The following is a 258,915-nucleotide window of genomic DNA, read 5'->3' as shown; positions in this document are numbered from 1 at the left end:
CACACACACACACACACACACACACACACACACACACACACACACACTAAAATAAGACTAAAGGTACAAAATAGTGTTTGATTCCCCCTTGACAAATCCCTTGCAAATCCCAGAGAATACCTGTGTGCTTCAAAGCCTGACTCCTTTATTCAAGGATACTAGGTCTATGCAAATACGTTGTGCCTAGTCAAAGATAGCATGCATATTCAAAAACTTCATAATTGTCAGTTGCAGCCTGTTATCAGCCTGAGAAAGATGAGATCTGCAGAGAAGAGGATTTGGTGTCTGGGGTCCAGCCCACATTCCCCTCCCCACCCTCCCCCACTTCCCAGCATCCGTGGGAATGGCATTATGCTTGGGGGGAACTGTAGAAGGCCCTCAGCTTAGAATGCTGCTACACTTCTTGGAGGCCCCTTGGGCAAATTTGACAGCCGGGGTCCATCTTGGCTCTTGCAGATTGTGTCATAATGAAGAAGCATCTGGGTGCCTGGTGGCTGGCCATTGTCTGCGTCCTGCTCTTCAGCCACCTCTCCCTGGCCAAGGCGCGGGGCGTGAAGCACAGGTTCAAGTGGAACCGCAAACCTCTGCCCAGCCCGGTGCACATCACAGAAGCCCGCATCGCTGAGACCCGCCCGGGGACCTTCATCAAACAAGGCCGCAAGCTCGACATCGACTTCGGAGCCGAGGCCAACAGGTACTACGAGGCCAACTACTGGCAGTTCCCCGACGGCATCCACTACGAAGGCTGCTCCGACGCCAACGTCACCAAGGAGGTGTTCGTGGCCCAGTGCATCAACGTCACGCAGGCGGCCAACCAGGCCGAGTTCGCCCGGGAGAAGCAGGACAAGCTCTACCAGCGGGTGCTGTGGCGGCTGACCAAGGAGCTCTGTGCCGTCAAGCAGTGTGATTTCTGGCTGGAGAGAGGCGAGGGCTGCCCGGTGGCCATCGTGAACCGGCCCGCCATGCTCGGCCTGCTGCTTTGCATGTGGTTCATCCTGACCTAAAACTTGCACATGTGGAGAGAGGCACCCCAATGTCTCTCCCCCCCTCCTCTCCCCCCGACCCTGATGGCCCCACACACCTGCAGTCCTGATTGTCCCAAACAGCAGCGAGAGCCAGCTCTTCAGGGCCCACAGCCCACGTGTTCACCCTCCTAGGCGTTTGTATTTGGTCAGCAAGCGTCTGTGGGTCACCGGCTCCGTGGAGGTTGGGTGGGTGTGGCTAGCTCCTCACTGTGTTCACACACACACACACACACACACACACACACACACACCTCCCCCATAGTGGGGTGCCTGGCACACCACATTAGGCAATAGATGTCCCATGAATTGGCAAAAAAAAAAAAAAAAAAATCCACTAGGAACTGTGCCAAGCACTTCACTCTTCTTCCTAATTCCTTCAGATGGGGGTTATTCCCATTTTACAGATGGGGACACTGAGGCTCGGGGAGCTGCAGTTGCTCCCCAGAGTCCCACAGCCAGTAAGTGGCAGAGCTGGGAGTCGACCACGGGATTTCAAGGCCACTGGAGCTCCCCGTAGGGCTCCCCATGGAACCTAGCTAGCCACATGGATCACTCCTGAAATCATGGGCGTCCACTCCCAGAAATAGATACAAAGACCAGAGCCAACAGCTGGGTCCTTTGATACCTTGTCAGGTGGAAGTTTACTTTAATCCTTATCATTCAAGTAAAGCATAAGGAAGGAAGGAAATTAAAGTCGAAATAAAGTTAGAGGCCCAGAGACAGCTTGTGAGGAAGTGGGAAGCTAATGTCCAGAGACCAGATTTACAGCGAGAAACGTGGAGGGTGCCAAGATTCTTTTTTACAAGAGAGTTAAGTGTTCACCCTTCCTGTCCCTGCAATTGTCTTTAATAACGCATTTACGAGGGGGAAAAAATCACAGTGTGTCTTCAAATAGCCTGATTTCTATTAATAGTCTACAAGTCTGTATCTTTAAGAAAAACATGTCTGCTTCTAGCATATTCTCCTACCCCCATGTGCCTGCGTCTGACTACAAGTCTCTACAGTGCCTTCATGACCTCGTGGGTCCTTGATTCCACTTTGGCAAGAAATTTCATCTCTGTAAACCCCTCTGTGACCAAATGTAATGACTCCTCAACACGGCTAAAAAGAAAGAGCAGCTGTAGAAAACCCAGCCGAGAACACTCATGTCTTAAGCAAAAGCTCATACACCACCTTACAAGTGAAATCTGTATTAAAAATATGAATATTGTTTAAATAAACAAATAGAATGAACCCAATGTTGTAAGATGTTCTCACAGGATTGCTGGACCTTTCGAGACCCCCAGGAGTTGGTGAAATCCTTTCCCCACCCTCCCTCTCTCTCTCTCTCTCCCCTCTCTTTCTCTTTCTCTCTCTCTCTTCTCTCCTCTTCTAATAGTTTTTACTTTACTTTCACAGACCCTGTTCTCCATTTTCCTTCCTTCCTCCCTCTGGCTCCCTTTTTAACTCAAGATACTCCAGCCTCAACCTTTTCGGTGGTGAGATTACAGGTGTGAACCACAACACAGGCTATCTATTCTCTTCTGAAGAGCATCTATCTATATGGGGACAATGTATCTGCATTGCCCTACAGTCTATTTCAAATAGCTTAGCACATGAATGTTGATAAGAAACACCTCTTGTGCTGAGGTCCCACACTTTCAGTCCTCAAGGTTACCAAGGAAAGCCAGCAGGGAAGGACTTGGGGCTGGGAGGTTGGGCCTGAGCAGGGTGGGCAGAGGATCAGGCCTAGTGGCTCCTGCTGGCCTGCTGACAGAGCTACGCAGTGCTGCTGCACAGCCTAGAAATTCTAAGTTGGAGAGCAAGATAAAAGCACAGAGCTCGCATAGATGAGTTCTTGCATGACATTGGGGAAAAAATAGTAACAATGATAATAAAGAACAAAAAGACTCAGAGGGTGATGTTAACCTTCAGTCCTGACTCTAGTTTTAATCAGGAGGGCACACATGGCCGCATAAGCAGAGTGGCTTCATATCTGCAGTGAGAGCAACCTCTCTGGTCCCAGGGCTCGGCTCTCCAGAATTGCTTTAGCCTCTCACTCCCCCAGTCGCCCCTCAAACTTGGTGTAGATGGACGAGGAGCCATCTACCCAGTAATTGGGATGCATAGTTTGTTTTTGGAGCTTTTTGTTTCTGTTTTTGTGCCCAGCCTGGGGCTTAAATTCAGGGCCAGTAGCTGTCCCTTAGTTTTTTCTGCTCAAAGTGGGATCCCTACCACTTGATCTATACCTCTACTTCTGGCTGTTTTAGTGGTTGATTGTCAGTAAGAGTCTCAAGGACTTTCCTGACTTCACTGGCTTAGAACTATGATTCTCAGACTCAACCTCCTGTCACTAGGATTATAGGCATGAGAACTGGCACTGGCTGTTGATGGAGTTTTTCACTGAACCTCTGTACACTTGAACAGCCTGATTTTTGTGTTTAGAAATCATGAGGTAAACTTTCTTGAAACTGGATTTTTCACTTTAGCCAACAGCTATCAGAAGCCTTACATGTTGAGACATTATGTGATGCCACTGAAATATTTTTGATAATCAAAACTTTACAGCATGAGGGGCTGGGAAGGTGGCTCAGTGGTAGAGCGCTTGCCTTGCATGCCTGAGGCCCTGGGTTCAATTCCTCAGCACCACATAAGCAAAAAGAAAAAAGCCGGAAGTGGCGCTCTGGCTCAAGTGCTAGCTGGCTCAAGAGCGCTAGCCTTAAACTGAAGAGCTGAGGGACAGCGCCCAGGCCCAGAGTTCAGGCCCCATAACCGGACCCAAAAAAAACAAAAAACAAAAAACAAAAAACTTTACAGCATGAATAATTTCACCAAGCCTTGCTTTCTTCCCCCGCCCCCACCACCCTGCTTCGAAGGCTGGCTTGTTAAATATGGCTGTTAGAAAAGTGACATCAAGATTGATACATAAATCAAGCCCCCCAAATAATCACAACACCAATATCCAATTATGTCAATGATTTTATCTCCCATGCCTTAAGTTGCATATGCAACTGTGCACATTTGCTATTGTAATATAAGTGAGCTTTTATATTTAAACTTTTACTTAACTTTATTGAATGATTTTTGTCCATTTCTTCTCATTTTTCTTATTTCTTCATCCAACCCCTTTTTTGCTACCTGAAGCTATAGCTTCTACCCCTTTATTGTGTTCAGATATAAAAGCAACGATTTTTTTCACTTCAGTATACCATATTGAAATATATAAATAATACATAACCCCCTTCCATTTAATTTTTTAATTTACCATTACACCTTAAACTCTCTGGGTCAATAAGAAACTAACATATCCTTTTACATCGCTGTGTAATATTCTGTAGTACAAATGCATTGGGGTTGATTCCATCAATTCTTTGTGGGTGGATCTTCAAATTGTTCAGTTTTCTGCCACTGCAAACAATACACATCCTCATATCTCCAACCTCGCAGTCTGCCACTTTAATTTCTACAGAGTAGATTTGCATGTGCAGGATTTCTGGGACCAAGTAGGTGGGTAATTCAGACTTCAGTAGTTATGACCCAGTTCTGTTCCCTTCTAGCTGGAGCAACTCCCGTTCTTACCAGCACTTGGGAATAAAATTCTAACCATCCAACCCTAAAGTAGCATTTCACTGAAGTATCAAATGTCATTTAAACGTGAGAAGCAACCTTTATCACAAACACTGCATGTGAATGTCCCCTCCTTTGCAGAAGACACACCTAAAACCTCCTGAGTGTAAGCTGAGCCTGGGAACCAGCTGAGTATCTTAAAATGGTAAGTGATTCCCATTTTAAACCTGGTCCCTGGGCTGGGAATGCGGCTTAGTGGTAGAGTGCTTGTCTAGCATGCATGAAGCCCTGGATTCGATTCCTCAGTACCACATCAACAGAAAAAGCTGGAAGTGGTGCTGTGGTTCAAGTGATAGAGGGCTATTCTTGAGCAAAAAGAAGCTCAGGGACAGTGCCCAGGCCCTGAATTCAAGCCCAGGGCTGGCAAAAATAAATAAATAAATGAACCTGGTCCTTGGCCCAAAACATCTGGAAGAGGAATGTGGAACGTGGCTGTGTCTGCCCTTCCTGCCTAGAGACCACAAGAGGGGGGCACCAGGGCTCCTCTCTTCTCCCCTTGCCCTCCTGGCTGGCCGAAGACCATTCCAGTTGGGCACCAAGCTCTCCTGCTGGAAAGCAAAGGCATTGGCCTTCTGAACTCCAGGAATGCAGGCCTGTATAGGTGGAAGAGGGGGGCATGTGGTGTGCCTCTGAGACATCTCTAAGGCCATTCTAGACTATCCAAAGCCTGTCCCCCCAGAAAACACACACAGCCTTTCCCTTGGTGAATGGCAGCCTCCACCTGGCTTGGACCTCACTTCTGAGTAGGAACCAACACTGACAAGCATTGAAATGCACCTTGTCTCAGCCTTCCTCCATCTCCCTCACTTTTTTTTTTTTTTTTTTTTTTGGTCAGTTGTGGGTTTTGAACTCTGGGCCTGGGCGCTGCCCTTGAGCTCGTCAGCATAAGGCAAGTGCTCTGCCACTTGAGCCATAGCACCACTTCCGGTTTTCTAGTGGTTAGAGGTAAGAGTCTCACGGATGTTCCTGCCCAGGCTGGCTTTGAACCACAATCCTCAGATCTCAGTCTCCTGAGTAGCTAAGATTACAGGTATGAGCCACCGGTACCCAGCTTCACTCATTTTTTTTTAATAAACGGTTTTTATGAGTACCCCATCTAATGAGACACTCCTAGTCAAGACACCTCTGATTCCCCCAAATAGCTCACCCTCCGATACAGTTCCTTTCCTCCTCCCCTCCTTCCCTTCCCCCCATCCTCCCTTGTCCCTCTCACCCTGCCTGCCTGGGGATTCCCAGATCTTCTTAAGGCTAACCCTTTTATGGAAAGTCTTGCCTTCCTTAAACAATATAGATTGTTTCGACTCCAACAGACTAGGTCATGTGGAAGGAAATTGATGGGAAGCCACAGAGGAGCTAGAGGAAGCGGGAAACAGGCAAGTCAGGGTTGGAAGGACTAACACAGCTGGCCTCTCAGGAGGGAGGGAGATGGCAGGGCTGGGGTGAGGGTGAGGGGCAGAGGAAAGAAGGCCAGGCTGTCTGGGGTAAAATTGCCTGCTGGACTCTTGGGAGATGAGGTGAGCATCAGGCTGCCTCTCTCCCTGTTCCCCACCACTCCCCCAGCCCCCAGGACACTAGTTCAGCACCAAGGAGAGGGGTTTTCAAGGCTTGAGGCGGAGAATAGGGTCTTTCTGTAGTGCTTCCAAATCTGTAATTAAAATTTCTAATGTGTTTCAGCTGGTTGAGTTTTGTTTTGTTTTGTTGTTTGGGTGTGGGGGGTTTTTTGTTTTAGTTTTTGTGTTTGAGGTAGAATTTCACTATGTAGCTCAGGCTGGTCTTGAACTTAGATTCTCCCAAGTGTTGGGACTTTAGGCTTGTACCATCATGCTCAGTTTAACTGGCTGTTTTGGCACAGGGCTACTTGGCAGTCAAAAACAACATAGGGGCCAGGCACCAGTGGCTCATGCCTGTAATCCTAGCTTCTCAGGAAGCTGGGATCTGAAGATAAAGGATTGAAGCCAGCCTGGGAAGAAAAACCTATGAGACTCTTATCCCCGATTCATCACCAAAAAGCTGGAAGTGGAGTTGTGGTCAAGTAGTAGAGCAATAGCCTTGAGTACAAAAGCTCAGGTAAAGCACTCAGGCCCTGAGTTCAAGAACAATGACTGGTACCAAAAAGAAAACAAAAGAAAAGAAGACAAAGGTGCTGGGAATGTGGTAGAGTGCTTGCCTAGCATGCATGAAGCCCTGGGTTCAATTCCTCAGCACCACATAAACAGAAAAAGACAGAAGTGCCACTGTTGCTCAAGTGGTAGAGTGCTAGCCTTGAGCAAAAGAAGCTCAAGGACAAGTGCCCAGGCCCTGAGTTCTAGCCCTAGGACAGAAAGAAGGAAAGAAAGGAAGAAAGAAAGAAAGAAGGAAGGAAGGAAGGAAGGAAGGAAGGAAGGAAGGAAGGAAGGAAGAAAGAAAGAAAGAAAAGAAAAGAAAGAAAGAAAGAAAGAAAGAAAGAAAGAAAGAAAGAAAGAAAGAAAGAAAGAGGCTGAGAAGGAGGCTCAGTGGCAGAGTGCTTGCCTTGCATGCATGAGGCCCTGGGTTCGATTCCTCAGCACCACATAAGCAAAAAGAAAAAAGCCGGGAGTGGCGCTGTGGCTCAAGTGGTAGAGCGCTAGCCTTGAGCTGAAGAGCTGAGGGACAGCGCCCAGGCCCAGAGTTCAGGCCCCATGACTGGACCAAAAAAAAAAAAAAAAGAAGGAAGGAAGGAAGGAAGAAAGAAAGAAAGAAAGGAAGAAGGAAAGAAGAAAGGAGAAAAAGAAAATAAAAAAGAAACAACAGGGAGCTGGGCTGTTTCAATACAAGTCCAAAACAAATTAGGCAAGCAACCATAGACTAAAATCTTTGATACTGTGAACCCTTCTCTCTTACAAATTGATTTTCCCTGTTATTTGGGGGTTTTGTTCTTCTTGTTGCAGTAACCAAAATCTGACTAACACACCCATATTAACAAGGCTCTGTGAAAGAGACCACACTGAAAGAGCTCCCAATGGCCAGAAGTAGAACAATTTGAGCAACAAAATTCAGTAGTGGTGGGTTGAAATACAAAGTCCATGAATCCATGGGAATAGAAATAGATGTCTGAACAATTTAACAGTGACAGAGGAATTCTCAGATCACTGAGGTAGACACAGAACCCTCTAGAGGGCATGTGGATGGAACATGGGGACTTTGTTCCTAGAACACAGAAGAACACCTCTGTGGTGGAGAATCCTCAGCCAGGTGCCCATGGTCAGCACCAGCGGTGAACAGTCAGTCCTGTGGATCATATATAAACCTTACTGTGTAGCTTGCCACCCATAAAACCCATAAGCCCAGCCTAATCATGCAGAAGGCATTGGCTAAATCAAAGGGACATTATATGAAACCCAAGACTCGGGTTCCCCACAACTGCCAAGGTCACCCAGCAGTGGGAGATTCCATCAGAGGCCCCGAGAAGTCCAAGGAAGCATGACTACCAGATAAGGTGACCCTTACTGGCTCACGAGTTGAAACAAATGTGTCACAGTCATGTGAAGGATTGACAAGTACGGCCCCAGGGATGGGTAATGGGAACTCTTCGTACTTCTCAATGTGCCTGTAGATTGAACATTGTTCTAAGGGGGGAGGGGGAGATTAAAAAATACAAGCAGCGAAAACAGGGCAGAGGTGCATGCCTGTCCTCCTGGCTCCACGGAAGGCTGCCATTGGGAATGCAGTCCCAGTGCACACAGAAAAGCTCGCAGACCCCATATAAAGAGAAGGGAGAGGGATGTGGCAGTGTCCATCTGTCAGTACATAACTACAGGAAGACAAGAAGCCCAAAATGGAGGCAATAGGGGCATGGTCCCAGGCAGGAAGCCAGACCTATCTCAAATATTAATCACAGGGCTGGGGATGTGGCTTAGGGTTAGAGTAATTGCCTACCTAGCATATATGAAGCCCTGGGTTCAATTCCTCAGTACCACATACACAGAAGCCAGAAGTGGCTCTGTAGCTCAAGTGGTAGAGTGCTAGCCTTGAGCAAAAGAAATTCAGAGACAGTATTCAAGCCCTGAGTGCAAGCTCCAACAAACACAACACAATACACACACACACACACACACACACACACACACACACACACACACACACACACATCAATCAGAGATCTCTAGCAGAAGCAGAGGCTGAAGCAAGAGTATGTGTGTGCACTGGAGAGGGGAGAGATGAGATGGGGTAGACATTAAAAAAGACTTTGCTGGGCTGGGAAAGTGGCTCAGTGGTAGAGCACTTGCCTTGCATGCCTGAGGCCCTGGGTTCGATTCTTCAGCACCTCATAAGCAAAAAGAAAAAAGCCAGAAGTGGCGCTGTGGCTCAAGTGGTAGAGTGCTAGCCTTGAGCTGAAGAGCTGAGGGACAGTGCCCAGGCCCAGAGTTCAGGCCCCATGACCAGACCCGCTCCTCCCCCCGAAAAAAAAGACTTTGCTAAGCTGGGCACTGATGGCTCACAACTGTAATCCTAGCTACTCAGGGAGCTGAGATTTGAGGATCGAGGTTCAAAGCCAGCCAGGGCAGCAAAGTCCCTGTGAGACTCTTATTCCCAATTAACCACTCAAAATCCGGAAGTGGCGCTGTGGCTCAAGTGGTAGAGTGCTAGTTTTGAGCACAGAGTTGCAGGGACAGCGCCCAGGCCATGAGTTCAAGCCCCACAACCGACCAAAAGAGAAAATGTTTGCTGCCGGGAGCTTGCCTGGCAGGCCAACATATCTGCAGACCTGAACACAGAGAGGAACTGGAACCTAGAGACCTGGGCAAGGGTGGTTTCGGGGCAGGGCTGAGAACCCGGGGACCCTAAAATCTCCCCCATGTTTCTGTGGAACGAAAACTAAGACTTGAGCAGCCTGGAGCCTCTGCCTGTGTTTCCAGGAAAGAAAAACCAGAAATACAACCACCCTGAGAAGTTCCAAGGCCCACAGTGCCCTGAACCACCACCACCACCACCACCACCACCACCACCACCACCCCGCCGCCACCTCACACCTTTTTTAAGCACCCTGGCTCTCTCTCCTTCTGTCACTCTAGCCTGCAGGCCCCTGGGCACCGATCCCACCCCCCACCTTTCCACGAAGCAGAGAAGGAAGCAGCCTCGGGGAAAACCGGAGATGAGGGCGAAGACTGGGGAGAGGAAACAGGCTGGCGGCCACGCCGCCCCATTGTTCTCTGGGGCTCCGAGCTCAAAGGCACGCGTGGGGTGAGAGCAGAGCGCCTGGCTCCGGGTTTTGTCATTGTTTCCTGCTGGCTGGAAAGGAAGGGAAACCCACTGAACAAAGGGACAGGGGAAAGTCCGACGTCCCCTGGGAGAAGTGACCGCTGAGGGCTCACTGTAAGGGAGGGTGGAGGGCAAAGACACCCTGTGTGGGAACAAGTCAGTGCCTGAGAATATACCCGAGTAACTAGAGACACCCCCCCATGCCTATTACCAAGCCAAGCACCAGTACCCGCCCCCCCCCTCTATTACCAAGCCAAGCACCAGTACACACACACACCCCACAGTGTTTGGCTTTCTGGAATGTAGGAAGGGCTTAACACTGCCTTCAAATGACTGAACTTTTCCCCAAAACATTTCAAACTTTTGCTTAAGGCTGGGTGTGGTGATGCATACCTGTAGTGCCAGCTCTGGAAGGGAGACCAGCCTGGGTTGTAAAATGCTAAGGCCATGCCGATAACCAACACACCCAGAAAGGTCTCCATCATCCCCCATCCTCCCTGTCTGGTCCTCTTAAGGCCCAGTGCTTCAGAATGAGACTCTATTTGGTGACAGGGTCTCCAAAGAGGTGCGTTCATTTGAGGCTGTTGGAGTGGGTCTGGCCTAATCTAGTGGGTGTCCTTTCAGGAAGAAGAAATTCTGTGCTTCAACTTGCCTGTGTGGAACCTGGTACTGAGGTCTCAGTAACCCAAAGAAAAGAACACGATGAAAGCCACACCCCAGTGCCCGTCCAGGCTCAAAAACCACTGCTGTCTGCACTGTGAGAAAGGAAATGCACTCATTACGGGACTTACGCAACTAACCCTCTGTCCACCTTTAGAATAACAAGTTTTCTTTAAAAAAAGAATGGTTACAACAGAAATAATAATAATGATGATGATGATGATGATGATGATGATGATGATGATAGTAATAATGGACCCCAAACCTTTTATGTTGGATGCCCAAGCTCTCAGGAAGCATTGTTCATATGTGCTAAAACTTATTTATAAATTATATACATATTTTGGCAGTACTGCGATTTGAACTCAAGACCTTGATGTTGACTACAAGCACTCTACTAGTTGGAATACACCCCCAGCCATGTTTGCTTTTTGGTTTTTTGTTTTGTTTTGTTTTTTAGATAGAGTCTCCCACTGTTTGCTAGAGCTGGTCTCAGGTTGGCCTCAGACTACAACCTTCTCATCTATTAATCCCAGTCAGCTGGGATTATGGAGGCACACCACCATACCTGCCTTGGTTGAAATGGGATCTCGCTATCTTTTTGGCTGAACAGAGATTCTCCTGATTGCTGCCTCCCTTAGTAGCTAGAATTAGACGCATAGTATACACATATTCCTTAAAATACCATTGCTATTATTCATATTATCTTGATCTGTATTTTTGCAATAGTCCTTAAGCCTCTTAGGATTTTTGTGCAGGTTTTAGTTTAAGTAAACAAAACAAAATGTTATAATAATAATAATAGCTAGTGATTACTTTTTTTTTTTGTCGGTCATGGGTCCTGAACTCTGGGCCTGGGCGCTGTCCCTCAGCTCTTCAGCTCAAGGCGAGCGCTCTACCACTTGAGCCATAGTGCCACTTCCAGCTTTTTCTGCTTATGTGGTGCTGAGGAATCGAACCCAGGGCCTCATGCATGTGAGGCAAGCACTCTACCACTGAGCCACCTTTCCAGCCCTTCTAAGTGTTTTTTAAATTTTTATTGTAAAGGTGATGTACCCCAAAGTACAGAAGGGTTACAGTTACAAAAGTCAGGTATTGAGTACATTTCTGTCTGAATAGTGTCACCCCCTCCCTCATGTTCCCCCAGTTTTTCCCCTCCCCAACCCTCACCCCCAGTGTTTTAAAAGTATTTACTCCAAACACTGCTTGAGATGCTACAGTGTTACACCCATTCTGAAGACGGAGAAAGCCAGGTGGAGAGAGTGGGAGCCCTCGTCTCTCGAACCTGAGAAGCCTGACTCAGAAAACACCCAAGCACGCGGGACGTGTGTCAAAAACAGCATCCCTTTCTGAATCCAGAAAGGCATCTCTCTCCATATGTGACGCTGCCACATACGCCCTTCTCCCTATGCAACGTGCTATGGGGTAAATGCACGTTTCAAGTAAGGACAGGAAGGTCAACATGACACTACAGTTGATTTTTCAAATAGACGTGGGTCCCTTGTGGGGCGTGGGAGTTATGCGCCATCGGTGCCAGCAGGGGGCGCGCGAACACCGCCCACCCTGCAGGGCCCAGGACCAGCCTTCCAGCCGCTCTCACAGCAGCCTTGAACGACAGAAGGGAAACGGGTTTTCTGCATTCTCCTTCGCCCCCGCGCGCACCTAGGTTAAAGCCCGTGGTCGCCCCAGCTCCTCCCCTAGGCTGTGTCTGGGATGGGCAAGGACCCTGAAACTGTCAGAGACCCTCAGAGACAGAAAGTGCCGCCAGGTGGCACTGTCTCGCCCTCTGCCTCTTCATGGGTACGGGGCAGGAACTCAGGTAGGGCTGACACATTTTTCCTACGGAGGTCACAGGACTCAGGGCACTCACTCAGCCCCACAGGGTAGCAGCTGCTTGAACTCTGTCCCACCCGAGGGCGGGAAGAGCCCCTGAGTGAGTTTTGCCTAGTTAGAAAGCAGAAGCCATATTCTCATTCAAGTATAAAAGACCTTCATTCCTTCCAGGCAGCCAAAAGAGGGAGAAAGAGGCTGGGGGGTGGGGGGTGGGGTGGGGGGAGAGAATGTGGGCTGGGGAGGAGGGGGGAATGGGGTCTCTGCCTTGAGGAATACAACCCTGAACAAGGCAGAGAGGTCTCTGGTTTCTGAAAGCTTCTGTTTCCGAGAAGGAAACAACTAACAAAGACAAAGAAGTCAAGTCCTACAGAGCTAAGCCAAGTCAAGGAAGCAAGGCCATGTGGTAAGAAAAGGCCAACTGAAGGAGTCACTAGACGAGGTATTGCTGCAGAGATGGTAGATCTGCCGGTATTCTGCACACTTGTCAGTTAAAACAATGCATTTACTATATAGACATTTCATCTCAATTAGCACTGTGTGTGTGTGTGTATGTGTGTGTGAGCATGTGCATGCACACATGAGCCAGTCCTGGGGCTTGAACTCAGGGTCTGGACTCTGTCTCTTAGTTTCTTTTACTTAAGGCTAATACTTTCCCACTTGTGTCACAATCCTACTTCTGAATTGTTTGTAGCTAGCTCATTGGAGAGAGAGAAAGAGAGAGGGAGGGAGGGAGGGAGGCAGGGAGGGAAGAAGGAAGGAGGGAAGGAGGGAAGGAAGGAAGGAAGGAAGGAAGGAAGGAAGGAAGGAAGGAAGGAAGGAAGGAAGGAAAGAAAGAAGGAGGGAGGGAGGGAGGGAGGGAGGAAGGGAGGGAGGGAGAAAGGGAGGGAGGGAGGGAAGAAGGAAGGAAGGAAGGAAGGAAGGAAGAAAGGAAGGAACTTTAGTTAGTAGATAGATCCTGCCAGTATTTTTCCAAGCATTTCTATGTCATTGTACTCTGCATGTCACTGAGCATTAGATCGTGGCTTCCATGTGGAATTGATTTTGTGATAGGTCTGTAGACTTTAATATAGTTTCTCTACAGATTCTGCATAAAGAAATTATTACTCACTGTGAGACCAATCTTTATTACCAAGACTTGAATCTCATTTATGAAACGTGCAGAAATGAAAATATTATCTTTCAGTATGTTCCCCCAAGAAGCACAGTTATGATTCTTAAACTGTCTGAGAGATGCATTTTTGTGGCATCTTCCCTATGGGGATAAAGCCCTTGAAGTCATTATTGCTCTGCAGGATTCATTTACAATATTCTGCATGAATTCTCCGGGTTGTTTTGGCCTTTGAGTGCCTTCTCCAGGGATCTTTCTTCTCCTGTACTCTGCAAAGCGTCTATTACATAGTCCTGAAGAGCAACTTCCTGACTGCGAGTAGCTTAAATTTAGTCTCGAAAAGCCTGTACTCAGCATTATTTTCATCTCAATTTAGCACGATTTTCAATGACTAAAGAGAGAAAAATGCAGTTTATAATCCTTGGATGGGTTGGTTTTTTGGGATCCCAGTTCAAAAGAGGAATGAATTTATAATAAGCATTTACTTCATCGTCTTGGGTAACCGGCCCTCAGGCAATGGCACACATGGGAAGCAGCAGGGTGAGGATGCTGGATAAAGTGTTAGTCTCCAAAGAAGGGTATCAGCGTTGGCATCATGCGTGGACTGTCTTAATACTGCTTGAGCAAAACTGGGAGAGGTGCTAGGAATGTGGCTTAGTGGTAAAGTGCTTGCCTAGCATACATGAAGCCCTCAGTTGGATTCCTCAGCACCACATACACAGAAAAAGCCAGAAGTGGTGCTGTGGCTCAAGTGGTAGAGTGCTAGCCTTGAGCAAAAGTGCCCAGGCCCTGAGTTCAAGCTCCAGGACTGACCAAAACAAACAAAACAAACTGGGAGAAATGAGGGAGTAACACTATTCGTAAAGAAATGTACTCATTTTCTGACTTATGTAACTGTAACCCCTCTATACATCACCTTTATAAAAAAAATACTGCTTGAGCAATGTTCAAGGCTGGGGGTTAAGATTAAGCTTATTAGGACTTAAGGATCTCAGAATCCAGGTCATAATTAAGTCTGGGGAAATGTCAAGGTATTCCTAAGGCTGTCAATAGAATCATTGGGATGAAGACAGCTAGACGCTGCTGGCTGCAGGTGGTGTGAGCAGGTGTGTGCAGGTGGCACCAGGGCATCTCCAAGGGACTAAGTGATCAGAAGAGGACATTCAAAGTCATGAGTTATTGAGTAGCAATTCTATTATTAACCCCTTAGCTGATAGGGAATTTGCAAATATCTCCTCCCAATATGTAAGTCTTGGTTTTTTTTGTTTTTGTTTTTGTTTTGCTGGTTGTTGTTAGCTGTATAGTTCTTTAAAATATTTCTTTCTTCCTTCCTTTCTGCCTTCCTTCCTTTCTTCCTTGCTTCTGTGTGATGGTCCTGGGGCTTAAACTTTAAGTTGGGCCTAAGCACACTGTCCGTTAGCTTTTCCACTCAAGGCTAGTGTTCTATTACTTGAACCACATATCCAACTTCTGGCTTTTTGCTGCCTAATTGGAGATTAGTCCGAGATTGTCCTACCCAGGCTGGCTCTGAGCTGTGATCCTCAGATCTCAGCCTCCTGAGTAGCTAGGATGAGGAGTCAGACACCAGCGCCTGGCTGGCTGTGCTGCATTGAGGTTGCTGTGGAGCTGCTTGTTTACCTTTGTGATTCTGATGTCATTCAAAACATCAGGGAACAGACTTTAAGTTATAAGGTGAGTCCAAGTTGGCACTGGTATCCCACACCTATAATCTTAGTTACTGAGGAGGAGGATTGGTATGTATGATGCCTTAGGCTCAATTCCCCCATATCACACAACAAAATCATGAAGTGGCTCTCTCTAGGATGCTTTGCTCTGTTGTCAACAATGTGATGCCTTCTTTGATATTATAACACCAGCCAGCCAGCTCCCAGATGCTGAGCAGATGTTGGCTCTGCACTCTTGAACCTCCTGGCCACTGAAACTATGAGCTAAATAAACCCTCTGTTCATTCTAAACTCTCCAGTCTCTGACATTTTGTTATAAGAACAGAAAATGAACAACAGCAATGTGACAGTTAGCTATGGGCCTCTTCAAACAAACTTTGAGGGAAGAAAATCAACTTCAAGTTCCCATCCTCTAGCTTTATAAACACCCCCTCCCCACACAGAACTCCCCTCCCAGGAGAGACACAGCCCAAATCCACGAGGAGACTTCTCTTTGAAAAGTGCTTTATTTCAATGAGACCTAAGTCAGGTGCTTTAACACATATCAAAAGGTTACAAAACTGTATGGCTCCCTATGAGGCCTTGTCAAATTACGTTAAGATGTCTAAAGGGATTGGTTTTCACTTCAGATCCAAACATTGAACCCAGTCAGTCATGTTCCATCCCTGAAAGGCAACTGATGAGAAGTATATACCATAAAAGTAAGAAAGTATATTTCACAAAACCTTTAAGAAATGCTAGCAACTACACACACCAGAAACCACCAGTCTGGAAACAGGTCTGCGATTTGCCAGGAAAACTCCAGGGGGAAACTGGGGCTTCCCTTCACAGTGTGTGCATCTCTGTGCTCAGTTTAGAAATAGCCGGGGGCTGGCTGGGAATGTGGCTTAGTGGTAGAGTGCTTGCCTTGCATGCATGAGGCCTTGGGTTTGATTCCTCAGCACCATATAAAGCAGAAAAAGCTGGAAGTGGTGCTGAGGCTCAAATGGTAGAGTGCTAGCCTTGAACTGAAGAGCTGAGGGACAGCACCCAGCCCAGAGTTCAGGCTCTACAACCGGAAAAGAAGGAAAGAAAGAAAGAAAGAAAGAAAGAAAGAAAGAAAGAAAGAAAGAAAGAAAGAAAGAAAGAAAGAAAGAAAGAAAGAAGGAAAGAAAGAAAGAAGGAAAGAAAGAAAGAAGGAAGGAAAGAAAGAAAGAAGGAAGGAAAGAAAGAAGGAAAGAAAGAAAGAAGGAAAGAAAGAGAGAGAGAAAGAAAGGAAGAAAGAAAGAGAGAGAGAAAGAAAGGAAGGAAGGAAAGAAAGAGCGAGCCTGGGAAGGGAAGGGGGAATTTTATTTTTATTTTTGCCAGTCCTAGGGCTTGAACTCAAGGCCCAGACACTGTCCCTGAGCTTCTTTTTGCTCAAGGCTAGCACTCTACCACTTGAACCACAACTCCACTTCTGGCTTTCTCTGTTTATGTGGTACTGAGGAATTGAACCCAGGGCTTCATGCATGCTAGACAAGCACTTTACCATTGAGCCACATTCCCAGCCTGGAAGGGAGAATTTTAATATCCCAGGACAGAGTAAACATTTCCACTTATATCTGAAACAAACCTTCATGCTTGTTTTTGCCTCTCTAGGAAAAGCCATCTCCTCTGACTCAAGCAAGAAACAATTTAAGTAGAAACGTGAAAGTTTTGTATGGCTGAGAGGTTCCGGTGATCTCTATTGTCTTTTTTATTTTTTTTTTTATTATTTATTTATTTAGCCAGTCCTGGGGCTTGAACTCAAGGCCTGGGCACTGTCCCTGAGCTTCTTTTGCTCAAGGCTGGTGCTCTACCACTTGAACCACAGCACCACTTCTGGCTTTTTCTGTGAGGAATTGAACCCAAGGCTTCATGCCTGCTAGGCAAGCACTCTACTACTAAGCCACCTTCCCAGCCCCTCTATTGTCTTTGCCTCAACTTACTGTTTGGTCACGGGAGACATTGAAATTCCCTTGGTCATATAGAGATTTCTTTCTTTCTTGGAGATATATCCTTAACACCAAATTAGGTTACAAAACTTTGAAATAAAGTATGAGTTATTTGTTTCATTTTTCTTTCTTTGTTTGCTTGGTTGGTTGGTCAGCTGAATGATTAATTGGTCAGCTGCTTTTATTGATTTAAAAGGACCTTCTGGGCTCCGGTGGCTCAGGCCTCTAATTCTAGCTACTCAGGAGGCTAAGATCTGAGGATTGTGGTTCAAAGCCAGCTGAGTAGGAAAGTCCATGAGACACTTATTTCTCTTATCTCCAAAAAGCTGGAAATGGAGCTGTGGCTCAAGTCCCTGAGCAAATAAAGCTTAGGGACAGGGCCCAGGCCCTGAGTTCAAGCCCCAAGACTGGCAACACACACACACACACACACACACACACACACACACACACACACACACACACACACACACACACACACACACACACACACACACACACACACACACACACACACACACACACACACACACACACGCACGCATTCCTTTCCCTTTTTGCCTCCTTTCTCTTTCCATTCTCCTGACACCAAATAACCACTCAGCTCCACAGAAAACAATTCTTATCAATCAGGATATCTTACACAGAGAATGGGTTTGGAAGGGAGATGTTATCATACATCACAAGCACAATGACAAAATATCTTCATCTGGAAGTTTCCAGGACTGGGTATTTTCTTTTTGGTAGGAAGGAGGGAATTGTACCACCATTTCCTTTTGAAACTTCAGTGTATCTTAAAACTTAACCTTGACCTGGAGCCTTAGCCAATTTATCATGGAGAGCTGGTTATCCTTCCTATTCATCCTCAACTCCAAGTTGAAGTCCAACCAGCCTGGAAACCAGGGTATTTTATTTCCTTTGTGCAGGTACTTGGGCTTGAACTCATGGCCTAGGCACTATTGCTAAGTTTTTTCACTCAGGCTGGTGCTTTACCACTTGAGCCACAGCCCTACTTACCGCTTTATCTGAGGGAAGACTCTCATGGACTTTTTTTGGGGGGGCGGGCTGGGCTGGCTTTGAACTGGGATCCTCTGATCTCAGACTCTGAGTAGCTAGGATTACAGCCATGAGCCACCAGTGCCCAGCAAGGGTACACACTCTTTACCAACACCTTGGCAATCTATCTTTTGTGCTTCTCTTCTGCTCCCCAAGTAGCAGCCCTTCAGCCCTGTAAGTCATCACGGCTCTACGAACTTGATCACAGAGAATGTGACCTTGTGCTTAATTCCACCCCACCCCCATCCCAGCCAAAGGACTGGGGCCTTTTCCTCCACTTGATCTCCTAGTAACTTGAACCTTTGGTGGAAGAAAACAAAAGCCAGATGCAATTAAACTGCTTTTCATAAGTAGGGGGAAAACAAAACAAAACAAAATCCCTCTACATTGGTCTTCAGTTGGTTTTTGGGTCTGTATTTTTTATACAATTTCAGGATCATTGCACACAATTACATAACCCACACAAATCAGCTGAGGACCTCAAAGCTGCCAGCTATGTAATACACTGAGAAAAGCTGGTCCTTGCTATGTAGCATTTCAACTGCTGCTGCTTCAAAGGTGCCAGGGGTTTAAACCAAGGCCATATGCACATGGGACCTGCCACTGAGCTGTACCCCTAGCTGCGTTTCAAATTTGTGTGTGTATGTGCTGGTGCTGGGGCTTGAACTCAGGGCTTGGGCCCTGTCCCTTAGCTTTTTTTTCTCAAGGCTGGCACTACCGCTTGAGCCACACTTCCACTTCTGGCTTTTTGCTGGCTAACTGCAGAGAGTCTCATAGACTTTCCTGCCCTGGCTGGTTTTGAATTGTGGTCCTCAGATCTCAGCCCTCTGAGTAGCGAGAACCAGCCACCAGTGCCCAGCTGTTTCCAAAATCCATGATCAGATCATCAGGATATGAGAAACTGATGTCTGTTGTGGTCTGCACTAGTGAAAATGTGTGGTAAGTTAACATGCTACCTCCCACTTCTGCCCTGAACCCTACCTTTAAAATCCAAGTCTTCCTTGGTCTCATGTTCTTGGAAAGTGACTTGGCAAACTGGCATTCTGTGACATTTCCATATCTAACAGGATCAGATCAGAGAGCTAGTGCAAATTACGAGAACTTTTATAAACCAGAAATAGCTGTCCAAGAAGAGTTAGTAGTTAGTCATTTGCTTTGCAGAAATTCTTCCTCTCAGCCACACCCTCCCCCCCCCCAAAAAAAAAGGAGAATTACTGGAGTGATGAAGGCTTTGAACATTCAAGATAAAAATAACTGGAAGAGAGATTAAAAAAAAAATCTCAGCCAAGTCCCGTCCTCCCCCCCCCACACACACATGCAAATCTGGGAGTATGTCTGAACATAAAACTGCTCTTTTCATCAGTGACAAAGGGAGCTTTGCCCTGCCCCTTAGCCCCGCCCCCACCCTCAAGTCTGTGCTTTGGGGGGGGGGGATCCATTGAGGGTGTGTGTGTGTGTGTGTGTGTGTGTGTGTGTGTGTGTGTGTGTGTGTGTGTGTGTGTGTGTGTGTGTGTGTGTGTGTGTGTGTGTGTGTGTGTGTGTGTGTGTGTGTGTGTGTGTGTGTGTGTGTGTGTGTGTGTGTGTTTGACACTCAGACCCTCTGGCTTTCAACTCTCCAGGGTTGGGGGGATTAGGGGGTGCTGCCCCTGGGGAGGAAGTAGGCTTGTTAAGAGATCCTTGGCAATGTGCCCCGTGGCAGCATGCTATCTTTTTATAAATTCACAGAGAAACTACAACTGAGAAGCATTTAAAGAGGCCTTGGAGGCCAAAAACACAGGCATGTCTGGGGAGAGGAGAGTGCCTAGGGCAGGAAAAGCTCTCTCCCACAGGCCCACCTTTCCCTCAGGGTGCTGGCCAGAGGTTCTCCTGCCCTCAGCCCCCCAGCTCTGCATACCTTCCTGGAGAAAGCCCTCACTCTCAGGAATCCAGAGGCTAGGAAGAATAAACCCTTGACTGCAAACACCTAGCCCCAGCTCTCAGTGCAGGAAGGCTCTCCCTGATGGGAAGTTGGGCTGTTCCCAGGCACCTGCCCTTCCCACAGGTGGCCTCTACCCTGCCCTTTCACTAAGCATGGATCTTGGAAATTTCCTGTCTACCAACCCAGATCAAGTCAGGCCTTAAGCACGAGCCAGTCCGGCCCACATGGCCAACGGGACACCCGGGAAATGGACAGGCAGCGGGGTGAAAAAGGCAGGCTCTGCTGAGTCTCACAGTGGCCAGGGAGTGTAGACAGAGGCTGCATGCATTCTTTCAGGCATCCACAACTGCACATTCCTCTTACTGAAAGTGATCAATGAACATTTCCAGTGTAGAAACTTGTCAGCTCATTGCATCTATCCCATGATCTTTTCCTTGCCATCAAATTGGCTATTGTGTTCATTTCCAAGGATTTTATGTTCACCTCATCCTTCAAGACATACAGGGAGAATTTCTTTGTATATGGATGGGTGCCAGTACTGGAGCTTGAACTGAGTGCGTGGGAGCTGTCCACGGAGCCCCTTCTGGCTTGAACCACAGCTCCACTTCTGGCTTTTTGCTAGTTAATTAGAAATAAGAGTCTCATGTATGTTTCTGCCCAGGCTGGCTTTGAACAGGGATACTCAGATCTTAGTCTCCTGAATAGATAGGGTTACAGGCTTGAGCCACAGTGCCCAACAGGAGAATTTCTTTGAACTTACAAGTCCTCAAAGGGTGAGCTGGTGGGAACTTCTTTTCTTCCACACATAGACCAATTTGTGCGACTGCCTAGGCACTGAAGGGAAAAAGATTTCTTTCATCCAAAGCCCCTCATCTGTCTCTTCTGCCCAGGACAGCACCTCTGCCAGCCTTATGGCACCAGTGCTGGTTGCTTGGAATTAATTGCATGTATAAAACACAGTGAGGCACATAGACTTGCATTGCGTGCGTGCACACACATGCACACACGCACATACATACTTTCGGTCCTCCAGACAGAAATAAAAGTCCTTACAAGTGAAAAAGAGGAAACCAGGGATCTAGGGGTATGGAGTTGTCTGCTGGCTTCCCCATCCTGTTCCATGTAGCAAATGATGGAGCTAGAGAGTGTTGTGCTTCAATGTTTCCAGGGAAAGAAAGTGGCTGGCTTCCTGTGTGTCTTCTCTGGTCGGTGACAGCCCCTGGGGTGTCTAGATCCCCTCATTCCTGTGGCTCAGATTGCTGCTGGGGTCTCGGCTATCTCCTCCAGCCTTTGTCGAATCATCAACCGGAGCACAGTGTACCTGGGAGCAAGAAACAGCCTGTAGTAGAGGCCAGTGGGGAACACAGCCCCTCCTTGGGGGCCTTCCCAGAACCCAAGTAGCAGCAGGTACACCAGGGAAAGTGTGTGCCTGTCCCTCTGCTTCTGCCACATAGCCTGCTTCCTTGCTTGTGTTCATTTCCTCAGCAGGAATAAAGATGCCAACTCCTAATTAGATCATTTTACAATGGTTAGGAAGGCTTGGCAAAAGAAGGGTAGACCTGTGAAACTATCAACAGCAGCAATAAGGGCCCTGCTGAGTGCTTGCTATGACCAAGGAACTGTGCACAGAGCTTTATAAGCACAGTGGCTCACTAACCTTCATCCAGGGTGCATTATATGAAATTGCCAATATTTTACCTTCAGGAGGGGGAACTCTCAAAATGGAAACTTCATATGGCTCAACCCTATACAACCAGTGCCTGTGTTTTATAGAAGAGATTCTAGCCATCACTGGGTATGGGGACCATGGTCTGTGGGTGAGTGCACCAACCCTATTTAAAAATCTAGATTCGATGGGGCTAGGAAGGTGGCTCAGTGGTAGAGCACCTGCCTTGCATGCCTAAGGCCCTGGGTTCGATTCCTCAGCACCACATAAGCAAAAAGGAAAAAGCCAGAAGTGGTGCTGTGGCTCAAGTGGTAGAGCGCTAGCCTTGAGCTGAAGAGCTGAGGGATAGCACCCAGGCCCAGAGTTCAGGACCCACGACTAGATCGCCCCCCCCCCAAAAAAAAGAATCAAGATTCCAAAGAGATTTTAAACCAACATGTTTTGGAGTTCTTCTGTAAAAAGAAGGGGGAGGGGAAATATTTTGATGATCATATCAAAATAAGTAGTTGACAAGCTGGAGGTGTGACTCAAGTGGTCGAATACCAACTTTGACAGGCTGGGAAGGTGGCTTAGTGGTAGAGTGCTTGCCTAACATGCATGAAGCCTTGGGTTCGATTCCTCAGTACCACATAAATAAAAAACTCCAGAATTGGCACTGTGGCTCAAGTGGTAGAGTGCTAGCCTTAAGCAAAAGAAGCTCAGGGACAGTATCCCTGAGTTCAAGCCCCAGGACTGGCAAAAAAAGAAAAAAAAAAGAAAAGAAAAGAAAAGAAAAAAAAGAGCAAGAAAAAAGAATACCAACTTTGATTCTTAAAAAGCCAAGCCCTGGGGCTGGGAAGATGGCTCAGTGGTAGAGTGCTTGCCTTGCATGCATGAGGCCCTGGGTTCAATTCCTCAGCACCACATAAGCAGAAAAAGCTGGAAGTGGTGCTGTGGCTCTAGTGGTAGAGCACTAGCCTTGAGCTGAAGAGCTGAGGGACAACGCCCAGCCCCAAAGTTCAGGCACCATAACTGGCAAAAAAAAAAAAAAAAAAAAAAAAGCCAAGCCCTGATTTAAGCTCTAGTATGGCACACAAGCACACAAAAGCACACGCACTCCCCTCCACCCCCAAACTGACAAAAAGTAGGGGAAACAACAGTAATTAAATTTCATGTCCTTATCTGAGATCAGATTTATGAATAGGTATCCCCTGATTAAAACCCACAAGACCCAGTCACACACAGCAGCCCAGTAGTAGCCCTGCAGGGCACCCAGAGACCCCTCTTGATGAAGCCCAAGGAGAAACCCAACCAGCCCCCTAGGGCCATACTTACTTGCGCATCAGCTTCTTCACCTCCCGATCTTCCTCCTCTTGAAGTTTCTGAATGAAGCTTTTAAGGACAGGCATCTCAAACTTTATGTACTGGGCCACCTGAGGAAGGTGACAAAGTCAATCTGGGGTACACACCCCTCCTGGCATGATTGCAATGGCTTGTGTATTCCTCTCCTCGAAGGTACACAGCCTTGAAAAAATCTGTTTTCCCACTAACCCTTAAAGGTAAGAGCCAGACCTTGCAAATGAACCTGCATGACTTCTAGGACACCAGGTCACAACTTCTCACTTCCCACCTTGTGCCTCCACGCCACAATTTGAGTGATGGCCAATAGTGAAAAACATTTTCTCTGGATACAGTGGTACAGAGAATAAATTGAACTCATGTAATAAATCCCTTAGGGCTGGGGTTAGTTCAGAGGTAGAATGCTTGCCTAGCATGTACGAAGCCCTTGGTTCTTTTCCTGGCAAGAAAACAACAACAAAGAACAAAATAACAAAAATGTGTGTATACCTCATTATTCTCCCCTGCGAGAATTTGAGGAATTATTGTGGTTCTGAGTAACAATTTGTCTTAGGTCTCAAACAAGAATTCAGGTGGAAGTTAGCTTCTGAACAACTGTGAGAGACTCCCAGATGAGTTAAAGTTAGGGGACAGCTTCTTCTCTCCCATCAGAATCCTTACCTGAGTGCTGTATCAGCTCTCCTTGATGGGAGAAGGACATTTCTCCACCCTTATTGTTGAGCGTGGCTGTGTGACTTACTTTGGTCATTGCAATGTGTGTAGCTATGATGTATGCTCAAGCTGAGTAGAGGTTTCAAATGAGCATGTGTGATTAACCTGGGTATCTGAAGCTCCAGCCATCATCCCTAAAGAACATGCCCCAAGTAGCCACTGTCCCCTCATCCTGAGTCTCTGAACGAGACACACAATGTAGAACCCAACCCACAGCCCAGAGCAGAGTTGATGCTTCACAGCTGGCAGAATCACATACAGAACACATGAGTGTTTGTTGTTCCATCTATTGAGACTTGAGGGATGTTTGTTACTACAGCAAAGGCTGACTAATACATAAGGTGAGGTTTTAAAGAAAAAAAAAACAGCACTGCTAACTTTTTGGTGCTCTTAAGAGAGTATAAAAATGTTTCAAACCTCTTATAGTTCCTCTAAAAGGATAAAAAATCATTTCTTCAGTGAAAATCACTCCCAACACCACCACCACTACCACCACCACCACCACCACCACCCTAACCCTAACCCACCTTTAACAATTCACATGGGGCATACCCTCAAATGTCTCTAAGACAGTATTAAAGAATGGCAGTTAGAGGGGACCTGTTGTTGGCTAAAAAGTCATGCTACACTCCAACCAAATCCCCACCCACCTGAGGACCGACCATCCAATCAGAGGGGACTCACGTCGTAAGTGACTTCCTCCACCTGGTCCTTCTCCATCAGGAACACTTTAGACACCTGCTCACAGGGGCCCTGGAGGATGCGGGCGATTAGGGGGTAGTCCGTGGTCTTCAGCTTCTGTTTCTCTGGAATTACACACAAGCATGGGCAGTGCTGAGTTTGGCCTGAGGTTTTTCTTGCCCAAAGTAGTCGTCAGGGGGTCCAAATAGCCCAGGCATCTTAGGTGTGGCTACGCACATCAGACATTTTTTGTCTTTCACTTTTTGGGGCGGGGAGGGATGGCTGAAACTCAGGGATTTGCTTGACTTTGTTCTCTCAAGGCTAGCATTCTACCACTTGATCCAAGCCTCCACTTCCTCCTTTTTTCTGATGAATTGGAGATAAGAATCACAGACTTTCCTGCTTGGGCTGACCCGAAACTGCCATCCTCAGATGTCAGCCTCCTGAGTAACTAGGATTACAGGTGTGAGCTACTGTGCTTGACAGGAAACATTTGCTTTTTAATGTTTGCTTTTTTATTTTATTATCTTTAATAAAAGATAATAATTGAATTGATAATAACTGAATAATTGAATTATTCAACACGTCTATTTATGAATACAATGTATCTTAAAAGCAATGTCACCCTTTTCATCGTTCTCCTCTATCTTTCCCAACCATACTCACCCCTTCAAGTTCCCTGGCTCCATTTCACATGCATACATTGAATGTTATGACTGTATTCGCCCACCCTGCCTCTCAAGGAGACTGGTTTGTATATTTCTATGTAAGTATTGGGCAAAACAACCTCTCCCCTATCTCTCTCTCCCCAATACCACCATGCCTCAGACTTCTTGGAAGATGCTAAGTAGGAAGTATAGGGTTTATCTTCCTCTTTGTGGTGTGTGTGTGTGTGTGTGTGTGTGTGTGCACGCGCGTGTGTACGTGCGCGCGCTCGCACGCGCGTCCCAGTACTGGGGCTTGAACTCAGGGCCTGGACACTGAATACAATGTATCTTAAAAGCAATGTCACCCTTTTCATCGTTCTCCTCTATCTTTCCCAACCATACTCACCCCTTCAAGTTCCCTGGCTCCATTTCACATGCATACATTGAATGTTATGACTGTATTCGCCCACCCTGCCTCTCAAGGAGACTGGTTTGTATATTTCTATGTAAGTATTGGGCAAAACAACCTCTCCCCTATCTCTCTCTCCCCAATACCACCATGCCTCAGACTTCTTGGAAGATGCTAAGTAGGAAGTATAGGGTTTATCTTCCTCTTTGTGGTGTGTGTGTGTGTGTGTGTGTGTGTGTGCACGCGCGTGTGTACGTGCGCGCGCTCGCACGCGCGTCCCAGTACTGGGGCTTGAACTCAGGGCCTGGACACTGTCCTTGAGCTTTTGTGCTCAAGGCTAGCACTCTACTGCTTGAGCCACAACTCTGCTCCAGTTTTTTTTGTTGTTATTTTCTGAGGGGGTGCTTTTGTGCTTGATTGGAGATAAAGATTCCCTACCCAGGCTGGCTTCCAAACTTGATCTTCAGATCTCAGCCTCCTGAGTAGCTAGGATTACAGGTATAAGGCACCAGCACTAGGCCTCTAGACCTTAAAAAAGTTTTTATGGAGGACATTGTCCAAAAAGAAATGTATTCTTTCCCTGACTGATGGAACTATAACCCCTCGGTATATCACCTTTATAATAACAATTTTTTAAACGTGGTGGGGGCTGGAGGAACTGGGTGCTGGTGGCTCATGCCTGTAATCCTAGCTACTCAGAAGAGATTTGAGGGTCATGGTTCAAAGCCAGCATGAGCAGGAAATTTTTCTTGAGACTCACCTCCATTTAACAACGAGAAAAAAAAAAAACTGCGGCTCAAACACTAGCTTTGAGCAAAAGAGTTCAGGAATAGTGTGCAGACCCTGAGTTCAAGTCCCATGACTGACAAAAAAAGAAAAAAAGAATAAGAAGAAAAAGCCACTTTAAGTTGAGTTTACTTCCCATCTATGGCACTTCCCAGCGGCTTGTCCAGCAAGCTCACCACGCTTGGAAGCAAAGAACATTTGGAAGGTTCTAAAACCCAGGCAACAGCTGGATGAGACTGAGGTATTTCTTTTTTCAACTTGCTATTTTAAGTTTTAAAGCACATTGTGTCCCTCGTCTCTACTCACCACCGCTGGTGTGGACCACATACAAAGCAAACTCCTCTGCAGAATTCTCAATCTGAATCAGGAACAGAAGAGACGGGTTAACCATCCTAGCGGCCAGCCTCTCTCCCCTCCTCAATATAGAAAGCCATAGTTTACACTTCTCTGAGGGAGGGCTTTTTGTTTACAGCTCTCACAGTGGCAGGGAGGCGGGGCCAGCAGATAACTTCACCAATAATAACAGGCAACACAGGCTGAGCATCCTTTATCGGACATTATTAGGACAAGAAGAGTCCCAGGTTTCAGAGTTATTTAGATTTTGCAATATGTGCCTCAATTACACCAGTTGAGCATCCCTGATCCAAAAAATCTGAAATCTGAAATGTTCTTAAGTTTGTAACTTGTACTCAGAAGGTTTGGGATTTTAATTTTTTTATTTGTATGTTTGTTTGTTTTGTTTTTTGTTTTGTCAGTGGTAGGGCTTGAACTCTGGGCCTAGGTGCTGTCCCTCCACTCTTCAGCTCAAGGCAAGCACTCTACCACTTGAGCCACCGTGCCACTTCTGGTTTTCTGGTGGTTAACTGAAGAGTCTCATGGACTTTCCTGCCTGGGCTGGCTTTGAAATGTGGTCCTCAGATCTCAGCCTCCTGAGTAGCTAGGATTGACAGGTGTGAGCCACCAGTACCAGGCAAGGGATTTTGAATTTGAACTCAGGCCCTTGAACTCAGGTGCTCTGCCACCTGAGCTGGGTCCCTAGCCCTTTAAACCCAGAGCCTAGTGTTCTCAGCTACACTGGCTCCCATTAAAAATAAGAATATTGCCAGATGCTGGTGGCCATGTCTGTAATCCTAGTTACTTAGGGGGCTGAGATCTGAGGATTGCGGTTCAAAGCCAGCCCAGGCAGGAAAAGTCTATGAGACTCTTATCTCCAATTAATCACCAGAAAACTGGAAGTGGAACTGTGGTTCAAAGTGGTAGAGCACTAGACTTGAGTGAAAAAACTCAAGAACAGTGCCCAGGCCTGTCCCACAACTCACAACAAAGAAAAGCAGATTCTTAGTTCTTGCCCTAGACCTGCTGAGTTGGCAACTGGGAGGGAAAGGACAGAAAAACTGGGCCACCAGCCTTCAGGGGACTGGGCAGTCATATATCCATTAGGGACTGAGAAGCATCAACCCTCAGGTACTTTACAAGCTACCATAGACTCCAGGTTAGACCTGGAGTCTCACCCCTGTGGAGCCTCAGCACACATATCCCCAGAACATGATTGGGGATCCTACTTTGAAGAGTGAGATATAATTAGATGTGTAAGTAGACGTGCATGAGGCTTTCAAGGTCTGGTGACTCTGTTTCTATAATCCCTGAATAATTCTTTTGAAGACCAAGATTATTTTTTAAAATTCTGATTCTTTTCTCTTGAGATAGGGTTTTACAATATTTCCCAGACTAGTTTGGACTCATGGACTAAAGCAATCAAGCCTTAGCCTCCTGAGTAGCTGGAACTACAGGCATATGCAACTGTGGCCAGCAAGCAACTTTTTCTTATACTAAGGTTTGAACTCAACTCAGGGACTCATGCTTGCTAAGCAAGTGCTGGACCACTGAACCATATCTCCAACTGTTTTTGTACTGGTTAATTTGTTTGGAGCCCGTATCTGGACAACAATCCTACTGTTTTAGGCTTCCAGCTGTCTCTGGGATGACAGGCACTGCCAACACCACTACCTCCCTCTGTTGAGATCTAGTCCTGTGTATGCTTAGGCTAGCTTAGACCCTTCATCTTCCTGATTCCAGATTCCTGAGAGGCTGACGTGACAGGTGTATGCCATGTTGCTCAGTAACTGTAATATTTTTTTTTGTCAGTTGTGGGGCTTGAACTCAGGGCCTGGGCACTGGCCTTGAGCTTTTTCACTCAAGGCTAGTGCTCTATTACTTTGAGCCACAGCTCCACTTCCAGTTTTCTGGTGGTTAATTGGAGATAAGAGTCTCATAGACTTTCCTGCCTGGGCTGGCTTTGAACATGATCTTCATATCTCAGCCCCCTAGTTACTTACTAGGATTACAGGCGTGAGCCACTGGCACCTGGCAAGAATCTGCTTTTCTAAGAAGCTTGGGATGGTCTACTGCTGGGAGACCTGGCCATGCATAGTAAGTCTAGAGAACCCAATCCCCTGTCCAGTACGTTCAAACCACACACTTCCATAGACCCCCACTTCCCACCGGGATGCCTCAGACAGGCAGGCAGCAGGGGAACTTGCCTTAAACTTATTGAGCAGCAGCTTCAGGACCTGCGGGGTGGTCATGGTGCTGTTGATGCGGACGTTGGTGACGGAGCCATAGGCTGGCGTGAACACTGAAGTCTGTCAATAGAGGGGGTGCTCAGGATAGGAGTGGGGGAACAAGGCGAGAGCACTAAAACCCAGGTGGTACATGGCACACTGACAGCGGAGTGCAAAACGTGCTCCCTAGGAGCCCCCTGGCAATGTAGAGAACTTCCGCCTGTCTTCAAAGCATCTCTGGAGGCCGCCTAAGTCAGTCCCCCAAACCTTTCTGGGTGTGTGTGTGTGTGTGTGTGTGTGTGTGTGTGTGTGGTGGGGGTCAGGTCAGGTCTGTTGAGGCAGGGTTGGGAGAGAGAATCCCACTTCTTCTCCAAGCAAAGTGCTCATAAAGCCACATCCCTGGGACTTGGGCCGCAGGAGGCCTCTGACCATGCTCCACTGGCTTCTAACATGTAGGACTTGAACCAAGAAGCCAGAGGAAAGGAGGAGCCAGCCAACTTGGGGTGGAGTGTGCAGCGCACAGCTCTGATGCCAGACAGCTCTTAACTAGGGACAGTCAGAATAGACACTGATTCTGACTGCAGAAGACACGGGGTCAGAGAGAGATGGTACCATGCAGATTGACCTAGATGGGACTGGATTGGGGCATTTATTGACCACATATTTATGGGGTTTTCAAGGCTACTGCTGGGTGCTGATTTATACCCCCCTCTCCCCCCTCCCCACAAGTCATCCACTGCCTTGGGAGGGAAGGATCTTCCTGACTTGAGATCTCTGATCCCTCAGAAAGCAAGAAGAACCTGTGGCCTGCCCACAGCCCAATCATTGAACAGCACATGGCTTATCAGGCTTATCAAGTGTCCCACTAGGGACCAGGAGACCCTGGTCGGAGATGACAAGATGCCCACCAAGGCATGTCACCTTCCTCCCTCTCCCCCCCCCCGGCTGACCCCTTCCCTTTCCTCTCCATCCCACTCTACCTTGTGGTTATAGAAGTGGCCATTGATGGAGAAGCGGTGGCGTCTAATTCGTCTCTGGTCACTGGGCGTCCTCACGTTGCCACGGCGACGCACTCCAACATCACTGCGCGTGCGCATCAGCTGCGGTGTGTCTTCCTGCACAGGCTTCAGGCCCCTAGAGTCTGGGGAAGTAGTGAAGGTTTGGAAAAGTTAATACAGTACGTAGAACAGTGCCTGGCATAGGACCAGCATGACCTAAAGACCTTGGTAGACCATGGAGGAGTTCGAGGAGATGATGCTGAGTGAAATGAACTGGTCCTCCAAAAGACAAGGACTATGTGAATCCACTCTTACGAGGGACTCAGAATCATCGTTGTTACTACTCAAGGCTGGTCCTCTATTACTTGAGTTACGCCTATACACACACACACACACACACTCACCCACACATATATAATGTTGCAGTGGCTGAGGATTGAATCCAAGGCCTTGTGCAGGGGAGGCAGGTGTTCTATCACTAAACTACAACCCTTCATTTCAGTTTTATAAGATGAAATAAGTTTTGGAAATGGGTGTGATTGCACAATATTATGGATGTATTTAATGCCACTGAATTGAACACTTTGAAACAGGAAGGCTGAGATCTAAGGGCCACAGTTCAAAGATAGCCTGGGCAGAAAAGTCTGTGAAACTATCTCCAGTTAACCACCAAAAATCTGGAACTGGAGGTGTGGCTCAAGTAGTAGAGCACCAACCTTCAGTGAAAAAGAAAAAGGTAACGAGTACTTCCCAGACTCTGATTTCAAGCCCCAGTACTGGCACACACACATACACACAATGAAGAAGTTCTTTATGTATTTATGTGCTGTAATCCCAGAACATGTTGCTAAAACATCACAGTGGTAGCTTGTATAAAGAGGGGAAAAGAAGAAATTGCATCCAGCTCCAAAGGAAATGTGAGTGAGCATTGTTCATATTTGTACAGACTGACTGGGGAGGGACGTGCTCTGCTGGCTTCTAGAGAGGAAAGTTCAACTGGTAGGTAGATAAGGTAAGAGTTTTTTAAAATTTTTATTTCTAGCTGTTTGTGGGACTTGAACTTGGGGCTATTTCTGAGCTCTTTTTGCTCAACACTAGTGCACCACTTCTGGTTTTCTAGGTGGTTAACTGGAGATAAGACTCTCCAGGCTGCGGGGGCTGGGAAGGTAGCTCAGTGGTAGAGCGCTTGCCTTGCATGCATGAGGCCCTGGGTTTGATTCCTCAGCACCACATAAGCAAACAGAAAAAAGCTGGAAGTGGCACTGTGGCTCAAGTGGTAGAGCGCTAGCCTTGAGCTGAAGAGCTGAGAGACAGTGCCCAGGCCCAGAGTTCAGGCCCCACAACCGGACCCCAAAAAAAAAAAAAAAAGAAAAAGAAAAAAGAATCTCCAGGGGCTGACTTTGAGCCATGATCTCAGCCTCCTGAGTAGCTAGGATGATAGGTGTGAGTCACCAACTGGAGGAAAGAGATTTTAATGGTCTCCTGTTAATACTTTCCCAATCCTGAAGCAAGAGAGTTTGAGATATTTCCGAGCAAACCAAGTTTATAGCAGGTGTCCCCCAGTGACACCTACCCCGAGTCTCCTCTCCCTGTGCCCTCCTGTACCTGTGGGGCTTGGTGTCTGGTCGCTCTCAGGTGCATCCACTTCGGAGATCTGAATGTTGGGCATGGTGAGGGGCTTCAGAATGGTGCTGTGGGTAGAAAACAAGCAAAAGGAAACCTGGTTTAGTTCTGCAAAGACATCCTTTCACTCCCCACTGCATCCTGCAAGAAGAAGCTTAGTTAGTGCCAGACCAGGTACCAGCGCACATCAGGCAATGAAAGATGCAGGTAGACTATGCTGGGCACCTCAGGAGGTGGTCCCCACTCCCAGGCTGGGCACTGGCTGGAGAGCAGGGAATTGAGAAGAAAGATGTTCTTTCTTAGCATCTGGAGCTGTGCAAACATCCAGTTCATAAGCCTCGCAAGGAGAACTCCTCAGGACTAAGCGTGTGTATTACCCACATGGAATTTGTAAGCATGTGTAGGGATTGGTTTGTGGCTTATTTGAAACTCCTGGTTAACAGCCATTTGTTTCTTGGAAGAGGATTCCAGTCTGGATTCATTTCTGTGAGAGGAATAAATCAGAAATTGCTTCTGGCATCTACAAGAAATGAAGGAAAATCGATTGGCCACTCTGAGAGAAACCTTGGAGCTGCTAACAGTATCCACAGTATTGCAAGGATAGAGTCCCTAGCCACATTGGAGAAAGGGCCACAGGAAGCAATGTGACTTAAGACCTGGCCAGGAAGGAGAATCACATTTGATTACAAAGTACTGAACTTTGTGAGAAAGGTTTGGGCTTCATGAGCCCAGGACAGGCCTTGTAATCCAGGGGTGATGATTTTAAGGGAAGATAAAATTGAAAAATCTCAATTTCTGTGTGTGTGTGTGTGTGTGTGTGTGTGTGTGTGTGTGTGTGTGTGTGCGCGTGCGCGCGCGCGCGCACATGTGCATGTGTGCCAGTACTGGGGTTTGAACTCAGGGCCTGGGCACTGCCCCTTAGCTTCCTTGTTTAAGTCTGGTGCTCTACAAGTTGAGTTACACTCCCACTTTGGGCATTTGGGTGGTTAATTGGACATAAGTCTCATAGATTTTTCTGCCTGCACTTTCAACTTTGAACTGCAATGTTCAGATTTCAGCCTCCTGTGTAGCTGGGGCGTGAGCCATTGGTGCCTACAAGAATATCTGTTGTACTATAACTCGCTGCCTTAAGAACCCCAGAATGCATCCTCTCAGGATCTGTGATGACTTCTTAGTACCCAAGGCAGCCATATTCCACTCTCTGGTCCAGTGCCCTCTGGCGTCGGCATCCTTCTGAACACAGTGATACAAGCACTCAGGACACATTCCTGAAAACTCCAGACTTATTTGTAGACTTCAAGAGCCAATCAAGACCAGCTTGACGGCACAGGCAAATGGGAATAAACAAGTGCTCAGATTGAAGGGCCCCTCAGCAGCCCAGCCCAAGGCCCCATGATCAAATTTTTAAAGTCCTCTCACTTAGGAAATAGAATGTAATGATGGAGTTTTCAGGTTCAAGCAGGGTTGGCCCATTGGAAATCAAGCATGGTGAAAATGCTTAAAGCTATAAAGTTAGGAGTTGGCCAAAAAAGGTTGCCCAATCAGATGGGCCAAGACTTTTCTCCATAAATTCTTTTTTATTATTGTTGTTGGTTATGGGACTTGAACTCAGGGCCTGAGCTCTCCCCGAGCTCTTTTGCTCAAGGCTAGCCCTATACCACTTTGAGCCACTGTGCCACTTCCAGTTTTTTGGTGATTCATTGGAGATCAGATCTAGGCTGGCTTTGAAGCATAATCCTCACAAATCTCAGCCTCCTGAGTAGCTACAATTACAAGCATGAGGCACCAGTGTCCAGTCCTTCATAAATCCTTTGCAAAGGAACCCAGATAAGCCCCAGGGTCACTCTCTCAAATGTAGGGAAAGATAGATTTGGCAACAGAATTTAACAAAATGTTCCGTGTGGCCAACAGAAATGGCCTAACCCTTTTTTAAACTAAAGAACACATCACTGTGGTTTTGGCCAAGCAGGGGCCAGCACACTCCACCCAAGCTTGGGCCTGAATGCAGCCAACATCAGCAAGTTTTGAGAGGGAACAAAGCCAGTCACTTGATCCTAAAAATCCAAGTCCAGGATGGGTGTGGTAGCTCAAGCCTGTAATATTAGCTACTTAGGAGGTGAAGATCAGGGTACTGCTGTTCCAGGCTAGTCGACATAGAAAAGTTGTGAGACTCCATCTCAACCAATGGCTGAGTGCAGTAGTGTGCACCTATTTTCTCAGCTACGGGGAAGCACAGTGGCTGGGTACAGTGGTGCACTTGAATCATCCCCAGTGACACAGGGAAGCACGAGTAGGAGGAACACAGTCCAGGTTGGCCCAGGCAGAAAACAAGATCCTACCTCCAAAATAAGCAACCCAAAGAGAGGCGGGAAAGCCAAGCACCAGTGACTCACACCTATGGAATCCTAGCTACTCAGAAGGCTGAAATCTGAGAATCATGGTTTGAAGCCAACCCAAGCAGAAAATGTCTAATTAAATACCCAAAAGCTGCAAACGGAGCTGCAAGTGGCTTAAGTGGTAGAGCACTAGCTTTGAGCAAAAAAGCTAAGGGAAAGAACCCAGGCCTTGAGTTCACGCCCTAGTACTGGCACCAAAATGAAGCAAAAATGGCTCACGTGGTAGAATACCTGCCTAGAAAGCAAACAGCCCCGAGTTTAATGCCTAGTGCAAGAAAAAGAAAAACAAGAAGAAACAAACAAAAACCCAAAGTCCCTAACACACACACACACACACACACACACACACACACACACACACACACACACACACACACACAGAGAGAGCACACCTTATTAGATGCATGCATTTGGTTATTTGTTTTGTTATAGGAAAACAGACTGATGAGAAACCAACTGTCACTCAGAGAAGTAGGAGAATTTGGTTTTATTTATGCCAGCAAGCCTTCCTGTCAGGAATACAATCCTCTTATCAGGTAGAGCATCGATGTTTTGAGTTTTGGTTTACCCCAGGGGTGACAGTTTCTCAAAAACAACTTGTAAGCTGGTTCTGGCAAGATTACATTGAGCTAGTTCTGATCATGGCAGGGTTGGGCTAGTTCTGATGTAGCCGTGAGATTGATTGAGGAGGAGCAGACACAATTCTCTTCATGCCTCCCAGTGGGGACCAGAGGAGGGGATTTCCCAGAGGTCAGCCCATGGCTGACCTCTAAGGGGTGTCTCAGATGAAGAAATGTTCCTTTGACCTTAGAGATTCTCCCCAAGAGTGCCAGTGTCAGGTCAGAAGATTCAAGCTCTCTCAGTGTCCTATGACATGTGGTCCTGGGGAGGGGTGAGAGGGAGGAGTCTGCAGGCTTGGCCTAGCAAGCCACTAGCAACACAACCAGAGACTGGAATTTTCCACAAGGGAGAACACACTATTGTCCTTGACAACCCTCCCTCTCAGCCCCTCCCCTCCTCCCTCTCCTCTCCCTCCTCCCTCCATCCATAATTGTGCAGAAAGGTTGAGATCCAATTACTCCATTGCTGGCCCCTTGCTCCTCATCACAAGGCAAAGCAAGTGGGCAAAGGAGCCAGGATCAAGCTGGCTGGAAGCCCATGGCATTTACCACTTGAGAACATACAGAAGCCCCCAGGTACTTTGGTCCCCCCTCATCCCACCTCTCCTGACTCACCCCTGAGCCCCCAGGTTGCAGCCAGAGTGCCAGGAGGAAGAGGATGGAGGGGGGCGAATGCGTTCGTTGTCATCCTGCATCTGTAGACGGATGGGACGGCGCAGCCCCCAGGAGATGTTCAGCAGCCCCTCCACAATGAACTCATCTTCTTCCTGCCATGAAGCAATCCATCTGATGAACCCAGAAAAGCCCTGCCAAAGCCAGCACCACACTGGGTACAAAAGATGACATCCTCAGCCAGACACTGGTGGCTCACATTTGTAATCCTAGTACTCAGGAGGCTGAGATCTGAGGATCATGGTTTGAAACCAGCCAGAGCAAGACTCTTATCTCCAATAAATTATCAAAAAAAGGCAAAAGTGGAGCTGTGGCTCAAGTAGTAGAGCCTTAGCCTTGAGCAAAATTGCTCAGGGACAGTGCCCAAGCTCAAAGTTCAAGCCCCAGGACAACACGTGCACACACACACACACACACACACACACACACACACACACACACACACACAAAGATGACATCCTTCATGTGTTCAAGCTGAAAGTACAGGGATTGTAGTCACAGGATGTGAATGACATTCACATATGTCCTAGCCCCAAGGCATACTCTGCTAAAAAGTTCCCTGATACCCAGCATTGATGGCTCATGCCTATAATCCTAGCTACTCAGGAGGTTAAGATCTGATGATCAGGGTTTGAAGCAAGCCCAGACAGTTAAGTCCATGACACTCCAGTTGCCAATTAACCACCAGAAAACTGGAAGTGATGCTGTGGCTCAAAGTGGTAGAGTTCTAGCTTTGAGCTAAAAAGCTCAGGGACAACATCCAGGCCCTGAGTTCAAGTCCCATGACTGACAAAAAAAAAGTTCCCTGACATGCAGAAGTTGACCTTAAAAGTCAACACAAAAGCAGCTATGAAGAATTTGGGAGTGTAGCTCAGTTAGTGGTAGTATACTTACCCCCTATGAACAGAGCTGTGGGTTTGATCCCCAGCACCACAAAACAAGATGGCTGCTGTAAAAGTCAAGCATGCATGTACAATTTGTCAAGGTCTTTCTTGTTGTTTTTATACTGAGTACTTAAAAAAAAAAAGTCAGAAGATAGCTGGGCAAGGTGGCTCATACCTATAACCCTAGGTACTCTAGGGAGGTGGAGATTTGGAGGATTGTGATTTGAGGCCAGACCAGGCCAAAAAACCTGACTCCCATCCCAACCAATAAAAAAATTGAGTATGGGGACACCCACTGTCATCCCAGCTATATGGAAAGCATAAATAAGAGAAGCTTAAATGAGATGATCATAATCCGTGCCAGCACTGGGCAAAAGGACTTTTAGACTGTATCAGAAAAATAAAACAATAAAACTGAAACAAAAGAAAAGACTGGATCCGGGCGCTGGTGGCTCACGCCTGTAATCCTAGCTACTCAGGAGGCTGAGATCTGAGGATCGCGGTTCAAAGCCAGCCTGGGCAGGAGAGACCGTGAGACTCCTATCTCCAATAAACCACCAGAAAACCAGAAGTGGCGCTGTAGCTCAAGTGGTAGAGCGCTCGCCTTGAGCTGAGCTGAGGGACAGTGCCCAGGCCCAGGCCCAGAGTTCAAGCTCCACGGCCGACCAAAAAAAAAAAAAAAGACTGGAGTATGGCTCAAATGGTAGAGCCCTTGCCTAAATGTACAAGGCCCTGAGTTCAGAGCCCCAGTTCTGTCAAAATAATAATAACAATCCAGAATACCTTACTAGCCATACTAATCGAATCAGGAATTGGATCTTTGCATTGGCTACTTACCCCTCCCTTGCTCTGGAAAATAATATGTCATTAGCTATACTGGGTGAAGGGAATTTAAAGCAATATTTCAAGTTTATTTGCAGAACAAACACCACCTCCTCCAACAGACGAACTGTTGCCTTAAAAGGATGTCAAGTGGTTATGATCTGGGAGAGGCAGTGTTAATCAAATTTCTTAGCAGAACTTCCCAGCGCCTGTAAGAAGGTGATATGCTATGTTATGACTCCAAGAGGAGCCTAAATCCTGCGGGATTCCCAGATTTGTACTCAAAGGTTGTTGACTAAACAAGAAGAGACATGTGAAGCTCGCCTCGGGACATGGCTACGTCCTAGCACAGAAATGTGGATGTCGCTTCTGGTCCTTCCACAGTAGAGCACTCTCACGAGTGACTCCACAGGACCCACTCAGGAGAGCTACTTTATGGATCACAGTCTTGTTCCTTCCCAGTCACTAATGATTACAAGTTTTGAAGACAATGTCTAAAAGGGCCAGCTTTCTTTCTTCCAGATCTCTGGACCCATGTTTATGGACAGGCCTCAGAGGCATGAGACTTGGCCATAGTCACCACTTTAGGACAAGCCTCCCTCCCCCCCTACCCCTGGGGTAAAATGATATCTTCCCCATGAGCAACCAACCTGGACCAAAGGCATATATCCCTGGGAGCAGGGAACAAAAGGAGGTGGAAGAATGGAAGGACATTTGGGGATTCTGGGGAAAAGGCTTTGTGAAAGCACTGACTTTTTATACAGCCCTTCCAGAGGCCCAGCCTGGCATCAGTATACATTGTGTGATTGCAGGGTAGACTTAACCCACAATAAGGCTTGGCCTAAGTGGAGAGCTTACATTTTGAGGTACACAGCCTAGCCCACAGCATCCCCTCTACCATCTTCAAACAGTCTGCCTTTGCAGCTGAAATTCCACCACCATCTGCTATCTCTTCCTGTGGATTCAATTGCCACGGAAAATTGATAACCTGAAAATGTGTTTGAGAGGGGTTATTCCACAGGCCTTCTTATCAGTCAAGAACACTTGAGTATAAATTACTCCACCACTATCTATCTGATCCACTGGCTCTCCAGAAACAGATACAGGAAGGATAAGCTCAGTGTCAGGATAGGGACGGGGAAAAGCCAGAAGGACAGCAGGGAGCATTTTGAAAAAAAGCAGTCAGGGCCAGAGTTAGGGAGAAAAGCTTCACGTTATCACAGAGTTTGTGTAAGGCCGTCACGACAGTGACAAAACTTGGATCCAGTCACTGCTCAACTAGAGGACAGCTGCTTGGGCATGCAGAGTCCCTTCATGGACAACATCTTCTCCCCCTGGACATGCCCCTGTGAGGCTCTGCTGCCCAGTTACACTCCCACAGCAGAGAACAGAAATTCATCTTTTCCAGAACAAAACCGGGCCCACACCCAGGGACTCCCACTGGAGTCTTACGTGAGGCTGTTTGCTATAGCAAAAAGAGTCAGAGACTGTGGGAACCTAAGACACAAGGACTGGAAGGCTCCTGCCCGCTAGGAACAGCCCAGTCTACCCTGGGGGGGGGGGGCGGGTCACAGCACCTCTCTGTGTCGGAGCTGCAGGTTCTGGCCTTCGTAGTACAAGTTGTAGGTCTTCAGATGCAGGAGAAGTTCATTCCTGTCAGAAAGAAGACAACATTCTCAGTGGAGGTCATACAGCTCCCCATTTCTCACTGCCAGCCTGCCCTGGGGCAGCTGTATCCATCCAGGTGTGTGCACATACAAAGTTCCATCAAAACCATCTATCACCGTCTTCCCCCACCAGCTGGGTACCAGTGGCTCACGCCTGTAATCCTTGCTACTCAGGAAAAGTTGCTCTAAGGATCACAGTGCAAAGCCAGCTCCAGCGGAAACGTTTGTGAGAGTCTTTATCTCTTAACTGTCAAAATACCAGAGTGGAGCTGTGTGGCTCAATTGGTAGAGGGCCAGCCTTGAATGGAAAAAGCTAAGGGACAGTGCCCAGGCCCTTAAGTTCAAGTCCCAGGACTGGCAGATGGGGGAGGGAGAGGGGAGAGAGGAAGAGAGAGAGAGAAGAGGGGAGGGAGAGGAAGAGGGAGAGGGAGAAAGAGGAGAGGCGGAAGACACAGCTCAAACCGGAGAGTACCTGCCTAGCAAGCACAAGACCCTGAGTTCAATCCCTAGTACTGTTAAAAAAAAAAAAAAAAAAAAAAAAAAAGCTAGACAGCAAAGAGAACATTTTGTACCATACTTTTTTTTTTTTTTTTTTTGCCAGTCCTGGGGCTTGAACTCAGGTTCTGGGCACTGTCCCTGAGCTTCTTTTGCTCAAGGCTAGCACTCTACCTCTTTGAGCCACAGTACCACTTCTGGCCTTTTCTGTGTATGTGGAACTGAGGAATCAAACCCAGAGCTTCATGCATGCTAGACAAGCACTCTGCCACTAAGCCACATTCCCAGCCTGAAGAGAATATATTGTACTATGCCTTTTGTATAAACTTTGTAACAGGCACAAGGATTCAGAAAATGGGTCATCTAAGGAGAAGTGAGCAGGAGAGGGCTTGGGCCCTGGCACTGTTCTATTCTTGATAGAAGGGCTTTCCAAGTATCTAAAAGTGCATGCTGCTGTACTTCTTGGGGGGTGCAGGAACTTGAAGATGCTGCCAGCCGCGTGCTTTCACTTGGTCCCAGGTAGGGGGTGACAGGGTTCAGTCCTTCAAACCACATGAGAAGTCAAAAAAAAAAAAAAAATCCACTGGAATTTCCCAGAAACACAGGACAAGCTAAACCTACATGAAGGAGTCAACTGTACACAGCTGGAATGAATTAGCAAAGAATGTGACTGCAAATGACTTAAAACTGAAGATGAACATGCTGCAGAAATCAGGATGTGAAAGTACTGGCTGGTGGAGTCCCTGGGGAAGAACAAAAGGATGAGAATGTTCTGAATCTCATACAGCCCCCATCTGTATCTGCAGGTGTGTCTACAAACAATTTATAGTCTCAGATAAACTAAACATAGGGGGTTTTGGTTTTGGTTTGTGGGGGTTTTGTTGTTGTTTACTTGTGTTTTGTGGTTGTTTAAGATGGGGAACAGCCAATATGTAAAATTCCTGTGCTGGACATAAAAATATATTCTCAAACTTACAATGGAAAAAACGTTGACGGGGGAATGGAAGGGGATGTAGCTCACGGGTAGGGTGCTTGCCTGTGAAACCCTGGCTCTCTAATATGGCAGGCAGGAGGAATCAATTTTGGCTCAATTCTGTCACATTAGCAAAAAAAAAAAGCAAAACTCTGAGTGGAGGCATGAATGCACAGAAAGCAATGAATCTCTTCCTTCCATTCAGAAGGCATCTATGCCCAATTTTTTTATTTTAATTTTTACTTTTTTGTTGTTGTTGTTGGGCCTAGGGCTTGAACTCTGGGCTTGGACACTGTCCCTGAGCTCTTCAGCTCAAGGCAAGCGCTCTACCACTTGAGCCACAGCACCACTACCGGTTTTCTGGTAGTTAACTGGAAATAAGAGTCTCACGGACTTTACTGCCTGGGTTGGCTTTGAACCATGGTGATTCTCAGATCTCAGCCTCCTGAGTATCTAGGATTTACAGGCGTGAGCTATCAGCACCCAGCTCTATGCCCAATTTTAGCAAGAACCAGCCCCAGGAAACAGTACTGCAGCCAAGACACACACCCTTCCCCATGACATAGTAATCAGTATTTTAATCCATTCAGGCTGTTGGTGTGGGGGGAGGGACAAAAGCAAACACTACCATAGACTGAAGAGTTTATAAACAACCAGAATTCACTTTTCACAATTCTTGAGTCTGGGAAGTACAAGGTCAAGGTGCTTCAGACTTGATATCTGATGAGGGCCAATTCCTCACAGATAGCACCTTCTCCCTGCATCCCTTAAGCAGCTCCCTCAGGCCTCTTTGCAAAGGGCACTAACCCCACTGGCAAGGACTCCTTCCCCATGATCTAATCACCCCTCTAAGGCCTACTCTCTTAAGACCAACACCTTGAGAGTTTGATTTCGACATATGAACATTGAGGGGACGTGAACGTTCAGGTCATAGCAAGTAGCCATCGGCTAATTCCTCTTTCTGGAAACTTTCCAAGATTCACCTCTAGTTAAGCCCCTAAAAGATACTGTTGTCCTGCTTCTCTTTGCTTCCCTTTGCTAGGCTTAGGGGCTTGCTTTTATCTACAGCTGCAGCCTGGCTGCAAGTTCAGCTATTTTGATCCTTCTCACATCCTCTCTGATGCATGAGGGCCACTCCTCTTCCAATGGTTCCCATTTATAAAGTTCTACCATGAGTCTAGCGCTGAGGACACAACACTACAGCAGGAAAAAACAACAGCAACGAACCCCTACACCCCTTCCCCCAAAAAAGCCCTATGCCAAGCCAGGCACTGGTGGCTTATGCCTATAGTCCTAGGTACTCAGGAAGTGAAGATGTGAGGATCATGGTGCAAAGCCAGCCTGGACAGAAAAGTCCATGAGACTCTTATCTCCAATTAACCACCAAAGAGCTGGAAGTGGAGGTGTAGTTCAAATGGTACAGCAGTACTAATCTTGAGCAAAAATGCTAAGGGATAGCACCCAGGCCCTGAAATCAAGCCCCAATGCCAGCCCACACCCAAAAAAAATCTTACTTGGAAATATATTTGTCTTGTCCACATGGGACTAGCGAAGTTTGGGGGCTGTAGTCCATCCTCTTTTTCTCTTTTCCTCAGCAGGAAAGGCCTATAATTGAAAGAAGAAGACTGATCAGGCAGGTTGTGTCTCTGGAAACTTGGAAGGATTTGGACAGCAGGTGGCAAGGGGCGAAAGAAGACAAAAAAAACCTCAGTTACATGGCTCCTATTCCTCAAGACCCACTGCTTGGGCTGCCAAATGTTAGGCCAGGGCTAGTAAGATGCCACACTCCTGGCTGCTGCCTCTGCTAACTGCAGGCTTTTAGAAGAAAAAAAATGCTGCCAAGAAAAATGCCAATCCTTGGCTATTCCAAGAACAAATGTCTCAGTCCCAGAGAAGACCGACACCCAAGTTGGTCCCAAGAGCAATCTGTGAGCCTCCTTCCTAAGGAACCTTCACAGGACAAACCAGAAACTCTGCTGACAAGAACAGCAAGACTTCTCTAGGGATGGGAAACCACCTAGAACACCCACATTGAGCTGTGTGTAAGCCCCAGCTAACGATCTACAATCAGCATCAAAATGGTAGCTCAGCACCAGTGGCTCATGCCTGTAATCTTAGCTATTCAGGAGGTTGAGATTTGAGGATCATGGTTCAAAGCCAGCCTCGGCAGGAAAGCTTGTGATACTCTTATCTACAATTAATCACCAGAAAGCCAGAAAGGGAACTGTGGCGCTAGTGGTAGAGTGCTACCTTGAGCACAAAAGCTCAGGGACATTGCCCAAGTCCTGAGTTCAAGCCCCAGGACCAGTACAGGAAAAAAAAAGAGGCAGGGGACACTGTGAAAGGCAATTTCATTATTAAGGGAAATAACTGCATTCTGAAAAAATGCAGATAAGCTGTGAATCTTATTTAAATATATGTAAAAGATGCACATACACATATTCATGTATATGAACATACATATTCAGATACATAAATGTGTCTAGGGTTCTTTATCCTGGTTGGCACTGTTGACATCTAGGGTGTATTTCTCTTGGTAGTAAGACCTGTCCTGGGCATTGGAAGATGTTTAACAGCTTCTCTGGTCTCTACCCATTAGATGCCAGTACTATCACCCTGGTCAGAACAACCAAAAACAACTTCAGATAGTACTAAATATCCCTTCCAGTTGGGAACCACTGGCACTTATTTAGATAAAGACCAATGAATAAAAACTGGTTTTATCTGAGTAATAATATCAGTGGATTTTTTTTCATTTTGTTAAGAGAATTTTCAAACATAAAAATAAAGAATCATGCTAGACCCCAGTGGCTCACACCTGTAATCCTAGCTATTCAGTAGGTTGAGATCTGAGGATCCAGGTTCAAAGCCAGCCAGGGAAAAGAGTACATGAGATTTCTTATCTCCAATTAATCAGGAAAAAGCCATAATTGGAGGTGTGGATCAAGTAGTAAAAAGCTAAGTAACAGTGTCTCCAGGCCTTGGAACCAAAAAGGGATAGATGATAGATAGAGAGATAGACAAAAAAGAGGAGATGGAAAATGAAACATAATAAGACAATGAATAGCCTTGAAATCATTACTATTTTATCCTTAATATTTTAATATCGTATTCTACCACATGTCTATCTATCCATCCATTCTTCTTTGCAGCGACAGTCCATGTTGTTTGAAATGCATTTCAAACTAAATAGCACACGTAAGGTACGTTCCTTAAACACTTTCACGGATACCATTGCAATGAGCGCAACATGTGTCTCTGGAAACAGAAGGAACCTGCCCTCTCTGACACCTTGATTTTAGCCCCATGAGAACCACATTAGACCTCTAACCTGCAGAACTGTAAGACAATAAACCCATGTTGTTTTAAGCCCCTGAGTTTTGGTGATTTGTTATGACAACCACAGGAAACAATACAGAGGCCTCCGAAGGAAGGAGTGGTCAGGGGAGGGGGCAGAGAGCTGAGTTCCACTCAGAAAATTCATAGCCCATTTGTATGCCCAAAAGTGGGACTCTAAGAACACAGAGGGCTTCTCTGAAGTTTCAATAAATAATGTATTATTATGCAGCACACAGGAAGAACCTGTGTTCTTGAATGGGGGCGGGGGGAATCCTAGAGTCTTCCAACTAAGAGTCAAGAGATGAGGAGACACTAGCTAAAGTGAGGGGTAATGTGTCCAAGCACAAGAAACACACACTCCAACTTGTGCAGGATGGGGAGCTGTGTGCAAGCCTATGAAGTCAAGATCTGATGAGGTCACCAGGGAGAGAATAGAGAGGACTAAGTCAGGGCTCTAAAGAGCCCAGTTGGTCAAGGAAGAGGAGACTCTGTAGCAGGAGGGAAAAGAAGAGCTACAGCATTGTTCTATTATCTCTGGAAGCTCAGAATACTTGGAGGAAACTACAGTCAATGGAGCCAGGAGCTGGTGGTGGGAGCTGGAGGAAGGGAAGCCTGGAGCCTGATTTAAACCACATGAAGTTCATGGGAGCTCCGCCAGACAATTCCACAGCCTGGTTTCAGTTGGGATGAGATGAATACTGATGAATATGTCTGGCCAATAATACTCTCCTCATTCTGAACATAAGAATCTGTCTTCAGCTAGTAAGAGGATTATTCTAATCCTTTTGTTGTTGTTGTTATGTCTCCTCTTTCTTGTTCTTGTTTCATCTTTTGTAAACTCTTTTTTTTTTTTTGTCGGTCATGGAGCTTGAACTCTGGGCCTGGGCGTTGTCCCGCAGCTCTTCAGCTCAAGGCTAGCACTCTACTACATTAGTCACTGCGCTACTGCCAGTTTTCTGAGTTTCATGACTTTCCTGCCCAGGCTGACTTTGAACTGCAATCCTCAGATCTCAGCCTCCTGAGTAGCTAGGATTACAGGTATGAGCCACCAGTGCCTGGATTCTTTTGTAAACTCTTACTTCCTTTGTCTAGGCCTGTCCATCCATCCACCCACCCACACATGCATTCACCCACACATCCATCCATTCACCCATACATTCCTCCATTTATCCACCCACCCTTCCAAACATCCAAACATCCATCCATCCACCCACACATCTATCCATCTATCCTAAGCTATCTTTCCAAGTCTCATACCATTTTCACTTATATTTTCCATCCCTTCTTTTCCCAGAATGCTCCATCTGATCTTCTAATTCACTGGCTGAATTTCTTACAGGACTCTCTCTTTGTTCATTGCCTCCATCATAACCTATAATTTGGTAATTTTGCTTTACATCTGAAAGCAATCTGCTCTGCTCTGAAGATAATACCCTTTTGATATCATATCCTCTTAAATGTACTGAGACTACCAATTAGAGAAGGTAAGCCATCTCTATAGTTATTAAATCTAGTTGGTACTAGAGGAAAGAATAGACAAATCAATGAAACAATATAGCCTACAGAAATAGACCCAAATATATCTGGGAACATAGAATGTGAGCCATATTTCTAAATAGCAGGGGAAAGATTAACCAAATAAATGTCACTAGAAAATGGACAGGCCTTTGGAAAGGGGAAGATAGGGAAGCAAAATCTCTCTACTCCTTCCAGCAAAATAAATAATGCACGTCTCAATATTATAAATGTTGAGCTGGGTGCTGGTGGCTCATGTCTGTAATCCTAGCTACTCAGGAGGCTGAAATCTGAGAATTGCAGTTCAAAGTCAGCCTGGGCAGGAAAATCTGTGAGACATTTATCTCCAATTAACCACCAGACACCAGAAGTGAAGCTAGCCTTAAGCAAAAAAGCTTAGGGACAGTGCCCAGGCCCTGAGTTCAAGCCCCAGAATCTGCACAATAAATTAAATGAATAAATGAATGAGGAAGAACACCCTTTTGATGAACAAAGGATATGTTCACAGAAAAATATTACTTCTAATTATTAATAAATCTGTGAAAATATGCTCTACTTCCATGATTTTATTGAATGTGTATATGTATATGTTTGTGTGTATGTGTGTGTGCCCATCCTGGGACTTGAACTCAGGGCCTGGTCACTGTCCCTGAGATTTTGTGCTCAAGGTTATAGCTTTACCACTTGAGCCATGGTTCCATTTCCAATTTTTTGATGGTTAATTGGAGATATGAGTCTCATGGACTTTCCTGCCTGGGCTGGCTTCAAAGCATGACCCTCAGATCTCAACCTCCTGAGTGGCTAGGAGTACAGCTGTGAGCTATTGATGCCCAGCCCATGATCATTTTTTATTTACTATATTGGTACAAAGCAAGTAGTCCTACTGGGAGTTCAAGTGGTAAGGCACCAGCCTAGCAAACTTAAAGCTCTGAGTTCAAATCCGAGTACTGACAAAGTGGTCTGATGGTCCCAAATGTGGCAATTCTTCACAGCCCTACAACCTTCTAGCTATTGTGTGATCTTACTAAGGTCATAGCAATAAATCCAGCCTACAAATTCACGTTGCCCTATCATGTTGTCTTGGCTTGACTTTTCCCCATATACGTCTTTTCTTACTTTTATATTTTCTTAGGAGAGGAATATTAGGAAATTATTTAAATGTATCTGCCATGTTGTTGGATTGAAATGAGAAGTAAATGAATCTAGGACTCAACCCCTCTGTCTCAAGGACACCTGTATCTCTTCATGAACTTTCCAACCACCACCACCACCACCAACCACAAATCTCTGTCTACTCTCAGCCAGCTGAAGAGAAAAAAAAAAAAAAAAAACAGCTAAATTTACATACAGTATAAGGCAAACAGCAGCAGTGGTAACAAAGGGCCGGAAATTTAGAGTTATATCCTAAACAGAGTATTGTTCCTCACACAAGGAAGGGTCAGAGGAAGATGGCTTATGGGGTTGGAATGTGGATTCAATTGGAGATTTCCTCTAAGGGTGGCTGCCAACATCTGTGGCCTTGGAGAGAGGGCTTCACTCAGCCAGCTGCTAATAGCCCTTCTGCGCTCCCTGTGATTATCTAGAACCGATGAAGCCCTTCTGTGCTCCAAACTGCTTGTAAGAATTATTTATAAGCATCGTGTCCCACAGTGTGATGGGAAAGAATGGGAGGAGAGGGAACACATCAGCCAGCACTCAGGCATAGGATTGAAACATCTCGTCTATCTTAGGTTCAGAAAGGAGAGAGCAAAGCTGGGCACTGGTGGCTCACACCTATAATCCTGGCTATTCAGGAGGCTGAGATCTGAGGATTGTGGTACAAAGCCAGCCTGGGCAGGAAAGTCCGTGAGACTCTCATCTCCACCAGAGATAAGAGTCATAACACCACTTCAAAAAACTGGAAGTGGTGCTATGACTCAAGTGGTAGAGCACTAGCCTTGAGCTGAAGAGCCCAGGGACAGTGCCCAGGCCTAGAGTTCAAGCCCCACAACAGAAAGCAAGCAAGAAGGAAGAAAGGAAGAAAAGAAAGGAAGGAAGGAAGGAAGGAAGGAAGGAAGGAAGGAAGGAAGGAAGGAAGGAAGGAAGGAAGGAAAGAAGGAAAGGAGGAAGAGAGGGAGGAAAGAAGAAAGGGAGGAAAGGAGGGAGGGAGGGAGGGAGGGAGGGAGGGAGGGAGGGAGGGAGGGAGGAAGGAAGGAAGGAAGGAAGGAAGGAAGGAAGGAAGGAAGGAAGGAAGGAAGGAAGGAAGGAAGGAGAGCAAGGAAAGGAACAAGAAAGGCGTCAGATTTTATGCATATATATCTTTTTGGTAATATTGGAGATGGAACTCAAGGCCTTGTATTTTTCTCAGCAGATGCTTTACCACTTCAACCGCATCCCCATCCCTGTTTACATTTTTCTAATAAAGTCTCACATATTTGCCCAGGCTGCTGGCCTGGACTTTTTTTTGGGGGGTCCGGTCATGGGGCCTGAACTCTGGGCCTGGGCGCTGTCCCTCAGCCCTTCAGCTCAAGGCTAGCGCTCTACCACTTGAGCCACAGCGCCACTTATGGCTTTTTTCTTTTTTTGCTTATGTGGTGCTGAGGAATCAAACCCAGGGCCTCAGGCATGCAAGGCAAGCGCTCTGCCACTGAGCCACCTTCCCAGCCCCTGGCCTGGACTTTTATCTACCTATTTATACATCCCATGCAACTAAGATGACAGGTTCATACCACTGTGCCCAGCTATTGATTAAGATGGGTCTCATGTTTTGTAGCCACACTGGCCTCTCTCAAACTTCAATTCTCTCAATCTCTGCTTCCTGAGTAGTGAGGATTATAGGTATCAAGCTACAGATAAATGATTAATATAAAGCTGATATTTGAGAGTCTAAAACATTTAAATCTACTGAACTCCCTCCTATGAACAGGATTGTTTATTGCCTCAGGAATTCTAAACCAGTACATGCTTTTAGGAAAAATTCCTTTAGAAAATGAAGTATATTGAATTGCAGTGTATATTCACCAAAAAAGGTCTGCTAAAAAAAACAAACTAACAAACCCACACCTTGGAAGATGTAAATATTGTTGGACTTCACTAGATGGGACATTAGTCTCTCAGGTTCTATTCACATAATTCCTCACTGGGGCCTCAAACCAGTCAGTTTACCCTTCTGACACTAGCTTCATGCTTTGACAGAATGTTCTGGGTTTGGCGATATCATCCAGTTTGCCAGTGGGATCTAACTTGTCCTGTGTGGAGATCCATTGGAGAGAAGAGTCTAACAAACTTTTCAGCCCCAGTTGGCTTTGACCTCAATCCCCAAATCTCAGCCTCCTGTGTAGCTAGATTATAGGTGTGAGCCACTGGCACCTGGCTCTATTATAACTTGTGGCCTGATTCAAAGACAATTTAGGGGGCAGGGTCTTCCCAAAGACTCATGGGAATATTCTTGTAAATGAACACTTCCACCACATTAACTGTGACCCTCCACAGAAAGCCAGCTGAGCCTGTGTTTCATTTTCTGTGGGTGTCCCCCTCCTTCTCCTCAGGCCCAAGCAAGCTCACATGTCTCCTAAACATTCATCCAAACTTACTGCTTCCTCTGAACTGTCCCTGCTGACCCTGGCTGAGCCAGTGTTCGTTTATAAGAGCTGGCCAGTGTTTGTGAGTGCTCATGCTCAGCTGGCCCTTCTTCACGGCATTTACCTGGGCCTGGAGCTTCCTCCCTGAGCCTCACAATTCCCAGCCTGAAATCTCACAGATTTTCCTACCCGGGCTAGCTTGGAACAGTGATCCTTAGCTCTCAGTTTCTTAAGTGGCTAGGATTACAGGTGTGAGCCATTAGCACCTGACACTTTTCTTTTTTTTTTGGTTGGTAGTGGGGCTTGAACTCTGGGCCTGGGCACTGTCCCTCAGCTCTTCAGTTCAAGGCTAGCACTCTACCACTTGAGCCACAGCACCACTTCTGGCTTTTTCTGTTTATGTGTTGCTGGGGAATCGAACCCAGAGCCTCAGGCATGTGAGGCAAGCACTCTACCACTGAGCCACCTTCCCAACCCCAGCACCTGGCACTCTTGAAGTGTCTTGAAGAGAAACCTAGGAGTGAGGGAAGCAGGGTCAAGCAGCCTTGGAGCTAAGACTCGCATGGGTCCCTCCAGAGGCCAGCCACCTGCCAAGAGGGCCCTGAGTGGCAGAGAGTGGCACAAGGTTGTCCAGCTGTGGGGCATTATAACTGTGCCAGTTGGTCAGCGGTAGAGAACCACCCCTGGGAGGAGGGGTGAGCTCACAGGCATTCCCTATAAAAACTAGTCTCAGGATACAGAGGCAGCTAAGAAAAGAGCAGCGTCGCCGGGCGCTGGTGGCTCACGCCTGTAATCCTAGCTACTCAGGAGGCTGAGATCTGAGGATTGCGGTTCAAAGCCAGCCCGGGCAGGAGAGACCGTGAGACTCCTATCTCCAATAAACCACCAGAAAACCGGAAGTGGCGCTGTAGCTCAAGTGGTAGAGTGCTCGCCTTGAGCTGAAGAGCTGAGAGACAGTGCCCAGGCCCAGAGTTCAAGCCCCACGGCCGACAAAAAAAAAAAAAAAAAGAAATGAGCAGCGTCCACCACAGCAGCCCCATGTTGGAACTGAAGCATGCCCCACCCATGCCAAGCTGGGTAAGGAGTTGCCCATGCAAGACGCGCCTGGCACTAGGCATAGTCATGCAATGGAGACGGCAAGCTCTGGACCGCTCTGTCACCATTGCTGCAAGGAGTCTCAGGTGTTTCCAAATTCCCACTGGAGGCCTCCCCCTGGAGTCCAACCCTTAGAAATTGGAAGGCTCAACTTCCGTGAGGAAAGCAGATGCCAAGTCTCAAAAAGCCCCAGGATGTGGGGAAGGCCCTAGAACTCTTGCCACAGGCAGTAGAATCCCTTTGTACTTAGCAACTTGGTTCCTCCAAATGCTGATGCCCTCACCACCCCATAGTCAGAGAGTCTGACACCAGACAGAAACTACAGTTTAAGTATCTTTCATCTTACTTGCTGTCTGAGAAGTCTCAGAGGAGAGGGGGGAAAAGCAGAACAGAAATCCCCAGCCTGTGATGGGAAAGTCCAAAGTGAGGCAGATGGAGAGCCCCTTTGGTGGCTGTTTTGTTGTTGTTGCTGTTGCCGGGCTTGAACTCAGGCCCTGGACGCTGTCCCTGAGCTCTTTTGCTCAAAGCTTGCACTCTACCCCTTTGAGCTACTGTGCCACTTCTGGTTTTCTGGTGGTTAATTGGAGATGAATCTCCTAAATTTTCCTTCCCAGATTGGCTTTGAGCCCCACTCCTCAGATCTCAGCCTCCTGAGTAGCTCGGATTATAGGCCTGAGCCACCAGTGGCCTGGCCATGCTTTTGTTCCTCGTTTCTTGAACTGTTTTCCCAGTTGAGTAACAGAAACAAATCCCACCTTCACCCCACCTCCACCTCAGCTTTGACCAGTGGGGGAAGGACAATAATTAATGTTCAGGACCAGGGTAGCCCTAGTCTTAGAGAATATACACCTGGGAGAAGGGACAGATGGACTTAGGGCACGGATGGCCTTCCACGGGGAATTCCCAGGATGCTCAGGCCCTTGGAAAGGCCTGGCTTAAACCAAGAATGGGGATGGGAGGAGGAAGCAGCTGACCTTAAGACATGTGACCTTTCCCTTCCACAATTGGGGCAGAGAAGTGGGTGGGAAAGAGTTTGTTTCGAACATCCAGATGTCCAGGCTATAAGTGCCTTTTTTCCCAGATCCTGTCAGGGTACAGCCAGTGCTGAGAAGCACCATGAAGTCTGAGGGACAGATCTAGACACTACCAGGTGACTCTATAAAATGTACTTCAAGGCAGCCATTGAAGAAAGGAAGGAATAGAGTCATCTAAAAGCCAACTGAGTTGCATATTCAGCACCCACTCCCATTATTAATATTTCCAAGGAGAGACAGTGTGGAGTGTTGCCATGGATCAGCAGGTACAGGCAGAGTGAGTGCAAAGAGCCTGTTTGCAAACGAAGGTACCAAGTCACAAATGTCAGGAAGTCAGCTGGGGCTCTAGATACACAGGAAATGTTTGCTGGAACCCACAGTTTCCCCTTTTGGGGCCTGTCCCTAACTCTTCTCTGAGCCTGACCCTCCTTTGGGGAACAATCTAGATCTCCTAGGTTGGAAGACAAAGTTAGATGACTAGTGGTTCATACTCCAGTGTAAAGTACTGAGTTGGTCAGGTGTGGTAAGGGACTCACTTTGCAACCGAGTAGTGATAGAGGAGACAGGGCGCTTCTTTCAGCCTCCTCAGATCGGGCAGGAAGTGCCCCCGGGCAAACAGGAAACCCCAGCCCCATTGCAACACAAGGAAGGAGACTTGAGCAGTGGACTGGGGGCTCTGCCAAGATGGAGAGATAGCAAGAGATTCCACAGAGTAGTTCACCAACTTGAGCCTGCTCTAGGCATGGTGCCCAATACTCTGCCTTCCACCTGCCTGTGTCTGTCAAGAGAGGGCCTCAGATCTGCTCACCCAGGAGCCTTCCAGACATAAACTCCTCCATCCCCTTTCCAGGCCCCCAGGCCCCCCTCACACCCCTCCTCCTCCCCATACACCCCCCACTTCCTCCTCTGCCCACCTCCCCTCTGCCTTGGCTGTCCCAGCACTACTGCTAGGGAAGACTCCAGTTCTACTTATACCATAAGGAGCCTAGAAGTCAAGTACAAGGTTTAGTAAGCTCACCAAAGCTTCAGACTATGAACAAAAGCTTTTGCCCCACCCCCAAAAAATTTTAAGCATTGGTTGGAGAAGAGGTTGCTTGGCCTTGCCCCAGAAGCAAGAGCACTAAGGAAACTGATTGAAAAGGGCTCAGCCCAGAAGTACCAATAGTTTCAGAGGTTCTCAAAATCTAGTTTCTCCACAAACAGGGAACAGAAAAATTAGAGAGCCTCCGATAATGTGCTAATGGTAAGACATTAGCTGTGTATGTGACCAACAGACAGGCCCACACACCACAGTTTACCAGCTTACTGTGAGTTCTCAAAGACCTGCTACATACCATTTAACCCTCACAACAACCCCACTGAAAAAGAAACATACTAGCTACCCAGGAGGCTGAGATCTGAGGACCATGGGTTGAAGCCAGCCTAGTTAGGAAAGTCCATGAAATTCTTATCCCCAATAAACTATCCCCTAGAAAAGCCCCAAAATGGAGCTCTGGCTCAAGTGGTAGAGCACTAGCCTTGAGCAAAGGAATCTCAAGGACAGTGCCCAAGACCGCAGTTCAAGCCCCAGGACAGGAGCGTGGGTGCACACACGCATGCGCGCACACACACACACACACACACACACACACACACACACACACACACACACAAACAGAAGAAAGAGGTGGAGGAGGAGGAGGAGGAGGAGGAGGAGGAGGAGGAGGAGGAGGAGGAGGAGGAGGAGGAGGAGGAGGAGGAGGAGGAGGAGGAGGAGGAGGAAACAACATAGGGTTTGGCTCAGTAGTAGAATACTTGTGCTGGTCCGGGGTTCCAACCCTGGTGACTGAAAGCAAAGCAAACCTAAGGGGAGGCAAGATGAAGGATAGGGTAAGGTAAAGACAATGTGGGGAGGGGAGAGAGACAAGATGAGGAGAAGGATGGGAAGGAGAGGGAAAAGGGGAAAGGAGAGGAGAAAAGAGGAGATAGGGGAGGGAGAGGAGAGAGAAGGGAGGAAGGAGAGGAAGGACTGGCGAGGGGAAGAGAGATTATTATCCCTATTTTACAGAAGAACAACTGGGGTTCAGAGAAGCCACAACCTTGGCCAAAAACCCAGCCAGGGGCAGAGCTAAGGCTCACACTCAAGATAGCTCACAAAGCAGAAATCCTGCACACTACAGCTTCCCTTGGGGTGAGAGAGAGGGAGTTGCCATGTAAGATCAAAGGACCCAGCAGTCATCTAGAGGAGAGGGCCTCTAGGAGTGATGGCTTTCAGATTCCCTTGCAGAGCTGACAGTGCAAAATCCAGAAGCCTGCCCTTGGCTCTGATTCAGTGACAGGTGGAGTCAGGAACTGAGGCCATACAAGCTCTGGAGATGCTGGTTCTGCTATTCACAGGCGTCATCTTCATCCTTCCTGGAGCCCCAGGGAAGGCCTTAGTTTCATCATTTTACTGATGAGGAAACAGAAGTCCCAGAGGGTAGGTGACTTATTCCAAGTCGTACAGCTGGCACAAAGCTCAGTGCTCCTTTTACAGTGCCCAGCTGGGACTTGGCTCTAGCTACAGTTACCAGCCAAAGGGTCCAGAGTCCTGGGGCAGGAGGATAAGCGAGGGATGACATGACTGGCTCAATGGACAGACTATAGAAAAAGCAGATCCCACGGGCCGGGGACAGGTCCCTACTCAAGGGCCCGGACACTGGCAGTTACAGAGCTAGACCCTTACCCACATAGTCCACTCCCCATCCTAGGGCCCATAAACCACCCTCACCCCAGAAAAAGCCTCAGCTCTGGCAAAGGCCAGGCACAGGTCCTGTTCATCCACCTCACTTCTATGGGTCCTATTTCCTATTCCACACCAGTTGGCAAGTGCTGGGCAGGTGAGTGAGTGTGAGCCACCATAGGGCATCTAAACCAGATAGGTGCTAGATGGAAGTACTTCAGGCATCCAAAGGCTTTTGAACTTTTGGAGAGGTGTTTAGAAGGAAACTTACATTGCTGTAGGGCCACTTGTGGACTAAAATTCTACCGTGAGGGAAATTCTATGTGACTGGTTTGGCCCCAGAGAAGCATGGGCCATGGGTGAAGACTACACTGACCCAGTAAAGCAAATACAAGGCAGAACTTCCTGACCTGCATTTCTCCAAATCAAGGATGATTTTATTAGGGCAGTTTTACCATCTGAGCTGGAAAGGGCAAATTAAGTTTCCTTCCAGTCTCATCATTGGAGACCTAAGCAGAGCCCTGGAGCCAGTTTCTCACACCTGTAATCCAGGCCATTCAGGGGGTTGAGATCTGAAAATTGCAGTTTGAAGCCAGCCTGGGCAGAAAAGTCCCCATAAGACTCTTATCTCCAGTTAACCATCAGAAAACCAGAAGTGGAGCTGTTCAAAGCGGTAGAGTGCTAGTCTTGAGCAAAAAGCTCAGGGACGGCACCCAGTCCCTGAGTTCAAGCCCCAAAAGCGACAAAAAAACCACAATACAATAAAATGAAAAGTAAGTGGAGCCCTGATTCCCAGGAAGGTTGAGCCTTCATAGGGCCTAAGGCCCACATCCCTCAAGCTCTTACTTGCTCATCTGTGAATTGTCTCCCAGCTCTGCAGATATGCTGATTGATCCCAGCAGGTGAGAGGACTGGCGCCTGGCCACTGTTTCCTCTGAGCATAGCTTTCTGTGAGGGCCCCACGTCCTGTTTACTGAGTGGTTGCCAAGTCACAGACCACTCTGAGACTCACCTCTGACCTCACATCCCTTTCCTGAGGGGAACCCCAGCACTTCTTCCTTTTTTGGTGCTATTGACTGAGACTGAGCTTTGCATACAGAGGTCTTGGGGTTTCCTCTGGTTGTTACCTGGGGTCAGGTTTGGAAATGAAAAGCAAGAATGACTGGCCTTGTTGGGTGCCAGTAGCTTACCCCTGTAATCCTAGCTACTCAGGAGGCTGAGAACTGTGATCACAGTTTGAAGATAGCTGGAAAGTCTATGAGACTCTTATCTTCAATCAAAAAGCAGGAAGTGGGAGTGTGGTTCAGGCAGTACAATGCTAGTCTTGAACAGAAAAAGCTAAGGGGAAGTGCCCACTCCCTGAGTTCAAGTCTCAGTACTTGCACAAGTGCATGTACACACACACACACACACACACACACACACACACACACACATCACACATGGGCACATTTCTTGGGAAATGTGGGGGAAAGGTCTGGCATACACTGTGTCCTCCCACTACAGGTCTTTTTCCCTACCTTCTTTAAACAGTATTAACAAATCCAATGAGGTGTGTGTTACATAGCTGATCTCAGCTATGTCCTAGTACCAGAAACACCCAACACACTGGGTCAACACACGGGCCAAGGGGAAGTCTTACACAACATCATCTTCATACTATCCTCTACCTGCCTGAGACTAGCTGACTAACCCTACAGGAAAATCAAAACTATGAAAAACAGAACTTTAGCCAGGCACTGTGGCTCATGCCTGTAATCCTAACTACTAAGGAGGCTAAGACCTAAGGATCATGGTTCAGAGCCAGGCCAAGTAGGAAAGTTGGAAAATCTGTGACACTCTCATCTCTAAGTACGGGAAAACCGGAAGTGGTGCTGTGGCTTAAAGTGGTAAAACACTACCCTTGAGCAAAAGAGCTCAGGGACTGTGTCTATGCCCTGAGTTCAAGCCCCATGACCAACAAAGAAGGAAGGAAGGAAGGAAGGAAGGAAGGAAGGAAGGAAGGAAGGAAGGAAGGAAGGAAGGAAGGAAGGGAGGGAGGGAGGGAGGGAGGGAGGGAGGGAGGGAGGGAGGGAGGGAGGGAAGATCTTTTCCTACAGGGTCTTCAAAGGCTATTTGTAAAGAATCTTCTTTATACTTTCCTAACTGCTTGAAATCAAAAGGGCAGCCTCCTACTGAACAGATGAAAAGATGGAGCCAGGTTAGAGACTTCTAACTTCTGGAGAGGCCTCCCAGCCCTGCACCCAGGGACCAGCAGGCTGGAGGGTTGGCATGCCCAACCTGAGCTCATTTAAAGAACTGAAAGGCTTAGAGAACAAGGCCAGAGAAAAGCTGCTTGACTCCTCCTGTGACCCTGGAATAAAGCTACAAGACCTGGTTTCCTAGTTCTGAGTCTCATGGCTTCCTGACCTCCTTTGACCTCAAATATGCACACATATTGTACTGAATCCCATCTTGCTCCACCAGAGCCCCAATTACCCCCTCCCACGCACAGTAGAGCAATCCTCACCTCAGATATCTGTGCTGTCCTACATGGAGCTTTGGGAAGAAGGTGTTATCTGAGACTTCTCATCTACTACTGTTCCCTAGAGTACCCTCAGGACTCTACTAACTAAAGGTATTACACGCTGTGCTCTAACAAAGTATTTCAACAGCCATACCTGAGGCTACCATGATGGCTTCTCAGCAGGTCATGTTTAGCCACAGGGTTTAGGACACCCAAAAGATTCTTGAAGCCAGGTGCTAGTGGCTCACATCCACAATCCTAGCTACTCAGAAGGCTGAGATCTGAGCATTATAGTTTGAAGACAGACCAGGCAGGAAAGTCCACAAGACTCTTATCTCCAATTAACTACCAAAAAGCCAGAAATGGAGTGTAGTTCAAGTAATAGAGCCTTGAGTGCAAAAGCTCAGGGACAGTGCTAAAGCCCTGGGTTCAAGCCCCAGTACCAACACAAAGAGAAAAAAAATTATAGATATATAGATACAAATATAGATATAGATATATCTTGAAATAGAAAATTTGAGACTTGGAAGGGAAAAAGATATGAAGAAGTAATAGAAAGGGTGAATTTGTTCAAAGTGCATCATACTCATGGATGGAAATGAAATCCTTGTCTGCAATTGGCATATACTAATATAAAAATAGGAAAATTTAAGACTTTCAGTGGTTAAGTAGGCTGGTTTCAACAACTCTATATGGCTGAATCTTCCTCATTCACTAAAGGACAAGTACTGTGTCAAGGCCACCATGTACTAGCCTCCCAAACACAACAGCCACATAGATAACCCTGGCATAAGACTGTTTAGCAGCAGGGCTCTAGGGTCTGAGCTCCAGCCACCAGCATCCAGAAAGCCACACTTGAGCCCAGCTTCCAGGTCAGCAGGACTGCCCTCCTCAGCCCCAGCTACCTACCTCTGTCCTGCCAGGCTGAAATGGAACTGACACCTGCCCTAGGGCAGGAGATTAGCCAGGAACCCATGGCCCTGCCAAATGGTACCAGAGAGGCAAAACCACAACTCTCTCCCAGGAATTTCATTTCTATTACACACTGAAAAGATCAAGATCCACAAAAGGACAAATGCCATATGACCCCATTTCTATGGAGTGCCAAGGATGGGAAAATTCACTAAGATAGTAAGTAGAATCAAGGAAGGAGGGGATGAGGGGTTATTGTTTAATGGTATAGAGTTTCTGTTTGGGATGATTGAAAAGCTCTAGAAATGGAAATGTTGACATTCACAAACACAAGACGGTGAATGCAATTAATGCCATTAAATTATACACTTAAAATAGTAAAGAGGGCCAAATGCTGATAGCTAATGCCTATAATCCTATCCACTTAGGAGGCTGAGATCTGAGGATTTTGGTATGAAGTCAGCCTGGGCAGGAAAGCCCATAAACATGAAACTCTTATTTCTAGCTAACCACCACAGAGCCAGAAGTGGAAGTGTGGCTCAGGTAGCAGAGCACTAGCCTTGAGCAGAAAAAGCTAAGAGGTAGCACCCAGGCTCTGAGTTCAAGCCCCAGAATTGGTGTGGGTGTGTGTGAACACGTGCGCGTGCACATACATATGTACGCATGCATGTGTACGCATGTACACTCAAAGGTTAAAAGGGTAAATTTTATGATATACATTTTACTATAATAAAACATAAAAATATTGCCTATAAAAACAAATAGATGGAAATCAAGATCTTCCAAAATTCTATCACCCAATGCATCACCATTATTATACATGCATACATCTTCTAAACACAAATCCCAAAGATGACAGATTTTACAAAATGACACACTGTTATTACCTGCTTCTTAGAAAGTAGTTGTATTTCTCTATCTTTATCACTATACATCTGTAGCTTTTTTTGAAGCCATACATTATCCTAATACACAGATAAACTATAATTGACCCATTTATAATGGTAGAGTATTTAGCTTTATTTTTTTAATGTTATTGTTGATTGTTACAAATAATGGTGTAAGGGATTTCCAATGCACTTGTCCAATTATAGCCTTAGTGGAATTGCTGAATCAGGAACTCCCTGGGGGTGGGAGGTGTTCATAGAGCAGGAAGAGAGTAACAACTCCAGGATGTTGAATTTTGTCTTATTAATATTATAATGTAATACTATGATATAATACTATAATATTATAATGTAATACTATAATCCTTCCTTGGATTTCTATGATGTTGCATAGTATTTCATAAAGTTAGGGACCATCGTTCCCATGAGAAACCAAAATCTTCCTAGCCCCCTCCCAGGGTTTCTGTGGGGGTGGGGAGTGGCGATGTCACCTTGCCTGTGCCATGAAGGGAACCTGGTATACAGGGGTGGGTTACCATCTATTGAATTCCTTTGCCCAGAAGGAGAATCTAGGAGTGTCAAGTGCTGGGTGACTGATAGTCCATGCCACAAATATGGACACACAAAAGAATTTCATTCCTGACTGCATAAGAAAGAACATGCAATGGGTTCTTTCTAGGGGCTAGAATGGATGTATGGGACCATCCTAAGCCCTGACCTTAGCAATGGGGAAACAGGTCCAGGAAAACTCAGCATAAACATCTCAATAATCATTATATGAACCCCAGAACTGTCTCACACAGTGATTCAGGGCAGTGCTTAAATGCACCCCAGGTTACAATTCTTAGCCTCCCTTTCTTTGTGTATACAATTGAAAATTGAGGTCACTGGGGTCGCATTCCAGTTCAGTTACAGTCAGCTGTGTGCCGGAGCTGGCTCCAGCTGGCTCTCAAGGGCTCATGCTTAATAACTCTTGCCAACTCAGAGCTTAATGATACCATGTTGGTAGTTTGACACAGTGATGATGGGAATATTTATACCACAGAAACTGGCAAATTCTCTAACCCACCCCTCAGACAGTCAGTCAGTAGCTAAACCTTTACCAATGACCACTGAATATAACCTGGGTATGAATATCCCTGCCAGAAGACCACACTTTTCTCATTTCACCTAAGAACAACCTCTTTCTCCAAAGGACTGTAACTCTCCATGTAGGATTCTACAATCCCACACTCTCAAATCCATCCCCCTTCTGTATTAACTAGTGAGACATTGAATGTTTTCCCGAATTCTAGAGTGCCAGGTCCCACCCTTGACTACAAGAAGATAGTTCCTCTGACTTTTATAGGATCACTGTGAGAAAGTTGTTGTCTACAGCCATACCACCCTGAATGCGCCCCGATCTCGTCTGATCTCGGAAGCTAAGCAGGGTCGGGCCTGGTTACTACCTGGAAGGGAGAAAGTTACTGTAACTTCCAGCTTTTAACTACAGAATAAAGCCTGTCTTAGGTTGGCTACTCCGAGATGTGGACACTGTGACAAGGATTCAAGGGCAAATACAAGGGAGCAGGGAAATGAGACAGAAAGAAAGCTAGCCAGGGAAGAGAGGGAGTGACTACTGTGAGCAAGGAGGAGTCAGTCCTGCTAAGAACTTCACAGACAGCATACCCTAACGTCATCCCAGCAGAGATGAGGGAGTTGGGGTATTCGTATACCTTCTCCATCACTGGTTGTGGCTAAGGGAACACAAGCAGGACAGTGATGGTACCTATTAGCCTGTATTCTAGAAAATGATGGAATGCAAGCCAAACTCTCTATTACAAATAATGAGGAAAAGCCTTTCAAAATCACTTTGTCTGGCTCACTGGAATTAACCACTTGCTCTTCCCCATCTCTTTCTTCTCTGAGATATTTTCCCTCTCTGGTTTGGCCACTGCTGCCTCAGGCAGAAATTCTGTAGCCCCAAGCTATTATCCATATAGCTCACCAACCTGTGATTAAGGCTCTGAAACTTCTCTGGATAATCAACAATGATCCACTGGCAGCCAGGATGCCCTGTTTACTGCACCTCCTGCCCAGCCCCCATCCTTACAAGGGCACCTCCTCTTAAGAAACCCACAAGCAGGACAAATAAACGAAACCAGCAATCATGGGCCTGTGAGTGCTTACCACACCTAAAGGAGGTTTTTAAATAGGACAGTGTATCATTGGGGTTAAAAAAATATATTAAAAAAACATACTGTGAAGGATGGGACATGTCAGGAGAGACTGCTACGTATACCCCAGCTTTATTAAATCCAGCTGGGACAGCTCTCAGCAGCTCTACTTAAAGACATCTTCGAAGCCAGTTGCTGGCGGCTCATACCTGTAATCCTAACTACTCAGGAGGCTGAGATCTGAGGATCAAAGCCACACTGGGAGAAAAGTCTGTGAGACTTATCACCCATTAACACCTAATAACTGAAAGTGAAGCTGTGGCTCAAAGTAGTAGAGCACTAGTCTTCAGAAAAAGAAAAAGAAAAAAGCTCAGGACAGCACCCAGGCCCTGAGTTCAAGCTCCACAACTGATTTAAAAAAAAAAAAAAAGACATCTTCCATACCAAGCACGCTACTGAGACCTGCCCCATTTTATACTGAGAGCAGAGGAGTCAATCCCTTGATCAGCTTTGGGGATTCCCAGTCCATCTCCTAGCCGCTCCTTAGGACTCTGGCAATTTCTACACCCCCTTTTCCCAGGCAGTGGGAATACTTCCTGCCAAAGTAACCCAAGGAGAACAGAAAGCAGTTATCAGACTCTTTTGTGTTTGGTCCTCTTTCCAACAAGCCCAACAGTCCAGCCCTTTGAGGTAGCAGAGTTGCCAAGATGCATGGCCCTGGGCACCTCTCCAGCCAGCTTCCTCAGTCATTCCCAGGCAGCTCACACACAGAATGCAGACAAGAAGCCTGGCTCTGGGATGCCATGTAGCAGACCAAGAAGTCTAAGAGAAACCCACGGGCCAGTGCGATGTCCCTTGTGGGTAGGACAAGAAAGCTAGTTGAGAGACTGAAAGCAAGAGGTAGAGTCAACAAGGGGTAGAGTACCATTCCCCACTGACTCTTAACTGACTTTTGTTTGTTTGGTTTTTGTTTTGTCAGTTGTGGGACTATAGCCTGGGTGCTATCCCACAGCTTTTCAGCTAAAGGTGAGCACTCTACTGCTTGAGCTACAGCCCTACTTCCAATTTTCTACTGGTTAATTGGAAATAAGAGTCTCATGGCCTTTCCTGTCTGGGCTGGCTTTGAATCATGATCCTCAGATCTCAGCCTCCTGAGTAGCTAGGATTACAGGTATGAGCCACCGGCACCCAGCCACATTTTTTTTTCTTTTGGTCGGTTGTGGGGCTTGAACTCAAGATCTGGGTGCTGTCTCTGAGCCTTTTTGCATTCAAGGCTAGTGCTCTACCATTTGAGCCACAGCACCACTTCCGATTTTGAATGGTTAACTGGAGATAAGAATCTAATGGGGACTTCTCTGCCCAGAGCTGGTGTCAAACTGCAATCCTCAGGAATCAGCCTCCTGTGTAGCTAGGATTACAGGTGTAAGCCACTGGTGCCCAGCTCAATAACACAAATTTGAAAGAAGGCCTGAACTTCCCAAAAGCGATGCTCGGGGCTGGGAAGATGGCTCAGTGGTAGAGCGCTTGCCTTGCATGCCTGAGGCCCTGGGTTCAATTCCTCAGCACCACATAAGCAGAAAGAAAAAAGCCAGAAGTGGCGCTGTGGCTCAAGTGGTAGAGCGCTAGCCTTGAGCTGAAGAGCTGAGGGACAGCACCCAGGCCCAGAGTTCAGGCCCCACGACCGCCCCCCCCCAAAAAAAACAAAGAAACAAAAAGCGATGCTCACAGGAAAATTGTGGAGTCCTATGGACACAGAGACCACCCTCAGGAATGTGGGGGTGATGCTGGCTGGAGATAGGGTACGCACCATTTAGCCCATGTACTGGTTCACCTGGCATACTCCATGCCTTCTCTGGAAGTAGGTTCACCTGAGAACCCCAGACTCCTCTGCCTTTTGTCATACAGGCTCCTCCAAGATGGCCCTCATCATTCTAATGGGATTTCAACATCATAAAGGAAAGTAATGGAGTCCTTGCATGATCAAGGCTGTGGTCCAGATTTTATCCTCTGTCATCCTAACATTTTTCTTCTGCTCCCTCACTTGCTAAAGGAGGAGTGAGTCTAGCCTTCCAGGTTCCCTAATAGAGGGAACCCAAAACTCTACCAACCCATACCCCTAGGCACCCAGAAAGGATACATGCTATGCTTCCATCTCTTCTCAGGGTGAGAACTACCTCTCTCCAAAACCATCCAGCCCTGGTGCTGGTGCCTCACACTTGTAATCCTAGCCACTTAGGAGACTGAGATCTGAAACCCCAAGGTGGTTTTTGTTTTTGTTTGTTGGTGGCGGTGGTCGTGGGGCTTGAACTCTGGGCCTGGGCACTGTCCCTCAGCTCTTCAGCTCAAGGCTAGCGCTTTACCACTTGAGCTACAGTGACACTTCCGGTTTTCTGGTGGTTTATTGGAGATAAGAGTTTCACGGACTTTCCTGCTCAGGCTGGCTTTGAACCGAGATCCTCAGATCTCAGCCTCCTGAGTAGCTAGGATGACAGTTGTGAGCCATCTGCAACCGGCTGAAACTCCAAGGTTTGAAGTCAGCTGAGCAGAAAACTTCATAAGATTCTTATCTCTAAGTAGCCAGTGGGGGAAAGAAAGAAAGGAAAAAAAAAAAAAGCCAGAAGTGGAACTGAGGCTCAAGTGAGAGCGAAATCAAGGGAGAGAACAGAAGCCACCCCCCCCTTCAAGCTCCAGTATCAGCATAAAAACAAACAAACAACAACAACAGCAAAAGCAAACACAGTCTCCAAGCTCAGCCACCTCAGCTATATGGTTTGATGTCTCCACTGCCTCCCTTCTCAAATCCAATACATCTCAGCTACAAAGGTTTATTTATTTAACCCTCAGCACACTTGCCGCAAGTTTCCCTTAATCAGTGTGAATTGAAAAGGAAGGTAGGTCAAGCTCAGATGAGCCCTCCTCCACGTGCTCCTGAAGGAAGGCCCCTGGCTCAGACTCCCGCTATAGATTTTTTAATCCTTTCCTCCCATTGTACCGAGACCAATTGAGGCAGGAACAGAGTGGGGTCCGTGACAAATGGCTATTTGCCAGCGCATTCCTTCACACATCATTCATCACAAGGAAGGTACTTACTATTACCGGCTCCTCTACTTCCCCGGAGAAGGCGATCTAGACCCCCTGGATTGCAGACACCTAGGGATAAAGTGCACAAAACGTTGAGGGGCCTGGCGCTCAGCTTGTCACAGAGGCGCAGGGGGCTGTTGGGCACCGTCCAGAATCCACGTAGCACCCCGAAAGTGAAACGTAGAACCCCAGTGTCCGTGCCAGGCCACAGCCACGCGTCTATCCCCCATTCGAGCTGAGTGCAAACTAAGCCCTTGAAATGCAGAAGTGGTTTCCCTCCCCCCCCCCCCCTCCTTCCCCTCCCAGCAGCGCCAGGCACCTGCCTCGCTCGCTCGGGGCGCCAGAGAACTCAAAGCTAGGTCCCCAGCCACCTCCGGCAACCGCTCCCGAGACGGGTGGAGAGATACCCAGAGACCGAGGACCACGCCCCCCCCGCTCCCCCCAGCTAGGGGACTGTCCGGGCACCGGGAGGAAGGGGGTGGAGTGGGGGGTCAGATCCTCCCCAGGACTATCCTGGCCTGCGATCCCCGCACCTGCTGCTCGGCCTCACTTCGATAGGGAGGTCCGGAGACCCTAGATCAAGGGTGGGTGTCCCCTCAAGGGGCTAGTCGAGGAGGATCAGCTCCGAGCCACAACTTTCTTGGGCCAGAAAGCCGGCCGGTTGAGCCTCCTCTCCAACGCGGCCCTAGGGGCAATCAATCGGCATACAAGGGAACCGCCTGTGGCCGGGCAGAGGGGAGGGCACCGGTGGCAGGGGAAGACTGGGAGGTTGAGTTGAACCAGACAAGGGCCATCGCGGGAAAACTTCAGGCGAGATGGTGGGGACCGCCCCGCGCCCCGCACCGTGCGCCCCAGTACCGGGCTCCAGCGCCCCGCGCCCCGCGCCTTGCCTGCGTCCGAGGCCAGCTGCATCCCGCGCGCACCACAGCGACTGTGTAGTTTGAAAGTGGGGGTGCTGCTGCGGGGATTCATGGGGAATGTTGGGGGGTCTGGCTCCCACCGGCGCCTGGGCCAGCTCTCTGCAGTTGGGGTTCAATCCCGCCAGGGAGGGCCGGCCAGCGGCGGCGTGATGGGGGCTGAGGGGGGCCGGGCGCCCCGCCCTCCTTGCTCCCCTCCGCCCCTCCTCGCCCTCCTTCCCGCCCCTCTGCCGTGATCAGCCCTACCGAGCCCGGCCGTCCTCTCTCCTCCTCTTTCTCTCGCTCTCCATCTCACACCCCCGCCCCGCCCCGCCCTCTCCTTGGCCTTTCTTCCTCCCCGCCTGCCTCCTCCCTCCCCTCCCCTCCCCACTACGGGGCGGAGCTTCTCCCCTCCCTCCTAGACAAAGCTGTGTCTGCGCGTCCCCCCCCCCCTCCGCCCCTTTCCCCGCCAGCGAGTCCCAGCCTCCGCCTGGCCAGCGTCCCTTCCCGGGCCGGGCCCGGGGGGGGGGGGGGTGGGGGGGTGCGGAGTGGGTAGGAGTATGGGGCGGGAGGAGGGGCAGGCTCCCCTCACCCCAGGGCCGCTGACCCTCTCTCCAAGCCGGGATGGAGACTTGGCGCTCGGTGACAGCCACTCCCAGGGAGCAGTCCCCCAAGCGCCACAGACCCCAGTCCTTCGAGCGCCCCGGATTCCCCGCGCAGAGAAGGTGCGGGGTTTTGCGCGGTGTGTTTTGCTTTGAAACATCCCCGGCTCATTCCCGACATGGGTTTGCGCAGAGTACAGGGGCTAAGCCGGCCCCTTGGACTTCGCGGGCTGCCGGACGTGACTGCAATGTGAAGGAGGCCAGGTTTCTTTGTCCGGCTCTCACCGCACCCCCCCCCCCCACACCGTCGCCCCATCCCTGGACCTCCTGACACTCTGAGTGCACAAGAGGTCTCTGAACACCCTGGCTGCAAATACCTTCTCCGCTTCCCACCCTGCTAACGGGTGGCCAGCCCCCAGGTACACCCCGACCAGCAGACCAGCTCATCCTATCTGCTTGGAAGCCAGACATTCTTTACTAAATTCATTGTTTGGATCTTGGAATGCGTCTCCCTTAGAAACAATGTTATAAATGGCCACAAAAGTCTGCAGAATCTAAAATGCAGCTGCAGGGTGGTGCTGGAAACTGTCAGCTACCCTCTGAACAAGGAGGCCACTGATCGGCCTTCTCTATTGAAATAAATAAATAAATAGTACTGCTTCTTTCTCCTTGAGCTGTGAACACAAACCTCTCGCATTAATCTGTCCTCTCTATGTTAATTAAGCGTTTTCCCTCCTTAGGTAACAAGAGGACCTTCAGGAGAGTGAGTATATTCTGAAGACCTAGTATTTTCTATCAGAACTGCAGGGAGAGCTCCCGTAAGAGGCAAATCTAGCACCTAGAGGCCTTTGTTTGAGTAACTCTGAAAGCCTCTGTAAGGGGTTCTTGCTTCTCTTCTACATTGACCTTCCATATATTCCAGCCACATAACAATAGGTGGCCAGGACCTCTATCACAGATCCCTGATGTTCCATTGTTCAAAACAGCTGCCAGGTACTGCTAAGAGGTTCCTAGTATCTATCTAGTCTCCCGGGAGAGCAGCTCATTGCTTTATATTTTCTCAGACGATCACCTTTTGACCAATCATCTGGGGCTAGGGATGGACTTCCATTGTCCAGTAGGACTGTCAGAAACAGTGACCCTAGTCCCTATTTAAAACCAAATCCATTAGGAGCAATGGGTGACAATGTTGTCAGACACGTTGTATTCATATGCTCTTTTGTAGAATGGGAACTTCTTTGTATAACTACTTAAAGATAATATTTAAAAAAAAACAAACCTATGTCTCATATTTCTCCATCTTGGAGAAATGGTATTAAAGTATTGGTCGATTGATTCAAGACACTGATAAACATCTTTGGTTTTTTTTTTATGTTTCTGTTTGTTTTTGAGGCAGAGTCTCTCTGTGTAGCTCAAGCTGAGTTGGAAGTTGTTATGTAGCTATGGTCTAAGATTCAGAATCCTGCCTCTGAATGCTGTGCCTCTTGAATGCTAGGATTTCTATTCATTAGTTTCCACATACAGAAACCACAAGAAGCCAGGCAACAATTGCGCATGCCTGTAATCCTAGCTATTCAGGAAGCTGAAATCTGAAGTAATAGTTTAAAGCCAGTTAGGCAAAAAAATCTGAGATTCTATCTCCAATTAACCAGTAAAAATGCTAAATGGGAGGAGTGGTTCACATGGTAGAGGACCAGCCATGAGCAAAAAAGCTAAGTGAGAGGATGAGGCCTGAATTCAAGCCCCAGGACCAACATCCTTGAAAGCAGGATTGGAGATACTATTTTGCGAATACTAAATTGATGCATTAAAGTATACCTTTAAACCTATGTTTTTTTTCTCAGGCTTCCACTCTCAGGAGCTGAACAGGGAAGCTCAGGGCCCAGGAAAGAGGCAGGTGTGGGTTCTCTAGAAGGAATTCTTCAATAAAAACAGGGGTAGCTCAGTGGCAGAACACTTCCCTAATAGAAGCAAGGCTCTGGGTTTATCTCCAACAGAGGGGGGGGGGAGGGCACAAGTGTAATTTTAAACCTTCTAGTCAAAAATAAAGAGCAGAAATTAAGATCAATATTTTTATTTAACCTAGTATGGCCAAAATATTATCATTTCAGCATGTAATCAATATAAAGGAATTATTAATGAGATGTTTCACATCCTGTTTCCATATTGTGGCTGAAATCCAGTGTATATTTACGCTTGTATACATCTCAACTGAGGTTCAATTACCTATCACTTAAAATGCTCCATCTGTAGTTAGAGTTTAGAAAACTCCTGGCTGAAAAAGAAGATTCATAGACCCAAGGTGTTCCAGACATACTTCAACGTTTCTCCGTTGCTGCTTCACAAATATCAATATGTATAAATATGTAAAATACAAATATGTATTTTAATTTTAGTTGTGAACAAAGAAATTGAAATTCGGTTCCTCAGGGGCCTTAATTCAAGTCCTCAGTAGCCACATGTCACTAACGGTGCCCTAATGGGACAGCATAGGCCTGAGACCAAAAAGCCACAGATGAGCCCAGAGGCCCAGAGCTGACTTCCTCCTTCTCCCTAGCCACACAGAGGGAGGAATCATGAAGCATGGCTAGAAAAGAACAATTTTTCAATTTCTTTCATTTCCCTACTATACCATCTGGAGAGACAGTCCTTGCCTCTAGATGGCACACCTCGGCGCCCATGTTCCCTGAGACAGGAGGGAAGACCAAAGCCTGCTCTTTCTCAGTTCCCAGAGGGCTCTGGGAAAAGGGAAGAAGTGGTAGGGGAGAGAAGATGCTCTCTCTTCCCCACTATGAGCAAGGAGGACCTTTCATGTCATTGAAAGAGAAAGTTAGATACAACCTCCCCCAAGGATCTATGGTGAAGAAAACTTGGAAGAACCCTGAGTTTAAACTATTACACAAGACTTCATTTACTAAACAGATAGTAGGGAGTTTTATTTCCCCTCTGTGTGACGGGAATTAAAAATCTACAAAGGGCCTGGCACTGGTGACTCATGCCTATAATCCTAGCTACTCAGGAGGTTGAGATCCTTGGACTGCAGTTCAGGGCCAGCCTGGCAGGAAATCTACAAAACTCTAATCTCCTATTAACCACCAGAAAATTGGAGGTGGCTCTGCGGCTCAAAAGTGGTAGAGTGAGCTGCCGGGCACTGGTGGCTCATGCCTGTAATCCTAGCTACTCAGGAGGCTGAGATCTGAGGATCAAGGTTCAAAGCCAGCTAGGGCAGGAAAGTCCGTGAGACTCTCATCTTTAATAAACCACCAGAAAACTGGAAGTGGCACTGTGGCTCAAGCGGTAGAGCACTCGCCTTGAGCTGAAGAGCTCAGGGACAGCACCCAAGCCCAGAGTTTGAACTCCATGACCGACCCCCCCCCAAAAAAAAAGTGGTAGAGTGCTAGCGTCACCAAACAGAGGTGAGGGTTAGTGAAGCTCCCCTTTAAATATAGGAACTCTTCACTTAGGGTTCTTGACTTCAATTGCAGAATAAGAATTTCTGGACAGGTCACAATGGTAAGAAAACTTGGCAGAGTAAATAAGCAAGGAAACAGACAGACAAAAAGCAGACAAACAGAAGGGCAGGGCACACTCTAGAAGAGTGTGGATGCTCTCATAGGGACACAAAGACACAGACACAGACAAGGAGATACCCAGAAAGATACACAACTCCTTGGGCTGTTGGGCATTTATAGGGTAAAGGCAGGGGGTCTGGCTTTAAGTTATGCACAGCTAGGTGCTTTGTCTTCACTTTAACTACACCTAGTGTTATTCTCTGAGTATCCAGGTAAGAATGCATCCTGCCATAAAACAAAACAGATCCTTATCCTTGAAACAAGGAGACATCCTGCTATCTACATTTTTGGGCATCCTGTCAGGCAGTTGTGAATTCTTGTGTAAGAAATGTATCCCTTAAGAATGAACTCAGAGCCGGGTGCTGGTGGCTCACGCCTGTAATCCTAGCTACTCAGGAGGCTGAGATCTGAGGATCGCGGTTCAAAGCCAGCCCGGGCAGGAGAGACCTATCTCCAATAAGCCACCAGAAAACTGGAAGTGGCGCTGTAGCTCAAGTGGTAGAGTGCTCGCCTTGAGCTGAAGAGCTGAGGGACAGCGCCCAGGCCCAGAGTTCAAGCCTCACGACCCACAAAAAAAAAAAAAAAAAAAAAAAAAATGAACTCAGGCCAGGCACTGATGGCTCACGCCTGTAATCCTAGCTACTCAGGAGGCTGAGATCAGAGGACCACGGTTCAAAGCCAGCCCAGGCAGGAAAGTCCATGAGACTCTTATCTCCAATAAACCACCAGAAAACCAGAAGTGGTGCTGTGGCTCAAGTGGTAGAGTACTTGCCTTGAGCTAAAGAGCGCAGGGACAGCGCCCAAGCCCAGAGTTCAAGCCCCACGACTGACCAAAAAAAAAAAAAAAAAAGAATTCATTCAGTTGCCTCTCTTTGAAGCAAAGATAGCATTTCTAAGTTTTAGGTAACATATTTCTGAGTTGCCTACACCAGGCCTGTTTCCATAAGTTATCCTGCTTCATTTCCCCAAAAATGATTTCTTTTTTGGGGTCCAGTCGTGGGGCCTGAACTCTGGGCCTGGGCATTGTCCCTCAGCTCTTCGACTCAAGGCTAGCGCTCTACCACTTGAGCTACAGCGCCACTTCCAGCTTTTTTTTTTCTGCTTATGTGGTGCTGAGGAATCGAACCCAGGATCTCATGCATGCAAGGCAAGCGCTCTACCACTGAGCCACCTTCCCAGCCCCCCAAAATGAATTTTGTTCCCTTAATATTAAGGGAAGTACATAAAGTAGTATCTCCTGTATTTGCTATTAGCTGACCATACCTCATTTTTTCCTAGCCTAGCAGGCTTCACTAGCATTGAGTAAAAAAGCTCAGGGACAGTGCTCAGGTCCTGAGTTTAAGCCTCAAATACACACACACACACACACACACACACACACACACACACACACAGAGGAAAGATAAGTGATAAATAAGGAAGCCTAGACAAGGTCTCCCCCTTGAGACCCAACCACATCTGGATGTGCCTGGCACACTAGCATGTGGGCTGGCTGGAATTTTTTGCTTGAGAGATGAAAAAAGATCATTTCCAGTCTAAGGAAATAGGAAAGTAAGTCTGACCCAGTAATAGCCTTTTGGTTGACGACTAGAGGTAAGAAAGTGTCACTCACCTCTGCACTGAACCTGTTTCCCTGGATACATGGAAGGGGCTCCTGCAAAGACTCAGGGCCTCTAAATGCTCAAAGGTATACCTCAGGGATACTCTGAGGTTCAAGCAATAATACTTGGGGGATCCTCCAGCCAAGTAAATACTTAAGAGGCCAGTATGCTGCCAATTAACTTCTCTAATTCAAGGGCTTGGTATATTAGCAACATTACACAGAAAGACATAGATTATTGGCTAGACTGACTGCAACTCTTCCTTTTCTAGTGCACATGCCCTTTTTCCACTCAGATGACAGTTTACCAGATGAGCCAAGTCTCCCATCCCATACATGTCCTCCTTCCTTCCTTCCTTGCTTCCTTCCTTCCTTGCTTGCTTCCTTCCTTCCTTCTTTCCTCTGTTCCTCTTTCTCTTTTTCTCTTCCTTTCTCTCTTCCTTCCTTTCTCCCTTCCTTCCTTCCTTCCTTCCTTCCTTTCTTCCTTTCTTCCTTTCTTTCTTTCTTTCTTTCTTTCTTTCTTTCTTTCTTTCTTTCTTTCTTTCTTTCTTTCTTTCTTTCTTTCTTTCTTTCTTTCTTTCTTTTCCTTTCTGTGTGTGCTAGTACTGGGGCTTAACCACAAGGCCTGGGCTTTGTCCCTTAACTTTTTCCCTCAAAGCTGGTCCTCAATCACTGGAGTGACAGCTCCACTTCTGGATTTTTTTTCTGGTTAATTGGAGATAAGAGTCTTGGGGATTACTAGGCACTGGTGGCTAATGTCCTGCAATCCTAGTTACTCAGGGAGGCTGAGGTCTGAGGATCTCAGTTCAAAGCCTGACCAGGCAGGAAAGTCTGTGACACCCTTATCCCTAATTAACCACCAGAAAACTGGAAGACATGCTGTGTCTCAAAGTAGTAGAGTGCTTTAACCAAAGTAGAGCTCAGGGACAGTGCCCAGGCCCACAACCTTCCCTCCCTGCCCTCTCCCACACACCGATGCTTTGAGTGCCTTGAGTTGAAGCCACAATACCAACATACACACACATTGAAAGAGGATCAGACACATCCATCCCAGGGGACCACACAGAGGCAGGCAGGCACAGGAGAAAGATGATTATAAGTTTTATTAGAGGAGCCATATCTCCCCCAAGAGGGAGCACATGGCCTCTGTCACCATCCAGGGAGCAGGAGGGTTTGGGGGAGAGGAAGTGAGGTAGATGGGAGTTCAGGTGGGTCTGGGCAGAGAGAGGGAGGGGCCAACTATATGGAGGGAACTCCAGGAATGGGAGGGGGGCCCAAGTCTGGGTGGAGCTGAGGACCAGAGGTGAGCATAATACTAACACACACCAAACAAAAAATAGTACACCAGACACTGTAATCATGCCTACATAATATTTAGGTCTGTTTAGTGGATTTATTAATGAGTTCAGGTGATATACCTGGTCGTGTGCCCTGGGAACCCAACCAAAGCAGCATAGTCAAAGTGGCTCAAGTCTGAATGAGTGGGTGAAATTTAGATTTCCATCTGTTCATATGACCTCATTTGTTCTCTTGAACAGGAGAGACCCAGGGAAATTTGAGTAACAAGATTTTTGTCAGTGCCCCCTGTAAGTTTATCTTTCATGGGAAAGGTGTATCTTAATTAAAAGAGTCTACTTTATCCACTAGTAAGAAATGTCTTAAGTATCTAAAATATTTATATGGGACAGTGTCTGGAATCACCCTTAGAGACTGAAGCGTAGATTAAAGCTCTGGGAAATAATAGGCCCCAGTTGAGAGACCTAACTAGGTGTTTCCTGTTCCAGTTAAAAAACAAACATGGGCTGGTAAGAATGAGGAAAAGCAAAGGATTTGAAGTGCATCACCTAGACTTTTCATTTCCTACCAAATATGTCTCTTTTCACAAAAAGTATTTTATAGTGAGCCTCAAAGCTGAACTCTAAACAGTCGCTGTATTAAACGAAGTGTTTATTATAAATGGTTTGGTAACTGAACAGTTCCAAATTAACAGAAAACTTCATAGAGTTTTCCTAGGAATCCATTCAAGTTTTCTTAATCCTAGGGTTACATTCCACCATTTTCTTTTTGTGAATGAATCCATACTGTCTTCATACCAATTAAATACCCAATTAACATTATATCAATAGTTATTAATAAGGCATTGATAGTGGGCATGATTTCAAAAGAAGAGAAATAGGAAGCATTAAATCCAAAAGACCTATTAAGCAGTATCTCACGTAACAATGTGTTTGGTGGGTTTAGAAGTAGGGACTTAACGTAATCAAATTACCAGCTGATGGCTTACATCTGTAATCCTAGCTACTCAGTAGGCTGAACTCTGAGGATAGTGGTTCCAAGCCACCCTGGGCAGTCAAATCCATGAGACTCTTATCTACAACTAACCAGCAAAGAGCCAGACATGTAGCTGTGACTCAAGTGGTAGAGCACCAGCCTTGAATGGAAATACTAAGAGGCAGCCCTGAATTCAAGTCACAGCTCTGGTACACACAAAAAACTACCAAATCTTATAATTATTTGGTTGCAAGAATGTGAGCTAAGTAAAATAATAATGATAATGATAATGATAATAATAATAATAATAATTTTAAAGAACTAAAATCTCTTGCAGAACTCCTGGAAAGAATGCAAGAAAGTTAGGTCTAAGATGGGCTTTGTTTATATTCCACAGTCTTGTCTCAGCTTCTCTACCTTTCTTGGTCCCTCCCTGGGTTGTGTAGTATTTTTTTTCTGTCATTTTTGGAGCATGGATTCAGACCTGGGCACTGTCCTTGAGCTTTTTGCTCAAGGCTAACACTCTACCACTTTGAGCCACTGCACTAGTTCTGGTTTTTCTGGTGGTTCATTGAAGATAAGATTCTCATTGACTTGTCTTCCTGGGCTAACTTTGAACTGCAATCCTCAGATCTCAGCCTCCTGAGTAGCTACAATGACGCGTGAGCCACTGGCACCCAGTTATAGTATCTTCTTATCTGTTTCTACGTCTCCCCACATGGTGACCTTGATCCTGTGTCTACATTCCCTTCAAGCTCCTGCCCCACAGTCAACTCGTGCAGTCTCTTGGTGCCAATAATGATGAGCCTTTGGAGGTGGGAAGCAGGATGTGAATGGGGTTAGCAGGCAACCACTCATTAGGACCAGGGGCAGGGGAAGGGAGGAGCATTTGGGATCTCTGCTGGCATGGCCTGTCATCTGCCACCTGTTGGCACCTCTTAACAACCAGGGCTAAGCTTAAGCTTGAGGGTCCTTCTCCCTCTCCCCCTAGCCCCTGAGCATGTTTGAGAGGCTCCAGCAGTGGGTTCCGTGAACCACTATTTTCTCATACCTTCCTGTATCTCTGGGATATCATTATCTCCCTTCCATACTCAACTATTTCCTCAGTAGCAGTGACAAGGGTGGGTGGTCTAGGAAGACTTTACCCAGCTATGCAACCTCCACTAGTGCCCTCTACCCTTTGACCTCTGACTTTAAATAGACAACTAAAGTCTGGGCACCAGTGGCTCATGCCTGTAATCCTAGCTATTCATTGAAGGATTGACACCCCACCCCCATGTTTTCCTACGTACATACAGAGTTAGGCAAGCCACCAAAGACTACCTAACATAGGCAGGGCAATCCACCCAAGCCTGGCTGTAAATATTCCATTGTGGGTGCAATCAAAAAGCTCCCCCACCCCACCTCCCTAGACCTAATGGCTTTTTCATTAACCCCTGCCTCCTTGCTTAGACACAATAAAAGCCCAACTCCTATCCCACTTCCTTGCACAATCTCCAAGCCCATGGGAAGGCTGTACCCCTCGCTGCTCTATCTCAATAAACAGTTCTCGCCTGTGGAAGATCAAGTCCCGCCTGTTTCCTTCCTTTCTCCTAACAGTCATGGTTCGAAGCCAGCCCAGGCAGCAAAGTCTATGAGACATTTACCTTCAATAAACTGCTCAGAAAAAGCTAAAAGTGGTGCTGTGGCTCAACTGTGGTAGAGCACTAACCTTGAGCACACAGAGACTCACAGACAGCACCCAGGCCCAGAGTTCAAGCCCCAGAACCGGCAAAAATAAATAAGTGAAAACGCATACAACCAAAGTAAAAGAACCGTCCAACATAGTACTCATTGCTTCTCCTGAGCAACTTGGTCCAACTAACACAATTTGCGAAGCCCTTCCCTTATTCCTCTGCTGCTCTTCATGCCTTCTCAGGCTCTGAAGCCTGGGGCAAGTGAATGCCCTGTACAGTGAATGCATCCACCAAAAAAATAGCCAGCCTCAGGGTCAGGATGGTGTCTCCCTCTCCACCTGCCACCCTGTGAGGCTTCAACACCTGTCTGATTAATGAAGAAATAAATTTGGCAGGCATGTGCTGAGAACTCACACTGGGACCTACGTGAGCATTCACAGAGTAGCACCTAGACATGAGGGGAAAGGCCAATCAAATCACATTGCATTGTAAGTATTAACTCATTACTCCTCATCCAAACCTGAGAGGTGGCACTACTACTATTAGTCTTGCTTTACTCATGGGAAACTGAAGTACAAATTGGTAGAGAACTCGCTCAAGATCAAAGCCAGAGGTGGGGTGTGAACCTTGACACCTGTCTTGAGTCTCTTTCTCCCCCCTTCCCCCCCCCCAACCCTGCCTTCTGCATAGCTAGGTCCAGTGAAGGGAGAGGATGGCCGCTGAGCCTCAGTTCAGGTAGCTAGCTTAGACTAACACCTGGACCCTAGGCTGGTGGCTGCTAAGTCCTGGGGTGGGGCAGAGATGGTCAGGGTTACTGTGTCTAGGACTGGGTCCTGGAGGCAGTGTGAACATCACCTCAGATGCCCACCTACCCTGGGTCAAGCTGTGAACCAGAGTCCTTGCTCTCCTCTCCTCTCCCACACCCCATTTTTCTGTCGTTGTTATTCACTGATTCATTCAGTAGACATTTAATGGACATCACCATGCCAGAATTGTTTGCAACACTTGGAGACAAAGCCCTACATTATAGTGTAGTAAAAAAGTAAATATATATATATATATATTTATATATATATATTTCTGTGATGAGATAACATGCTTAAGTATTAACAGCTGTCAGAGGGAGAGGGGGAGGGAGAGGGAGAGAGAGAGAGAGAGAGAGAGAGAGAGAGAGAGAGAGAGAGAGAGAGAGAGAGAGAGAGAGACGGAGGGGGGACAGGGGAGAGGATAGAGAGAGTTCCTGAGCCTCTCTTATACCAAGGAGTGGTAGGGCCATGCTCAGTATAAAATAAAAATGTATAGACAGAGAAGAAAGCCACAGAATGAAGAAAAGTCTGTGAGAGGTTAGTGGCTTGTCTGTGTGGCATAGGAAAAGTAAAAAATACACTTCCTGCTACACACACACACACACACACACACACACACACACACTCTCACACACACATTCATCTGAGTTGTTCAAGCTTTCCTATGAGCCAGAGAGAGCCTCATATTAACCATATTAATACTTGAGAAAGACCATGTCTCAGATGGATAAAAATTTTGACCAAGGGGGGCTGGGAAGATGGCTAAGTGGTAGAGCACTTGCTTTGCATGCATGAGGCCCTGGGTTCGATTCCTCAGCACCACATAAGAAAAAAGAAAAAAGCCAGAAATGGCGCTGTGGCTCAAGTGGTAGAGCGCTAGTCTTGAGCTGAAGAGCTGAGGGACAGCGCCCAGGCCCAGAGTTCAGGCCCCACGACCGGACCAAAAAAAGAAAAGAAAAAAGAAAAAATTGACCAAGGATTTCTTTCATGAATTCAACAATATAACAAAAAGAATATATATGAATAGGGGCTGGGAAGATAGCTCAGTGGTAGAGCGCTTGCCTTGCATGCATGAGGCCCTGGGTTTGATTCCCCAGCACCACATAAGCAAAAAGAAAAAAAAAAGCCGAAAGTGGCGCTGTGGCTCAAGTGGTAGAGTGCTAGCCTTGAGCTGAAGAGCTGAGGGACAGCACCCAGGCCCAGAGTTCAGGCCCCACGACTGGACCCCCCCCAAAAAACCCAAAAAGAATATATATGAATATATATATACTCTGGGGCTTGAATTCAGGGCCTAGGCACTGTCCCTCAGGACTAGCATTCTACCATTTGAGCCACAGTGCCACTTCTAGCCTTTTCTGTTTATGTGGTACTGAGGAATGGAACCCAGGGCTTCATGCATGCTAGGCAAGCACTCTACCACTAAGCCACACTTCTAGCCCATGCTTGGGGTTTATGTTTATGTTTGGGGCTAAAATTTAAAACAACTACTGGGGTTATGGTTACAAAATAAAATATACATGTTATAAATATGGAAAGTGTATGTTATAATGTAGACATAATAGAAAGAAAACAATGAAACAGGGTTGTGGTTGAGACTCAGATGGTAGAGCACTTGCCAAGCTAGTCTGAGGCCCCAGTACCACTAGAAAGCTAGGAGCTCAAGGTTCACACCTATCAGAGATACCCAGAAGCCTGAGATCTGGAGGATCAGAGTTTAAGGACAGCCTTGGTTTAAAAAAAAAAGTCCAGGGGCTGGGAAGGTGGCTCAGTGGTAGAGCGCTTGCCTTGCATGCATGAGGCCCTGGGTTCGATTCCTCAGCACCACATAAACAAAAAGAAAAAACCTGTAAATAGTTCTGTGGCTCAAGTGGTAGAACGCTAGCCTTGAACTGAAGAGCTGAGGGACACTGCCCAGGCCCAGAGTTCAGGCCCCACGACCGGACCCCCCCCCCAAAAAAAAAAAAAGTCCAGGAGATTGAGTCAATCTCCAAAACAAGCAAAAGCCATGCTGTGAGTATGGTTCAAGTGGTAAGTTACCAACTGAGCAAGCCAGCTAAACAAGAGTCTGAAACCCTCTGTTCAAACCAAGTACTGTCAAAACAAAACCCAAACAAAACAAGACCAATAAAAGAAAAAAAAAAACAATGAAAGCAAGAATTTGTTAAATGTACCCATTTCCTCATATTTTATAAGAAGGGAATGAAAAGATTTGTTTAAAGTAAATGACTCAGCTCTTAAAAAGACAAATACGTTTGAATTTCTACAAGTATCTTTGGCCAGGGACATGTGCATCTTTGGTGGCCTGAGGGCTGAAGCAGTGCTGACATCATTTGGACCAAAGATACAGAGCAAACTGTGAAGTATTCAACTGTCTTGGACAAAGATTTGTCTCCTCCACACTCTCACAGTGTCCCTACGGAGAAATAAAGCAATAGAACTATTAGTAGCAATAACCAACCAAAGTTAAGTGGAGGAAGCAGGAACAAATGGATTTGGTCATTGCTCTTAGTGGAACATCAATTAATTATGTCCTAAGAAATAGTAGATGAAACATAGTGGGTAAAAATGAGTGCCTTTTTGCATTGTATGGCTTATTTTTTTCCCCTCATGTGTTCATAGGAGTTAGTTAAAAAGTAGTTGGAAAGTAAAGGAGACTCCATGGACCAGGAAAAGAAGGAAAGACAGGGAGAATCAAACTTAATGGCAGAGCAAGTTCCTTGGATGCTGGTAAGGATCTTGAGATGATGTCTAGTGTGCTCCTTCTCTCTAGGGGTGCATCCAAAGGATGAGAATGAACGATAAGACCCTCAGTCTTCAGATCCATGTGGGGTATGAAAGTAGAGAACTGTGTCTACATCTTGTCTATCATCTGGAGTAGTCTGGTACTCAAGGCAGGGGGCTGCCCTGGGTATCCTTAGAGAGTTGTGGGAGAGCAGCCAACTTTCCCTACCACACAAGAGTATGGGCACCAAGTGGAACAAGCCAAGGGACCCAATAGTATCTCACAGTTGGGAGAAGAGGATCCATGGAAAGATTATGTCTAGGCCATGCTGGGGATCAGAGGGGCGCTCAGACATCTTGTGGAGAGTCAGCACGGAAGGATAATGACCACAAGACAAGCACACCACACACCCAGGGCCAGAGATACTCCTCATTTCAACTGCCAAGATGTTCCATAAGCCCACCCATCCCTCAGTGGAGATGAGATCTAGGGGGCAGGGTAAGTAAGAAGGAAAATTTCAGAATTAACTGAATTTTCACCTGCAATGACCATATTCGCCAGAAATTGCCTGTCATGGTTTTTTCTTTTTCTTCTTCTTTTTTTTTTTTTTTTGGTCCGGTCGTGGGGCCTGAACTCTGGGCCTGGACGCTGTCCCTCAGCTCTTCAGCTCAAGGCGAGAGCGCTCAAGCACTTGAGCCACAGAGCCACTTCCGGCTTTTTTTTCTTTTTGCTTATATGGTGCTGAGGAATCGAACCCAGGGCCTTGAGCATGCAAGGCAAGTGCTCTACCACTGAGCCACCTTCCCAGCCCCCCTTTTCGTCTTTTTAATTAGCTGAATGAGGGTTCAGAGTAGAGGTTAATCAGGGCATTAGTGGCTCAAACTTCCAGAAGCTGTGATCTGAGGATCATGGTTCAAAGCCAATCCAGGAAGAAAAGTCTATGAGACTTTTACTTCCAATTTCACCAACAAAAATACAGAAGTAGAGCTGTGGTTCAAGTGGTAGAGTGCTAGACTTGAACAGAAAAGGTCAATCGAGAGTACAAGGCTGTGAGTTCAAGCTTCAGGACCAACATTAGGAAAAAAAAAACACAAAAACACTGGAGATGATGTATTTTTTTTTAAAGTTTCATGTGTGGTACAGTGTCATCTTGGAAGCCCTAGACAGACAGGGTGAGATGTACAGGAAGTGACCTTTGGGATGAAGTGGCACCTAGCTTGAGTCTTTGGGTTAGTAGGAATGGGAAGAATGCTCTGAGCGGAGAGAGCAGCAAGTTCATGGGAGTCAAAATCAGGCAGAGACAGCATGGTGGGAACAAAAGGTGGGGGAATGAGAGATGTTTTATGTTCCACTTAAGCAGCCAAGAAACAAGTCCAGTCCCCTGCTTCCTGTGGTGATCAGGACATTGTGCACCTTCCTCTATGTGTGAATGTGGTTCAAACTGCAAGGCTGATGCGGGTGTGGGCCAGAGGGGTGAGGTAGGGGGAGCCCACATCACCTCCCTCTCACAGAGGCTGCAAAAACTGTTTGAAAGGAGCCAGCTGGGAGAAGTTTCTTGGAGGACACACATGCTTTCTGGGCCAAGAAGCCTCAGGAAGACGCCAAGGAGGGGTGAGCAGGACAGCACAGCCAGCCGGACGGCCCATGGGCCTCTTCCAGCCAGTCCTGAGATGCTGACCCTCAGAAGCGCTGGCCAAATTTCTCCAGTTACAAATCCAACTCACAGGGCTTCGCTTGGAGACTTTGACCGCCTCTTGTCTCCTGCCCAGAGCCCACCAGCCCTCCTCCATGCATGCACAGAGATGAATGATCAGTATGTTCTCTCCCACGCTCTACCGAATCACTTCGCTATGGAGACTTCCCCACGCCTTCCTGCTGCGCCCTGATTGAGAACAGGCCCGAGCTGTCCAACTCTTCCAACAAACTTAACCTCTTCCTCCCCAGAGCCTGGCTAGCAGGGATGGAATGGATGGAAGGTCTTGAAATGACTCTCCAGAGAATGTAATTACCCATCTGCAGGAAGATCATTGGGAGTTCAGGGGGAAAAAAAAATGCCTAGGGGAAAGAAGTGATAAACCTATGGAAGGGCCTGGGAGCCTGGGATGCAAAGGCAGATGTAAAGCTCAGGGGAGGGTAGGTGGAAAACAAGGGTAAATGGGAACCTGGGACACACTATAACCTGTGTGTCTTTCACTCATCTGCAGTGACTCATGGGAGATGCCAGTGCACACATCTGAGAACTGCGTGTGGATCTTACACAGAGGAGAGCTGGGCAGCCTGACGGGGCTCATGCTGGCAACGCCATGTAGCAGATGAGGGATGGGGACAAGTGCAGCCTCAGAGGTGCCTGGCGCCTGCTCCCACCTTCCAAACGCAACTGCTTATGCTACTCCTTTGCTTCAGTGAAAACAAATAGGCAGGAATAACTCTATGTCACTTAGGATGGTACCCTTGCTGATCAAGAGCACTGTGAAAGGACCCATCAAGTGGAAGTAATGGGTACTGCAGGGTAGAATCATTTGGGGAGAAGAGTACTTTTTATACCTGTAATCCTAGCTACTTGGGAGGCTGAGATCTGAGGATTGTGGTTCAGTTAATCCAGGCAGGAAAGTCTCTCTTATTGGAGATAAGAGTACATAGAATAAGGGTATAAAAGCTCAATATAGAGCTGTAGATGAAATAGCAGTAGAGCTATTTTTTTTCTTGGGTCCGGTCGTGGGGCCTGAACTCTGGGCCTGGGCAATATCCCTCAGCTCTTCAGCTCAAGGCTAGCGCTCTACCACCTGAGCCACAGCGTCACTTCTGGCTTTTTTTTCTTTTTGCTTATGTGGTGCTGAGGAATTGAACCCAGGGCCTCAGGCATGCAAGGCAAGCGCTCTACCATTGAGCCACCTTCCCAGCCCAGTAGAGCTATTCTTGAGCAAAAGAGGCTCAGGGATAGCACCAGGTACTGAGTTCAAGCCTCAGGACTAGCACCAAAAGTATAAATTAACAAATTATATACATATCTATTTCACTTTGCACATCTTTGTATTGATTTGTCACAATAAATACAATAGTTTCATAGTCTCAAAACACCAACAGAAGATGGGTACCGGTCGCTCATGCCTGTAATCCTAGCTACTCAGGAGGCTGAGATCTGAAGGTTCAGCCCAGGCAGGAAAATCTGTGATACTTGTATCTCCAATTAACCACCAGAAAACTGGAAGTGGCGCTGTGGCTCAAGCAGTAAGTGCTAGCCTTGAGCTGAAGAACTCAGGGACAGTGGAAGGATTGGGGGGGAGGGAGGAGGAGAATCTTAAAATAGTAATTGTTTCTTTCTGCTTCATTCCTTCAACATCTGGCACTGAATGTAGCCACGCCTCTTGCCCATCACCCTATCCACTGAACCACATGTATGTACACAGCTGGGTCTCATTTGTGGAGGAGGCTGAGCTACCACCCACATATATCCCAGGTGCTCATCAAGTTCTGGGTATATGTCTGCTGTGTCTGCGTGGCTCTCTCAAAGTTCTGAGCCCCTTGGGCAACAAGTAAGCTGCAAGAAAGAAAGCAAGAGAGACCCAGAAACATAATAGGACAGAAGATAGTTATTGCCAATGGCAAAATGGAGACCTTGTGTGGATTCTATTTCAAAATTTATCAGATGACTAAGAACTCTGGCCAGATGTTTGACTTGTGAAAACTACTGGTAGTTTTATTCATTGTATTGGGCTAATCTTTTTTTTTTTTTCCCCAGGGCTGAGGACTGAACCCAGGGCCTTGTGCACGTGGGGCGGGAGGCCCTTCCACTGGGCTAAACCCCCAGCCCCTCTTTTTTTTTTTTTTTAAAAAGGACTATCTTTTAGTTCTAACTACTGAAATACCTGTAGATAAAGTAGTGTTTCTGGGCTTTACTCCCAAACAACAGAGAAGAAAAGTAGGGTAATGGATTTGAAATGACTGGCCATGGCTCCATCATGTTAAACTAGAGAGGATGGTCACATGCTATTCTCTTTGTTGTATATGTCTGAAAGTGACCAAAAATACAGTATCTTAAACTGTACTGAAGGGAACTACAATAATGAAGTTATTTATAAAAAGAGGAAGAGTAGCCATGGCCAGTGGCTCACACCAGTAATCTTAGCTACTCAGAAGGCTGAAATCTGAGGATGACATTTGGAAGCCAGCCTGGATAGGAAAAGTCTGACAGACTCTTCTCTCCAATTAACCACAAAAAGAAAAAAGAAAAAAGAAAAAAAAGAGCTGGAAATGGAGCTATGACTCAAGTAGTAAAGCCCAAGCCTTGAGCAAAAAAGCCTAAGGGACAATGCCCAAGTTCAAGCCCAAGGACTGGTACAAAACAAACAAACAAACAAAAAACAATAAAAAAAGGAGGAGTAATGAGAAAGAGTAATAGAGGAGTGAATCTGATCACAGTACATTGGTATACATGTATCATAAGGAGACCTCTTTGTATAACTAATAGGCACTAATGAAAATGTAATAAACCAGGTGCTGGTAGTTCACACCTGTATTCTTAGCTGTTCAGGAGACTGAGATCTGAGGATCACAGTTTGAAGCCAACCTGGTAGGGAAGTCTAGAGACTCTTAGCTACAATTATCCACCTAAACAAATTGGAAGCAGTACTGTGGCTCAAGTGATCATGCTAGCTAGCCTTGAGCAAAAAAGCTTAGCAATAGTGCTCAGGCCCTTAGTTCAGGCCCCAGGATTGGCCTGGCACACGTGTACATACACACACACACACACACACACACACACACACACACACACACACACACACACACACACACACACACACACACACACACACGTAATAAAATTTCATATACATTACCTAAATTGTAAAATACCAACTCTTCTGTATAACACCTTAATAACAATAAATTATACTGGAAAAAAAAATCTCACAAATCTTAAAAAAAAACTGTACTAAAGTGATCAAGAGGTTTGTGATTTAGATAATTGCTAGGAAAACCTCCCAAACACTTTGAGATATCGGGTTCTCAGAAGGCATGCTTACTATGCTCACCATCCCAGCTTTCACGTTCATATCTTCAATACCTGACAAAAATGCCTATGAACTTGTACAACTGATTTTTTTTTTTTTTTTTTGCCCATTGTAGGGCTTGAACTCAGGGCCGGAGTGCTGTCCCTGAGCCTCTTTGTGCTCAGGGCTAGTGCTCTACCACTTGAGCCATAATACCACTTCCATTTTTAAAGTGGTTCATTGGAGGTAAGAGTCTCAAGGAGACCTATCTGCCCTGGCTGGCTTCCAATCACCATCCTCAGCTCTCAGCTTCCTGAGTAGCTAGGATTATAGGCATGAGCCACCAGTGTCTGGCTAACTGAATTTCTTATTTGCTTATTTCCCTCCCCTATGTGATGAGATCAGACAAAGAAGGAGGCATGTGAACAACAAAACTGTGTCCAGGAGAGCTTTTATTTGTACGGAACAGTTTTAAAAATACAGAATAAAATAGCTTTATCTCTACTATTATTCACAACATCTGGTCCAAATATTACATTATTTTTAAAATACTTAAACGTTTAATGAAGCCATGTTAGAAAAAACAATATGAAAATTCTTTTTAAAAACTCCATAAAAGAATTACACATCTCAAAAAACAACCCTACCCCCGAATAACCCTCAGTACGCAAAATAAAAACAAAAACAAACAGAACTCCAGGAACGTGTATAGGCAGGGTCAGTCACAAAAACTCAAGAAAAAGAGGCATCTCCACTGTTTTAAGAACAGTCAGAAATGTATTAATGTGTCAAAGCAAAGGAAGTTAGGAACACAGAGAGAAGGGTCTTCATGAACTGTGAAGTCAGAGAGTGGCACTGGCAAGGGCATCCTAAGTGCCTGCAAACACATACAGAAATGGGAAGGTGGCGGGATATGGAAGCGATGAGGCACAGTCAACAATAACCTGAAAGGAAGGATGGGAATGTTCATGAGGCTGCTCAAGAGGGACAGACCCTCAGTGCTCATATACTTTGGGGATCCACGGGTGGAAGGCGAACACTGGCAAAGACGGGCAGCCTTCTTGTACTACTGAGGTTCTGACTGCAAGAGGAGTAGAGGGTGGGGATGTCCTATTCTGTGTCCACATCCTAAGGCGATAGGGGACTGAAGGACAAGTAGCCTATGAAAGCCCAGCCTCTTCTCTGAAGAAAGGGAGGCTCTCTGTGGACCAGAGCTCTGAAATTGCTCAGGTGCAGGAGCTGCAAAGGAACCTGTACGGTGCTTGTGGCTGGGTATGCATAGCTGGCATGCAATGATATCTGGGAGAACAGGCCCTCACTCCAAGCCATGCCAAGCCTGGGGTTGAGAATATAGACCAAGCATAGCCACCTTCAGGATGCTGCCTCTCCTCCATCCACACAAGGTCTGGGATGAGACTTCGGCCACCACTCCTGACTCATCTTCTGTCTGGCCTGGCCACTCTTGTGGCACTGATTACTAAAGGCTAGACTTGTATTGATATCAGACTATGGACACGAATGAAATAATTAACAATTTAGCTCACGATCATAAAATATACATATGGGTAAATAAAGTATCCACACATACTAGAGATTCATCAATGGAGAAATCCTATCAGCACATGACATTGTCATGAAAATTATATCATTCCCCCCCCTGGAAAACTGACTATTATCCTGGGCAGAAATGTTATTTTACTATATGGAAATACTGCAATATTCATGCATAAACCAAGTTGTCATCATAAAAGTCAGTATTCTACAATATAAAGCAATTCCTGCATGTGAATTTGTTACCACGAAATGGGAAACCATGGGACTCACGATGCTTTATTTTAGCTGGCCTGGAAAAGCCACTTCTCTTGCCTGGATCAATCCTAAGAATCTAAAAGTGAACACTGGAACCCCTCTTAAGGAAGGTTCTGTAAATAAATGTACTCATGAAGCTAACTTGAATTTCCTAAGGAGACTGAAAATCATTTGTTTTTTCATTCATTTCCCAATGAAACTCATTTAGCCATTTTTCATTACTCTGAACCTGCAGTGGTATCTCCCCCCCATCCCCTGCCCTTGTTAACACTTTCTGATTTTCATAGTGAACACAAGGCTTTCTTAGGGACTAAGCAGGTGGAGACAGTGGGTAGGTGGTCACTGACAAACAGAAATGGAGTTGTCCTACAATCACATTCATATTTGGAATATTTCATAATGGCCTCCTGTCAAAGCAAGGCACAAGCCAACAATATGGACAGGGAATGCATCAAGTACAGACCACCAAACCCTTCCTCTCAGAAGTAGACCTCCCAGTCAGGTGTATGCTTGGACTCAAGTATTCTTCTATGTTCAATGATAGGCTTCCATTCGGTAGTATACTTGGTAGAGCGAGGATGACTTCCTAAGATGGCTTGTGGGAGTAAATGTTGCACATGCAAGATTCATTGGTTAGGAAACTCAATTTGCTCAACGCTATACAGAAGGGACCAGATTCAGTGAGGTCCATATGCTCAGGCTGCTCTTTTTTCTCCCACCTCCCTTCTCTTTCCTCCTCCTGGGATAGAATATCAATAGTTGATTCCAAAGGAGCAAGAAGGGCAAAAATCCTTTTTCCAATGAGAGGACTATTTCCACGGATTGCAGGATTTCCTTTATGCGGACGCTAGCCAAGGCCATTTCCCAAGATGAACAGAATTGGAGCCTCATGATAAAATATGGCGCCCCAAAAAAGGATTCTAAAGGGAAAAGCTTTCTAGAAATCAGAGGCCCACATTCTAGGTACACAGACCGCCCAGGAGGAAAGATGCCTGGTCATATTAGGTTGAAGGGAACTTGGGCCTAAATTATCAATAGTACTGATGCTTTTTGTTTTGTTTTGTTGGGACAGGGTCTTAGAGCACAGGCCAAACTAGAATTGGCTAATTAGCCCAGGGTGGCCTCAAACTCATAATAATCTTGTTTTTGCTTCCTAAGTGCTAAGGTCACAGGTGTAGACCACCATATTCAGCAGTTCTAATGCTTTTTCTTTGGGTATCTGTGTTCCTTCTGCTCACCTTAGAAAGCTAGAATCCTGCCAATCTCTGGGACATTTAGCAGTTTTCCCTGTTTTTTTCAGAGCAGAGAAACTCAAGATCCTGAGCAGACACAAGGAAATGGTAGCAATTCAGGGCTGCAGGAGAACTATCGATCTTATCAAGGTAAGAAGGTTGGAAACCATTAACCAGTGTGCTTCTAAAGTAACTGTGCATTGAATATACATTTAAAATACACACAAATTAAATGTAATTTAGAACCTAAGTTCTTTAGTTAATCTGAAATAAAATTTTGGCAAAACAGGAGTGGCTCTGAGGTGTTCTTGAAGCCCAAGACTTCAGGAGTCAAGGGGACCATAGTGACTCACCAATGACCTGGCAATGTGAAGTAAAGGCAGCCTGGGGACAGGAAAGCACCCAGTGACACCAGGCGGCCTGAGAACCACATCCTGCTGGGAGAGACAGGAACACCTGCTGCCACCCAATGCTCCATCAGCCAGGTCAGCCAGCAGGTAAGAGGCACAGCCTTATGAAGCAGGCTTTTCCTTTGGTGGCAAAGTTTCGAACCAAATTCAAGAGAAGTCATTTTGTCAGAAAGAATTTAGTGTTATAAGTTAGCTAAATAGAGTGCCCGCAAGCTGTTTTTCTCACTATCGTCTGCAACAACCGAAAAGGCAGGTAGTTGGTGAAATCAAGCTCCAGCGGGCATGCAACATGACTTCCTACAGAGAGTCTCTTTGCCATGTCTTCTGCCACAGAAGAATGGGAGACATGACTTTACCAGGATGATGGGCCATTCAATATGGCGGGCGGCCCCATTTTGTTACTTGTCCTAGCTTCCCTTCTTCACAAAACACATTCATGTGTAACTTGATACCCATGGTTTCTGGGCTCTGGTCCAGTAGTCAGTTTTGATAAATAGATTAGGCATTACAGTATTTACACTTTCATGGTATCAAGCAATACAAAACACAACCACAATAATGGTTTACTGGCCTTCAAGAGCCGATACAACAAACTTCCCTGATGGTGTCCACAGCTTTACAAATGCTGGTTCTTTTCTTAAGGGGGAGATGGGGAGTTGGGAGACAAGTAATAGGGATACAAGGGAAAAGGATCACATGGAAAAAAACACTGATTTCGAAAAAATCTGCTATAGTCAATAACATTAAATAGTTTGAATAAAACCTTGTAATTATAGACGCACACGACATGACAACAGAACCAAGACACCAACACTAACCTGACTGGTGCCTGTGTCTGTGTGTGTGTCACACCAGCCAGTAGCGAGAAAGGTCAAATAAGGTGTCTCAGCCACTAAGAGAGGCCAATATGAATGTGCTGGCCCAGAGGGGGCAGGGAGGCAGGGAGAGAAAGAAGTGGAGAATCCTATTGGCTCCGGGTCCTTTCCCTTACTCTTCAATCCCCTAAAGAGAACCCCATTCAACAGTATCTGCACTGACCTTATAGGACAATCAGGAACAACAGAATCACACTAGATCAGGGAGTTGTGCCCCTTGGCCAGAGATCTCTGCAGACATGGACTGAGGTTAAGCGAAGAGAAAGTGGGCCTGGATCCCAGAGGTGGCTTATCAGGAACGCTAGCACTGGGTAATAGAAAGGGACTGAAAAGGAAGGATCCAGAGGACTTCAAGTTCAGTGACCATGGCCAGCAATGGACACTGTCAAAGGACAAGGGATCAGGGCTTAAATAAGGAAAACAAGTGAGACACCATATTTAGACACAATCACTAGCCACAACAGAAAAGGGATGTGCAACCTGTTTTAGCTCTGGGGTGCAGGATGTAAATGGAAATATACAAACAGATATTTTACTTCTCATTACTCAGCAAGGGACTACAGATACATGCCTCACTGTGGCTGAGCCACAGGGCACAGCTAAGGCTATACGGTGGCCTGGGAGTCTTCGTCTGAACTCCGGCTGTTCTCACCCTTTCCGAAGCCTTTCCATGTGTAGCCTAAAAAGGTTGGGCTGATAGGTAGGTAGCTGAAGCATCTGTATTTTTTAATAATGTTCATGCCAAATGGCAAGTTGTAGGATTCCATGCCATCAAGAGACTTGTTCCCTTTGCCCACGCCCTTCTTCCATTTCCGTATTCCTCTTTCTTCCGGGGTACCTGTCACACAACATCCAAAACAAAGAAATGTTTATTTTAACAGTTTTCTAAGAGGAATAAGACCCTTATTCTCTGTGCATATACACACCCACCCTCTGTGCACATACACTACACATCCTTACCCTCTCTGCAGGATGACAAGGAACACCTGAGAAACTCTCTAAGTGCTCAGACTAGAAGCTGGAGATTCCTCCACCCCTCCTGTTCCCCATCCAAGTTGTTTCTGAATGACTTCCCATCCTCCCTGACCTTCTAGGAGACCCATAATATGTGGCCCTCAAGGTCAGGCCTTCCTAAGTCACCACATTACTCTCCTAACTGGCTGTTGAGCATTCTATTTAACAAATGTGTCCCTCAAATTGGGTGCAAAAAAACCCCAACCCCAACCCCCAAGTCCATCAAATTTGAACTTGTGAAACAGGCCCAGCTTTTATTATGGCCTTCACCAGCCTGTCACTGCACACACTTGACCTTCGGGTGCTTGGCTCATCAGTCTGCAGGCAGGAGAGCAGATGTTCTTGTTCTTGATTTTTTGAGACAGGATGCTACTGTGTAGCCAGACCACCACTGAACTTGATTCTCTGCCTCTGCCTCCTAAGTGCTGAGATTATAGGCTTGTACTACTTACTGCACTTGGCTTATGAAGATCTGTCCTTTAAAACAAAGCCACTTCCAAAAAGAAAATGCCTCAACCACAATGCTGGAGAAAGACACATCAGGCAGAAGGAATTACACCACCCCTTCTTTTTTTTTTTTTTTGGTCGGTCATGGGGCTTGAACTCTGGGCTTGGGCACTGTCCTTACACTCTTCAGTTCAAGGTGAGCGTTCTACCGCTTGAGCCACAGTGCCACTTCCAGTTTTCTAGTGGTTTATTGGAGATAAGAGACTGATGGACTTTTCTGCCCCAGCTCGATCCTCAGATCTCAGCCTCCTGTGTAGCTAGGATTACAGGTGTGAGCCACCAGCACCCGGCTACCACCCCTTCTTGAAGGCAGCACTTTGCTATCTGTGCTGAGACACACAGCAGCTTGGAGGACTTCAAGGTGGGGCCACACTCCAGCCTAGTCCTTCACCTAGCACAGCATGGAGTGCACCATCAATGAGGCTGACAGATGCTGGACTGCATCTTCACCTCCCCATCTGACCCACCTCCTATCACTGATCATGGCCTTGCTGATCTCAGCCTCTGCCCACTATCCTCTGCTTAGTCAGCTGGAAGCTCAGCTTGGGAATAACTCATTGGAAGACCAGGGCTCCCAGAGGAAAATACCAAAGGCTATGACCAGCAGCTCAGGACTGTGTGAATAAGTCCAGGAAAGCCACACTGTAGGGACTGAGCAAGGCTAACTGGGGAGAAGGAACCCAAGGGAACTAGCTTATTAACAAAAACCACGTTTTTTCCAAGACAGTTTTCATCACAATGGCTTCAAACCGATTTATTCTTCCTGCTTTTCTTTTCCTTTCCCTTCTCCTTCTCCCTATGCTGTCCAGCTGGGCTTAAGAGGTCCTTCTCATAAGTAGCTGGGACTATAAGTATGGATTACTGCACCTAGCTCTGCATCTCATTTTTTAATCTGTCAACATAAAGTAATTCACACCTAACAAGCATGGCTAATATAGACCACATACCTGGGATGGTGTTGTCCAAAATGAAGGCTACGCAACCTCCTACGAACATTGCAGTTGTAAGAAGGACATTCAACACTTGATCAATTCCTGTGATGCCTGGAAACAAGAGCAGGATCACTATGAGTCATTACTGTGGCCAGGCCTGTCCCCGATTTTGACAGGGGACATGTATCGGGCATGACTGTGCCAGTCAGTGCTATGTGTGTAAGCTCATTCACCCTACGATGATCTATGAAAATACTGGAGGAGGAAGGTCTTCAGATATAAAGTTATTCAAAAATTAAAGAAAGCTTTAAAAAAATCTTACAAAATGAACAAGACAACAAACAGAAACATGACACGCTAACAAGCATTTTTAGAATCTTGGATTGCTAATTAGAACCTTGTTGCTTTTAATCAGGAGCAATTGGACTTATGAAGACATCCTCCCATGTGATGTACTAAAGTGGAAAAAAAGCTAGCTGGGTGCTAATGACTCACACCTGGAATCCTACCTACTCAGGAGACAGAGATCTGAGGATCATGGTTCAAAGCCAGCCCAGGCAGAAAAGTCTGTGAGACTCTTATTTCCAATAAACTACTCAGAGAAAGCCGAAAGTGGCGCAATGAGTGTAGCCTTGAGCAAAAAGAAGCTCAGGAACAGTGTACAGATCCTGGGTTCAAACCCCAGGCTTGACAAAAGCAAAACAAAACAAGGTGAGTCTCAAACAGAGCTCTAGCCTTGAGTCTATAAGATTAAGGGATAGTGTTCTGGCCACAAATTCAAGCTGTAGTACTGGCACAAAAAAGAAGCAGAAAAACAAAAAGCTGCATGTAAGCCTCTTTCCTCTGATATTAGGAAGTTTGCAACACTTCTGCACTTAGAAAATGGGATGTGCTGGAGAGGATGTGGAGACAGAAGTTGACTGGATTGGCAATGGTACAGCCACCATTGAAAAGCTTGGCAGTTCCCCCAAACCCTAAACCTAGAATGACCACGTGACCCAGCAATTCCACTGCTGCGCATGTGCTGAGAAATTTAAAAAGGTCCCAAGCAAATAATGTCTATGCTTATCAATAACAGATTCTGCATATGTGAGGGGCTCTAACCTCTAACCACAAGCCCACAATGTATATTCTAGGTACCCATCCACGCCATTCATAGGCATGCACCAACAGGGAAAGGCTTGAGCCACCCAACATGCAAACTCCCACATGAAGTCAAACAAGGACCTCTGCCTTCTCCTTTTAGCTCTCCCACTGTAAGTGTCCTTTGTGGAGTCTACTTATAAATGTGTCTTTCATACTGTGTGCTTTTCCTTGGTGGCTGTGTTGTTAAAAATGGCCCCACATGTGCTGCAGTGCTGTCTGGCATTTCTAAGCGCAGGAAGGCTGGTGGGTGGGTGTTAAGACAAGATCCACTCAGGCCTGATTACAGTACTGCTGGTCCTATTTCCTCCTAGAAGCAATGGTCCATAATTTGCTTATTCTGCTTCAGACAATGCCACAACAGTCAAAATAGAGTACAGCTCATAATGGATGACTGGATAAAAACATGGTACACACACGTGTATACACACACACACATACACACACAAAATTTAGCCATGAAGGATTCTTAAATATGCTATAGCATGGATGAGTCTCAAAAACCTTAACAGAAAACACACAGGCACAGAGAGGTCATATATTCTATGAATACATTTATATGAAATGTCTAGAACAGGAAAGTCTGTAGAGACAGGAAACCTTGTGGATAACAGGAACATCAAGTTTTCTTTTGGAGTGCTGGCAAATTTTGGAAATTAGATAGGAGTAATGGGCACATTAAATTGTGAAAGGAGTAAAAAGCCACTGTAGGGCTGGGAAGGTGGCTCAGTGGTAGAGCGCTTGCCTTGCATGCCTGAGGCCCTGGGTTCGATTCCTCAGTACCACATAAGCAAAAAGAAAAAAGCCAGAAGTGGCACTGTGGCTCAAGTGGTAGAGCGCTAGCCTTGAGCTGAAGAGCTGAGGGACAGCGCCCAGGCCCAGAGTTCAGACCCCACGACTGGACCCAAAAAAAACAAAAAACAAAAAACAAAAAACAAAACAAAACCAAAGCCACTGTAAAATGATAATTTTATATGTGAATTTCCACTTGGAAAAATATGTGAAGAATAAGGCTGAAGGTATGGTTCAAGTGGTAAAGCATCTGCCTGGCAAGCAGAAGGTCCTCAGTTTAAACCCTGGGACCTCAGGTGGGTATAGGGGCCTATAATCCCAGCTACTTGAGAGTTAATCCATAGGATTACAGTTCAAGGTTAAGACTGGGCAAAAAAGTTAATGAGACCCCCATACCAATAAACAAGGTGGTTTATAACTATAATCTCAGCTATGTGTGGAACACGAATTGGAAGAAAGGAAGTTCAAGGATTGCTGGGTGGGAAGCATGATATCTTATCTGAAAAATAACTAGGGCAAAAGGGCTCAAGCAGTAGAGCACTTACTTGCCTAGCAAATACAAGGCCTTGAGTTCAAAACCCCTTAACTACCAAAGGAGGATACTCTTAGGGGAGGAACACTCGGTGCAATGCCTATGTGATCATAGAGTATTTATGGAAATGATCTCCAGGAAATGGAAACAAGAGGATTAACCCGGAACTATTCCCTAAAAAGTCCTCAAATGTTCATTTGTAATAATGAAATATCAGTCACGATAGATATTTAATATGGTTCCTTCTCTGTCAGTCTTCATTATGTATTTACTAAAATAAAAAGTAGGAGCCTTGGTGCAAGCTCTGTTCTGGGCTTCAGGTCTTTGTACTTGGCCTGCCTGCAGACTGCTAGCACTACAATAAAGACTCCAAAATTCGACCTTTCAAAAAAAAAGTAGGGCTTGAAAGTAGCTATAATCCTAGTAGAAAAATACATAGTTTAAAGCCTGTGAAACTGATTTTAAGAAATTATACTTATTTTGTTGTTTCTTGACACAGGGTCTCACTTACATAGCCTGGAACTCACGATCCTCCTGCCTTTAGTTCCATGATTAGCAAGAAATTATACATCGTAATACAGTAGTTCCAGTAATCAAAGAGACCATGACACCCAAATCAGCCCTGTATAGAGACAGCCAATGGTGAAGGCCCATGGGGCTTCAGAGAAGATGCTAGAGTGAGATTCAGAAGAGAGGCAGACAAGGTTCAGTTACACAAGTGCCTCAGGCCCTCTCGCACTGGGAATGAGCTGCTTGTGACTCCTGGCTGTGGTTCCAACCCCAGACCCCAGATTCAAGGCCTGCTTTCCTTACCTGTGACTAAAGGATTCTGTCTGAGGTAACTTGGAAGGACGAGTCCAAAGAAGATTGAAAATCCAAGCACAAAGAGGTTCCGGGAAGAATTCAAGTCGATGAATTGTAGATTGGAGAGGCCAACGGCTGTGATCATTCCTGGGGAGAAAAACATGAGGTCACATTTCATGGATTTATGGGCCACATGGGAACAGGTTACTTCTTTCCTTTCTCCGCCATCAGAAGCAGCTAGGAGCCAAGTGCAGACAGTGACAGGAAGAGAAGTGTGGAGCTGCTGGAATGTAAGCGCTTTGCCTCTACTCAAATGACCTGGACAAAGCACCATGCACATCTTCTCTAGATTTAAGGATGGCAAAGAGCAGTGGCTCCTCTTCCAAGTAAATGGGGAAACCCACTGAATATCTGATGCATGACCCTGATGGCTATAAGTGAACAGCTCAGAGATCAATCCACAGTTCCACTGTGATAATGGTCAAGTTTAAACATCCCATTCACTGAAAAAGACAGGTGAGTTCAATCAATTAGAAACTAATTAAAGAGACTATTATCTTCATATTCGTGGTACAATTTTCTTATTGCAGGTTCTACCTTTAACATAAATTCAATTCAGGAGAGTAATGCTGACATAACCTTTTATACTTTGAAACAGAAATTACTAACCTTAATCTTATTGAAGGGAATTAGCAAAAAATACAAAATAAATAAATAAAATACCATGATCTTCATTAAGAATTAGCCAATGTGAAGAAAGGCATCTGAGAGGGAAGGAAGCTGGCTTCCGGAGGTGGGACCCTACTTACCAAAGAGGGTGCAGAAGAGGGCTCCGAGTACAGGGTCTGGGAGGGATGCAAACAGGGCACTGAACTTGCCGATCATACCCAGGCCAAGCATGAGCGCTGCGCCATACTGGATCACCCGGCGGCTGCCCACCTGTGGATACACCAGAGACAAATGCCAGTTCACTTGCCATCCTTCCAGCCCAACATCCCAGGACAAATATGGCCGGTGCTATGGCAGAACCCACCTCACTCTATAACCTGTTCACAGTGACTGATCTCAATATAGGATGACTGTAAATTACTATCCACATGAGCCAAGCAGATCTCCTCTCTCTCACCCTCCTTCCTTCCCCTTCCCAACATTTTAGCTATTTATTTGTGTCTTGTCTGTGGGTAGTTGACCTCATAGACCAGGGGTCGGTGATGGGCTTTGTTTTTCCATGCCCTAATAATGTCACCTGTGCTGGGGTGACAAGGCCATCGGCTGGGATGACCTCCTGGGAGCTCAGATGCTTGCTTGCTTGCTTGCTTACTTCTCTTCAGGGTTCCATATATCACGCTTTACCAAGTCAACCCTCCAGAGCCTTTGGCCCAACTCTATGTGCGCCCCCCTCCCCCTGTATTTCCCACTGTCAGACACCTTCCCTCCTCCCTCCCAACACTTCTAGGGCCATCTTTCCTCATGGTATGTCTTATTTGTGAGAGGTGGTGCTGTGCAGGGGCCAACGATTATAGAGGTGTTAAGCTGTGTCACTGGTTTATGGCACCCACTCCACCTCTGACATATGACCAGGCAAGCCAGCCTCCCTGGCTCAGATCTTCTGGATAAACCTCATGGTCTTGCTTGACATGCCTAAAGTGGTCTGGATGGTGGCTGGCCAGCACAGTTATTTGAGGCTGTCCATCTGAGCTTCCTCTTCTCACTATCATGGATGGACTGGACTTTCTTTCTTTCTTTTGTCAGCCATGGGACTTAAACTCTGGGCTTGGGTGCTGTCCCTGAGCTCTTCAGCTCAAGACGAACTCTCTACCACTGGAGCCACAGTGCCACTTCCAGTTTTCTAGTACTTTATTGGAGGTAAGAATCTCACGGACTTTCCTGCCTGGGCTGGCTTTGAACCGTGATCCTCAGATCTGAGCCTCCTGAGTTGCTAGGATTACAGGCGTGAGCCACCGGCGCCCAGCGTGGAGTGGACTTTCTAAACATACTGAAGCCATGCCTGCTAGTGAGCATCTCTGTGTGTGTCCTTGTCCTGTTGTGTTGAGACCTAAACTAGCCCAGAAGCCTTCTCCCTCATGACTTAGCATGCTCTTTCCCTAGGCAACACTAGGCCCATTTAGTAAAGTCAGCAAATGATTAGCCCCTACCCCCTTTACCTGAGAGAGCTCTCCTTTGGGATAGCTATAACCATATAAGGCAGCAAGATCCCCTAAATCTCAAGTCATATGGTCACCAGAGAGGGCACTCCTTTGGGGCAGCTATAACCATGTAAGATATTAAGAGTTCCCAAATCTCGGAGGTTATAAAAGTCACCTGAAACAATAGCTGACACTTCCTCTCACTTCTCTCTTGTGAGAAGGGGTCTTGCCAGTCCCTTTACTGGAATAAATTTTTTCTTTGTTCTTTGTACCTGGATGGTTTTCTGGCAGTCTAATAATATAACTTCTGCTTTCTAGAAGCTTCTAGCCCGAGGTCACCCAGATAGCAGGAAGTAAAACTGGAATCTGGTTCAAGAATTTTTCACTGTTGGCGTGTACTTTTTCTGCCTGGACTACATGTAAACTAGATAAATAAAGTCCCAGTAATGTCTGGAAGCATGTCCATGAGACTATGTGGTATAATTTATAGTAAGGATAAGATGGCTAACTTAAATTTAAGTTGATTGAAAAAGAAGGGAAATTTCAAATTCAATTCCTCCCAGGCACGGGCCACACATTCCAAGTGCTCCTTAGCTCTCCAGCCATCCTCTGGCTCCACATCCAGGCCCCAGGGCAAATGCCGAAGTTTACAGTGTAATCTGGTTCTCCTGGCTGGTGGTGTAAATGTGTGATTCAAATGGGTCTGAAGCTTCCAATGAAGTTTCTCCAAGGTTCTCAAGTCAGCTAAGTGAGCAACAGGGTCTAACCTTTTACTGTATGAGTGAAGAGCTAGTTGACCAGCTGGATTTGGTCACAATCTGCTTCTAGCCTCCAGTGTCTCAACCCAGAAGAGCAGGGCAGGCAAGTAGCAGGAAGGATGATACAAACAGTTGGATTAAGCAGAAATGAATTGTGCTTGCTGTAATTACATGACAAAGAAGTTTTTCATTTCCAAATGGCTCCTTTCTCAGTGGACACCTTAGAAGATTACCAAACTAGCACGTGTTAGGCAGAGGTGGACCCAAAGATGGATAAATCACAAGCTTGTAATCAAACATTATTCTGCTGTGTGGGTACCCAGAGGTATAGGGAAAAAAATGTGAGTTAGAGAGAGTGGCTGGAGATGGTCTTGAGGGCTAAGTAAGAGTTCAGTGGAAGAAGAGCTTCCAGGCAGAGGGAACAGCCTGTATGAAGATTTCTAGTAGGGCTGGGCAGCCCTGACAAGAGGAAATTTATGTGAAAACCACAACAGAAGACTTTCTACACTGTCAAAAGCCAGGCAGCAACTAAGCCACTCTGCTGCTCAATGAATATTACTTGAGTGTCCATGTACATTTCCCTCTTCTTAAATACCAAACACATGGTACTAAAATTCCTGCCCTCCAAGAGTGCCCTTCCCAGGAGTTTGTGTCTCTTCTTATGCCGGCCATCCTCTGGCCTCTTCACACCTCCTTCTGACTTCCTTCCAGAAGAGTGGAAGCTCTGCCATGTACTGCTATATGTCTATAGAGGACATCCCAGTGTTCTGTATGGAATATGGCAGAGAGCAGTGGCCCTGGATACCACCAAGAGATACTACGTCCAAGGAGACTATTCACTCTGTTCCTAGAGATAAACCTAGGGCCAAACATCTCCAATGATCATACCATTGCCTATCAGGTACTTGCTACCTGCTGAGGAGGCCTGGTAAGTGCTCTATATCAAGTGATTCACTCTAATACCTTACAAGACACATAGGACCCGAAGACTAGGAGTGATATAATTTGCCCATCGACACACTGAGAGAGGAACCAGGGCTGGGATCCAAAGCAGTCACCTCCTACCATGTCACATGGCCCCTTTCTATAGGATAAACAGTAGGCTGTACTTGGCAGTGGGGTCTGGGTAGGAAACCCCAATTCTGGAGAAAATAAGTTAGCAATTCCATGTACCTGGAATGCATTATTAACTGGATGAACGACTATAAGTAATGGAGTTGCTGGGAAATGGAAACAGAACTTTGGGGAGAGATGCAGACCTTTTCTCTGATATGGAATCTGGCTTGATGGCTCAGCCCAGTGCTGTCTACAGAGCACATTAGACAATGGAAGTGTTGTTTTGTTGCGCTGTCCACTGGCAGCCATCAAGCCAGGTGAGGCGCTGAGCCTTGACCCATAGCTAGTGCCACTCAGAGAATGAGTATTTTATTTCAATATACACATCAGGCTATTGACTCTTATACCGTCCAACATGGATCTCGATCTGGAGCCACAGGATTTCAGAGTTCTGCTCAGAAACGTGGCTTTGTCCCAAGTCCTTCAGTGGAGGAGTGGCAGATGGGGTCACACAGACATTTCTGCTCCATGTCCCATTTCACTGCTTCCAGGCAGATGCAGATGGACTGGCTGTGACTATAACCCTTTCCCCAAGGATCATGACTTGTGACTGACCAGAACGCAAACCTGATTACTGGCCTGACTTTCTGCCCTTGACTGGATAGATGTTGTCTCTTTGCCGGGGGAAGTGGCTGTGATGGCTAGGTCCACAGGGATTCAGCTAAATACCAATTAGCTCATTAAAAAGTGCTGGCAGGGTGCCTTAAGCTAGAGCCATCCAAATTTTAATAAAGACAATTATTCCCCAAACCACCTGGGTCACTTGTTTAAAAAAAAAAACAAAAACCAAACAACTTTGCTCACTCCCTTCAGTGACCTTGGCTTAGTAATGTGGTTTGTTTTAAAGGGGTACACAAAGAGAGAAGGCTTATTAAACTGATTCCCCTGAAGAGTCTCTCTCTACCAACCTTCGTAATATGACTATTTGGGACCAGTTATGTGCCTACAGGCTCAAAGCAGCCACATGTGGCTACAGACTACTGTTTTAGACAGCCTGGATCAAGAACTGGAACAGTAGGATTCTACTCTATTCTAATCCAGGGATGATCCATTTTATACCCATTAAGAGCATTCCTGGGGTCAGCTTCCTGGGCTTCACAGGCTCCACACCTAATTCTTACCATGGGCAGCAACAGGACCCAGGAATGGTACTAGAGAAAGTGGCCCTCATGCAACCTTTCCCTCCCATGCCATGCACTGGGTATAGCAGGCAGCAGGTGGGGCCATTGGCACACGTGAGGCCTCATGAGCTCTGGCCTGGCTCTGCCAACTTAGAGGGAAAAAACCAACGAACAAGTCAGGAACGAACCCTACATCATGTGCTGCTTCTCTCACCTGGATCTGTAATCCAGATTAATCAAATTAAGTGTTAGGTTTCTTGCCATCTGGTTATAGAATTCTGGACAGAGCTGGAGGGAAGATTTCTCTGGAAATTCATCCCCAACCCCATCTAATGTTACAGAGGTCAAACAGGTCTAGAAGTCTTCCGGGGTTCACCTGGAGTTCTCAGGTGAGGAGGCCTTGACTTACACAGTCCTTTTAGGATGGGGAACCAGTTTTAAGAATCTCCAATTACACAACATCCAAAGGCCTCTCACCAGTGGAGCTGCTCCTGACAAATAGCGCTCTTTGGCCTAAGGCAACTGGGATGTAAAGTTTAATTGCCTGTTATAAAGTTGAAAGGCCCTAGAGCAGCCTTCTTCTTCAGGAAGTTGATTTAGAGGTGGGGCAGTGGCAGCTTCTGGGTGAGGGCGGGGTGGGACTCAGACTCAAGTCCTGAATCAATCAGTGTCTTATAGTGTCAAAGCCCAGTGTCCCCGTGGAGGCTTTTTATGTGAGATAGTTTTCTATAATAAGGGCATCATCTTTAACTGCTGACACCCCCAAACTGGCCCACTTCTATCCGCCCCCACTGTCTACTCCCTTCACAGCAGCCAAAGTGACCCTTAAAAAGTCACATCTTGGGGTTGGGAAGGTGGTTCAGTGGTAGAGCGCTTGCCTCACATGCATGAGGCCCTGCATTCAATTCCTCAGTACCACATAAACAGAAAAAGCCAAAGTGGCACTGCAGTTCAAGTGGTAGAGCACTAATCTTGAGCTGAAGAACTGAAGGACAGCATTCATGCCCAGAGTTCAAGCCCCACAACCGACACACACACACAAACAAGTAAGTCACATCTCGTTGCTTCCTGCAGTCCTCTTCTACTCAGTGTCTGTGGACCCCTGCGTGAGCTGGTCCTCAATGACCCATTAGACCACACCTATGGGTGCTCCATCAACCTCTGAGGACTGCAAGAAGCAGTAAGAGCACCCAAGTGCCTCCCTTATGACCAGCCCAGGGAGGAGAACTTCCAAACAGGCACCCCACAAACGCATTGAAGGGAAAACCAGCAGGAAGGGAGGATTATGGTGAGAATGGCAGGTCCATCCTGTCTTGGACTGATCAATGGAAATAGACAAACACCCAACTCATTAATTATGAAGATATCTGTACCTTTGTAATTCCCAAAACTCCAATGTTGGGACTGGATGAAGTAGAGCCATTCCCAGTACCAAATATGCCATCGAGGACACAGGAGAGACCCTCCACGAAAATCCCCCTAAAATGTAAAGAAATGGAGGAAAGAGAAACATTTGTTCAACAGGGAAAATACTGAAATAAGTAAGTTCTAACTGGTTTGTAACCCACAAGTGTAGCACAAACCTGCACCACCTAAGGTTAAGGAGGAGAAATCCTGGGCTCCACCGAGGACCTGCAGAACAGGACTTGCATTCTTACAGGCTGGCACAAGCTACTGATTCTGAAAAGACCCTCTAGAAACTGCACATTAAACACAGGTGTTTTTTAAATTGCAAGCGAAAACAAAGGACTTTAGGTCTAAGACCAGCATGAGTGGTCCATTGCAGTAAAATATATTGATTTGATTTTTTGCTATTAAAATCCATTTTTATCATGAAGAAAATGTTTTGTAATTGTGCAAACACTGAAACTTTTCTTTAAAAAGTCCATGCATGGGCTGGGAATGTGGCTTAGTGGTACAGTGCTTGCCTAGCATGCAAGAAACCTTGGGTTCAATTCCTAGGTATCACATAAACAGAAAAAGCCAGAAGTGGTGCTGTGGCTCAAGTGGTAGAGGTGGTAGAGTGCTAGTCCTGAGCAAAAAAAGCTCAGGGACAGTGCCCAGGCCTGAGTTCAAGCCTCAGGACTGGCAAAAAAAAAAAAAAAAAAAAAAAAAAAAAGTCCATGCATAGGTAGTTAGGTCATATGCAAAGGTTTCATTAGAGAATGATGGAAAACCAGGGTGGAAGACCATTGGACAAAACCTAGGCAAGTCAGGTAAGAATAAGCCCATCAACCTCATTCCACACAATCCCTTTTGGAGGGGGAGCTGCTAGCTGGAAAATTGGGGGTGATGCAGGATATTTTCTCTACTCTGCAGCCTTGACAGGGTTATTACCCATCTTGACTTCCAGAAACTAAAGACCAAAGGTTTTTTCAGGTACTATTAGCTCACAGCTATCATCCTAGCTACTCAGGAGCTGAGACCTAAAGATCCCAGTTCTAAGTCAACCAGGGAACAAAAGTTTGAGACTCTTATCTCCAATTAACCAACAAAAAGCCAGAAATGCAGTGTCTCAAATGGCAGAGTGCCAGCCTTGAGCAAATAAGCTAAGGGATAGCACCAGGCCCTGAGTACAAGCCCAAATATTGGTGTGTGCACTCATACACACACATGCGCGTGAGTGTATATATATACACACACACACACACACACACACACACACAGAAGGAAGAAGGGAGGGTGGGGAAGGAAGGAATGGAAGGAGGAAGGGAGAGAAGGGTGGAAGGAAAGAACGGCAGAAGGAAGGAAGGGAAGAAGGAAGGAAGGATAGGAGGGAGGAAGGGAGAGAGGAAGGGAGGGAGGGAGGGGAAGGGAGGGAGATGGAAAGGAAGAAAAAGACCAGGGTTTTGAGGGCTTAGAACTCACAGCAAAGCTCATACATTTCTACATAGTGTAGATGTCATCTATTCCTGATCTTCCTGTTCCTATTTGTATGCACCGTAATTGTGAACAGATCACACATCTACCCTGAAACAGTTGAAGCATCTGAGAGACCAGAGTGATTTACTGTGTGCTGTTAAGGTTTCCCCAACAGAAGTGAGAAAACAGTGCTCTTTTATCTCTTGTTTGTCCTAGTGTCAGGAGTGAATGGGATGGGGGTGGGGAAGAACATTTGCAACTCAGAAAGAACCTTGTCAACTATGAGGAACTGTTTTACTCCCATGCCTAAATTTTGAGTTTATATGGAAAAACAAAGACAACAGAAAAATCAAAGTAAATATATCATAAGGACAGGAAACCATGGGAAGAAAAAGAGCAGGTTCCTGGTATTTATTGTGTAAGTTTCAGGGTTTTTTTTTGGTCAGTTGTAGGGCTTGAACTCTGGGTCTGGATGCTGTCCCTCAGCTCTTCTGCTCAAGGCTAGCACTCTACTGCTTGAGCCATAGCACCACTTCCAGTTTCCTGGGGGTTAACAGCAGATTAAGAGTCTCACTGACTTTCCTGTCTGCACTGGCTTTGAAGCATGATCCTCAGATCTCAGCCCCCTGAGTAACTAGGATTACTGGCATGAGCCACCAGCCCTTGGCTAAAGTCTCAAGTTTTTTTTTTTGGTCAGTTGTGGGGCTTGAACTCTGGGCCTGGGCACTGTCCCTCAGCTCTTCAGCTCAAGGTGAGTGCTCTACCGCTTAGCCACAGCGCCACTTCCGGTTTTTGAGTAGTTTATTGGAGGTAAGAGTCTCACGGACTTTCCTGCCTGGGCTGGCTTTGAACCTTGATCCTCAGATCTCAGCCTCCTGGGTAGCTAGGATTATAGGCGTGAGCCACCAGTGCCCATCTAAAGTAATTTTCATAGAATGTCTGAGCAACTGGAAAGAAGGGCAGGAATTGTGTTTTACATTACAGATGAGGGAAAGAGGGTGAAAGAGAGCAATGATTTGCCCAAAGACAAACAGGCAATAAATAGTCCTGCTCATTGGCAGCTTTCATACTGAAATTCCTAGGTTATCTAAACTAATAGCCTGGATAAAGAATGGGGCTTCCAGGAGACATATCATACCTGTTTATTGCATGGATAGGAGGCGGTGGGGCACAGGAGAGCCTGGCACAGGCGTAGTAGTCACCGATGGACTCAATGATACTGGCAACGACGGCGCTGAGCATGCCGATGACACCAGCAGCGGACACGGTGGGCAGTCCCCACTGAACTGAGGAGGGAAGACAACGTGAAAAGTAAAGTAAACCATGTTTACTCTCCTAGAGGGAAAGGCAGAAGTTAAGAGCACCTCAGAGATCTCGATCTCTCTGCAAGATCAGGTTAGATTTTGAAGCTCCTGGAAATTTACTTTTGAAATCTCAGCCATCGAAGCACCAGATGTCTGGGAAAGTTACTGAGTCAGGCCTCTGGAAAGGACTGATCTTTTCTATATCTTTATCTAAAAAAAGCAGCCACTTGGTTGGAAGTGGAAGATGCTCCTTATCAGGCTTAGTGTCTTAACAATTCCACATACTCTGCTGTGTTAGGAAATTTATATGAAGGCGATTTATGACATTGCTATAGAGAATACAATACAAAGTGACAGCACCAAATAAAAACACAATGAAAAACCATTAACTAAATCTAAATTCCAACAATGTTACTGCCCGCCGCCCCCCCCCCCCCGCCTTTTTAAAAGTAAACTACAAACCATGTTATAAAAAATGGCCCTGTGCTGGCGGCTCACACCTATAACCCTAGCTACTCAGCTGTGAGGAGGATCACAGTTGAAAGCTAGCCTGGGTAGGAAAGTCTATGAGATTCTTATTTCCAATTAACCAGCAAAAAGGCAGAAGTAGACATGTAGCTCAAGTGGTAATGTGCCAGCCTTGAACAAAAAAGGTTAAGGGACGGGCTGGGAAGGTGGCTCAGTGGTAGAGTGCTTGCCTTGCATGCATGAGGCCCTGGGTTTGATTCCTCAGCACCACATAAGCAGAAAAAGCCAGAAGTGGCGCTATGGCTCAAGTGGTACAACACTAGCCTTGAGCTGAAGAGCTGAGGGAGCCCACAGTTCAGGCCCCATGATGGACCAAAAAAAAAAAAAAAAAAAGGTTAAGGGACACTGTAGACATTGAGTTCAAGCCCCAGTAGTGTCACAAAAAAAAAAAAAAGTTGCCAGGTGCTGATGGCTCAAGCTTATAATCCTAGTTGTTTGGGAGGCTGAGCTCTGAAAATCATGGTTCAAAGCCAGCCTAGGAAGAAAAGTCCATGAGACTCTATCTCCAATTAACCACAGAAAGCTGGAAGTGGAGCTGTGGATCCAGTGGTAGAGCAATAGTTTTGAGCATGAAAGCTCAGGACCAAGGATGGGTGCTGGTATCGCATGCTGCTAATCCTAGCTTTTCAGGAGGCTGAGATCAGAGGATCATGGTTCAAAGACAGCCTGGGCAGGAAAAGTCCATGAGATTCTTCTCTCCAATTATCTACCAGAAAACTGGACATGGAGCTGTGGCTCAAAATGGTAGTGCTCAGGGACAGCACCCAGATCCTGAGTTCAAGCCTTATAACCAACCAGAAAAAAAAAAAAAAAAAAAGCAAAACAAAAAAACAAAAAACAAACAGCTCAGAGACAGAGTACAGGCCCAGAGTTCAAGCCATAGAATTGGGGTGGGGGGCAGAGAATTTGTTTTATATTTTAAAACAAAAGAGTACCATCATTAATTGGATATGGTTTTCTTTAAAAGTATATCTGCCATTCACTGTTAATATGAACAGACTCCCTTGATAAAGTCACTGGCCCTTCTCTGAACCACTAGGTACAATATACCTACTGAAGATAAAGCAGAGAGAGAGGGGAAGGGGAAATAGATGGAACAGTCTTTCAGGCAGAAATCAATCCTGTAGCCTGGGGTACAATACACTCCAAGAGAACCAGGAACAACAGAGGGACAGACAGTTCAAGTTCAAATGAAGGCAAGCCAGGTATAAGGGAGGCAGTTAGTGCACTGCCAGGCAAGGGGGAGGGAGGGGGAGATGGATGAGGAAGGGATGCAGTATAGGAACAACTAAAGCTCAGCAGAGGGGGATGTGTGGGGCATGGAAGGTACCTTGAAGGGCTTTTGTGTTACAGCTAACAGGGAGGATGAGCTTGGGAAAAGATGGAACAGAAAGGGTACTAAGAAGGTAGAACTGCTCTCACATGGGGCTTCCCTGCCCTGTGAGATTAGTCAGAGCAGACTGAGGTCACTAGGTCAAGGGTACAAGGTGCAGCTCCCAAGCAGGTGTATAACAGTCTTGGTCAGCACCTCCTCTCAGGGTTGGTTCAAGGCTTTCTTAACTGTCATATTTGGGCTTTTTTTTTTTTTTTTGGCTGGTCTTGGGCTTTGAACTCTGGGCTTAGGCTCTGTCCCTGAGCTCCTTTTGCTCAAGACTACCACTTGAGGTACAGCACCATAAACCTTTTTCTGTTATTATCTGGAGATAAAAGTCTCACAGACTTTCCTGCCTAGCCTGGCTTGGAACCAGGATCCTCAGATCTCAGCCTCCTGAGTAGCTAGGATTACAGGTGTGTGCCACCTAGTGCCTGGTATCATTTGAGCATTTTCTAAATAATCCTTTATGCTGTTTCTGTATCACCACTGTGGAACTACAACTTCATTTCACTGTCATGATTTTTAGGGGAGATTCCTATTTTTATCCTGTCATTTACAAGTTGAACTTCTCTAATCTGAAAAGCTGAAATGCTCCAAAATCTAATGTTTTAAGAATCAACTGGGCACCATAAAATTTCTAAACTTGACCTCAAGTAATTAGTTAAATGCAGGGCACTAAAACACAGCACAAATATTCTTCAGGCTGTGGTATAAGGTGTCAGAAAAATATAAATGTACGTTGTGGTTAGACGTGGGTTCCATCCCCAATAAATTTCATTATGTATTTCTTTTTTTTTTTTTAATCCAAAATCCAGCTGGGTATTGGTGGTTCATGCCTGTAATCCTAGCTACTCAGGAGGCTGAAATCTGAGAATCACTGTTTGAAGCTAGCCTGGGCAGTAACATCCATGAGACTCATCTCAAATTATACACCAAAAAAGCTGGAAGTGGAGCTATGGCTGAAGTGGTAGAGTGCTAGCCTTGAGCAAAAAGCCTCACAGCATCCAAGCCCTGACATGACAGCCACCCTTTCCTTCCCCCACAAAAAATCAGAAATCCAAACACTACTGTTCCAATCATTCTGGAAAAGGGGACAGTCCACCAGTGCTATTTTCAGAAAGTTTTTAAATTTCTCAATCTCTTCACCCTTATGATTTTCTTTTTACCTGAGGTCCTTAACTCTGATTTCTAAAAATTTTATTCTACTACAAATTTAGATAATAATAATATTATTATTATTTTGCCATTCTTAGGATTTGAACTCAGGGCTTGGGCACTGTCCCTAAGGTTCTTCTTCAAGGCTAACACTCTACCACTTGAGCCACAGCCCAATTTCTGGCCTTTTCTGTTTATATGATACTGAGGAATCGAACCCAGGGCTTCATGCATGCTAGGCAAGCACTCTACCACTAAGCCACATTTCCAGCCTCGTAATCTTTTAATTTTTAATACTCTTTACACACACACACACACACACACACACACACACACACACACACACACACACACACACACACACATTCACAACTAACTTGATGGCTTCCAACCTTGTCTTAAAGCTATCATATTTCACCTTTTTTAACTAAAACTTGTTTGTTACAACAGAACTTTTCAACCTTGACTCTGTTGTCACTTTGGACCAGAGAGAAATATATATATTAACTGCCAATCCAGCTAATTCTTTCTACCCTGAAGGCTCCTAACATGAAATAAAAACTGTCTCTGGATTAATCTGAATCACTGGAGAGACCCATTCTAGGTCTCTGGAGGTTGCTCCGTATCCAGGGGATCTCTGGTAATTTATCAGCGCTCAGCCACTAAGGGGTTAACCTGAAGAATTGCCCTGTGCTCATTCATCATCATAGTTACACCACTCACCCTGTCACACCTGAGGAATCTTTAGTCCTGAAACAGGAATGCCTGCCCTGCCTCCTGCTCCTATTGGCCCCTGGCCTGGAGAGCTGCCTGTACAGGCAGAGGCTACCTGCATGTGCTTGGGCAGCAGCATCACACCTGCCCTCCCCCACTGCCTCCCAACAGCCTCACCAAGTAGTTTTTAATCTCATTTTATCTAGGACTAGAGGTATGTTTATGAACCATGTACATTCTTTTGTGGAAACAAGATAGGTATGTATAAATATACAATTAGCCTCATGTGATCTGATGAGAATGTTATGTTAGAAAGACTAGACTTTAAAGCTTTTGAGAATGTATCAAGAATAAAAAGGACCAATGCCAGCACTGTCATTATTCAACGTGCTTAGAGCAGTTTGACCTAACTTTAATTATTCTTGGCTTCTCTTGCTTTTCCCCTTTGTTTCTTTATAAAATACAAAAGTAAGACTAGATAAATAAATCGGTTTAATCTGACTAAGCGCAGGTTTTGTTCTAATACAAACTCAAAATGGTGGAAACAGTACAACAACTAAACAGGTAATGACGCTGGGCTCATGAGTCTGACTTTGAGGGTTGGGGTCTAGAAAACACTACACGTGACTCCAGGTGATACTCCAGTGGGAGATCATATGCTCTGCCCCCATGAGTCACCCAACACTCTTAACTAAAACTTAAGATCCATCTTCCGGTGCTTGTAAGTATTGGTTTACCTCCGCAGCTGTGACCAAATTAAAAAGATTATGGCTGCCCATTAAAAGATTACATAAATCCTATCATGTGTGAGCTGTTTGCTTCCTAATCTCCAGGCCTCTCCTACTCAAGTATTGTGATTCCGGTGGCTCATTTTGGAACCAAGCAGTTTCATCCTTGCCCTCAAATCTTGGCTACTAAAGGCCAAACTTGCCAAGGATTTAAATCTTAGCAGAGGTAGAAAGCCAAGCAATTAACCTAAGAAGGAAGCTGGTTAGTACTTGTGTTCTGATGACCACTCTCTGGGGGAAAAGTTTTCCTTTTTTCACTGTCTAATCTTCTAATCACCAAAACTGCCAGACCTTTAGATGTTTTGGAACAAAGAAAAGTGTTTCATGCTACTTCCAATCCCTCTAAATAGGGTCCTCCCGGACTCTGGAGCCCTTTAGTCACCCAGATACTTACATGGATATGGAACCTTAAACCAGGGGGCTACCAGAAGCACACCCTGTCTGGCATCGGTGCGGGCATAGAAGCCATACTTGGTGCTGTCAGGTGGGAATACATCAGTCACTGTGAAGATGAAGCAGAGCAGCCAGGACACCAGGATGGCCAGGATGATCTGAAGTGGTCAAGGAGAGAAGCTCTGTCAAGCAAAGCTTTCTGGCAGAGCCAGAGGCTACTAGACATACACAACCTTCCTTTCCTGCAGTGTCACAACCCCGCCCCCCCCACCCCCCAGAACCTGAGATGATCACTATTCTGCAGACCTACTCTTTGATAAGAACTGTACTAGAAGCAATTTTATGCAGGGCAATTCAAGCTGCCCTTCCAGAGTCTGGCTAGGAAAACAAGAATGGACTTTATGCCTGCACAGGCCAGCTGGGGGCTCCAGTTTCAGAGGTGAACTTTATAAAGCTTCTAAATGTTAAAGCCATGATGCCTGGGGAGGTAATAAGTTCCCCAATGTCACTCCACAGATGTGGGTGTCCCAGCCTGTCCTTCATCTAATACCTTAGCTCTGAAGAAAAGACAATAGCAGCAGGGAGAGGAGAGTGAGGGTAGGAAGTCATACTCACAGGGAACATTTTGAAAAGCTGTAACTTGTATGCAGTCCACCCTTTCTTAGATTTATAAATTGGGAGAGGAAATTTAACATTCCTGGCATACTGAGAAAACAGCAACACTAAGAAAATTGTCCTGAGAAGGAAAGAAGAAATGAAGTTAAAGGTTGTTGCAGCTGTGTTTTTTTCAAAGACTCAAAAGTTTCTATGTTAGCACTGACTGCCTGTGGACAATTCATATACCCAGGGAGATGCTAATCCTCTTGGCTAGGATATGGCCATTTTATTTCTTAGAAATGCCATTTAGGGGAAGATGTAGTATACCTCACTGACCTAATATTTCTTTTTTTTGGGGGGGGGGGGTGTCAGTCGTGGGGCTTCAATTCTAGGCCTGGGAACTGTTCCTCAGCTCTTCAGCTCAAGGCCAGTGCCCTACCACTTTAGCCACATAGCCACTTCTGGTTTTCTGGTGGTTAACTGGAAATAAGAGTCTTACGGTATTTCCTGCCAGGGCTGGCTTTGAACCTCGATCCTCAGTTCTCAGCCTCCTGAGTAGCTAGGATTACAGGCATGAGCCACCGGCACCTGGCTGACCTCATATTTCTTAATGGTGAAGTGAAACCACAATATTAATGCATTGCCAAAGTGTTCCTAAATAGAGTAAGAAAATCCAAAGATCACAATGTATCTGCCAGACACAACGTGCCATATGATATAGTACAACTATGAATTAACTATAAACACCCAGATACTGTGTGTACATGTTCACACACACACCAACAGGTAAGAAGGCCATGTCCCAAATGCACACAGGGATTAGCTCTGAATGATACAATTTGTGTCTGTTCATTTGCTACTTTATTTTCTGACTTATTTACAGTGAGCATTAATCTTCTGAGGTTTGTGTACCCTCACATTACTCTAAAGCCTTTCTAGTCAGCATCCTCTTTTTTTTTTTGAAATTGTGCCAATCCTGTGGCTTGAACTCAGACCCTGGGTGCTGTCTTTCAGCTTATTTTGCTCAAGGCTGGTGCTCTACAATTTGAGCTAAAAAATCCTCTCCTGGCTTTTTGGTGGCTAGCTAGCATTTTTTGCCTAGACTAGCTTTGAACCATGATCCTCACATTTCAGCCTCTAGGATTACAGGCATGAGCCTTGTTATGCTCATTTTTTCTAGCTTTAAAGATAAATGCTCCATGTACTTTATTTGCCTTAAAGGCTATGATTTTTGGGGGGAGGTGGGGAGTGTAGTATCAGCCATGAAGCTTGGACTTGGCCTGGGCACTGTTCCTCAGCTCTTCAGCTCAAGGTAAGCACTCTACCACTTGAGCCACAGCACCATTTCCAGTTTTCTGGTGGTTAACTGGAGATAAGAGTCTCATGGACTTTCCTCCCGGGCTGGCTTTTAACCTCTGATCCTCATATCTTAGCCTCCTGAGTAGCTAGGATTACAGGTATGAGCCACTGGTGCCTGGCTTAAGGTTATGAATTTCCTGAGAACAATCCAGAGTGCTCTAAATGTGGTTTGTGCTGTTAATGTCATCGTTCACTAAATTATTTGTAATTCTGAAATTTCAATTTCCTTATGAACTAGGAGTTACTTTTAACACTTTTTTTTAAGCTAAGTGGGTCAGGTTCCTTTTTTTGTTTTGTGCTTTTGTTATAGGCTTCTGTTTTGTAAATACAATACTTCCTCTTTTGGTATTTATTGAATTTCCCTGAAGAAATATTATGTCAGCTACATGGCCATGCTGGTTAGAGAAAGTGTGACCAACCTTTAATGATATATCTTTGATATGTTCATATACCTTAATTTGTGATGGTGTTTAATTACTGTAACCCCCTGATGCACAGAAAAAAAGTCAATGAATGTTATCTGCATTATTTTCTAATGCCTCAGCTATCAGGAGATTGGTATCTGAGGATGATAGTTTAAAGCCACCCTGGGGGCAGCAGGAAGGTCCAAGATACTCTTTCTCCAATCAACCATACCATTAAAAAAAAAAAGAGAGAGAGAGAGAACTTGTGGTTAGAGCACCACAGGTAGTAGTAGAGCCGGCCTTGGGAGGTGGGGGGAGCTAAAAACAAATAAGTGCCCAGACCCTGAGGTTCAAGAAGTTCCAGGACTGGCACACACAAAAAGATTATCAAAGTCCTGTATTTCCCCACTAATACCTATATTTCTTCACTAATATAAGACATTGTTATGTTTAAAGAACTTGATATTCTATGTAAAAGGATCAGGGCTGAGTAACATGTATTGACAGAGCTCACCAGGTCACACCATCAGTGAAAACACACCTTCTGAGAGCATCTTTACTTTTTACCAGTCTGGAAATTTCTTTGAATCCCATCTAAGTAATGTAGCTTCTTAGTATTTCAACTCATGTGCACAAGACTTAGCATGATTTCAAAAACTCCAGAGCTGGGCTGGGAAGGTGGCTCAGTGGTAGAGCGCTTGCCTTGCATGCTCAAGGCCCTGGGTTCGATTCCTCAGCACCACAAAAGCAAAAAGAAAAAAGCCGGAAGTGGCGCTGTGGCTCAAGTGGTAGAGCGCTAGCCTTGAGCTGAAGAGCTGAGGGACAGTGCCCAGGCCCAGAGTTCAGGCCCCACAACTGGACCCAAAAAATAAAAAATAAAAAATAAAAAAAACTCCAGAGTAATGACACCACAGTTGTATCCCATTAACAAAGCTTAAAGCTATCCAATCTGGGGCTGAGAAGGTGGCTCAGTGGTAGAGTGTTTGCCTTGCATGCATGAGGCCCTGGGTTCAATTCCTCAGCACCACATAAGCAGAAAAAGCGGGAAGTAGTGAAGTGGCTCAGCTGAGGAGCTGTGGGACAGTGCCCAGGCCTAGAGTTCAGGCCCCATGACTGACCAAAAACAAAAACAAAAACCATCCCATCTTCACTCTACACGTCACTGCTAAATTAGCCTCTGGAATAACTTCACTGTAAGTCACTTCCCAAGCCTCTATGTCCTCTCCTCCACCAAAAATAAATAAATAAATAATCCTCTAACTATTCTCTAGCATGAAATTATGTCTTTTGGTGTAACTGTCCAAATGATGTTGCATAAGGGTGCCCCACGATGGCGGTGGGGGGGGGAGGATAGGAGGATAGGGGGATAGGGGGGCCCACTCTGTCCCCTCTAGATACTCTCAGGACACTTACAGCATGGCGATGCCCCAGTGCTTCCCCGCTCTCTCTCCCGCTGCTTGGAAACCAGAGAGGCCAATGAGGGCCACAGTGGGTGTGATGGTCAGGGGCCCAATGTATCTCAGCAGGACCCCAGGCAGGCCGAGGAGGCCGATGACCACTTCTATCAATGAGGACATGATGATGGCCCCCTGGATCTGAAATAGAGATGGCACAGACATGAGGGTGAGCTGCTTGGATGTCATATACTCCAAATGTCATCTGTAACCCCAAGTTAGACAGCAAGCGTAAGAGCTGAAAGTCTCTCCTGGTCCCCATAAAGGTTTCAGTAGAGGTAACTGAGGCCCAGTGTTGTTAATGTAAGAGAAATACTGAAATGGGCACTGAACATAAAGGTAGCCTGCCCTTTCCACCAATAAATGAGACAGACAAAAACTTAGAGTTCTCCTTTAAGAAAAAAAGCATTTCCTCTTGGTGGTGTGGCTCAGTGGTAAGAGTATCTAGCAAGTGCAAGGCTCTGAGTTTAAACCTTAGCACTGCCAAAATTAGAAAGAAATATGGTAGTTCCAAGCCAGACTTACAGGAAACACTGCAGTACAAAGACCTGGTGTTAAGGAATTAGCTCCTGGAAGCCTTTTTTTTTTTTGGTCAGTCATAGAGTTTCAACTCAGGGCCTGGGTGCTGTCCTTGATCTCTTTTGCTCAAGGCTAATGTTCTAACACTTTGAGCCATAGCGTCACTTTCAGTTTTCTGGTGATTAGTTGAAGGTAAGAGTCTCCTGGACTTTCCTGCCCGGGTTGCCTTTAAACCACAATCCTCAAATCTCAGCCTGGAAACCATTTATTTTTAAATTTTTGTTCTTTTTATTTTGGTTGGCCATGGAGCTTGAACTCAGGGCCTGGGTGTTGTCCCTGAGCCTCTTTGTGCTCTGAGGCTAGCACTCTGCCACTAGAGCTACAGCTCCAATTCCAGTTTTTGAGTGGTTAATTGGAGATAAAGAGCCTCAAGGGGACTTTTCTGCCCAGGCTGGCTTGAACCATGATCCTCAGATCTCAGCCTCCTGAGTAGCTAGGATTACAGGTATGAGTAATGCGCTCTCAGTTTCTGGAAACCACTTAAAAAATGTCACTGAAACAAATTCTCAAGACGTTGGCACAATGTCTCATTCCTGTAATCCTAGCTACTTGGGAGGCATGAAGACTGTGGTTCAAGACCAGCTTAGGCAAAAAAGTTCAGGAGACCCAATTTCCAACAACAAAACCTGGACATGATGGTGTGTGTCTATCATCCCAGGTACACAGGAAACATACATAAATAGAATTGAAGTTCCAGGATACATTCAAGACTGTACCAATGTTCACATGTATAATCCTAGTTATGAAGGAGGCTGAGATCTGAGGATCATGTTTCAAAGCCAGCCTGGGGGAAGGAAAAATCCATGAGACTCTTAGCTCTAATTAATCACCACAAAGCTAGAAGTGGCCAGGTACTAGTGGCTCACACCTGTAATTCTAGCTACTCAGGAGTCTGATATGTGGGCACTGCAGTTCAAAGCTAGCTGGAGCAGGAAAGTCTGTGACTCTTATTTCTAATTAACTACCCAAAAAACCAAAGTAGAACTGTGGCTCAAAGTGGTAGAGCACTACTTTTGAGAGAAAAACCTCAGCGACAGCACCCAGGCCCTAAATTCAAGCCCCACAACTGACCCCTCCCCCAAAAAAAGCAGCAGCTGGAAATGGAGCTATGGCTCAAGTGGTAGAGTGGTAGCCTTGAGAACAAAAGCTCAGGGACAGAACCCCAGTTCTGAATTCAAGCCCCAGGACCAGCATAGAATAATAACAACAACAGGCCAGGAGCTGACAGCCTGTAATCCTAGCTGCTCAAGAGGCTGAGATCTAAGAATCATGAGCTATTCTTTGTGATGGGGACTGCTACCCACTGGCCTTACTCAAGTCCACTTTAGCAAATATCTTTCTAGTTCTTTCAACAAACTCAGGCAAATGCTGCAGCTCTAGGACCAATTCTTTTGCCTGTCAACAAGCCTCTCAGCTCTTCCAAGTGAGCTATAAGCTACAAGCTACTTAGGTTGGAGGGCGTGAGTGAACAGGTCTGGGGATCTGCAGGAAGAAAAGAACCACATAGTCTGGTGGTTTAGCTGAACAGTAGAAATAAACATTTCAGTACTTGAAAACAGAAAGAAAGCTGCAGTAAACACAACCCCAATTTCTTTGGCACCACCAGTCTTGAAGCCCCAGAAACACAAAGCAGTCAAGAAAGGAGACGATGACCATCCTTTACCTCACGGATCCGGGGATACCAGCTGTCTTCTACCTGCAGCATCTTTGTCGTTCCATTGACAACTGAAACATCTTGAAAACAAAAACAAAACAAAGTTTTTCTTGTAGTGATACTGATGTTTCATAGGACACAGTCATCTTACCCGTTAAGAAGATTTTCTCCCTGTCTTAAGAATCTTTTTACCCATCTCTCAAATTCATCCTACACAAAGTAGGGTTCATCATCCTGTCAGGTGAACTCCCCAGCCTTAGTTTTTAACCAAATCTACTGACTGAGAGCTCCCCAACATATTAAAACCTGACTGATATGGTGCTACCCATTCATTACCAGCTTCACGCAGAAAACCAACCTTTGCAAGCAGCAAACTGAAATGTCTGACAACAAGGTTGCTGGACTGAGGTTGTAAAAACCAAGATAAAATGAAGGGCCTTTTCCAGTTCCCCAAATATGGTCACAAAGTAACTCCTAGGAGCAAGGAAGGAAATGAAGGCTGGAAAGCTTGGCTCCTAGAACCTTTTGAGAGGACGACAGTCAGACTTTTGATTTTCTCCAATTTCCTATCTGTCCCTAACCTAATCAGGTGCCTGAAGGATCTTTGCAATCACTGAGGAAGGGGAATAAAAGTCATTTGCAGAAAACCACAGTAGCCAGATCCTTAAAAAAGCAAAGATGTCTCAGAGAAAGGATGCTGACGCAGCAAGAGTGATTACTGGTGGGTCCTAAAATCCACTGAAAGAGAGAGGCAGGAAAATAGCACAAACATTTTTCTTTCTATTCTGTTCCCACATTTATCAATTTCATTAGCATGGAGAAATGAGGTAACTTCTGATCCTTATTTGCTCTAGGATTAGGGATGAATGAGTGGATAGAGATAGAGAGAGACAGACACGATCCACAGATTGGAGCTGTTTATGGGCTGGTGTGTTCTGTGCCTACTTCCAGGAGTGAACGTTGCTGGGCCAGCATGTCCAGACCTCCCTTTTACAAATCACCTGCATTAAAGGACCCCCATGACATATGTGGAAATAACTGCAATTACCTGTGGTGTTACATTTCCATTTATCTAAAGACAGGATGGCTCGAGCAGGGGCCAAAAATGCAAAAGCACTGGCCTGAAACAGGGGTAACCTAAAAGAAACGAGACCAAAACCATGATCACGGCATCGGGAACTACCGAGGTAGTTCACTATTTGACAGCTTAACAGTCTTTTCTGTAGACATACAGCACATGAGTGAATGCAGGCACACCTGGAAGAAAAGAGCCCCGTCTACAAAGATCTCCTATGGCACACAGCCAGGGTTCTCCATCCTCCCCTTCTGCAGCTCTGCTCCCAGGCAACTCTAGGAGGGATTTGGGGGACCCTTGTGCTGTGTCAGCACCCCAACACCAGTCCCTAACAATGGCCACCTTTCCCCTTGAGGGTAGTGGCCATTGGGGTATTTGGGCTTCCTTCTTTCCTGCTGAGCTCCTGCATTTCTTACTAATCATCCGTGTACACCTGCTATGTTTCTTTCCTCCTCTTCCTACTCCTCTTCCTTTCAAATTCTTATTTGTTGTCACAGAAAAACATCTCTCTCCCTCTTGTCATTTCATTTTGGGAGTCAAAACCCACCCTGTCATAAATTCTATGTATTAAAATTATATTAGTGATCTAGATGCATGGAGGCAAACGCTATTAGTTACAAAGTAGCAGTATGTTAATATTTTGCTTAATCACAAATAATACCTAAAAGTAATTCTGTGGCATTTTTAAGGGGCCAACTCCCCATTTAATTCCCTACCCACATCTTCACAATATTGTCAATTTGACTTCAAGTAATTCTTCTTGACTTGATAAATAATTTAGCGACTCAAAATGATTTTGCCGTTCTTTCTGGAAATGTACAGCATCTTTATGGGCTAGCATGAGAACTTAATCACCATTTTTCACAAAATATAAAACATCATGAAACTGGTTCCTTCTGTTTGCAGGGCTGGGGAACTGCTGGATACTCAAATCCTTAAATGCCCCAGACAACCTTGTCAGTGGCCTGGCCAGCAAGTCATAAACCCAGCATCCACCCTTCTGAGCTGTCTGACATCAAGTTCTTTCCCAGTGAAACTAGAACTGGACTGGAAGTAACTTTGGTCAAAGGACAAGCAGCTGTTTGCAAAGTCCTCAGCCCAGTGCTCCTCTTTCTGGGCCAGATTAAGAGTCATGACTCCATTGTCACAAATACTCTTCTGCCTGTTTTTTAACCACGCAGTGAAGCCAACTGACAGCAGGCAGGATGGCAACTTTAAGACAGAGGAAAGCCATATGGTACCAACTGGCTGCACTGCCAACGACCACTCACATGGAGCATGCTTTCCACCAATCACCCAGCTACAGTATCTGCCAGAGGGGCCTGGAGCCATTTAAAGTAGTAGAGGTCATCTAAAGAGGGAATGTACATCAAAGGGAAAATGTTGTTAGACTTATAAAATTCCCTCAAATACAAATTTTTAGGAATACACCGGGAGGCTAGAGGGTAGTCAGCATGTCGTTTGGAATGGGCGCCATCTTGAATGATCCAAGTAACATCAATTTATTATAGTGTCAGGTTTTAAGTGTCACATCCTTAGGGAAATGTAACATGAATTTAGAATTGCACCTAGAGTGAAGATTGGCTCTTCTACTCCTCAGACTTCAGTCTTGACCTTGAACTCAGTACCATTCCAAACAAGGATTTTATAGCTTAACCAGAATGGAAGGACCTAGAGCATTCTACAGAGCTCACTGGCCAGTATCTTGGGTTCCTCTAACTGGGTGATAACAGAAGGTCTCCTAAGCTGAGCTGGAAGAACTCTGTGTGCCAGCCTCACATGCTCACCTGTGCAGGAGTACACCTGCACAGGTTGGTAGTACCTAGCAGTCAGGATGGGCTCTGTAATTGTTGACAGTGGCCTGGCTGAATCAGATTACCCCTTTTCCATCAGAGATGGCATTTATCACTTTGTCACTTGACTAACATTAATTGGGTATACATTCAACACAAGCATGACTAAAAACTACCTGGGGCCTTGAGGGGTTTATTGTTGTGTGAAGAAGACATTAATGGTGGTCATCTACAAAGATCAGAATGCAGGTGAAGACGCTGTGGAGCTGAGGGCAGTTGCTAAGTTCACCTTCAAGAATGACAAGCACTTTGCCCATCCACTATGAGCTATATGAGGATTCCAGGCAGAGAGAAGACAGGTCCAAAATAAGAGCCATAGGACAGACCCAAGGTCCCCTAGAGAACTGGGGCTACTTTTCTTCAGAGGAAGGTACAGAGAGGGACAGAGGTAAAGGTCAGTGGAAATGATGTCTGTGTCCTTCTGCCTTGATCTAAAAGGATCACTGGAACCTTTAATCAGAAGCTACCCTCAATCTAAACAGCCAGTCTGACAGGCTGTGCAACTGGCCTTACTTCACTGAGTCTCATATCCTTTGGCTCAGGTTCCATATGACCCTTGGCCTCTAATGGCTCCTTCCATGCTAGCCTGCCTATCCCAGCTTTAAGGCTAGGACTCTAACCTAGCACCATCTTATCCCCAGGACCCACAAATACTTAAGGAATTGACGGTATTGCTTACAAGTGCTCTTTGAAAGGAATTCTGTTAGATTAGAAGCAAGAAAGTAAGCTTTCCTAATATACTGCTTTTAACTGAAAACTGGGAAAAGATATCACTTATTCCAAACAGCACTCAGTAAAGACTGCAGAGTGGAAATGTATGTGAGTTACCAATAAACCCAGATACAGTTCCTCCTAAGGTGCCATCAGGTCTTACAAAGGTAAAAGGCCATGCTTGGATCCTATGGTAAGCACCATGGAGGAACAGAATTAAATTTTACTGAAAGTGAATAAAACAAGAACAAAACACAGCACCTCTGGAGGACTAAAGGCCTGGCTCCTGCTACCATAACAACAACCAAATCTGGTACCAAACCTTTCATTCCCAAACAAATACCAACTTGAATCTGAACTGCAGGACAATTTCACAAGAATCTCTAAGAAATACACACAGGCTTGGCTTTCAGGAGCCGTAACTGTCATCCACTTAATCACCAGGATTTTGTCCTAAATGCCTTTCAAGAAAAGCAAACCAAGCCAGGCACTGCTCACGCCTATAATCCTAGCTACTCAGGGGGCTGAGATCTGATGATCACAGTCCAAAGCCAACCCAGGCAGGAAAGTCCATGAGACTCTCATCTCCAATTAAGCACCAGAAAACCAGAAGTGGAGCTGTGGCTTAAAGTGGTAGAGGGCTAGCCTTGAGCTGAAGAGTTCAAGGACAGCACCCAGACCCAGACCCAGACCCAGAATTCAAGCCCCACAACTGGCAAAAAAAAAAAAAAAAAGCAAACCACAATGTGTCCAGGAAAACTTTTCCCAGCTAATGACATTTCCTGATTACTGACTACCTATGAATCGGATTACCTGGCACTGGAAAGTTGCTGGCATCTCTTTAGGAATAAGCTTGTTCACCACCTGGTGCTAGTAGCTCACGCCTATAATCCTAGTTTCTCAAGAGGCTGAAATCTGAGGTTCATGGGTTCAAAGCCAGCCTGTGCAGGAAAGTCTGTGAAACTCTTATCTACAATTAATCATCAAAAAACCAGAAGTGGAGCTGTGGATAAAAGTGGTAGAGCGCTGGCCTTGAGCAAAATATAGCATCTAGGTCCTGGGTTCAAGTCTCATGACCGGCCCCCCCCCCCAAAAAAAAGGAGTAACAATTTAATAATGTACTCTAGTATTCAGACATAGTTCCATAGTTTTTACAAAGCATTTATAGCTTTCCTCATTTCCTAGTCTAATATTCCTCTATTATGTATTGTGTTTAGGGCCACACTACGCATTTTTTGGTAACGGTACCACAGAGTGTTGTGTAGTGTTATTATGTTACAGTGGGTCATCCTTTATGCTTGACATCCCACTAGATGGAGATGCTAAAGACAGTAGGTACTGTAGCTTTCAAACATAGCCTTTAGCATTTAAAATAAACTGTACACTATATAGCTATTATCACTAGCTTTATAGTCTAACAGAGGATTTAAATATTATGAATTTCCAATCTTATTGTTCCAATCTCATTATGTAACCCAAGCTGGCCTAGAACTCATGATACTACTGCTTCAGCCTCCTGAGAGCTGGGATTATAGGTATGCACCAACTGCCTGGCTTTGCATCTACTTTTATATAACGGATACCCTTTTATAAACAAAAGTTTTCCTTTTTTGTCCAATATCATCTCCAGTTCCCTTTCTCCTTTATAAATATCACATCCTTTTCTCATTCAGTTTTGAAATTTACGACCATGACTGTTCTTTATGAGTACATTGCCCCAAAGCTCCCCCAAAGCAGCCTGTACAAGCTGATTCTTGTTCCTTTTGACAGCGCCCTCCCTACCCTCCAAAATGCTTCCAGCAAGTGCCCAGCTGTATGGTACAAGATGTGTCAGATTCAATTTGTCTTTTTCTAACCTCCACCCTGGAGCCAACCATTGTAATGAAGAATGGTTAGTTAGGAACCAAAACGTGGGTACTGGGTGGGCTAGTAAAATAATGTCACTGTTTCTAGGCCCTTGTATATAGTAAACAGAAACATCAACTTTTGAAGATCAGGGATAAGACCTACAACCCAATCCAATACCACTAGGTCCTATCTTCTTCTCCATATCTCTCCTTTTCTTTTGGGTAATCTCCTTTTAAAATATGAAATATGACATTACCAACTATTCCAGGTCAAAGGTTTCTTAGCATAAAATACATTTTAACTAGGTAAAGATCTAGCCAGGTACAAAAGGCCAGGAGAGAATTCTTAAGGAGTGGTAAGGTTTTATCTGCTGATCACAGTGATGGTTGTACATACCCAAGTAGAAACTCACCTGACTATACATTTTAGAAAAAGGAAAATTCTACTATCAGTCAGCTACCTCCATGCAAATTATGTTTACCAGTGTCATATGGAGGATGATAAGGAAGGTAACATGCCCTTTAATACAAGTCATGCATACTAGGTCCAAATTTTTTTTTAAAAGGGGGTGGGGTGGGGAGAATAGAACTTCCCTCCTACATTTTGGTAACAAGTTTTGTCATTTATTCCTGTGTCAGCTATTTTCGGCAGTCACCTGATTAAAAATGAAGAGTAGAGAGGTAAGAAGCAGGGGCCATGAGGAAAAGGATAAGCAACTGCGGGCGGGGATGGAGGGGTGGGGGAGCACGGACAGGCAAGCAGGGCCAACAGGCAAGTAGGAACCACCCATAACAGATGTGAAGAGCAATCTTAGGGAACCTGGTCTGGAGCAAGTAGCCCAGAAACAGACAATACTAAAGCAGGAGCTGCTCAGGCTTCAAGAGGATCTGGATCAAATGCCATTTTCTGATGGACAGATTCAGAGGTCAGTAGGCCCATCTAGGCAGTGTGCTGACTCTGCGGCCAAGACACACTTTCACTTCTACTATTATTTATCAGGAGCCTGTTGCTGCATGGGGGTGCATCCTTTCTGCCTCCTCCCTTCTAGAGAGTTCCCAGGTGAAGGAGGACAGGAACAGATATGGCCTCATTTGATGCTCATTAACATTTGTAAGGGACCAGGCAGCTTGGCCAAAGCCTCATGGCTGGTAAATGATATAGAAAATGGGCCCACACCAATGGAACCCAAAGCCTTGAAATAGCTGGAGTGAGGCCTTCCAAGGTCCATCCCTCCAGGTCCTCACTGGTGGCCACTCATTCCAATGTACTGCTTAAAATTCTCTTTCTCTCTGCCACTCGTGGGCCTTGAACTCCACCTGGATGCTGTCCCTAAGCAATTTTGGCTATCGGCTGGTGCTCTGCCACTTAAACTTACAGCAACACTTCCTGCTTTCTTTGTTTTCTGTGACTAATTGGAGATAAGAATTTCATGGGCTTTCCTGCCACAGCTGGCTTCAAACTACAATCCTCAGATCTTAGCCCCCTGAGTAGCTAGGATGACAGGCATGAGCCTGTACAGCTGGCGTCCAGCTTTAAATTTCTTTCTTAGTAGAGAGGGTGGTAAATATTTTATTTGATGGACAAAAATCTCTACATCCTGTTATTATGTGCCCACTTGGCATGAAAGAACACAAAGGGCTTGACATCATCTGCTTGATATTAAAGAAAGAAAAAAAAGTAAGTTCACCCTGAGTCATCCATGCATTTAGGCCCAGTTTCTAGTTTATAATAAAAGGGAGTATGCAACACATCACTGAACATCATGGTTATTATGTGCAGTCTCGGAACAAAGTCAGACTCTAGGACACTCCATGAGACAAACCAGCCTGGACTCTAAGAGATGATAATGTGGAGAAGAAAAGGGTAGAGCTTATTATTGAGATACAGCAAACAAAAGTATCACATGAGCCTGATTGGATCCTGGAGGAATGGGGATAACAGCCATAGAAGATATTTTAGGGACAACTGGGGAAATTAACTGTGGACTGCATTTTAGAGAATATGACAGAAAGTTCATTTTCTCAGGTTAATAAATGATACTATAGTTACATGGGAGATTCATTTCTAGTGAGTGAAGGTGAGTCATTATGCCATCTGCAACTTCATTTTCAAGCGGTTCAAAACAACGAAGAATAAAAATAAAGCCAGGTCCAGTGGCTCGTCTATATTCCTAGCTACTCAGGAGGCTGAGATCAGATGGATCTAGATTTGAGGCCAGCCGAGGTAAAAAGTCCATGCAAGAGACCTTTTCTTGACTGATAGCTGGTATGAGTGCCTATCATTTTAGCTCATGGGAGGCTGAGACTGAGAGGATCACAGTTTCAGGCAGTCCCGAGCAAAGGAAGTTCTTCCACCCTCACAGAAGAATCTGCATGTAGTGGCATGTGCCTATCATCTCAATTATGGTGAGAAGTATAAAATAAGAAGGATTACAGATGACTGCCAAGGCAAGAAAGTAAGACCTGATGTCAAAGTGATCAGTACAAGAAAGGGCTAGAGGAATGGGGATGAATATGGTTGATGTAGTTTATCTGTATGTATGAAAACAGAACAATGAAACATACTGAAACTATTTTAAGAAGGGGTAAGAAGGGAAAATGTCAGAAGGTGGTGAGGTAGTGGGGAGGAGGGTGGTAGTAGGGATATATTGTTTACACATGTAGAAATGGCTCAAGGAATGTCCCTGTACAACTAATATATAGTAATTTTTTTTAAATGAAAGACTTAAAAGGGGAAGGTGGGGCTGTAGGCATGGTTCAGAAGTAGAGTGTCTGCCTAGTAAGCTTGAGACCCTGAGTTGAAACTCCCAGTACTATGGAGGTAGAGAGGGTGCCAGTGGGCATTCTCATTCTGCAACCTCATCGATGAACTCTCCAATTGTCATGATTACAAGGCCTCCAAACATAAGGCCCAGATAGCATCCTAGACTCAGTGAACAAAGCACATGGACAAGGAAGACAAGCCATGAAGAACTCCCACCCCACCCCACCTCACCTTCAGAGGTCAGAGGGAGCCAGGTGTCTGGAGCAGACCAGAGGTGGTCCTCAAAGGCAGTACAGCTCTCCTCCAGCCACACTGGAGGTAGAGAACCTTCCTCCACACTAACGAGGTTTCAGTGCAGAATAGAAGGGGAAGGGAGCTAACTCTGGTTTAGGAGGACTCTAAACAATCCTGCGCCCTAGCCACTCAGGATTAGAAAGAAAGGCTTGGTCATTTCCAAAACAAGCCCAAGATGAGCTGAAATTGACAGCATAAATCAACCAGAATGAGAACCACTGACATCACCCTCAAAGGAACTTAATAAAAGAAGACAAAGACATTGAAAGCAAAGGAGTAAGGGAAAGGCAGGTTTCAGGAAGCAGAGGTTGAAAAGGCAGCCAGCCTGGATATTGCCATGCTCTAGCACAATGAAGCTCTGGGAGGCAACAGAGCCACCGAAGCCCAAAACTGGGGCCGAGACCCACAGATTCCACTGCAATAAGGTAACAATCCCTGGAGAAAAAGAAAGACTTCCATAGGGAAATAGGGAAGAGGGATGGTGTTGATCATGCATGGTATCACATGTCCTGCAGTCTTGCAGGTGGATCAGCTCAGAGACAGCAGGCACACTCAGAGGAGGGAGCATCTGCACCATGATATTTCAGGTTGGCACCCTGTGCTTAGGTTTAAGTCTGCAGAAACACAAATTGGTTTCATTGCAGTGGTTCCCCTATCCACTGTGACTTTTTGTCTGTGTCTGTGCTGTCCTGGAGCTTAAACTCAGGGCAGAGGGTGCTGTCCCTGAGCTTTTGTGCTCAAGGCTAGCACACTACTGTTTGAACCACAGCTCTACTCAGGTCTCAACTCCTGAGAAGCTAGGATTTACAGGCTTGAACTACGGGCGCTCAGCAATTCTATTTTTTTTTTTAATACAGAACCCACATATATAGCACTAGTTCATTCCCCCATTTCCTTGAGATGCAGGGTCTCTATTTGCCCTTGGGAATCCCCACATCCACAACACCCGGTATGACTGAAGTATGAGGTGCTAACATGCAACAGGCAAATGCACATACACAGAACACAACACAGAGAACCACCTCAGAGTTCGTTAGAAAAGCCTGAGAATCTGTCTTAGAAACCATGAAAGTCAATCATGAGAAAACTTCTGTTTTAAGCCCTATGAGCTGACTAGTGGACTACAAAACCAAACCAAATCCATGCAAGACACCTGCAATCGCCAGGACTCATCTGTTTTTCCTTTTGCAGTATTTAGCCCTTGTATCCCTCTTCCTCCAAGTGCTTTATTTATTTGATCCTGTTCTGATCATGTCATTAATGCAATTCATGGCTCAAGATGAAGGTCCCCTTCACATCAAAAAGAACCAACAGGATGTCCATCTGAGTTATACCCAACAACTTTCATAAGAAGTTTATATAACAATCCACAAAAACCCAACACATCACTAAAATGATGATAAAAGGCCATCCACAGGGTGAACAAATGTAGTAATGGTACTCACTAGACACCATGTTGAAAATGAACTATACAACTTATGGGTGGGGATGGGAGGGAAAAACTGGAAAAGAGGGAGGGAAGGGGTGACATTGTCCAAAAAGAAATGTAAAGACCTGACTTATGCAACTGTAACCCCTCTGTACATCGTGTTTCTAATACCAATAAAAAATGTACAGGCCGGGGCTGGGAAGGTGGCTCAATGGTAGAGCGCTTGCCTTGCATGCATGAGGCCCTGGGTTCAATTTCTCAGCACCAAATAAGCAAAAAGAAAAAAGCTGGAAGTGGCGCTGTGGCTCAAGTGGTAGAGCGCTAGCCTTGAGCTGAAGAGCTGAGGGACAGTGCCCAGGCCCAGAGTTCAGGCTCCATGACCGGACCCCCCGCCCCCCAAAAAATGTACAGGCCATCCACAGGTCACCTCAGGCAAGTTTCCTCTCATTTTCACAAAGTAACTAAAGAGATCACCTAGCCAAAGCTCTAAGGCTCACTAGGTAGGACCCAGGTGCCTCTGCCTCCTTACTTGCCACATTCTGTAGGCCTAAGCCTTTAAAGCATGGTCCCAGCAGGTGGGTGCCCTGTTAAAGAGGCCAACAAGTTCCCCATGCCATGCCCAATTCCAAGGAATCCCATACCAAGCCATGACTTCCCGCCTCTGCTCTTGCTCTGCCAGGTCAGAAAATGCCCCCCATTCTTCCTGAGCCCAAAGCCCACTGAGTCTCCAGGACCTGTCTCTACCAGCACCTCTTCCTGACTCCCTAAATCCCTCTAGGGCATCCTTGCCTCCTTGTACGGTACATATCTGGACTTCATCACATGTCACCTCTGCTTGCCGCCACCAGTCACCCACGCCTTCTACATGGATGAGTCACTAAGTTTCTGTGAGACTGAGTCAGTACTCTACCTCTTCTCCCAGGTTAAGAGTGTGAGCACCCCATATACCACAACAGCCATGGGAATTCCATGTCCCTTGGGTTGGGAAGGTGGCTTAGTGGTAGAGTACTTGCCTTGCATGCATAAGCCCTGGGTTCAATTCCTCAGTACCACATAAGTAGAAAAACCTGGAAGTGGTTGCTAGCCTTGAGATCAAGAGCTGAGGGACAGTGCCTAGGCCCAGGGTTCAGGTCCCACAACTGACCAAAAAAAAAAAAAAAAAAAGGAATTCCATGTCCCAAGATCAGCGCTGTGTACTCATTGCCATGGCTATTCTAATAGCTGGTGCCACATTTTGTGTGTGTGTGTGTGTGTGTGTGTGTGTGTGTGTGTGTGTGTGTGTGTGTGTGTGTGTGTGTGTGTGTGTGTGTGTGTGTGTGTGTGTGTGTGTGTGTGTGTGTGTGTGTGTGTGTGTGTGTGTGTGTGTGTGTGTGTGTGTGTGTGTGTGTGTGTGTGTGTGTGTGTGTGTGGCGGGGGAGGGGGGAATCTTGTGGCTCCTCTGTGGGGGTGGGGGAGGGGGGAATCTTGTGGCTCCTGTCGGGGGGCGGGGGAGGGGGATCTTGTGGCTCCTCCCACCAGTCGTCACCTCCCTCTTCATTCTTTTTCAGCTCACTGCTCTTTCAGAGGAGATAAGGAGAAATGAGCCGAGCAAGGAGGTTTTCTCTGGCTCTTGCATACTGACAATCAGCAAGGGGGTCCCCAACTAGGGCCTACAGTACTCACCCAACGTGGCCAAGAGCCCTTGCAGGGTCACTAAGCAACTTTGCTTGCCTCAGCTGTAGCCAGATCTGGCTCTTGGCATGATATGGGGGTATAGCTTCCACAGGCAGATGTTGCTTCAATAAAGACCTGTTCAGTCCCCTCTCTGGCTCAGCTAATCATTCCCAATTATAGGTATTTGCTTGGATTTACAGATGGACTGGCCTATAGGTTCACCTCTCATTCAGCTGTTTAGAAAAAGATCCATTTTCCAAAGATCAGTGCCCTATGAACAAGGTAAGGCCACTGAACCAGCCAACAAAAGCTTCTCCATCTACTCCTGACTTGTAATACAAAGCCTTGACTATCATGCCAAAAGAAGACATGATGCTGCTGCCACATTTACTGCCCGGTTTGCATCCTCTGTGAAAGGCCTGGGCTCATCTCCTTCCCGGGTTGGTCAATGAGACCTCCATTCCTCTCCTGCAGGTCCCTTGAGGAGACCCCTCCTCTGCTTGGCATGGATGGAATGTTGGCTGCAAATAACCTAGCAGGGGCTGACTGAACCCCTAACAGCTTGCCAGCTTCAAGGCTTCCAGTGAAAAGAGCTTCTCCTTACTAGCAGACCTGGGAGGAGGCCACCACAGATGCCATCTACACTGCTATCTGCCACCCACACTGCTATCAACACCTAAGCACACAGCTCACTTCCCCCCAATGAGGGAACCCTGCTGAGAAGCCTGAGGACTCTGGTTCATCAGAATAAAGCCTACAACTCCCAAGCTCCCTTCTGCACTGCCCTTCCCCAGCAGAGAAAGCTAAACCCTACTGGGATTGTCTCTGAAGGAGCAAGAATCAGCAGGCTTATTCTGAGCCCAATCCTGGGCAGGGACCCACTTCATCTGAGCAGGACCCTAGGAAAGGGAAGGGCCACACTTCGAAGAGGGCAGAATGCAAGTGCAGGAAGAGCTAGTCAAATTTGCTTCACATCCTTTCTGCGACATCTCCCTAACAATATAAGCAGGGTTCTGGGGATGCAAAAGTGAGCAAGCTAAAGCCTCAGCATCATGGGAAAAAAACAACATGGAAACAAAAATGGACAGGCTGGGCAACAAGAGCCATAGCAGAAAAGTGAACACAAGATACACGTATGGAAATCCAGGAGAGAGCAACACAGCTTCTAGGGAGTCAGGCTTGAGTCACAAGATGGCAAGGACAAGCCAGGATGGAGGATGGGCGGGTATGTCTGGGTGGGTGGAGAGTAAATGGAACAGAAGGATATAACAGCAGCACACGCAGGAACTGTGGTGAGCATGGCTCAGGGGCATGGCTGCAAACATAGAGACAGGGAACAAGAGATAAGCTGGACACCAGGTACATCCTAATTTAACAAAGAGTAGAGGAACAGTCTAGTCAGCCCAGAAGGATACAGGAGGTAGAAAGATGGCAGGGGCAGGACACAGAGTGGGTCAGAGAGAGGAGTCCCAAGGCAGAACAGGTGGGATGCTGGGGATGAGGGCCTAGCCAGCCAGGGAACAGAAGGAAAGAGATGGAGTTTCTAGCTTGTACAAGTGGGAGGGGATGGCACTCTCCATCAAAAGAAGAAACATTGTTGGAGTAAGGTGGGGGCTAGTGATCACTAGGACACTCCCCCAACTCCAGCTCTTCCACCAAGCAACCCTGGGCAAAGGGCCAGGGCTCAGGGCCTCATTGGGGGCATCAGCATCCCATGTTAGTACCCCAATCTCACCTGCATCCAAATGTTGTCTGAAGCAGTGTTGTGATTCCCACACAGAAGAAAATGGTCCCAATGAGCTGGCTGGTGGCCCACTGATCATACCCCACACACATGGCATCGGCCAGCAAAAAGGGCACCGCAATCGTTCCACTGAAGCAGGTCAGGTAGTGCTGTAGGCAAGAGGGACAGCAGAGTGGGAAAGTAAGCCCACCATGTTCTTTTCTGATTCTATCCTAAGGTACACATGGACCACAGAGATGATCTCTAGGGTTTGTTGTTGTTTTGATTTTTTTTGTTGGTTGTGGAACTTGAACTCAGGTCCTGAGTGCTGTCCCAGAGCTCTTATGCTCAAGGTTAGCACACTACTACTTTGAGCCACAGCTCCGCTTTTAGTTTCTGAGTGGTTAATTGGAGATAAGAGTCTCACAGGTACTTTTCTGCCCAGGCTGGCCTTGAACCGCTATCCCCAGGGCTCAGCCTCCTGAGTAGCTAGGATTAAAGGCATAAGCCACCAGTGCCCAGCCTTGAGCTGAGGGTTTTTAGGTTAATCCATTCTTTTTTTTTTTTTTTTTTTTGGGTCTGGTCATGGGGCCTGAACTCTGGGCCTGGGCGCTGTCCCTCAGCTCTTCAGCTCAAGGCTAGCGCTCTACCACTTAAGCCACAGCGCCACTTCCGGCTTTTTTCTTTTTGCTTATGTGGTGCTGAGGAATCGAACCCAGGGCCTTGAGCATGCAAGGCAAGCGCTCTATCACTGAGCCACCTTCCCAGCCCCAGGTTAATCCATTCTTAATATGCTGAATCACTTTTCTTTCTCATTGTATTTTCTTATTCTATTTCCATCTTGCATTAAGAGTGATGGCTTGCACAAATTCAAGCGAGCACAAGCGTGTATATTTTTCTTACTAGAAAATATATGTCATCGCCCCCTCCCACTGACTACAAAACTATAGAGCCTTTCTTCTCTAACCTGTTCATGCGAACTACACTTTGCATGCTTAAAAGCAAAACCTAGTTAGTCATGTTGTATTTTCTTCTAGGATTTTATTTGCTTAGTATTTTATACTTAGATTCCTAAAATAATTAGTCTATATGGTTTGTGTAGGAGTGTTTTAATTCTCTCATGTCTGGGGATTAAAGCTAAATTAGTTTCATTCACTGTAGAAAGCAATGTGTTCTGACATTGTTTGGCAAACAGAATTTATCTGTTCCAGTAGGGTTAAAGGCACAGTAACTATAGGAATCCTTCAGAAACAACCTCATCCTTCTGTTCTTCCTTAGAAGACCTCTTCCTCAGTCCTAAGGCCCTGGCAGGGAAGTCCCATCTCTCATAGCTCCCTTCCCTCTCCGCCTCTCTCCCCCCAGTTTTCTGTTTATTTCTGTTCTGTTAACTTTTCTTCTCTTGCCTATAGCTTCTCACTTCTGACCAAGTCTGATAAATAAATAACACTGCAGCTCACAAAGCCCAACAGTCCTGGTTGGCAGAATGGGGTGTGAGGGAGAGGGAACACTGCTGTTCAGGGCTTCTCATGCATTTGTATACAAAATTTTTGTATACAAAAATTTGACCCTAATAGGTCCCATGGTTTCCCTTATTCACAATACCTAATATACATCTAGGATAATCTGACTAGACAAGCAGAAAAAAGTCAAAAGCTACATACATATAGCCATATAAGATGATGCTAAGAGAAATGAACCCCAAGATAGGGACACAAGAGGTTTTATCTTTATCACTGCTGTTCTTAATGTACTATGTGATTTTTGTTTCCTCTGTATGTTCTTTCTTTTCTTTTTTTTTAATCATGAAAATACTGTACAGAGGGTTACAATTACATGGGCAAGGTAATGAGTACAGTTCTTATCAAGCATTGTTGCCTCCCCTTTGTATGTTCTTCCCCCCTGGTATAACCCTGTTTTCACTGTATTTGGTTCCGTTGCCCTGCATCTTGTATATGCATTTTTCTAATTTGAGGAGGGAGAGGGAAATAACAAAATGCTGAAACAAGGATACAGGTTGACCCATTGTAACAATGAAATGTACAAGACACTATGTTGAAAATGAACTTTACAGCCGGTTGCTGGTGGCTCACGTCTGTAATTCTAGCTACTCAGGAGGCTGAGATCTGAGGATCACGGTTCAAAACCAGCCCAGGCAGGAAAATCCGTGAGACTCATCTCCAATAAACCACTAGAAACTGGAAGTGGTACTGTGGCTCAAGCAGTAGAGCACTTGCCATGAGCTGAAGAGTGCAAGGACAGCGCCCAAGCCCAGAGTTCAAGCCCCACGACCAACCAAAAAAAAAAAAAAAAAAAGCAGAGCTGAAGGTGTGGTTCAAATGTAGAGTGTTAGCTTCGCAAGGACCCTAAATGCAAAATCAGTACCTCAAAAAAAAAAAAAAAAGTGAGGCTGCAAGACTAATGACTTTTATTCTTGTTTGACTATGGGAGACTTCCATAGACATCTATAATACAAAGATTACAAAAAGTCTGCTTCCTGGCTAGGTGCTGGTAGCTCATGCCTCTAATCCTAGCTACTCAGGAGACTAAGATCTGAGGATAGTGGTTCCAAGTCAGCCTGGGCAGACTGACTCAGGCTGACGAGACTCTTATCTCCAATTACCTAGCAAGTGGTAGCACACTAACCCTGAGCACAAAAGCTTAAGAACAGTGCCCACGCCCTGAGTTCAAGTCACAGGACCAGAACCTGGTTTGGGATATTCAATCTGAGGAGGGTTACTGGTTCCTCCTTTGCTAGATACCTTGCAGCCAATATAAGACATACTTGGGCCAGTCAGTAGGCACAGCCCAGCTCCAAGTGAACACCCATGCCTAGGGAATAAGACTGATTTTGTGGGATCTAGAAACTGGTCACACTAACTTGAACAAGGAAGTATGGAAAATCAGACCTGAGAAACATAGTTCAAGCTAAAACAACAGGAAACTGTAAGCCACAGGAGGCAGGACACCAGACCACAGCTGGGTCACCTCCTGTCTTGTCTCCCAGCCTATCCACTCTCCCTTCCTGCTGGAAATTGCAGCAAAGTGGCCCACAGCCTGGGAAATTTCCCTTCCTTTAAGACAGGAAGGACATAAAATAAGACTTATGATCTGGATAACAGGGGATCTTTTGGGGGGGGGGGGGTGTCACTCATTTTATGGCAAATCTTGATATGGTTATGGATCGCTTAGTTAGGCTGCTTTCCTCCTTGTTCTAGTCTGTCTTTCTTTTATTTTGGTGTGTGTGGAGGTTTTTGTTTTTGTTTTTTGTCTACGTCATGGGGCTTGAACTCTGGGCCCGGGCACTGTCCCTCAGCTTTTCAGCTTAAGGCGAGCACTTTACCACCTGAGCCACAGTGCCACTTCTAGTGGTTAATTGGAGCTAAGAGTCTCACAGACTATCCTGCCCCGGCTGGCTCTGAACTGCGATCCTCAGAACTCAGCCTTCTGAGTAGCTAGGATTACAGAGAGAGGCCATCAGCACCTGGCTTTGTCTTGTTTTTTATTCTACTACCATCTTTTTCCTTCTTTTTTATATCACTTTTCTTCCTGCTCCTAATATTTTTTTCCTGCTATTATAAAATTAGTGTTAATGGAAATAGAGCTGTAGCTCAAAGTGGTAGAGTGCTAGTCTTGAGCATAATAGTTCAGGGATAGTGGCTAGGCCCTGAGTTCAAGCCCCAGAACCGACACTCACATTTAAAAAGGGGGGTGGGGGGAGGGCCCTGGGAATGTGGGTCAGTGGTAGTAGAGTGCTTGCCTAGCATGCATGAAGCCCTGGGTTTGATTCTTTAGTACCACATACATAGAAAAAGCCAGAAGTGGCCTGGGAAGGTGGCTCAGTGGTAGAGCGCTTGCCTCTCATGCATGAGGCCCTGGGTTCAATTCCTCAGCACCACATAAGCAGAAAAAAAAAAAAAAAAAAGCCAGAACTGGCGCTGTGGCTCAAGGGGCAGAGTACTAGCCTTGAGCTGAAGAGCTGAGAGACAACGCCCAGGCCCAGAGTTCAGGCCCCATAACCGGACCAAAAAAAAAAAGAAAAGAAAAGAAAAGAAAAGAAAAAGCCAGAAGTGGGCTGGGAAGGTGGCTCAGTGGTAGAGCGCTTGCCTTGCATGCATGAGGCCCTGGGTTCGATTCCTCAGCACCACATAAGCAAAAAGAAAAAAGCCGGAAGTGGCGCTGTGGCTCAAATGGTAGAGTGCTAGCTTTGAGCTGAAGAGCTGAGGGACAGCACCCAGGCCCAGAGTTCAGGCCCACGACTGGACCCAAAAAAAAAAAAAAAAAGGAAAGAAAAAGCCAGAAGTGGCACTGTAGCTCAAGTGGTAGAGTGCTAGCCTTGAGCAAAATGAAGCTCAGGGTCAGAACTCAGGTCCTGAGTTCATAAGCCCCAGGACTGGCAAAAAAAAAAAAAGGGAGGGAGACTTAAGATTGATGTTAAAAGTATTCAGTCACACTCAGGTGACAGTGGCTCATGACTATAATTCTATCTACTACTCAAGAGGCTGAGTTATAGAGAATCATAGTTCAAGGACAGCCCTGGTGGAAAAGTCCATAAGATTCTATCTCCAAAAGGCTGAGTTGTAGGTATGGCTCAAGCAGAGCACCAGCCAGGTAGCATAAGGCTCTGAGTTCAAACCCAATATGAGCAAAAAGTAAAAAAATAATAATAAATGTGCATTCGTTATTCTTTACAATAAAAATCTTCAACAAATAAAAATAAAAATTTAGCTAGGCATCAGTGGCTCATACCTGTGATCCTAGAGGCTGAGATCTGAGGAACAAGGTTCAAAGCCAGCCTAGTTAGCAAGGTCCATAAGACTCAAAAAAATAATCTGCAAAAGTCAGGCTAGAAGTATGGCTCAAATGGTAAAGTACCAGTCAAGCAAGCAAGCTGAACAAGTACAAGGTTTTGAGTTCAAACCCCAGAGACTGAGACCTGAGGATTGTGGTTCAAAATCAGCCTGGTCAAGAAAGCCAGAAGTGGAGCTATGGCTCAAGTGATAGAGTACCAGCTTTGAATAAAAAAGCTAAGGGACAGAGCCTAGACTCTTGAGTTCAAGCCCTAGGATTGTTGGTACACGTGTGGGCACATGTGCACACACACTTTAAAGACAATTCAAGCATCTGCTGGTGGATTACACATCCTGAAGGACCTGTCTTACCTGCAAGCCCAGAAATATGCACAAGTACCAGGGAGGAACATCTTCTATGGTGTAAATCATGTCAGACCTCTGGGGGTCCAGGCTGCCAGTGCTGTCCAGGGTTTCCGCAAGAGAACTCTGTCATGGGGAGGGAGGAGACAATGGACTTAAGTGAATTCTAGCTCAGCTCTGCATACCCACTGTTGCTGAAACACAACTTATCCCAAGGTCATCCTTTTCCCATCATTTTGAGCAGTGGACACTTTTGAAGCAAAGATCAAGTCTATTTTCTCAGGAGGAGGTGGGAGCAGTCAATCCTCAGAATTTGGAGTTCTGTGTCTTCTTGGCATCAACTCAGCCCTAAGAACACCCAACTTGCTCAGAGCATCTCCCCAGGCCTGCAGTTCCTCTTGCATGGGCAAAGATGCTCCAGGTTGAGACCATAAAGTGAAGCACTGAAGGCTTCAATTCTTGCCAATGAAGAAATATAAAGTGTTAGCCACTTTTAAACACAAAGTACTGATCTGACCTTACCACTCCATTTATAGATCCCAATTAGGAATATCTTTCTACCTGAAAATAATTTATAGATCCCAATTAGGAATATCTTTCTACTTGAAAATACATTCTAGCCACCTCCTGCCAGAACACTGAATGGCTCAGGCAACAATATTGAATAAAAAGAGCAAAATTCAAAAGTAAATACAATGACTCACCTTTTTTTTTTTTTTTTTTTTGCTGGTTGTGGGGCCTGAACTCTGGGCCTGGGGGCTGTCCCTCAGCTCTTCAGCTCAAGGCTAGCACTCTACCACTTGAGCCACAGCACCACTTCCTGCTTTTTCTGCTTGTGTGGTGCTGGGGAGCCATTTTCCCAGCCCTACATTTTTGTTTGTTTGTTTTTTAAAGTAATAGAAACAGTACATAAAGATAAACCCTCGTGCCAGGTGCTGGTGGCTCATGCCGGTAATCCTAGCTACTCAGGAGGCTGAGATCTGTGGATCATGATTCAAAGTCAGCCCAGAGAAGGAAAGTCCATGAAACCCTTATCGCCAATAAACCACCAGAAAACCAGAAGTGGCGCTGCGGCTCAAGTGGTATAGTACTTGCCTTGAGCTGAAATGCTGAGGGACAGCACTCAGGCCAAGGGTTCAAGCCCCACAACTGACCAAAAAAAAAAAAAAAAAAAAAAAAAGTTAAGTACTCATGTCTGTAATCCTAACTACTCAAGAGCCTGAGATGTGAGGATCAAGGTTCAGAGCCAGCCTGGCTAGCAAGGTCCATAAGGCTAAAAAAAAAAAAAAAACCTGCAAAAGTCAGGCTAGAAGTATGGCTCAAATGGCAAAGCACCAGTCAAGCAAGCAAGCTGCATAAGTGTGAAATTTTGAGTTCAAACCCCAGTACACTGCCCAATCCCCCACACCAGAAAAGAAAAAGAAAAAATAAAACAAGCAGTACAAGGCTGTGAGCTTGGGGCATAGCTCAAGTGGTTGAATACCTGTCTCTACCACAAAAGAAACAAATGAAAATTTCCTCCTGACCATCAGCAAAAATTTTTTAAAATGTTAATTAAGTGTTGTATGTTTGCAAAACTTATAAATAACCATCACAGGGGCTGGGAAGTTGGCTCAGTGGTAGAGCGCTTGCCTTGCATGCCTGAGGCCCTGGGTTCGATTCCTCAGCACCACATAAGCAAAAAGAAAAAAGCCGGAAGTGGCGCTGTGGCTCAAGTGGTAGAGCACTGGCCTTGAGCTGAAGAGCTGAGGGACAGTGCTCAGGCCCAGAGTTCAGGCCCCACAACCGGACCAAAAAAAAAAAAATAATAATAAAAAAAAAAATAAATAAATAACCATCACAAAGACTAGACTCAGATAGCCTAGACATTTCCAGACAACCTTGGCGTCACTTCTGAGCTCATTCAATGTCTGAGCCAAACAGAAGACGCAAGGTAATGCGCAGTTCACACGCAGAGCTTCTGAAAGGCTTTGATTTCTAAACCTTGAGAACAATATTTGCATTTCTTAGAATCTGAGATGCACATATGTTTTTCTTCTCAAATCTTTTAGAATCCAGCAAAGAACACCTAACAAGAAACAAAATTAAAAGATCTCACACACACACACACACACACACACACACACACACACACACACACACACACACACACACACACACACACACACACACACACACACACACACACACACACACACACACACACACACACACACACACACACACACACACACACACACGAAAATGAGAACACTGTGACCTTGACCTGATCTAGCCCAATGAGTGCTCTTATCTAATGAATCTGGCCCACAGAAAGATACTGGCTCCATGTGCTTGTCACTCAACTTTACCTTAGAGATCCCTTAACATAAAGGATGATACTGTTACTTCTGCCTCATCTTGTAGACTAAAGGTAAATGTCTGTCTGATGTAAGTTGACATTTCATCTAATCCAAACGTAAATGAATGTGACCTTTGTAAGACAGAAGTCTGTTGTCTTTTCCAAAAGTAGGTACTGGAAGCTTTGCACTGTGAATGAGGTAGAATGGAGAGTGTGTCTTTTGAAAAGTTGATAAAAATGGAGAGAAAGTACCCCTGTGTGTTAGGAGTCTGGTATGAAAGCATCGTTCCACAGGACTGAGTACCTAAACCCTACACTTTGGTATGGCGCTTGTCTGACACATGAAAATAAGTTTTTTTTGTTTTGTTTTGTTTGCTGGTCCTGGAGCTTGAACTCAAGGCCTGAGCTCTGTCCCTGAGCTTCTCTTTGCTCTAGGCTAGCACTCTACCACTTGAACCATAGCACTCCTTCTGGCTTTTTTTTTCTGCTTATATGGTACTGAGAAATTGAACCCAGGGATTCATGCATGCTAGGCAAACACTCTAACACTAAGCCACATCCCTGGCCCTGAAAATAACTTCTAAGTTCCTGGGATATCCTGATGCTCGAGAGGCTTTTTAAAAAAACAAACAAACAGAAACAAACAAACAAAAAAAAACAAAGCCTTAGGTTTGGTCAATAGTTTGCACTGGCAGTGTGATTTATAGCAACAGACTAGAGACACAAGCTTCAGCTTGCTCAGTCTGGAGGGGATTGGAAACTGACTAAAGTCAGCTGCTATGGTGGTCAGCCACACCTAAAGGACTCATCTCCAATAAAAACCCAGTACAATACAGTTCCAATGAGCTTCTCTGGCTTTGTCACACCTTGTTACTGGGACCATCAAGACATTGGCTGCCTGGCTATATGAAGAGAGGAAGGCCAGAAAGCAGTATGCCTCATGTTACTCAGACACTGCCTTCTTTCCTTTTCTTGAATGCTGATTCTCCATTGTTGAGAATGATACTGTGAACAAGTTCTCTGAGTCTGTCTAGAAGGTCATTAAACCTGATTAAGGAACCCTTGAACAGGTTCGATTATGCTAGCCATGACATAACTATTACAACACAAGGTCAGCTCAACTCCATATAATCTACAACTTCAGAGGTACAGAGTGTTACTGCTTACAAAGAAACAAAGCATACAGTATGGGAGGGGTGGGGAATAAATACCTTAGTATCATCCTATTGAAGGTGCTTTGGACCTGTAAGAGGTAGGACCTCGCTGGAGGCTTACAAGTGCAAGGTGGTCAGCCTGGACTATATAACAAGATCCTATCTCAAAAACAGGCAGGTTCTAATGAGAAGTCTTTGGCTATCCAGTGGTATGGCTTTGAAGAGGATTATGAGACCCTGTTTGTCCCTTCTCTCTCTGCTTCCAAGGGTATGAGCACTTGCTCACATATACTCCCCACCCTGATGAGCCATTCTTGCCAGTGGCCCATTAAAACAGCTTGATCTTGAACTTGATCCATCAGGAGAAGGCATAGAAGGTGGCAAATATTTCGCTGTAGTGATACAAGGCTGAATCATACAGGGTGTGATCCCACTGCTTTGGTCAAAGAATTTCCTCCAAGGCATCTTTAATCTAGGGAAATTCACTGTCGCTTTCTCTTATTTACTGACCTGTTAGGATATAACAATCTACGATGCTAATAACTACACACACGTACACGTGCACACACAGTAGACAAGGCTCCAGATCAGGGATATGCCAGTCCCTGCAGCACAGAAGCAGGGGCAACATGGGGCAAGAGAGGTACCTTCTCTGCAATGCCATTTTCCGTAGTATAGATGGCCATGAGCTCAGTGTCTTCATTGTCCTGCTCCCCACTGGACGTGGCCCCTCCATTGATCACCACCTGAGAAGAAACATTCATTAGAAAGGCTACCGTACAGAACTGTGTCCTTTCCAAAATGCCTCCTGTCATTTTAAGAGATCCAAACTGCGTATCTTCACATAGCAGTTTGGGTTTTCTTGCACAAAACTACCACACATGTGGCCTACAGTGTGCATTTTTAATGGCGAAAAAGTCTGTTATGCCCATGGGATAAAGCTGGGTGAGCCAGCTTCCCCTTTTGTTCTGGGGAAGCCAGAGTGGAATATTCCAGACAAATATTGGGCCATGGAACTCCCAGGACAGTCCCAGGCAAGTGTTTGAAAGGCTGGGTCATTGTTAAGGGAGTGATAGAGTCCCAAGCTGCCTTGGGTAAGACCCCACTCCTTTGGGACCAGTTGATAGCAGCCTCTAATGTGGCTATCCTGGAGGAGAAAGTGTTGGGGTTAGAGGAATTTAGCTCTGCTGTTCACCAAACTCACTAACTTGTTAATATTGATTTGTTCCTGCACCTAAGTAAACTGTTGATGTGTGCACCTGACTTCATCACAGGGAGGAGGGTAGGGATGAATGGTGACACAAAATCTAGATTCTGGGCCATTCATGTAAGGACCAGATCTCAGCTCAGGACAAATTCAAAGGAAACACCTGGTATCCAGCAGCAGGCCACAACCACTTTCTAGTTTACACTGAGCGAGTGTATAATGGGTTCCAGCAACCTATACCAAGAGCCTTAAAACATGCTTACTTCTCATTTGAGGTTCCTAGATTTCTAGGAATCTATCCTAAAGAACACAAAACAAAACAAAAAGCTTTCACCCCACCCCACCCTCAAAAGTAATCACTATTATAGTACAGTATAGTACAGGCACTATCCCTGAGCTTCTTTTGCTAAAGGTTAGCACTCTACCACTTGAGCCACAGCACCACTTCTGGCTTTTTCTGTTTATCTGGTACTGAGGAATGGAACCCAGGGCTTCCTGCATGCTAAGCAAGCACTCTACTATTAAGCCATATTCCCAGCTCCTAATCCTCCAGTTTATACTTCCTGCTATAGCTGTGATGATAGGTCCATGCCTGTCATACAATTGGTAGAGATGGTCATCTTTTTTTTTTTTTTTTTTGGTCGGTCGTGGGGCTTGAACTCTGGGCCTGGGTGCTGTCCTTCAGCTCTTCAGCTCAAGGCAAGCGCTCTACCACTTGAGTTACAGCGCCACTTCCGGTTTTCTGGTGGTTTATTGAGATAGGAGTCTCACGGTCTCTCCTGCCCGGGCTGGCTTTGAACCGCGATCCTCAGATCTCAGATTCCTGAGTAGCTAGGATTACAGGCGTGAGCCACCAGCGCCCGGCTGAGATGGTCATCTTGTAAACTTTTTGCCCAAGTTGGCCTCAAGCTGCAATCTCTCCATTTCTGCCGCCAAATACCTCTAAGATTCAAGTATAACAACCACTGGCTCCTAGTCAACTACATTTTAATAACACAGATTTAGCAAGTATGGAATACTGATTCAAAAACACTAGTAAATTCCTATTTAAAAAAAAAGAAATTAAATACACAGATTTTGTTTAGAAGAGTATAGAAGGTTTCAATTCCATCACTATGATTTAAATATATGAAGAAGATACGTTATAGCCTAAGATATATTTAATATATACAGAAAACAGGTATCAACAATTCATAAAGCATACACCAAAGCATACTTTTTTCTTAAAGCCAAATGAAATGGACAAAAACTAGGAATTCAAAAACCATTCAAAAACAATTCATGGAAACATAAAATAAAATATACAATGAACATAGAGGGGATTTACAATATGAGTCAAAATGAAGGAGAAAGGGAGAAGACTCTGCTATACTCCTGATAAAGTGGCTCTTCTGGCTACTCTAGGACAGGCATATCCTAGATTTAACAATTACACAAACACAAACTTAACTTCCAGAAGTGTCCGTGCTCTTGGTACTTACGTTCAGCATTTTCTGAAATATTGAGTACTTGGAAACAGTCTACATTTTTTCCCCCAAAAGATGGATACAGGGCAGAGGTATAGCTCAGTGGTCCAGCATGAATGGGAGGAGACCCTTAAAGGAGGAGGGACCTGTCTCCATTGCCCTCTGTGCTGTGCCATCAGAACATAGGAACAGCTCCAGGTGGAAGGTTCCAGAGCACAAGGAGATGGAAGGCAGTGAGGGACTGGACATAGAGGAGGAAGACTGTGAGAAGCCAGGGCTCTTTAGGGGCCACTCAGTGGATCCCTTGTCTCTGGTGTATTTAAGTGCTTAACAGAGGACAAGCTTGTTATCTCTCCTCTCAGTAAATTGGCCATGATTTTATAAAAACATCAACAGATTGTAGTAAATAACACAACGTCCTTTTTCCTTAGTAAAACAATTAGAAACCAAATTTGCACCTTTAAATTTTGCCCCCTAAAGCTACTGTACTTATTCATCCATAAAAGAAGGTTCTTCTACTGGAATTTGTCTGGGTTTGTCTGCTCCAAAGTGCAGGGCCAGTTTGATTTCAATTGTGGGAGTACGTCCACAATTGCTCAAGAATGAGTTATAGTGTTTTGTTTTGTTTTGTTTTTTGGTTTGTACCAAGCAAAGCTGATGGTGCTAAAGTATTTGTTTTCTAAACAGTTCTTGGAATGATAGAAGGTATAGGAGGGAGGAAGGGACAGAAGCCATTGCTGGGGTGCCATAGGAGTATCTATATCACCGCAGGCCAGTGTTTAAACCAAGGCTAAGTGTGCTATGCTGTTATTCCAACAGAAACTATATGACTTGCTGGTACTGACATATGGAAGGCAGAGGGCACAGGGCATCTGAAACGCTCAGAACTCAATTTCTCACTTACTCAAGATCTGCTGTAATTCACTCCACCATGATAACAGGCCCTGACAACCATTTAGTTATTAAGCCAATTATTTCCAGAGTAGTAGTAAAGTTGCTCAGATTAACTATTTTTTATTCTTTCTAAAAGACAATACATAATCTTCCACCCTTCCTTCCCCCCTCCCCCCGCCTTATTATTATTGTACTGGAGTTTGAACTTAGGGCTTTACTTTGGTAGGCAAGAACTCTATTGCTTAGTCATACCTCAGACCTTTCTACTCTAATTATTTTGGAGACAGGATCTCAATTTTTGCCTAGGTTCATCTGGACTACAATCCTTCTATGTATGCACCCCACTGTAGTAAGGATGACAGAAGAATGTCATTGTGCAAGCTTTTTATTTGCTGCGATGGGGTCTTTACCCAGGCTAGCCAGAAACCACAATCCTCCCAAACTCAGCTCCCATGGAGCTCAAGATGATAGATCCACCATGCCTAGCTATTGTTGACTGAAATGCGATTTTATTAATGTTTTGCCCGGGCTGTCCTTAAACCATAAGTATGAATTACTAGCTTCAAGACAATAACATAATTCTTAAAGTACCTTCCCAACAGATACATATAAAAGATTATTTCACCAGGCACTGATGGCATTCACCTGTAATCTTAAACTACTCCGGAAGCTAAAATCTGAGGATCTTGGATTTTTTTTTTAGGGGGCGGTTCTTTTTTTCAATGAACTGGCAAAAAGCCAGAACTAGAGGTGTGGCTCAAGTGGTAGAGCACCAACTTTGATGGAAAAAGCCAAGTAAGAGTATGAGACCCTGGGCTGGGAAGGTGGCTCAGTAGTAGAGTGCTCGCCTTGCATGCATGAGGCCCTGGCTTCGATTCCTCAGCACCACATAAGCAGAAAAAGCCAGAAGTGGGTGCTGTGGCTCAAGTGGTAGAACGCTAGCCTTGAGCTGAAGAGCTGAGGGATAGCACACAGGCCCAGAGTTCAGGCCCCATGACCAACCCAAAAAAAAAAAGAAAAGAAAAGAAAAGAAAAAAAGAAAAAGAAAAAGAAAAAAGAATATGAGACCCTGAGTTCAAGCTTCAGCATCAACATGAAAGGAAAAGATTATTTCCTCTGGTATCCAAATCTCTACTACAATTAAAATGTGTTTTGAATAAAGAAGAAAGATACCAAGGTTAGTGTTCCCTAGCAGATACTCTAAGCACCTTTAATCAAACATGAAACTCCCACTTGCCTTCCATATTATTGAAATTTCCAAATTTAACTGCCACGAAAAAGAAATAAGGTGAATACAATGCAACACATGTTAAACCACTCCCAGAGTCTGTCAATCTCAAGATTATGACACTCTAGAAGATGTAGTTTATAGATCTAACAACATACCAGTAGCCACTCTGATGCTGGCTAATCCAATAATCTTATTTCCACTGCCTCTTCAAGGAAGACACCCCCTACCCCCAACCATGTGACACCGGTTTAAGAGGACACATGGAAAGGAACCATTGGGAGTGGCAGACAAAAGACACCAGCACCCAGCTGTGGCACTGCATTATTAGCAATAGAAAGGTGATATAAATCTTGCCTTCAAATGGATTCCTGAACAGATCAGGAGGGCACTTAGCAAGAATTTTGCCAGATACTAGTGTCTCATGACTCAGAGACTGAGATCTGGGGATCACAGTTAGAAGTCAGCCAAGGCAAGAAAGTCTATGAGACACTTATCTCCAATTAACCACCATAAAGCCAGAAGTAGAGCTGTGGTTCAAGTGGTAGGGCACCGGCCTTGAGCAAAAACACTCCCTGGCATTTCTCCGCCCCCCCCCCACCCCTCCCCACCCCCTGCAAAAAGCCCAGCACTGGTGCTCATGTCTGTAATCCTAACTACTCAGGAAGCTGAGATCTGAGAATCACAGCTCAATGCCAGCCCTGGCAAGAAAATCCATGATATTCTCACCTCCAATTAATTACCAAAAAAGTCAGAATGGTAAAGTGCTAGCCTTGAGCACAAAAGCTCAAGGATGGTGCCCAGACACTAAGTTCAAGCCCAGGACTGGTGTGTGCACAAGCATGTGCGCATGCAAACACACTTACATGCACGCACACACACACACACACACACACACACACACACATTAATAAAATACAGTATAATACAGGCCAAGAGTGAGAGGTTCTGAATTCAAGCCCCAGTTCTGGTGCACAAATAAGAGGAAGACAAGGAGGAAGATGAGGAGGAGGAGGAGGAGGAGGAGGAGGAGGAGGAGGAGGAGGAGGAAGAAGAGGAAAAGTTAACAAGTTAAAAAAAAAAAAAAAAGAACTGAAAGTAAATTGTCAAAGTAGACAGTTTGCATGTATGAAATCAAATAATGAAAACTGTTTGTACTTAAATTTGCCAGGAGGAGACAAATCCCAAAACTACCTTTTAAACATCCCAGTCATTAACCACACTTTCAATATTGAAGGAAAAATACCTTGAGGCAAGATCTTTCTAGCTTTATATACATCAAGTCACAGTCCTACATCTGGGAATAAGTATTGTTATGAATGAATATAATGAATGAATCTAATCAGCCTTATCTTAACCAATAGTACTTATTCAGATAAAAGTATTTCTACCCTGGATGCTGCTGCTCCAGTATCAAGCATGGACCCTGGGTTGAAAATAGCATGATCTTCTCCCCTTCTCCACTGCAACGTGGGCAGAGGTTGGATTACATGCTATTTCATAAGAGAGAAAATTTAAGACTTCAGTTTCCTCCAATAAGGACTGGGCCAGTTTTTAAAACATGAATAACAACATGTCTCCCTCCAGGAGTCAATCAAACCCAGCAGTTGTCTGCAGTCTAAGAGGCCAGCCAGCTCAGGAGATTCAGCCCAAAGTCAACATCCTATGAAAAGTACCTGATCCTCAATGCCTTAGCTTTCACTGAAAACAAAAGTGTTTAAGCCCATGTGGAACTACTTTAGAGTAGTCGGCGAATAAGGCAAGTGGGTCCTATTACCGGAAGAGTAAAGAAAGTGGGATGCTTCGCTTCGTCTTCGTATTTGCCTTCTGTGGAACTCCCGGCCTCCATTGACTTGGACGTGGTGTTCTTACCAACACCCATCATCAAGAGAAGCTGAGCAGTCCTGCTCAGCTATTGGTCTTGAGTGGCTGTGGTGAAGGTTTAGTCAAGCAGGGAGCCCAAGTTCACAGTCAGCTCTTCTGCCACCTCGAACACCTGATTCTTAGATGAGGTTGAAACGTGTGAGCGCCATCTCTTAGCACCTGCAAGAAAGAGTGCAAGCAAATCACCTCAAAGCACACAAACAATAGGACACTAAAGCCATCCAGGTCCCTGTAATGAAAGAATGTCATAGTACAAGATAAACCCAGATACCCCAAAATACACTATCAACTCTTTTTTTTCCCCCTGGTCCTGAGGCTTGAACTCTGGCCCTGGGAGATGTCCCTGAGCTTTTTTGCTAAAGGCTAGCAATCTACCATTTGAGTCACAGTGCCGCTTCAGCTTTTTCTGTGTGTGACTTAATTGGAGATATATGTGTCATTTAATTGGAGATATAAGTCTCACAAACTCTCCTGCCCAAACTAACTTAGACCCACAATCCTCAGATCTCAGCCTCCTGAGTAGCTAGGATTACAGGCATAATTATGCCACTGGCACCCGGCTGCCATCAACACTTTTTCAGAACTACCCTCTTCAGTGACAGTCACCTGTTGCTTCTGAAACTGCCCCTCTGAGGAGGAGGAATACAGAACTAGGTTATGAGAAATATCACAATACTACGGGGGGGGGGGGAACCAAACAGGTAAGTTTTCCTCTGCTGTGCATTATGAGATATATCTAATAACCCACCAACACCTACTAGAACTTTCCTCAATGACAAATGTTCTGTATCTTCTCATCTGAGAGTCATTACTGGCCACATGTGGCTATGGAACACTTGCCAATAAGGAATTCAACTGTAGTTAATTAAAATGTAGATACCTACCAGGTATCAGTGGCTTATACCTGCAGGATCAAGGCCAAAATTAGCCCTGGCAGAAAAGTATGTCAAACTATATATACCTCTAATTAACCAGCAAAGTGCTGGACTGCATGGGTGGTTCAAGTGGTAGAGCATTAAGCCAGGAGCAAGCAAGAGACCCTGAGTTCAAGTCCCAATACTGGTACAAAAAAGTGACAGCAGACAAGAACGGATAGAAGTGGGAGAGAGAAATCAACACTCCTAGACCCAAGATGGATCTGAAAAGCCTGGAAAATCATGGAGACTCTGCCAATATCCAATACCCCACACTAAGAGGAAGAAAAAGAAGCTAAATGCAGGAACCTTCTGGAACAATTCTGCCAAGTTTCAGTGATGTAGCAGAATATGAAAACTCAATTTCAATGAAGTTTGATCTAGCTAATGAAAGTGACCCACCCTACATCAACAAGCATGTGAGAACCTGGCTTCAAAGCTGCAAGTCACAAAGGATCCTACAAGGGTTGGCACACACACAATAAAACATACCTAGGTGTGCCTGGACTTTTTATAAAGAAAAGGATAAAGTAAGTAGGTAGAAGAGCAAAAGGCAAAGTGCACTCACTCACCAGCACTCCAATTAGGGAAAACAGCAGATCTTACCACCTAGTTTCCTATCAAGAACAAATATATCCAGGTAGACACCAGTAGCTCAAGCCTATAATCCTAACTACATAGGAAAGCAGAGGTCTGAGGATCATTCAAAGACAGCCCAGGCAGGAAAATCCATGGTTAATCTCCAACTGACTACCAAAAAGCCATAAGTGGAGCTGTGACTCAAGTGGCAGAGTGCTGGCCTAGAACAAAAGAATCTAATGGACAGTACACCAAGGCTCTAAGTGCAAGCCTTCATATCAGCATCCCCCCCCCCACCTGCCAAAAAAAGAACAGTTCAACCAGCTGTCCTTTGGACCTGACAACAGGCTACAAGGAATGAAAACTTTCTGTTTTAGCTATTCATCATGGGATACTTTTTTCATTTAACAAATACTTTGAATGAGGAGAAGGGTGCCATGTAAGCAAATAAGACAAGAGAAAGTTACGTAAAATTTCACAGCTCAGAGGTCAAAAGGCTAAAAATGAAAACCCAAACAAACAGCTGCCAGAACCTTAGGTGGTATTAGTAAGAGAACTTCGTGCCCCTAACTGCACTCTGCAAAGGGGAACATTATGGTCTGCATTTTCATTCCCATCATATTCACACCTGCTTAAAGCAATAGTTGTGTCAGGTGCTGGTGGCTCACACCTGTAATCCTAGCTACTCAGGAGGTTAAGATCTGAGGACCGTTCAAAGCCAGCCCAGGAAAGTCTATGAGACTCTTACCTCCAATTAACCACTAGAAAACCAGAAGTGGCCCTATGGCTCAAATTTATGGTAGAGCACTAGCCTTGAGCAAAAGAGCTCAGCTTCCAGCCCTGAGTTCAAGCCTCACAACAGACCAAATAAACAAACAAAGCAATAGTTTTGTCAGTCTGGAGTGACTGTGTTCTCATGGTGACACATGTGGATGTATTTTTGGTCATCAGGACGGGGAGAGAGCTAGCAGCACCTGGGTGGTGGAGGCCAGGGGAGGGATGCTGCTCAACAGCCCCTTCCCACCGCACAGGGCAGACGTTCTGAAGAAGGTTTCAGGGAGAAGGCTTCAGAGGAGGGGTGAAGGAGCATCGCAAATGTGGGGCAAAAGAAGGAACCCAGTGGCTGTTGAACAAAGAAATATATCCTTGGAAACTGCTTTAACAAGTCCCCCGCAAAACACTGAGCACACTACACCCAAGTACTCAAGGCTGATGCAAACAGCAAGGCCAGAAAGCACACATCAACCTGAGATAAGAGGCTTCATCCACCAGATGAACTTTCCTGCAAGCAAATGCCAAGGTCCAGAGGCAGAAAGCAAAAGATGAAAGGAAAGAAAGGGCGGAGGGCAAGGGGAATTTGTGGATCTGTGCTTGAGAATTTATGTCAAAACAAGAAGCCAGATGTGATAGCTCATACTTTAGCTACTCAGGAGGCCAAAGATTGGGAGGATCTTGGTTCAAGGCCAGTCTGGGCAAAAAGTTCAACAGATTACCTCGCCCCCTTTCCCCCATCCCCAATCTCAACCCCTTAAAAGCTGTGTGTAGGGTGAACACCTGTCATCCCAGCTACTTAGGAAATGTAAAGAGCAATCCAGACTGGCTAGACATCAATAACAGGATTCTTTATCAAAAATAACCAAAGCAAAAAGGGCTGGAGGTGTGGCTTCAGTGGTAGATACTGCCTAGTAAGCTCAAGGATCAAATTTTAAACCTAGCAACACACACTCTCTCTTCCCCAAGGTCTCTAATCCTAGGAAACTGTAATCAGTGATCAATACATAGTGCTTTTGGGCTTCTCTTTGTTCTCTTTGGTGGGGGAAAAAGCCAACAAAAAAGTCTACTTACTCTTGCCCTGGCAACTTGCCACAGGGAAGGCAGGGTTAAGGGATGAAAGAAAGACCATGATGGTGACAATGACATTAACAGCAGTTGTCTAATTGCTACATACACCAGGCACATTTTGCCTCTCATTGTGTCAGTTACTTCCGGTCAGTGAATATATTAGTATTTAATTTGCCCATTAACTCTATAACAGTGGCAAGTAAGCTTATCAGTATTTCTACCCCATTCTAGCTATTACTGCAAGCAAGGCATAAAATTGGCCTTTCAATGCTCAGCTTTCAGCTGCCCTCCCCAGCCAGACATAGGCCAGATGGCCTTTAGGCACAATCTCAGCAAGACTTGCTGGTTGTATTGCCCTCCTTGTCATTTGTGGGGGAACTAAGGGGATAGTTCTGCCTGTGAGTTCTGCAGCTGTCTGAGCACAGGAGACCTTGATGCGGTGCAACCACTTTCAGTGGTTTCTCAGACACCATGATGAGCTGATCAGAGAAGCCCTGATGGAGTCACTCCAACAGAAGGTGGAGGTGAGGAAATGGAAGCCAAGAGGGGGAAATGGAGCATTGTCATTGGATGGGGAGAGGGAAAAGAAAAGCTGCCACTGGAGAGCAAGGGAGAAATGCAGAACTGTCATTGGCCAGAAAGGGGAAACGTAAGGTTGCCGTTGGACAAAGAGGAAGTTTCCCTTCACAAGATGAGTAAACTTTACAGAGATCTGCTCTAAAATACTGTGCATACAATTAACAATACTGTTACTGTACACTTAAAATTGTGTTTAAAATGTGTGGTTCACAAGTTGCCCATGGCTTACACCTGTAATTCTTGCTACATAGAAGGCTGAAATCATGGTTCAAAGCCAGCCCATGATACGTTTATCTCCAATTAATCACCCCCTCCCCACAAAAGCTAGAAGTGGAACTGTGGCTCAAGTGGTAGAGTAATAGTCTGAAGCAAATTAACTCAGGGATAAAAGCCAGGCCCAGCATACACACACTCACAAAAAATACTTATCTCATATTAAATATTGTCAAATAAAAATAAAAGAGGTAACAGCAGAGATGTTTTGTTTTAACAGGTTATAAATAGCATGTAAGTGTGTGCGTGTGTGTGTGTGTGTGTGTGTGTGTGTGTGTGTGTGTACACACACCCAACAGAACAGTAGCTAAACTACTGAAGAACACAAATAGGGAATGGAGCTGTGGCTCATGGGGCAGAGCACCAGACTTAATTGGAAAAGCCAAGTGAGAGCATACTGGCACACACATACACATTAAAGAAAAAAAAAAAAACAAATAGTTTCGTTTTGTCTTTATAACCCTTTGTATTTTCTAAAATTATATAGCAATCCTTTTCCCTTACAGAGGATGGAAAGCTATCTAGCCCTTCTGAGAGCCCAGAATGCAGTAGGGTAGAGCGATGTAATCCATGTTTCAAGTTCAAGCATAACTTCTGTCATCAGAAGATAGCGGAGGGCTGGGAAGGTGGCTTAGTGGTAGAGTGCTTGCCTAACATGCATGAACCCCTGGGTTCAATTCCTCAGTACCACATAAACAGAAAAAGCCAGAAGTGGTGCTGTGGCTTGAGTTGTAGAGTACTAGCCTTGAGCAAAAGAAGCTCAGGGACAGTACCCAGGCCATAAGAGTTCAAATCCCAAGACTGGCAAGAGAAAGGAAGGGAGGGAGGGAGGAAGGGAGGGAAGGAGGGAGGGAGGAAAAGAAGGAAGGAAGGAAGGAAGGAAGGAAGGAAGGAAGGAAGGAAGGAAGGGAGGGAGAGAAAGAAAGAGAAAGAGAAAGAGAAAGAGAAAGAGAAAGAGAGGGAGTGAAGGAGGGAGGGAGGGAGGGAGGGAAGGAGAGAGAGACAGAGAGAAAGAAAAAAAAAGACAGACAGACAGACAGACAGACAGACAGACAGACAGACAGACAGACGGACGGACGGACAAGAAAAGTCCAAGGTTCTGTAAATTTTATTCAGCTTCAGGACAGTTTTAAAATTAAACTCCTAGCAGCCAGAAGCTAAAAAGTATTACCTCAGAGCAAGAAGGAAATCATCAGTCTCAAAATCAGTTAACTCAAAAATAAACATGTTAACAATGTGCTATGAGTATAAAAATATGTGTATATATTCCTACTTTAACAAAACCCTCAATTCTTTATGAACAAAAGGACTAGTACTCCAGCTACCCATACTTGTGCACAAATGCAGAATTAATAGCTTTTGATTTGAACTTTTGCAAGTAACAATTTCTTCTGCACACAACTGTTTTCTTTTTTCTTCTTTTTTTCCCCAGGTATTTCTCTCCCACATAGGATTCAACTAAGCAGGTCACCTGACATGGAAATATGATGTTATTATCCAAACAAAGGTTTTAAGTATACATGTACACCAGGCTTATTATAGGTGGCTTACACCTATATTCCTGGCTACTCAGCGAGCTAAGATCTGAGGATCAAGTTCCAGGTTAGCCTGCACAGAAAAATCCATGAACTTCTTATCGCCAATTAACCACCACAAAGTCAGAAATGGAGCTATGGCTAAAGTGGTAGAGCACCAGCCGAGAGAGGAGAGAGAGAGAGGGAGGGAGGGAGGGAGGGAGGGAGGGAGGGAGGGAGGGAGGGAGGGAGAGAGGGAGAGAGGAGAGAGAGAGAGAGAGAGAGAGAGAGAGAGAGAGAGAGAGAGAGAGAGAGCCAAGGGAAAAAGCAGGGCTGAGTTCAAGCTGCAGTACAGAAAGAAAGCAAAAATGATAAAGACAGACAGAAATACACATTTATCTCAGACAGATGGCACTTCAAAAAATATAAGTACACTGCAAACCCACCATGTGATCTAAACACCTACAGTTCTGTCAGAGGATACAAGGATGAAGGAAAGAACAAGAAATCCATGGTTTCTGTGCTCAAAACTCACCTAGAAAGCTTATGTAAAACTGTATATTTCTTATGCACACATATTTATAAGCAAAAGCTCAATGTTGTTCTAGTCATCAGAGCCTTAAACTGGTAACACCCAAAGGTCTACCAACAAGTGAATGGCTAAACAAATCAAGGTGGGCCCAATCCAAAGGCACCCTAGTAGAGAGTAAAAACAGGCAACTGCTGATGTACGCAGCATCATAGATTGTATGCCCAGACAGAAGACATGCTATCATAGTTCCAGAAGACAAATCTGAAGAAGCTAACGGTGGTAACCAAGAACAGAAATGGGGCAGGACACCAAGAGAGAAAAAGAAAGCCTAGCCTAAGGAGTGATAGGAACTGGTCCATTTGGAATGTGATTCTGGGGTTCCATGCAAATATTTATGCACTGACTATAGGTAAATCCTATCCCAATAAAGATGACTTGGGGGGAGGGGGGAGAGCTTGAAAACTTACAAAATCTCAGCAAACTTAAAAATATCCCCTCTTCAAATTCTGATTCCATAGTTGCTTTGGGGCCTGAGATCCTAAATTTTCTACAAATGCATATATATATTCTCATGCTGTGGCCCTTATGTCCCTACCCCCTGGGGTAGGCAAACTGGGTTGGGAAGAAGGTATCTTCTCAACTTGTATCTATCTAGACAGGTAGGAGTATGGCCAAGGGCAAACTGGGATGAGGGCTTCAAATTTCCACATGCTAGCTGGAACTTTGGTCCCTACCAAGACTCAAACTAGGCTGGGCACCAGTGGCTCCCACCTGTAATCCTAGTTACTCAATCGGCTGAAATCTGAGGATCATGACTCAAAGCCAAATGGGAAGGAAAGTCTCCATAAGACTCTTATCTCCAATAAACTACTCAGAAAAGGCCAAACTCAAGTGATAGAATGCTAGCCTTAAGCAATAAAGAAGCTTGAGGACAGTGCCCAGACCCTGAGTTCAAGCCCTAAGATCTAAATAGCAATATGCTTCAGTGGGATTCAACTGCAGGAATGTATCCTTCATATATATAGTCAAGTACATAAAGATACCTTTCTTGCCAGGTGCCAGTGGCTCACACCAATAATCCTAGCTACTCAGGAGGCTGAGATCTGAGGATCATGGTCTGATGCCAGCCTGCACAAGAAAGTTCATAAGCCTCTTTTATCTGCAATAAACTACCAAAAAGCCAAAAGTGGAGCTGTGGCTCAAGTGGTAGAGTGCTAGCCTTGAGCAAAAGAAGCTCAGGAACAACACCCAGTCCAAAACAAAACAATCAAAAAGCACCTCACACAAAAGTTCCAGATCCAATGATAAATCCCCATCTGAAGCCCATCTGTGGTTTTCTGTAGTTGAACAGAGGCTGCTCCATTAATTGTACTAAATGCTAAACATTTGACCTAAACACTTTCTTTGTTTTTGTTTTTTGTTTGTTTGTTTGTTTTGGTCCAGTTGTGGGGCCTAAACTCTGGGCCTGGGCACTGTCCCTCAGCTCTTCAGCTCAAGGCTAGCGCTCTACCACTTGAACCACAGCGCCACTTCCGGCTTTTTTTTTCCTTTTTGCTTAATGTGGTGCTGAGGAATCGAATCCAAGGCCTCAGGCATGCAAGGCAAGCGGTCTACCACTGAGCCACCTTCCCAGCCCAGAATAGTATTTTTGTTTTTTTGTTTTTTTCGGGTCCGGCTGTGGGGCTTGAACTCTGGGCCTGGGTGCTGTCCCTCAGCTCTTCAGCTCAAGGCTAGCGCTCTACCACTTGAGCCATAGTGCCACTTCTGGCTTTTTTTCTTTTTGCTTATGTGGTGCTGAGGAATCGAACCCAGGGCCTCATGCATTGCAAGGCAAGCGCTCTACCACTGACCCACCTTCCCAGCCCCGAGCTAAACACTTTTAATCCAACTTAGAAATAAAAAAAGGATTCTAAGAACAAATATCCTCACTTTACCTATGATCAAACTGCCTTAATGATTACCTAATACTTTAAAAGTCCTATTCTGGGAAGTTTACAGCCTGTTATTCCTAGCTGTAATTACTCCAGTTAAAGGTTTAAACAGCCAAGAATGAACCTGTAAGCAGATAACAATTCACAAGATATGACTGAAAAAGTGAAATTACCCTACTGACTTCTCCAAAATACGTCAAGAATACTTGTTCTTCTTTTTTCATACTGCAAAGTCACTATGCACTAGTAAGTTGTGAATTGGTAGATCCTGACTAGGCTATGTGTTCTGTGGTGCTGCGGTTTGAGCTGAAGGCCTGGTATAGGCCTTCTGTCATTGAACAGAAAATTTAAAACAAATTGTTACAAATATGTGTGTGTGATAGCAAATACCTACAATTCCAACACTTAGAAAGCTGAGAGGCAGGAGGAACAGAGTTTAAGACTCTGTCTCAGAAAAACAAAACATAGAATCGAATAATAGAAACGGGAAAGAAAGAAAACCAGTTTCAGAGCACACAGAATAGCATGAGGGTAATCTAGTCCTAGGGGTTAAATTTGGTTTGTGTTCCCTCAGGATTCATGAGCTCAGCCTGGTGATACTGAAAAACACAGTGGAGCCAGGCACCTGTGGCTCACACCTGTAATTCTAATTATACAGGAGACTGCAATCTAAGAATCATGGTTTGAAGCCAGCTCAGGCAGCAAAGATAGAGAAACTCTTATCTCCAATAAACCAGAGGGGGAGGGGGAGGGGGAGGGGGGAGGGAGGCGGGGAGGAGGAGGAGGAGGAGGAGGAGGAGGAGGAGGAGCAGGAGCAGGAGCAGGAGCAGGAGCAGGAGCAGGACTTCAGTGGCTCTTGCCTGTAATCCCAGCTATTCAGGAGGCTGAGATACAAGGATCACAGTTCAAAGCCAGCCCCAGCGGGAAAGTCCATGAGACTCTTATCTCCAATTAACTACCATAAAATTGGAAGTGTCACTGTGGCTCAAGTGGTAGAGCTCTCACCTTGAGCTGAAGAGCTCAGGGACATTGCCCAGGCCCAGAGTTCAAGCCCCACGACTGACCAAAAAAAAAAAAAAAAAGAAGGAAGGAAGGAAGGAAGGAAGGGAGGAAGGAAGGGAGGAAGGGAGGAAGGACGGAAGGAAGGATGGGAGGAAGGACGGTAGGGAGGGAGGGAGGGAAGGAGGGAGGGAGGGAGGGAGGGAGGGAGGGAGGGAGGGAGGGAGAGTCAGAAGTAGGTCTATGGCTCAAGTGGTAAGAGTGCTACCTTCAGTTACTCAGAACAGTGCCCAGGCCCTGAATTCAAGCCCCAGGACTGGCACAAAAAATAAAAAATAAAAACACAAATAAGCTGGGTACCTGTGCTCAAGCCTGTAATCCTAGCTACTCAGGAGGCTGAGATCTGAGGGCTGAGGTTCAAAGCCAGCCTGAGCAGAAAAGTCTATGAAATTCTTATCTCCAATTAACCACAAGAAAACCAGATGTGGCACTGTGGCTCAAGTGGTAGAGCGCTTGCCTTGAGCTGAAGAGCTCCAGGACAGCGCCCAGGGCCAGAGTTCAAGCTCCATGACCAACCAAAAAAAAACAAAAAACTCCAAAACATAAAAGCAACAACAACAACAACAAAACACACAAAGCAGTAGCGCTCAGTGGGAAGTCACTGGGGACACCGATTTGCACAGGGATTAAATAATTCTCCTGGGACCTAGACAGTACTTGCTAGAAGTTTGTTACAAAGGAATCCTACGCTGGCTTCCTGTTCCATCCTGTAATTGCCCTCTCAACCATGTCCCTGCTGGTGCTCCTGCCATGATGCTGCTTCCTGGCCTAAAGCAAAATCTTGCTTCGACCTTGTGTCTCTCAATCCCCTGATAAAACTAGTCCACAGAGTTTGGACTTTTGGTCTCCAAAAGCTAAACTTTCTTTACAAGTTAGACAGACTTGGGTATTTCATTACTGCACAGGGAAACAGATTAATATAACCAAGTTTCCAGATAAAATACTTTGGAGTATGGGTCAATCAAAACAAGTCTCAAGTCAGTCATGACACAAAAGCTCTGCACAGTGACACAAAAGCATACTCCATCTGCCTGAATTGTCAGGTTATTTGCTGAGCTTAAAGCAACACATTCAAAAAAATAACCCACTGGTGTGAGCACATGGGGCAAGACAGTGGCACTAATAATGACATAATGCAGCCCCGGCCACAGCAGTGGGCAGGGGACCCATGATCACTGCCATCCGCCTGGTCTTCCATCACAAAAGTAATTAAGGACACCTTGGGCTCCAATGAGCCATGCTGGCATCCTGTCACTCCCTGCCTTGCTTGTTGCCCTTGTTCTTTTAACAAGAGCATTTCACAAGAAGTGAATGAAACCTAGGTTTCTGTAAGAAAACCGAGGTTTATTGGCAGGCTTTTTCCACTGGCAGCCCCAGGAGGGGGAATCTCTCACAGTCCACAATTCCAGGGCATAGAAGTAAGCTCTGCTCTACAGGTACACGAAAGGTTCCCGAATGAATGCTGCTAGACTAGTTAAGCATCATCTACAAATGGAATTCTAGGTCTTTACCAGTGGGTCAGAGGACTCAGAGCTGCTGGATAAGCATGACAAAATGTCTAGGAACATTACCATGAGTGAGTGAAAAGGAGCATTCTTTTTTTTTTTTTTTGGGGGGGGGGTGGTGACTGGGAGTTGAACTCTGGGACTGGGCATGGTCCCTGATCTTTTGTGCTCAAGATTAGTGCTCTACTACTTGAGCCACAGCTCTACTTTGGCTTTCTGGTGTTTAATTGGAGATAAGAGACTCACAGACTTCCCTTCCCGAGGCTGGATTGGAACCACGATCCTGAGATCTCAGCCTCCTGGGTAGCTAGGATTATTACAGGCTTGAACCAGGGCTCCTGGCCAGAGGAACATTCTTTAAACTATTTTATAGAGCATAAAGCAAAAGCATGATAGACAGAACAGAAAAAGGGATTACAGAACAGGACTTGTCTGCAGAAGAACCCATCAGCCAAAAGACTTGTGGAACATAAGCCCTAGCCCAGAAGAATAAGCTCTTATCTAGCCTCTCTGTAGTGCTAGACCCAGGGCCTCTTAATTGCTAGGCAGGAAGCTCTACCACTGGAGCTACTCACTCTACTTGCCCATTTTGTGCTGGATATTTTTTGGGGTAGGGTCTCATTTTATGTTCAAGCCAGCCCGGTCTGCGATCCACCTCTCTGCACTTCCTGGCATTACTACAATGACAGGCACATACTCCCGGCATCAGTTGAGAAGGAGTCTCCAGGTCGGTTTTTTTTTTTCTCCCTCGCCCAGGCTTGCCTTGTACAGCAATTTCTGAATCTCTACCTGCCAAGCAGCTAGGATTATAGGGGTGAGCCAATGTTCCCAGCTTCTTTTTTCCCCCAGGCATTAGCTGAGCCATAAGAAGTGACAGCCATGCTGTAGAGATGACTCACTTCAGGAGACGTTCAGCCAACCTACAATACCAGTGGGGGAGCTTGTGGGCTTTAATATACAAAGTCATCAACAACCTTCATTTCTTTCTGATCTATACTGTAAGACCAGATGCTCTTCTTCTGCCTACTCTGCCTACTAATTTGCAGCAGAAATTAAAAACTGTATCAAGACCCCCTTAAAGCCTGGTGATCTGCCCTGCTCCACCACAGCATCAGATGCCACCCACACGGATCTCAGGTTTGAGCTCAAGAGGCTACCTCCTCCAGGAAGCATTCTTGGGTTGTCTGACCCTCTTCCACATTTCTACAGCACACGGCTCTCTTGGTCCAGGCTTCCCAGACAACAGAGGGACGCTTTCTCCTCCTCCAGGTCTCTAAATGCCCTTTTACTGTGAAGGTGACCTTGGAGGTTCAGGTAACTTCCAGGACATGGCTCTCCCCACTGGTTCCAGGCTCTCAGATCCATCCTCCCTATCTGGCACAACCTATAACTCAAGTCATCTCCCAAAACAGCCCCAAGTATACTCTGGGTCACCTTCAGCTCCTGTGCCTCTGTTGGGAGCCACATGCACTGGGAGAAACATTTCAAGTAAGTACCCATAACCCAGCCTTGAGCTCATGGACTTCCTAACTCTGCCTCTGAATTACTCTTCGGACCAATGCTCAAGTCATTTCCTGGTGTCTTAAGTGCCAAAGCCAGATTGCTTTCTTTCTCTTGTTTGTTCCCAAAGATCCATTCCATTTTGCTGAACCTGGACATTCTTGCAACCACCTGCTTCCCTCTCTTTCCCAATGTTCTTTGTCTGCAGGACCTTTCCTGGAATTAGTTACTCCCCTCCTCCCGGCAGCCTCTCCCAAAATGAGGAAAGAGAAATGCTCAAGTTTCATACACCTCCAATGATATCTCGTAACTAAATGATGGGTTTGCCTAAAGCACTTTTCCATTACCAGGGCTGGATGCTATAATCCTTGCCCAAAAGATCATGAAAGTACACAGTAATCTAGGTAGCAAACGTTTTTGTTGTTGCTGCTGCTGTTTAAGAGTCAAGGGGCTTGAACTCTAGCCCTGGGCGCTGTCCCTTAGCTCTTTAGCTCAAGGCCAGTACTCTAACTTGAACCACAGAACCACTTCTGGTTTTCTGGTGATTAATTGAAGATAAGAGTCCACAGACTTTGCTGCCTGGGTTGGCTTTGAACCGAGATCCTCAGGTCTCAGCCTCTTGAGTAGGTGAGACACCAGTGTTTGGCTGGTAGCAAGGGTTTTGCGAATCTTTTTCTTTTTTCTGATCTACTATAAACAGGAGCCTTTTTGTTTGTGTACCTGAACTGGGGGCTTGAACTCAGGGCCAGGGTGCTGTCCCTGAGCTTTTTGCTCCAGTCCAACACTCAATCACTTGAAACCCAACTCACTTCCAGCTTTTTTTAATAGTTAATTGGAGACAAGTGTTTCACAAACCTTCTTGCCCCTGCTTACATCAAACAACAATTCTTTTTTGGGGGGGTCAGTTGTGGGTCTTGAACTCTGGGCCTGGGCGCTGTCCCTCAGCTCTTTAGCTCAAGGCTAGCGCTCTACCACTTGAGCCACAGTGCCAATTCTGGTTTTCTGAGTGGTTTATTGGGGATGAGAGTCTCATGGACTTTCTTGCCCGGCCTGGCTTTGAACCACGACCCTCATATTTCAGCCTCCTGAGTAGCTAGGATGGATTACAGGCATGGTGCCACTGGCACCCAGCTCAAACCACAGTTCTTAAAGCTCGATTTCTTGAGTAGTTAGAATTACAGGCATGAGACACCACCAGCACCTGGCCTAAACAGGAACCTTTTAAATACTCCATGTTTGTATATATGTACACTTTTTCTTTTCCTTTTTTTTTTTTTCTGTTGGTCATGGGGCTTGAACTTGGGGCTTGGGTGCTGTCCCTGAGCTCTTCAGCTCCAGGCAAGCACCCTACCACTTGAGCCACAGCACCACTTCTGGTTTTCTGGTGGTTAGTTGGGGATAAGAGTCAAGCTGGCTTTGAACAGAGATCCTCAGATCTCAGCCTCCTGAGTAGCTAGGATTACAGGCTTGAGCCACCACACTCAACTTCTTTTCCTGTATTCCCCCCCCCCCCCCCGAAGGGGACATCCATTAATAATAATAATACAGTAAAAATGTATCCACTGCTGGATTTGGTGGTAGTCACCCACAATCCTACCAGCAGAGTAGCTAAGGCAGAAAGATCGGGAGTTCAAGGCCGGCCTAGGCTACACAGCAAGTCCCTATCTAAAAACAAAATAAAAGAAAAAACAACACCAGCCAGGGCAACAGTGGCTCAAGCCTTAATACTAACTATTCAGGGGGCTCAGATTTGAGAATCACAGTCCAAAGCCAGCCCAAGCAGAAAATTGAAGTTAAAAACAAAAAAAAGACAAAAGTGGAGGTATAGCTCGTGTTAAAAGTGTCAGCTTTAATTAAAAAATAATAATAATAAATCTAGGGGCTGGGAATGTGGCTTAGTGGTAGAGTACTTGCCTAACATGCATGAAGCCCTGGGTTTGACTCCTCAGTACCACATAAACAGAAATAGCCAAAAGTACAGCTGGGTGATGGTAGCTCACATCTGTAATCGTAGCTACTCAGGAGGCTGAGATCTGTGGATCATGGTTCAAAGCCAGGTAGGGCAGGAAAGTCTATGAGATTCTTATCTCCAATAAACCGCCAGAAAACCAGAAGTGGCGCTGTGGCTCAAGTGGTAGAGTGCTAACCTTGAGCTGAAAAGCTGAGGAGCAACCCCCAGGCCCTGAGTTCAAGCCCTGGGCTAGGCAAAAATAAATAAATAAAAAATCTCCCCAATAAATTTAGGAAAACAAAAACCTAAAGGACAGTACCCAGGCCTTGAGTTCAAGCTCTAGTACTGGCCCTAAAGAAATAAATAATACCAGGCAAAATCAAACTTTTCACTAACAATAGAGACTATTGTCGCTTAGAATTGTGCGCCAAAATGCCTAGCTTTTCTCTAGCATATGAACTTATTCTCATAATCCAGAACCTTCACGGATGAAACAAAGTCTATGTACACAGCTAGAAGACAATACCCACGAAGTTTGTTTAATCAATATGCATTCCTCTTGGTTTTCACTGACTGCCTGAAATTCTAAATGAAGGGAAAGATGAAAAGAACACACAGAGCCTTCCTTGGCATTCCCAGACTAGACCTGCCCAGGAATATAAAGCAAGTTATATATCTGGAAAACATGGACTCTGGCTCTTTAATTGCTGCAGATAAGGATTTTTATTGCTATTCCTTCACACATACTTAATGAAGGACACTGTCTTCTCAGAGTTGCATAAATGTGACTATTCTGTTATTAATATTTAAGTATTGTCGGGCAGCACTGAGAAAGACTAGAGAATTTTTTACTAAGTCAGCTGGTGAACTTGAACTGCAGGCTCCTACACAGGCATGCCCATGTGCACATGCACACACACACACACATTCACAGAGACACAAACAGCTGGACATGCAGCAAACCAGACACATGGCCACAAATAGCTTCATCCAAGTGTACACATGGTCACAAATAAATGCACACACAAAAACAGACAGACATGTCCAGACACATGCCAGGAATTAATCCTCAGCCTCAGAACCCACCCCTGCAAAGCAAAGCTTTGGTACCCAGAATGGTCTTACCTTTAGACTAAAACCTCACCTGTTCCACACAAGTGTCTTTGCAAGCGTCTTTGAATCAGAGCTCCACCCGCTGCATCTGTGCAAGGCCAAGGTCCTTCCTCTGTGCCAGCCGTGACCCTCCGGGTGAGCACCGTGAGACACTTTCAGGTGCAGAGGCAATTTCAGCTTTTATAACCCTCACAGGCTGGCCAAAATTGTATAACTGCACCGCCTCGTCAGAAATGCTATTTACATTACACAACAGCCGCCGCCTGGTTACAAACGGTTACTGCAGGCCTCTAGTCTGGTCTCCAGCTCATCTATAGCTGCTTTCTATATTCTACTGTGGAGGGCCAGATGGGATTATGTTCCTCAAGCCCGAACAAAGAAGAAATTAAAACCTATCCTCATAAACCCTACCGTTTAGATGAGTAAGCCCACTCAGGCTGCTGTCATCTCAGTACAAAAGAACTTTACTCCCTGGCAGTCTCTCCTTTCCCAATCAGAAGCCCAAGGACAACTGTTTTCACAGCGTATCACCAATCCCAGGGTAGGAACCCTTCATTATGACACAGACAAAGTGAACAGATAACCAGTGCTGGTGGGCTGGTAGTGGAGCCCATGCCTTTGCAGTGTTGGCATGCAGTCCCTCTGAACAGTGGAAGCGGCCACAAAGACACAAAAAAGCCAAGACAATACCTAACACCAGGAACACCAGGAACCTGTGACCAGACTGTCCTTGCAAGTCCTGACCCAGGCCAGGGCCCACCAGCCACAGGGGCAAGGACCTGCCGTTCCTCCTCTACACCTGACTGTGTTTCCCCATCCAAACAAGGACCATGAGGCTCGGGTGACAAGGGGCAGCCAGGAGGGGGTCTATCTACCCTGTGATACAAAGGTAGAAGAAGAACCAAGATCCCTCCAGGGAAAAGCAGCTAGAAGTGCTACTCATTCATGAAAATCTTGAGGAAGTAAGTTAGCAAAGAGAGGAGAGAGATTAAAAAAAAAAACAAACATGTGACTGAAGAAGATGCCATCTAAAAACTGGGGAGACCTTTTAGGGCCAAATGCAGAGCCACTCACCACAAAACACAGGACCCCACATAACAACCCAATCAGATGGGACAACATGCCCAAGGAGTCAAGGACTGTTGTCTGGATAGTCCATGATGACTCCAGCCTCAGAGAACAAACAAGTACTGCAGGAGCCAAGAGAACCACCAACAATGAAACAGGTGCCAAGGGAGGGAGGGAGGGAGGGAGGGAGGGAAGGAGGGAGGGAAGGAGGGAGGGAGGGAGGGAGGGAGGGAGACGAAAAGAAAGGAAAGGAAAGGAAAGGAAAGGAAAGGAAAGGAAAGGAAAGGAAAGGAAAGGAAAGGAAAGGAAAGGAAAGGAAAGGAAAGGAAAGGAAAGGAAAGGAAAGGAAAGGAAAGGAAAGGAAAGGAAAGGAAAGGTGGGCGGGCATGAGAGGGAGAAAGAGACAGAGACAGAGGCAGAGACAGAGAAAGACAAAGAGGAAGGAAGAGGTAGAGAGAGAAAAGAAAGCCAGCCAGTCTAGAAACATGTACTTCAAGGCTAAAAAATAGCCAAGCATGGTGGTTCAAATACCAGCTACTTGGGAGGCAGAGGCAGGGATGGCAGCTTGAACAATGGTATGAAGAACCTATCTCAACTACAAAATAAAAAACAAATAAAGATGGGAAATAACTAGCTCAAGTAATAGTTGCATAAAATCCTGGATTCAATCCCCAGTATGCAGGCACACAAAATTCCCTGTATACTTCATTTCCCCACTAACTCATATGGTTCTTGTGTGCACATGTGTGTGTGTGTGCGTGTGTGTGTGTGTGTGTGAGTGTGTGTGTGTGTGTGTGTGTGTGTGTGTGTGTGTGTGTGTGTGTGTGTGTGTGTGTGTGTGTGTGTGTGTGTGTGTGTGTACACACATGTACTCCTTGGGACTTGAACTCCGGCTGGCATCCTATGGTTCTCTGGTGGTTAACTGAGATAAATAGACTCACAGACTTTCCTGTCCAGGCTGGCTTTGTAACAACATCATCAGATCTTAACCTCCTGAATAACTAAGATTACAGACATGAGCCACTGGTGACTGGCTGTGGATGCCACTTTTGTGTTTATTTGTATGTTCTAATTCCAAGTTTGTCTTCTCTCCTTGTATAAGGAAGCAAAATGAATATGCAGTGCCATTCTTTTCTTTTGTGGTGGTGGTGGTATTAGTGATTGAACCCAATTGAGCAATGTGCCTTGTCCTTTTCTTGTTTGTTTGCTTTGGGATAGCCTGGAACTCTCATTCTTCCTGCCTCTGCTTCCTGAGTAGCTAGAACTGCAGTCATATGATACCATGCCTGGCAAGAGCACCTCAATTCTTAGCACCTATGTATGGTTGATAAATTTAAGACAGAAAATAAGGGAATAAAAATACAAGAAAAAAAAAGAACCTAATTCTACAAGAATAATTATGCATTTGAAAATATCTAATTTTATTAATGAAATCTCAGATTTATGGCTCAAGCCTATAATCCTAGCTACTTGGGAAGCAGAGATGGGGGAATCACAATTCCAGGTAATCCCAGGCAAAAAGATGTTTGAGAGACTCTATCTCAATGACTGGGCGGGTGAGTATGCCTGCCATCCCAACAACATAGAGAAACACAACTAGAAAAATTGCAGCTCAAGCCAGCCCAAATGTAAAATGACCCATAAACAAAGGACTGAAGGGGCTGGGAATGTGGCTTAGTGGTAGAGTGCTTGCCTAGCATGCATGAAGCCCTGGGTTCAATCCCTCAGTATCACATGAACAGAAAAGGCTGAATGTAGTACTGTGGTTCAAGTGGTAGAATGCTGGTCTGGAGCAAAAAAAAGCTCAGAGGCAGTGCCCAGGCCCTGTGTTCAAGCCCCAGGACTAGCAAAAAAAAAAAAAAAAAAAAAGGGGGGGGGGCGGGGAGACTGGAGATATGGCTGACGTAGTAGAGTGCCGCCTACCTATCTAGCTCAAGACCCTGACTTCAGCATAAAAATATTTTTTAGGTCAGGCACTGATGGCTCAGAATAATCCTATCTACTCAAGAGGCTGAGATCTATAGATCATGGCTCAAAAATCAGCCTCAGCAGAAAAGCATATGAAACTCTTACCTTCAATTAACCAGCAACAAGACAGAAGCAGAGGCACTAGCCCTGAGAGAAAAAGCTAAACAAAACGACAAAGCCCTGAGTTCAAACCCCAATACTGGCACAAAAAAGTTTTTTTTTGAATTTACCAAAAACTTTTCCATATTTTCTGATTATCTGTTTGATCTTTCTGATGAAACATCATACATACACATTGACATTTCAGCACCCCTACTATTATCGAAGAGACAAAAACTAATTCTGTGATAAAAATGACCTGGGAGAGAGGAAAATCTTTAAAAAAAAAAAACTAACGAAAAACAAAGCAGATGAATTAACTTATAGTGCCCTCTAGTGTTGCATTTAATTGGTACTAAGTAAAAAAGCTGTTTGCCTTGAGCAGAAAAAGCTCAGGGGCAGCACCCAGAGAACAGAGTTCAAACCCCACAACTGACAAGTCGTTTTTTGTTGTTGTTGTTGTTATTTTTTTGTCAGTCATGGGGCCTGAATTCTGGGCCTGGCTCAACTCAAGGCTAGCGCTCTACCACAGTGCCACTTCCGGCTTTTTTCTTTTTGCTTATGTGGTGCTGAGGAATTGAACCCAGGGCCTCATGCATGCAAGGCAAGCGCTCTACTACTGAGCCACCTTCCCAGCCAAATAGTTATTCTTGTTTACAGAAAACTTATTTTGAAAACAGGAAACAAGTGAGCCCATCTCTTTCATTTAATTATTCATTCATCTAATAGGACTCTTGGTTTTGAATCTGGATATGTGACCCACAACTAAGGCATCATTTACTGCCTTTGCAACTACCTGGGGCAGTTCTGGCTACTAGACACAGTGGAAGAAGCATGACTCTCCTTCCTGTGTTTCTCCTGCCACCAGTTACATCCAGCACCATGTCACAAGTCAGTACTCTGCCTGGCACTAGTGGTTTCCAATTGTAATCCTAACTGAGATCTGGAGGATCACAGTCTAAAATCCATCTTCATTTTCAGCACAGCTAGAAAAGTTAATAAGATTCCACCTCTAAAATAATCAGCAAAAACGGAAAGTTGTAGGCTTGGCTCAAGAGGTAGAGGGCCAGCCTAGCAAGCCAGCTGCACAATTGTGAGGTCCTAAGTTCAAACCCCAGTACCTCTAGTGGGAGGAATTAATTTTTAAAAATTAAGAAAAAAGCTGGGCACCCATGATTCATGCCTGTAATCCTAGCTACTCAGGAGGCTGAGATCTGAGGATCACAGTTCAAAGTCAGCCTGGGCAGAAAAGTCAAACTGCTCAAAAAAGCTGGAAGTGGCACTGTGGCTCAAGTGGTACACTGCTAGCCTTGAGCACAAAGAGACTAAGGGACAATGCCAGGCCCTGTGTTCAATCCCTAGGATCAGGGAGGAAAATTTTAAGAAAAAAGCCCCCCAACTGTGTGATTAAGAAGCTCCTCTTTCACATAAAGGCACCTCTGAGAAGAAATCCAGGCTACTTTGTATAGATGCATGAGGCCCTGGGTTCAATCCCCAGCACTTAAATTTTCTTTGACCTTTAACAGGACCTTTAACATGCTAGAGAAGCACACTACTACTAAGCTATATACATCCAGCATAATAAACATTTATATTTATGTAAATTATAAAATAATCTGACAATCAAAGGGGAAAAAATTTCATGTGGAGAGAGCAATCTGAGCAGAGCCCTGGCAAGATAGCCTATTTAGCATAAGCCACCGTTTATGTTCAAAAGTGAATAGATCAGCACATATTTCAAAACTGGGGGCGTGCTGGGGGGAAAGGGTCAAAGTTATTTTCCTTCAGAGGGACCAAGTGAAGGTTCATGATAAAGGGTAAGCGTCTGGTACCGATGAATAAATTCATTGTTCACCTTGGCTATCAGATTTATTAAATTGGCTTCTTTGGCAGACGCTTAAAGGCTAGCTATTCATCCATAATCTGAAGGCAAGACTTGGAATGTGTGCTGGCAGGCACCTGGTGATTCCAGCATTGAGGTAAAACCAGAGTTCACTCGACTCTCCAGGTAAGCACTGCGGATGGTCTCCTCTCCGCTCCTACCATCCGTGTGTGCCCTGCCTGGCACCAGGCAGCAGACACAGGGCTAGAGGAATCAGCACTGCACCTGGCTCAGCATCTTCCCTGGAACTCGTGATTAACTAATGGATCCAAAACCACTCACTTTGTAAAATAAGGGTACTGTCCTCCATCTGAAGTTTCATACTTAGGCTTTTAGTAATGGAAAAAGTATCTTCAAATTAAATCTTAGTCAAAGCCTGGAGAAGGAGGTGGGAATCATGCAGATATGAAGTGTACAGTGTCATTAAAATGGAGACTTGTTGGGCGCCAGTGGTTTTACACCTTTAATCCTACTCAGGAGGCTAAGACCTGAGGATAACCATTCAAAGTCAGCCAGAATAAGAAAGCCAGGAGACTCTCATCTCCAATTAATCAGCAAAAAGCCAGAAGTGGAGGTGTGGCCCAAGTGGCAAAATACTAGCCTGAAGTGAAAAGGCCAGTGAATGTTTGCCTGGCGCTGGTGGCTCACGCCTGTAATCCTAGCTACTCAGGAGGCTGAGATCTGAGGATCTCGGTTCAAAGCCAGCCTGGGCAGGAGAGACCGTGAGACTCCTATCTCCAATAAACCAGCAGAAAACCAGAAGTGGCGCTGTAGCTCAAGTGGTAGAGTGCTTGCCTTGAGCTGAAGAGCTGAGGGACAGCGCCCAGGCCCAGAGTTCAAGCCCCACAGCCAACAAAAAAAAAAAAAAAAAAAAAAGAATGTGAGGCCCTGAGTTCAAGCCTCTTTACTGGTAATGAAGAAATAAATAAATGAGGGCTGGGAAGGTAGCTCAGTGGTAGAATGTTTGCCTCGCAGACATGAGGCCCTGGGTTTGATTCCTCAGCACCACATAAGCAGAAAAAGCCGGAAATGGCGCTGTGGCTCAAATGGTAGATCACTAGCCTTGAATTGAGGGACAGCTCCCAGGCCCAGAGTTCAGGCCCCACAACCAATGGAAGGGAGGGAGGGAGGAACGACGGACGGACCAAAAAGGGCAAAACTCAATTACTTTAAATACTTACAATTATTTTCAAGTACAATCTTTCTCAACTTTTTCAAATTAAGCCAAAGAGATAACACAGTAAGAAGAAAAACTGCTCACCAAAACTGCTGACCAAAACACAGAACCTGGTACTCTCGTGTACTCCTTCCTCGCCAGTGTGCAAAACAGTCCAACTAATTTGACTAATCATTCACTCATTTCTTATGAGCTACACATACATTTACTCTCTTGCATAGCAATACTAGTGCTGGGTATGTCCGCCTATCAAAATGAAACTTGTATTCAGACAAAAACCTGTATGTAAATGTTCATACTGGTTTTAGTTAATGACAGCCAAAACCAAGAAACAACATCCACCTGCAACTAGTAGTGAATGGACAGACAATGCATGTCAAATCCACATTCAATGAAGATATCATTCCTCATCTACCAGATGAGGCTGGAATAAGTATTTCATGCCACCAAGTGACAGCATTGTGTAGATAAAGGAATTCCCCGCACATGTTGCCAGAACTGTAAGCTAGTTCACATGCCTAAGAGAATGATTTTGGTAACATATGTAGGTTGAGGTGTTTGCATCACCACCTAGCAAAGCTTCATCTCAGCACACTTGGACTCTAGAGAAGCTCCCCAGGAAAGGACAGTCACTATATCTTGGTGCCACCTTTTTTTTTGGGGGGGGGGGTGGGAGTGGGAGGTGGGGGCGGTGGCAGTCCTGAAGCTTGAACTCAGAGCCTGGGCACGGTCCCGGAGCTTCTTTTGCTCAAGTCTATGATGCTACCACTGGAACCACAGCTCCACTTACAGCTTTATAGTGATTAATTGGAGATAAGGGTCTCGAAGACTTTACTGCCTGGGTTGGCTCTGAACCACAATACCAGGGAGTGTGTGTGTGTGTGGGGGGGGGGGGTTATCAGCCTCCTGAGTAGCTGGGAATGCCATGAGCCACCAGCATACAGTTTATGATGCCACTTTTGGTAACAGTGTGCCAAGGCAGCAGCAGGAAAATCTCCAAGTCATGACATTTAAACAGAGGGATAAGGTGAGTTGTCACAATGAATGAATGTAGCCACGTGTCTAACGTGGCTTGAAAATGTGATCAGTGGTTCATATTCCACAGTTACTAAACACACGGCAAGCCATCACCTTTATGGTTTTAATTGCACAATCGATACTAAGGGTTGGTTGGTAGATATACAAATACCATGTAACAAAAAAAGGTAAAGTAACCTCTGAGAAAAAACGAGGGGGAGGTTAAGACTAGCAGAGACTTCCTAAAAAATACCTGAAATGTTTTATTAAAAAAAAAAAGGCCAGCACCAGTGGCTCACACCTATAATCAGCTACTCAGGAAGCTGAGATCTGAGAACTGCGGTTCAAAGACAGCCCAGGAAGCAAAGCAAAGTCTGTGACACTCTTATCTCCAATTAACCTCCAGAAAACCGAAAGCAGTGCTGCAGCTCAAGTGGTAGAGTGCTTGTCTTGAGCTGAAGAGCTGAGGGATAGAGCCCAGACCCAGAGTTCAAGCCCCATGACTGACCCCCCCCCCAAAAAAAGCCTGAAGCAAAAACATGCTCAGATTTATTAGGCAACTTTTATGTTTTTTGCCATGTTGGAGTTGGAAGCCAGGGCTCGGTTTGAGGCACGCTACCTCAGAGCTACATCTCTAGTCTGCATTTGTCCTTTCTTTTTTTTCTTAATTTTCCTTTGGGCCGGTACTGAGGCTTAAACTCGGGGCCTCATGCTGTTGCTTGGCTTTTTCCTCTCAAGGCAGGCAATTTACCACTTAAGCCACACACCCCACTTTTCCAGGTTTTTGTTGGCTAATTGGAAATAAGATCCTTATGAGCTTTTCTGCCCAGAGTAGCTTCAAATCTCAATCTTCAGATCTCAGCCTCCTGAATAGATAGATACAATTTGCAAGCATGAACTACCAGCACCCAGCTTCTTTTATTTTTTTTCTATTCAATTTTTCTTTCTTTCTTTTTTTTTTTTGTTGTTGGTTGTGGGCCTGGGCGCTGTCCCTCAGCTCTTCAGCTCAAGGCTAGCACTCTACCACTTGAGCCACAGCACCACTTCCGGCTTTTTCTGCTTATGTGGTGCTGAGGAATAGAACCCAGGGCCACATGCATGCAAGGCAAGCACTCTACCACTGAGCCACCTTCCCAGCCCCTTTCTATTCAATTTTCAAATTTAGATTTAAAAACAACCTAAGGGGAAAAAAAAGAAAGTTTAACCAAAGACTGTTGCTAATGGATACACAAAATGATACACAAAAATTTGTAAGAGCAACTGCCTCCAGAGATGAGACTTAGAATCACACAGGGAGACTTAATGTCTCTGTGATGGTCTCACATTCCTCTCGACTTCCCTTTATATCTATGATTGATTACTTAAATGAAAAATTAACCTGATGTCCTCTTCATCTCCAATCTCCTCTCCTCCTGGGGGGAAATCAATCTACGTATTCTTATTTACGATCATGATCAGATCATGATCATGAGAGGCTGGGTGGAAAGTATATAGATTGTGTACAGAAGGAATCCTATCATTTGGAGTGGGAAGTAAAGAGGGCCTTAACCTCCTCTTGCCAAGCCAAGAGTCATTTCCACACCACTTCTAAACACCCATCATCCATGCCCTCCAGGAAGACACAATCATATCCTCATAAGACATTTTCTCTCTACCTCAGGAAACCACAGCATGTAACCTCAGTCAGGAAACATGCTACAACTGTTCACACAGACCATCTATGGCCCTAGCCTCACTTCCTCTGTGGGTTAAAGTACGTGATGATTACTGGTAAAATGCTGGTAAACATGCTCAGAGCACACGCTCAGGGCAAAAGAGCAGGAAGTGGGGGAACATGGACCTGATGACTTATTTTCTTAATGAAGGGGTGGAGAAATAGGGGTGGGAGGACCAGAAGTCAGGGAGCACTTATCTGATGGCTTATTTTCTTCATGAACTGAGCAGTGGAGGTCACAGTTTAAGGCTCTAGTTGAAAGTTAAAGTGACTGAGTAAGGGAAGGAATAGAAGCGGTTATGGGAAGGAGAAAAGGATATAACTCCCCTCCTCCCGCCAAAAAAAAGTCCAATTTGATTCCCAAACTCAAAAATCTGTAACTGAGAAAGTTGCCTTATTACCTGATTTCTTCTAGCTCATTTCAATCAGCAAAAAGCACTCATTAATGTGTATATATACATGTGCACATACAAACACACAAATAAAATTAAAACTCTGCGGGTGGGAGGGGGGAAATTAAACACCGAAGCAATGCCAAGAAGAGCAAAGTACAAATGCAGGTAAGAGGTGCAGAGCACATGGGCAGCAAAGATGGCGCTGAGAGGGAGTTCAGTGGGCAGAGCCCAATTTACTGTAGAGCACATGGGCAGCAAAGATGGCGCTGAGAGAGAGTAGAGTGGGCAGAGCCCAATTCGCCTTACTATCAGTGCCTAACCAGCCTGTGAAGGCTTAGGTGCATGACAGGGTGTGACCTTGACAGTGATTGGTTCCTCTTCCTCCCTTGCCATGCCACCCGCCCTTTTTTGCTTTAAAAAGGGCTGCTCTCTGTTAATAAACGAGTTTTCTACCAGCTTGATTTGGCTCCCCGCTGTGTCTGATTGTCTCCCGGGCTGAGGGAGGCTGGGGAAAGGGCTAGGCAGCTGCACTTACCTTTCATTGGACCCGGTCCGTCTTTTACGGACCAAGACCCAACAAAAAGGACCCACAGGTAGTGTCTCAGCAGGCAGAAAGAAGAAAACCAGAGACCACAGAAGGAAAAGTCTACAGGAATGACCACAGGCAAGGGGAATGGAATGAGAGGTACAAAGGACAGGAAACATACACACTCGGAAACCCTAAGTTCAAGATCATCTCTGAGCATGATGAGGTCATGCTCAGTAGTGGGCTAGAAGTGAAGCCCCCTGCAAAGGTAAGATGAAGTACCAGAAAAGCTCACCTGAGGCCAGGTGAGCCTCAATTCAGTGATGGCACTGCAAGACACAATACAAGGCGGCAAGCTGGGAGCAGATGATCACACAACTGAAAGTTATGGCAGGAAGGGGAGAAGGTGGCAAAAAAGTGATGGCTGACTAAGGCTGAAGGACCCTGCCTCCTGCTCTCTGCTTGGGAATACTATACCCCCTAGAGAACTCTAGTCATATTTCAGATCTTTGTTTTTAAGTATCAGCAAATTCCTCCAGATTCCTCAAACTCAAAATCACTTACTGTACTCTTTCCTCAAAGCAATGACTACAATTCATACTAAGTATCCTTCTTTATCCAGAGCTGTTTTCTTCTGGGGTTCATGCAGTGACCGATCCATGTCTTCTCTGTCTATATGGTTCCTAAGTTGGCAAAAAGATAATGACTTTGGAGAGGAAAGGATACACTAAAGTGTTTCGCAAGCTGCCGGGTCAGGAAGGCAGGCACACTGACTTCAGAACACCTTAGCCATACAACCTTAAAAGTACTCTGCCTAGCAAAGTGTGGCAGCACACTCCTGCTATCCCAGTACTTAGAAACTGGAGGCAGCCACAAGATCCAAGAGCTCAAGGCCAGTCTGGGATCAACAGTGAAAAAAGAAGCAGTTTGCTTAACCATAAGAATTGTTAAGATGGTTGCCGGGCACCAGCGGCCCATATCTGTAATCCTAGCCTCTTTGGAGTTTGTTATCTCAAAAGATGGTGGTTCAATGCTGTTGATCACACGTATGGTGTATAACATGTGAACACCGTTATATGTTATAGACTGTGATAGACAATTTGCTCCAGGAACGTTAGAATGAACTTGTGACTTTAAATGAGCATCATTATTCCACAACACTGTGAAATTCCAGAAATTATGTAATCACTTAATCACAATAAAAAAAAAAAAGAACCTCAGGGAAGATAGGGAGGGAAGGGATGGTAGGGGGAAAACAATGGAGGGGGTAACAATGTTCAAGAGTAAGTGTACTCATTACCTCACTCACGTAACTGTAACCCTCTGTATAGCATCTTTACAATAAAAAAAATGAATAGACTATTAGGATGCAAAAAATAAAATAAAATAAAATAAAATGTAAAAAAAGATGGTGGTTCAGAGCCAGCCTGGGCCAAAAAAAAAAAAAAATATATATATATATATATATATATATATATATATATATATATATATATATATATGCAAGATTCCATCTCCAATTAACCAGCAAAAAGCCAGATAGGAAACATGACTCAAGTGTCAAGTGGTAGAATACCAGCAGATCAAGCAAGTATAGCAAATGTGAAGCAGTCTTGTGCTGGGCAAACCACCAAACAAACAAAAAAACAACACCCTGGTAATAACATGTATACATGTTGCCATGTATTCCTGACTGGAGCAAAGGACAATAGTAAAACATACCTGATAGCCTTATGTGGAAAGGCACCAAAATGGCAGGTAGCTTATAGAGTCAAAATGATTTAATATATTATTTTCCTACAATGTGTATCATTTTCATAATTTTTAAACCATGAGTTGTTGTCTAAGGCTAAAACTAGAGTGAACATACAGAGAAAAAGAACTAGAAATCAAAGCACTCAAACTTAGTATTCCCTATGGAGAGATATATGCGCCCTGAGAGAGGTCATGGAGGCAAGTAAGCCCCTCAGTGACCAGATACATAAGTCCCTTATATCCAACACCTAAGGAACCTTATAAGATGGTTACTCTTTTTTTTTTTTTTTTTTTTGGGGGGGGTCCGGTCGTGGGGCCTGAACTCTGGGCCTGGGCACTGTCCCTCAGCTCTTCAGCTCAAGGCTAGCGCTCTACCACTTGAGCCACAGCGCCACTTCCGGCTTTTTTTTCCTGCTTATGTGGTGCTGAGGAATCGAACCCAGGGCCTCTGGCACGCAAGGCAAGCGCTTTACCACTGAGCCACCTTCCCAGCCCAAGATGGTTACTCTTGACTCTCTCTAAACCTATTATATTACAAGGGTTCTCTTTTTCTTGTATCTTCTCACATCCTCTATTTCTGAATCTCAGTCTTTTCAAAGGACAATTTCACTTAGCATTGGTTACTGTACTCATTCATTTATCATAGGTCTACAATTTATTTGGGGGGGAAGAAGGCCTAAACATTACCTTGTCTAGAATTATAGGTTATAGACATGTTTGCAATTCTTGGATAACAAAAAGATTACTATACATATACATATAATATATACATGATTGTCAAAAAAGAAATGTACTCATAATCTGACTTATATATAAAAAATAGAGAGAGACATATTAACTTAAAATAGATTAAGAGTTTTTTCTTCTTCTCAAGTCAGGGTGGGGACAGTAATCAATTTACTTGCTAAAGTGGTTCACAAGTATTTTCCAGGCAATAAAAAACCTCTGAGTCTGACAGGAAGAGTGAAGATCATACAGTTCCTGAAAGAGAAGTGAATTACAAAACACCCCCCAAATCCTATAACTTAAGAGGCCCCAAAGATATTATTCAGTAGCAAATTCTCAGTAGAGATTAATTACATTAATCTTGTTGGTTTTTACCCTGCTAAATGTAAAGTTTCTTTACTCTGCTAAATGTAGCTACTAAAAAGTTATGGACATGATTCTCAGTATGGTTATATTAGACAGCATTGATCCCAAGAAAGTGGACTCCAGGAAATGAGAAAAGGCTATTACAGAGCATACACGCATGGCATACACGCATGTACGCACGCATGTACGCACAGACACAGTCATCTATCTTAGCCCAAATACCAAAACAAACCCAATAATTAGTATCTTCCCAACCAGCTCACAGCCTGCATGAAGGAACAGCTGTCAACACCTAATTGTCCACACACAGATAACTGGAGGGGAGGAAAAGGGCAGATGAGAGAGGGGCCAAAGCAGAAATCCATGTGCTAACAAGAAGCTTAAAACTGAAAGAAAGGTCAGAAGGGCTCAGGTCAAGGGCTATTTGCTGGAAACCCAGAACCAGCCCAAGAAATCTTAAAATTACGACATAGGCCCCACAGGGTAAACACAACTGAAATCCAAAAGGGCTTTTAACTACTAGATTGCAGGTTCTACCTCTGAATAGGAACCTCAGACAAAATAATACCTGTGGTTTGAAAAGGACTATCCTTAGAAGAGTTATTAGTGGCATTTTTCCACTCCAGAGAAAAATGGCAAACAACTTAGCTTATATAAATAGTTGGTCTTAATCCACCACTAACTTACTAATTTATTATTACTTTTTAATTCCAATAGTAAAGGCCCATTTTTTCAAGTCTGCTTGGACTCTCCCTCATAGCAACCATTCATTACACAACCATCCATCTCTTCTCTCCTTCCTTCTTATGCAAGCTGTGTATTCACCATCAGTGTTTACATAGGTTTTTGAAACTGCCCAATTTCTCCAGTAAATATTTAGTTCCCTTGTTGCCATGAATCAAAGCATAAACAACACAATATTTTTATGTAACGTTTGGTAATGAGAAAGCCCAGTCACTGACGTCAACAGCACCATCTATAAACCAAAAACTACAGAAATTAGCAGACATACTGAAGTCTCTTAGAAATCAAGTGCCAATCAAAATAATAATTTCTTTCTCCTCACAACTCAAAGTTTTTGACTTCGTTTTTTTTCCCCTTTCTTTCTTTCTTTCTTTTTCTTTCTTTCTTTCCTCCTCCCTTCCCCCCCCCCCTTCTTCTTCTTCTTTGCCAGTCCTGGGGCCTGAACTCAGGGCCTGGGCTAGCACTCTACCACTTGAGAGCCACAGATTCTGGCTTTTCCTGTTTATTTGGTACTCGAGGAACTGAACCCAGGGCTTCATGCATGCTAGGCAAGTACTCTACCATAAGCCATATTCCTAGCCCCTTGGCTTAAGTTTCTACCAAATGGCTGTTCTAACAATTTCTAAAATGTCCCTGAATCACACAATTCTGGCATCCTCAGCTAGGAAACCCAAGCACTGAATGAAGTCACTTGCATGTTCTGATGGCAAAGAGGAAGGATTTCTCTCTTTTTCTCATTTAGTAAAAAGGTAGATATGTTACACTCTGTACTGACAGTCTGAAAGCCAAGTGAATGAAACCAACCATTCCACTCATTCCCTGACCAGGACCATGATTTAGGCACTGTGGAGATGGACTTGACGCAATTTTCCATCTAATTGGACAGCCAGGACAAGTGCATGAGAAAAGAATTACAGCAGCTACAGAAAGGCTTGTGATGGCTCAGGAAAATACCAGGATCACTCTGGAAAGTAGGAATTGGGACCTTGTAAGACAGCCTGAATCCTGAGAGGGACTACAATGGAGGGTACCATATGTAGGCAGGTGAAAGAAGAATCTTGATTGCTCCCTACCCCCCCCCATAAAAAAGTCCAGCCCAGCCATATAATTCATGGGGTAAGGGAGAGAAGAACATCTCTCACAAGGTCAAGGGGAACTCAAAAATAGACATAAAGTACACATAACTCACAGTCCATCACAGAATCATCTCAAAAATGGAAGATCAAGAGGACTGCAGGGATGGCTTTAGTGAGAGCACCTGACTAGCAAGCTCAAGACCCCAAGTTTAATCCCTGGTAAAACACACACACACACACACACACACACACACACACACACACACACACACACACACACACACACACACACACACACACACACACACACACACACACACACACACACACACACACACACACACACACACACACACACAGAGCGCGCGCACACACACACACACACACACACACACACACACACACACACACAGAGAGAGAGAGAGAAATTTAACAGGCTTCTGTTGTGTTAATGCTAGAACAGCTGTCATTGGCATCCTTTGGTTAGATCCATCAAGGACTCCAAACCAAAACTCAGGGAGGATCAAGTCTTATACAAATAGCATAGTATTTGCATATAACATGTACATAGCCTTGCATACGTCACATCATCTTTATATTACATTACTAACATAATGTAAATGCTATGCAAAATATCTGTTACACTGTGCTGTTTAGGGAAAGGGATGACAATAAAAATATTTTAATACAGGTGCAGTTTTTTCTTCTGAGTATTTATGAAGATCTCGGTCAGTTAGCTAATAAGCATTTGGCTGAATTCAGAGAGGCAGAACCCAGAGATGCTGAGAGTCGGCTATATAAGAATCTTGGAGGCTGAGCACCAGTGGCTCACACTTGTAATCTGTAATCCTATCTACTCAGAATGCTGAGATCTCAGAATTGTGGTTTGAAGCTAGTCTGGGGAAGAAAGTCTAAGAGACTCTTATCTCCAATTAGATCACAGAAAAAGCCAGAAGTGGCCCTGAGACTCAAGAGTGCTAGCCTTAAGCAAAAGGAGCTCAGGAACAGTACCCAGGCCTAGAGGTCCCCCCAGGCCCCCCCCAAAATCCTGGCAACTGGAATATGACAAGAAACAGGAATGAATAGAGGGACTGATTTCAAAGAAAACAAGTAAAGACTTGTGTCAAAGATGACCTTTAAGAACAAGAACAAAGGTGTCCCTTCTAGAAATAAGGCAATAGGAAATTTACTCATAAAAGTACTTGCCTAGCATACAGGAGGTTCTGGGTTCCACTGTCGGCATCAGAACAAGCTGGGCATTGGTGGTTTATACTTGCAATCCTTGCTATTCAGAAGGCTGAGATCTGAGCATCACAGTTTGAAGCCAACCTAGGGAGGAAAGTCCCTGTGACTTGTGACTCTTATTCCCAGTAAACTATCAAAAGGTGGAAGTGAAGCTGTGGTTCCAGTGGTAGAGTTCCAGCCACGTCAGAAAAAGCTAATGCCCTTAAGCCCTAGTACCAACAACAAACAAACAGATACCAAAAACAGAGGTAATGGAAGAACCACCCGCTCCCACCTGAGTGCTGAATTTCACAGGGTGATGCAAACAGGTAACAAGTGCCCACCAAAGACCACCTGAGAGAGAAATTCTTATCAAACAATAGCAGAAAAAGATTTATGAAATAAATCATAAAGATGAGACCTAAAACTCATTGTACTAAATGCTGGTCTGTGAAATGTAAATGTGCCTTTCAGCACAATGGTCAAGAAAAGGAGGCTAGGAATGTGACTCAGTTGTAGAGTGCTTGCCTAGCCTGCATGGAGCCCTGGGTTCGATTCCTCAGAACCACATAAACAGAAAAGGCCAGAAGTGGCACTGTGGCTCAAGTGGTAAAGCGCTAGCCTTCAGCACAGAGAGGCTCAGGGACAGAGTCCAGGCCCTGAGTTAAATCAAGCCCAAGGATTGGCATGAAAGAAAAGAAAAGAAAAGAGGAGAGGAGAGGAGAGGAGAAGAGAGGAGAGGAGAGGAGAAGAGAGGAGAGGAGAGGAGAAGAGAGGAGAGGAGAGGAGAGGAGAGGAGAGGAGGAGGGAGGGAAGGAGGAGAGAAGGGGAATGAAAGGAAAGAAAGAAAGGAAGAAGAAAGAAAGAAAGAAAGAAAGAAAGAAAGAAAGAAAGAAAGAAAGAAAGAAAGAAAGAAAGAAAGAAAGAAAAAGAAAGAAAGAAAAGGAACCCAGTATATTCAGAGAGTGGAAGAAATAGAAAAAAATTCATAATGGGAGGCGGGGGGAGATGGGAAGGGATGGGAAGGGGAAACAAAGGAGGAGGCAACAATGATTGATAAGAAATGTACTCATTCCCTTGCCCATGTAATTGTAACCCCTCTGTACAGTATTTTCACAATAAAAAATTTCATAATGGTAGGACCAAGTATATTTTATTCTTTCTAATTCTGAGACTAGCATGTTTGTTGTGTATCTGGATTACTAATTGTTTTCTTTTACCACAAATAAATTTTCTAAATAAAAAAAAAAACCCTACATTTCTGAAAGTTCCATAGTGAATTTCACTGTCTGTAAATTAAATTAAAAACCATGACATATTACATACTATACTGAATATATTGTTTGGACAAAGTACCAGAAAAATGTATCAACACAAGTGTCATTTCTTAGCCATGTACAAGTGGTACAGGCCAATAATCCTAGCTACACAGGAAGCTGGACCGGGAGGATCAGGGTTCAAAGTCAACCTAGAAAAGTTCAGGAGACTCCAACTACAATTAAGCAAGAAGCTTGACTGAAGGCATGGCTCAAGTGGTAGAGCAAAAGTAGTAAGCAAGAGGGTTGAATAGGAGACCCTACGTCTATGGAAATTTTTAAACTTAAATGTTATGCACTATGCCCAACAATCTTACCACCAGGCTATTCTCCGCCCCCCGCCCCCCAAGAAGCAATGTCCTTATCTGTATTCATCATGATGGTAGAGAGATAGATAGACAGACAGACAAAATCTGTCTTTCAAGATTTGGGATAAGGGAGTGAGTAGAAAACGGGGCCAGGGAGAATGCTTCTTAGTAATATTTATGTGCTTAACCTGCTTAATTAAATTACAGAATTCTCGGAAAGGGGTAAGGAAACAGTTCTCAGTTCCCTTTATCCCCACCCAGGGTCCTCACATGCAAACCCTCCCCAGGGCCCCAGACACCAGGAGGCACTCAACACATATTTGTTGATGATTAAAAAAAGAAAAGTCAAAAGCACGGAAAGAAAAACAAAAATATTTACCTCCTACCTTGTAATTAATACAAGTGGCAAGACTACGCCTGCTTATTTTCTGGTTTAATCTACTTACATGGAATTTGGCCTAAAGAAGCCCATTACCTTATCATCAACATTAACCTAACAGCTCATTACTCCCAGGTTATGTGCTTGGACCGTTCCTGGCATGCACAAAGGGTGAGGTCAAATACAATAGGGATGGATGATGAAGGGCTGTCAGCATAATTTGTTCACAGAAAGAACTGGAGACTGTGGTTCAGATGCACCTAAATGTCATGGTTGGTACAAGTCTGTCCATTGCTTTCCTCACAAGTACCTAAGCTACCTTTCTTTGTGGTGCCCAGGTCCAAGCTCAAAGCCATACAGGAAGTCCTAATGAGTGGAGTTAAGTCCTAGCTAGAGGAGGGGAAAATGGTATTTTAAAACTGAAAGTAATAAAAAAAAAACTTTAGCAGGAGGCACTCTGCATGAATGTAAGCTATTTCTCACTGGACTATACCTAATCCTAAATCTTAACTCTATTACTTCTAAACTGAACTCATGTTTTTGTTGTTTAGTTGTGTGTGTGTGTGTGCATTTGTGTGTGTATTTGGTATATAGTAAGTAAAGGATTTCATCATGGTATTCCCATATATACATATAGTCCTTGGATCATATTTGCCCCCTTTACTTATTCCCCTGTTCTCCTTGACCTGACTTTTATTAGCATAGTACTGGTTGTACAAGAGGGGAGGAGGTTATTGTAATATTTCCATATGTACATATGGTATATGCCACCCACTACCTCCTTCCATCACTCCATCGCCTCCCTTCCTACTTCACTCCTTGTAGAACATCTTCAAGGTTCCAGCCCATCCACAGGCTATACCATATCAAGTTTCCATTTGCACAAAATATTCTGAAGGACAGTTTTTAGAATTTTTTAAAAAGCAATTTTGCCAAGTACTGGTGGCTCATGCCTTTAATCCTAGCTACTCAGGAGAATGAGAGACCTGAGTATCACAGTTTGAAGCCAGCTCAGGCAGGAAACTCCAGGAGACTCAACTCCAATTAACTGCCCCAAAAGCCAGAAATAAAGACGTGGCATAAAGTGGGAAAGAAGTAGCCTTGATCAAAAAAGCTCGGGGCCAAGCACCAGGGGCTCATGCCTGTAATCCTAGCTACTCAGGAGGCTGAGATTTGAGGATTGTGGTTTGAAGCCAGTCTGGGCAAGAAAGTCTGTGACATTCTCATCTTCAATAAACTACTCAGAAAAGGCCTGAAGTTGCACTCTGACTCAAATGGTAGATTGCTAGCCATGAGCAGAAGCAGCTCTGGGACAGTGCCCAGGCCCTGAGTTCAAGCCCCAAGACTGGTACAAAGTAATAATTATTATTAATAATTTTTAATGCAACTTTGGCCAGGAGCTGGTTGGTTCACACCTGTAATCCTAGCTACTCAAGATGCTAAGATCTGAAGACTGTGGTTTAAAGCCAACCCAGGCAGAAAAATCTGTGAGACCCTTGTCTCCAATTAACTACCAAAAATCAAGAAGTGGAACTGGGCACTGGTGGCTCACACCTGTAATCCTACCTACTCAGGAGGCTGAGATCTGAGAATCAAGGTTTAAAGCCAGCCTGGGCAGGAAAGTCATGATACTCTGATTTTCAATTAACCTCCAGAAAATCGGAAGTGGAGCTGTGGCTAAAAGTGGCAGAACACTAGCATTGAGGAATAGAGCTCAGAGACACTACACAGGCCCTGAGTTCAAGCCCTACAACCAACCAAAATAAATAAATAAATAAATTTCAGAAGTCAAGCTGTGGCTCAAGTGAGAGCAGGGCCAACCTTAAGCAAATAAACCAAGCAAGAAGGATTGAATTCAATCTCCAATACTAACACACACACACACACACACACACACACACACACACACACACACACACACACACACACACACACACACACACACACACACACACACACACACACACACACACACACACACACACACACACACACAATTCAAAAACTACCTGGTCCACATCTTATAGGGAAGAAAGCCCAAAAGGTATAAGGTCTCCTGGCCAAGGTTATAGAGCCCAGAACCAACAGAATAGGGATCAAACTATTGTCTTTCATTGCTGTTCCACATTGCCTTAAATATCATTGGGGAGAAAAAGGTATTTTTTTTCATATATTGAGACAGTGTTTCTCAAAAAGCCAGTCACAATCTATTCTAAAGCTAGGTTGTTGATAGATACAGACATTCTTTTACTATTCACTAAATGAACATGTCTTGTACACTCTGGTACCTGCGCATACACTTCATAATACAAATATTTCACAATACAGACAATCTCAGCAATAGCTGGCACAGTCCCAGCCATGAGCCTGGCTCTCCGAAGTGATGAAAGATGTATGCGATAACTGACAGTTTAGCCAGATCCTCCTTGGAAAATACTTGTGCTGAGAATCTGTCAACTCTTCCATTTGTTGTTGGATGAAGTAGCATCCTGATTCACCAGGGGCCAGCAGGCAAATCAGCACACAAATGTCATCAGACTACCAGTCTAGCCCTCAATGAGCAAAGTGAGACTTGTGTTTAATTCCAGAAAGTCAACACCAGTCTTTTGCTGTTTGGGACCAAGAAATACTTAAGTGATTAGGATATGAAGTAAAGCTGGTGCTGTAGCTCAGTGGTAGACTGCTTTGCTCAGCACTGAATGGCTCTGGTTTGCCCCTAGTGTGTGTGTGTGTGTGTGCGCGTGCGCGCACACACACACACACACACACACACACACACACAAATAGAGAAAAATATTTTCCTCGCTAAAAGATATTTTGCATGCAAGATCTTATAAAAAGGTAAAGTTATTTCTCAAAAAGTCTTTATCACAATGAATCGATTTCAAGCCATGGCAACTAAAAACTTGACGAAGTCTGATGAGATGGGAAGAACAAAGCAACATCCACCAATAAAGGTTCATCAAGATGAGTAATAGAACACCAAACAATAGGAGAAACAGAATGGGTGACACTGGGTATCTGTGGCTCATACCTGTAATCCTAGTTACTTAGGAGACTGAAATCCTAAGAATCAAGGTTTGAAACCAGCCCAGACAGATAAATCTGAGCCTCTTATCCCCAATTAACCAGTAAAAAGCTAAGGGTGAGCTCAAGGCTCTGAGTGCAATGGCCCTGTATCAACACAAAATTTAAGAAAGAAATAAAGAAAGAAAGGAATGCTTTCTTCCAGTTAAATAAACTGCAATATAGTATGTGCTTTTTATAAAGTGAAGGCTGGAAAGTGGGGTGCTGGTGGCTCATGCCTGTAATCCTAGCTACTCAGGAGGCTGAGATCTGAGGATCACAGTTCAAAGCCAGCCCAGGCAGGAAAGTCCATGTGACTCTTATCTCCAATAAACCACTAGGAAAAAAAAACCAGAGTGGTGTGGTGGCTCAAGTGGTAGAGCATTCGCCTGGAACTGAAGAGCTGAGGGACAGTGCCCAAGCCCAGAGTTCAAGCCCCACGACCAACCAAATAATAATAATAATAAAGTGAAGGCTGCACAGCATTTACAGTAGCCACCCACTTTTATTGACAAGTATTCATTGTATGTATGGATTTACATACACAGGAAAGGGCTGGCAGGGTTAAGCATCAAGCTACTACTGTGAAATGGGAGAGTCATGTAAGAAATCATGAAGCATTCCCAATTTACAGTTACCATAAATTAGAATTATCTTCTAATAGGTGTTCTAAAAGGTGTGCTCCTTTTTGAAAAAGTCTTAATTTAGGACAAAACCTGCAAATCAGCAGAATGTCATTTTAGTTGCCTTGGACAGGAAAATTATCGAAAGACAAGTCAAAGTTCCACAAAGATTTGTATCTAGACAGTATTATCCTATGTTGCTTAGAAAAATGAGCATTTAGAAGGAAAAGGCTATGAGACCAAACCACAGAACTGGGTCACAAGTTCTGATAATGGAAAAAATGCATTTTTGGGGGAGAGAAATCATCAATCAAAGAGTTAAGCAGGAGAAACCAAGCTATAAACAAAAACACGAGGTTATCAGTGAGCTTAAACTTGAGTCAGAGCACAGGCATAACTTCTCTTTCCTTTGGAGGCCACAATCTGCTGGGAACAAGAAAACCAGCCCTTCACACACAAGGCCACAGGGCTAAGATCAAAGCCCAGGCCCTGGGGCAGGTAAGAGGCTTATATATCATTGAGAGCACAAGGTCAGCCACTTAATGTTCTCCCAGAATAAAGGCCAGGGTGAACTGAAGAAATTGGTATTTGCTGTTGCTTATTTTAAGTCTGCATAGGAGTACCTACCACAGGAGGACAAGGGGGTGGAGGACATGGGAAAGGGAGGAAGGAAGGGTGAGCAAATGCAGTCATTATACTCAATGTACATTATGTAAAAAATGAACGATGTAACCTGAGGGTAGAGAAAGGAGGGGGGAAATGGGAGAGAATGATGGAAGGTGTTGCTGATCAAGATGCACTGCACTCATGACCTGACTTATAGAACTGAAACCTCTCTGTACAACTACTTAATAATTTTTTGTTTTTGTTATTTGTGAAGCTTGAACTCAGGGCCTGGGCACTATCCATGAGCTCTTTTGCTCAAGGCTAGTACTCTATCACTTTGAGCCATAGTGCCTCTTCCAGTTTTCTAGTGGTTAATTATAGGTAAGAGTCTCATGGACTTTCCTGCCTGGGTAGGCTTCAAACTGCAATCCTCAGATCTCAGCCTCCTGAGTAGCTAGGACTTGGGTCTCAGCCACCAGCACCTGGCAACATTAATTTAAAGAACAAACAAACAAAAAAAGTACCCCTAATCCAAAAATCCAAAATCTGAATCTTTTTTTTTTTTTTTTTTTGGCCAGTCATGGGGCCTGAACTCTGGGCCTGGGCGCTGTTCCTCAGCTCAACTCAAAGCTAGTGCACTACCCACTTGAGCCACAGCACCATTTCTGACTTTTCTGCTTATGTGGTGCTGAGGAATTGAACCCAGGGCCTCATGCATGCAAGGCAAGCACTCTACCACTGAGCCACTTTCCCAGCCCAAAATCTGAAATTTTTGAGTGCAAACATGACAACACAAGTAAAAAGTTCACACCACAAAACTTGGTTTAATGTATAAAATTTAAAGTCAGGTATAAAATTCCTGCATACAAGCCTGGCACTGGTGGCTCACGCCTATATTCCTAGCTACTCAAGAGGCTGAGATCTGAGGATCAAGGTTCAAAGCCAGCCCAGGCATCTCCACTTAACCACCAGAAAACAGGAAATGGTACTGTGGCTTAAGTGGTAAAGTGCTAGCCTTGAGCTGAAGAGCTCTGGGACAGCACCAAGGCCCAGAGTTCAAGTACCATGACCAAAAAAAAAAAAAAAAATCCTAGACACTGGTGGCTCACACCAGTAATCTAACTACTCAGGAGGCTGGGACTTTTCTGCTTATGTGGTGCTGAGGAATCGAACCCAGGGCCTCATGCATGCAAGGCAAGCGCTCTACCACTGAGCCACCTTCCCAGCCCCAAATAAAACTTTTTAACAAGTAACTTAAGTGAATGGAGGAAATTACAAAGTGAATAATACTCAAAACAGGCACAAGCTCAAATTCATAGGTCTCTGACTCACAACTTTCCCACTAAGAAATGGAAAAAATGGTAAAATTTCCTAATTCCTTTCAGGACAATAACAAAAAAAGCAAGAGGGAAGAAAACTGTGGATTAACCCTATTTGCCATCCTTATTTTCTTGAAAGCAAGAAAAAAAAAAAAACTCTTTCAGCTTTGACGTGAAAAGGATTGCCTCTGGTTCCAATCTTGATCCATGTGTCTATAGTTCTATGAGCTAGCTCTAAATGCTTCTTTCCACAAGAGGTATTAGGGCTGTTTCTACTCATTTGCATGAGTTCCTTATTAAGTTAAGAATAATAATCCTTTGGGGGTTGCCATTTGTTACTCGCATTTGAAATAAAGGTCATTTTTTAAATATTTCTGAAATCAAATGTGGTACCTCTTTAAAATTCCTTCATGTTTAGAAAGTCTTTTCCTCACTCCAAAATCAGAAAAACATTGTTACTTTCAGCTTGATGTTTCTGGTTTAAAAAAAAAAATTATAAAACACTTAACAATTCTTTTAAAATCATGGTTTTATCTTGAGAATAAGTATGATCAGGAGGGAGAGGGCTAAAGAAGGTGAATGAGAATGAATATGATTAAAGTAATTATTAACATATACAAAAATAGAAAGATGAAACCTGCTGACGTTGTTTTAAGAAAGAGTGGTGTAAGGGAAAAATGTTAGCAGGAGGCAAGTTTGATCAAGATATGTAGTGTGGCCTCATCAATAAACATTTTATGGCTTCATCAAGACACACGCATTGAGATACATTGTATGGAAATGTCACAAACACTTCCCCCTAAGCAACCAATGGATATAATAAAAATTTAACAGGTTTTTTTTTTTAGTTTTTTAAAGCTTTTTTTTGCCTTCTCAGAAAAAAAGATAAATACAATTGTATTCACTTTTCAGTTGTAAGATAAATGATATTGAAGGACTGCTAAATAAATTATAATAGAATATTTTAAGATAAAAATACTTCAAAGCCATTTTGTAGTACATCTGGTGACATACAGAACAAGTCAATCAGTTACTGAGTGAGCAGGGAGCAGAACACCCATCAATTTTTATTTTAATATATATATTTTTTTTATATATATATATTTTTTTTTTGGGGGGGGGACAGAAACCTAACACTAGGAGGGGTCTGGGGCCAGCTTGAGATCTCAAAACAAAAGAACCACCACCAACTCCTCCAGCCAGGCACCAGCGGCTCACATTTGTAATCCTAGCTACTCAGGAGGCTAAGATCTGAGGATCAAAGTTTGAAGACAGCTCAGGCAGGAAAATCTGTGGGACTTTATCTCCAAGTAAGCACCAAAAAAGGCAGAATTGAAACAGTTGCTTAAGTAGTAGAACAATAGACCTGAAAAAAAAAAAAGGTCAGGGATAGCACCCAGGCTCTGAGTTCAAGCCCCAGGACCAACACAAAAAGCATAGAATAGAACTTGCCAGGCAGACCAACATTCAATCACCTAAATCTAAGCAATGATCTTCCCAAGGGTGTCAGATTACAAGGTCATGTCCAGTATTTTTATACTAAGAATATGTATGACGTTCAGGATTTTAAGTTTAAAATTCACCAACAAAAACAAAGCACTTGTAATCCTAACTGCTTAATCCTGAACTGTGCCCGCCTCTCCATGTGACTAAGCCCTGCCAGCCTTCAATTGCACTAGGGAGAAAAACACTATTTTATATGTACCAACCCCAAAAGGTCCTGGAGTGATCACAATTAGGTAATAAATAGATTAAAGTGACTCAGAATGATGAACCTGGCAGAACCAAGGCTTAAGAGGCTGAGATCTGAAGGATCATGGTTTGAGACAAGCCCTGGCAGAAAAGTTCACTAGACTTCATCTCCGAAACAACCAGCAAAAAAACAGGCATGGCTCAAGAAGTAGATCATTACTCACATAGCAAGTACAAGGCCCTGAGTTCAAACCGTAGCATGACAAAAAAAGTATAAAAAGTCATAAGCATAAGCATAAGAAATAAGAAGCCTTAAGAAGCATAAGAAATAAGAAGCCTTAAGAAGACAACTACAGGGCTGGGAAGGTGGCTCAGTGGTAGAGTGCCTGCCTTGTATGCATGAGGCCCTGGGTTCGATTCCTCAGCACCACATAAGCAAAAAGAAAAAAGCTGGAAGTGGCACTGTGGCTCAAGTGGTAGAGCACTAGCCTTGAGCTGAAGAGCTGAGGGACAGCTCCCAGGCCCAGAGTTCAAGACCCATGATGGACCAAAACAAAAAACAAACAAACAAAAAAAAACTTACATACTTTTCCTTTACTTAATACATTTAATTCCATCACATAAATAGGATGATCAATCCTAGGAGGGGGGAAAAACAAGTGGGCAGGAGTGAGAGGAGGGTGGTAACAACAGGAGGATTTCACCTACCCTAATTAAGAAGATGTAAGTAGAAATATTCTGGTTTATATTCCTGGCAAGATGACAAAGTCTGAAAAATGTAGTCTGATGGCAATTATCAGGGTACTCAATCAAACTGGATAACACAAATGATTCTGGTTTTCCCTCAATAAACTGTGCCTGTCTCTCCATGTGACTAAGCCCTGCCAACCTTCAATCGCACTAGGGAGGAAAAAACTACCAACCGCAAAACCAAATCCTTCCCCAAAAGGTCCAGGAGTGATCACAATTAGGTAATAAGTAGATTAAAGTGACTCGGTCAGAATGATGAACCTGGCAGAACCAAGGAGACATGCAATGGTTCTGCCCAAGTCCTAGGCAGGCTGCTCCTCCTGGCTGTACCACATCTGACCCAGCATCCTGCCAAAGGATGATCCCTATACCAGCACAGGTAGGTGAAGGAACAAACAGAAAAAGAACTTAGCAGCCCCACTGCTTCTGTGGACAGTGGAGGGCACCCAAGGGAAGGAGGCTCACACCCAGCTGAAAGTGGCTCCTGTGTCGGGAGGGAAATGGTCAGATGTGCAGAGGCCCCTTAGCTCCCCACTGTATCGGGCCACAGCCTCAGTGGAGCAAACGTGATTTCCCTTCACAACTTCAAGGAAGGAAAAACTAAAGAGCTTGGCAACCAGGACTCACACCTGTAATCCTAACTACTTAGGAGTCTGAGAACTGAGAATTAAAGTTTGAAGCCAGCTGGGACAGAAAAGTCTAGAAGACTCTGATCTCCAATAAACTACTCAAATAAAGCTGGAAATGGAGATGTGGTGCAAGTGGCAGAGCACTAGCCTTGAGCAAAAGAAGCTCAGGAAGAGAGTCCAGGCCCTGGGTTCATTCAAGCCCTGGTACCAACACACACACACACACACACACACACCACCACCACCACCACCACCACCACCACCGACACGCTAAGAGCATGGAAACCTAGTTAGGACACGTGCTTCCAAACTACTTTTTTTTTTTTTTGGGGGGGGGTCCGGTGGTCGGGCCTGAACTCTGGGCCTGGGCACTGTCCCTCAAGGCTAGCGCTCTACCACTTGAGCCACAGCGCCACTTCCGGCTTTTTTCTTTTTGCTTATGTGGTACTGGGGAGCCTCATGCATGCAAGGCAAGCGCTCTACCACTGAGCCACCTTCCCAGCCCCCCCAAAACTCTTTTTAAAAAAAAAAAGGCCTGCTGGGCACCAGTGGCTCATGCTTGTAATCCTAGCTACTCAAAAGGCTAAGTTCTAAGGATCAAGGTTCAAAGCCAGCCTGGGCAGGAAAATTTGTGAGCCTTATCTCCAATTAACCACCACAAAACCAGAGTGTCTCAAAGTGGTACAGTGCTGGCCTTGAACAAAAGAGCTCAGGGACAGCACCCAGACCTCTAGTTCAAGCTCCATAACTGACATCCATCCATCCATCCATCTACACCTACACATACATACACACACACACACACACACACACACACACACACACACACACACACACACACACACACACACACACACGTACATGCAAACATACCTGAAGGGTAACATCAGACAGTTAAGTGTGATGCAAAAGTCTCAAGTTTAACATTTTAATTAATTCTCCTTAGCAAACAAAATTAAGGATTGCAAGAAAGTTCTAACAGCCCAGGGAACAGTCATCATGTGTGCCCAAGAAACAAACCATCCCAGTTAGCCAAATGGAAAGCCCGTGGACAGCACTGAGCATGTGTTTGCTGCTTGGAGTAAGAGCATCCACCCTCTCATCCACCTCATTCAAAGTTTATGTTTATTGGGACAATGACAGTGAAAAATCTTCAAATTAAAGTTTTATTCTCTAGCCCAGCACTGGGAGCTCACATCTTTAATCCTAGCTACTCAGGAGGCTAAGATCTAAGGATCATGGTTCAAAGCCAGCCCAGGCAGAAAAGTCCATGAGACTCTTTTTTTTTTTTTTTTTTTTTGTCGGTTGTGGGGCTTGAACTCTGGGCCTGGGCGTTGTCCCTCAGCTCTTCAGCTCAAGGTGAGCGCTCTACCACTTGAGCTACAGCGCCACTTCCGGTTTTCTGGTGGTTTATTGGAGATAGGAGTCTTACTGTCTCTCCTGCCCGGGCTGGCTTTGAACCGCGATCCTCAGATCTCAGCCTCCTGAGTAGCTAGGATTACAGGCGTGAGCCACCAGTGCCCGGCTGTCCATGAGACTCTTATCTCCAATTATTTACCAAAGAGCAAAGTGGAGCTGTGGCTCAAATGGTAGAGCACTAGCTTTGAGCAAAAAAGCTCAGGGATAGCACCCAGGCCCTGAGTTTAAGCCCCAGTACTGGCGCCACACACACACACACACACACACACACACACACACACACACACACACACACACACACACACACACACACACACACACACACACACACACACACACACACACACACACACACACACACACACACACACACACACACACACAATTTTTTAAGGCATCCTTAAAAAAAAATGTTTCAAGGAAGTAGCGCTGTGGCTCAAGTGGTAGAGCGCTAGCCATGAGCTGAAGAGCTGAGGGACAGTGCTTAGGTACAGAGTTCAAAGCCCATGACCGACAAAAAAAAAAAATTGGGATAAATAAATGGACTGGGAAGGTAGCTTAGTGGTAGAGTGCTTGCCTAGCATGCATGAAGCCCTGGGTTCGACTCCTCAGTACCACATACACAAAAAAGGCCAGAAGTAGTGCTATGGCTCAAGTGGTAGAGTGCTAGCCTTGAGCAAAAGAAGCTCAGGGACAGCACACAGGCCCTGAGTTCAAGCCCCAGGACTGGCAAAAAAAAAAAAAAGTTTCAAAAAGTTAAAAGGAGAAAATGTTCCCTTTGTGATTTTAAAAGTTCAAAAATCAAGTTTTCTTTTCTTTTCTTTTTTTTTGGGGGGGTTGGTAGTGGGGCTTGACTTCTAGGCCTGGGTGCTGTTCCTAAGCTCTGCAGCTTAAGGCTAGCGCTCTACCACTTAGGCCACAGTGCCACTTCCGGCCTTTTCTGCTTATGTGGTGCTAAGGAATCGAACCCAGGGCTTCATGAATGAGAGGCAAGCACTCTACCATTGAGCCACTTTCCCAGCCTAAAAATCAAGTTTTCTAATTTGAAAATTAAATCCAGGAAAAATGACTTTCAAATAAAACGTATGGGTATGGCTCAAGTGATAGCGTCTGCCCTGAGCAAGTACACAAAACTTATTTCTTCAATATGACCCAAAATAAAATTTCAAGAAAAAAATGGGGAACTATTTATAATTTTTATTAAAGTATTAATAACCTTGATATAAAAACTGTTCACAATAGTCAAGTTATAGAAACAGCCCAGATTCCCTATAATAAATGAGTGGATCCAAAAAAATGTGGTACCAATACACAGTGGAATTTTATAGTTACTAGAAAAAATAAGATTATGTCATTTGCTAGGAAATAGATTATTTAGAACAAATCATGTTAAGTGAGGTAAGCCAAGCTCAGTCAAACAGAGCATGTTTTCTCTTATATGCGGACACTAGATCTAAAATACCAGGACATAAATTATACACAGGTTTCTAGGCATACACACACAGTGGGATCAGGATACTCTTAGGAGAGGAACAGAAAGGCATGATATCTAGGTGCAATCTGATCATACAAAATAATATTTACCAAAATGAACTCCAGGAAATGAAAACAAGAAGACTTTTCCTTTTTTAGTGTTTTTGTTTTCTTTCCTTTTTGTTGTGTTTGTTTATATGTCTTTGAGAGTGTAAGTGGAGGCTCAGAAATGGAGGGACAAAGGGTGAGTAAATGCAGCAATGGTACTCACTGGACATGACATTGAAAATGAACTACAACTTACGGGGGGGGGGGATGGGAGGGAAAAACTATGAGAAAGTGAGGGAAGGGGTGACTCTGTCTAAAAAGAAATATACTCGGGCTGGAAGTTGGCTCAGTGGCAGAGTGTTTGCCTTGCATGCATGAGGGCCTGGATTCGATTCCTCAGCACCACATAAACAGAAAAAGCCAGAAGTGGCACTATGGCTCAAGTGGCAGGGCTAGCCTTGAGCTGAAGAGCTGAGCGACAGTGCCCAGACCCAGAGTTCAAGCCCCACATCTGACAAAAAAAAAAAAAAAAAGAAAAAAAAAGAAATGTACTCTGTACCTAACCTATGTAACTAACACTTGTGTATACCACCTTTTTAATAAAAAATAAGAAGTTTTAAATTAGAATCTGCATTTTCCAAAAGAAATGTACTCTTTACATGACATGTCACTGTAACCCCTCTGTACATCACCTTTATACTAATAATTTTTAAAAATGTTAAAGAAAAATATAAGTATTACAAATCACCACAGGAAAAAAGAAAAATGTGACTAGAAAAACTTGGGAAAAAATACACTGAACAACAAAATGAAGACAAAATAATGATTAAAAGTTATTTCTGCTTGCTAGTTATCAAAGAAAAAACAAAATAAACATGGTGATTCCATTTGTCATCCAAATGGAGAAAAAAAAATAAAGAAGGAAGGAAGGAAGGGACTTTAAATATAACAATTATCTCTTGTATATTAACCTGGGTACATGAGGTATCAGCTGGTTTGTTATACATATACAGGAACTTGGAAATTTCAAATTATACCCCTTTCAAAAGCTTAAAGAAGGGGCTGGGAAGGTGGCTCAGTGGTAGAGTGCTTGCCTTGCTTGCATGAGGTGCTGGGTTCGATTCCTCAGCACCACATAAACAAAAAGAAAAAAAGCCGGAAGTGGCGCTGTGGCTCAAGTGGTAGAGTGCTAGCCTTGAGCTGAAGAACTGAGGGACAGAGCCCAGGCCCAGAGTTCGGGGCCCACAACCGGACCTAAAAACAAACAAACAAACAAAAAAAGCTTAAAGAAATAACCCAAAAAACACACATAGATTTATGTACACAGCTAATCAGCAGTATATTATGTTCGTCACAGCCAAAAGAAAAAAAAAAAGGCTCAAGTTAAAGATCCAACAATATAAGGATGAGGGGGCTGGGAAGGTGGCTCAGTGGTAGAGCGCTTGCCTTGCATGCATGAGGCCCTGGGTTCGATTCCTTAGCACCACATAAGCAAAAAGAAAAAAAAAAAGCCGAAAGTGGCGCTGTAGCTCAAGTGGTAGAGCGCTAGCCTTGAGCTGAAGAGCTGAGGGACAGCACCCAGGCCCAGAGTTCAGGCCCCACGACCGACCAAAAAAAAAAAAAAAAAAAAGCCGGGCGCTGGTGGCTCACGCCTGTAATCCTAGCTACTCAGGAGGCTGAGATCTGAGGATCGCGGTTCAAAGCCAGCCCGGGCAGGAGAGACCGTGAGATTCCTATCTCCAATAAACCACCAGAAAACCGGAAGTGGCGCTGTAGCTCAAGTGGTAGAGCGCTCGCCTTGAGCTGAAGAGCTGAGGGACAGCGCCTAGGCCCAGAGTTCAAGCCCCACGACCGACAAAAAACAAAACAAAACAAAACAAAACAATATAAGGATGAAAAAAAATATGCACTCAGCACAAATGAGCTGTTAAACTCCAAATGGGGCTATTTAATGACTTGGTTGCATTTTTTAAGACTCGTTGCTGTGTAAAAAAGAGGTTAGGTAAATACAAAAGCTTGTGTGTGATCCTTACTTGGAAACAAATCACTAACTATACATAATATGTACAAATATATTTATACACATATACAGGAATTTTACTTTCAAACATAACCAGAAAAAGGGCACTGGGTAAATAATATAAGACTACTTTATTTCACCACAATCCTAGTTTGTTGTTTGTTTTTGGTGCCAGTACTCAGGCTTGAACTCAGAGCTTTGAGCTCTTGGCTTCTTCCTCTAAAGGCCAGTACTCTACCACTTGAGCCACACCCCAACTTTTCAGTATTTTGCTGGTCAGTTGGTGATAAACAGTTTCGCAGACTTATCTGCCAGTCCAAATTCAAACTGATGCTCGGATCTCAGCCACCTGCGTAGCTAGGATTACAGGTATGAGCCACCAGTGAGTGCCCACCTATCCAAATATTTCTTGGTATCTACAAGACAGATACTAGTGCCACTTTGAGATACTTTTCTAGTAATTTTTGTCTTATTCTCACCAGCTGATTCAAGTATTCCAACAGTAATTCGAACCAATAACTTCAATGTTCTCTAAATGACAATTCCTAAAAATAGACATGAGTTTCCTGCATATTTTTCTCAATCCATTTCCAATTTGGAAAAAAGAAAAGAAAAACACAAAAATTCCTGAGAATTTCCCTCTTCAGGAAATCAGCCCTATCTCTGCTCAAAGTATAGCCCAGGGACACAACCTACACACACATAGGAAAGTCAACTTAAAAACCATTTCATTCCTCAGGAGAGCAACATCAGGGATTAAATCACATTAAATTAAGAGACTGCACAAACAGGGAGAATGCACCCAAGAGATACCAGAGGATCTATAGTTAGCAATGTGCATATTTCCATCTGCTCACAACTGCTTACAACTATGCAAAGGCTTTTCATTCTTTTTAGTCTTTGTAATATCTACATTTTTTTCAGTTCATTTTGAATAATAGTGCTCAACAGTCACTACACAAAAATTGCCTGGAAGATTTATAACTCCAATACTCAAGCTGAATGAACTCCAGTTGAGTTGCATCACAGTATAATGAAATTGTTCAGTTAAAAGGATTAAATGCCAGGCATCTGTAATCCTAGCTGCTCAGGAGTCTGAGATCTGAGGATCAAGGTTTGAAACCAGCCCAGACAGGAATGTCTCTGAGACTCTTATATCTAATTAACCACCAAAAAGCTGAAAGTGGAGCTGTGTTTCAAGTGGTAAGCAAAAAAGGCTAAGGGGCAGCATTCAGACCCTGAGTTCATGCCCTAGGACCAGTACCAAAAATTCTTTATCAAAATGTAAACCCCTGGTACTTCAAACCACAGCAGCAGGTAAGTGAAATGACAACCCACAGAAAGGCAAAAAAATAAAAAATAAACAAACAAACAAAAAAAAAAACACTGCCAAGTAACATCACGCATCACACAAGAGGTTCATATGAAGAACAAAAGAACTGAATTCTATTAGGAATGAGGAAAGGACCAAAACAGACATTGTTCCAAAGACAGCATCCAAATGGCCAATAAGCACATGAAAAGGAGCTCGGCTAGTCTTTAGGGAAATGCAACTGCAAACCTGGCACCCCCTGCAGGACAACTACAATCACGAAGACAGTAACTAATAAAAGCCCAAGAGAGGATGTGGAGAAAGTCTTCCATTGCCTGTGCAACCAACCCCCTCTGGAAAGCAGAATAAAGTATGGAATCACCATACAAGCCAGTAATTCCACTGCAAGGTATTTACCCAGAACATTTAACACATAATCATCTACAAATGCTCATAGCAGCATTATTTATAATGGCCAAAATGTAAAAAATACCCCAAATGTCCACCAATTTAAGAATGGATACACACAAATGTGGATGAATCTGAAGAGCAGTCATAAAGAAGTGCTGACACATGCTGATACCACAGGTGGCACCCCTGGAATCCTCCAGAAGCTAAATGCCACAGGATCCAGAGTTCCAGACCACCTAGGTGACATAGTAAGATCCTGTTTTAAAAAAAAAAATTAAGATAAGAGGAAGGGAAGGAGAGGGTAATAGTGGGAGAGAAGGGAAAAGGGGAACAGTAGATCACAAAAGACCAGTTCCTTCATGGACAAGATGCAGGCCAAGAAGCACCCTGCCGGCCAGTCATAAAGACCAGCAGCACCCGATCATGTAAGCTCACTGTCTTGTCTTTCTAGGGGCCCCAATATTGCTTGCAAAGGTTCCTACAGAGAAGGACATGTTGTTAATCCCACTCACTTCAATTTAGGTGATGAAAGGCCTCAACTCTGTAAGATTCATATACATACCAAAGAGGAGCCAGTACATTGTGACCTTTACCAGGTACTCATGAAACACCCAAAGGCAATGGACACAGGAAGTCTGGCTATCAGCTGCTCTGGACAAAACCTATGGGGAGAATCAATGAATAAAGAGATCTAGAGAAAGCCAGTCTCTTTCGTGGAATGAATTTCCTTGTAGGACCTTATAGACCTTGACCAAGGCAGAAGAAACAATTAAGACAAAGAACAAGAAGCTGCTTTAGAGAAGACTTATCCAGGAAGGAAACAACAAAAATCATCGATATGTTCAGAATAGGCAATCCATTGGGAGGGACTGTATAGATTAGAAGCTGCCAGGAGTGGAGGTGTGGTTCAGTGTTAAGAGCACTAGCATTGAGTGAAAAAGCCAAGTGAGAAGGCCTTGAGTTCAAGCACCAGGGACACACACACACACACACACACACACACACACACACACACACACACACACACACACACACACACACACACACACACACACACACACACACACACACACACACACACACACACACACACACACACACACACACACACACACACGTTTCCAGGGGATACTTCAGCTAAACACACACACACACACACACACAAGTTTCCGGGGGATACTTCAGCTAAATGACTGCTACCAGACAAATGGGTTTCTTTTTGGAATAATAAAATTGTCTGAAATTAGATACCAGTGGTTATAAAATTCAGTGAATATAATAAAAGCAACTCGAGTGTATCTTTTAAAAGGGCAACTTTTATGGTGTGTGTATTATCTCCACAGAGCTTTTTAGTGTCATCCTGAAATGTCAGGAGCCCCTCCCTGCCATCTCCACAGAAACTCACAGGGTTCCTTTTGCATGGGCTACAGAGCATGAATAAATAGCCCTTCTAATTCAGTGGCCTTACTTCAGGCCTCTGTATTTATTTATAACCAAATCACAAAATCAATTTAGGGTATCAGAACCAAGTATGCTTTTGTTGAAATAGGAAAAGAAAGAAAAAAATCAGAATACTCGCCCACACACATACAGAGGCTTAATTGTATGAAATTTCTCCTTGAGATACATCAAGATATGTATCTCTGGATGAAAAAGTGGGACAGTCAAAACAAAGTCTGGAAAATGTATTTTAGGAGTTGACAGACACCTCAAGAAATAAAATAGTAAGTGTGGGATCTCAGAGCCCAAACCAGAAATCGAAAAGAAGTAGAAGGTATTCTGGCACATTACCCTAAGTAAGCACCAAAATAAACCCCCAAAAAAGTGAACTTGACCTTGGATCTGGTCTGATGGGTCACATCTAGTAATAAAAGATTCCATACCCAGTGTATCTCCTAGGCTTCCGCCGAACGCTCAGAAGACCTTCCTATTAGTGGCTTTTGTGGGGGAGGCTGCAGCAATCCTCAGAGGAAGATCAAGAGATGAGAACACACACCCCCAGCACCTCCCCCCCAGCAACCACTGGAGAGCTGTGGGAGAATGCAGACCCCAGGATGGGCAGAATGTAAAGTAGGATGTCAAGCAGTTGGAAATCAGAAAGAACCCCACCAGGAACCAGGTAGGCGAGCCTAGGAGACAAGGCAGAAAACACCTACATACTCCATTGATATCACCTGGATCAAAGAATAAAGGAAGAGAAACCAGAGCCCACAAGGCTTCCAAGGAAGAAAATATTTTCAAAGAAACTGACACAAAAGAGGCCACACAGCTGCACAATCCAGCAGCATGAGCCAAAAAAAGAGAAGCCCTTGGGAAGATCCTGAAGATAGTTCTCGCCTACCTCCGCCTGGTGAGAAATCTGCAGTCATGCTAAAATCATAAGGAAACAGAACTACTGCAATTAACAGGAACAGATTCCAGGTTCCAGCAAAGTGATAGTTGGTTCATTCCAAAGAATTGTTAAGATTTGCTCATTTGAAAACAAACAGACCCATCCATACCACTCCTGGGCATCTACCCAGAACATCTCAAGCCAGGATATCATAAAGACACTTGCACATCCATGTTCATTGCTGCACTAGCCAAGTTATGGAAACAGCCCAGATGCCCTACAGTAGATGAATGGATCTAAAAAACTCTGGTGCCTATACATAGTGGAATTTCACACAGCCATTATAAGAATAATATCACATCATTTGCAAGTAAATGAATGGACCTAGAACCAATTGTGTTAAGTGAGGTAAGCCAAGTTCAAAGACAAATGGCCCGTGCTTTCTCTCATATGTGGAAGCTAGACCTAAAATACACTGGGAAATGATAAACTGTACAGGACTCTAGCCATTCACACACAGTGAGACTAAAGGAGAATACTCTCAGAAGAGGAACACAAAGGTGCAAAGCCTATGTGCATCTGACCATATAAAATACTACTTATCAAAATGAACACCAGGAAATGAAAACAAGAGGTTTTGGGTTTTTTTTTTTCCTTTGTTGCTGTTTGGAGCTTGAACTCTGGGCTTAAGCGCTGTCCCTGAGCTCTTCAGCTCAAAGCTAGTACTCTACCACTTGACCCCAGAGCACCACTTCTGGTTTTCTGGTGGTTAATTGGAGAGAAGAGTCTCACAGACTTTCCTGCCCGGGCTGGCTGTCGATGCTCAGATCTCAGCCTCCTAAGTAGCTAGGATTACAGGCATGAGCATCTGGCATTTTCTTTTTTTCTCTCTCTCTCTTATTTACCATTAATCCGTCTTTGGGAGGGCAAAGGGAGCAAAGAAATGGAGGGACAAAGGGTAAACAAATGTAGCGGTGGTATTCACTAAACACTATGTTTAAAATGAACTATATAACTCCTTAGTGAGAATGAGAGGAAAACTGGGAGAGGGCAAAGGAAGGGGTGATACTGTCTAAAAAGAAATGTGCTCTTTACTTGACTAACTACATCACCTTTATATAATAATAATTTTTAAATAAAATTAAACTAAAATAAAAACAAGAGGGGGTAACAATGCTCGATAGGAAATGTACCTTACTCATGTAACTGTAACCCCTCTGTACAGTACCTTTACAATGACATATATTAAAAACTTTTAAATTAAAAAATAAAAACAGTATGTCTGGGGCTCGGATTACAGCTCAAAGGTAGATGCTTTGAGGCATTGGGGTTGGGCATTAAGAAGAGAAATAAAAATCTACAATGTTTCCACCAAAAAAAAAAAATCAAGATTAGGGATGGTGGCTGGGAATATGGCTTAGTGGTAGGAGTGCTTGCCTAGCATGCATAAAACCCTAGGTTCGATTCCTCAGCACCACACAAACAGAAAAAGCTGAAAATGGTGCTGTGGCTCAAGTGGAAGAGCATAAGCCTGGAGCAAAAGAAGGCCAGGGACAGTGCCCAGGCCCTGAGTTCAAGCCCCAGGACTGGCAAAAAAGAAAAGATGGGAATGTGGCTTAGTGGTAAAGTGTTTGCCTAGCATGCATAAATCCCTGGGTTTGATTCCTCAGTACTACATAAACAGAAAAATCTAGAAGTGGTATTGTGGCTCAAGTCCTGAGCAAAAGAAGCTCAGGGACAGTGCCCAGACCCTGAGTTCAAGCCCCAGGACTGGCAAAAAAACAAAAATAAAAATCAAGATTAAGAAAAGGACCAAGGTCTGTTGCTTTGTATGTCCCTCCCCCACAGTATAACCCCTGCTTTCACTGTATTTGATGTCAGTATAATTTGTGGAGGGGAAGGGGGGAAACAAATCGTTTAAATAGGGATACAGGTGGACCCATTGCAACAATGAGATGTACAAGTCATTATGTCAAAAACGAATTTTACAACTGTGGTGCAAGGGGGGGGGGGGAGATTGGGGGAAGGGGAAACAAAGGAGGAGACTACAATGCTTGATAAGAAATGTACTCATTATCTTGCCCACGTAATTGTAACCCCTCTGTACAGTATTTTCACAATAAAAAGAAAAGAAAAGGACCAAGGAACTAGGAAGGTGGCTCAGTGGTAAAGCGCTTGCCTTGCATGCATGAGGCCCTGGGTTCCATTCCTCAGCACCACATAAGCAGAAAAAGCCAGAAGTGGCGCTGTGGCTCAAGTGGTAGAGTACTCACCTTAAACTGAAGTACTATGGGACAAGGCCCAGGCCCCATGACCAACAAAAAATAGTTGTAATAATAATAGTAATAATGATAATGATAATGTATTGCTGGACGGGACGCCAGTGGCTCACACCTATAATCCTAGCTACTCATCAGGCTGAGATCTGAGGATCTCGGTTCAAAGTCAGCCAGGCACTAAAGTCTGTGAGACTCTTATCTACAATAAACCACTCAGGAAACAGGAAGTGGTGCTGTGCCTCAAGTGGTAGAACGCTTGCCTTGAGCTGAAGAGCTGAGGGACAGTGCCCAAGCCCAGAGTTCAAGCCCCACGACCAGAGAAAGAAAGAAAGGACCAACCACTATGTAGTTTAATCTATTCCATAAGTACTTGACAATGCACAGAGAAAAAGAAGGGGGAAAACATCAAACTGGTCACCGAGATGTTACAATGAACTGTCAGAGAAATTTAAGAAAATCAACAGAAAAATTAGTAAGTTTGATCAGGTTGTATCATAGACCATTGCGGTTTTTTTGTTGTTTTGTTTTGTTTTTTGCAAATACACAGGACTTCATTTCCAAGATTTCTTGCATCTTAGACAGAGCCAAGATTGTGGTAGGAAACACTATTTTCCAAACAGCCTATAAAAAAATCTTCCATGCACAAAATTCCATGGCAAATTTAGAGGCCACATTTTCCCCCCAACCACCAACATTGGGATCAAACCAGGACCTAACACATATGAGATACCTGTTCCTCCACTTAGCTACAAGCCAAGCCCAAAGCTACATCTGTGTGTATGCATGCGCATGTGTCTGTCCTGGAGATTGAACTGAGAGCCTGGTGGTGTCCCTGAACTTCTACCTAGCATTCTACCATTTGAGCCACAGCTCCATTTCCAGCTTTCTGGTGGTTAAACTGAGGTAAGAGTCACAAGGACTTCTTACCTGGGCTGGCTGCAGTTCTGAAATCCTCAGATCTCAGACTCCTGAGTAGCTAGGAGACATCAGTCCAGGCAACATCCAGAAGTCACTATGTGATGGAAGATGCCAGACAGATGGGATGATGCACAACTATAGTCCCAGCGCTTGGGAGGCTAAAACAGGAGAATCACATGATTGAGGCCAGCCTAGACAACACAGTAAGACACAGTCTCAAAAAAAAAAAAAAAAAGAAAGGAAGGAGCCTAGATTTTTAAATCACCATTTAAGAGGGAGAACCATCTAGAAAAATGTGGGCAAGGGCTGGGAAGGTGGCTCAGTGGTAGAGTGCTTGCCTTGCATGCAAGAGGCCCTGGGTTCAATTCCTCAGCACCACATAAGCAGAAAAAGCCAGAAGTGGCACTGTGGCTCAAGTGGTAGAGTGCTAGCCTTGAGCTGAAGAGCTGAGGGACAGCACCCAGGCCCAGAGCTCAGGCCCCATGACTGGCAAAAAAAAAAAAAAAAAAAGAAAAATGTGGGCAAGAAAAATAAATTTTCCTTTTGCAGGTCAAAGTTTGGCTAAATTAGGTACTCTAATACAGTTAGTTGTTTGACACACATATACATACATACACACACAAACACATATATACATACATAAGTATGTTTCACACTTGTATACTGGTATGGAAATGAGGGAGAAGGGGATGGGAGTAAAGGGAGATAAGCACACTGTACTACAGACCATATATGTTAGGAAAAATCTAGAGAAACTGACTTTGATTTGCTGGTGGACAAAAGAAGTTGATATAGCTAGATAAGCTGGGATTAGTAAAGTAGTAGGGAAGTAAAGTACTTCCCTAACATGCGCAAGGGTTCATTCCCCAGCCCTAAAAAAAAAAAAAGACATATCTCTCCAAACTAACTTACATATATAATGACAATTCTATTTAAAGGATTTGGGGGGGAGGGGTTGATCATGGGGCTTGAACTCTGGGCTTGGGCGCTCTTCATCTCAAGGCGAGCGCTCCATAGCTTGAGCCACAAGAGCCACTTCCGGTTTTCTAGTGGTTTACTGGAGATAAGAGTCTCACGGAGTTTCCTGCCGGGGCTGGCTTTGCACCCCGATCCTCAGATCTCAGACTCCTGAGTAGCTAGGATTACAGGCGTGAGCCACCGGTGCCCAGCTATTTAAAGGATTTTTAAATAGTAAATTGAAAAATACTAAGGAAAACAAAATTGACTGCACATACTCCCAGATAGTAAAATACTATAAAATGATAGTAATGATGAAAATAGTACTATTACCACAAATAAAAGAACTGAATAAAGCAGGGCACCAGTGGTTCACGCCTATAATCCTAGCTGCCCAGAAGGCTGAGATGTGAGGATCACAGTTCAAAGCCAGCCCAGGCCAGAAAAATCCATGAGAAACTTATTTCCAATTAATCATCAGAAAACCAGAATTGGTACTGTGGCTCAAGTGGTTGAGCACTAGCCTTGAGCTAAAGAGCTGAAGGATAGCACCCAGGCCCAGAATTCAAGCCCCACCACTGACAAAAAAAAAAAAAAAAAAAAAAGGACTGAATAAAACAGCAATCCCACAACAGATCTAAGGGTTCAGTACATAATTAAGGTGATATCATAATTAAGGGGGTAAGTTAATAAGGATGAATGTTGATGAGAAAAATGTAAAATAAAGGGGAAAATAATCGTTACTTTATCAGATTAATTAAAATAGCCAATTTTTTTGGGGGGGTCCAGTTGTGGGGCCTGAACTCTGGGCCTGAGCGCAGTCCCTCAGCTCTTCAGCTCAAGGCGAGGGCTCTACCACTTGAGTCACAGCGCCACTTCTGGCTTTTTTCTTTTTGCTTATGTGGTGCTGAGGAATCGAACCCAGGGCCTCATGCATGCAAGGCAAGCGCTCTACCACTGAGCCACCTTCCCAGCCCGCCTTTTTTTTTTTTTTTGTCGGTCATGGGACTTGAACTCTGGGCCTGGGCGCTGTCCCTCAGCTCTTCAGCTCAAGGCGAGCGCTCTACCACTTGAGCTACAGCGCCACTTCCGGTTTTCTGGTGATTTATTGGAGATAGGAGTCTCATGGTCTCTCCTGCCCGGGCTGGCTTTGAACCGAGATCCTCAGATCTCAGCCTCCTGAGTAGCTAGGATTACAGGCGTGAGCCACCAGCGCCCGGCCCATTTTTTTTTTTTTTAAGAAAAACAAAATGTATAACCAGGTCCTGGTAGCTCACAACTGTAATCCCAGCTACTTAGGCAGCTAAGATCTGAGGATCATGGTTCAAAGCCAGTTAAGGCATGAAAACCCAAGAGACTCTTATTTCCAATTCACCGCGGAAAAAGCTGGAAGTGTTGCTACAGCTCAGTGGTAGTGAACTAGCTTTGAGCTTAAGGACAGGGCCCAGGCCCAGAGTTCAAGGCCCAAGACTGGCAAAAAAAAAAAAAAAAAAAAAAGCCTAGGAAAAATATCTGCAATGTAGAAGTGTGTATTTCTGAAGCTGGGTAAAGGGGCAAAGATCAAAATATAATATATCCAGTAGTGTCAGATTTACTCAAAAATTAAAGACAAAATAATGCTAAAACAAGCACTGTTATTTCCGGAATCGAATAAAAAACTCACAATGTTAGATAAAACAAGGACTTTAAAGAAGCGTCATGCTAATGTTATATTCCAAACACTTCCATATATTCTCCCATATCATACATGAGTGAAATATTTTATAAAGCAATGTTTTAAAAAATAAAGAGCTCCGGGCTGGGAAGGTGGCTCAGTGGTAGAGTGCTTGCCTTGCATGCATGAGTCTCTGGGTTCAATTCCTCAGCACCACATAAGCAGAAAAAGCTGGAAGTGGTGCTGTGGCTCAAGTGGTAGAGTGCTAGCCTCAAGCTGAAGAGCTGAGGGACAGTGCCCAGGCCCAGAGTTCAGGCCCCACAACTGACAAAAAAAAAAATTAAAATTAAAATTAAATTAAAAATAAAGAGCTCTTGATAAAGAGCCATGCATGAGCTGGGAGCTAGGGAGCTGATAACTGTAATCCTAGTAGTTACTCAGGAAGCTGAGACCTGGAGGATCACAATTCAGAGCTAGCTGGGGCAGAAAAGTCTGAGACTATTTCCAATTAACTAGCAAAAAGCTGGACTGGAGGTGTGACTCAAGTGGTAAAGAGAGAAAGCCCAGCAATAGTTTGTGCAAGGCCCTGAGTTCAAACCCTAGTACCACAACCAAAAAAGCAATGTGTGAATTCACCAGAAAGCTGTCAGCACTGACCACATCAGTCCTGTGAAAGAGGATTTAGAAAAGTCTAAAAGTGCAGAGCACTGGTGCCTGCTATTTGTATCCCCAGCTGCTCAAGAGGCTGAGATCTGAGGATCATGGTTTGAAGCCAGCCCAGGCAGAAAAGTCCATGAGATTCTTATCTCCAACTAACCACCAAAAAACAGAGGTAGCTCAAGTGGTAGAATGTTAATCTTGAACAAAAATGCTAGTGACAGTGCCCAGGCCCTCAGTTCAAGCCCCAGAACTGGCATTAAAAAAAAAATGGTGTGGCCTGAAATGTGGCTTAGTGGTAGAGTGCTTACCTAGCATGCATGAACCCCCTCGGTTCAATTCCTCAGTACCATATAAACAGAAAAAGCCACAAGTGGTGCTGTGGCTCAAGTGGTAGAATGCTAGCCTTGAGCACAGAGAGGCTCAGGGACAGTGCATAGGCCCTGAGTTCAAGTTCTAGGACTGGCAAAAAAAAAAAAAAAAAAAAGGCAGCCATGCACCAGTGGCTCAGGCCTGTAATCTTAGCTACTCAGGAGGCTGAGATCTGAGGATCTCAGTTTAAAGCTCGTCCAGGCAGGCAAGTTCGTGAGACTCTTATCTCCAATTAACCACCTGAAAACTGGAAGAGGCACTGTGCCCTCAAGCGGTAGATCACTTGAGCTGAAGAGCTGAGGGACAGCGCCCAGGCCCACAGTTCAAGCCCCACAACTGACCAAAAAAAAAAAAAAAAACTTGAGACTTGAAGGTTATATGGTCTCCTGAATAAGTAAGGTTGTGTTACAAAAACAGGGCACCAAATCAGCATCTCTATCACCCAAGAACTTAATAGAAGTACAAATTTTTGGGTCCTTCCTGATCTTTCAAAATGAGAAACTAAAGTATGAGATCTACCAAGTCAGAAAAGTAACAAGCCCCCACCCAGGTAATCTGTCTTTGGAGATAAGTAAGGATTTTAACCAGAGATGGAAAGGAGACAATGAAGGCAAACCAGGCTTGAAGCTGCAATCCTAACTTAAGAAGACTTACGGGAAACATTCCCTGTGCTCTCAAATCCAAAGCAGAGAGAAGACAGTTCCAAGGCCATGAAATCAAGATGCCATGGTGATCCTCAAGAAGCTTATTCAAACTTAATTACATGAAGGAAGAGTTAGTGGAATGTTTTATTTACTTGAGCAAAAATAAGTATTGTGAAGTTAGGAGTGGAAGGTCCTAGAAGATTCCTCCAGGGAGATAAATGGGTTACTAATGAAAGGAGTACCAACGCAGATGCACAAAGGAAAACATGATAGCCACAAATGAACCCAGGGTGGAGGGGAGCAAGATAAGGGTCCTATTCCACCTCATTCCCAATATGCCGTCCACTCTGCCTTGGAGTTTCCTAAAAACGCACATTTGAGTAAGTCACCTCTTCTGGAAATCTCCTGGTGGACTTCCACCAAGATACACTGGAACAAGCCCTTTCAGCCCCACCACATCACACCCTGAGCTTCTCTCTGACTATCCCAATTCAGTTATTCCCCCACAGGACTTTCTGCCTTCACTCTTTGCTGATACTTATACCTCTATCTGGTATGTTGCTCCCATCTTTCCAGCCCAACCCTGTCTTTTTTTGTTGTTGTTGTTGGTCCTGGGGCTTGAACGCTGGGCTTGGGCGCTATCCTTCAGCTCTTCAGCTCAAGGCGAGCATGCTACTGTTTGAGCCACAGCTCCACTTCCAGTTTTCTAGCGGTTTATTGGAGGTAAGAGTCTCACGGACCTTCCTTGCCCGGGCTGGCTTTGAACCTCGATCCTCAGAGAGAGCTCAGCTTCCTGATTAGCTAGGATTACAGGCGAGAGCCACCGGCGCCCGGCTCTCTGCTCTTCAATTTCAACAGGAACTCAGAAACCCAGACAAGAGCTGGAAATGGTACACCATCAATAAAGTCCCAAGGAGTGTTAAGAGCAGAATTCAAGGTCCAGATATTACTAGAACTCCAGTTCCTTGGATAAGATGTAGACCAGAATCACCCTGCCTGGCAGTCATAAAAGACCCGATGCAAGGATCTCAAGTGGTGCCTAGCATATAATCTAATCTACACATAGCCACCAGCACCACTTCATTGATCTTATCATATGGGCTCACTGTCTTACCTTTCTAGGGGCCCTATTATTTCTTGCCATGGTTCCTATAGGGAGGTGCATTTTAGTAATCCCACTCACATTCACATTGGGGGACCTCAACTCTGTTAAGATTCACACACAGGCCTGTAATCCTAGCTACTCAGGAGTCTGAGATCTGAGGGCCACGATTCAAAGCCATCAGGGCAGGAAAGTCGGTGAAACTCTTCTCCAATTAGCCACCAGAAAACCAGAAGTGGTGATGTGGTTCAAGTGATAGAGCACTTGCCTTGAGCTGAAGAGCTCATGGACAGTGCCCAGGCCCAGAGTTGAAGCCCAAAAACTGACACACACACTAAAGAGGCCAGATATAGAGCAGTGACATTTACCAGGTACTTATAAGATGCCCAAAGGCTCATATACTGTCTTGTAGAATAGGAACTTCTTTATACAACTACTTAAAGATAATTTTAAAAAGTAAAAAATTAAAGAAGATGTCCAAAGGCAATGGACACTAAGTCTGGCTATCATCTGCTTTGGCAAAACCAATTGAGAGAACTTGTGAGTGGAGAGGCAGCTTTCCTGACCAGACTGGAGAAAGCCTTGGTTAGGAAATGAAGTCCTTTTTCTTATAGGGCCTTAGAGCCTTACCTAGAATGGGACAGAGGAAAGAATTAAAGATAAGGGAAGTTGTTTCCTAAAAGACTTACATTTTTAGTGAGGAAATAAGCATGATTTCCCAATGGAGTATATCAAGTTGTCATCACAACTGCACATACCCTGAACTTGCTCCCAGGCAGCTAATGGTCACTTTGCTACTGACTGGTCCATCAGGAAATGTCAGCCCTACCTCAGAATCCAGCCACTTCTCACATGTCTGTAGAGTCAATATCCTATCTGATACACCATCCTCAGCCCTGCCCTGCCTCCTGTCTATCCCCATATAGCAAAGATCCAAGTTAAAAGCTACAATCAGGGGGCTAGGAATGTGCTTAATGGTAGAGTGCTTGCTTCGCATGCATGAAGCCCTGGGTTCCATTCCTCAGTACCACATAAGCAGAAAAAGCTGGAAGTGGCACTGTGGCTCAAATGGTAGTAGAATGCTATCCTTGAGCAAAATAAGTTCAGGAATGATGCCTAGGCCCTGAGTTCAAGCCCTAGGACTGGCCAAAAAAAAAAGCTACAACCAGGGCTGAAGTGTAGCTCAGTAGTAGCACATGCTTAGTATGTCCAATCTCTGGCTCTAATCTCCAGCAACAAGAGAAAAAATGAGGAGAAGGAAAGAGACAGAGAGATGGCCCTGAGAAAAAGCCAAGTAAACACTCAATGGAGGTTACTACCTACCAAGCAGGCAGAGAGCCATCAACAGAAACCAAATAAGCCAGAACCTTGACCTTGGACTTGCAGCGTCCTGAACTATGAGAAATAAATTTCTGTATTTTAGCCTCCCAATCTGTGGCATTTTGTTATGGCAGCCTGCAAAGATTAATACGTCTTCCCAGTCTCAGGGAGTTTCAGCTCCATGCAGGACCTGACACATTCTTGGGAAGTCTTACTACCTACCTCCCCGACTGGAATGTAAGCTCCATTTGGGCAAGCAATCTCCCTGCAGAACCTGACCACCAAGAATACTGTCCTGACTAAGCAGACACTCAAGGTATTAAATGTGTAAAAGCTGGCCTAGCTACTGGAGAAGCTGAGGCTTGTGCTCAGGAGTTTGATGCCCAACTAGGCAAGTTAGCAAGGCAACTTATCAAAATAACTAAATGAAGGACTAGGTGTGGTGGTAAACAATTATATCACCAGCACTGGGAAGGCAAAGGATGCGCCTTTTGAGATAAGCCTTAAAACACTGGAAATAAAACTAAAGGGATTTAGGGTGTGGCTCAAAGAGCAAGCTAAGAGTCTCCAAGTTCAATCCTCAGAACCAGAAAAGATAACAAAACAAAACCTAAAGCTGGATGATAGTGGCTCACACCCACATTCCTGGTTACTCAAGAAGCAGACATCTGATAATCCTGGTTTGAAGGCAGCTCAGGGAAGTCCAGGAAACTTTGTTTTTAGTCAGCTGTGGGTCTTCAACTCAGGACCTGGGCTCTGTCCTTGAGCACTTTTGCTCAAAGTTAGTGCTCTACCACTTTGAGCCACAGGTCCACTTCTAGTCTCTGGCAGTTAATTGGAGATTTGAGTCTCACAGACTTTCCTGCCACAGCAGGGTTCGAACTACTATCCTAGGATTTCAGCTTCCTAAATAGTTAGGATTACAAGCACGAGCCACCCGTGCCTGGAGACTCCTATCTACAATGAACTACCAAAATGCTAGAAGAGCACTCAAGTGGTAGAGCACTAGCCTAAAGCAAACAAACTCAATGACAGTGCCCAGACCTAGAGTTTAAACCCCAGGACCTGCCTACAAGCTCTAACAAAGTAAATAGATTATGGGATGAGATGAGATTATAAGATGGGATGGGATGTGTGTTTGTGTGTGTGTGTGTGAGAGAGAGAGAGAAAGAAAGAAAGAGAGAAACTTCAAAAGGTACAGACTGAAAGCAGATCTCAATTATGGAAGAGCTATAACCTAAATTCTAGATTCTTCTCATTTCCTATGTGTACATAAGGCTAAAAAAAATTATTTGGCCCATCATATGATAGACATATATATGCTTCTGGGTTTGCCACCGCTAGCCCCTACGCCTGTATTGATAATTTTGTATGGCCCATGAACAAAGGCAGAAACATGGTTTCCCACCTCTGACCTAGACAAAGTAACAGACTAAAAACAGCAAAGCCAGGGAGAAAATGAGAAGACTGACTCAGGGTGCATAAAGGGCTTGTTTAAACCCTGAGGCAGTAATGCACAGCTTAGCCTGAAGCAGAAAGGAAAGAATAAAAGCAAACTTAGAGTCTTAGCCTTCTGAAGAGAAAGAATGACTGGGAGAACAGCAGGATGTAAAGATGAATTAATGGGGTTATCAGGCTGGGGAACTTTTATAAGCAAGGTCAGGAAAACAGGTCAAAGGAGGGCAGTTAAGATGTTTAAACTTAAAAACCTAAGAATTTTAAATAAAAATAAGGTTCTTAAAAGCTTCCATTTTTAGGTACAAAGCACCAATATAATTGCTAACTATTACTTCGGCACTTTTAATGAGAAAGTTCACCAAAATGGTACTACTACTACTGGTACTACTGGTACTACTACTGGTACTGGATATAGATCCCCAGATGGAGCCCATGCTTGTCTTGTTTTTGTTTTTGTCAGTGGTAGGGCTTGAACTCTGGGCCTGGGCACTGTCCTTCAGCTCTTCAGCTCAAGGCTAGCAGTCTACCTCTAGAACCACAGTGTTACTTCCGGGTTTTCTGGTGGTTAATTGGAGATAAGGGTTTCACGGACTTCCCTGCCCCAGCTGGCTTTGAACCGTAATCCTCAAATCTCAGCCTCCTGAGTAGCTAGGATTACCAGCCAGAGCCATCATTGCCCAGCTCCATGCTTGACTTTAAAGACACCCAAGAGTATGGAAAGAACTAACTTAGTACTTCCAATAATCAACAAATCAGACTTTAGCCTCTTTAAGTACAAAAATGAAACAAACAAACAAGGTTTTAATCAAGAATGATTTGTTTAAAAAAATGGGGCAGGGATGAGTAAGTGGATGGATGGATGGATGGATGGATGATGGATGGATAGGTAGAAAGGATGACTGGATGGGAACCACTTGTACAGTGCTTCACAAGGAGACAAGCTCAAGGTAAGGTAAGAAAACTAGCAAAACCTTCTATAAAATTTTAACCAGGTACTTTCATAAACGTTTTGTACACTGTTTTGGAGACAGGGTCTCTCCATGCAGTCCAGGCCTGCCAGCAACTTCCTAATCCTCCTACCTCTACCTACGTATGGAGTAATGAGATTACAGATGTGTGCCACCACACTTGATGTTAAGCATCTTAATAGATGTTTAATAATCTCAGCATAACATGCAATCAGAAACTACTGCCAGCTTTGAGGACATGGCTCAAAGGGTTAGAACTGCTTGTCTTAGCAAGCACAGGACTGCCATGAACCATCTTGAGAAAAACAGTTAACAAAAAAGTTTGAGAAAATACCTATTACAAAAATCACTTGCCACCCAAGCAAAGCAACTAAAAACAAAACAAAAGAAAACAAAAACTAAAAATAAAGCCAATGGCTTTCAGCAAAGTAAATAGCCTAGAAAGCAGACACCCCATGTCGGTAGCCCAGGTGTCTGGCTGGACACACCCAACGTCTCCTTTAACTAGCAGGTGAGTCACAAGGGCTTGCACTGCTCAGATCCAGAAGAGCCCACAAGCTATTAATTTTGGATGAGCGCAGAGCGGCCAGTAGTTTTGCATTCATAAGTGACCGTGCGGGGGTCAACTGTAACCCAGAATTCTGAATGTGGAGGCTCGAAAGGGCCCTTAATAAATCTTCCCTGAGCCAGACACCTTCCGGGCATCTGGCAGTCACGTGAAAAGGTGAAAAGGTAAGTGCAGACGACTGAAATCAGGTGAGGCGGGAGCCCAACGGCACTCAGATGCAAAAATCATGAAAACAAAAAGGCGACAGCCAAGCCCGGATTCCAGCCTTCTTGCTTTAGCGAGGAGGAAACTGGCTGAGGTCACACGGTCAATTCATGACAGCTAACGCCAGACTGTCCCCGGACTCGGGTCCCACGTCCTCGCACATTCCCTGGCCTTTCCTGCTTACGCACGACCCAAATGTCAGCAGGGACGGCATCTTCCGTCCCCTTTCTCCCAGCACTGCAAACAACAACAACAACAACAACACTAACAACCACTGCAAAAGCCCCTCCACCTCCGGCCCCAGAAAGCCCTGGCGGGTAACTTCCCTCCACCTGTATTTGCCCTCATTTACCCTTTGCAGAAAGTCAATAATTTCCCATCAGTCATGCTTAAGATCTCCTAGTCCGTAAGCCGAGTTCCTACCGGCTATCCATCCAAGGGGGATATTTAGGGCCAACCGATACTCAAAACCATACTCAAAACATCCATTTCTCTAACCCAGAAAGGTGCCAACCACAGTGGAGGGAGCCCTCGACTCCTGAGGGGCAGACCAGAGAGAATGGCCCAGATGTCTGTCGTAACAGATGCTTCTAAAAATTACTTGTCGCAGCCTTTATGGGAGGGCAGGAAGCAAGCATGTAGATGGCACCCCCACTCCCCCCACCCCCGCACACACATACCCCGGTCACCCCTTTGCCTGGTTCCGAATTCCGGGGGCGCAAGGATGATGCCCGCTCGCATCACCTAGGGAGAAGCCAGGGGATCGAACCCCGGACCCCCGGACGCAGCGCAGGGGGGGGGGGTGCAGGGTGGAGGCGGGGGCGGCCCTCGGGTCTCGGATCTGGGGGAACCCCACTTGTCTTCCCCGGAGCGCGCGGCGGCTCCCACGCCGGGCAGGGGTGAGCGCCCAGGGGGCCCCAACCAGGCCTGCCGGGGACGCGAGGGACTGGAGCCGATGGGCATCTCGGGCCTCAGGACAGGGGTGACCCGCGGGCACAGGGCCTCGAGTGCCCCGTGGTGTGGAAGGGCGCAGGCCGCGCCTCGGGGTCGGTGACAGCGCGCGAGGGGGCCGTGCCAGGCCGGCCTCGTGGGCGCGGCGGGCCACTGGCGACCCGGCCGGCAGGTGCGAGCCTCGGGCTGGACGAAGGGCGTGGGGGGACGCGGCGGGTCCGGTTCTCACCTGGCCGCTGCTCGCTGTGCTCCCGTCCGGTCTCCGTGCCTCGGCGCCGCAGTGCCCGCTGCCGTCGCCGCCGCCGCCGCCTCCGGTCCCCGCGTCAGCCGCCTGCAAAATGGCGCCGCGGAGGGGCGGGCCGGAGGCGGGGAGCCGCGGAGCCGCCCGCCCCCACGCCGGCCCGGGACCCACCTCCCTCCCCGCCCCCGACCCTCGCCCTCCCGCCCCCAGCCCGGATCACGCCCCGGAGCATCCCCGGGGCGGGCCTCGCCCCTACCCCCCGCGCGGTCTCCTTCCCGTTCCTTTCATTCCCCGAACCCCGGGACGGAAAGCTCGCCCCGCTTTCTCCACCCTTCGCGTCACACCTGCTCCGGGGGACCCACCTGGAACGCACGGCGCGCGCCCCGGGGTCTCCCCTCCGGGTCCCGCCCCCGGCCCCCGGGTTTCACGCGGCTGGACCCGGAGCCCTGCCATCGCTGCCGGCTGGTGTCCAGCAGTGGGCGGCGCGCCGCGCTCTCCCGGGGTTGCGTGTTTTACACCAGTCTCGCCGCTTCTCCAGTGACGCCGCCGTGGGGTGGCTTAGCCGGCTGGAGTGGGGGGGGGGTCTGCATTGCTGGGTGCCGACCCGGAGGTCTGCACCTGGCGTCAGACTGGGGATTCCCTGGAGAGAGGGTTAGGAGCAAGTTTTGCTGGGGGGACGGGAGGGGGAAGTATTTGGGCGCAGCCCGAGACTCTGCATTTCTCAACTGCCCCCCCCAGGTGATGGATGCCCACAAGGAAGATACTCGGGCGGCTTTGCAGAAGGGCTTTGCGCCCAGCCACGGGCTCGTCCGCAGGGTTAAGGCACTGGGCCCCACTCCCCCGAGGTGCTGAGGTTAGAAGGCTGAGAATTTGCATTTCCGACAAGTTCCTGGAACCGGCTCAAGCTGCTGATCTCGGACCACTTTGGAGAGCCACTGCTAAAACTGTACAGGGCCAGAAAGCGTCTTTCTTTTTCTTTTTCTTTTCTTTTCTTTTTGGCGTAGTCCTGGGGCTGCCCCTTAGCTTTTTCTCTCAAGGCTAATGCTCTGCCACTTGAGCCTCCGCTCCACTTGTGACCTTTTTGATGGTTAATTGTCAATAAAAGTCTCATGGAGTTTCCAACCTGGGCAGGCTTCCTACCATAATCCTCATCTCAGCCTCCAGACCAAGTAGCTAGGATTAAAGGCATGAACCACTAGGGCCAAGTAATAACACTTTTTTCTTTCCTTCCTTCCTTCCTTCCTTCCTTCCTTCCTTCCTTCCTTCCTTCCTTCCTTCCTTCCTTCCTTCCTTCCTTCCTTCCTTCCTTCCTTCCTTGCTTTTTGCTAGTCCTGGGGCTTGAACTCAGGGCCTGGGCACTGTCCCTGAGCTTCTTTGATTAAGTCTAGCACTCTACCACTAAACCACATTCCTAGCCCCTTACCAGTTCTTTCTTAAGCCTTTCACTTTGAAGCCACAGCTTGTTGGTTGCTTTACTAACCCAATAGTAATTCAAGACTTCCGCCAGAGCCTTAAAGAATGGTAGACCTGGAAGTGGCACTGTGGCTCAAGCTGTAGAGCCCTGGCCTTGAGCTGAAGAGCGCAGGGACAGTGCCCAGGCCCAGAGTTCAAGCCCCATGACCGACCAAAAAAAGAAAAAAATACTATTAACAAAAAAATAAATTATTAAGAATGGTAGACCTTGCCTGACCTCGCATGGCTAAAAGGTTGTATGGTTGCAATTACCTGACCATGTGCAGTTTGGGGGATAAACATCACACAGATCAATGGAACAGTGGATCACCAGCAAGTATAGGAATTTTACAATGCCACAAGCTTAAGAACTGAGGCAGAATAGATGAGGAAACAGGAAAATTATATTTTCAACGGGGGGGGGGGGGGGCGGGGGGGAGAGACTTACTAAAGCGTAAAGATTACTTCCCTGGAAGATTTCATCAGACCTGGGCCTGGGACCTTGTCTCTACAGAGAGTCTGTGATTCACTCTAATTTTGCTTTCAATAAACTTGCAGCTTTGCCACCTTCTCCTACTCCTCTGCCTCTTAATTCTCTACCTGGTAAGGTATGGACCAGTACCCCTGGACAGTATAACTAGACTGATGTGAACATGTATTCCCAAGCTTAGAAAAAAGAAAGACAGCATCTTGTATATACATTTGTCTAATTTGGGGAGGGGAAGGGGAATAACAAAACGCTGAAACAAGAACACAGGATGACCCATGGCAACAATGATACACACAAGACAATATATTGGAAATGAACTTTACAACTTCAGGGCTGGAGAGGAGTGAGGGAAGTGGGGAGGGAAGGGATAGTGGGAGAACAACAAGGGAAGGGGTAACAATGCTCCACAAGAAATGTACTCAGTGCCTTACTCATGTAACTGTAACCCCTTCGTACAATATCTTTACAATAAAATAAAATATGAAAAAAAGAAAAAAGAAAGACAGGCTGGGAATGTGGTTCAGTGTGCTTGCCTAGCATGCATGAAGCCCTGGGTTCAATTCCTCAGTACCACATAAACAGAAATAGCCAGAAGTGGCGCTGTGGTTCAAGTGGTAGAGTGCTAGCCTTGAGCAAAAGCAGCTCAGTGACAGTGCCCAAGCCCTGAGTTCAAGCCCCAGGACTGGCAAAAAAAAAAAAAAAAAAAATGTACTCTCTGGGCTGCGAAGGTGGCTCAGTGGTAGAGTGCTTGCCTTGCATGCATGATTAGCCCTGAGTTCAATTCCTCAGCACCACATTAAAAAAAAAAAAAAAACCTGGAAGTGGCACTGTGGCTCAAGTGGTAGAGCGCTAGGCCCAGAGTTCAGGCCCCATGACCAGCAAAAAAAAAAAAAGGAAAGAAAGAAAGAAAGACAGGGAACAGGAGGTCTGATTCAAGTGATAGACTACCAGACTTTAGAGAAAAAGGCAAGTCGCTGGGCACCAATGGCTGAGATCTGAGGTTCGAGGTTCAAAGCCAATCCAGGCAGGAAAGTCCGTAAGACTTTTTTTCCCCCCTTGGAGATTTTTTTTTTATTGTGAAAATACTGTACAGAGGGGTTACAATTACATGGGCAAGATAATAAGTACATTTCTTATCAAGCATTGTAGCCTCCTCCTTGTAAGACTCTTATCTCCAATAAAAACCACCAAAAAGCTGGAAGTGCACTGTGGCTCAAATGCTAGAACACTTGCCTTGAGCTGAAGAGAGGGACAACGCTGACTGAGGCCCAGAGTTCAAGCCCCATGACTGACAAAAAAAAAAAAAGAAAAGAAAAAGAAAAAGGCAAGTAAGAGTGAAAGGCCCTGAGTTCGCGCCTCAGTACTGGCTTGACAGAGAGAGAGAGAGAGAGAGAGAGAGAGAGAGAGAGAGAGAGAGAGAGAGAGAGAGAGAGAGAGAGTTAGAGTTTGAGGCTAGCCTGGGCTAAGGTCCTATCTAAGTTTTTTGGTTGTTTTTTTTTTTTTTTTTTGGGGGGGGGGGTCCAGTCGTGGGCCTGAACTCTGGGCCTGGGCGCTATCCCTCAGCTCTTCAGCTCAAGGCTAGCGCTCTACCACTTGAGCCACAGCGCCACTTCTGGCTTTTTTTCTTTTTGCTTATGTAGTGCTGAGGAATTGAACCCAGGGCCTCAAGCATGCAAGGCAAGCACTCTACCACTGAGCCACCTTCCCAGCCCACCTATCTAAGTTTTTTGTTTTGAGGGTTTTTTTTTCTTTCTTTCTTTCTTTTTTTTTTTTTTTGGTCAGTTGTGGGGCTTGAACTCTGGGCCTGGGAACTGTCCCGGAGCTCTTCAGCTCAAGGCAAGTGCTCTACCACTTGAGCCACAGTGCCACTTCCAGTTTTCTGGTGGTTAATAGGGGATAAGAGTCTCACAGACTTAACTGCCCAGGCTGGCTTTGAACTGTGATCTTCAGATCTCAGCCTCCTGAGTAGCTAGGATTACAGGTGTGAGCCACCAGCATCCAGCTCACAAACTTAATTCCTTCTTGCTTGCTTGCTTGCTTCTTTCTCTTTTTGCCAGTCCTGGAGCTTGAACCCAGGGCCTGGGCACTGTCCCTGAGCTTCCTTTGCTCAAGACTAGCACTCTATACCACTTGAGCCATAGCACCCCTTTCAGCTTTTTCTGTGAATGTGGTACTGAGGAATCAAAACCAGGGTTTCATGGATGCAAGGTAAGCACTCTACCACTAGTCCACATTCCCAGTCCACAAACTATTGTTTAAAAAGAGAAAGAATGAAAGGGCAACAGACAATAACTGCCATTTTGAACCTTTAACTCCCATAGCCTGCAAGTAACAGCAAGTGTTCCTTTTTCTTTTTCTTTTTCTTCTTTTTACTTCTCCCTACTTTAACCCTATTGTACTATATAAACATTAAAATAAATCCTTGCTAAAATTTCCAGCTTGTGAGATAACCTGAAATGTTTCTCATGAGTGGATCTCAAAGACCTATGGTTTTGCATATGAACTGAGCGATGGGGGGTGGGGAGACTGGAAACCTTCATCCATTTTTCTGGTGACCAACAGAGGTGTGCTTCTCTAATCACTTTTAATATTTTAAAATTACAAGTACGGTGGCATGCACCTGTAATCCTAGCACTTCACTCAGGCCAAGGTTAAGTTTACAAGTTTAAAGCTAACCTTGGCTACCACACAAGATCCTTTCTCAAAAAACAAACAAAATAAAATATTACATGTTGGATCATTAAATCCAGACTACACTGAGTGGACGGTTGTTTACTTTTCATTGAAGAGGGAAAAATACAGGAGAAGGAGATTTGTGAGATATTCAGGTACTGTTAAATGATCATCTTTCTATACCTGTGAGAATATTTCCCAGCCAGTTTAAAAAAGAAAATAAGAAAATGCTCTGTGTTCTGTTCAGCAAAGGGGTGAAATCCTCTAGAATAAGAGGGTGCTCCAAGCTCAAGACTTTCTGAGCTGTTTAATTTAGCCCTACCATATAATAAATCCATGAATTATTTCAATATCTTTCCTCTGGTTCTATAGACATTTATAGTTTGGGGGGAGTGGTTGTTATTATTTGATGTTTGTTTGTTTTTCCTACATTAGCAAAAACAAACAAACAAAAACAACTTCCAGGGCTGGGAAGGTGGCTCAGTGGTAGAGCGCTTGCCTTGCATGCATGAGGCCCTGGGTTCAATTCCTCAGCACTACATAAGCAAAAAGAAAAAAAGCCAGAAGTGGCGCTGTGGCTCAAGTGGTAGAGCGCTAGCCTTGAGCTGAAGAGCTGAGGGACAGCACCCAGGCCCAGAGTTCAGACCCCACGACCGACAAAAAAAAAAACAACTTCCACTGCCCCAGGCTCCTCAGCCTTCCAACCTGTCTTCCAAGCCTATCTTCCAGTCCCCACTTCCACCATTCCTCAAGCTCTCTCACTGGTAGCATTCAGTTGCAGATGCCTGACATCATCTGTGACCTTTCACTTAACAAATCTATTTGCCTCTTTACAGTCCTTTTCTTCTCTGATGGCTCTGTAACATTCCATTGACTTACCCCCCTCTTAAAAATTCCTTGCTTAGGGGCTGGGAAGATGGCTCAGTGGTAGAGCGCTTCCTCAGCACCACATAATCAGGGGAAAAAAAAAAAAAAAAAAAAAAAGCTGGAAGTAGCACTGTGACTCAAGTGCTAGAGCTCTAGCCTTGAGCTGAAGAGCTGAGGGACAGCGCCCAGGCCCAGAGTTCAAGCCTCACAACTGGACCCACAAGCAAACAAAAAAAATTCCTGGGTAGCACTTAAACATTTACAAATTCTCCCTACCAAAGACATAAAAAATGTAAAAAAAAAAAAATTAGAGGGCTGGGAAGGTGGCTCAGTGGTAGAGCGCTTGCCTTGCATGCATGAGGCCCTGGGTTCCATTCCTCAGCACCACATAAGAAAAAAGCTGGAAGCAGAGGTGTGGCTCAAGTGGTAAAGCTCCAGCCTTGAGGTGAAGAGCTGAGGAACAGCGCCCAGGCCCAGAGTTCAGGCCCTACAACCAGACCCCCCCCAAAAAAAAATTAGAAAATTTTTTAAAAAAATAAATAATTCTTTGCTTAACCAGGATCGGTGGCTCAAGCCTATAATCCTAGCTACTCAGGAGGCTGATATCTGAGGATCACGGTTCAAAGCCAGCCTGTGCAAGGCAGTCTGTAAGACTCTGATTTCCAATTAAACAGCACACACGCACACACACACACACACACACACACACACACACACACACAGAGTAAAGCTCTGGCTCAAGTGATAGTGTGTAAGCCCTAAGCAAAAAAGGCTCAGAGACAGCACCTAGGATCTGAGTTCAAGCCCCAAGACTAGCACCAAAAAACTTTTTTCTTTTGAGATCATAGCATCTAGTAAGGCATTGGGTCCTGTGCTTTCCTGCCTATCACCCTCAGTGATGGAAGAGTTGCTTAGGCTCAACTGTAGACACACCAGTTTCCCATAACATTTTTTTTTGGTTGGTTGTGGAGCTTGAACACTGGGTCTGGATGCTGTCCCTCAGCTCTTCAGCTCAAGGCTGGCACTCTACCACTTAAGCCACAGTGCCACTTCTGGCTATTCCCATAATATCTCCTTTCCCATCTCTTTTCCTACTCTGTTCTTCAAAATCCCTCATTTAGTCATCTCCTCATACCTTTCTCTCTACACCAGACATTCTTCTGAACTTCTAGAAATACATTTCCATGTCCCTTCAAAAATAAGCCCTGAGTGGTCTCCAGAAATTATAAATGGAGTTGGCTGTATCCTTGGGTTGTGTATCTTTTGACTCCAACCATTGTGGATCAAAAATATCCCATCGAGGCTGGGAATATGGCTCAAAGGTAGAGTGCTTGCCTAACATGCATGAAACCCTGAGTCTGATTCCTCAGTACACATACACAGGAAAAGCTAGAAGTGGTGTTGTGGCTCAGGTGGTAGAGTGCTAGCCTTGAGCAAAAGAACAGTGCCCAGACCCCGAGTTCAAGCACCAGGACTGGCAAAAAAAAAAAAAAAAAAAAAAAAAAAAAAAAATATATATATATATATATATATATATGTTTGTGTGTGTGTGTGTGTGTGTGTGTGTGTGTGTGTATTTATCTATATCTCAAGGCCTAGATACAGTGGCTAATTACTCAGGAGGCTGAGACCTGGAAGATAATGGTTCAAACTAGTCCTAGCAGAAAAGCCTAAAAGATTCCACTCCTATAAGCCAGCAGAAAGCAGGACTGGAGGAATGGTTCAAGTGGTAGAATACTAGCTGTAAAGGAAAAAAAGCTGAGCAATGCATGGGAAGGGCTGACATTGCCCCAAAAGAAACATACTCATTACCTGACTTATTTAGCTGTAACATCACCTTTAAATTTAAATTTTAAAAATAAAGCTGAGGGCTGGGAAGGTGACTCAGTGGTAGAGCGTTTGCCTTACATGCCTGAGGCCCTGGTTTCGATTCCTCAGCACCACATAAGCAAAAAAAGAAAAAAGCCGGAAGTGGCGCTGTGGCTCAAATGGTAGAGCTTTAGCCTTGAGCTGAAGAGCTGCGGGACAGTGCCCAGGCCCAGAGTTCAGGCCCCACGACCAGATCCAAAAATTAAAAAAAAAAAAAAAGCTGAGCAAAAGTACAAGACTGATTTGGGAAATGGGGAAGAAGAAGGGAGAGTGAATCTAGAGGGGGTGATATTGATTGGTATATATTGTAAAATGTGTGAAAATGTGATAATGAATCCCCTTCTGTATAACTAATGTAACTAATTTAAAAATTCAGATTAAAAAAAAAGAGTACAATGACCTTACTTAGCATCTGTAGAAAGGAAGGAAGGAATGTAGGTAAGGGAGGAAGGGAGGGAGGGAAGAGAGGGAAGAAGGAAGGAAGGAAAGAAGAAAGGGAGGGAGGGAGGAAGGAAGGGAGGAAGGAAGAGAGGTAGGAAAGAGTAGGGGAATTGAATCTATAATGAACATGCATAGACTTGTTTTTCCAGTCACTATTCCCTAGAGCATAACAACTATTTGCATGACATTTACACTGGATTAGCAACTATAAATCATCTAGAGGTGATGTAAAATAGACAGAACAGTATGTACAGGTTATATGCAAATACTGGGACATTTTATGCAAGAACTTGAGCCTGTGGAGGGATTTCAGTACCTGGATGTGGGGCGTTTCCAGGAACTAAGTTTCATGGATACCAAGGAATCAATGTAACACATTTCTACTCCCTTATCCTTCTCCACACACTTGGTTTTTGTTGTCCTTGTTTTTCAGTCCTGGGGCTTGGACTCAGAGCCTGGGCACTGTCCCTGGGCTTCTTTTGCTCAAGGCTAGCACTTTACCACTTGAACTACAACACCACTTCTGCCTTTTTCTGTTTATGTGGTACTGAGGAATCAAACCCAGGGCTTCATGCATTCTAGGCAAGCACTCTACCACTAAGACACATTCCCAGCTCCATATGCACTTGGTTTTTATCTGAGGTTTCCTGTTTTGCCACTCAATCATCTACAGTCAACTTGAGCCACCTGTCTCTAGAGGCTTTTGCTCATCCACCACGAGTATGGACTGTCACTCACAGGCCTCTTGACTTCAAGAGTTATCTCCTAAAAACATCCTTATTATCATCCCCAAACAGAACTGACCACCTCACACTCCTTCTGAGAATCTTTCATGGGCCCCAAGTCTATACAATAGAAGAATGACCCAGTAAACAAGTTGAACAAACAGACTGTTGCCCACTGAAACATCCAAGACTCTTGACCTAATCTCAAGCTTCTTTTTTGTCTTCAATCTTTTTGTGGACAATGTACTACTTTTCATTGTTGGCAAGCTGGAATTGGTATTAGAAGAATTTTTATAAAGATTGCATGAGATCATACATCCTAAGTACTTACTGGACACTTGGATACATAGGTATTTATTTTGTGGTTGTTATTATTGTCATTATTTTGGTGGTGGTACTTCAGTTAATGTTATCATTTTATATAATTATTTTTGTCATCATCAATTTAAAAATACATGTGTTTGTTCCTATTTATTTTCTTCTTTTCCATTTATTTTCCTTCTTATTCTAGTTGATACAAACGTTTCTACTCCCTACTTCTCCAAACTAAAACCTGCAGAATACACCAAGAACATTTTGTGTCATGCAACATGGGTTCATGCCTGTAATCTTAACTACTCAGGGGACTAAGATCTGAGCATCACAGTTCAAAGTTAGTCCAGGTAGACAAATCCATGAGACTCTTGTGTCTAACCAGTAAAAAGCCAGAAGTGGAGGTGTGGCTCAAGTGATAAAGTGCCAGCCTTGAGTGAAAAAGCCAAGCAGGAGTATGATGTCCTGAGTTCAAGCCTCAGCAGTGGAAGAACAAAGAAAGAGAGAAGAGGAAGGGAGGGAGGGAGGGAAGGAGGGAGAGAAAAGGAGGGATAGGGAAAAAGAAGGAATGAGGGAAGAAAGAAAGGAAGGGAAAGGGAAGGAAAATTGCAGTGGGGTGTTGACACCTACTTGTAATCCAAGTACTCTGAAGGCTGAAGCAGGAGGATCAAAGTTCAAAGCCATCTTGGAGCAACATAGTGTATTTCAGGCCAACCTGGACTTCTAAGACTATCTTAAAAAACCAATCAAACCAAACAAAAACAGGCAAAAAAGCAGGCCTTACATTGCTGAATCTCAATCTATACCATAACTCCTCTTCCCTTCAGGGTAATGCTGCAGGACAGATATAATTTTTAATTTTGAAGAGATCTGTTTGGATGATAGGAGAAAGCTGAGGGAGAATTTCTCAAGGTCCTATCATCTAACTTTGAAACAGACTCAAGAGTTCCATGCACTTGCCATCTCTGCAAGTAGTAGCCATCACTCTCCTACATAGAGGGATGCCCAGGAAGGGCATGTGTCAGGAAGGGACGCCCAGCTTGGGAGGACAAAGGTCTGCCTAAATCTCTTCCTGTGGTCAGTGATGTGTATTAGAAACATGGTGGTATCTGCAATCCAACTATTTAGAAAAGCGAAGCAAAAGGACTGAAAGTTTGAGACCAACCTTGGCTACATAGCAAGCCGTTTTTCAAGGAGACCAGACAGAGACAGAGAGAATAAAATGAGCATTGGGGAATATAAGCTTTACATGGAATACCAGGAGCCTTTCCCCCTGACACACACCCACGTGTATATATATAGATAGATATATGTATGCCAGCATATATGTATATATATATATATATGTGTGTGTATGTATATATATATACATACATATAAACATTACATACAAAGATATTATTTCCAGGTTCCCTTCTCACCCAATCCCTGGAAACCACTAGTCTATATTCTCTTTTTTATATATTTGCCAACTCTGGACATTAATTAATTTATTTATAAACTTATTTTGTCTGTCCTGGGGCTTGAACTCAGGGCTTGGGCACTGTTCCTGAGCTTTACTGCTTTAAGGCTAGAGCTCTACCACTTTGAGTCACAGCTCTACTTCTGATTTTCTCGTGGTTCATCAGATATAAGAGTTTCATGAATTTTCCTGCCAGAGTTGGCTGTAAACCTTGATCCTCAGATCTCAGCCTCCTGAGTAGCTAGGATTACAGGTGTACACTATGGACATCAGCTCTCTGGACATTTAGAATAAATGAAGTGATAATGTATGGCCTTTTGTGACAGTTTTTTCATTTAGAAGGGTGTTTTTTGTTTGTTTGTTTTGGTGCCAGTCCTGGGGCTTGAACTCAGAACCTGGGCACTGTCCCTGAGCTTCTTTTGCTCAAGACTAGCACTCTACTACTTGAGCCACAGCACCACTTCTGGCTTTTTCTGTTTATATGGTTCTGAGAAATTGAACAGTGCTTCATGCATGCTAGGCAAGCACTCAACCACTAAGCCACATTCCCAGCCCTATAACATATTTTATAACAATATTTTATTTGTTTCTTATAGTGGTGCTGATGATTGAAGTCAGGGCCTTCTGCTTGCTAGGCAAGCCCTCTATCACTTGAGCCAGGTCCTAAGCTTCATTTCTTTCAATTATGGTAAAACACACATAATACAATATGTACGCTTTTGAAACACCAGAGGATACAGGCATAGATAATTTGTTTTCTGAATAAGATTCCAATTACCTCAAATGTGAGAGCAAGAATAGACAAATGGGACCACATCTAATTTAAAATTTTCTTTTTCCTTTTTCTTTTTGTCGTCATAGGGCTTGAACTCTGGGCCTGGGCACTGTCCCTGAGCTCTTTAGCTCAAGGCTAGTACTCTACCACTTGAGCCACAGTGCCACTTCCAGCTTTTTCTGCTTATGTGGTGCTGAGGAATCGAACTCAGGCCTCGTGTATGCATGCAAGGCAAGCACTCTACCACTGAGCCACCTTCCCAGCCCCAATTTAAAATTTTCTATAGAGCAAAATAAAAACAATTACCAGAACAAGGAGATAACCCATCAACAACAACAACAACAACAAAAAAAACAATCTTTTCCAGCTAGTCAACAGATAAGGGAGCTTAAAAAATTAAACAACATAGAATAACATAATAACATAGAATAACATAGGACAAATAAACCAATTAGTAAATGGGCAAGTGAAATAAACAAAGTTCTCAGAAGGAGAGATACAAAGGGCCAGCCAGTAGATACATGAGGAAATGTTCACCATCCTTAGCCATAGAAGAAATGCAAGTCAAAGCTCCACTAAGATCCCATCTCACCCCAATCAGACTGGCATACATCAAGAAAACAACCAAAAATGCTGGTGAGAATGGGGGGAAGAAACCCTTATATGGTGGAAATGAAAAGTAATGCAACCACTATGGAAATCAGTTTAGAGGTTCCTCAAAAAGTTAAAAATAGACCTACCTGTGTCCCCTTCCATATTACTCTTTATTCACAACATCTCTCTCATTGAGGGATCCCTTTTTCAGCCTTAAATACTGGAGCCTCTGAGATCTCTCATCACTTCTCCACAGGGTCCACCCCTTCTTCCTGAAAATCACCTCTTCCCATTCCTGAAATTTCTTTCCCTTCTCAACTCAGTTTCTGGAAAGAACCACCTCCTGACCTCCTTCCTCTCCCTTATATTCTTCTCTCCTCTGGCATTTTGGCTTCTCTCTTCACTCCTCTGAAATTCTCAAGGTAAATTAGCCACTCCCTCCAAATTGCACAATCCAGGGACCCCCACATGTTTTACTAGAACTTTGGAGAGGTGTTTGGCACACCTAACACTGTGTGCTCTTAGGCAATCTCTCTCCTCTCTTGATTTTGCAGCTTCATTTCCTGCTGGTTCTACTGTTCTACTCTTCTTCTTCTTCTCTTCTTCTTCTTCTTCTCTTCTTCTTCTCTTCTTCTTCTCTTCTTCTTCTTCTTCTTCTTCTTCTTCTTCTTCTTCTTCTCCTTCTTCTTCTCCTTCTTCTCCTTCTTCTCCTTCTTCTCCTCCTTCTCCTCCTTCTTCTCCTTCTTCTTCTTCTTCTCCTCCTCCTCCTCTTCTTCTTCTCCTTCTTCTTCTCCTTCTTCTCCTCCTCCTCTTCTTCTCTTTTCCTCCTCCTCTTCTTCTCTTCTTCTCCTCCTCCTTCTTTTCTCCTCCTCCTTCTTTTCTCCTCCTCCTTCTTTTCTTCTTCTTCTTCTTCTCTTCTTCTTCTTCTCCTTCTCCTTCTTCTTCTCCTTCTTCTTCTCCTTCTTCTTCTCCTTCTTCTTCTTCTTCTCCTTCTTCTCCTTCTTCTCCTTCTTCTCCAGCTCAAGGCTAGCGCTCTACCACTTGAGCCACAGCACCACTTCCGGCTTTTTTCTTTTTGCTTATGTGGTGCTGAGGAATTGAACCCAGGTCCTCAAGCATGCAAGGCAAGCGCTCTACCACTGAGCCACCTTCCCAGCCCCAACTTTGTGAGATTTTTATTACTGTGATTTTTTTTTTTTTTTTTTTTTTTTTGTGGGTCGTAGGGCTTGAACTCTGGGCCTGGGTGCTGTCCCTCAGCTCTTCAGCTCAAGGCAAGCACTCTACCACTTGAGCTACAGCGCCACTTCCGTGAGATTTTTATTAAGCTGAATACTTAACTACATTTTTTTTCTCTACAGTACTACAAAAAAATGTATTAGGTAAATACAACAATTAAACGTAGACTAGGAGGAGTTGGAGAGGAAGGGAAAGTGGGAGAAAAAAAATGACAATGTTTGACAAGAAATGTACTCATTGGGGGCTGGGAATGTGGCTGAGTAGTAGAGTGCTTGCCTAGTATGCATGAAGCCCTGGGTTCGATTCTTGAGTGCCACATAAACAGAAAAGGCCAAAAGTGGTGCTGTAGCTCAAGTGGTAGAGTGCTAGCTTGAGCAAAAGAAGCTCAGGGACAGTGCCCAGCCCCTGAGTTCAAGACTCAGGACTGGCAAAAGAAAAACAAGAAGAAGAAAAAAAAAACAGAAATGTACTCATTGCCTTACTTATGTAACTATAACCCTTCTTTACAGTAAATAAATTAAAAAAAACACAAACTTAGAAAAAAATTCTTGTTTACATTCAGTAAATTAGATGTGCTGGGCACCAGTGGCTCACACTTGTAATGCTACCTTTCCAGGAGGCTGAGATCTGAGGATGGTTGTTCGAAGCCAGCCCAAGCAGGAAAGCCCATGAGACTCTTATCTCCAATTAAACACCTGAAAACCAGAAGTGGCGCTGTGGTACAAAGTGGTAGAGCACTAACCTTGAATAAAAATGCTCAGGGATAGTGCCCAGGCCCTGAATTCAAGCCCCATGACCACCACCAACAACAACAAAAATTAGATGTTCCTTGTTCAAAACAGCATGGTCTTGAGGAGGGCCTTGAGACAAAAGTTCATACCCAAGAAGTAAACTGGTCCAGACTTTAGCCTCTAGGAATATGTATAGGATATGGAGGTTTAGTTCATTAACTATTTTACTCAATAAATTCTTGGATGACAGACAAAATATTTTTTTTTCCGGATGAGGGACTTGAACTCTGGGCCTGGGTGCTGACCCTCAGCTCTTCAGCTCAAGTCTAACACTCTACCAATGGGTCCACTTCTGGTTTTCTGGTGGCTAATTGGAGATAAGAGACTGCAATGGCTTTGAACTGTGATCCTCAGATCTCAGCCTCCTGTGTAGTTAGGAAGTCAGCTCAGGCTGACCTCATACTCTCCATCTTCCAAGTGTATACCACCATGCCCATTTTAAATGTTCCTTTAATCTTAGAATAATTGCAGGCTTTGCTCTACCACTGCCTTTCTGGGTGACTTTTGGGACATGGTGTACCCAAATTCTTCTATAGGTTCCTTAATAAGCAAACTTAATTCTTTCTAACCTATTACCACCTAGATTATTTCTGAGGATTAAATGAGATAACTGAAATGAATGTTGTTTTTTTTTTTTTTAAATGGATTTTCTGGTCCCAAGCAAATAGAGAAATTGATATAAGAAGCCTAATCTAGCTGATAAGGCCTTTAATTGTGGAATGTTACTTGGAATTCAGTTTCTTTTGGCCAGATTGTTGGCTCAGTCACTCACACAGCTGATACAAGTTGGCACACTTTTTTCTGGTCCCAAGCTGTCTGGCAGGCACTGGGCTAGTGACAATATTGACATATGACTGCCTCCAGTGGAGCCTTTAGGTGGGGAAGTATAATCACATAAAAATCATTGCAAAAAGAAAAAGATTTTCCAGGGCTGGGAAGGTGGCTCAGTGGTAGAGCACTTGCCTTGCATGCTCGAGGCCCTGGGTTTGATTCCTCAGCACCACATAAGAAAAAAGCCGGAAGTGGCGCTGTGGCTCAAGTGGTAGAATGCTAGCCTTGAGCTGAAGAGCTGAGGGACAGAGTTCAGGCCCCCACGAACGAACCCCCCCCAAAAAAAAAGAAAGAAAAGAAAAAGATTTTCCAAAAAATAAAAATAAAAATAAAAAACCCACTTTACTAAAAATAAGAACTATATTTTGCAATGGAAGTTTCTGTTTAGTAAGAAGGAATAATAGTTACAATCATCATATATAATATATATATATTTATATGCCTAACAAGAGAGCCCTTAAATATATGAAACAAAATGACAGAATTATTAGGACAAATAGTTATTCCTTTCAATAATATGTGGATGCTTCAATATTGTACTTTTATTTTATTTTTTAAATTTTTATTTATTTTTTACTGTGAAAATACTGTATAGAGGGGTTACAATTACATGGGCAAGATAATGAGTACATTTCTTATCAAGCATTGTAGCCTCCTCCTTTGTTTCCCCTTCCCATCCCTTCCCAGCCTCTCCCCCCCTTTTATTTTATTTTGCTTAACATTGACTATGCCTTTCAAAGGGAGGAGATGGGAGGGCAGGTATGGGAAGGGGAAACAAAGGAGGAGGCAACAATGCTTGATAAGAAGTGTACTCATTACCTTGCTCATGTAATTGTAACCCCTCTGTATGGTATTTTCACAATAAAAAAAAAGCTTATTAGTAAAAAAAGGAAAAAAAAGAAAAAAAAATCATTGCAAAATTGAGGCCTGGCTGGGTTCCTGGTTCTCACTGGACTTGTGTCCTAAGATCCAAGACAGCAGGCAAGAAATTAAAAAAAAAAAAATAGTTAGGATAAGTGTTAAAAAGAAATAATAAGGATCCAGGCACCAGTGGCTCACACCTGTTATCCTAGCTACTCAGGAGGCTGAGATCTGAGAATTGCAGTTCAAAGCCAGCCCAGACATGAGACTCTCATCTCCATCTAACCACCAGAAAATCAGAAATGATGGGGCTGGGAAGGTGGCTCAGTGGTAGAGCGCTTGTCTTGCATGCATGAGGACCTGGGTTCTGTTCCTCAGCACTACATAAGCAGAAAAAAAAAGCTGGAAGTGCATTGTGGCTCAAGTGGTAGAGCACTAGCCTTGAGCTGAAGAGCTGAGGGACAGTGCCCAGGCACAGAGTTCAGGCCCATGACCGGACCCAAAAAAAGAAAAAGAAAAAGAAAATCAGAAAAATGGCGCTTTGGTAGAGTGCTTGCCTTGAGCTGAAGAGCTGAGGGACAGCTCTCAGGCCCCACGACCAACAAAAGAAAAAAAAGAGAAATAATAAGGAGGGTTGGGAATATGGCTTAGTGATCGAGTGCTTGCCTGGCATGCATGAATCTGGGTTCGACTCCTTAGTACCACATAAATAGAAAAAGCCAGAAGTGGTGCTGTGGCTCAAGTGGTAGAGTGTTAGCCTTGAGCACAAAAAGGCTCATGGACAGTGCCTGGACCTTTAGTTCAAGCCCCAGGAGAGAAAGGAAGGAAAGAAGGAAAGAAGGAAAGAAGGAAGGAGGAAGGGAGAGAGGGAAGGAGGGAGGGAGGGAGGGAAAGAGAGAAAGAGAGAAAGTGAGAGAAAGAGAGAAGGAAAGAGAGAAAAAAAGAGACTTCAAAATGGTTGGAAGGTGTTGAAAGATTTCAGCAGTTGAGTGACATGATCATATTTATGTTTTAAGACCACCCTGAACTGAATATTGTGATGCATACTTGTAACCCCAGCACTTAGCAGGCTGAAGCAGGCAAGTTCAAGACCATCCTGATCCTGTCTCATAAATAAATAAATAACACAAAGAACAAGGAGGAGGGAAGAGAGGGAGAGGGAGAGAAGGCCATTCTAGTTGCTGGGTAGAGAATGGGTTGAAGGGGCTAAATATAAAGCATATAGCTCAAGAGGAGTTATAACAGTTCAGGCTGAGATGGTGGCTAGGCCAGGAGTGAGTGTAGTAGTAGGAAAGATGAGGGGGAAAATACAAAACACACTTTGAAGGTAATGGAGTACTGACAGGGCGTGCCAGTGGGCTCTATGTGGAAGATGAAAGGGACAAAGGAATCGACAGTTTTGGGGTTAGGAGATTGGGGTACCAGGTGGGCAAGGGGCCACTCTACATACAAGGGGTAAAAGGAGAGGAGAGGTTGGGATGGGGGACAGCTTAGAAGATATCTATCTGTGACATCCCCAAAGGAGGCAAACACAAGTAAGCAGCTGGGTTTCCACATCCATGTTCATTTACTCAGCACAAGGAGGAAGACTGGGCTGGAGTTAGACACATGGGAGTCATTAATGCCATGTAATATTAAAAGCCAAAGTATTCAATAGGGTCATTTATGGAGTGAGCATAGATGGAGAAGAAGAAAGGCCCAAGGGATCCCTTCAGCACCAGACACAGGGGGTGAGTGGGGATTGGCTAGATGGGAGGAGGAATGATGGAAGGAATAACACTAATCAAGATGCATTTGCTGGGTGCTGATGGCTCACACCTGTAATCCTAGCTACTCAGGCGGCTAAGATCTGGTGATTGTGGTTCAATGCAAGCCCAGGCAGGAAAGTCCAAGAGACTCTATCTCCAATTAAACACCCAAAAGCCAAAGTACAGCTATGGCTCCAATAGTAGAGCACTACTAGCCTTGAACAAAAAAAGCTCAAGGATGGTGCTCAAGCCCTGAGTTCAAGCCTTCTGACCAGCACAATAATAAATAAGAAAGAAAATAAAGTCTACCTACTGAGTCAGCTATGATCTGAGGATCATGGTTCAAAGCCGGCCCAGGTAGAAAAGTCCAGTGAGACTCTTATCTCCAATAAATCACCAGAAAGCAAGAAGTGAATCTGTGGCTCCAGTGGTTAGTACATTAGCCTCGAAGGAAAAAGCTAAAGGACAATGACCCCAAGACCTAAGCTTAAGCCCCAATACTGGCACCAAAATAAAATTAAATGAAATTAATAGATTAGATTGGCCTTGGCTACAAATAACAGAATTTCAATTCTGATTTATGTATAAGGAATATGTTATACAAGGAAGAAAGGAAAGCAAATTTCTTCTGATAGGAAGATCAAAGGTGGGGTGAGATTACTGTTGATGAATAGTTTTAATGTATCTTCAAGGATCCCAGTTCAGTACTGGGTTTCCAACCCAGGGCCTTGCACTGATTAAGCAGGTACAATACCTGTGAGCAACTCCTTTAGGTCTTTCAATATTCCCCTCAGTCCTTCATCATTTATTCATTCATCTTCTGAACTAGTAGCCTAACTAGATGGCTTGGTGTTTCCTTGTGTGTGTATTCACTGGAAATCCCAAATGAATGTGGACTATTTTGCCTGAGAGTCTGTTTCTAAGGGCACATAGTTATCATCATAACCTTGGATCTCAATTGTTGAGGTTCTCACCCGGAACTGGCATTGACAAGGTCTGCTGGCGCTGTGAATGGCTTTCAGGTATATTTAGACACTGCCTGTGGCTTCCCCAGCAACAGCATCTGTTGTCTAGGTGGGGCACAATGTAAAAAATAGATTACAGACTGGTTGAAAAGGCTTCCTTGAAGCTGTTAGCATGGACTGGCTGAGAGCTTGGGAAAGGCAGATTTTGTGTGTGTGTGTGTGTGTGTGTACCTACATACGTATATACGTATGCTTGAACTCAGGGCTTCACCTAGCTTTCTTAAAGTTGGCAGTCATCCACATTAGCTATTGCCTCCAGCCCAGCTGTAGGCTGCTTAATGGGAGATAGAATCTCATAGACTTTTCTGCCTCAGCAAATTTCAAACTTTGATCCTCAGATGTTCTTTTCCAGAGTGGGATTACTGGTGTGAGCCTCTGGCACCTAACTAGATTTTTCTTTTTGATTTACAGCTGTTGGAACCCCAGGATGTAAAACTCATGAATAGATGGCCAATTAAAGAAGTGATTTTTGGGCAACATTGTCCAAAAAGAAATGTACTCTGTACCTGATTTATGTAACTGTAACCCCTTTGTACATCACCTTTATAATAACAATAAAAATAAATAGCTGGGCACTGGTGGCTGACGCCTGTTGTCCTAGCTACTTAGGAGGCTGAGATCTGAGGATCAAACTTCAAAGCCAGCCCGGGAAAGGAAAGTCTGTGAGACTCTTATCTCCAATTAACCACCAGAATTCCAGAAGTGGTGCTGTGGCTCAAAGTGGTAGAGGGCTCACCTCTACCACTGAGAACTGAGGGACAACACTGAGGCCCAGAATTCTAGCCCTACAACAAGAACAAAAAAATATAAATAAATAAATAAATAAGATTATTTTTATGGTGTTAGGAATGGTGATAGATTTGTCTCCTATGTCCAGAAAAAACCCAAGTGCCTAGGTCTTACTCCCACTCTCCCTCCTTCTTTCCTTCCTTCTTTCCTCCCTCCCTTTTTTATTGTTTTTTTTTTTTTTTTGGGTCCAGTCATGGGGCCTGAACTCTGGGCCTGGGCGCTGTCCCTCAGCTCTTCAGCTCAAGGCTAGCGCTCTACCACTTGAGCCACAGCGCCACTTCCGGCTTTTTTCTTTTTGCTTATATGGTGCTGAGGAATCGAACCCAGGGCCTCAGGCTTGCAAGGCAAGTGCTCTACCACTGAGCCACCTTCCCAGCCCCCTCCCTTTTTTAAAATTTATTTATTTTGGTTAGTCCTGGGCTTGAACTAAGGGCTTGGTCACATTCCCAGCCCCTCCTTAAAAAAAAAAGTTGTGGAACAACTTTGTTGGACAAATGGGATTGCATGAAGCTGCAGAGGTTCTGCATGGCAACGGATATAGCTAGCAAGATCAATAGAAAGCCCACGGATTGGGAGAAGATCTTCACTAGCCACACAATTGACAAGGGTCTCATATCTAACATATACTTGGAACTCAAAAAATTAAATCCCCCAACAACAAATCCTCAAAGAAACAACTGCCTGATAAATAAGTGGGCTAAAGACTTAAAGAGAAACTTCTCTGAAGAGGAAAGAAGGATGGCCAATAGACATATGAAGAAATGCTCAACCTCTCTAGCCATAAAAGAAATGCAAATCAAAACAACATTGAGATACCACCTCACCCCAGTTAGAATGGTTATAATCAAGAATTCTAATAACAACAGATGCTGAAGGAGATGTGGACAGAAGGGAACCCTACTGCATTGTTGGTGGGAGTGTAAACTTGTTCAACCACTTTGGAAAGCAGTATGGAGGTTCCTCAAAAGACTTCACATAGAGCTCCCCTATGACCCAGCAATCCCACTTTTGGGCATTTACCCAAACGATCATAAACAAGATCATATTAAAGCTACCAGCACAACTATGTTTATCACAACATTATTTACCATAGCTGAGATATGGAACCAACCCAGATGCCCTTCAGTAGATGAATGGATCAAGAAAATGTGGTCTATGGGCTGGGACGGTGGCTCAGTGGTAGAGCGCTTGCCTTGCATGCATGAGGCCCTGGGTTTGATTCCTCAGCACCACATAAGCAAAAAGAAAAAAAAGCCGGAAGTGGTACTGTGGCTCAAGTGGTAGAGCGCTAGCCTTGAGCTGAAGAGCTGAGGGACAGCACCCAGGCCCAGAGTTCAGGCCCCACGACCGGACCTAAAAAAAAAAAGAAAATGTGATCTATGTACACAATGGAATTCTATGCCTCCATCAGAAAGAATGACATTGCCCCATTTGTTAGGAAATTGAAAGACTTGGAAAAAATTATATTAAGTGAAGTAATCCAGGCCCAAAGAAACATAGGTCCCATGGTTCCCCTTATTTGCAATAACTAGTATATGTCTAGGAGAAGCAGAAAAGGTCAAAAGTTATGTATATATGACCATATAAGATGATGTTAAGCGAAATGAACCCCAAGATAGGGACACAAATATCTTTTTTCTTTCTTGCTATTGTTTCTAACATATTTATAATGAACCATGTGATTTTTTTTGTTGCTTTGTATGTTCCTCCCCCATGGTATAACCCCTGTTTTCACTTTATTTGATGTATGTCGGTGTCCTGCATCTTGTATATATACTTCTCTAGTTCAGGGAGGGGAAGGGAAAAAACAAAATGCTTAAATAAGGATATAGGTTGACCCATTGTAACAATGAGATGTATAAAACACTATGTTGAAAACGAACTTTAACAACTTCAGTGGGGAGGGGGGATGTGTGGAGGTGGGAGGGAAGGGATGGTGGGGGAAAACAAAGGAGGAGGCAACAATGCTCAATAGGACATGTATTCATTACCTTGCTCATGTAAAAAATGTACAATAAAAATGTACCAAAAAAAAAGAACAGAAAAAAAAGTTGAGAAATCAAACCCAGGGACTCTGGTAATCTAAGCATGTACCCTACCCCTGAGCTGTACCCCAATTCAGGCTTCTCTATAAACCTTGGCCCCTCCCTTTTGCCTGCAGCTAGGGTATCACTGAATAGCTGCCCCTGAGCCCTGGACTACCTGAGTATCCCAAAGGGCCACACACTCTCCCTTCCTATCCCTAAATGTGGCCCATCTTTTAAATTTTAGCCATCTTGGAAAAGGCAAAATAATACCTAATGGGAGGGAGTTTTTCTGCGCTGCTGGGAATCAAAGTTCTCACACATGCTAGGCAAGAGTTCTACAACTCAGTGAGTTACCCCCAGTCTTCCCACAGTAGATTTAATTATTTTTGGTAGTACTCCAATTTGAACCCAGTACCTAGCTCTTGCTATACCCCCTTTCCATCTCCCCCAAACCCGGTCCTCATGCATCTCCTCAGGGACAATGATGTTCAGCACAAGCGTTCTTTCACTGTGTTTGTAAATTCTCTTGTGAACAGTTCAAGACTTTTACCCCTTTAAAACGATTTTGTCTCGTATCACTAATTTATGAGCCTAAAACATCAATGAACCTGTAATTGTTAATGCCAAGTGAAAGAACAAGTCAGAAAAGGCCACATGTTGTCTGATTCCATTTACGGGAAACATCCAGAACAGGCAGATCCATAAAGACCAAAAGTAGATGAGCAGTTGCCAAGGGCTGGGAAGGTAGGAAGGAAAGGATACAGCTTGGCATTGATTAAAAAAAAAAAAAAGCTCTGGTTAATTGTGGTACTGTTCCCACCACTCTGTGAAACACTAAAAAAATCTTTGAATTGTGTACTTTATAAAAGAGTGAATTGTAGCTGGGTGCTGGCAGCTCAACGCCTGTAATCCTAGCTACTCAAGAGGCTGAGATCTGAGAATCTCAGTTCAAAGCCAGCTCTAGCAGGAAAGTCCTTAAGACTCTTATCTCCAATTAACCACCAGAAAACCAGAAGTGGCGCTGTGACTCAAGTGAATTGTATGGCAGATGACTATCTCAATAAAGCAATATGCAAATTAGTGCTATGTTCTATAGACAAGTAATGAGCAGCTTTAAATTATAATCACAGCACTGATCCTGATGAGAAAGGAGGGGGGAAAAGGAGGAGCTTAGCACATATTCTTTGTCTGGGTAAGTGAGTCCTTTCTTTGGGGGCCTGGGAAATGTCCTGCATAAGCTGGTCTCCGCAAATTATGGGATGGAAGTTCAGGTTCACTTTTTTTTTTTGGTTGGTTGGTTGTGGGGCTTGAACTCTGGGCCTGGGCGCTGTCCCTGCACTCTTCAGCTCAAAGCAAGCACTCTACCACTTGAGCCACAGCACTACTTCTGGTTTTCTGGTGGTTAATTGGAGATAAGAGTCTCATATACTTTCCTGCCCAGGCTGGCTTTGACCTTGATCCACAGGTCTCAGCCTCCTAAGTAGCTAGGATTACAGGTGTGAGCCACCCGTGCCGGCTCAGGTTCATTTTTACATCTCTCTCCTGACACTGCTGGGCAGACTTTTGTTTTCTGCATCTTCACTATGAGATTTCAGAGCCCAGAGAGGATTGGGAACCTGGTATGTTAGTGAAATGAGCTCCCTTCCCATATCCTAGTCCACTCCTTCCCTTCTCCACAGCTTAGCATTCTCCCTTCCAAAGCAACACTAGGCCCATTTAGTAAAAGCAGTAAATAATCAGCCTCCACCCCCCTCTACCTTGGGATGGCACTTCTCTGGGGCAGCTACCACCATATAAGGCAACAAGAGCCCCTTAGAGTGACCTTCAGTTCTGGGCAGCTGCAGGACCCCTTATCTACTATTTGGACAGCAGCCATAAATCCTAGTCTGCCATGATGAAGCCCCTGGCCCACACGTCCACACCAGGGTCTCTGCCTCCTAGCCCCTTCTAGCCTCTCCTGAACCTCCTAGGTTATATAGGTCACCTGAGACAATAGCCAGTGCTTCTTCTCACTTCTTCCTTGTGAGAAGAGGTCTTGCTGGCCCTTTTCCCAGCAATAAACCTTTCTTTGTTCTCTGTACCTGCATGTCTGCGTGGCTCTCTGACAAAGTCTTAATAATCCAGCATAGTAAGTGCTGCACAGTGTTAAAGGAAAAATTTGTCTTGAAGAAAATTGATGACCTCCCTAGGGATGTTATAAAAATTCGGAACCGCAGAATCTTTTGGCTTCTCTCATCATGGCTCAGACCCCCTGTGCAGAGTATCCAGGTCAGCTCTCAGAGGAGTGGAGAGTGACGCTGAAGAGGAAGCTTTAGGAACTAAAACCCTGAAGTCCCTTCACCCCACTGATCTTGAGGTCCCTGTGGCCAACCCACAGGAATTTCAAACTCAAACTGAAAAGTAAAGACCTCATTCCCATCTTCCAAGGCTTTGAATATTGAGTAACTTGCTCAAGGCCACACAGCTGCAAAACCTGCACTTCCCAAACCCTGGGAAATTTCCTCCCAAAGGTACTTTTGCTGCTTCTGGCTGGCCCATTATTGCTCTGGTCAAATCTGAGACTCAACATCTCAAGGGTACACTCCTACCCCCAATACACACACACACACACACACACACACACAAATACACACACACACACACACACACACACTCCCATTCCTTAGGCTGAACTAATCTTTCTCCTATCCCAAACTGCCTTTTATTTTATTTTTTTGTTTTTGTTTGTTTGTTTTGTCAGTCGTGGGCATGAACTTCGGCTTTGGGCACTGTCCCTAAGCTCTTCAGCTCAAGGCTAGCACTCTACCACTTGAGCCAAGCACCAGTTCTGGTTTTCTGGTTGTTAATTGGAGATAAGAGTTTCATTTAAAAAAAAAAAAAGAAAAGAAAAGAGTTTCATGGACTTTCTTGCCTGGGCTGGCTTTGAATCACGATTCTCAGATCTCAGCCTTCTGAGTAGCTAGGATTACAGGCGTAAGACTCCTATCTCCAATAAACCACCAGAAAACCGGAAGTGGCACTGTAGCTCAAGTGGTAGAGCGCTCGCCTTGAGCTGAAGAGCTGAGGGACAGCGCCCAAGCCCAGAGTTCAAGCCCCATGACCGGCCAAAAAAAAAAAAAAAAAAGAATCTCACAGACCTTTTTCCTGTCTAGGCTGGCTTTGAACTGGGATCTTCAGATCTTAGCTTCCTGAGTAGCTAGGATTACAGATGTGAGCCACTGATGCCCAGCTACTCTTGTCTTTCTTGCTCATGATTGGTATTCTACCCACTTGAGCCATGCCTCTGTTTCAGCATCTGGCAATTTGCTGGGTAATTGGAGATGGAATCTGTCAGACTTTGCTACCAGGGTTGGTTTTGAACCTCCTCCTATATTGTTTGCTGAGTATGAGACCCAAGAATTCAGCTGGCACTGGGGTTTGAACTTGGGGACTCCCTTTCATTAGGCTGAGCTATGCCTCCGGTCCCCTTCTCTTATTCAAGCTGGGGCTCTACTTCACCTGAAATCACCTTTGGCTTCCAATTTTCTCCAGCTGTACTTCTCTCCAAAATGGTGCATTTGGCAAAAGGCTGGAGACCAGGTGACTCCAGGATAAAGTCCTTCCACCTGGGCTTCCTGGCCTCCAGGTCTCCATCACATGATCCTGGCTTCTGCCGGACAAGCAGGTAAGCAAGTAAGCATCCCAGTTTATCTCCTTGCCTGGTCCAGGGAAGCAACCCGACTCTGTCCAAGCTGGGACTCACTTTCAAATAAAACAAACTTTGTCTTTCCTGCCTAACCTGTGGACAGAATGTCCTTGTGATTTAACAAAGATTTTGTATCCTCTACAGTGCTGGAGATCAAATCCAGGGATTTACACATGCTAGACAAGTGCTGTACCACTGAGCTAACCTCCAGTCCTTTCATGAGATTCTTAAAGTTACCATGAGCAGTCTGGAGTACTGGAAAAATCAGTGCTTCCTTTCTTGTCTTTCTGAGCGTGTGGCTCATTACAGAGGAATAAAACGGCCTTTTGTTTGTCACCTTTCCCCCCAACTCCAACAAGCACAGAGATGCTGGTAGCTCTCCTTCTAAAGTTCTAAACTCAACTGGTGGCATGGCTCAAGTGGTAGAGAGCCTGCCTAGTAAAGGCAAGGCTCTGAGTTCAATTCCTAGTACTGCTAAAGTTCTGAACTCTATATGTCAGACTATTCATTTGAAATGTCAGACTGGACAAATATATAGAACAATTTCAACCACTAAAAATTGTTCACAGTGGTAGAGTGCTTGCCTTGCATGCATGAGGCCCTAGGTTCGATTCCTCAGCATCACATAAAGCAGAAAAAGCCCAAAGTGGTGTTATGGCTCAAGTGGTAGAGCGCTAGCCTTGAGCTGAAGAGCTGAGGGACAGCGCCCAGGCCCAGAGCTCAGGCTCCACAACAGGCAAAAAAAAAGAAAAAAAAAGTTCAAAGTGGAAAACCTGAATATAATTAACATATTAACAAAGCTGAAACTGAATGTTATTTGCTTTTTTTTTTTTTTTTTCTGGTTCTGAGCCTTTAACTCTGGAACTGGGTGCTTTTCCTGAGCTTTTGTGCTCAAGACTAGCATTCCTACCATTTGAGCCACAGCTCCATTTCCAACTTTTTTGGTGGTTAATTGAAAGATAAGAGTCTCACACACTTTATTGCCTGGGCTAGTTTTGAACCATGATCCTCAGATCTCAGTCTCCTGAGCAACTAGGATGACAGACTTAAGCCACTGGTGCCCAGCTTAAATCTGAGTTTTCTAAGGAACAACCATCACCACCACAACAACAAGAAGAAAACTTTATCTTACTCAAAGTAGGAAACAATTTGAGGCCGGCACCATGAATGTAATCCTAACTACTCAGGAGGCTGAGATCGGAGGATTGCAGTTGAAAGCCAGACCAGGCAGAAAAGTCCATGAAACTCTTATTTCCAATTAACCTGCAAAAAGCTGGAAGTGGAACTCAAGTGGTACAGGGCCAGCCTTGAGTGGAAAAAGCTATTGGAGAGCACCTGGGCCCTAAGTTCAAGCCAGTAGTAACACACACACACACACACACACACACACACACACACACACACACACACACACACACACACACACAGAGCCAGGTGCCAGTGACTCACACCTGTAATCCTAGCTACTCAGAAGGTTGAGATCTGAGGATCCTGGTTCAAAGCCAGCTGGAGCAGGAAAGTCCTTGAGACTCTTACCTCCAATTAATCACAGAAAAAGCTGGAAGTGGCACTGTGGCTCAAGTGGTAGAGCTCTAGCTCTAGACTTGAGCAAAAGGAGCCAAGGGACAGTGCCCAGGCCTAGAGTTCATACTCCCAGGACCAGCAGAGGAAGAGGAGAGAGAATAATTTGTATAAGGCTGGTTACCAGCTACTGCCAGCAGCTTTACCAAACCAGAAAGGACAGCAAAAGAAGGAAACAGTTTGGTTTCATTTCCACAAGTGCAACAATTATGAATAAAACATTAGGGAATCAGACACAGCAATATGCAAAATTAAGTATTACCAAGTTGTGTTTATCCCAGGAACACAAGCTCATTATTTTACCATTAGAAACTAGCAATATGATTTACACAGTACAGATTAAAGAAGCAGGAACAAAACCCATGTGATCATCTCCACAGATTCCGAAAAACAAAAGCAGAAGTTCAGCAAACACTTTAGGAAAGCACTTAGTCCTCAAGTGGGTTCCCTGAGAGGTAGACCTTGAGCTGGGGGTCATGGGTAAGTGGTGAGGTCTGACGGGCAGAGGAGCTCGCAGAGGAAGTGACACGGTGAAGGAGCAGGAGACGGACCAGGAGAAGGGCTTCAGACAGTTCCTTGGGTGGGAACCTCTAGGAAATGCAAAGCACATACCTGATCATCATTCCACTGGAAACAGGCAGGTTGCTGAGATGTTTACGTTCTCCTTCCCAAGAGAAAGCCATTGCTTGAGAACTGATCTTGGGACCATTCATTCTCCAGCACAGCCAGCCAGCTGAACAAAGTTGCTCCACTTAGGTTGGAATAGAATTAGAGGGGCTGATTCTGGCATTTTATGAGAAACTTAGATCCCTCAAAAGGTCCAAGATATAGATAAGGCTCAGACAGCATTTACCATATTCCAACACTGGAAATAGATTGATTTTTTAACTTGCTTTTCAGTGTTCTTAAGGAGTTTACAAAAAAAAAAATTCAGCCAGGTACTAGTGGCTCACGCCTGTAATCCTAGCTTCTCAGGAAGCTGAGATCTGAGGATCGCAGTTCAAAGCCAGCATGGGCAGCAAAATCTGTGAAAGTCTTATCTCCAATAAACCACCAGAAAACCAGAAGAGGTGCTGTGGCTCAAGTGGTAGAGCGCTTTCCTTGAGCTGAAGAGCTGAGGGACAGTGCCCAGGCCCAAAGTTCAAGCCCCATGACCAACAAAAATTAAAAAAAAAAAAAATTCTCATTTTTACCGGTGAAATGTTACAAATCGTTACAAATCATTGGATACCCTCTCTTTGTTTATGCTAGTACTGAGGCTTGAACTCAGGGCTTGGGCACTTTCCTTAAAGCTTCCCTCCCCCCCCTCACCCCTCCCCCCCGCCCCCAAGGCTGGTGATGTTCTACCACTTGAGCCACAGATTTACCTCTAGCTTTTTTGTGTGTGTGGTTAATTGGAGATATGAGTATTAAGAACTTTCCTGCCCAGGCTGGCTTTGAACCATGATTCTCAGATCTCAGCCTCCTGAGTAGCTAGGATGACAAACATGAGCCACCAGAACTCAGCCCATCTCACCAAAAAAAATTTTTTTTTTTTTGTCAGTTGTGGGGCTTGAACTCTGGGCCTGGGCGTGCCTACCCCTCAGCTCTTCAGCGCTCTACCACTTGAGCCACAGTGCCACTTCTGGCTTTTTCTGCTTATGTGGTGCTGAGGAATGGAACTCAGGGCCTCATGCATGCAAGGCAAGCACTCTACCACTGAGCCACCTCCCCAGCCCTCTCACCAGATTTTAAAGCCCAAATCAGAGAAGAAAGAACAAAGCTTAGATATCAATACTCTTTGTAGGAAAATAAAGCTCTAAATGCCTTCCAAATAACTATTTCTATATAAAATATTTCAAAATACAAAAGCACAGCAAACAATATAACAAACATCTCTTTTTATTATTTATCATTATTTTTATTTTTGTGCCAATCCTGGGGCTTAAGCACAGGCTCTGGGCACTGATCCTGAGCTTCATTCACTCAAAAGGCTAGTGCCCTACCACCTGAACTAAGCTCCACTTCTGGCTTTTGGTAGTTTATTGGAGATAATAAGTCTCACATACTTTCCTGTCCAAACTCGCTTCAGATCTGATCTCAACTTCTTTTTTTTTTTTGGGGGGGGGTCCGGTTGTAGGCCTGAACTCTGGGCCTGGGCGCTGTCCCTCAGCTCTTCAGTTCAAAGCTAGCGCTCTACCACTTGAGCCACAAGGCCACTTCTGGCTTTTATTTTTCTGCTTATGTGGTGCTGAGGAATCGAACCCAGAGCCTCATGCATGCAAGGCAAGTGCTCTACCACTGAGCCACCTTCCCAGCCCCTCAGATCTCAACTTCTTGACTAGCTAAGATTATAGGTGTGAGCCAGTCTCTGATTGGATACCTAAATTGCTAAGTAAAAACAAGGTTCTGTCCAGGTGCCGGTAGCTCATGCCTGTAATCCTCAGGAAGCTGAGATCTGAGGATCGCGGTACAAAGCCAGCCCAGGCAGGAAAGTCCCTGAGACTCTTCGTTCCAATTAACCACCAGAAAAATAGAAGTGGTGATGTGGCTCAAGTGGTAGAGTGCTTGTCTTGAGCTGAAGTGCTGAGGGACAGTGCCCAAGCCCAGAGTTCAAGCCCCATGACTGACCAAGACAAACAAACAACAACAACAAAAAACCAAGCTCCTGGCTTCAAACCCCAGCATTGGAAAAAATGTTTATGAAACAATAGAGATGTTATTCGACCCTGAAACAGAAGGAAACCCCGTCATTTGCAAAAACATGCTAGAGTAAGCCAGGCACAAAAAGACAAAGACAAGCCGGGCGCTGGTGGCTCACGCCTGTAATCCTAGCTACTCAGGAGGCTGAGATCTGAGGATGGCGGTTCAAAGCCAGCCCGGGCAGGAGAGACCGTGAGACTCCTATCTCCAATAAACCACCAGAAAACCGGAAGTGGCGCTGTAGCTCAAGTTGTAGAGCGCTCGCCTTGAGCTGAAGAGCTGAGGGACAGCACCCAGGCCCAGAGTTCAAGCCCCACGACCGACCAAAAAAAAAAAAAAAAAAAGACAAAGACAAGCATTTTTGTTTGAGTCCAGTGCTGGTAGCTCACACCTGTCATCCTAGCTTCTCGGGAGACTGAGATGTAGTAGATCAAGGTACCAGGCCAACCTAGGTAAAACAGTTTTCAAGACTCAGTCTCCAAAATAAGCAGCAAAAATCAGGGCTGAGGGTATGGTTCAAGTGGTAAAGAGCCAGCTAAGCAAGTTGTGAAGCCCCAAGGTCAAGTTCTGATACCTCCAAAAAAGAAAAAAAAATCCCAGTTTTTTTTTTTTTTTACTTTGTTTTTGGGGGGGTCCGGTCGTGGGGCCTGGACTCTGGGCCTGGGCACTGTCCCTCAGCTCTTCAGCTCAAGGCTAGCACTCTACCACTTGAGCCACAGCGCCACTTCCAGCTTTTTTCTTTTTTCTTATGTGGTGCTGAGGAATCGAACCCAGGACCTCAGGCATGCAAGGCAAGTGCTCTACCACTGAAATCCCATTTTTTTTTTTGCCAAGATGATACCTTAGAAGAAAGGTCCATGGCTTCCAAAGTCCAAACCAAAGCCAAGGCTTTGAAGGCCAAGAAGGGCTGAAAGACATCCACAGCCACAAAAAGATGACACATACATATCCACCATCCATCTTTCAGCAGCCCAAGGATTAGCGGCTCCAGAAGCAGCCCCAATACCCTGGCAACAATGCCCCAGGAAAAACAGATGTGACCACTAGCCATTATCACGTCCCCCACCCCCACCCCATCCCTGTATTGAGTCAGCATGAAGATGGTAGACAACAACAGATAATAATCCTAGCTACTCAGGAAGCTGCGATCTGAGGATCATGATTCAAAGCCAACCTGAGCAGGAAAGTCTGTGAGACTCTTATCTCTAATTAACCACTAAATGCTTGAAGTAGAGCTGTGGCTTGTCTGGTAGAGTACTAGACAAGCAAAAATGCTCAGGAACAGTGACCAGGCCCTGAGTTCAAGCCCCAGTATTGGCAAACAAACAACCCCTTTCCTGCCCCCCCCCCCAAAAAAAAACCCCAAACAAAAAAACCAACAAGCCATCAGGCCTAAAAAGGTTGTGAAGAAGCCCTTTGACATTGATATGGCCAAGGTCAAGCCCCTGACCAGGCCTGAAAAGGAGAAGAAGGACCTGTTCTCTCCACTAGCTCCTGTTTAGCATGCTTTGCATGCTGCCAACAAAATTGGAATCATGTGAACTGAACCCAGCTGGCTAATTCTAAATATATACTTCTTTTCACCATTAAAAAAAGAAAGACGAAAAAACTGCATGATCTCATTCCTATGTGGAATCTAAAAAAAAAAAAATTGATCTTGTAGAAATTAAGTAGAGGAAATGGTGCTGTGGCTCAAGTGGTAGAGCACTAGCCTTGAGCACAAAGAGGGTCAAGGAGTCGGGCGCCGGTGGCTAACGCCTGTAATCCTACCTACTCAGGAAGCTGAGATCTGAGGATCACAGTTCAAAGCCAGCCTGAGCAGGAAAGTCCATGAGACTCTTATCTCCAATAAACCACTAGAAAACCGAAAGTGGCGCTATGGCTCAAGAGGTAGAGCACTGGCCTTCAGCTGAAGAGCGCAGGGACAGCGCCCAAGCCCAGAGTTCAAGCCCCATGACTGACAAAAACAAAACAAAGAGGCTCAAGGAGAGCGCCCAGGCCCTGAGTTCAAACCCCACAACTGACCAAACAACAATAACTAATATTTATGGGCTGGGAATGTGACTTAGTGGTAGAGTGCTTGCCTAGCATGCATGAAGCCCTGGTTCTGATTCCTCACTACCACATAAACAGAAAAGGCTGGAAGTATTACTTTGGCTCAAGTGGTAGAGCACTAGCCTTGAGCAAAAGAAGCTCAGGGGCAGTGCCTCGGTCCTGAGTTCAAGCCTCAGGACTAGCAAAAAAGAAATTGAGTAGAATGGAATGGAAGGGGGGGCGGAGCTGGAGATATGAAAGGATGCAAACTTCCACCTCAATGGGAAGAGTAAGTCCCAAGAGATCTATGCACACCATGGAGTCTATAATTAATACATTGTATTCTTGAAAATGCTGGCAGGGGGTGAGTGTAAAGTGTTTTCAACACAAAACTGATTTTTCAAATGAGCTAATGTATGTTAATAAGCTAGGTTTAGTCATTCTACCACGTACTTGGACTTTAAAATAGTATGTTGAATTGGGCTGGGTGTCTAATACCTGTAATCCTAGTTTTTCAGGAGACATGGATCTGAGGATCCCAGTTGGAAGCCAGCTGGGGCAGGAAAATTCCTGAGACTCATCTCTAACTACCAAAAAATCCAGAAGTGGAGCTGTGGTTCAAGCAGTAGAGCAAAACAGCTCAGGGACAGCAGCCAGGCCCAGAGTTCAGGACCATCATGGCCTCCTTGCTCCCTACAAATACTATGTTGTACAGAGTTTATACATACAGGGTTTTTTTTTTGTTGGTGGTAGTCATGGGACTTGAGCTCAGGACCTGGGTGCTGTCTCTGAGCTGTTTTGTCCAAGGCTATTGCTCTACTACTCGCCATAGCTCCACTTCCAGTTTTGGTTGGTTAACTGGAGAGAAGAGTCTCATTCGCTAGGTGCCCATGGCTCAAGCCTATAATCCTAGCTACTCAGGAGGCTAAGATCTGAGGATCATGGGTTAAAGCCAGCCTGAGCAGGAAAATCCATGAGACTCGTAGCTCCAGTACACTACTCAAAAACAGCTGGAAGTGGCACTGTGGCTCAAGTGGTAGAGCTAGTGAGGCTTAGGAAAAGCACCCAGGCCCAGAGTTCAAGCCCTAGGACCAGAAAAAAAAAAAAAGTCTCACAGACTTTCCTTGCCCAGGCTGGCTTTGAACCACCATCCTCAGATCTCAGCCTAGCTAGAATTATAGGTGTGAGCAACTGGCTCCCTGATACATACAGTTTTATCTGTTAAATTAAAAAAAAAAAAAAGAAGTATTGGTACCAGGGTTTGAACTCAGGACTTTACATTTTTGCTTGCCTTTTTCAAAAGCTCACCTCGAGCCCTGTATTTTTCTGGTTAATTGAAAACAAGAGTCTCATGGAGATGGAAGGTGGCTCAGTGGTAGAGTGCTTGCCTTGCATGCATGAGACCCTGGGTTGATTCCTCAGCACCACATAAACAGAAAAATCCAGAAATGGCCCTGCAGCTCAAGTGGTAGAACACTAGCTTTGAGCTGAAGAACAGTGCCCAGGCCAGCGTTCAAGCCCCATGACTGACAAAAAAAAAAGTTTCATGGACTATCTTTCCTGCCTGGGATAGCATTGAACCACTATCTTCAGATCTGAGCCTCTTGAGTTAGCTGGGATTACAGGCATGAGCTACAAGTACCGGAATAGCTTTTCTCTATGAGTGTGTGTGTGTGTGTGTGTGCGTGTGTGCGTGTGCGTGTGCGTGTGTGTGTGTGTGTGTGTGTGTGTGTGTGTGTGTGTGTGTGCCTTTCCTAAGGCTTGAACTCAGGGCCAGTAACTGCCCCTGAGTTTTGTGCTTAAGGCTAATGTAAAGTCTGCACAGGGACACCTCCCTCCCGTTTGGCTACGTTTTCCACCCAGTTACCTAGCACACCTGGAAGCAGTCACCTTCCCTTCCTGCTAGTGGCATCCTAGGTCACCTCTGGTCACATGCCTCACATCTGACCTTAGGAGGGTCCCAGACCCTGAGGTCACATGCAGATCCAGTGTGGCCACACTTTTCCCCCACCTGGCCACACCTCTGCCTGTCCCTGGCCTAGATAAGTCCTGGCCCAGAGGTAGGTCACTCCTTCCCCACCCCTCTTTCCCCCCTACTTTCCTTTTCAGCCATGCTTCTCCACCATGCATGGCAGGGGCAGCAGTTTGGTAAATAAACTTTTTTTCCTGCCTGAATAGCGATGGTGTTCTCATCTGCTCCCTAATGAAACCTATCCTATTTAATGTACCTTACAGCTAGCACTCTAGCCCTCGAATCACAGCTCCATTTCTAGCTTTGTGGTTGTTAATTGCAGAAAAGAGTGTCACTTTTCTGCCTGGGATGGCTTCGAACTTTGATCCTCAAATCTTAGCCTCCTGAGTAGCTAGGATTACAGATGTGGGCCACTGGCACCCAGCTCTTTGATGCTTTCTAACCAGCCTCTCTCTCCACTCAATATGATGTTCTATCTCACCCAGGCCCAAGGACCACAAGCCCAAGAAAACCAGGCACTTAAACCTCCATATCTGTGAGCCAAATGAACCTCAATCCTTTTCTGCTGTTTATCTCAGGTATTTTGTTGTAATAACAGCAAAGTGACAAATATAGTAATCAATTAAAAATAAAAGAAAGGCCAGGAGTTGGTGGCTCATGTATATAATCCTAGCTCACAAAGCTGAGATTTGAGGATTGTGGGTCAGCCAGCCCAGGCAGAAAAATCTGAGACTCTTATCTTCCATTAACCACCCAAAAGAAAGCGCTGTGGCTAAAGTAGTAGAGCGCCAGTCTTGAGCCAAAAAAGCTCAGAAGCAGAGCCCAGGCCCTGAGTTCACACCTCAGTAAGGGCAGACTTAAATGAGAGACAAAGTGGGGGTGTGGAGGGAGGAAAAAAGAGCAAGCAAGAGTAGTGACATTTCTAAAGCAGCATTTGCCAAGCCTGCGGGCCCAGTGGTTGCTGATTCAAGGGACTGCAGTTGTCAGGGAAGGCCTGAAGTTTGCCTTCCTAACCAGCCCTGGAGAGATGGGGTGTTGCTGGCTCCAGGGCCTCTCTTTGTAAAGCAGTGTTCTAGAAAACTCCATGGCAGGTCTCTTGAGGTAAAAGATAAAGACCCAGCTCAGAAGACTCCACAGGAGATTCAGTCCACAGAGACTGTGGATACCGAGGGAGCTATTTTAGGACAGTTAGAAGCTTGGCCTGGCCTGAAAACCCTCTTTCAGCCTCTCCCAGGTGGCCTCTGCTGAGATTTTTTAAACTCCCTAGCCTTTTTAACCTCCTCCCTGACTATCTTTTTATGTTTAACTTTTGATCACAAAGATTTGATTCCAGATTCTATCTTTTCAGCCTTTGTAAACCTTCCTTGTGCTGCACCTCCAGGCCTCTGCCTTCATTTTGAGGCAGGATAGATTAGGGAAAAGCAGGCAGGTAAAAGTCAGCCAGGAATTCAGAAACACTGTATTTAGAAACATTGGAGCACTATCTTCTTTGCTTTAACCTTTAGTCTCCTTCATAAGCTGCAGTATTAGTATGAGGAAAAACAAAAAAGCAAGAACAGCTTTCTCCCTCTGACCTTGCCTGCTGGCCCCAAAGAAACCTGAGCAAGGACATCATAAAGATGTAGGGCTGGAACGACAAATGCTGGAGGGGATGTGGAGAAAGAGGAACCCTATTAAACTGCTGGTGGGAATACACACTTATACAACCACTTTGGAAAGCAGTCTGGAGGGTCCTCAGAAAGCTAAAAATTGACCTCCCTTACGATCCAGTCATACCACTTCTAGGCATCTATCCTGAACAACAGGAACCAGTATACAAGGACACATGCACCTCCATGTTTATTGCAGCACTGTTCACAATAGCCAGGATAGGAAACAACCCAGATGTCCCACCACAGATGAATAGATCAAAAAATTGTGGTATCTATATACAATGCCACCTTCCCAGCCCCCACACAATGGAATACTATGCAGCTGTTAGAAATGACAAAATAATGGCATTTGCAGGGAAATGGATGGAGCTTGAAGAAAACATATTAAGCGAGGTAAGCCAAGAGCAAACAGACAAACGGTACATGGTCTCCCTGATAAATGGATGTTAAATCCAAAATGTTAGGTGATACGACAAAATTAACAGGACTTAAGAAACAAAGGACTTCTATTCATCTGGTCGAATCACTACTAAATAACCCCATGCTGCTGATCACATGTATGGTATATATGTACACCGGAGGGAAACCAGGAGGACAACACAGAACTAGAGGGAATCAGGGAAAAACATACAACAGCGGGACCCATCAGCTGCACTGGACATTGACCAAAATGAACTAAGCAATTCAATGGCAGCAATGGAAGGGAGGGAACAAGTGGGAAAGAGGGAAGAGCTGATGCTATGCAAAACAAAAGAAATGTACATATCACCCAATGTGGAAGAAATAACTGTATCGCAAAGCTCATGGAACTCATAAATGTTATAGACCATGATAGACAATTTGCTCCAGGAAAGTTAGAATGTGTTTGTGGCTTAAACAGAGTATTACTATCCCATAATACTGTGAAATTTGGGAAATTATGTAACCACTTAATCACAATAAAAATTTTGAAAAAAAAAAAAAAAAGATGTAGGGCTGGGAAGGTGGCTCAGTGGTAGAGTTCTTGCCTTGCATGCACCCAGGGCCCAGGGTTCCATTCCTTAGAACTACATAAGCAGAAAAAGCTGGAAGTGGTGCTGTGGCTCAAGTGGTAGAGTGCTAGCTTTGAACTAAGAGCTGAGGAGCCCAGACTTCAGGCCCCACAACTGATGGGGAGGGAAAAAAAAAAGAAAGTAAGAAAGACACATTTCACGGAAAAGCAAATACTTGGGAAAATGACTCTTCCTGGAATGAAGATGGACACCTGTCTTAAAAATGTATGGCAGACAATATTCTGAATTCAGACAATAACAAATGCTGGTGGGGATGTGGTGAAAAACGAACCCTACTGCACTGCTGGTGGGAATGTACACTAGAACAACCACTCTGGACAGCAGTCTGGAGGTTCCTCAAAATCTAAACGTAGACCTTCCCAGCCATACCACTCCTAGGCATCTACACTGAGCACCATAAACTAGGATATTACAAGGACACCTGCACATCCATGTTCATTGCTGCACTTATCACAATAGCCAAGATATGGAAACAACCCAGATGCCCCACAATAGATGAGTGGATCCAAAAAATGTGGTGCCTATGTACAATGGAATTTTACACAGCCATTAGAAAGGATAAAATAATGTCATTCACAGGGAAATGAATGGAACCAGAACAAAGCATGTTGAATGAGGTAAGCCAAGATCAGCAAGACAAATGGTGCATGTTCTACCTGATATGTGGAAGTTAGATTTAAAATGTAACGGGATATGACAAAGTTTACAGGATTCTTGACACCCATATATAGTGAGCCCAAAAGAGGATAGTCTTAGGAGAGAATCACAAAGGAGCAATACTTAAACACCTCTTCACATTTATATAAAATAATATACACACTAGAATGAACTCCAAAGATAAGGAAACAAAGAACCTTTTCTTAATTTGCCTTTTTTTTTTTTAGATGACTCTGTATTCTTTTTTTTTTTTTTTTTTGTCGGTCATAAGGCCTGAACTCTGGGCCTGGGTACTGTCCCTCAGCTCTTCAGCTCAAGGCTAGCACTCTGCAACTTGAGCCACAGTGCCACTTCCAGTTTTCTGGTGGTTAATTGGAACTAAGAGTCTCACATACTTTCCTTGCCCAGGCTGTCTTTGAACCATGATCCTCAGATCTCAGCCTCCTGGATAGCTAGGATTTCAGGCGTGAGCCACTGGCACCTGTCTTTATTATTATTATTATTGTCAGTCGTGGGGCTTGAACTCTGGGCTTGGGCGCTGTCCCTCAGCTCTTCAGCTCAAGGCAAGCGCTCTACCACTTGAGCTAGAGAGCCACTTCCGGTTTTCTAGTGGTTTATTGGAGATAAGAGTCTCACGGTCTTTCCTGCCCAGGCTGCCTTTGAACCTCGATCCTCAGATCTCAGCCTCCTGAGTAGCTAGGATTACAGGCGTGAGCCACCGGCACCCGGCCTGGCTTTATTATTTATTTTTAGATTTTTATTTGGGGCTATGTTGGGGAACTTGGAGTAGGTTTTTAATTCAAGGCCTTGTACTTGCAAGGCAAGCACTCTACTGCTTGAGCCATACTCTTGGTCCTTTTGGCTTTGATTTATTGTTTAGATAAAAAAATCATGCTTTGCCCAGGCAAGCCTCAGACTAATTCTCGCACATAACCCAATAGCTAGGGATACAGGTATGTGTTGCCATATATGGCTTTTTTTTTTTTTTTTTGAGCCAAAGTCTTTCTAACATTTTTTTTCTTTATTGGCCTAGGCTGGCCTCAAACTGTAATCCTTCTTCTCTCAGCCTCCTAAGCCGCTGTGATTATAGTGTGTGGCTACATCAGGTCCCAGGCCTCGGCAGTCTTTTTTTTTTTTTTTTTTTTTTTTTTGTCGGTCATGGGGCTTGAACTCTGGGCCTGGGCGCTGTCCCTCAGCTCTTCAGTTCAAGGCGAGCACTCTACCACTTGAGCTACAGCGCCACTTCCGGTTTTCTGGTGGTTTATTGGAGATAGGAGTCTCACGGTCTCTCCTGCCCGGGGTGGCTTTGAACCGCGATCCTCAGATCTCAGCCTCCTGAGTAGCTAGGATTACAGGCGTGAGCCACCAGCGCCCGGCGCCTCGGCAGTCTTAAAGCTTCACAGAGGTGATTTACAGATACCACCTTGGCTGAAAATTACTGCCTCCAGGAGATTTCTTGTTGGCACAGATACATTCTAAACTTGTTTTGTTTCAAGTCTCCGTTGGGTACTTTTGAAGTGCCCCCCCCTTAGAAGACCCCCCCCCCCTTAGGAGTCTTCTTACCACATGTTTTTCAAAACTATTTCCCTGCTGCAAAGCCCACTTAGGTCCTGGAAAGAACAATTTCTAAGCCAGTTGTGGTAACTCATATCTATAATTCCAGACACTTGGTAGAGATCAAGTTCTAAGTTTAAGAACCGGCATGAACAAAAATTTAGTGAGAACTTTCATCTCAACAAACAATTTGGGCATGATGGTACTTATCTGTACTCCCAGCTATGTATGAGACATGAGTAGGAAGATTATAGGCATACATTATGGGCCTGGGCAAAAACGTAAAGTCCTACCTGAAAAAATAAAGTAAGGAAGTGGTGCTGTGGCTCAAGCGGTAGAGTGCTCGCCTTGAGCTGAAGAGTGCAGGGATAACACCCAAGCCCAGAGTTCAAGCCCCACCACCACCAACAACAAAAGAAAGAAAGAAAGAAAGAAAGAAAGAAAGAAAGAAAGAAAGAAAGAAAGAAAGAAAGAAAGAAAGAAAGAAAGAAAAGTTTATGGGCTGGGAAGGTGGCTCGGTAGTAGAGTGCTTGCCTTGCATGCATGAGGCCCTGGGTTTGATTCCTCAGCACCACATAAGCAGAAAAAAAAAGCCGGAAGTGGTACTGTGGCTCAAGTGGTAGAGCATTAGCCTTGAGCTGAAATGCTGAGGGACAGCGCCCCAGGCCCAGAGTTCAGGCCCACGACCGGACCCCCCCAAAAATAAAGTAAAATAAAAAATAAAATAAAATAAAGTAAAAACGGGTTGGGGCAAGGGTCAACTGGGAGTGTAAGGCCCTAAGTTTAAATCCCAGTACTGCCACAGAGTCCCTTCCAGTTTTCTGGTGGTTTATTGGAGATAAGAGTCTCATGGAGTTTCCTGCCCAGGCTGGTTCTGAACCATCCTTAGATCTCAGCCTCCTGAGTAGCTAGGATTACAGGTGTGAGCCACCACCAAATAATAATATTTTTTATTTTTATTTTTTTGTTGGTCGTGGTGCTTGAACTCTGGGCCTAGGTGCTGTCCCTTAGTTCTTCAGCTTAAGGCAAGTGCTCTATCACTTGAGCCACAGTGCCACTTCTGGTTTTCTGTGTGGTTTATTGGAGATAAGAGTCTCACAGACTTTCCTGCCCCAGGTGGCCTTGAACCACAATCCTCAGATCTCAGCCTCCTTAGTAGCTAGGATTACAGGTATGAGCTACTAGCACCCTGCTCAAGTAATAATTTTTAAAAAGCTTCCAAAAGCTAGATGCTGGTTGTTTTTTACCTGTAATGCTAGCTACTCAGGGGGCTGAGATCTGAGGATCACTGTTTAAAGCCAGCCCAATTAACTACCAGAACATTGGAAGTGGAGTTGTGACTCAAAATGGAGAGTGCTGACTTTGAACAAAGGAGCTCAGGGACAGCAACCACAAGCCCCACAATGACAAAAATAAAAATAAAAAAAGGTTTTAGAAATTGGACTAGACGGGCTGAGAAGGTAGCTCAGTGGTAGAGCGCTTGCCTTGCATGCATGAGGCCCTGGGTTCGATTCCTCAGCACCACATAAGCAAAAAGAATAAAGCCGGAAGTGGCACTGTGGCTCAAGTGGTAGAGCGCTAGCCTTGAGCTGAAGAGCTGAGGGACAGCGCCCAGGCCCAGAGTTCAGGCCCCATGACTGGACCCAAAAAAAAAAAAAAAAAAGAAATTGGTCTAGATAAAAGTTCTACTCACTCCAGCCCCTTCCCCACTCTCTATAAGAGACTAACTTCCAGATATTCCTGAAGAAACTCTCTTTTAGTATCTCCAAGAAATCCAGCTGCACAGAGTAAATGACAACAATATAAACACTGGCATGGTAACAAAGGATTGTTGAGAGGGTATCATCTAAACTTATTTGAAAGAGAGCACCATAACAAAATGATCCTAAACATGGTTTGATCGTTGAGGACTTATTCATAATATGTCCTTTTCCTAAATAGCTGGAGAAAATGCAGCCTAAAACTCTTAATATAAGAAGTGGGAAGACAGATTTAAAATCATCCCTAGAAACAGACAGAATAATGAACCACAGCAGTACAAAGAAGGACAAAAATAATGTGACCATCTCAGTGCAGAAAAGGGACTTGATGAAATTAACATGTTTGGTATGAAAAACAGCAGACTAGGAACCAGAGGAGTTTACCATAATACAATATGAAACTCCACAGTGAATGCTATAGCCAATGGTAAAAGACTGGATGACAAGGGCTGGGAAGGTGCTCAGTGGTAGAGCGCTTGCCTTGCATGCCTGAGGCCCTGGGTTCGATTCCTCAGCACCACATAAGCAAAAAGAAAAAAGCCGGAAATGGCGCTGTGGTTCAAGTGGTAGAGAGCTAGCCTTGAGCTGAAGAGCTGAGGGACAGCGCACAGGCCCTGAGTTCAGGCCCCACGACCGGACCCCCCTCAAAAAAAAAAACAAAAAAACAAAAAAAGACTGGATAACAAGATGGCAAGATCAGGGCTGGGAAGTGGCTTACTGGTGGAGTGCTCGCCTAGCATGCATGAAGCCCTGGGTTCAATGCCTTGGTACCATGTAAGCAGAAAAAGCCGGAAGTGGTGCTATAGCTCAAGCAGTAGAGTGCTAGCCTTGAGTAAAGAAGCTCAGGGACAGTGTCTGGGACCTGAGTTCAAGCCCCAGCACCAGCAAAATATGGCAAGATCAATGGTGAAATGAGTAAGTACACAAGGTAGTCTATTTTACTACTTCTATCCAACACAATATTAGAATTTCTAGCCAGGAAATTAGCCTCCCTCCCCCGCCCACACCTGCCAAAAGGCAATAATAAATAAATGGTATCCAATTGGAAAAGAAAGGAAAATTGTTCACTCAGAGATACAATCTTGCATGAGGAAAACTCATAAAGATTCCACCAATAAAACACTCCTGTTAGTACAAATAAACATGCTTAGCAAAGCAGTAGGATACAAAATCAGTGCATAAAAATCAGTTGAACAATGCACTAGTAGCTCAGAAGACTGAGATCTGAGGATTGCAGTTCAAAGCTATCTTGGACAGAAAGTCCCTAAGACTCTTACTTCCAATTAACCACCAAAAAGCTGGAAGTGGAGCTATGGTTCAAGTGGCAAAGTGCTAGCCTTTCGAAAAAGAGCTTAGGGACAGCGCTCTGAGTTCAAGACCCAGGACTGGCACCCTTCTAAAAATATATATATATATTCCCTTTTTATATACTAACGAAGAATAGTCTGAGAAAGATTTTAGCAAAATAATTCTATTCATGACACACTTAGAAATTAAGGGGGTGAAAGATTTGTACAATAAATAAAACCACTGCTGAAATTAAAGAAGATGCAAATAAATATAGATAAGCATCTATGTTCATAGTTAGAAAACTATGGAAATTAGAAAATACTGTTAAGATGTTGATTCCTCTCACAGTGATTTATAGATTTAAGATATAATACTAGAGAGACAGAGAGAAAAGAAAAGGAGAAAACTATTTTCAAATACATACAGAATCTTTTCTTTTCCTTTTTTTGTTTTGTGCCAGTCCTGGGGCTTGAACTGAGGGTCTCTAGTACTCATTTTTGCTCATAGCTCATGGTCTTCTCCTTGAGCCACATCACTTCCTCCACTTCCCCTATGGTATTTTGTCTATGGTCCAATTTTGCTTTTTCTGTAAATACAGCAGCCATATTGTATTAGGCGCCATTCTAAATATCTCATTTTACTGTGTGTCTTTGAAGAGTGTGCCTCCAGATACAGAGTGGTAGAGCTCTAGCCTGAAGCTGAAGAGCTGCAGGACAGTGCCCAGGCCCTGAGTTCAAGCCCCGTGACTGACAAAAAAAAAAAAAAAAAGGTCTTTTCTTAGTTGGACATCCATGACTCAAGCCTGTATTCCTAGCTACTCAGAGACTGTGGTCTGAGAGCCAATCTGGGCAGACAAATCTGAGAGATTCTTATTTCCAATTAACCAGCAAAAAGTCAGAAGTAGAGAGATGACTTAAGTGGTAGAGTACGCAAAGAGAGCATGATGTTCTGAGTTCAAGTCCCAAAACTAGCAACACACACACACACACACACACACACACACACACACACACACACACACACACACACACACACACACACACACACACACACACACACACACACATTCTTTTCTTTTTATATTAAAAAAAAAATCTCTGTATCTGGAGGCAAACTCTTCAAAGACACACAGTAAAATGAGATATTTAGAATGGCGCCTAATACAATATGGCTGCTGTACTTACAGAAAGAGCAAAATTGGACCATAGGCAAAATACCACGGGGGAAGTGGAGGAAGTGATGTGGCTCAAGGAGAAGACCATGAGCTATGAGCAAAAATGCTAAGTACAAGAGACCCTCAGTTCAAGCCTCAGCACAGTGCAGGGGAGACAGACAGACAGATAGACAGGCAAACAGACAGATGGAGACACAGAGACAGAGAGAAAAGGAAAAAAGAGAGGAAGAGAGAAAGAAATAAACTAAAAAAAGAGATAGACAAGTTTAATTGGGAGCCCATATGAAGACTCAGGGAGAGGGTAGTGAGTCCAAGCTAAAGTTGTAGGAAAAACCATGAACTTCTGACCTTGACCATGAACTTCTGGTCTTCAAAATAGTAAGCGAGTATGTTTCTGTTGTTTGAACTATTCAGTCCATGGTGTTTTGTTATGGCAACCCACACAAACTAATACTTTCCAGTGGCTCTTGATTTTATATAGAGGGAGAAACAAAGTTCTCACAGTATTCAAACTTACAAATCCCTAAATAATAAACTTATCAGACTTGTGTCTATTGGTTGGAAACTAATTGTTCCAGCAAATTGGAAAGTTAAAGAATTGCTGTTGTTACATGGAAACTGGATCAACAGAGTTACTGTTTGCAAGTGGAAAAGAATCTAGCACCGAAAGGAAAATTGGCCATCAAGAGACATTAACCTTAATGATTGTCCTATAAATTAAACTCTCATCTGGAAAGCCTAGCCAATTCAGTTAGCCTCCTTCCTTTTCTGATTGATCTTCCCTTCAGTCAAGATCATGGAAACTATTCTTAAGCTCTTTATAGACAAGACAAGAGTGCACAAATCCCTTCAGTCATTAGAATTGGCTATCAGGGCTAGGTTAAGGGTTGCAATACAGCAACACAGGCAATTTTACCTGATGGTTTCTTGCTGAAGAACCATAAATCTCTCCGCTATTGTACTCCTTCCCTTGAGATGCCATAACTGTTAATAGAGGTTAGGAAAGCTGTTTGGCTTCTTTGCAAGGTAGGCAGCCGGCATCCCATCCAAAATAAATAAATAAATAAATAAAAATTGGTTGCTTCTTGTAATTAGCCCTGGAGCTCCCAACAAAGAGGAGGTTGACAATGGGCTGTGTTAGAGAGAGTGTGGGAAGGAAAAGAGAGAGAATGGTTTGACTGACGAGCATGGGGAGCATGGGGAGATGAGATGACGCTGGTGGTACCTTCTAGGCCCTGGAGACCTGTTGTCTCAGTTCACTGAGCCTGTCAGAACCAAGCAGAAGAGAGGGTGGCTTAAGTAACACAGCTTCACTTTCTCACCGTTCTGGGCTACAAGTTGAAGGTTAAGACACCAGCAGGGTTGGTTTCTTCTGAGGCCTTTGTCCTTGGTCTGCAGATGGCCTTGTAGCTCAAGTCTGGGGCTTGAACTCAGAGCCTGGGCACTGACCCTGCGTTTTGTTTACTCAAGGTTAGTGTTCTACCACTTGAGCCACAGCACCACTTCTGGTCTTTTCTGTTTATGTGGTACTGAGGAATCAAACCCAGGGCTTCATGCCTGCTAGGCAAGTACTCAACTGCTAAGCCACATTCCCAGCTGGCCTTTTAGCTTTTATTTTATTTTATTTTTTTGGGTCCGGTCGTGGGGCCTGAACTCTGGGCCTGAGCGCTGTCCCTCAGCTCTTCAGCTCAAGGCTAGCGCTCTACCACTTGAGCCACAGCGCCACTTCCGGCTTTTTTCTTTTTGCTTATGTGGTGCTGAGGAATCGAACCTAGGGCCTTGAGCATGCAAGGCAAGCGCGCTCTACTACTGAGCCACCTTCCCAGCCCCGGCCTTTTAGCTTTTACTGCTGTCTTTACTCTGTATATGCACATCCCTGCTGCCTCTCTGAGTTCTCCTGGTTTCTTTTTCTTTTAAAGACATCAGTCACACTAGAGTAGAAGGTCACCCTAAGGGTTCTCATTTTAATTCACTCCCTTCTCTAATAGAGCCATATATATATATAATTTATTTTTTATTTTTTATTTTTTTGTCAGTTGTGGGACTTGAACTCTGGGCCTGGGCGCTGTCCCTCAGCTCTTCAACTCAAGGCTAGCCCTCTACCACTTGAGCCATCTTGCCACTTCTAGCTTTTTCTGCTTATGTGGTGCTGAGGAATCGAACCCAGGGCCTCATGCATGCAAGGCAAGCGCTCTACCACTGAGCCACATCCCCAGCCCCAGGAATTTAAAAATACAGTACAGGGAAAAGTGTTGGGAGGTAGTCATAGTAGGAGGTGGTTTGGGCAGGGGGCAGAGTCATCATGGATGGATTAATGTCAGGTCAAGGGAGTGAAATGGTTCTTGTTCTCAAAGCACATTTTCTTGAGAGTAGGTTGTTTATGAAGCATGCCACCTGTCCCCTTTGCCTCTTTGCACACAGCCACATTCCTTCCATTTTCTACTCTGAGGCCCTCCATAGACACCATCTAGCTATGGATACCTGGTCTTGGGCTTTTTAGCTTCCAGATGTATATAGGCATTGCACCTTTGTGTTCTTCTCCTAAGAGTTTCCTTGGGTCTCACTGTGTGTGAATGTCTAGAATCCTATATAATTTATCACGACCCTGTATATGTTTAGGTCTAGTTCCTACATATGAGATACAATTTATTTTTTAAAAATTCAGGATTGGAAGCATAGCTCCATGGTAAAGCAGTTATCTAGAATGCTCAAGGTCCTGGGTTCTAGTTGCCTAGAATGCTTAAGGTCCTGGCACAACAAAAAGTAAATTTTTCAAAAAGAAAAGTTATTTCAATATGTTCATGGATTCCAATGGTAGAGCCCATATTCCCCACACACTGTCCACTGGTATAAGCCAAGTTCCAAATCTCAACACCTATATATGAAGATGTACGCTGAATTTAAGATACCCTCATGTACCTAATCAAGAAGTTGTGTGCATTTGTTAAAGGACTTTTACTGAAACAGTCTTCCATGGTTTGGAGCTCATGGGATTTGAAATCAGGTTCTTGCACTTGGTAGGCAAGTGCTCTTCCATTTGGACACATCTACAGTCCTACTTACATCCTCTTCAAAAGTTCTCTGTGAGAGTCTATTCCTGCCCCTGGTCTATTCCATATGTTTAACAGTGATTTTGGGGAAAAAAATAAACTAGAAGAAATATCAAACTGTAAATGACTCAGAGTTGGAGGAACAGTACATTAAATAATATCTCCAGGTTTTAAGGCAATCTCTGAAGGCTAGAATGATGGACTAAATGAATAAAACCATACTTAGAAAAAAAATGTGTATCCAGATTCATGTAATGAATTATTTAAATCTTGTAAGGCTTCAACTCACTGGTTCTTTCCATTAGAAAGCATGTACGGCCAGGTCATTCTGGGGAAATATCTCCTTTTTCCTGTTTCTGATGATAGCCATTCTAACAGTCACATTCTTCTCCAGCTCTTAACATTCTGCCTCTGGACTAGGATGGCCTTAAGGATTATAGGGAGAAAATGCAGAGGAACTAGGTAATAAAAGTCTCACAATTGAGCATCCTTTGATCAATCAAACCAAATACTAATTTGTTGAAGGAAAATGGAAAAGCAATAAAAGAAACATTGGTGAAAAAAGTAATCAAAGGTAAGAGTGGTGGGTAACATCTATAATAAGAAGGAAGACTAGGGGCTGGGAAGGTGGCTCAGCGGTAGAGTGCTTGCCTTGCATGCATGAGGTCCTGGGTTCGAGTCCTCAGCACCACATAAGCAAAAAGAAAAAAGCGGGAAGTGGCGCTGTGGCTCAAGTGGTAGAGTGCTAGCCTTGAGCTGAAGAGGTGAGGGACAGCGCCCAGGCCCAGAGTTCAGGCCCCATGATCCGACCAAAAAAAAAAAAAGAAGACTAAAGTATATACTTAATAGATTAAAGAAAAGTACACGGGCTGGGAAGGTGGCTCAGTGGTAGAGCGCTTGCCTTGCATGCATGAGGCCCTGGGTTCGATTCCTCAGCACCATATAAGCAGAAAAAGCTGGAAGTGACACTGTGGCTCAAGTGGAAAAACAAAACAAAACAACAACAAAAAATTACACATGATTTTATAGCAATAAATTTGAAAAGTTTAGAAATAAAAGTATTTTTTTCTTGATCCTTTTTTTTTGGCCAGTTGTGGGGTTTGAATTATAGGCCTGGATATTGTCCCTTAGCTCTTCAGCTCAAGGTAAGCACACCACCACTTGAGCCATAGCACCACTTCTGGTTTTCTGGTGGTTAATTGCAGAAAAGAGTCTCACGGACTTTCCTTGCCCAGACTGGCTTTGAGTGATCCTTTGATCTCAGCCTTCTGAGTAGCTATGATTACAAGTGTGAGCCACCAGCACCCAGCTTTTTTTTTTTTTTTAAACAGTCTTACTACATTGTCTAGGTTGGTCCTGAAATCCTGGATTTGGGCATTCCTCCTGTCTCCTGAGTTGCTGAGACTACAGAAATTAATCACCTAAAGATGGCTGGGTTTGAAGCTCAGGGGTAGATCATGCGCTTAAGGGGTGCAAGGTCCTAGATTTGATCTGACAAATTAAAAAAATAATTAATTTTCAAAGGATCAAATTCTCAAAGGATCAAATCATAAAACAAAAAGCAACCAAAACCCTAATAGCTAAGCTCCAATGGTTTACACATGTAATCCTAGTTACTGAGATCTGAAGATCATAGTTCAAAGACAGCCTGGGCAGGAAAGTCCATGAGACTTCTCTCCAATTAACCACCAGAAAACTGGAAGTGGCACTATGGCTCAAGTGGTAGAGCACTTGTCTTGAGCTGAAGAGCTGAGGGACAGTGGCTCAGGCCCAGAGTTCAAGCCCATGATCAACAAAAACAAACAAACAAACCCAAATATCCAATGGACATATGCAAAAAATAAAAAAAAAATAGGAGAGCAACTTTTGTCTTATGATTATTATATATTATATAGAATAACATCTACATTTGGTCCATGATTGGCACGAACTACATCACTAAAAAGGTATATCACAGGCTTAGGGTCTGACTGAGAGGTATACTGGTTGTTTGATAAGGACTGCTGCTCCTAGAAGACAGAGCAGAGAAACCTGTTTCTAGGATTTCCATCATCTGCCGTCACTAACCATTTGCTATTGTTTGTTGTTGTTATTGTTGTTGCTAGCAGCAAAGTTGCTCTAATGATCTATGGAGGACTAGAGTAGCACAGTGAGTGTGGTCTAAAGGAGTCCTCTTCAGCTCTACCAGCTTCCCAGCTTCCCTGCATACATGTGAGCATGCGTTTAGAATAATCAAGTTAAAGCCAGGGCCTGTCTAATGATGTGGCTCTGGTCTTGGGGGTAAATGAGGGACAGGAAGTGACTGGCCTACAGGCAGGCTCTGATTCATCATTGGGGTATTGATGACACACCCCAGCCATGCTGAAGACCATAACTGTAGGTCAGAGGGAGAGGGTCAGTGCCATGTCAGAGGAGAGGGGCTGCATTGTAGACCCTCATTTCTGGGAAGAACAGAGAGGTAGAGCTGAGCTATGCAACCCACAAAGTCTCAGCTCTGGCATCTGCACATCTCTCATCAACCTCTAGCTCTTTTTGGCCCACAGTGTCACACTGGCCTAGATTGGGAAATCTCTCAAACTTGCTCAGTCATGGTCAGGCCAGCCAAGTCTGGTAAACCAAGGAGGTGACACATCATTGCCATAATGGCTAGCCTGCTTCTGGGTGGAGCTGGTCCTGGCCAGCCAAGTGGAACAAGGCTTGGCCTTGAGCCACTCTACTGTCCAGGCTGGGTGGGTCACTCTTCTTTGAAGGTTATTGTCTTCCCCTAGGGTTCCAGATCATTCCAGAAAAGGCATGATCCAGAAGCAGAGAACATTCTTTTCTTTTCTTTTTTTTTTTTTTTTTGAGGAGGGGAGGGACATTCGTGGTAGGGCTTGAACTTGGGGCATAGGTGCTGTTGCTGAGCTTTTACACTCTAGGCTGGCACTCTACCATTTTGAGCCACAGCTCTACTTCTGGCTTTTTCGGTGGTTAATAGGAGGTAAGAGTCTCAGGGACTTTTCTGTCTGGGCTAGCTTTGAACTATAATCCTTGTTGGCTGTGATTTACATTAAAGCCAGCATGTCATTCTTTGTGTCCATCTAAGTGTCTTTAACCAGTCTGTGTAAAAAATTGTAAGCAACCCAGCAGAAGATGAGGCAACCCATCAGAGGGACATAGTCGAGCCCAGATCCCGCCTGGACTATCCTGACTACCTCCATCATGGTAGAAGTAGAGTGGACTCCTCCTGCCTGACTCCATCCCATGCAGCTGATTCTTGGTTAAAGACTGCTTTAGATTTACAAAATCTCTTGACTCTGGTGGGATACTCTCTGTAAATCTTACCCAGCCTGACCTGAAAAAGCTGGTTATGTTGAAACAGGTGTAGTCCAGGAGAGACTCTTGTAAACTTTGGTTATCAGTTTTCTAGCCAGCCAAGCTATACTATATCTATGCTAAAACTCTCATCCCATCTATCGAGTTTTGTTGTTGCAGAGTTCTGGCAAGTTGCCACGCCACCTCGTATTTGTTGGTCAATTCTGGATAGGGTGCAGGTAAGCTCTACTTGTTCCCATTGATCTCCTTGTTGCTTTAATTGGAAATAATAAAGGGTTTGTGTAGCAAAGATTGCAGTTCAAAGCCAGCTCAGGCAGAAAAATCCCTCTGAAACTCTATCTCCCAACTAACCAGCAAAGAGCCAGGCTGGAAGCATGGCTCAAAAATTAACCAGCTAAGCCGGGTGCTGGTGTCTCACGCCTGTAATCCTAGCTACTCAGGAGGCTGAGATCTGAGGATCACGGTTCAAAGCCAGCCTGGGCAGGAAAGACTGTGAGACTCCTATCTCCAAAAACCACCAGAAAACCGGAAGTGGCGCTGTAGCTCAAGTGGTAGAGCGCTTGCCTTGTGCTGAAGAGCTGAAGGACAGTGCCCAGGCCCAGAGTTCAAGGCCCAGAGTTCAAGCCCCACGACCGACAAAAAAAAAAAAAATTAACCAGCCAAATGCTAACAGTGGCATTGTGACTCAAAGTGGTAGGGCACTAGCCTGGAGCAGAAGGGCTCAGGGAGAGTGCCCAGGCCTTGAGTTCAAGGCCTGTAAATGACAAGTGGGACAAGTTATCCCAGCAACCAGCATCTAAGCCCCCAACATGAGGTGGAGAAGAGTAAGATGATGTCACATCTGTCACTTTGAGCCTGCCCTTTCAAAATTAACCAGAGGTTGGAGGTCAATAGAAATGTTAAAAAACTTGTCCATCTAATGGCCATACCTGTCTACCTTCTAACTGGACAGGAATTTATATTCTTGCCTTTGTTACCTGCTATTTATAGGAAATGATCAAGGTCTCTCACCAGGCCCTTAACCACTCCAATCCAGCCCTAGCTTCTGACTGGCTATGGGCTCATGATCCAAATGTAACGTTTCTGGCTTTGTGCCCAGGGTGTGTTTTCCTGTATCACTCATATCAACTAGTGCTGCCACCTTGTCAGCTTTTTGCCTGATTTCACCTTTTTCAAGTTTCTTTCTAACAGGATCACAGTCCTCACTCAGGACCTGGGAGCAAGTCAAGGCCATCCTATTACTGCGGGCAACCAGAGGCCTCCCTTACACTGCCCTACCCCATGCAGACCTGGACCCTGAAGACCCCAGCCCCAGTGATTCCTTGACACCCACATGCTAGCAGGAAGTAGCCAGAAAAGACCATGACCTCCCTCCACCTTTTATACTCCTTCAGGATTCCAAATGATGGGAATCTGCTTTGTTCTCATAACTTCTCTGCCCAATTCTTTTTGTGTATCCAAAGACTCTAGATGAAGAACTTGCCTCTCCCCTCTTGGCCCAATCATTTTATGTATCTAAAGATGGAATATGTAGGGCTGGGAAGGTGGCTCAGCGGTAGAGCGCTTGCCTTGCATGCATGAGGCCATGGGTTCGATTCCTCAGCACCACATAAGCAAAAAGCAAAAAGACGGAAGTGGCGCTATGGCTCAAGTGGTAGAGTGCTAGCCTTGAGCTGAAGAGCTGAGGGATAGCGCTCTGGCCCAGAGTTCAGGCCCCATGACCGGACCCCCCCCCCCCAAAAAAAAAAAAAAAGATGGAATCTGTAGGATTGACTCCACCCTATTGTCCCAGGCCCATACAGACACCAGGAAAAATCTCAGGTATGTGTGAACTCGTTTGATGTGCTGTCAAGGCAATCCACCTGAGCCTAGCTGTAAACATCCCATTGTGGGCCCAACCGAAAGCCCCCCCCCTTCCTTGACCTAATGGCTTTTTCATTAACCTCTGCCTCCTTGCTCAGACCTCCTATAAAAACCCAGCTCCTGTCCCAACTCTCAGGCACAACTTCCCAAACCTGTGGGAAGGTCTATGGCCCTCGCTGTTCCTCAATAAAGGGTCCTCACCTGTTGATCTAGCTAGCCTATTCTTTTTCTGTTCTCTTCCATTTTCCCAACAATCCTCAGATTTTAGCCCCCTGAGTAGCTAGACACCAGTGTCCAGCCCAGATAAAATTTCTTTCTTTCTTTCTTTTTTTTTTTTTGGGTCCGGTTGTGGGGCCTGAACTCTGGGCCTGGGCACTGTCCCTCAGCTCTTCAGCTCAAGGCTAGAGCTCTACCACTTGAGTCACAGCTCCACTTCCGGCTTTTTTCATTTTGCTTATGTGGTGCTGAAGAATCGAACCCAGGGCCTCAGGCATGCAAGGCAAGCGCTCTACCACTGAGCCATCTTCCCAGCCCTCTTTCTTTCTTTTTTTTTGTTGGTCATGCGGCCTGAACTCCGGGCCTGGGCACTGTCCCTCGGCTCTTTAGCTCAAAGCTAGCACTCTACCACTTGAGCCACAGAGCCACTTTTGGCTTTTTCTGTTTACATGGTGCTGAGGAATTGAACCCAGGGCCTCATGCATGCAAGGCAAGCACTCTGAGCCACCTTCCCAGCCCCAGAAAATTTCTTTAAAAATAAAAACATCTCCAAGTGCCAGTGGTTTATATCTATAAGCCTAGTTACTTGGAAGGCTGAGATCTGAGGATCATGGTTCAAAGCTAGCCCAAGGAAGTTCTGAACGACTTTTTTTTTTTTTTGGGGGGGGGGTCTGGTCGTGGGGCCTGAACTCTGGGCCTGGGCGCTGTCCCTCAGCTCTTCAGTGGTAGAGTGCTCTATCACTTGAGCCACAGTGCCACTTCCGGCTTTTTTCTTTTTGCTTATGTGATGCTGAGGAATCAAACCCAGGGCCTCATGCATGCAAGGCAAGCACTCTACCACTGAGCCACCTTCCCAGCCCCTCTGAAAGACTTTGATCTCCAGTAAACTACTAAAAGAGCTGTAAGTTAGCTACAGCCACTAGTGGTAGAATGTTAGTCATGAGCAAAAGTAGCTCAGGGACAAAGCATAGGCTCTGAGTTCAAGGCCCAAGACCAGCACAAAAATAGAGAAAGAAAGAAACATAAAATGTCAAAAAATCCTAAACACCAAGGGAACTAGTGGTATTCTATCTGTTCATGAAGTTACAATGTAAACGTCAATCACTTAAGTTAGCTCTCATCATCAATCACCCCATACAGGTATGAGTGTGTGGGGCTGGGAAGGTGGCTCAGTGGTAGAGCACTTGCCTTGCATGCATGAGGCCCTGGGTTCGATTCCTCAGCCCCACATAAGCAAAAAGCTGGAAGTGGCGCTGTGGCTCAAGTGAAATCCAAATGGGGCAATTATTGTACCCTGCCTCAGCTTAGGGTTTGGCAAAAGTTTATTGAGTTCAGGTTATTTGGAATTAATTCCAAAGAAAAACAGGGAAGTGAGCCAGGGAAGGAAGGATAGATGATCACTGTGGGACACAGGGTCAGTACTGTTGCGGACCATCTGGGAAGTCCTCTAGAAGATGCCTCAGAACGGTGTGATGGAAGGTGGAGAAACTGAGATTTTCATCCAATGTTAACTTGGTACTTGCTTGAGATTGTATGTGGGATGACAGTTCAGTATATCCAGACTCTCACTGTACCCACCTGGAGAAAACTCAAGGTTCTTTTCATTGTTTGTTTTTGTGTGACAGTCCTGAGGCTTTGTGCTCAGGGCCTGGGTGCTATCTCTGAGCTTTTGTTTTCATGGCTAGTAGTCTACCACTTGAGCCACAACTCCATTTCTGGCTTTTGTGGTAGTTAATTGGAAATAAGACTCTCATAGGCTTTCCTGTCTAGGATGGCTTTGAACCATGATCCTCAGATCTCAGCCTCCTGAATAGCTAGGGTTACAGGCGAGAACCACTAACATTTGAAGTGGGAATGTGTCAGGTGTCTGAGACTGTCCACCAGGTCTGGATGACTATATTACACAAGTACTATCCTGGCTCTCACCTTTCTGTCCTATTGTCCATCATCAAGATCTCTTCATGATGGCAAAGTCCACACTAGAGTTCCAGTGATCATATTTACCCACTAGACAGACAGAAAGGCACAGGATATACTTTTTTTTTTTTGGTCTGGTTGTGGGCCTGAACTCTGGGCCTGGGCGCTGTCCCTCAGCTCTTCAGCTCAAGACTAGCACTCTACCACTTGAGCCACTGTGCCACTTCCGGCTTTTTCTTTTTCTGCTTATGTGGTACTGAGGCATCGAACCCAGGGACTCATGCATGCAAGGCAAGCGCTCTATCACTGAGCCACCTTCTCAGCCCAGGATATACTTTTTAAGGATAGTTTCCTGTGTAAAGAGCATCCCACCCCAATCCTACCACCACACAACTTCTACCACATTTCATTGGTTAAAGCTTAGTCACATGGCCATACTTTACCACATGGGATATTGGGAAATAGAGTTTTTATATTAGTAGTTATGTTCAGCTAAGGTGATC

The 258,915-nt window shown here is 44.9% G+C and overlaps 3 protein-coding genes across 7 annotated transcripts in view; 1 reads left to right on the top strand and 2 right to left on the bottom strand.

Moving 5' to 3' along the window:
- Positions 1-2,253, top strand: part of Prnd (prion like protein doppel) — a 5,022-nt gene extending 2,769 nt beyond the window's left edge. For both annotated transcript variants that reach the window (XM_070007741.1, XM_070007740.1), the window contains one exon: positions 457-2,253. In XM_070007741.1, the coding sequence (XP_069863842.1) occupies positions 468-1,004 (537 nt within the window). In that variant the 5' untranslated portion in view covers positions 457-467 and the 3' untranslated portion in view covers positions 1,005-2,253. The remainder of the gene's footprint in view (positions 1-456) is intronic.
- A 13,380-nt stretch (positions 2,254-15,633) lies between these two features.
- Rassf2 (Ras association domain family member 2) lies at positions 15,634-63,993 on the bottom strand. Of its 3 annotated transcripts, none has more exons than XM_070006831.1 (12): positions 63,962-63,993; positions 62,808-62,867; positions 41,527-41,617; positions 38,455-38,530; positions 35,115-35,266; positions 31,466-31,551; positions 29,843-30,003; positions 28,842-28,943; positions 26,608-26,659; positions 24,463-24,584; positions 23,044-23,141; positions 15,634-21,384 (listed from the first exon to the last, which is right to left on the bottom strand). In XM_070006831.1, exons 3-12 carry the CDS (start codon positions 41,583-41,585, stop codon positions 21,315-21,317), a joined length of 978 nt encoding a protein of 325 aa, XP_069862932.1. In that variant the 5' UTR covers positions 41,586-41,617; positions 62,808-62,867; positions 63,962-63,993; the 3' UTR covers positions 15,634-21,314. The 3 variants fall into 3 exon arrangements, with proteins under 3 accessions (XP_069862932.1, XP_069862931.1, XP_069862933.1); XM_070006830.1 differs by lacking the exon at positions 63,962-63,993 and adding an exon at positions 63,689-63,914; XM_070006832.1 differs by lacking the exons at positions 62,808-62,867; positions 63,962-63,993 and adding an exon at positions 54,103-54,190.
- An 18,376-nt stretch (positions 63,994-82,369) lies between these two features.
- On the bottom strand, positions 82,370-206,082 carry Slc23a2 (solute carrier family 23 member 2). Of its 2 annotated transcripts, none has more exons than XM_070006825.1 (16): positions 205,979-206,082; positions 140,859-141,124; positions 134,934-135,032; positions 130,801-130,917; positions 125,654-125,811; positions 113,341-113,429; positions 112,302-112,372; positions 110,019-110,200; positions 106,861-106,981; positions 106,247-106,403; positions 101,127-101,274; positions 98,500-98,605; positions 92,794-92,923; positions 91,994-92,131; positions 88,729-88,824; positions 82,370-87,098 (listed from the first exon to the last, which is right to left on the bottom strand). In XM_070006825.1, exons 2-16 carry the CDS (start codon positions 140,964-140,966, stop codon positions 86,866-86,868), a joined length of 1,953 nt encoding a protein of 650 aa, XP_069862926.1. In that variant the 5' UTR covers positions 140,967-141,124; positions 205,979-206,082; the 3' UTR covers positions 82,370-86,865. The 2 variants fall into 2 exon arrangements, with proteins under 2 accessions (XP_069862926.1, XP_069862925.1); XM_070006824.1 differs by lacking the exon at positions 205,979-206,082 and adding an exon at positions 156,289-156,426.
- Positions 206,083-258,915: the final 52,833 nt, after the last annotated feature.

This window comes from Dipodomys merriami, unplaced genomic scaffold (genome assembly GCF_024711535.1).
Source record: "Dipodomys merriami isolate MVZ:Mamm:240054 unplaced genomic scaffold, mDipMer1.0.p SCAF_7, whole genome shotgun sequence".
In the NCBI taxonomy this organism is placed as follows: Eukaryota; Metazoa; Chordata; class Mammalia; order Rodentia; family Heteromyidae; genus Dipodomys; species Dipodomys merriami.
The sequence above is the reverse complement of the archived record's forward strand: the minus strand, read 5'-3'. Positions and strand labels throughout refer to the sequence as shown.

What these genes read in the sequence shown, in the direction of transcription:
- Rassf2 (XM_070006831.1), bottom strand. Translation starts at nt 41,585, where the DNA reads ATGGACTACAGCCCCCAAACTTCGCTAGTCCCATGTGGACAAGACAAA. An exon ending in TGCAGCTCCGACACAGAGAG is followed by an intron (nt 35,267 to 38,454) that starts GTGCTGTGACCC and finishes GCTTCATGGCAG; the next exon opens with GAAGAAGATGAGTTCATTGT. An exon ending in TGGAGGAAGTCACTTACGAC is followed by an intron (nt 23,142 to 24,462) that starts GTGAGTCCCCTC and finishes CACCTTCCTCAG; the next exon opens with GTGGCCCAGTACATAAAGTT.
- Slc23a2 (XM_070006825.1), bottom strand. Translation starts at nt 140,966, where the DNA reads ATGATGGGTGTTGGTAAGAACACCACGTCCAAGTCAATGGAGGCCGGG. An exon ending in ATGGAAATGTAACACCACAG is followed by an intron (nt 112,373 to 113,340) that starts GTAATTGCAGTT and finishes TTTGTTTTCAAG; the next exon opens with ATGTTTCAGTTGTCAATGGA. An exon ending in ACAGAATCCTTTAGTCACAG is followed by an intron (nt 88,825 to 91,993) that starts GTAAGGAAAGCA and finishes TCTTGTTTCCAG; the next exon opens with GCATCACAGGAATTGATCAA.